Source organism: Trichosurus vulpecula, chromosome 1 (assembly GCF_011100635.1).
Source record: "Trichosurus vulpecula isolate mTriVul1 chromosome 1, mTriVul1.pri, whole genome shotgun sequence".
Classification (NCBI taxonomy): domain Eukaryota; kingdom Metazoa; phylum Chordata; class Mammalia; order Diprotodontia; family Phalangeridae; genus Trichosurus; species Trichosurus vulpecula.
Genome location: NC_050573.1, coordinates 469,515,857 through 469,759,649, shown reverse-complemented (window position 1 = coordinate 469,759,649; position 243,793 = coordinate 469,515,857). Strand labels below are relative to the sequence as shown.

The 243,793-nt window shown below is 38.4% G+C and overlaps 1 protein-coding gene across 1 annotated transcript; it reads right to left on the bottom strand.

Moving 5' to 3' along the window:
- Positions 1 to 724: 724 nt before the first annotated feature.
- Positions 725 to 145,246, bottom strand: LOC118857610 (leucyl and cystinyl aminopeptidase). Its single transcript, XM_036768230.1, has 18 exons — positions 145,165 to 145,246; positions 80,707 to 81,547; positions 78,469 to 78,607; positions 64,314 to 64,445; positions 62,446 to 62,566; positions 61,548 to 61,702; positions 52,116 to 52,229; positions 46,305 to 46,436; positions 37,168 to 37,299; positions 36,459 to 36,622; positions 34,636 to 34,724; positions 24,953 to 25,136; positions 21,746 to 21,902; positions 12,193 to 12,377; positions 11,318 to 11,479; positions 8,600 to 8,740; positions 7,879 to 7,960; positions 725 to 6,907 (listed from the first exon to the last, which is right to left on the bottom strand). The coding sequence occupies exons 1-18, from the start codon at positions 145,181 to 145,183 to the stop codon at positions 6,776 to 6,778; spliced, it is 3,081 nt and encodes a 1,026-aa protein (XP_036624125.1). The 5' UTR covers positions 145,184 to 145,246; the 3' UTR covers positions 725 to 6,775.
- Between the last annotated feature and the right edge of the window lie 98,547 nt (positions 145,247 to 243,793).

Genomic DNA, 243,793 nt, shown 5'->3' with positions numbered 1-243,793 from the left:
GGGGATGGGCCCAGGTAGACATGTTTCATCCTCCTCCCCCGGCTGTGCTTCTGACTTTCCAGATTGACACTGTGCCCTCCCACACACTCCCTTCAATCCCCTTTTATGTGCTGTCCTTTCCACTAGAAGGTAAACTCTTTGAGGGCAGGGACTTTTTTTTTAAACTTGTATTTGTAATAGGCCACACTGTACAATGCTTGGCACATGCTAAGTGTTTGATAAATACATGTTGCCAGCCTGCCTAAGAAAGCAATCTCTTCCGTCTAAACAACACTACTAAATCAGAGTTGGACTCATACCTTCTTGGAGACGGAATGAGGACCCAGTGACTCCAATTTTCCAAGAAGATATGAACACCGGCTTAGCAGTGTTGTCATGGAGACTTACTTTACAGATGAGGGGAAAGGTTGAACTAGATAATCTCTAAGACCTCTGTCAGCTCTAAGACTCCATGACTATGACCCAAAGACCCTTCCAATAGTCACATAACAGAAATCACTTATTGTCCTCAAACGATTTAAAAAAAAATGAGTTGATATTCATTGAACATCCTCTGTGTACCTGGTACTGGATTCTGTTCAGCATACCTGAGGGGAGAATACTTATAAAAGGAATGAGCAGCAATGGTTCCTGCACTAGAAAAAGTTTAAATCTAGTTGTATACAGATAGTTTTTTTTTAGAAGTGTTAAAATTTCTCACCCAAACAAATGGTCCGGACAATCCTTGTATTTAAATATTTATTTTCATTTCACAAAAAAGCAACAGTGTATGCAGTTACACATGCCTTTCAGTCAGTGCTGGTTATATGCAAAACAATTTATCGAAGTGTAAAGAAAATAAGCCTTTTTCCCCCTTTACAAGTGAAACTAAACACATTTGCATATACAGTATCATATATACATCCTATTTTCAAAAATCTCCCACCTAAAAGCAAGTTATGATACAAGCTTACAATTTCACTGGCCAAAGCATAGACACAAGATTTGTATTGTATACTTCTAAAGGCATTAAAATACAAAAGTGTACTTCTTTTACAAGTTTCTAAGTTATTTATTCCCAAGGTACTTGAAAGCTACTTTTCTTTATAGCTACAGTACCTGGCTTTATCGAGACTTAGTTGGACTAAGACTTAGTTAGTTATAGGATTTAGTTTTCTCTCAATGTGAGTTTAGTAGGTTGATGCAAATGCTCCATTTGTACCATCCTTCTATATCGCATCATATATACAGACACACATATATTATATATTTTACCGATGGTTTGTTTCTTTCAGTGCAACTTCTGGAGCATTTTATTCAATCAGGCCAAAATTGATTCTTTTTGAAGTAAATATTTTAGATTGAGAACCATACAGAATTTACTAAATCACCACCATGACTAACTCAAAAAAGGTGCCCTTCCTCCCTTATTCATGATCACATACAAACTTCTATACTTCTACTACAGCAGCAGGTTTAAGTAACAGCAAAATATAAACTAATTTTTCAACAATATAACCTGAGAGTTTAATATGGTAAATAACATTTTTTGCAACTTTTCCCGAAATCATATGGCATTCCTGAAGTCAGTGCCTTTGGGGAAAAAAAAATAAAGTAATATAAACCTTTAGGACTGAGTAGCATCTTAATAAATAGCAGTAAAAACAAATTATGTTAAGATGCTATTAAAATGTTTACACATTCATTTCCTTTGATATAGCCAAATGTGGAACAGTAACATTTACCATGTGGCAGATGAAGCAACTGTGAAATACGATACTAGAAAGCTGAAAGCTAACATACAAGTCTGGTGGCTACATGAAAAGCATACAAGAATGTACAGTTAATGAGGCAGCCTTATTTTACATTTCAGAGTGCAATAAAAGATAACATCCTCTAAGAGAGGCAACAGCAAAAATTAAATCAGAAAAAGGAATGTTCTATCTAATGAAAGACAGGTTGACAAAGACGGGGTCATAAATCAAGTTTGGGGGCATGGGTGAAATCCCTAGCACACAGACACAAGGGAGAAAAACCTAATAACATCATATTTGATGTGCTACAGTTTTGAGAACCTTATACCCATCTGCATACTTGACCACCATGTAGGAACACAGATATGAACACATCACCCAATGTGCCATACCCTGGTGTAGGCCCTTATCACCTCAGAGCTGGACACTCCAGGTCATCCTCTACTTACTGCAGGTCTGATCGTGTTAACCCCCCATTGAAAAAGCTCCAGTGGTTTCCTATCACTTTCAAGATAAAATATAAAATATTCTGTCTGGCATTCAAATCCCTTCATAATTTGCACCCCCTACACCTCTCAAATCTTCTTCCATTTTAGCTCACCCCTCACGCCCAATATTCTGAAATCCAGTAACACCAGCCTCTTTGCTATTCTTCACACCAGACTCTCCATCCCCTGTGCCTCCATGCATTTTCACTGGCTGTCCCCGGTGACTGGAATTCTCTCCTTCTCTACCACTGTCTCCCAGCTTTCTTTAAGTCTCAGCCAAAATTCCACCTTCTAGAAGAAGCCATTCCTGATTCCCTCTCTTTATCATCTCCAATTTATTCCGCACGCAGATTGTATGTACATAAGTCATGATATCTTCCCCATTAGACTGGAAAGGAGGTACTGTCTTTCACCTTTCTTATGGTAACCCTTGAGCAGATCACAATGCCTGGCACATAGTAAATATTGTTGACTGACACTACTTACTAAGTACATACTTACATGTTACTGAAGCAACTAAAATGTCCTTGTATAGACAGATCTCCTACATAATTCTTAGGAGGGTTGCATTTTTATAATCCTTTAACTGAGACCTAGTAACGGCCAATGATATTATTTTATAGGACCACATACAGCTTTATTTTCATATTAACAGAAGATCACTCTCCTCTGAGCTTTTTTTTACTGCCCACCCAAATTTACACACTTCTAAAAATTTGCTTTGCTGAGATTTTCAATATATTTTTATTCATCACAAGAAATGATGGATATGATTTGTTTCCATAACTGATCTGTAACAAAAGCTCCCTTCCTTCTTTCTAAACAGTCACTCATTTCACTGCTTCACATCTGCTACCATTAACAAGGACACCACATTGGTGCAACTTCAAGCCAAGTGGCATAGATCCAGCTTAAAGCAAAGAAAACTAGTGAGATTTCAGGGCTGCTTATAAAACAGGTGTACTAGGAGTTGCCAAGTACATTTGTAGTCATTAGATAAACATAGCCATCTATATTGACTGCTAAAGATTAACTAGTACCTGAAAATGACTGAAAAAAAGCAAAACCAAATTACGGATGCATGTGTAACATGCATGTCTATGCACATTTGGAAAAAAAGAAATACATCATACCAAATACACCCTAGGAGGAAATAAAAGCATCTGGGGCTCAGGGGAAAAAGGGAGATACAGTGTACCTGATTTCATTTCTCAGGGGAGCTCTAAAAACCTAGCCCAAATAGCTATAGTCCTTAAAGATTATTTCTCTTCTAAAATGGATATAATCCTGCAAGACTCACATGAAAAATATATCTAAGTGCTCTGAATGTGCAATGGTTTGGCTATAGGTTACAGTTCTTCATGGCATAATTCTAAGCTTGGTGCTTTCAAAAATCTTACTCAATGGCCCCACTCTCAGTAGGCTATCGGCACCATAAATGCTTGTTGACTAACTCAACTCACAATATTTACTGTCTTGAGATCCCTTTATATTATTTTCAACACTTTCAAATTATGAGTTCTATTTATCAATCTAATTCTAAACCCAGTCAATTTCTGAAAATAAAATTGTATAGGCTGTTCTCATCTTATTCTCTATATTTACAAAAATAGATATTAATAAATTACCATTTGGGAAGAAAATGAGTGTAGGTTGGAATCTGTAATGGGTAGAATTATCACAGATTCTTGGAATATAAGAAATCCTCCAACAATGACCAAATACCACAGTAGCTTTTAAAGGTGGCTTATAAGTAAGCTTAATAAGATGGAAAAAGGCACTAGCTTATGATAGAAGTTTCAAAATACTTTGCAGACTAAAACATCCAATCATTTGTATGTTGAAAGTAACATATTTTGGGCGACATATTTTTGCTTCTACCACCTTAAGTTCCATTGCTTCAAAACGCATTAATTTTCCTCCACCATCTTCTACATGTTATATGCCCTAATACTATTTGTACAAGGCATACACTATACTTTGTTCAAGAGTCATTTGATTTTCAGCCAGCAATCTGTGTATTTATGCAAAAGCATACTTTGGCTTCTATGCCTCCATCTACCGGGCACTATCCCAGTATCTTAGGTGAGATAAAAAAGTTTAGAGGCTAAAAAGATTTAAAAACAAATGACTTTGTACAAAACCATTTCCACTGTACTTTCATCTTGAATCCCTAGATTTTGGGCTTTAGTTTCAAAAACAGTTGTCATGTGCGTGGGTTCAGAATAAGCCTAACACTTTATCAGGTATTTAGCTCAACGGGTACAAACTGAGGCATGGAAATAAACATCACCTGAAGAAGAGGCCAGCACTGAATCAAGAGAAATCTCTTCTTCCATAATGCTCAGCACGGAGTATTTGGTTCTATTTATAGTGCCAAAGTTAAAAAGAACAAGTAAATTTCAAAAGAAGAAATGCCTTAGAGCCTGAAAAGGGCAAGTATGGCTAAGGAATTTCTATTTCTAAATCTGAGAAGTATCAAAGAAAAATGTAAAATACTTTATTAATACAACATTTTAAAAAAAAAATCCTCCGAAGTTTAATTGGTTTTTCCCTGGCCTTTCAAATTTAACTCATGAGAGTTTCCACACCAATTAATTTGTCCCTTGCTTTTCTAAGAATCGAAGTGAGTAAAATTCCTAAATTCCCAAGAGTCTCAACATGGCACCCTGGTACCTTACCGTGATTGTCAGGGTATTATGTCTTTTATTCTGAAACTGATGGAGATAAGTAGTGGGAAGGAAACTGCACTGGGTAAAAGAACAGGCTATCATTTCCTTTTTTAAAAAAAGTTATTTTGTAACTTGCTTTACTTTTAAATTCAATATAAAAATATTTTAAACAAAATAAAATACAATTTCATACACGATCTCATATACAACTTAAAATAATAGCTATCTGACTAATAAACTTGATCCTATTGAATGAAAAAAGTGCCCTCTCCTATCGTTCAACTATGCACATTTTTAAAGTGCAAAGGGGTCTATTTTTAAAAATAGAAATTATTTTAAAGCAAATTGTGAAAGAAATAGAAAGAATTTGGAGGAGTTTTTCCCCTAAGAAGGAGTGAAACACAATAATCTAGGGCTGTGTCTACATAGTTCAGATTATTCAGGTACAGCCTCCCCTCCTTAGCCTCAAAGACAGAGTCAGAATGTCATAGTTTATACCTGCTTTGGGGTTGTGGGAGGCACAGGAGGTTTCTTTAGAACTAATTGTTATTTTAATCAAAATAACAGAAAAAGATGTTCTAAATTATGTACTGTTCCTAAAACCAGGAAAAATTCAAAGCCAAACATTTTTATAATGTGCTTCATTTTACTTCCTTTTCATACTTTCTTCCTTCTAGGTAAAAGGTGAAATATCACATGAGATATTTTGGTTTCTAAAATGTCCTGAATTAAAATCATAACCCAATATACTTCTTCATCAAGTCAAATAAAACTACACCAGGGAGGACAATCTAGTGAGAAAATTTCTTTAATCTATATTGCAACTAAGGCAATGGAGTCAAACTTAAAAGACAGCAGTGCTACCAGAACATAAGATATACCATTTAATGATATGTCCCTAAATTCAAAAGTTAGGGAGTGGGCTGGGCTACTGGAGTGTATGGGAGTGGTTTTGGTTTAGGGGTTTTTTCCTGGAGGGGGGAGGAAAATATGTGGAAAAATCAGTAGTGAAGGAAAAAATTAACTACAATTAACTTCTGATCCAACCTGGAGCAATTTCCTATGGCAATGTTTTACGGGCTGCCCAAAAGTAAATATACACACACATGTCTAAATATATGAACACACACATACACACGTACATATACACAAAATCAAAACAGACCCAACAAGTTAGACTCTTTCCTGATATTTGGCTTTCATATATAATAGATATTTTTAATATCTGTAGCACCTGGCTACTCAGAAGACAAAAATACATATGACAGCTCTATATCCTATTTATAAAGAAATAAAAAATAAACAGTTGGATGCTCACAATTTGAAGCCAAAACCAATATTAACACTTGGCTTGAATTCATTATACCTGTATGTTTCATTATCTGGCTTCATTATGAGACTTTCTAAGGTTTCACTGAGCCTCACATTCTGAACAGTGTCTATAAACCATGAAGCAATGAGGGGCTTGGCATAAGGGACACTGATAAATCAGAGTTTTGCAAAGAAGAAAGCTTACATAGTAGCTCTTCCTTTGTTTGACTGTGTCGATACTTTTCCAATATCAAGAACCCGAACCAGTTTCAAAATGGAGCCTCCCTATCCCTTTCCATTTGTATGTTTTTAATTTAAAAATTCTTGTTGATGTTTGGTGGACAGAGGTGAACACAGTTCCATAATAAATAGCCTACATCCTGCCCACAGGCACTCTAGAAAACACAGACAAAACATCAAAAGGAGGTGCCCTGAGCTCACTAGAATACCTAATAGTGCAAACAGCGTTGCAGTGATGCCTGGTTTCACCCTGGCTTTTGCAAAAGCAACAACAGATCAACATTTCACAAACTTGCTGAATGGTGAACACAAGGAGATGATGTCGTGTACTCTACAGCCAGAAAGTCAGATTTTTTAAGTTCTTGTCCATCCACTGGATATTCAGCTGGATGATCTGTAGGGCCTCCTGGACGCAACGGAGTTGTGAGGTTGCCTCTGACTGAGCTTCAAAGAACGTCTGTACCTGGAGGGTTCACACAGTCGAGTTTTAAAAAAGAAAGTAAAATCACACATATGAATTATTCCTCTTGCAATAAGGACACACAGTGGTAGTAATGGTGTGGGGGGGGGCGAGGACGGGCAAACCTGAGGTACTGTCCTGGCTAAATGCTACAATCCCAAATATTTCTAAGTGGATACAGTAATATTTTTTTTATAAGGAAAAAATTCTTTTTCTCACTTTTTTTTAAAAAAAGAAAAAATGAAAATAATCTTCTTGGCAGCCAAAATTCATTTTGAAAAAAACTACATTCCTATATGCAAGTTCATTTATACTTACACATTTGGTTCAAGGTAGTTTTATTTCAGAATAATATTAATTCTGGAGAAGTATGGGGAAGGAAATAAAGGACTTCAAAAGTCAAACACTATGAATTTTGTGCCCTTTATATTATATAACAATATAGGATATATGATTATCATATTTTACCATGTATTCATGAAGTATTTTACATTTCTCGTTGATATATAATTTGGTTTGTATAATATTTATAATATTAATAGATAGTATAAATTAATAAACAGCATAATAAATTAATAACAAATAATATGATAAATTAATATAAATTATAGTATAAATTATATTATTATATTATGCCTGTACCCTTCCCCTGCCAAATTATTTGGTATAGATTTTTTATTTACTTATATATTCTTCTTCCCTGCCCCAAATGGACTGGAAGTTCCTTGAGGGGAGGCATTGTTTTATTTTGTCTTTACATCCTTGACACTGGTCATAGGGCCGGGTGCATAAAAAGCACTTAATACATGATAAGTGAATGGAAGAACCACTCTCCATGGAATTCAATTTCAAGATGTCTGAAGACAAAACAAAGAGGGATTGTAATGACAGTGTGGGCAAACAACATCTCAACGCTATTGATTCACCTCAGTGGGAGAGAGTTACTCAGTCTCCTGGTATTTTACATCACTAACCTCAGACAAATGTGTCTTTGTTGAAAACAGATGAGTTGTGCCAGCAACAATACTCTGAATGGTATAGGATCCTAAATGGAACCTGGTGGGGAGATATAAGCACAGTAAAAATGAATGGAAAAAAAGTGCTACCACAATGTTATTATTAAGTGTTTATGAAAATATTCTGATTCTGCTGTGGGTGCCAAAGACACAGGAATGGAATTCCTACCTCTAAGAGGTCAACAGATGGACATATCTAAACTTTACTAAAACAGAGAGATCCTGATAAAATGTAAATCCACTGGACTAACACATTCTATACCTCCACAAAGAATCTACTTGCATCTTCCGAAAACATATAGCACACTATTGTGCCATGGAGCAAGGCGGAGCATTCTTAGGTCATTCATTTATTAGAGTAAGCATGAAGGAGTTGTCTTTCCAACACGCATGGCAGTACCACAGTAGTCAATAAGCCATCTATTGGTATGCCACCTGCAATCCTGGAAATGAAGTCGAGTGTCTAAGACTGATACTGGGAAGGAAAACAATTATGACTTCATAAAGATGCAGTATTTTAATAAAATGTCACATCGAAATCGTTGCTGTTGAAAACATTTTTGTTTAGCCATAAAATTAAATTTCAGCCCCCCTGTGGAAGCTGTGAACAACTGGGTGCCTTTTTTATGGACCAAAGAATCGCAGTAATCTCAAGGTAATACTTCTTTGAACAACTTACTTCTGTACAAGCCTATTCCAATTCTCTTTGACAAAATCCCACGCCAATAAATGTCCGGCAAAACTTCGGCCAACAGTTTTAATGATGATGGGCAGCTTTTGTGATCGGATGATATCTCCATCAAGACTAGCTTTCAATAACCTAAGGAACAAAGCAGATTTAGCCCCCTTCAATAATTCATAGTTAAGCTTCTTCTTACTAAGCCAACAATTCTCAAGTTTAAGTTAGGTATGGTGATAAAAGTCTCTTAGTAATTTCTTTTAACTCAAGGGAAAAACATGACTATAAATTATTTAGCCTGTGACTGATCATCAGAACTCAAGTTGCCTTTAGTTTAAAATGTTCAAAGAATCCAATCAACCACAGAAGTGCTATTAGCATCACGTATAAGCCAAGATATTTACAAATGGCTATATCTGAACTGGGGACTATGGAAAATAAATTCAAGTGTAACAGAATGTTAATTTAGAACCTAGGCTTCCTATCTACCAATTAGGGACAAATTTTTACTGGTCTATAAAACTTCAACTATCTAAAGTCCTGACTTCTTCATAGCTATCAACTTAAACAGCTTCTTGAAACTTCTCCCTACATCTTGTTTACCTCTCTTAGATTTGGCACCTTCTTTCTCCTGGCTCCTGATTCCTTTAACCTGACCCACAGAGACCCTCTGTGCTGAGAGGCAGAGCACAGGAGAGTGGTCCAAGGTAGAGAATTTAGATATTTGACTCATTCTTCAATATAATCTGGATTCAGAAACATTGCCTTAGACAGGTCTTGTAAATTGTAAATATATTAAATATCTGACTACCTAGGAGCTGTCAGGCATCTTTAAATGAACCTGTGTTAATGAATACAAAGGTGGTCTATTCAAATACAATAAACTATTTGACCTCTACAACTAAGTTACACAAATATACATACATATATACACATATACATATATACGTACACACACACACACACACACACACACACACACCTCTGTTGTTGACCCTTTGAGAGTATATGGAATAAAATCCAGGATATCAATATTCTTTGGCTGCCATTATAGGAATGTGGCTTTGACCACAGAACAGACTATACACTTTGCAGATGAAGAAATACAGAAAATATTCCTGGTGGCAAAACTCTCATCCGACAATGCTCGGATCCAAATCAATTTAGGTTAAAATATATATATGTGTGTATGTATCATATATGCATATGTACGTATAAATAAAATTGTCCAAGCTGCTTGGTGTCAGGGTTGACACCTTAAATTTTAAAAAACTGTTTTGACTAATGTGGAAACATGTTTAACATGACTGCATGTGTATATTGAATTGCTTGCCATTCTGGGGAGGGGGAAGGGAGGGAGAAAAATGTAAAAATTAATGTTGAAAACTATCTTTACATGTAATTGGAAAAAAATATTATTTACAAAAAAATGTTTTGTAGGTCTGTTATCAGCTCAACCCAACAGAAGTCATTGCATGTTGGACAGCATCTAGAAGGATGACTAGGACTCCTGAAGGATGTTACTGGGTTCAGCCCAAGCAAAATTATGACGCAAGAGAAATCTGTCTTTGACATCCTTCCATCTCCCCTGTTCTCTGCTTACCTTTCCATTCCTAGAGTCCTGCAACCCCCAAGTAACAAAACACACATTAACTTATCGGTTAAAATTTAACAAAGGAGGACTGGGCCTAGAGTCAGAAGACCTGAATTCAAATCTGGTCTCAGACGCTTATTAGCTGTGTGATCCTGAGCAAGTCACTTAAACTCTGGCCGCCTCAGCTTCTTCAACTGTAAAGTGAGGATAATTATAGCACCTTCCTTCCAGGGTGGGTATGAGGATCGAATACTTGTTAAGGTGCATAACACAGTGCTTGGCACACAGTAGGTGCTCAATAAATGCTTTTGCCCCTCCTTCCAACAACGCTGTGAAGTACACAGTGTATTATCTACATTTTTCAGATGAGAAAACTAAGTGTACATAGCATATTATGCACATTTTACAGAAGAAGAAACTAAGGCCCACTTAAGTTACTTAAGAACTAAAATGACACTTCCAAGGTCACAAAGCTGCTAACATCAGGGCAGTAATCTGAATTCAGGCTTTCCTGACTCGAATTCCAGTTCTTCTCTGGTTGTTTGCAGCCCCCTATGCATGGTACTTTTACATAGAATGGCCTTCTCTGGCAGGGACCCAGCCTCCAAAATATTTTGTCCTTTACATGCCTAGTTCCCCAATACAGATCCTATTCTCTAAGGGCCTTGATATAAGCTGGCTAATAAAGAGGAAAGATATTTGAAAGAATGATAATGGGTCACTCTGTTCTATGGGTATTTTGCTTTTTAGATAATGATGCCTAAACAAGGCATGCTTTAACCTCAAAAAAATAAATCTCTAATGGTGGACTAGAAATACCATGGCCAATAAATAGTGAGAATGGCTGTTTTGCTAAGAAGCAAGGAAGACTTCCAAGCACATCCCCTCCCAGGATACTAACTATGCAGGAGACTGCCTATTCTGCCCATGTAAGTGAGGACAACCCCACACGTTACTTGTCCCTGACCATCAGCATATCTTAAAAACACACCTAAGATACTGAGTAAATTGTGTAAGATGGGCCAACTTACAAAGTTAAGAAATCGCTCATAATGTAAAAGAAACATTTCCAAGCAGGATAAGATTCAAAATGCCTGTTTCCTAATTCTTTGGGGATTTCATACCAGTGAAGTTTCCGTATATCCTCTGAGCTGGCAAGAGCTTCAAGGATTTTGTTTCTTTCAGCTTCTGATTCTGAAGAGCCATACTTTTCAAACAAGAATGTCCAGCCTGCCTCAGTTTTTGCTCCCACTTTGAACACCACTAGCATGACATCAGTCGGTAGGCTAAAAGAGAAAAAAAGACAGCCACAAATGAGAAATGAGCACACAGAGATCGACAGCCAAGCTGAGACTTTTATGGAAGGAGGACATTCCAGGCAGGAGAAATTTATCTCAAGCACCACACAGAGGCAGAGGGATCTTTACTACGGGAGGCAAAGGAGAAGGTCCAAATCATAGAACACACGCCAGTTTAAACAGTTCTTGGAGATATAAATCACACATTGATAAAAGACAGCCTAGGGAAGAAATGATGGCTAACAGTATGGTGGCTTTACTTTTCTCTTGATTTGTGGGGTGTGAATATCAAAAGCAGCAGCTTTCATCTTCGATGAGTCTTTACATTCCAATCCTGTTTCTTCTCTCCCCTGATAATCAGGAACAAGCCAATCTTTCAGCTGAGAAAAATATGCAGCTACCTGAAAATTAGCCACTGGTGGTGAATCTGGCCTACTCTTAAAAGAACGCTTTCTCCTTCTTATCAAAAGGCTGAATGAGCAAGGATGCTTGCCTGAATATATCAATAGACTCAGACTGCACCTACTAACAAAAACTACCACAGAAAACCACCAAAAGGAGGAAAAACGGACATTACTCATAGCTTGGCTGCACAGATGACAAAGCAAAATGATCACTTCCTTTCAATAAGGTATTTTTTTTTTGCTGGGTAAAAATGAGGGAGAGAGGACGACGTAACAACAGTAAAACATATATGTCACCTTTTAGTACCGTTGGAATCTGCCCATTCTTGAAACAGCTTCATGGCCTTTGTACTACAGTTCTCCAGATGATGGGTGCAGGCAAAGTCTAGCAGGATTGACCGGAGTTCTCTGTTCGACAGGGTCCCATCATCGCTCCAAGTTTGTTGTTGGATTTGATGTTGAAGTAATTCTGCCACCCTGGTCTAAAGACGTTATTAAAGGCAACAAGAGGAAAATCAATCATCAATCAATCAGCATTTATTAAAATCTGATTATGCGTTAGACATTGTGCTAACACTGGCAATACGAAAGAAGGCAAAAATAGCCTCTGCCCTCAAGCTTACATTCTAATGGGGAGACAATATGTACCTGTACCAGGCTGATAAAAGATACACAGAGAGCAGATGGAAAGTCACCTTAGAAAGTTAAGCAGATAATTTCTTAGTAAAACTTTATCACCAAGGCTCACTCTAAAGGAAAGGGAAAACATGATGCAAAGGTTTGTTAGTATCAATTGATTTTTTTACACCTTAAGCTAAATGTATTTTTCCAGTTTATCTTAACACTGATGAATGATATTGCCCCAGATGGGTCAGCAGTGACAGAACTGGTCTGAACTCTAGTAATATCCTTCATGAGGTCAAGGGATGTAAAAATGATAGTTCTTTTCACTGGAGATGCACTATCGACTCTTCAGGTGCTTTCTGAATCAATGTGCAAGAGTAGCTCTGGCAGCCTTTTAGGTCCCTCCCAGCTCTAAGACCCCGAGGACTTGTGGATATCTGGAGAAGGAGTTTGGAACAGTGGAAAAAACACTGGATCTGGAGTCAGAGAATTCTATTTCAAAGCCTGTCTGTGCTACTTAACTACAAGTCACGGCAAATCCCCGAGTCTCAGTATCTCCATCTGTAGAGTGAAGACAGCAAGACTAAGTTGTAAGGTCCTTTCAATTGTTAATATTCTGAGACCCTATAATACTTATGTTTATATATGAGGAAATTAAAGGGAATCATTCCACTTAATTCCCCACTAGCCCACTAAAATTGAAAAACAAAGAAAAAAGGAGGGTGAAGGTGAGGTAGATTTATGAGATTTTAAAAGATGAATAAAATACTTTAAAAAGAAGGTGTTCTGAGGCAGCTAGGTGGCACAGTGAGCAGAATCAGGAGGACCTGAGTGCAAACCCAGCCTCAGACACTTGACACACTAGCTGTGTGACCTTGGGCAAGTCACTTAACCCCAATTGCCCTGCCATCCCCCCTCCAAAAAAAAAATAAAGTGTTCATGTTCTTACCTGCCCTTTGCTTCCACCCCAAATGATTTCTAAAAATGATGTAATAGAGGATAGCAGAATGAAATAGAAAGCAAAAATCCAATAATATGTTGCTCACAAGAAGCACACTTGAACCATAAAGTTTCACAGAGTTAAAGGGCTTTGGCTGAAGTAAAGACTTAAGAACTCTGATCAATCCAATAACCAACCACGAATCCAGAGGTCAGCTGATGAAACATGCTACCCACTTCCTTACAGAAAGGATGGACTTGGACGCAGAATGAGATACACATTTTTGGATGCTGTCAGGGTAAGAATTTGCTTTCCTTGACTATGTATATGTGTTACACATACGTGTTACTGACCCTGACACAGGGATGTCATTTTGGCCATCTTTGAGCACGAAGGATAACGATCAACTGTATGTGCTACAAGGGTTTGTTTTTCAGGGGTTTGGTTTGGTTTTGTTTAAAGAGGAGGTAGGAAGGAGAGGAAATGAATGCTTTTCTACTTGACAAAAAGTACAATAAAATAAAAGTTAAGCTAAAAAATCAAAATGACAGACAAGATAGTTCATATGTAGAACCACATACAGTATCAAACCATCACTGTTTGAGAGCAAACAATTCAATCAATAAATCAAGGACCTGTGATTTCATTGTAGGAAACTTTATTCAGACTATAAGCCCTTTATAATAACAGATAAGCTGTAGGGTAGTAATTTTCCCATGGTCACAAAGCTAATAATTGTCTCAGAGGAGGGATCTGAACATGGGTTTCCCCAACTCCACGCCAGGTTGCCTCAAAAGAGAAAGGACTAAGAGCGGCTAGGTGGTGCAGTGGATAAAGCACCAGTCGTGGAGTCAGGACCTGAGTTCAAATCCAGGCTCAGACACTAGCTGTGTGACCCTGAGCAAGTCACTTAACCTCAATTGCCTTCCCCAACCAAAAAAAAGATAATTGTTTGAGAGATAGACAAAGAGAGGGAGCGAGAGGGAGGGAGGGGATGGGGAGAGGACAGGGACGGGGGGGGGGGGAGAGGGAGAGAGAGAGGGAGAGGGGGAGAGAGAGGAGAGAGGGAGAGAGGGAGGGAGGAGGGGGGGGGAGAGAGAGAGAGAGAGAGAGAGAGAGAGAGAGAGAGAGAGAGAGAGAGAGAGAGAGGATTCTTTATTTTTTTACTTTTTGCTACATTTATTCTATGTGGTGACTTCCTGACTGGGTCTCCTATGACTGGGAGAAAACTGTAAAAACCATTTATTCCTGTAGATATTAGAAAAAGAAGCTTTTGGTCTAGTTTATTCCTTGACAGAAACAGGAACAAATTTGAAGGTTTTAGAATTAGAAATAAGTTGGAATCTGGAAGGTCTTGGTGCCATGATTAAGTACTAAAACCTATAAAAGAATGAAAAGAAAGCATACTTCGTTGAAAGATAAAAGTTCAAGTGTATATAAATTAAAAACATTGAACTAGGTTTTTTATTTAAACATCTACATTTTGGACAGAATCACCTATCCCATTCTACTGGCAGGTGAGGCAGTTTGGTTGACTTTGAAAAGAGACCATTATTACTAATTTGGTTAGTTTACCTTTGTTCCCCTTTTCCCCCATACCCCCTTCCTAGCAAAATGATGAAAATGACTTCTATTGTATGCAACATGGAAGTATTTTCAAACTGCAAGTTCCCAGGGGTGGTGGTGGTGACTGACCAATACTATCAAATGAAATACGCATTTCCAAGTGTTACTAGAATGACGAGACACATTCTATAGGCAGTTAGGTGGCATAGCAGATAGCATGCTAGGCCTGGAGCCAGGAAGACTCATCTTCCTGAGTTCAAATCTGGCCTTGGACACTTACTGGCTGTGTGATCCTGAGCAAGTCACTTAATCCTGTTTGCCTCAGTTTCCCCAACCAGAGATATTAATAGGACTTATCTCCCAGGGCTGCTGTGAGGATCAAATGAAGTATTTGTAAAGAGCTTAGAACAGTGCCTGGCAAATAACAAGTGCTAAATAAATGCTTATTCCTTTCCTTTCTCATCTTGGTGGTCTGAGATTCTGCCAAGAGCATACATTTTGCAACAGCAAAATGGGCAAGGGCCTCTCTAATTCCTTTTAATTTTCACCAGCCTCAGAACACTCCATCTTCTGTAGCATTTAGGGGGAAAAATACTGAACAACCACTGGAAATACACTAAATCATGAAGTAAGCTAACCTGAAAATAGACAGGCTTGGCTCAGACTGGGCTGTCAATTTTCAGAAACTGGTAAAGATATGAATAAAGTGGTAATAGAAGCAAAAATGTCTGATACTGCCAGGTCAAAAAATGAGACTTAACAGAAAATCTATGGGGCAAAATTCTAGCTTTCTTCTACTTTCCAATAAATTGTTAATGATGCATTAACATGCATGTATCCCCTGAAGGCATCCTTAATCAGGGGACTAGCAGAGAAGAGGTTTTTGCCAGTAATATTCAATAGGAGTTGACATCTTTTACAACATACAACTGACTGAAAGATGTAGAAAACAGAAGATCTTTCTGTGTTTACTATTTTATTGACTATAAAAATGCTTTTAATTTGGCAAAGATGCTGCCTTAAAGGCTATCTCATCCACACACATATATAAGTATCGTCGTTCAGTTGCTTCAGTCGTGTTCAACAATTTATGACCCCATTTGGGATTTTTTTGGCAAAGATACTGGAATAATGGTTTGCCATTTCCTCCTCCAGTTCATTTTACAGATGAGGAAACTGAGGCAAACAGGGTTGGGTAACTTACCCAGGGTCACACAGCTAGTAAGTGTCTGAGGCCACATTTGAACTCAGGTCTTCCTGATTACAGGCCTGTTGCTCCAATCACTGTACCACCTTGCTGCCCCCATGTGCATAAGTACATATACACACACATACACACACATCAAATCTAAATCTATTTAATGAAAAACAGTTTTACTCTAATGGTCACTTGTATAATTTCTACTTGAATAAAATACAAGGTTCCTTGGAAGCTAAAGGAGAAAAGTGTGTTTAATGTCGCTCTGATTTTTAAAATCATGTCATGGAAGAGATCCAGAGCAGAGTTCATTTTGAAGAGGGATTTCTTACAGATGGTAAAGTTCTCAAAGGGCTATTCTGCAGAGGATGTTATGGTGGCTACATCAAATACCAGAGAAATGCAATCTTCTCAACACCCAAAATCACTTTAAAAAGTTTGACCTAATTATCCACACAGGAATAACAAATATTCATTGTCTAGATTATGTACATGCAGTTAGATGGATGACTTATAGAGCTTAGCCACTGGGTGTTTGTGTGTTAGTGTGTGTGTGTGTGTGTGTGTGTTTATACACATACACATAAACATGTATAGACACTGGAAATGGATGTTTTGGACATAGAATTAAATAGGAGAAGCCCAAACTAGATTGTCAACAGGAAATTGCATAGCTATATTAATGACCCCATAATACTATGTAAAACAACAACCCACATTTTAAATATTAATATTTTGTTGTTATATGGCTGGGACGTCATGGATAATCACATGTTCTCGGAAGAAATAAAATTAAGTCTCATTCAGAAGAAAATGGAGAGAGGCATGGTGAGTATGAGTATGTTGCTACATATAACTGTTTAAAAAATGTGTAACTGAAAAAGATGACAGGATGATCACATGATAAAGGCATGGGATAGATAGCTGTATGCTACCCTGGCATCTTTGGAATACCAGCAATAGATGAGGAAAGCCTGTAGCCCATTTGGTGGATCCTGTGGAAAATGTATGGGAGGGCATGGACAGGTATCAAGGAGGTTGGGCAGGCATGAATGGATGGCCATCTGAACTCTTGGAGAGAAGATCCAGATGAATGATATCACAGACCATGTGAATATTTATGTATGGAGCAGCGTGACTGAAATATTTTTAAATTCTCCCTCCTGCCCCAAGCTCCTTTTCTGAACATATGCACTTCCCCATCTGCCTGAAACTGTGGTGGCCATTAGGTCTTCAAAAGGCATAATCATTTTCCTCATTATGCTGGTAGCTTTTGTCTACTTGTCATAAGCTTGCGAAAAGCAAGAACTTTTAGACCTCTAGACATACAGCACCTTTTACCTCTAGAGATCATAGAATGTTAGAACTTAACAGAACCTCAGAAGCCAACCTAGCCTTCAAACATTCATTTTATTCACAGCCAACTGGATATCAAATATGCCCAAACCCAAAACACTAAACTGATGGAAAAGTCAGAGCTCCTGACTTCCAATCTAGTCCAGAATTCTTTTTATTATATCATGATATTTCTTTTCACTTATGTCAATTTAATTAGTAAAGTAGTATTTTCCAAATAACTCTAACCATACTGTCAAATATTAACAAAATTATAGTATATTTTTATGTTCCTAAATTAGCAAAGGCTATGTTAGATCTTTATAGTATGGGGATTTATACAGAGTATGTGCTTAATATGTTATTTTTTCAGTGCTTTAAGAACACAAATTTTAATTTTTTCTTACATGACCAATGGCAGGCGAGGGCAGGAGTATGAGACCCAACTTTAAGGTTTTTGGCAATTCTCTCTTTTCACAGCAAACAATTAAACAGTTTTTGGTGCTTCTACGATTCTCAGAGATGGAATATTAATACTCTGCTTTTCTAACTTTAAGGTGTACACAGTTGGCTGTAGATCCTTCACAGCTGCATCTTGTCAAACAGGCCAGGAATAGCAGCAACTATAATTTATGCTGAGTTGTTTTTTTTTTAAATGAGAAAAAGTGTCAGATTAATACACAAGCTAAAAACTCACATCTTGATTTACTGTTTTAATTTTGACTAGCCTTATACTGGCATGCCCAGAGAATTCTTTCTGGGGTCAAATGGGTGTTTTTCCTCCTTTAAGGTGATTGCTTTCCGGCCTCCCTAGGGAAGGAGCTTTGCTCAGTGCCTCACAAAATGCAGAAGCTGATAATTTAGGATTCCTGTTCAACCCCAAGTCAGATCTATCATCTGTATTAAGCTATGGAGGTCAAGAGTAGAGCCAAAGCCTCACCATTATGGGCTGCTTTAGTTATAGATAACGAAGTAAAATTGGGCTGATTTTAATCCACAAAAACAATTTGAAACAGGGACCCAGGATTCACAGGCAGCAGCTAGCCCAAGCCTCTGTCACAATGGCTACAGAGGCCTTCTTCCCCTGCCTTCCCTTCAAGACTCTGGAGCAAAAATAGTAATCTACATGTTTTAGATGTGAATTCTGAGAGAAATTTGCCTAATTGCTGTATACTACAATGTAACAGTCATCAGAACTATTTGGTTTTTCTTTTTCAGAAGGAAAGCAAAAAATTGGGAGAAACTTTTTCATAGTTTATCAGATAAAACTCTCATATCTAAAATATATAAAGAACTTTGTCAAATCTATAAGAATATGAGTCATTCCCAATTGATAAATGGTCATAGGCTATGAACAGGCAGTTTTCCACTGAAGAAATCAAAACAATTTACAGTCATATAAAAATGCTCTAAATCATTGATTAGAGAAATGCAGATTAAAACAACCCTGAGATACCATTTTACACCTAACAGATTGGCTAGAATGACGGAAGGAGAAAGTGACAAATGTTGGAGGGGATGTGGAAAACTTGGGACACTAATTCACTGTTGGTGGAATCGTGAATTGATCCAAACATTTTGGAGAGCAATCTGGAATTGTGCTCAAAGAGTTACTAAGCTGCCTTTGATCCAGCAATAACACTACTTGGTCTATTTCCAAAGATAATTAGGGAAAAAGGAAAAGAACCTACATGTTCTAAAATGTTTATAGTAGCTTTCCTTTTGGGGGGTTAAAGAATGGGAAATTGCAGGGATGCCCATTAATTGGGGAATGGCTGAACAAGTTGTGGTATATGATTGGGACGGAATAGTGCTGGGGTATAAGAAATGATGAGCCCAATGATCTTAGAAAAACTTGCATGAAATAATGAAGAGTGAAATGAGCAGACCCAAGAGAACACTGTATCCAGTAACAAGCAATATTGTTTTAAGAACAACTCTGAGTGAATAAGTCATTTTGATTATTATAAATACCCAAATTAACTCTAAAGGACATATGAATAAAGACGCCATCTGCATCCAGACAGAGAACTGGTAAATAGATGTATAGAATAATTTTACACACACACAGACCTATTTCTATCTAATGGCAGCCATTTCTAGGGTGGGAAGAAAAAAAAAAGAAATTTACATGATAATTGTGTTGTATATGTGATAGGAATAGTAGATGTGCAGTTTCATGTACAATCACCTTTTTTACTGTACTATGTTATGAAAATGTATGTTTTATTCCATAAATTAAAAAGAAACTTTGGTATCGGTTAAAAAAATAAAAAATTTCATCAAATGGCAGATCAGATACACAAGACCCAACAGCAACTGGTTATAGTAGCGTAACCTTTGATAAATCCAAGGACAAAGAACACGAAGAAAGGACTCACTTCTGGGAAGATGGATAGCAGTGTGGGAGAAATTAGGCTTAATCAACAACTCACACCAAATACCATAATAAGGTCCAAATGGCTGTATTATCTAGACATAAGAGGGCATATAAACGATTCAGGGGACAAAAGGAGATACCTTTCACAACTTGACAGGGGAAAAGTTTTTCATTAAACAAGGGATAGAGAGAATGACAGGAGAGAAAATGGCCAATTTTGTTTACATATAACTGAATTGGTTTTTTTTCCTCAAAAAAAAAAGAACCAGAAGGAAACTATTAAATGAGAAAATGTTTTTGTAGCACTTCCGATAAAGGTGTGCTATCCACAGTGTATAGGGAATTGATACAAATATACAAGAACAAGAAACAATCTCTATAGGTAAATAGTCAAAGGAACTGGAAGTTCTCAACAGAAGAAATCTACCTGATCAATAACCATATGGATTAACACTCCAAATAACTAATAATAAGAGAAATATGGATTCAAATGACTCTGAGGTTTCACCTCACACGCAACAGACTGGCAAAAGTGATAAAAAAGGAAAAGACAATTATTGGGGGGCGGGGGGACTATGAGAAGACATGAACACTAATGTACTAAAGTAGTACTGTGAATTATTCCAACCATGATAGAAAGCAATTTGGAACTATATGCAAGAAGCAGAGGTGTGCTGGTAAATATTTAACATCCAGTTCTCAACCCCACCCCAAAAGTACACACAACACTCTTTTAAGTTTATTTACATTTTCTCTATCACTTTGTAAAATCTAGATAATCAACAGAACAGTGAATGGAGCCATGATTTACAGAGTTTTCCAATTTCCAAGGTGAAAAGCTAATGATTAGCTCTCACCAGTTGTTCTGAGTTGGTTCCAGCACACCACTGCCAAGAAGTCACCAAACTGTGTATATACTCCAATACCACCCCAAGGCATATACCCAAGGAGATTAAAGAGGAAAAAGATCTATCTGTATGAAAATATTTATCTAAGTAACTTTTAGTTATGCAAAGACCTGGAAATTGTAGAGGTACCCATCAATTGGGACATGGCTGACTATATGAATGTAATGCAATATTACTGGTCTGTAAGAAAGGACAAAAAGGATGGATTCAGAGAATCTTGGGAATACTCATGTGAACTAATAAAGAGTGAAGTAAACACAACCAGGAGAACTATTGATACAATGCCCACAACCCTGTAGAGCAAAACAACTTTGAAAGAACTCTGATCAATGCAATGCCCCACCATGACACCAGAAGACATGAGATGAGCCTCCCACCTCTTGGTGGAGAGGTAATGACTGAGGTGCAGAAAGAGACATATATTTTCAGACATGACTAGTACAATGTGAATATATTTTGCCTGATTATACTTATTTGCTACAAGGGAGAGTTCTGGGAGAGTAGTGATAATGCTACTCCCCCAAAAAGAAAAGAAATTAAAAGAGTGAAGAAAAAACTACTTAGAAAGCAAAAGGACAGAGCCTAAAAGGGCAATGTTTGTATTACCACAATAAATTTTTTAATACAGATATAAAATTATATTTTAAAAAGTTGATTATAATAGGAAAAAAATACAAGGCAATTGAGAAGAATCACTGTGTAGTTTTGACTGTCAAGACAATTTCATTCCTGGCCCTTATCAAATCTCTTTTTAAGATGAAGAATTCACAACTATTAAGTTGAGGAAAATTTAACTTGATTAGGTGAATCACAATCCATTATTGCTGGAAAAAAGGAACACACTAGGGTCTAGTATTAAAGTTCACAGACAAGTAAAGCTAGAGAAAATGCAAACGTACCACTGTTCTTCTGGCTAGCTCTATCTCTCCAATTTTTTCCAGCAGGTCATAGATGAGAACAGTTTGGAAGAGGGCTTCAGTGATAGGTGCAGTGTGAGTTTCATTTCCAAGGTAATCAATCAGATCAAAGGCCTTTTTCAGAGACACCTTTCCTAGGCTAAAGTGTCAGAAAACAGGGAAAAAGAATTAATCAGGAAACAAACCAATTATGTGAAATTTAAATTCAGTCATGGCATCTAGAAAAAAGTAGGTTTAAATTTTCTTGATCAGGTTTAGGTAAGATAAAGATGAAAACGTATTTCACAAGGAAGGGGTAAATGGAATGATAACAGTTAATTTCTGAACCAATAAATCACTTGAAAATAGCTGCTCATGTGGGAAAAGTGTTAAGTGTTCTTAGAGAGTAGGGAGAGGACTGATATCAATTTAGACCTTCTAGAGAGAGATAGGAGAGATAAGCAATATTATTTTTTCCTTTTGGCATAGTTTTTGGACTTTTTCACAAAGCTGTGAAGATGTTTTACAGAACTCTTATTTTTCAGAAAAGATTTTAGAATAGTGGAGGGAGTTGTGCTCATAATGGAGAACCATAAAAGTGGGAAAAGATTATTCAATATAAAGGAAAATAAATGGTGACTGATAGCTGTCAAAGCACCTCCCTCCAAACAACAACAAAGCCCCTCCTTTCCTCAGTCAAAGTTCCATCAGAAATAGTGGAGCAAAGTATCTATTTGTGTACTAAATTTTGGATTAGACTTTTCCCTAGGACCCACATTTAAACATAAGTAAAATGAGTTTCCAAACGGTATAGAGATTTATTCAAGCTATGTCTCTGCTGAAAAAAAAACTGCAGTGGTTCACTACTGCTTACTGAATCAAAGCCTTCCTTATTTTGGCCATGACCAGCTGTTATGGTAATTAGGGTGGGACTTTTTTGTTTTCTCTTTTAGAATGCTAAGGTAATCAAATACCTTTGGTGAGTCTTGCCTTTCAAATATAAGGGCAAGCAAAGTGGACTTTTTGTTGTCTTTTGTTTCTTTGACTGAATCAAGAGTCTCTGACCTGCTTAAGAAACAAGAAAGCCTAGTTCACATAGGTCTGAGTCGCATGGTTATGACACCCTCTGACCCCAAGAAGGGTATATAAGATCTGAGGTTGGCATTTTATTTTGGGGCTCTGACTCACTGCAAGAGTGTCATGTGATCTGACCAGATGAGACTCTGGGTAGCCATTGTTAAGAGCCCCCTGGCTTTGAAAACCCAGATGTTGGTGCTTCTCTTTTTGGTAACTATGTATGTGATATCTTGATCAGACAAAGCCTGTCTGTTGATCTGTTTGTAGTTTCTGTTTGTATTTGCTCTGAAGTTCAGGGTGCTGAATTTTTCCCCTGACCTAAGTGAATGATATATGTATGTTTAATTAACTGAAATTGTAAACCCCTTAAAGTTGCTTTCCTTTGAAAAGCAGATCAAAGAACCTGTGCTAGCAGCCCTCCTGTGTGCTCTTGTTGTTGGTCTTGTTATTGGTCTTTCACTCCCACAACAGCTCCTAGCAACACTGTTCTTACACCAGCTACTTTTGTTTTTCCTAAGACCCCCATACTCCAAAATACATACCCTTTTGCCTCGGTCACTCCAGTCTCTCCTGACTATTCTCCAAACTGTGCATATTCCAGCTTCTCTGACTTCACTTGTGCTGTTCCTCCAGCCTAGAATAAACCCTCCCTTTACAGAAGTCCATCCTAATCTTACCTATCTTTGCTGAATGCTCTAGTCCACTACTGATCTCTCTTCATTTAATACCACGCAGCTTAGCATTTATTCATTTATTTACAAATTCTTTCAGTATTAATCGCATCTCCTCAATTTGACTATAATCTTTAAGGAGAAAGGTCACATCTTACATTTATTTCATATGTCAAATTAGGATCAATCCACCTAAAATCTCCTAGATATTATATTTTAAAACTCTACAGAGGATTATGCATGCCAGGATCTCATTGTTATTCTCAACCTTAAGAAAGAACAGTACATTTGAAAAGGAAGAGAAAGAAAAACAGCAGTGGTCTAAGCAGAGCTGTGTACCAGCATGAGAAACCCTGGGATCTTATCAGATGTCACTGAAGTTCATAAGTAAAATCAAGTGGAACATTTAAACTAAGGGCATTTAAAAAATAATTTCCTTAAAAACGAGACTCTTCTGTAGTTTGAAATATGCCCCCTCTGTAAAGCTTCATTAACTGCCATCCTCTGAACTCCTTTAGCAATTATTATTAGTTTCCTCATCTATAAAATGGAGGTAATAAGGGCACCTACCTCCCAAGGCTATTGTGAGGATCAAATAAGATAATTGTAAAGAGTGGCACAGTGGATAGGGCACTGGGCCTGGAGTCAGGAAGACTTCTCTTCCTTATCAAATCTGGCCTCAGACACTTATTAGTTTAACCCTGCTTGCCTCAAGCCCCTCCAGTATCTTTGCCAAGAAAATGCCACGAGGGGTCACAAAGAGTTGGAAAAAACCAACTGAACAAAAATAGCACAGTGCTGGGCACATAGTAAGAGCTATATAAATATTAGCTATTATCATCATCTTCAATATAGTAGTACATTTATGGCACATAGTAAGCAGTTAATAAATGCTTGTTAGTTGCTGACCGAATTACCATTCATTTAGCAACTGCTGCCTTTACATTGATTGTTCTCCATGCCTAAAATATACCCCCTACTACTCACCTCTTCCTCTTAGAATCCTGAGATTCAGCTAAAATATCACCTTTCTACATGAAAATTTTTCTGATCCCCTCAGATGACAGGACCTTTGCCACAAAAACTCTCGTATCTCTATCTAAATACATATTACTTTAGATGTTGACTCCCTTGCTAGACTGTAAGCTCCATGAGGGCTGAGTCTTTTAGTATTGACTTTGAATTCCCAGCACCTAATAAACGCTTGCTGGCTGAGTGTGACATCACTGGCTTTGTCATGAATTATAACTTAAATCCTTTACTTAAATATATATTTGTTTCTATCTTCTTAACCAGATGCAAAGCTCCTTGGGAATAGGTCCTGGGTTTTACACTTCTGGACAACCCCTCCAGCCCTCTGCAAAGTGCAACTCATGATAGGCACTAAATATTTATTGGTTTGATTAGGACATTTATAAGTAACTTTTTCAAGAACTCATGTCAAGAAGAACTAACTCCTTACCTTGAAAGTTCAAAAATATTGTTGATAAGGCCAGCTCGGTCTTTGTCACTCAGGACACTAATGTTTCTTTGCAACTGCTTAATTAGTGCTTCCCAGTCGGAATCTGCATAGTGTACTATGTAGTAGCCAGTCACATCCACGTTGAACTTAACCCATTGTACTTCTTCCGTAAGATTGAGGACATCTAATTCAGACAAAAGAGGGAGAGAAAGGAGAGAAGAAAGGTAGACTGTCAGTTATTAAATGGCAGCCTCATTCTCTTTCAAAATTAGTAATTTCATATTTTAAAAAATGTATCATTTCCCTAGAAAACCAATTCCATATTCCCTATTATAGTTATTTTCCTGCTTATAAGACAATAATGTAGTAGTGAAAATAAGCTTATTACATCTATCCCTAAAATTTTTTAGAAAACCTTTAACTGGCAGAAGGCAGCAATAAAATCAGTTAACTTCAATATTTTTCTGGAAAGCCAAAGAGATGAGGAATTTATCCAAACACCTAGCATCACAATCTAACACTCTCAAATCCCAGCTACCGGGTCAACCTGACATTCAGAAAATTCAGACATGGCATTTGTCCTATTACAGAGGACAGAATCATACTTGGTCATTCCCACTCTTGCACAGTTGTGTTTTACCGTCAAAATAACTTGAAAGGAAGCCTGCAAATACTTGGTACACTGGCAGTGAAGACCTGTCTATGAACCCTCTCTGATTTGTCTGGCACCAACCAAAACTGCTCTAATGTGGTCTAAGTTTCTTCTTCCAGAGGATACTCAAGGGCAAAGTGAAAAAGTAATAAGGATGAGGATGATGATGATGCTGATGAAAATAAGCTAGCATTTATATAGTGTCTACTACATAATAAATAGTAATAATTTATATAGTGCCCACTATGCAATAGTTTATATAGTGTCTACTATATAACAGTGCCAATTATCACCTCATTTGATTTGTAGGTGCTATTTTTGTCCACATTTTACAGATGAGGAAACTGAGGCAAAGAGTGGTATAGTGACTTACCCATGGTCAAACAGATACTAAGAACCTGAGGCCAAATTGGAATTCAGCTCTTACTGACTCATCTGCCTGCCACCTAGCTGCCTACAGAAGGGGCAGACCCCCTATTGGCCCTAAGGATTTCAACCAAATTTATATACCACGTAGCTCGGGAACTGTAACACATGCTTTGGTTCTTTTCTCTCCTAAATCTCTGCCCCCCCCCCCCGCCTTAAAAACACACACACACACACACACACACACACACACACTTGTGGAGACCTTAAATAACTTCAATTTATGTATCAACCTGAGAGTAAAAAGCAATGCCCTAATTGGTAACATATTGATTTCTTCTTTTCTTCATTCTTCTTAAGAGCTAAAAAGAATTCTTCTGACTCAATCGTAGGCAGCTAAGTAGCACTGTGGATAGAGCACTAGGTCTGGACTTAGGAAGACCCAGGCTCAGACACTTACTAGCTGTGAGACCCTGGGCAGGTCACTTAACCTCTGTTTGCCTCAGTTTCTTCATTTGTAAAACGGAAATACTAATACCACCTACATCCCAGGGCTATTGCGAGGATTAAACAAGATAATACTTGTAAAGTACTTAGCATAGTGCCAGCACATAGTAGGCGTTACATAAACACTACCTACCATTATCATTATTATTGATCAATAAACATGTATTATGGCACCTACTATATGCCAGGCACGGTGCTAAGCAACAGGGATACAAAAGGAGACAAAAGGTAATCTCTGTCCCCAAAAAACTTACAATCTAATGGGACTCCTAAATTTTAGCACTGGTTCCTAAATTAAGGCAATGTCTTAGTGACCAGACCATCATGGCTGATACTAATAAACATGGAAAATGAATAAATGAAAAAGACCTACTGAGCCTAAAATGTCCTGTGCTAACATCTCTGCATAGATGAGAAAGTCTAAATGATTTAATCTTTTTAAAAATCTGTAGTAGAATTTCAATTGTCAATATTAATACAGTAGTTTATAGTAGTATATTAATACATTAATTTTATTATTAAATGTATTAATTATATTAATATAATTATTTACTAATGAATATTAAATATGACATATTAACATAGTAGTTACAAATGACAAAGACAGATTAGACAGCTGAGTTTATTCCTTTGCCAAAGCTGAATATAGTTGTCAAGGATAGCAGAAGTAGCAGCAGCTATGCCAAGTGAAAGATATTTTAAATTTATCTGAAACAAAATTAAGTTACCTTTATTCATTGGCAAATCTGAAAATTCTACTAGCCTTCTGCTTGGGTAACACAATCACTGCTGACCAGGACTTACTAAAATATGCAGGTTGGGACAGACTGTATCTATGAGCCAAAAATCTTTCTTACTTGGGCAAGAGTCAGGGAACACCACAACTTTTTCATAGGGCTGACTGGAAGGAAACATCTACATACAGATGGTTGATAAGCAACTTGACACAATGTCAAAACAGCACTACAGTCCAGATGGCAGAAAGAATGCTGCTGGCATTAGGATAATTAGCATACAAAGGAAAGGGACACGTGATATATTAAAAAAGAGGTACTATTTTAAAGAAATCAGTGAGTTCTGATTGTCTTTTCCGTATCTTCCAAATGATTCTGAATCAAACTCAAACCATAGGTACCAGATGTACAAGACTAACTATATCCTATAATCAAACCCAGAGAAAGCAACTCTGGTATGTTCTTAATACGATCAGTGACAGAATAACTTTCATGTTTGCGTATGGTTAGTGATCAAACTGCAAACTTAAAATGCAGATGAAATGACTCAATATTGGTTCATAAAGTATTTGTCAGAGTAATGAAAAGTCAAACACTGTTTTTATGAAGTAACATTTGAGTTGTGTTCCCTGTAAAACGGCAGAGCAGTAAGAAATCACTGAGTTAGTCTGTCAACAAGCATTTATTAAATGCTTGCTATGTGCCTGGTACTGCGGAAAGTTCTGGAAATAGAAATAAAGACAAAAACAGAGTCCCAACATTCAAAGAGTTTATATTCTTCAACCTGTCTTCATTCTCCTCCAGGCTGCCCTGCTGACTCATCTCCACAGAATTTTGTCCACCATGCCATAGAAAAGTCTTCCCCTGGAAGCTCACTCCACCCCTGGACTACTGGGCTACTTCTCACACTGGACGTATCCTTCACCCTTGTGGCTATGCCCTCTGGTTAGCTGGGTTCTTCCCAAAACCTGCACTCTAAGGAGGAGGCCCAGACTAACTGTATCTTCATCCCCCTCCAGGCTTCGCTGCTGACATCTCCAAAGGACTTTCTCTATCATCCCCAAGCCAGGTACCTTCACTCCCCTCCCCCAATAAGGGCTGTCTTTCTTTCTGCTGCTATTTATTCCCAGCATTTAGCAGAGTCCCTGGAACATAGTAAGGGCTTAATAAATGCTTGTCACCTTGTTGACTGACATCCTAATGGGTAAGGCAGCCTGAAAATTATGTATGTGCAAGATACATCAATCAATCAACATTTACTAGCCTACTATGGGCTAGGCATGGTGCCGAGTATTATGGATACAAAGAGGCAGAAAACAGCCCTTCCTTTCAAGGCTCTCACAATCTAATGGGAGGAGACAACACACATATATATGCAAACAAGTTATACATAGGATAAATAGGAAATAATCAATAGAGGCAAGAAATTAGAATTAAGAGGGGTTGGATAAGGCTTCCTGTAGAAAGCAAGGAGGTCTGTGGTTAGAGAAGATGCCCAGAGCCCAGAGATTTGTCTTATTCATGCAACATCCAAAAGGCCAGTGTCACTAGATTGAAGAGTATGTGCCAGGGAGTATATGAGAAGACTGGAAAGGTAGGAGGGGACTGGGTTATGAAAGGCTTTGACTGCCACACAGAAGATTTTGTATTTGATCCTGGAGGTGACAGGAAGCCACAAGTTACTGAGTAGGGGAGTAGAGGGTAGGAATACTGGAATGAGACTGACATAGTCATCGGACCTGTACTATATAGAAAAATAACTTTAGTGGCTAAATGGAGGATAGATTGAAGTGGGGAGAGGCATCAGGCAGGCAGAACTATCAGTAGGTTATTAACGTAATCAAGACCTGAGGTGATACAGGCCTTCCACTAAAGTGATGGCAGTGTCAGAGGAGAGAAAGGGGCATGTTAGAGATCTTGACAACAGACTGAATATGGGGGATGAAAGACAGTGAGAAGTCCTTGCAAGCTTGAGGGTCTGGGAGGAAACTGTGATGCTCTCTACAATGTTAGGAAAGGTAGGGAACGGGGAAGGTTTAAAGGGAGAGATAATGAGTTGTTTCGACATGTGGAGAACTGGACTTTCCTTTCAAGATGTCCGAAAGGCAGCTGGAGATGTGAGGGAGATCAGCAGAGAGCTTTGGGCTGGATTGTGTTGTTGTTGTGTTTGTCCTTCATTCTTGAAGAGGACCATGGCATCAGGGAAATGATGACATGACTTGCAGTTGACTTTGATTTGAGTGAGGCAGAGCTGTGCAAGGTCACCAGCCTCACTTTCTCCTCCAGAGCCACCTGGGTCCAGTGGCCTGATATTCACCAGGAGATAGCCCAGGATAGCCCTTTTAGGCTAAGACCTTTTCAGGTTCTCACTTTGAGTGAGGTAATGCCCATTCAGTGAATAGGCCTCTTTAAGAAGTTAATCAAGGGATGGCCCATTTAATCAAAAACCCATGGGATAGGTCGATTTGAGAAGAGCCAGCATAGAGATGATAATTAAATCCACCGCAGCTTATGAGATCACCAAATGAAGTAGGATGGGAGGGAGAGGGCAGGGCAGGGCAGGGAAGGGAAGGGAAGGGAAGGGAACCCATTTGGATTGAGGATTCTACAAAAAAGACTGAGAGGTGACAGTCAAGACAGGTAGGAAGAACCGGGAGAGAGTGGTATCCTGAAAACTTTGAGAGAGGAGAGTATCAAGGAAGAGGGTGATCAGTAGCGTCAAAGACTACAGTGAGGTCAAAGAGAATGAGGGTTGAGAAAAAGTCATGATATTTGGCAACTAAGAGTTCCCTGGTAACTTTGGAGAGGGCAGCTGCAGTGGAATAACAACGCTGGAAGCTGGACAATAGGGTGTTTAGAAGAGAGTGAGACGAGAGAAAGTGGAGGCACCTATTATAGACTTTACAAGGAGTTTAGCCATGACAGGCAGAAGAGATATAAGATGAAAGTAGCAGGGATGGAAAGATCAGGTAGGGTTTCTTCAGGATAGGGGAGACATGGGCATGTTTGTAGGCAGTAGGAAATGAGTCAGCAAAGAGGGAGAGACTGAAAACAAATGAGAGAGTGAGGATGACAGAGGGGGCAATCTGTTGGAGGAGATGGGAAGGAATAGGATCACTTGAGCAAGTGGAGGGGTTGCCTTGGTAAGAAGAAAGGCCATTTCATCACGTAAGATGGGGGTGATTGAAAGCATAATCTGTATCATTTCTTCTGTCCCTATCCCATTTTTCACAATCAACACCTTGTGTGAATGGGTCAGGTTAGAGTTATTTTAATTGCATACCATATCTTTTTCTAATTTTTGTTCTTCCTTCTAGCTCTGCGTTAATTTTTATCTTTGTTCTAACGAGTAAGTGGTCTGAAAGGACATACACAGCTGACTTCCTTATCTCTCCTCCATCAGCAATGAATCATTTCTTATCTGTTAAAATATAATCAATTTGATCTTTGTGATGTTCTTTGATGTTATCCAGCACCTACTAATTCTTCTCTTAAATAAAATACTCATGATTTATGGGTGTGAGGCTTCTGTGCTGCCTATGAGTCTGGCTTCTTTCAATCCGCATTCCTGATCCATATTTTCCAACATATTTTTTGTCATCCAGGCCTAATCCCATTATTGAATTTGAATCACTGAGTAGTACATTAAAAGCTCATTTAATCTGGACAGTCTTATCAATTTCTCCATAGACTTTGTCTAATTATTGTCCAGTTATGTTGCTCTTTTTGAAAATACTAATCATGAACACCTTTGTGTGATTCTCACAAGTCACTTAACCCTGTTTGCCTCAGTTTCCTCATCTGTAAAATGACCTGGAGAAAGAAATGGCAAACCATTTTAAGCATGCTTGCCAAGAAAACCTCAAAGGAGGTCACCAAGAGTCAGACACAACTGAAATGACTGAACAACAAATCATAACGCTGTGATATGGGATGAACAAATATCTCATAAAATATTTCTTTCTGCCTTTGGACAAAAATCAAAGTCAATCCTGGTAGCAACTTTATTTGTCTCTCTTTGAGGAGAAGCCATAAGCCATTTTTCAACTTAGCTAGAAATTTCCTCCTGCCTTCTGGTTTTGTTTAAGATTTTCTGTCAAGACTGATAAAATACAATTCCTCTGATTCTGTGTATATTTGCTGGTCACTGGACAAGGTTCTTACATTTATAGTAGCAACAACTAAGTCAGTGTTTCTGGATGGTTTAAAAATTGTGTGAGTCTTATCACTGTCTACACTGATGTTCGTGAACTTTAAAAAAAATATGCTGATAATTATATTTCAATATAGTAAATTTATTTTATAATCTTATAGATTTCATTTTGGGCATGTAAAAACATTCTGAGAAAGGATCCATAGGCTTCACCAGACTGACAAGGGGGTCTATAACACACAAAAAGGTTAAGAACCCTTGTTTTATACCCCTTGACACAGTACCCTGACACTATCACTGCAGAATAGGACCAAGGACCGTTTTGTATTTTTTTTTTTTATTTTACGGGTTGCCATGGTCAAAGAATCTGTCACCACATGGCTTAGCTAGTGAGGTCCTCAGAAAGTATACTCAGTTTCCTGCTAAGACTGTCCCTGAAGCATTTCCAAGGTGGTAATGGAGTAAAGAGCTTGTATCTGCTGAGAAGCCCTTGAGAACCTAGAATCGCCTCTGTGCCATGAGAAGGCTTTGGAGTAGAACTTTCTGTAGGGATTTGAACCTTCGTCTTTATGACTGTGGGTCTTAGTGCGTTATTCAGTATGCTGAATTATCTCTACTTAAAATGGAAAAAGCAGTGTGGCTTAATGGATAGGCAACTAGACCCCCAAGACCAGGAGACCTAGATTCAAATCCTTTCTATGACACTTAGTAGCTGAGGATAACCAAGGTCAATTGGCTTCAGCTTCTTGAGTCCCAGTTTCCTCATCTGTAAAATATCAGTAGAAAAGAAAAATGAAAGAGAACAATAAAGCCAAGAAGTAGTAACAACTGGGGAGTAGGGTGGGGAGGGGGAAAATCAACTAATATCTGGATAGGGAGGTCAAAACAACTGATTTGAAAGACAAATGAGACAAAAAGAAAAGTGAAAATATTAGGTTAGGTGAAATCCAAGAGATGTTAAAGGAATAAAAATGCTAGATGTTGCATGAGGTCTTAATTAAGTTTTCTAGAGTGACCAATGACAGGCAAGGGGTAGAGAGAAATCTTGTAACAGTAAGGAGAAATCCTAACTATTACTCACAAGGAATATAATTAAGAGGTCACCAAGAACTTTGGAGATTTCAGTTGAGTTATGCCCCACCCCCCAGCTATACAAAGTGGAAAACAAAAATAAAAGGGATATATTTTAACAAATGTAACATACTCAAATTATTATAACTATAATTCAAAATTCACAATATATGACATTTGTTAACCTACCAAGTCACAGGATTTATTTCCAAACATTTTTTATAGAAATAAGACAACTACAGGAAGATTATTTTTCTATGATTAGACTATGCCAATGAAAAATGATGCTATTAATTAAAATATTTATATGTTTCCTGTTATATAACAAAACCAGCAAGAGGCTAACTTATCAAACTAGACAAAATAATTACAAAATTATTTGGAAGAACAAAAGGAATTATCAAGAGATGGGTAAAATGAAGGAATGATGGAGGTTTAGCACTACCAGATCTAAAACTGTAATATAAAGAATGCATTAATCATTAGAGACTATTTGGTACTGGTTAAAGAAAGAGAAAAGTTGATCAACAGAACAAACCAGATAAGTAAGGAAATCATTAGCAATTAAACACTAGTCAGTGTTCAATAAAACACAGAATGCAATCTCTTTTTTTTGGCGCGCGGGGGGGGGGGGGGGGGGACAGGAGGGGAAATGAAAGAAGACTATCACGTCAGAACTTCTGGGCAAGCCCAGGAAGTAGTTAGCCAGAAAACTGATTGAAATCAACATCTTTCACCATAAATCACAAAAACTCCCAATGGATTTGTGACTATGTATAATTTTTTTTAAAAAAGAAAAAAAGAATGGAAGTAATATTTTCAAAAATGGCTATATGGAAAGTTTTTAACCAACCAAGGAATAGTGATAATCATAAAAGAGGAAAAAAGGTAATTTTTATCATATAAAAAATGTTTGTACAATCTATCAATACAGGCAGAACAGAAAAACTACTGACTAGACAAAAAAAATCTCTGCAACAAATACTATAAAAGTCTGTTATCCGAAATACATGAAAATTTAAAAAGCATCAAATGGTCAAGATCAAATGGTATTCCACAATGGATAAGTGATCAAAGAACAATTTTCCAAAAAAGAAATGCAAAGTGCCCACAGAAATAAAAAAAAAAATGTTGCAAATAACAAATACTTTTAAAAAAAACCAAATTAAAATAAATCTCAGGTTGTACTTCATGACTATCAAATTATCATCAAAGAAGTTAAAATATGAAAGCAGTCAATGATGGAGGGACAGAAGAAAAGCAGGTACATTGTGAAATGACTGAACCATTCCAGAAATCATCATTAATAACAAGAGTAACAGCTAGGTGGCTCAGTAGATAGAGCCCCAGGCTTGCAGTCAGTAAGACCTGAATTCAGTTTCAGCCTCAGACACTTACCAGCTGTGTGACCCTAGGTAAGTCACTTAACTGTGTTGCCTCAGTTTCCTTATCTGTAAAATGAGCTGGAGAAGAAAATGGCAAACCATTCCAGTATCTTTGCCAAGAAAGCCCCAAAATGGGGTCATGAAAAGTTGGACACAAATGAAAAAAAACAAAAATCATTAAACCATTCATACCATTTTAATCAGAATTATCACAACCACTTTCAAGGAGGTCAAAAACAAAAAGACTGATAATTTATACATCAAAATATTCATCTCAATATTTTTTGTGGCAGCAAAATACTAGAAACAAATTGGATGCCCATTAATTGGCAAAAATCTTAATTATCATATATGAATATAATAGATTATTATATCATAAAAATGAGGACGATGAAGAATTCAGAGAAACTTGGGAAGATTTATATTAACTGATATGGAACAAAGAATGTAGAACTAAGAGAAGAGCATAAAAATAACCCCGATAATGTAAAGGAAAATAACACTAAAATCAAAATTCAGACTGAAATAGTAACCCATCTTTGTTCCAAAACACAACAACTCTGGGTGGTAGAAGCTATAATTATCTCCATTTTACATATGAGGAAACTGAGGTGCACAAAAGTCAAGTGCCTTGTCCAACATAACACAGTGTCTGAATTCAAACCTGAATTCAGATTTTTTTCCTTCAAGGACCACTCTTCTATCTACTGCATCACCTAGCTGGCTAGATGATGTTAAAAAAAAAACCTAAAAGGATCAATAAGCCATTAAAAAAAAGAACATTCTATGCAAATTTAAAGTATTATATACGATACCTGATTTTTTGTTTAGTAATGTCACATGTGGATACTCTTGTGGCTTATGGTCACTAGTGATATAGGAAAGTGGAATATGCCACAGATGGCTAGAAAGAAAAAAAAAATTGAAGAATTATTATTAAAATTTTTGACTGGCTATATAGCTGAATAGTTTTTGAAGGAGTCAATTAATTTTTAAAACTATTATTTCAAGAGTTAATTCATCAAACTACAGTATTCTACAAACATATCTGATTTATGAAATACATTAAAAAATTCCTCTTCCCTCAATCTGGCAAATAAAAGTGTTAGGAAAATCAAATATAAGTATATTTTAATGAATTAAAACCCTGAATATAAAAACTTCCTTCTTAAACATGGCCTTCCCCTTTTCTAACCTGTAGCTAAAATCTTAAAAATTCTATTTTTAAGGGAAAAAAGAACATATATTCTCACACTTCAGACTTATACAGACAAATGATCTATACCAGTGGTTTCCCAACTCAAAACTATTTTAGGGTAGGAAAATATCCAATTCTCTATCACAGAATAGTCTCCCTTCTATATCCTAGGCTTAGAGGTTCTGGAGATGTGTGTGTGGTAGGGGGAAGTGGAGAATTCAGGGTACAGAGAGAAAGAAGTAGGAATAGAGGAAAAAATCAGCTTTTAAAGTTCATAGGTTTTAAGAAATTAAGATTTATGGCAGTAAAAGTTACACGAACTAATAAAAATTTGCCATGACTTTATCCCTGGGTCCAAAACCAACTGCAGACAGCTCTTGCTTTACATTAAGTGGACAGTTCCACGGATCTATACTTAAAGTGACTTTTATGTAATGTGAATTAGTCAGAGGACCTGGGGAAGAAAGGGAGCCATGCCCATGGAGTGAAAGGGCTGGCACACAGTTTAAGGACATGTTGGGACCAGTGACAGAGATGTGAGGGCAGGAGGAGAAACACCATGGATGGGGCCAGCCATGGAGGAGCATGGCCGGAACCAAGAGGAAGAACAAACAGGAGGTAAACATCTGAGGGCTGGCCATGGACACAAACCGGAGATGGTAGGTGACACATGGGGGCTGAGGACGGATACGTGGTAGCCGAGCACAGAAGGGCAAAAGACAGGCACATGGGGCCAGATACACAGATGTGTGAGCTGAGTGGAGCAAAGCTCTCCCTTCTTGGTGCTGGAGGTCCCAAGCCATGAGAGTCCATTCTTCTGCTTTCATTTGGAGGGTTGTTTTTCCAAGGGTTTTTTTTTTAATTTTGTGGGGGAGGGATGGAGCTCAGAGCAGCAAGGGGTAGGGGCAAAGAGAAAGAGCACAGTACTGTACAGTACAGCAAAGTTAACATACCTATTTTCTTGGAATGCTTTCTTTAAATAATTCTTTACATAGTAAAGTCAAATTTGCATAATGCGAATGTATATAAAATGAGAACTGTCTGTAATTCTTTTATTGTAGCCCAAGTGACCTCTGTCAAGAATAATATTAGTAGAATATTCAATTATACCTTCTTTTCTTTACTATTATCTACCTATGCAATACGTTTATTTACTATGAATGTTTTCTGGGAGAAAAAAATCATTAATCAAAAACGCAGAATTGGAAACTGCCATCTAGTCCAATGCCTTAGTTTTATAGATGAGGAAACTGATGAGCAGAGACGTTAAGTCACTGTTCCAAGGACACACAGGTAGCACGTGAGAAGGGCAGGATGCCAACTCAGGCACTCAAAATCAGTTCATTTTCAACTGTACCACTGTGGGGCTAGGTCTCCATCGCATAAACATGAAGAAAACCCTATGATGGGAAAAAAACATAAAAAGAGAATGCAAATAACCTTGAATCCAAAGGATGAATTCCAGAATTTGTAGTCCTTAGAAAGAATCTCTCTTGCTGCACAAAAATTTGTTTTCCTTTTCTTTGAACAGTCACTAAAGGAAATCCTGGCTGTAGGGTCCAAGTTTTCATCATTGTTTTTACATCCAGAGTTTCTTTTGTGACCTGCAAAATAAAATCAATTTCACTCGGGGGAAAAGACAACTTTGCCAAGTAAATTTACTATGACTTAATTTGTCAATCCTTCTCTCTGGCTGAGGACATCAGATAAAGACCACCTTTGGCTCAGTCTTAATGAAAAGCCAGTAGCATAAATTTGCAGAGCTAAACCATTAGGCATATTAATCAACTGAAGAACTTTGTCAGAAATAATGAAGAAAAAGTCAGAAAACATGGAGAGGATCTAGTTTAGGAGGGTATGATAAACACACACATACAGAAATGTAACATACATTGTAAAAGAGAGAAATGAATTACAACACGTTTTTATGAAATGAACACATTTTTACACCTTGGAAGAATGTGCTTCATCCTACCTGGTGCTGCCCCTCCCCCCAAAAAAGTAGTAATTTAATTATTCTCATTATCTTGTGAGATTTTTGGTTTACACTTATATGCTAACTAAGGAACTGGAATAGAGAGCTTTTCCTAACTTCTCACTACTTTCAGTTACATGAAATACCTAAAATAAAAGTCTCCAGAACACTTACCTCATTAAAACTATTCCAAAGGTCATCGCTTTGAATAGATGCATAGCTGTGATTGTGTAAATAAAGTATGATGGAATGCTGAAACACATCTTCTTTCAGAAAACTTTTCAGCATTAACAAAAGAGATGCTCCCTTTAAAAAAAAATTAAAATAAGTGAATAGACAGAAAGAATGAACTTTTATAGCTTAGAGATTTGGTTCAGGATATAAATGTACTGAACAGGTTTTTCTTATTCCAGACTGCAGGAGTTTGATTTTATTCTTACATTTATTCATACTTCAGTAATATGGGAGGGCATGTCACTCGAAACACAGAACTTTTATAAGACAGTGAAAGTTTCACATAATATGATTATATTTTAGTGCAGAGATCAGTATGACTCCCTAATGGCAAAATCAAAAATGAGTTCCTGTATTACTAACTTCATTGCATGTTCTTATTTAAATTCAGTAATTATTTTATGGAATTAAAATTGCCTTGAAAATTACTTAAAGCTTCAGAAAGAAGTTTTCTATTCTCTCCTATTCTCCCAGAAGCATTTTTTCTAACTGTAATGATATCCATTAGGGGAATGCAAGGCTTTGCTGCTACTAATTCCCTAGACTTCTTAAAAGTCTAGGAAAGAGACAGCAGACCTAGTGGTGCAAGCCTGGAGTGTCTGCTACTGGAGAGGCTGAGGCTGGTGGATGGCTTGGGTTTGGGAGTTCTAAGCTACAATAAGCAGGGCTAACGCTGATCAGGTATCCACACTAAGTCCAGACCAATATCTTGAGCCCCTGGGAACAGAGGGCTCAGGATCACTAAGAAGGGTGAAAATTACACAGGTCAGAAAGATAGAGTGTGTTAAAGCTTCTATGCTGATCAGCACTGGGACTGGACCTTTGAGTGGCTGCTACATTTCCACCATGGGCAAGATAAAGAGACCCATTCTTCCCCCATAGTCTCCCCCTCCCCCCAGTCCAGAAAAGTTCTTACTGATATTTTAAAAGGAAAAGAGCATCAGTGGAAGAACCTGGGAACTCATCTTGTTCTTTTCCCCACTTGAATTCAGTTGTACTTCACAAAAGATATTGCACATCTTGTCAAAAGAGAACCTCTAAGTGGGCTGGTACATCTTTTGGCTTACGCTTACTGTATAAAAGGTGGCATACACACACAATAGCAATATGGAAATTAGGTAGATCCATTAAATTTTCATGCTTGATTTTCTAAATATTTTTCTAGTATATATGGATTTCACCCTTCATAACACAATAGGAAAGCCAACACCCTCTCTGATAACATTTTGCCTGTTTAAGCAGTCTGTATAGTCTATGCCTAAGTAGTATAACTAGACCAAGAAGAAAATAAAGACTTTTAAAAGTACATCTAGATACTCATTACACAACAAATGATCCTACTCAAAAATTTCATCTGATATCTCGGAAAATTCAATGATTAAAATCTTACATGAAACAAGCACTTTACTGCCTAAAAATGACATTTTTTGTTTAATATTTAACTATCTTTATGACATTGCAAGACTTGTTACATTTAAACATTAACTAAGTATTCATAATAGAAAAAAACTTCCTCAATTTTATTATTTCAATTAAAAATAAAAAGAACTGGAACAGAGGTTTCCAGGATGCCATCTCATAAAAACTAATTCATGGTTTCAAAACTCGTAATATGAAACAGCTCCAATATGTGTAACAAGGTGAAAGGCCTTGCTATCCAATTTCTGTGATCATTACATACATATTTTATTTCCTACAAATATATAGATGTATATTTATTTTGTTTCATCACAATTTTATCATTACAGTGAAAAAACAGCAAATATGTTCTAAAGAACATTTTCCCACATTGGCATTTGTTTTCCTCATTCAAACAACACTTTTCTCTTAGTTAATGGGAAGCACGCACCTTGGCTCCATTTCCATTTCATTTCCCCATAAGGGCAGGAGCCAAAACGTCCCAGGGACCATATGTTTCATTTCAATAAAGGGTGGGGAGGAAATCGAACTCTTATTGAGAGATGGAAGATAAATTATAGAAACAAAGACTTCATAGCTATAGAACCACTTGGGGCAAGGGTTAGACTTATGTAGACTACCCACATCTAAAATGACAAATGCTCATTCTCTATCCTAACAGGTAACATAAGCTGGTATCAAGTCTTTTTTTAAGCAGGGTCATTGCTTTACAAAATTAGAGTAATTATTGTATTAGGGGGAACATATCAATATCAAACGTAAGATCTTCACAGAACCCTGACAGAAAACAGATTGAGTGTAACTCAGGCCTACTCAATGTTTAAAAATGAAATTCAAAGTTTTTTTTTTTTAAAAATCCACAGTCTGAATTCTTGCCAATGTAAATTAGGTCTTCATCAACATAATTAAGAAACACTCTTTATACAAATAAAGTCAGATTAATTCTTCGGGGGTAGGCAAGGCCAATATAATAAAAATGACCATTTTACCTAACTAATCTATTTATTCAATGCCATTCCGGTTAAAGAAAAAATAAGAACAAAATTCATTTGGAAGAACAAAGGGTCAAGAATTTTAAAGAAACTAATGAAAAAAATGTAAAGGAAAGAGGTTAGGTAGTACCAGATCTCAAGCTATATTATAAAGCAGTAAATTCCAAAACTATCTGGTACTGACTAAGAAATAGCGAGGTAGATCAGTGGAACAGAATAGACATATAATACACAGTAGTAAAGGATTATAGTAACCTTGTGTCTGACAAATATAAAGATTTTGTAAAAGTTTTGGGGATAAAAATTCATTATTTGGTAAAAATTGTTGGGAAAGCTGGAAAGCAGTTTAGGCAGAAATTGGCCCTAGACCAGTATCTTAAGCCATATACCAAGATAAGGTCAAAATGGATACATGATGTAGAAATAAAGGGATATATCACAAGAAAATCAGAAGAACATGGAATATATACATATCAGAATCACGGACAGGCAAACAATTTTTGAATAAACAAGAGATAGAACGTGCTGTGAGTTGCAAAATAGCTAATTTTGATGATATTAAATTGAAAAGTTCTTGTAAAAATAAAGCCAATGTACCCAAAATTAGAAGTAAAGAAGAAAATTGGGGAAAAAAATTTCACACATGATTTCTTAGATAAAGACCTCATTTCTCAAATATATAAAGAACTTTGTCAAATTTATAAGAATGAGTCATTCCTCACTTAATAAATGATCAAAGGATATGAAGAGAGAGTTTTTTGTTGAAATAAAATATAGTCATATGAAAAAATGCTCTAAATCACTACTGATGAGAGAAATGCAAAATAATACAACTCTGAGATATCACCTTATACCTATCATATTGGTTAAAGTGATAGATACCCTTCAATTAGGGAAAGGCTAAACTAGCTGTGGCATATAATCATGATGGAACACTACTGCACTATAAGAAATGATGAGTTGGTTAATTTTACAAAAAACATGGAAATACTTGGACCTGTGAAGGAAGATGCTATCCACCTCCGGAGAAAGAACTTATACTTAGGAGTACGTACAGCATAGTTTTACATATATGTACATGTATACATGTGAGTGTGTATGTATGTATGTATGTATTTGTGTTCAGTTGTAGCCTCCTCTAGGGCGGGGTGGGGAGGGGCAGAGAGAAAGAAAGTGCACAGCAGAGAACAAAAGAAAACTTATAAGGAAGCACAGAAAAGCTGGATAGCTTTGAAAACAATGTGTACTATTTACTAATTACTATTAATTGTTTATTTTTAAGTAAACAGCCTGAAATAGAAATTTATAGTTTTACGTTGCATCCTCTCTTTATGTTCTGCTGTGTACGTGGAAATGTTCTTTTTTGCCTCCTAGTTTTGTATTTGTTTAAAATTAATTTAAAAATTAAAAAAAAATAAACTAGGTCCTCACCACTACCCAGAACCCTATCATTCCTCTGTAGTTGACTGTCTCACATTCCCAGAAACAACTCTTTAAAGGCTTCTTCATATTCTCTTCTTGATTCTTTGTTTCCAATTTGGGAAAATGCTCTCACTTTTTAATCTACTGAAATAAAGTACACATTTGCCTCACACCCCAAGTTTCCAAATGTATTAAGTTGCTCAGTCTTTCCTCCCTTCTGTCTCTAAATATATCTCAATCTACACTTATTCTATCTTCCTTTTTTACATTCTGAGTAGTCACAAGGCAAATTCTTTCATCTTTACCCTGGACCACATCACCCTCTCCACCACCTCCGTGACCCTTCCTTACTTCTTAAATTATTCCTTCTTGTGTTCAGAACCCCTAGTCTCTAATTTCTACCTCTTCATTGGCCTTTGTGCCTCTACTTTCAAAAGGACACGGGTTTCCTCTATCTCGAAAATATCTTCATTATCATCTGCTCTTTCTAATAACCATCCCACTTATTTTCCCTATTGTGTGTACAACAGATACTCTGAAGGCAGAAATGATAAGGCTTGGAAATAGATTAGCTATTGGAGTTGGTGTAAAGAGTTGAGCATAACACCAAGGTTGTAAAATAGGAGGTGACTGACAAGATGATGATGTCCTCTACAGTAATAGGGAAATTCAGGAAAAGGGTGGGTTTGAAAGTCTCTATGACGCATAGCTTGAAATTTCCAAAGGAAACTGGAGGTGAGGAGAGAGACCAGGATCTGACATATAGATTTAGAGTCATCTACATAAAGGGACTGAGTCCACAGAAGCTGATGATATCACTGAGAATGTAAAGAGAAATGAGAAGAGGGACCAGAGTCTCTAGCTATGCTTATATTAGTGGGTGTGACAAAGATGATGAATCAGCAAACGGAGACTGAGAAAGAGTGGATGGATGGGTAGAAAGAGAACCAGAAGAGAGAAGTTTCCTAAAAACCAAGAGAGGAAAGAACATCTTTGAAGAATAGTCAACAGTGTTAAATGAAGCAGAAGTCAAGGAAGATGAAGAGTGGGGAGTAGCCATTAAATCTGGAGGCAAAGAGATCATTGATGATTCTGGATGGAGCAATTTCAATTGGGTGATAAAGCTGGAAACCATTTTGCAAGAGATAAAGAAGAGAATGAGAAGAGGGGAAACTGAATGACCAAATATAGATGTTTTTTCAAAAAGTTTGGCTGAGAAAAGCAAGAGGGTTATAGGAAGGCAGTTAGAGGGGTAAGAAGAATATTGAAAAATTTTTTGAAGATGAGGGAGACTTGAAAGTATTAATAGGAAGAAGTTGAAGAACCACTAGAGATGAGAGGGAGAGAAGTTTCAGAGTGGAAGTAATCTGCTCAAGAAGGCAAGGACAGGTAGGAAGAAGTGTCCACGAGGCTGGCCTTAGAAGGATCACCTCTTCATCAGAGCCTGGAGTAAAGGAGGAAATGGGAGATGATGTCATGGAGGTATGAGATTAGGAGGAGAGAAAAGAGGGAGTTCTTAAGGGACAGCCTTGATGTTTTCAACAAAATATGAGACAAAGGCTTCTGTTGTGGTGGTTGAAGGGGGGAAGAGCACAGGTGAGAGTAATGAGAACAGAAAGCTTGAAATAGGCACTGAGGAGAGTGAGATAAAGAATCAATTAGGTAATAGTAAAAGGTCTGCCTTGCAAAAAAGGGGACCAAGTTTAAATTAGATAACCTAAATTTCTGGCAGATCCATTCAGCTTGGTTTCAGTACTTTCTCTAGTCCCACTTAGCCGTATCTTTAAGAGTGCAGAGGAGGTGAGTGGTGGAAATAATCCGGGGCTGGGGACTGTCAAAGAGTGAGTAGCAACAGGATAAGGAAGCGCAAGGTCTGAGGAGTGTGAAGTGTTGAACTGGCTCACTAAGTTGTTGTTGTTGTGTTTGTCCTTCATTTTCGAAGAGGACCATGACATCAGGGAAATGATGACATGACTTGTAGTTGACTTTGATTTGAGTGAGGGAGGGCTGTGCAAGGTCACCAGCCTCACTTTCTCCTCCAGAGCCATCTGGGTCCAGTGGCCTGATATTCACCAGCACAATTGGAGATGGCCCAGCATGTATTGGGAGATCCTGGCCCTTTCAGGCTAAGGTCTTTTCAGGTTCTCACTCTGCGTGAGGTAAGGTCCATTCAGTGAATAGCCCTCTATAAGAAGTTAATCAAGGGATGGTCCCTTTAATCAAAAGCTCAAAAAAAAAAAAAAAAAGAAATCAAACTGGGAGGGGAAGACCTTCAGGGTTTCTGGCCAAAAGAGAAAAGTTACTGTAGAAATTAGTAAGGACAGGGATGATGACTGTAAGATAGGTTTGACAAGAGGGAGACAGCGAAGCTGAGGGTAATAATAAGCTGTGATCCGACAAAGGAACTTCTGAGATCTTCAGTCATGGAAGCGGAGACCTTTATGGGTGATGGCATGGCCAACCTTCTGCTTGTAGATGAGATGGAGGGAAGGAATAGGTCATGGAAGTTGAGCAGACTGAGGAACCGTGAAGTCAGAGTATTTAAGGGAACACTAAGTTATATGCTGAAGTCTCCTGGTATGAAGGCAAGACTTGAGATGGAGAGAAATACTGTGAATCCGGCTCTGAACTCACTGAGAAAGTTGTGAGAATGTCCTATAGGGTCAACATATAATAGCCACCAGGATCTAGATTAGGTAATGAATCTGGACAAAGTGAACCTCAAAGGAGGGACAGTTACTGAGCAACGGCAGGAGAGGGGAAAAACCGGAAGTGGCAACAAGGGACAAGGACTACTGTGATTCTCACACTTGGACCAGTGAGTCAGGAGGTATGAGACAGTTATTTGTTCGGTTGTGTCTGATTCCTTGTGACATTTGGGGTTTTCTTAGCAAAGATACTGGAGTGGTTTGCCATTTCTTTCTCCAGCTCATTTTACAGATGAGGAAATTGAGGCAAACAAGGTTAAGTGACTTGCCCAAGTCATATCGCTTTAAGTGTCTGAGGCTGGACTTGAACTTAGGAATATGAGTCTTCCCAATTCCTGGTCCAGCACTCTATCCACTGTGCCACCTAGCTGCCCTAGGTATGACATAAGATATAGCAAATACAAGAAAGGAAGGCTTAAGATGGGGTAACAGTTGACATCTTTTCTTCAGTAGTCTGGGATTCAGTATCAATATGGATGGTGGGGAAGGTAAGAAAGAGCAAGAGTTCGCTAACCATTTAAGAATGAATATGAATACAGGAACAGTGGTTAGAAGGAGCTCCACTGATGAAGGCGGGGGGAAGGAAACTGAAAGAGGAAGTTGGGACTTTGGCAGCAGGAAGAAACCAGTAAGAGACAGAATGAGACACAGACCTTCAGACATGGTCATATTTTGTTTGATTATGCTTATTTGTTACAAGGGAGGGCTTTACTATGGGGAAGAGAGGGTGGCAAAAGAGGGAGGCAGACAGTGACAGTGATTCCCCCTCAAAAAAAAAAAAAGCACCAATGAAACAGTTTTTAAAAATTCCCAGAAGTTCAGAGAGAGACAAAGAAAAGCAGAGCAGCTTTGGAACTAATGTGTTTGAATTTACTATATACATTTAAAAAAGAGCTGAATGGAATGGATCATCAGATATTCAGAACAAAAATTAAAATCCTTTTTAAAAAAATCTAACCAAGAAAACCTCTCCTGACCTTCCTAATTCTGTCAATAGTGGCATCACTTTTTCCAGTTATCCAGGAACAAAATCTTGGCTCTTCCTTCACTTTCATTTCCAATTTCTAATCAGTCACCAAGTCATTTTGAATTTGTATACAGATGCTCTGGCTCTAATCTAATCTCCTCCAGTTCTGTAACTGAAAAAGTAAAGAAGCTAAAAGACACATGTGACTCCCTCCACTCCTTTACAGAAGTGAGGAGGTCTAATGGGATGGAACACTGCCTAATTCAAGTTTTTTTCTGACGTACTGATGTTGCTGATTCTTTTGTCTTTTTTCCATTTTTAAAAATGCTTTGTTATTAGCAATGTTTCTCTGGGAGGAAGAGGTTGTTTTCTTTTCCCACGCAAAACATATTTCTGTATTGACAATCTTGCAAAAGAAAACACATACCAAAAAGAAAAGAAAAACAAAAAAATAAAGCTTAAAAAGTACGCTTTGATCTGTACTCAGATGCCACCAGTTCTTTCTCTGGAGGGAGACAGTTTTTTTTCATCATAAGTCTTTCAAAACTGTCTTGGATCACCGTATTGATCAGAATAGCTAAGTCAATCATAGCTGAACACTACAATATTACTGTTACTGTGTACAGTGTTCTCCTGGTTCTGCTCAATTCACTTTGCATCAGTTCACATAAGTCTTTCCAAGGTTTTCCCAAAAGCATCCTGCTCATCATTTCTTAGACCACAATAGTATTCCACCACAATCATATAGTATATAGAAATTTCCCAAATGATAGGCATCCCCTCAATTTCCAATTCTGTCACCACAAAAAGAGCAGCTATAAATATTTTTGTACATTCAGGTCCTTATCCTTTTTCTCTGATCTCTTTAGGACACAGACCTAGCAGTGGTATTGCTGGGTCAAAAGGTATGCACAATTCTATAGCCCTTTGGACATATTCCAAATTGCTCTCCACAGTGGTTGGATCAGTTCACAACTCCACCAACAGTATATTAATGTCTCAATTTTTCCACATCCCCTCCAACATTTGTCATTTCCCTTTTCTGTCATATTAACCAATCTGATAGGTGTGGGGTGGTACCTCAGAGTCATTTTTTAAATTTGTATTTCTCTAATCCATAGTGATTTAGAGCATTTTTTTCATATGTCTATAAATAGTTTTGATTTCTTCTGAAAACCATGTCCTCATATCCATTGATTATTTGTCAACTGGGGAAGAAAGTAAAAGAGTTAAGAAGATTGCCTTGCTTCAGTGAGAGCTCAGATGAGGTTAGATTACAAACTCGAAAGGCACGCAGTTATCATGGTCATGTGACTTCCTCTAGTACCATTCAGTAGCATATGATTAGGAACACAGAGGGAAGATTGTAGGGAGTAATTCAGGGTATGGACTTGGCAAGTAACGATCAGTCACAGGGCAGGGAGTTTGAATGTAGAGGGTAGTGAATAGCTAAATAAACATATTCTTGAAGCAAACGAACATATATATGGTTTGCTTCATTTCTAACATGAGGTAACTTGTTTGCAAACACAAAATCAGTTCTCTGAGCAGTTTTCATCAGACCAGTACCTTAAAATATGAAAGTGAATCAAACATTTCTTCAATTTGTTCTGAAGACTGAACAGAAGATGAAGTTGGATGAGATGAATTCAGAGAATCCTTCCTCATGGTCTTAAAACGAGCATTCAAGAAATCCTCATACTAGAAAAGAACATAAGACCAATAAATTATAAGAAATCACAGGTGAAGAGTTAAGTATAGTCCAAGGCATTTTCCAATTTGAGTATAGTTCACAAAGGAAATGAAAGATGAGCTTTTCTCTTTTTTTCTTATTCACCTGAAAAAGTAATTCTCTCTGCTGATCAAAAGGATCATACTGACTTGCTTTATCTGCTCCAATCTCTTTTTTCGAATGTTATGACTACCAAACTAGGCGAGGGAGAGCAATTTTTGTAGGTAAAATTCTCCTGTGAACCAAGTGTAGTTTAGGGAACAAATGTTTCTTACAGAAACATGCCAATTACTGGAACATTCTATCCACCTCAGCCCTAACTGACAAAATAGCTTATTATGTTCCCAAAACTTTTGGCTTCTTCTTCCTGCTTTTCCAATGAACAAAACCTAGTTGTCTACGCTGAAGTGAAACAGGATCATAGGACCATAAATTTAAAGTTAAAAGGGCTCTTAGAAATCATTAAGTTCAAACATTGTAAGACCTAGAGAAAGTAACTTGTTCCAAATCATATATGGAATGGTAGAGTCAAGATTTGAACCCAGAGAAAAAGAAACAAAAATGAAAACATGAAATCAGAAAAGTAGAAATAAAAGCAGACATGGAAAAAGATCAAATTCTGAAAGTTAGATATGTCAGTTAGAAAATTCATACCATATAACTGAATAGAATTATACACACACACACGCACGCACACACACACACACACACACACACACATATAAAAACTTGACTGGTGGTACCCTTTCCCCGTCATTGTCATCTACTGGCTCCAAGGTCACTTTTCCCATGACTTCTGTAGCTGGTTGATGATTTTCCTCTCTAGTCATCCCTTTGCTAACATCCTTAGGCACTTCAAATTCATGCTTTCAATGCCTCTAATAAGATGACTACAAAAAATTCCTGGGCACACCTTGGAATTCACCATCTCTCAGAATCACTCCTCCAAGATCCAGACTCTGAAATTCTAGTCTTGAATGACAATTCTTGTTTTTCTAACATTTCTCTAATCTAATTCTCCACCCTTATTATGGCCACCCTTCCTGTGACCTGTTCTTATTCTTCTTGTCTGTGTATCCTACTTAGACTACATTCTCCTTTATGCCCAGCTTTCAGAACTCAGGCATTCCCTATTAAGTTTCTCTAACTCTTGCTTTAGAATTTCTTGTTACTAACTTACTGCCCCCACACCCAACCTTTCTTCATGCCTGACTTACAAATTCATTCATTCCTGGAAAGCTTACATCAACTCTGTACTTTGGCTTCAGGCTGGTGAGCATCCCTGGAGACAATCATGAAACTGTGAACTCTCACCCACCACAAATCTGCAGGATGTCACTTCACCAGAACCCTGGGTGCTATCTGATAATCCCTCAGCTCCATCTGATCTTCCTCTCCCACTCTCCACAGCATCTATTCAATTTATTCTTCTCTTTCCTTGCCCCACACCACTTCTATCAGGAACCTCCCACTTTCCTGAGGACACTGACACCATGTAAAGTGAGCTCCCTCAGCTCTCTTCCTCTATCTTCAAAATTTTCCAGCATCACCTCACACTTTGGACATTTCACTACTCAGATCTCAGGTCTTGCTCTACCTATCATCCCATCCTACCAAATCATCCCTTTGTGTCTGTGGCCTGTGCGCCTATATCCCCTACCTCTTTCAGAGCCCAGCTCCAGCAGTCCTCCCCTCTCTCCTATCTAGGACATTTCCCTCTTCATTGGTTCATTCCCACCTGTTACAAACATGCACAGACACTTCTTAATCCTAAAATGCCTTCTCTTGGCCATGTAAGTCTGTCCTAAATGCTGTCCCATCTCCATTTTCTCTTCCCCTTTACTGTTAAACTTCTTGGAAAAAGTTTAAACTCAAGGCTCCTACTTCCTCTCTATTATTCCTCTCAACAGCCCCTTGCAATCTTGCTTCTGCTCCACAACTCTAACGAAACTGCTTTTTAAAAAGTCAATGACTTCCTTATCCCCAAACTAAGCAATCTAGGACAGAGCCCTGTGGGATACCCATGATTAGTGGGCATGACATTGATGAAGATCTAGCAAAGAAGATGAGGAGTGGTTAGATACGTAGGAGGAGAACCAGGAGAGAGGATGTCCAGAAAACCAAGAGGGACGGGAGTCTTAAGGAGAAGAGCCTAAGTGAAAAGTGGCAAAGGCGGCAGAGAGGTCACAAAGGAGGAGCTTTAAGAAAAGGCCATTAGATGTGGCAACTTAAGCACTGGTTGCACTGGAGAAAGCAGTTTCAATTGAATGATGAGGCCAGAAGTCAGACTATAGAGAGATAAGAGAATGAGTGGAGAAGTGAAGGCACCTATTGTAGATGGTCTTCTCAAGAAATTTAGCTACAGAATGCAGGAGAGATATGGATGATAGTTAAAAAGGAAAGACGAATCAAGAGAGTTTGGGTTTTTTTTTTTAAGAATAGAGGAGACATGGGCATGTTTGCACATAGCAGGGAAACAGCCTGTAGACAAGGAGAGATTGAAAATAAATGATAGAGTAGGGATGACAGAGGGGGCAATCTGTTGGAGAAGGTGGGATGGAATGAGATTGCTTGTGCAGGTAGAGCGGTTGGCCATGGTGAGGGAAGGGCCACTTTATCATGTAAAACAGGCATAAAGGAGGAAAAAGTGGTAGAAGGCATCTAAATGATAGGAGATAAGAAAGGGGGGAGAAGAGGGAGCTTATGGCCTCAAAGGTCTTTGTTGTTGCTTTTTTAAAAAAATAAAATATGAGGCAAGGTTCTCAGCTAAGAGGGTGAGAAGCAGGGAAACTATGGGAGGTTTGAGGAAGGATAAAAATGTTTGGAAGAGCCAATATGATGAGTAAGACAGTGTGTTTTTTAGGGAGGTGCTAAAGCATTATCTAGCAGTAATGAGGACCCAATTGAAGTTATATAATATAAATTTGGAATCAGTCAAAATGATTACGAGATTTTCTCCACCTCTTTTCAGCAGCTCATTGGTAGAAGCAAAGGTAGAAGATGGTGGGAGTGAGCCAAGACCGATTCTTGGCAGAGCATGACCAATATGATAAGGGGCCAAAAAGTTCAAGACATGAGGAGAGTAGAGTTAAACTGGTTTACCAAAGAGTCAAAATTCAGAAAGGAGGAGAGTACAGATAGAGCAGGGGTGACAGCCTGGCAGAAAACTGAGAGGTTGAGATACTGAAGGTCATAATATGAAGTAAGCTGAGGAATTGGGAGGTGAGAGTGCTAAAGAGAAGAACAGAACTTATGCTGAAGTCCCCCAGAATGAGGACGGGAGCGGGGTAGTCCTAATAATTCTATTTCAACAGCACCTTCCATCCCCATTTTAGTCACTAGTCTAATAGGAGTCTTTACTACCATCTTCCTATTGCAATATCCTTCCTTCTCCAGTCTTCTTGTTTCTGTTCTCTCTGTACTCCAATCCATATTTTATACTGCTGCCAGAATAATCTTTTGAAATCCAACCTTCTGCCTGTAGCCTAGAAAAAAAAAACAAAACTAATCTGTCTCTCCTCAAACTTCCAGTTTAAAAATGGGCTCTTCCATATCTAAGCCCCTCAGCAGAGCGGGCTACCTACCCAAATTTCCACTCAAGGCATTTCCCCAGAATCTCACTTATTTAGCTATTGAGGAAAACTGGAGAGATGTAATACATTATGAATTTGTCATGTGTTCACATTTGTATCTGCAAAGGTCCTATCCTTTTTGGATTCAAAAATATAAAAGGAATAATGGGGGCGGGGTCCACCCAAAATATGCATTTAGTAGCTTCTATTCAGAATTGTGGTGATTCTGTTCTGTAATTCAACAAACATTTCTTGAACACTTCCCTCTCACAGCAACTGTCCAGTGGTATTGCCAGGTGCCATGAAAGATAAAACTGATAAGTAAGACAGTCCCCGAAGCCCACCCTTGAGCCCAAAGGCTGAACTGTACAGGATCTGGCTCCAAGGGAGAAGCCAGAATAGACCACCAAACAAGGAAAGAGGGCAAACAGCTTTTTACTGGTAAAACCAAAGATACTACCGCCATGGGCCAAAAATCTAAACGGGTACTTTGGAGGTTCAGGTAGTGAAGAAGTTTCATCTCAGTGAGAGCTGAGGGCCAGGAGAGAAGGCAGGAAGGAGTTAAAACTAGAACAGAATACCAAACTTAAATATTCTACTGCAAATGCTTAAAAAAATCTGCATATGTTTTTAAAATATAACCTGCAGTTCATCAAGCCGGTTCTTTAATTTTCAAATATAACTATATTGTAAATATGGATATCAAAACATATTTCATTATTCTCTTCTCAAGGGTCCTTGTTATAAGGATTTAAAGAGGGAAAAAAACTCAAAACAAGAAGTAATCTATGTGAAATAAGTAGCTCTCTCCTAAAAGCAAGCATTAAATACTTTTTAAAAACATGCATATTGCATGTGTTTCTAGGCATTACAATTTCAAATAAAGCAAATTATTTTAATTAAGAAGTAGTTTCTTCCACTATTCAAAACAATCTAAGGTGTAGGGCCTGACTGAATAGCAGTTGGCACCTCAGAGTCCTATGCCTTCTCTGGAGTACATTTTCATACTATCCTAGTCAATAAACCTTCAGAAAGACTTGAGATAAGATTATAAAAAATAGGAATATTTCATCCTGTTACAGTTGAACAATGTTTTTCAAAATGTAACCTAAGAGGGGACATTAAGCTACAACGTGTGGTTTGTATTTAGTGGGGTCAATCACTTAGCTAGAGCATTGTACATACCTACCTACCTACCAACATACATATTTTCTGTTGTTCTTGTTCAGTTGTGTCCAACTCCACCCACGGACACTGTCCAAGGGTCTTTTGGGGCAAAGATACTAGAATCATTTGCCATTTCCTTCTCCAGTGTGTCCCCATTTTACAGATGAGACAAATACAGGCTGAGAGACTTGCCCAGGGTCACACAGCTACTAAGTGTTGGAGGCTGGATTTGAATTGTACATATACTCACTATAATAATAGGCATGCCATATTTTATGTTTAATATTTATCTCTTATATTTTCTTAGTTTCTCTCTCTGTCTCTTTGTCTCTGTCTCTCCCCCCTCCCCCTCCTTTCTCTCTCTCTCTCTCTCTCACACACACACACACACACACACACACACACACAAATGCTATCTCTTCCAAAATTATCTTAAAAAAAAAAAGCCTTGAAATTCCCAAAACAACTGGAGGAATTGAATGATAAGTTTTAGACCTGGAAGAAACAGCAGAAATTACTTTAACCCTCTTAGTTTTAGGTGAGGAAACTAAAGCCCGAAGAGGTAAAACAATTTGTCCTGGATCAGACACAGCAAGCACTGCTGGAAAAAGCTGTAAAGCTATTTACCGTTGATACCCATGACTAAGTTTAAAAATGCATAACATACACATCATTACCACATTCTATTCTATATCCATGTTAGCACTAGAATTTATTTCTACAAAAAGATGAAACAGACACACAAAATCAAAATTTACCGTTTTGAACTTAAACCTAAAGACATACAATCCGTCAGCAGCTAACAACCATCAAAAACTATTTGAGTCCCCCAGATGATTTGGGCACATGGTACAGACACAACAAATTTAACATAAAATCTCTATTAAGCCCAAGAAGAGTGGTACTTACACTCGATAACTCTCTGAAATTTTTGCTCAAGGAGAAATACTCCATGAAAGTAGCAAATCCTTCATTTAGCCAAAGATCATTCCACCACTGCATAGTTACCAGGTTGCCAAACCACTAAGAGGAAACACAGAACAAAAACAAAGAATTGATTGGCAAAATATATGTGTTCTCAGAAAATTTCTAAGAATTTGAAACAGCTAATTAGATTATTTGTTACAAGGAAAGAGTAGTAGGGGTGGAGAGAGTATATTCTGATGCTTTAAAAAAAACAGAATACTATAAATAAAATATTATCAATAGGTAGGGTGGGGGAGAAGAATAAATGAAACTGAATAAAGAAAAGTGGTAGAGACTCAGAGGGAGTAAATAAATAATGATGACATTTTAAGCATTAAGATTCATTTATGTAAATGTAATAGTGACAAAGCAAGTTTAATTTGTTGAAATGATGCTTAATATTAATTTCATAATAAATCATTAAAGATAACAATTTCCTCATCCATAAAATGGGGATAATAATAACACCTACCTCCCAGGATTGATGTGAAGATCAAATGAGATAATATTTACAAAGCATTTAGCACAGAAGATGGCATGTGGTAGGCACTATATCATTGCTAGCTAACAAAATACAATGACAGGATTCTGTGCTCAAACGTACAGAAATACAAGCAGAATGAATTACAGCCAAAATAAACATTAAGACAATTACTGAAAAATTCTAAATTTACTTTTAAAATGGAGGAAAACATCCCACATTTGAAAACCACTGACTAGGAGAAAAGAGAGGAAAGATTTTCTGCCAAATACATTTTATGCTATATGAGGAAAAATGTCTTACCTTTCATCTTAAATTTGTTATTTTTTTTTACATTCTAAAAATTCTCTTTATTTTCCTATCATGTTTTATAAACTGAATAAATTTGGTAATACTTTTCCATTGCTTCACCTTCTGATAGGCCAGCGATTTTTTAGTTAGAGATAAATGGATAAATATCTCTAATATATTTAACAGCATGATATGATAGCCTGAATTTGAATTCCTTTCCCCCTACTTATTGCCCATCTGTGCAACCTCAGGCAGTCATTTTCCTTCTGTAACTGAGGTGGTCAGCCTAAATGATCCTGCCCTAAATCCTATGTACTAGAGATTATTCATGAATGCATCATACTCCCTTTCCCTTAAGACTGTAAAGTCCCTCCAATAGGGATGATGTCATATGTATAACTTCTGTCTCCTTCAGCATGATTGCATATCATGCAATTATGCATATATATGTTGTGCAACCAGTGAATTGGTTTGGTGAACTGAACTAAATGGACCAATTAGCTTTCATACTGATTGCCTAGATGAGAGATTTTTCCTTCTTTACTCCTGGGAGGAAAAAAAAGAACCTAAATCTTTAGATTTTTTCTAAGTTGCCTGAATTACAGATAGTTTATAGGATTCAAAATCAATATTCCTCCCCACCCCAAAAATGGCATATATATAAAAGTCCTCTCTTCATATATTTTTCTTATGAGGTGAGAGGGAAGGAAGGAAAATAATGATAGCAAATACTTACTGAGGTATAAGAGATTTCTCTTAATGAGCAAGTAAATCTATCAGCAACTAATGGTTGTTTGTAAATATAAATCTCATCTACAAGGGTTTTCAAATTGTTTCCCACAGAAGTACACAAGTCAATGAGGCATTTCTAGGGGTTTCTTATACCACTGGGATCAAGGTTTAGAACACAACATAATTAGTGCCTTCTCTAAGGTTGCCCCAACACTGTAACAAGGGATTGGAGGCATAGGAAATTAGACCTGGGGAACATGAACAAAGGCATCATGTGTTCAGTATGTTATAATGTGGATTCCTGTGTAGGTACAAGTTGAACTAGATGGCTCCTGAATGATTTTCTAATTCTGAAGTTATGTGATTATGTTAAATTTATTAAAGGCTTACTATGTGTAAGGCACTGTGAAGTAATTAAACAGTCCCATTCTCAAGGGGCTTACATTCTAAAAGAGGGATACAACCTGACCACAGATAAATACAAAGTATACTCAAATAGATCTGTGATTGCATCAATCTTGGTGGTAACAACGCAAATGGAAATCCATTTATTCTTGACCATCCTGTATGACTCTGGTCCTCTGGTCTGTCACAGGAAGTTCACCCAACAAGCTTTCCTCAGTTTCTCCAGACATCATGAAGAGACCAGTGGAATACACAGCTTAATCAGCTGTTATCCCTCGAACTTGCTTTGTTCCAGGCCATCTTATTTTTCACTCATTTCTTGGTGTTCTCATCTAGTCCTATTCTTCTTCAAAGATCTATAAATGTTATGGATTGCAGCCTGCACACGCCTACAACGTACCTGTCCATTACCCTTATGTGATATCTATTTTTAATTTTTCATGCCCTTTAGTCATATACCACCATTGGTGGTATATGGTATATGAACACTGGTATTAAAAAGATAGGGTCTTTGTTTCTGCGATCATCTTTGAAATTTCCTAACAGTGATCCAGTCCACTCTTTCTGTTTAATTTTTGACCTAACTCAGAAATTTTTACTGTTCATCCCAGACAGTAAATGAGCATGCTACATATGTGTATATACATTATTTCCTTCTCCTTCCCTCTCTCTCTGACAAACTATCTATAGGGTGTCCATCTAACTGCATATCCTGATTTGAGCAACACACACCATTTGTATACTTATTGGCTTTTCCTGTGTGAATGGTTAAGCCCCTGGTTTCCAAACTGCGTGTTGTAGCACCCTGGTCGCAGCAAACTTGCCAGAGGCATCACGAGATATTCAAAATTTGAAGTAAACACAAAGACAGTCAACATCTGTTGGATACTGTGCAAACTACTTGCTCGAAGTAGTTAAATTTCAACATTAGATCATGCTACATTTCTTTCGATGACATTTGCCAGTGTCTGAGATAGGTTTTGGTTTAGCAGTACTTCAGACTATGCCAAAACTTTTCAAACTTTCTCATTTGCAATGTCATCTTTGTTTAGTTGCATTTTCAGTGATTGCTGTAATAAAAAAGTATGGTGCAAAAATAAATGTAAACTAGGATATGAAAGTGATGAGGTCCAATCTGATTCCAAAGTTTCAGAAGTTACAGAGCACCTAACAGGTACACACATTCCATTAGTAAGTAATTGTGGCTATTTAAGAATGAAATTTTTAAAAATTTCCCAATTTATGAGCATTATTTTATTAAATGGCTACTAAGTTGTAAGGATATAAATACTTATTGAGTTGTTTGGACCTAGATACTTAATAAACAACTATTGGGTATTTCTTTTAATATGAAAAACTTAGGGAGTCTCTAAGGACACCATGAAAGTTTGGGAACCTCCAAGTTAAGCCAAATTTTTCTTGAGTGGTTCCAGATATCTTCCTGAAGGCACAACAATGTTCTAGGGCTTGAGGGATCCAGGAAAACATTTTCTGAAAATAGGAGGAATAACTGGAGGATCTCATCATCCACAGGGAATCACTCTTCAACTTGAATTCTGCATGTGTTTAATGCCTTTTTTATATCCTTGTTTTATGCCATAGCTAATACTGATAATCATACAAGGTTTCTATATTTATATATTATAGAATTTAAAAATTAGAAAAAACTTCAAATGCCCTCTGGTTCAACCCATACAAGAAAAATTGCCAGTCCCACTATAATATATCTGATAGGTGATCATCTAGCTGTATCCTGATAGGAGAGGGAATACATCACCTCTCAAGGGAACTTGTTCCATTTCTGGACAGTGCTAATTGTTAAGAAGTTTTCATGGACATTGAACCCAAATCTGTCTCTTTGTACTTCTCTTGGTTTTGTTCCCAGGGTCCAAAGAGAACAAGTTTAGTCCCTTCTCCACAAGACAATCTTTCAAATACTTGAAGATACTTATCATGTCTTCCTGAGTCTTCTCTTCTCCCTGCTAAACATGCAGAGTTCCCTCAAATAATTCTCATGTGACAAGGGCTTAAAACTATCTTCCAAAGAATCTTGAAAACTTTAATGTAGGGATGGGAGACACCTTGGTGGAAAAACCTCAAAGGAAGCATTTGGATCTACTGCAAATCAAACAATAAACCTAGTGAGATCTTATATCTTCTTTATCTTTCAGATGATTATTTATGCTGAAGTTGTTAACTACTATGGAATATCACTTGTGATGAACACGGCAAAATTCTATTAAAAATACTGTACAGATGGGAAAGATATAGGTAAGTTAGGTAATTATGTTTCCCTGGACACATCTATTGGTAACTTCCCCTCCCTCAACAACCTGACAAATATGTCACCTCCAACATGGATCTCCACTATGTGGTGGTGGTGTTCAGTTATTTATCAGTTGTGTCTGACTCTTCATGACCTCATTTGGGGTTTTCTTGCAAAGATACAGGAGTGGTTTGTCATTTCCTTCTCCAGTGCATTTTATAGAAGAGAAAACAAAGGCAAACAGGATTAAGTGACTTGTCCTCGGTCACACAGCTGAGTGTCTGAGGCTGCATCTGAACTCAGGAAGATGAGTGTTCTTGACTCCAGGCCCAGCACTCTATCCACTGATCCACTGCCCTATGTAATACGAATCTAATTTAGCTGCTTTTCTCATCCTTGCTCTCTTTAGTGTTCTCTTTCTATCTCCTCTACAAGCAAATACAGCGCTGTAATGTTAGAACCTAAGTGTGACAGCTTTACTATCCTTTGTGTTGAAAACAATTCAATTGGTTTTAAAAAAAATCTTTGCAGCTTTTCTTCTACTTGCTGTCTTTCTTCCATTTTCACACGTGACTGGCCTTGGGATGACATTTCTTAGTGAAATCTTGCCAAACTATCTTTAAACTATTTTTTACTGTCCACAGCTACTCTGTTTTACGAGGAAATACAGTAGGTGATTTTCCATCAATCTTTTCTGTAAAATTTAACAAACCAATTTATATTCTAAACTGATGTTTCCTTTGTGTACCATCTCTCCCATGGCAAACAAGTAAAACAGCTGCTAACTTCTTTGGATTTTTAAAGTTTCATTATGTAAATTCATTTATATGAGTTGAATATCTTTATGAAATTATTATAGTCTGCATTTATGTCCATTCTTTCATCCATTACTAGGAACTTCTTAATAGTCAAGAATGAGTTGTTTCAATGAGGTACCTTGTCATATAGCTTTGATCTTTGCCCTAAAAAGTCTGACTAGATGGACAGTTGATTATGGAATGACTACCACATAAGTAATGAGTTAATTTCCTGCCTGTTAAAACATAACCAGTTTCATTTTCCATGTCCAGGACCTACCGATACTTTTCTCAAAGAAAAGATTCTTGACATATAACTTCAGGCATCTGTGTAGTCTACAAGTGTCTGGCTTCGGTCACTCCTTATTCCTGCTTCCTACATTTCAATATACCTCTTGGTCCTTACTTTTTTTTTTTATAGTCAAAGTCACCAAGTATCAAAGCATATAATTTTAATTTGGGAAGTCTCATTGAGTTTTTTACAGAATTTCTCTGCTTCTTTATCCTCTACAGCAGATGTTCATACATACACTGTAATTATTTTTATAGTGGTCTTTTTGCAAATACTTATCATAAACTGCAATACAAAAATGACCAAATATCCCATAAAATGTCCACCTAAGATTCTATGTTGTTTCTTGATGTTTCTGATGGCATGTTAAAATCAATTCTGACAATTCCTCTCAAACAAACAAACAAAAAACTGTGACCTTTCCAAAAGTAGTCACGTGGTGCAATGGTTAAAGCCCTGAGTTTGGAGTCAGGAAATCCTGAGTTCAAATCTTGCCTTAGACACTTACTTGTTGTATGATTCTGGGAAAGTCATTAATCTCACTCAGCCTATTTCTTCATCTGTAAAATGAGGTGGTTGGGTTCATCGGCCTCTAAAATCTCTTCCTAATCTTAATTTATGATCCCGCCATTTAGCAGTAAATTCTCTTTCCATTAATTTCATTTATAGTGAGAGTGTCTGACAGGATATTGCTTAAAAATTCTATTGGTCTATAGTTATCATAATTATCACAAATAATTATTAGTTGTTTCTTTGATTTCTTTCCTTACTTTACCCTTCTCTGGTTTGGGTACTAGACTATATTTGTCGAATAAAGAGAAGTTAGGTGAGTCCTGCTTTCTTGGTTTTGAGAATAATTTGTATAATATTGGTATTAATTGTTCTTTAATGGACTGGCAATATTTTTCCTGTAAATCCATCAAGATCAGGATTTTAATAGCTAGTTTGATTTCTTTTTCTGAGATTAAACTCTATTTGGTGATCTATTATTTTGAGTATCTTACATTTTTTTAGGATAACCTCATTATTTTAAGTGTTCTCAATATTGTGTACTGCAGTTTTGATAAATTTTTATTTTATTCTGGTTTTGTTGTAATCTTACTGATGGGGTGCTTGTGCTTGAACCCTAATTCTAACAGCCTCTGCTTGGGTGCCTGTGCCAGAATCCCAATTCCAAAACACATCTAGTTCTCAAAACATATTCTCTCTCAGGCTGTCTCTCTCTAGCTAAAGGGCAGCATGGCCCAACTTATCCCTGCTTCTTCCTTAGTACACTGAGTCATAACCATATTTACTATTTACTGTCCTTTCTAACATTTATCTTAGACATAGTATTTTGTCTGTCTAATAAGACACTAGATGAGAAACTATTCCCTTTAGCCCCAACCAATAGTGAACTCAGTGACATTTTACAGTAAAAACCACACCCCCAGTAATCCCACTGTGGGCTATTTCCTAGAGAACTCTGGGTAATACACCTCCACAGTAGATACTAAATATGCATGTTCCTTTAAGAACCAGCCATGCCTTAACCACTCCCTAATTCCACCCCCCAAAAACCTAACTGACATGTCCCCCCTTTTAGTCCCCTATTAGTTTCTATAAAGATTCCCTCTGCACCTCTTTATGGTTGCAGGTTCCCTAAGAACTCTTGCCCTCTGAAAAGCATAATAAATCTTTGCCTCCTTGACTTAAAGAATGCTTGGGTCTGTGAATTCATTCCAGGCAACCTGGGAACTTTGGTTTGGGATTCCTACTTCCCTGGGGTTCCATTTCTCCCTCAACATTACCTTGTTCATTTGTTATTTATCTAATTACTTGCCCTCTTCCTTTAAATTGGGTTGGCTAAAGGTTTATCAATTTTATAACTCCTTAGTAGTTCCATTCTGAAGGTGCAATAAGTCTTTTTAGCTCTAATTTCTCCAGCAATTTGTTCAATTCTGTATTTTCACTTTTATTGATCTTTCTATTAGATTTGTCCAACTCTGAGAGAGGAACATTAAAGTCTCCCGCTATTTTTATTACTATCTATGATACCTTTTTAAAATATAATGTCAAGATTGATACGACTTAGTTCCTCCAGTATTATGTCCATTGGCAGTCACTGAACAAGGATCTTTATTTAAGAGTACTATCAAGTTAAAATTTATATATGCTTTAAAAAGATGTAATTCTTAGTTCCCTCTGTTCCCTTTTCTTTTTATTAAAAAAATAAGTTATCACTGATGTCTTCTGTTTCTTATATCATCATAGTTAGCCCTAGTATCTTTCTCCCAGCCTTCCCCAAAGAATCATCCCATATAACAAAGTATTTTTTAAGAGGAAAAAAAATCAGCACAACTGAGCAATATATTGACAAAATTTGAAAGCATATACAACATGTAACACCCATGGATCTTCTACCTCCATGAAAGGAAAGGCTGAGTTGGAAGTATATTCTCAAATCTCTTCTTTCAAGTCATGTTTGATCTAATTCTGTTATGTTTGTGTATTGTTGTTCTTTCTCTTTACATTGCTGCAGTTATTGTGTATACTGTTTTCTTGGCTCTGTTTACTGCACTAGACATCAATTCATGGAGATCTTGCGTGCTTCACTGTATTCCTCACACACATCATTTCTTACAGCCCAGTAATATTCTATTACATTCATGTGCCACAATTTGTTTTGCCATTCCCCAGTTGATGGGCTTCTACTTTATTCCACAACTTTTCAAATGTTGACTGTTGCCATCTTTGTCAATTTGCAGGGTGTAAGGTAAAATCTCAGGGTTGTTTGATTTACATTTCTCCTTTTATTAGTGATCTGGATCATTGTTTCATGTGATTTTTTTATAAATACTTTGTAATTCTTTTGGGAACTGTTTGTTCATATCCATTGGACCACTCTCTATGGAAAAATGGTTAATCTTACATGTATGTGGATGTATACACATATATTCATTCATTGTTTATGCACCTTGGATACCAAATGCTTATCAGAGAAATTTGATATAAAGATTTTTTTTTCCTATTTGACCCCTTCGCCTTCTAATTCTTAGTGCATTAAATTATCTGTAAAGAAGCATTTTAGTTTCAGGTAATCAGATTTAACTACTTTATCTTTTACAATAGCCTCTAGCTCTTACTTGGCTAAGAAGACATCTCCTACCCATAGCTGTGAGAGGTATATCATCTGTTTCTCTTCTAATTTCTTTATAATCTGATCAATAACTTTAAGGTCACATATCCATTTAGAATGTACTAAAGAATATGGTGCCTCTGCTTCCTTTTCCGCTCCTCTACCACTGTCACTAGCAGAAAAACACTGTGATGTTTCTTTAGTTCACAGGGTGGCAAGACCATAAAATTTATAACCAAGTGCCCAGCCTACTGACAATGAACCTCTCCATGCTTAGTCAGGTTGGACTTTGGAAAGTATATTCAGTCTGTTGCTGGGATCATACCTAAAGTCTTTACATCATGGCAGATTTTCCAGAGATAGCATTCTTTGGAGAAGAGCAATATGAAATAAGACTAGGTACATAGACTGTAGCGAGCTTTAAACGCAAGGCTAAAAAATGTCTATTTTATCCTGGGAGCCACTGAAGAGTTCTCAGTAGGGAAGTGACATGATCAGATCTGTGTTACAGGAAAATCAATTTGGCACTTAAATGAAGGAAAGACTGGAGACAGAGGGACCATTGTAATAGTCTAGGCTAGAGCTGATGAGAGCTTGAAATATGATAGGGACATGTTAGCAGAGAAAACGGGATGGTCCATAGTGATGGTGAAGAGGATGAACTGGCAGTTGATTGGATATGTTGGGGTCAGGTGGAGAAGAAGAAGGTGGGAAGAAGAGTCAAAAATGATTCCAAGGTTGAGAACCTTGGTTGACTAGAAAGATGGTGTTGTACTGCCCTTCAATTGAAATAAAGAGGCTTGGAAGAAAGAGGGCCACGGAGGATCCATGAGTTCTAGCATGGAGAAAAGCATCAAGTATTAGAAAGCTAAGTATGAGTTATAGAAACTTTGATTATATACAAAGAGGGTAATTTTTACATCGTAAAACATTATTAGCATTAAGAAATAGAGAATAGACATGGAATTTAGTTAAATATTTTAGTTATAATACCTGGTGGGCCAGTTCGTGTGCAATTATTCTTGTTACCAGCTTTCTATCCATCACTGAAGAAGTGTTATCATCATATAAGAGTGTTTCTTCTCGGAAAGTGATCAAACCCCAATTTTCCATAGCTCCAGCTTGAATGTCAGGAATAGCTACCAAATCTTGAAACAAAAAAAGAAAGGTGACCCAGTTTTTTTTTTTCCTGCTTAAACAGAGCAACCATTTCTCTTTTTTAATTTAAGCAAAATGCTTTCATCATTGGCTTATCACCACAAAGAAAGCTCTAAGTCTTTTGCTGGAACACTGACACCTCATCCCCTTGCCACCTTCCTACTTCAAGCACAGCACTTTCTATCAATCTACCTGGAAGCTGAGAAAGATGGCAAAAAATCCAATTTCTCCAAAAAGGACCATTCTCTGAAGGGGAGGAGGGATGTAGTTAAGACAGTCTTCTGTCAACCAATATGCAGCGCTATCAAATAAGTAAATTAGTCTTTCTTGGAAGAGCTACTAGCACTACACGTTAACATTTTAATTACTTACTGAAATAATTTTTCAGTAAATGAATTTTAATCTGAAAGTTCAGTGTATGTCTTCAAACTGCCACATATGTGTGTATCTAACTATAGTCGTGTGTGTGTGTGTGTGTGTGTGTGTGTGTGTGTGTGTGTGTGTGTATACACATATACCTCCACTGCCACAGTCCTTCAAATTTCCAAGTATCTTAGTTGTGGCATATAATCACCCCATATCGTAATGCCTAAAGGTTATTTAGAAACTGTATTCATGTGAACACTCTTCTGTTATATTTTCTCCTAAGATATGAAGCACACATATGTAGCTCCCTGACAAATGAATGCTGTAAACTTAAAAGAAGGCAAGGAAAATAGGATGACATTTTTACCTAATTTCTGAAGAGGGTACTTGATTTCAAAATAGTCCTGAAAAAAATCAAGAAGCTTCACTGCTATATCAAGAGCAGGTTTGGCTTGGTCAATCTTCTCTGGCACAGTGTAAATGGAAACCTAAAACCAAGTAACAAGAAATACTATTTACAACGAAAATTCAAACATAATTGGAATCAAAAGGAATTGAGATTTCTTGGTCAAGTCTACAGGCTCAATGGAAAACTGCCCACACTATCCTCAAGGTGAGACCTGTCCCACTTCCCTTCCCGAGACCCTGACCACCGTATCTTCATCTACAAAGCCCATCAATCAATGACAACTGGTGGTAACAGGGATAGAACTAAAGAGACAGTTTCTACTTCAAGGAGCTTAACTCTACTAGAGGATATAATTTGTTCAAAGATGGGCAAATATAGGAATGCTCAGTGATTTGGGGGTGGGAGTACTAGTAACTGAGGGAATCAGGAAAACAATCAACAAGCATTTATTAAGCAATCACTATGAGTCAAACACTATGCTAAGCCCTAGAGATACTGAAATTAAAAATGAAAACAATCCTTCCCATCCAGGGACACAACTATATACAAAATAGGCATATGTAAAATAAATATAAAGTAATTGGGTGAGGGGCACATTTGCAAGAAAGGCCTCACGTAGGAGGCAGCACTCAATATGAACTCTGACGGAAAGCAGGGATTCTGCAAGGCAGAGAGGTGCATTCTAGGTATGGGGGACAACTTTTGCAAAGTACAAAGATGGGAGATGTATGTATGGGTCATGTACAGAGAACAGCAATAAGGGAAATTTGGCTTGAAATGCCAAACAGAAGAGTTCATATTTATTTGGTCCTAGATGTAGTAAGTATTGACAAGAGAGCGAGAGAGAGAGAGAGAGAGAGAGAGAGAGAGAGAGAGAGACAGAAAGAGAAAGTATGTGCGTATGTATAGAGGATAAAGTGGAAAGGGACTTAAGGCAGAAAGTCAAAAAGTAAGCTCTTGTTTACTTTTTTTGTCCAGATAAGAAGTTATGGAGGAGGGAGCAAGCAATGAGTAAAAAAGAGTCAGAAGTGAGAGATGTGTTAGAGATAAAATTGACAAAACTTGCTAACTGCATGGTTATGTGGGGTGAGGAAGACACACACACATTTATACACACAGATACATGCACACATGTATACACATACATATTCTTCAGATCAGTCTCAATTAGCAAAGTGTCCTATACATTTTATAGAAAAAGATCAGACTGAAGTTGTGCTGTGGTTTAATAATTCTTTTTTTTCCCCTTAAATAAGAAAACAAAATCTAGCTGTATGTGTTGGAATGATACCTTATGTTTACGACCTGGTAATAAATTAGCTAACTAATGAATGAATTGTTTTAAAATTTTATAGTAAAGGAAAGACAACTGACTAGCCAAAGAAAAACTCTACACCTTTACTACAGCATGAGCCTGTGAAAGGACTGACTCAGCACTTCTAGCAGAAATTCAAATAAACTATCACCATGTAACAGGCACTAATGGCAAATGAAAGTAGATCTTTAAAATAAATGGTAAGTCTTTATAAAAGAAGTATAAATAGAATTGTAATTATTAAGTTCTTCCTGTTTTTCTATAATATGAGTTTTCTATGAAATATTATCACAGTCTACCAAGTTTCTCTTTTAATCAATTACCTACATCGGATGAACTTTAAATTGTTCACTTCCAGTTATTAGATCAGGTCTATCACAGTCTGTTAAGATAATAAGATAATAAACACAAAGTAGAATGTTTGGGACATAAGAAATGATTAGAGTTCTTAACAAATCACTCATCTGCATTTAAGTAAAACAGGCTTAAAGGCATAAATGCAAAAACGTACCAGAATTCCATTGGTCTCCTGGGTCATATTCTTCAATTCTCCAACAATGAAGGCAACCAGATATGTACTCATTTTCACACTCTCAAAAAATTCATCCTTGATAAGCCTGCCTTCTATTGGAACAGATGACCTCTACAAAGAAAGGAGGGGGGGGAGCAAAATAGCTATCAGAAAATATAATTATAGGAGCAGCTGGGTGGTGCAGGTGCTCTGGGTGCAGCCCCGGAGTCAGGAGGTTCTGAGTTCAAATCCAGCCTCAGACATGTACTAGACATGTGTGACCCTGGGCAAGTCTTAATCCTGATTGCCACCCAAAAAAAACCCTAGACAACCAACTGTGACAAGTAAATATGAACAGATGATTCATAATAAAGACACGAGTATATTTTAAATCTATAAAAGCATGAATTTACATCACAGGTTTAGTGTCTCAGTTTTTTTAACCAATAAAATAATACCACGTGCCAATCTCATTAGAAATGTACAAGAATTCAAAACAGAAGTATAGGGTTAATTTATTTTATATTTCGTTACAATTAATCAAGTGTTTTTCTCACACACCTTGATGAAATAAGTAGCATAAGTATTATATCCATTTTACAGATGGGGAAGCTTAGGTTTAGAGAGATTGTGACATACGAACAGTTATTCAGATAGCAAATGACAAAGCTGGGCCTTGAACACAGGGCTACTGATGCCAAATCTAGTGCTTTTTCCATCCTACCATGCTATTTCACTGTATCAAGAGTTGAGTTCTCCAGAAGATAGTAAAACTCAACCTAAATGGCACAGATACTACTTCAGTCTGAAGGCTGAAAAAGGAGATATGGTTATATTGTTGGATGCAGAGAGCTAAGAATTCACCTCTTCCCCCATCCTACAGGATTGAACAACACTGCATTCTAGTGCCATGTAGCAATTCTCTTGGATTTCTGATTATAAATTAAGCAAAAGTAGCTACCTGGTAAATGAAGCACAGTTCATACTTGTCTGTTTTATTCTCTGGTTCATCACTTTCAGAAAGGGGGAACAAATTCCAAGAAACACATGAAGTGTTCTCTAAAACCCCCAAAGTATTATATTAACATATATCTTTCGAATGGATATAAAACACACTAATACGAATCACAGAATTTCAGAAGTGGAAGGAACCGAAGAAGCCAGAATCTAGTCCAACTTGTACTAAAAACAAAACAAAAAAATTCCCTTTACAACACACCCAACAAATAATCATCCAGCCTTTAGGAGAAGATCTTAAGTGAGGAGTGATCCCACTATCCCTTGAGACAGCCCACTCAAATTTTGGATAGCTCTTATTGTGAGGAAGTTTTTCCATAAACAAAGACTGGAAACAGCTAGGTGATACACTAGAATTCCCCACTCATACAACTAGATACAGTGCTGGAGCCCTGATTCAGGAAGACCTGAGTTTAAATTCTGCCTCAGACACTTACTAGCTGTCTGAACCTAGAAAATCTAGAACCTTAGCCTCATTCAGCCTGTTTCTTCATCTACAAAATAAGGAGGCTGAACTGCCTCTTTTGAAGATGGCTTCTAAATTCTCCTCCAGTCTTCAATCTATTCATGGTTCATTGTTGTACTCTGAAGCCAAGAGATTAACTCCTCTTACAAATTAAAGTCCTTTACCTACGTGATGACAACTACCACATCTCCCTCCTCTTTACCTCCTCCTGTTAAGTTTTCCAACATCCAACTTTCTATGGAATGAATCTGAGGCCCTTTGGTATCCAGACTGCCCTGCTTTTGAGTATTCTCCAGTTTAGAAATAAACTTCCTAAAAGTCCAGAATAGAACCCAATCCTCCAAATATAGTCTGGTAAAGGCAGAATACAGCGGAATTAGGGACGTCCTTATTCCTGGATGTTCTGTCTCTCCTAATACTAGCTAAGATTACATTAGCTTTCTTGGCTGCCATATCATACTGTTGAATTATAATGAACCTATAGTCCACTAACACCATTCAATTTTAGACAACTCATCTAAACCACTCTCCTTTCTTCCCCGTCTCACCTAATACTTGGAAAGTTAGTTTAATGAATCTAAGTGTGCAAGATAACATTTATCCCTATTAAATGTCATCTTGTTTGAGTCAGCCTGATGTTCTGGCATATCAAAACCTTTTTGCATCCTTTTATCCAACGTGTTATCTATTCTTTCCAGCTTTGTAATTTACAAATCTGAAGCATGTTATATATACTTTTATGCAAGTCACTGGGAAAAAAATGTTAGCACAGGGCAAAGAAAAGATTCCTAAGGTACTCCATTAGAAGCTTCCTTCTTAGATGACACCAAAACATGATTATTTTTTGAGTCTCACCATTCAACCTGATGGAATTACCATGTGCCAGAGTTCAGCCCACACATTTCCATCTTTTACACATAAACAGTTATGAGAGACTATCAAATCTAGTAACCCTATTCCCCTTCACACACACCAACCCCCCAAAGGAAATTATATTGGTTTGGAATAACCTCTTCTTGTTAAAGCCAGTTGGCTCTTAGCAATTGTTGTTTCCTCTTTCTAAATGTTTTGAAACTATTCATTTAATAATACATCCTAGGGGGTGGAGCCAAGATGGTGGCTGGAAAGCAGGGACTTGCTTAAGCTCCCCACCCAGGTCCCTCCAAACAACTACAAAAAATGGCTCTGAACAAATTCTAGAGCTCCAGAACCCATGAAATAGCAAAAGAAAGCAGGGCTCCAGCCCAGGACAGCCTGGATGGTCACTGGGAAGGGTTTATTGCATGTGGAGCTGGAAGTGCAGCGGAGCAGAGCCCAGCATGGGCCACGCCAGGACCAACCAGACTGGGAGCCGGGCGGAACAGGCGTAGCCCCCTGAATCATTGAGCTTTGGCAGTTACCAGACTTTTCAACCCACAAATGCCAAAGACACCAGAGCAGGTTACTGGAAAAAACTGCTGGGTTGGAGTGAAAGGAGTTCGCGGTCAGTCACCACCCCAGGGGCGGCAGAGGTAGTACAGCTCTGAGGCTGCTTCCAGAGCTACAGCTGCAGTTGTTTCTGGCCCCAGGCCCACTTGGTGGGAGGAATTAAGTCCTGGATTAGAGCAGGAGTGCAAAGCCTGCTCTGCCCTGCCTGGATCTGGACCTCAATCCTGGCTGGCAGTTCTTGGGGGAGAAGGGGTGCTGGTGTGGCAGAGCTTGCTGTGTAGAAGTAGCCCTGAAATTAGCAGCGCAGCCCCTCAAGTTTGGGACAAAGTACTCTGTATTCTTCAAGCAGTCATACCCTGACAAAAAATTCAAGGATCAAGTAGTTGGCTGGGAACATGAACAGGCAGAGAAAATGGTCTCAGATTCAGACTCAGACTTTGGAATCTTTTTTTTGGTGACAAAGAAGACCAAAACATACAGCCAGAAGTAGTCCATAAAGTCCAAGAACCTACATCAAAAGCCTCCAAGAAAAATATGAATTGGTCTCAGGCCATGGAAGAGCTCAAAAAGGATTTGGAAAAGCAAGTAAGAGAAAAAGAGGAAAAATTGGGAAAAGAAATGAGAGTGATGCAAGAAAACCATGAAAAACAAGTCAATGACTTGCTAAAGGAGACCCAAAAAAAATATGGAAGAAAATAATAATACATTCTAGAATTCTGCCACGAAGTCAAGTTCACTGGCCAAAGAGAAGCAATATTTGTCCAACCCTAATTTTGTAGTCCCCCTCCATGATTTTCCAAGATTGCTGACAATGATTCAGCAATCATACCTAACAGTTCGGTGAATACCTCAGGATGTAATTCACTTGGCTGAGGTAACTTGAACTCATCAAAGTTAGCTGGAAAAACTAGAAAGTAGTCTGGCAGAAACGAGACATAGACCAACAAAGATAAGGTCAAAATGGGTACACGATTTAGAGATAAAGGATGATATATATCTTAAGCAAATTAGAGGAACATGGAAAAAAGTTACCTATCAGATCTATGGATAGGGGTAGCCTTCGTGACCAAGTTCATAGACAGTAAAATGGATAATTTTGATTACATAAAATTTAAAATTTTTTTGCACAAACCAAACCAAAGCAGCCAAAAATTTGAAGAAAGGCTAGAAACTTGGGGCAATATTTTTTATAGGAAATCTCTCTAATAAAGGTTTCATTTCTAAGATACATAGGGAACTGAGTCAAATTTATAACAGTAAGAGCCACTTTCCAACTGACAAATGATCAAACGATATGAAGAGGTCATTTTCAGAAGAAATCAAATGAGCACAGTAACCTAATATTTGGCAAACCTAAAGATCACAGTTGTTAGGACAAGAACTCACTATTTAACAAAAACTGGTAGGTTTTATTTCCTCATTACCTATGCTTATTCCTTCAACTTCTTTTTCTTGTCTTATTGCTATGGCTAGTATTTCTAGTACAACAACGAACAATAATGGTGATAACAGACAATCTTGCTTCATCCCTGATCTTACTGGGAAGGCTTCTAATTTATCCTCATTACAGATAATACTTACTCTAGGTTTTAGATAGTACTTAATCATTTTAAGGAAAGCTCCCCAACTTAGATTTTTAAAAGACCCAGACAGAAGATAGAAATCAGGGCAGATAGCAAGAGCATGAATATAAAAGTGTATCACAGTCATTTAAAAATAGGATCAGGAACATGTAAACACAGAATGAGCTGAGGCTGGTGAGAAAAAAAAAGGGAGGGATAACAAAGAGGAGGTTTTTTTTTTTTGTTTTTTTTTAGCTATATGGGGAAAAGAAGATTAGCAAAGAATGGAGTGGGCTGCTGCTCATGGTGGATAGGATGATGATAACTAGATAGAGAAAAAAGAAAAACTGCCTGATTTTTCTTTTGTTTCTGTTTTCCTTGCCAAGGAAAACAAACTATGGACAGAACAAAAATGTCTAATAAAAATTTTATATCCAAGATAAGTAAGAAGAGATTACCGTTAGGGTTATGTTTTGCATGACTTATAATGGGTATCATATTTCTAACGTTATCAATGGATGGGAGAGGGGGGAAGACAGAGAGAATGTGGAAGTGAAACTAAAAATATTAATTTTTTAAACATCACCTGATCACACACATTACCTGCATGTGTATTTTTCCAAATTTCTGACTCAGCTGTACGTGTTACCAGAATATTTTCCCTTACGCACTTGTATCCTCACCATACATGTAAGGTACAAGTATGCTACTCCACATGCCTGACCTGTCACATGCCTTCCCTATGTGTACACCCTTAAGTATGATCAATATGTATGTCCATTTTCCTTACTTATAGTATATTTAGAGCAAAGTGCCCCAGGCTACGGTGGAAATACATCTGGCTACTCTTCTTACTTGGCCTAGTTCATCTGTCTTTGCTTTAAACTACCTGTCTTTTGACTGACGAATAAAAGCAAACGTGTTGGTTAAAAAAAATATCTAAATTGTTTGATGAGCTCCCTTCATATCCACAATGGGTTCCTTAGACAATTCTGCTTATTTCTCCTCAGTAGAACTGTTTCTTTTTGTGTCCTCAGAATTTCATTCTTAAGAGGTTTCCATCCTGGGATAAATTATCCCTGTAAAATTTTAGGTCATGAGATTCTACTTATCCTTTCCTGAAAAGGATTCTTTTATAAAAAAGACACAAATAAGCAGGAAAATGTTGGTACTACAATGTTAAATTTAATATATACTTTAGTCCCAAAACGTAAATAAAATAGTATTGGTTTCTTAATTTCATAAACAATCTACTTTCTATTCTGTATATATGGAAATATTCACCTTTATGTTTGTCAAGTTCATAAGAAAAAAAGAAAATTTTTCAAAAATCTGCCCTTCCAAAAGCTATATTGGCAGGTCAGTATTTAGCATACTGTAAGCACTTAAATGCTTTTTTATTTCAACTGGCCTGAAAAATGTCAAATTATTCCCAGCTTTCTTTGTCTTTCCTCAACTCTAAGATAGAATAGTCACTTATCTACAAGTTTCTTATCATTCCCCCTTCAGCAATCACTTTCTCCTTGATCTAGAACAGAATTTCCCTTATTGGTTCCTCTACCTTTTGAACGATATAATTACAATTAAGACAAGTCAAGCAATTATTAATCATTCTGCGCGACAGAGACAAAGACAGAGAGGCAAACAGACAAGTGTGGTGTAGTAAAAAGAGAGTACACAAGACTCGGAATCAGGAAAACCTACATTCAAATACCCCCTCAGATACTTACTGTGATCTTGAGAAAGTCACCTAACCTCTCTGTGCCTCAGGGTCCTCTTCTATAAAATGAGGGAGTTGGTCTTGATGGCTTCTAAGGTCCCTTTTAGCTCTATCATCCTATGATCCACCAGGCTTCCTGGATTTTCTCATGAGGGTATCCTCTTCGTAGACATATCTCTCATTTGGGATACATAATAGGGATGACCCAGAACAACATCAGAGGTCCAAGGGTAAAGGGTGTAGGGAGCTAGATCCAGGCAGACAGACCCAGTGCCAGTAGATAGTGATGATTAGGGGCCAGACACCACCTTTTCCAGTCTCTCATGAGACTACACTTGGCTCCTTATAAGCTTCAGTAAACTGGTTATTAACAATTAGGTGATTTCTGATTCTACTTTGCTCAGACTTGGATCCCAATGTAGCACTGGGCCATTCTATCATGATCCAGAGTGTTAAATTGTACTCAGTGTGACCTGTTTTTTAAGAGAAACTCAACCACATCACCTTTTACATGATGTAATCAGTGGCAAACGTTATTTGTGCCAATATATAAATATAATAATGCCATACTTCTAGATGATAGTTGAATTATTAATACAAAACTCATGGTAAATCTGATAGATTTATAGATGATAGAGCTGGTGACCCTGACAAGTACAAACAGCATTTGGTCAACATAGGCAAACATGTGCATAACAAAAACCTAGTTATCAAATGTATACAGTCAGGTAGTTTACATTCTTATGGGTTTGGGAGTGCTGATTATGAATTCAAGATGGAGTCCCTCATGTCAAAAGGGTTCCTATGAAAACAATATAACTACAATCACACACACACACAAAAAAATGTCGATGACATATCATGTTTCTTTTGAATAAAGCAAGATCAACCACAGCTACATTACAGTCATGGATCTCACCCCACCAAACCTCAGTAATAATTAAATTAAATTAAAATAAAAAAATTATTAAAAATGTATTTTAAAAAATTAAATTAAAACTTATCTCATTGTACATCTATTTAATCTTCATTAGTCAAACTTCTGTCTTAGACTTCTAAGACTTTTTCTTTTTTACCAGTAGTTCCTTTCTTGAGTTTTGTCTCCTGTAAATTTCTGGAATCATCTATCAACTAATCTTAATTTTCCTACATTTTACTGTTTTCTATGGTATCCAGTTCAGGGAAATATATATATATATAAATATATATATATATATGCAATTTTCTTCTTCCATCCCTTCCAGGTTAAAGTTCTTCTGATTAGTTTTACAAAACTCTAAGCAGATGCACTCCATCCTTGTCCAGGAGCCTATCATTCCTATAGTTTAAGCTATTTTTCAGACATCCAAACCCTTTTTCAGCAATCATCTCCTTAACCGGCTGTCAATTTCTCAAATCTGCCTTTGTCTTCCAAGTCCTTTATGTCTGATGGGCTTCAATAATGAAAACATAAGCTGTACTCCCAAGAAGGCTTCAGTTTCTTGTCCATGATTTTGTAATCTTTAGTAATTCTTTCTAAGTTTCTTCTGGCAGTATCACTTGGGAATCATCCAAGCTGACAAGTCTTTGGAGGTTCTCTGTTAGGTTTCAAATATATGCTTTGGGAAAGCAATAAGCTTCTTTGTTATTACTAGGTTGAAAAATAGCTGCTTTAGTACTCTTCAAAAGGGAGTCCCTAGCTAACACTATTTTTCTCTTCTTTCTTTGATTGTTATTAGGTGACCTGAACATACCTATGAATCCATATCATTGTTCCTTAGAATACAAACAACTGATTCCTTTTCAGAATGTCCAGATTCCTTATTTCTTGGCTCCAAACATACTCAGTGGTTCTTTAATCTTCCTCTATGCTGCATCCTTCTCAAGAGATTATTTCAATCAGGTAATAAATGTTTTGTTTCATGAGTTGAAAAAATAAGTTATGAGATCCATGACTATTCAGAAAAGACTGGTCTTAAATTCCATACAGGAAAAAAGTTCTTTTAAAAATGTCTACTGTCAGGGGCGGAGCCAAGATGGCAGCTGGAAAGCAGGGACCTGAGTGAGCTCCCCCCTAGGTCCCTACAAACACCTATAAAAAATGGCTCTGAACAAATTCTAGAACTGCAGAACCCACGAAATAGCAGAGGGAAGCAGGGCTCCAGCCCAGGACAGCCTGGATGGTCATGGGGTAAGGTCTATCGCACGGAACTGGGAGGAGAGCAGAGCCCAGCGTGAGCCACACCTGGCGCATCAGAGCGGGAGCTAGGTGGAACAGGCCCTAGTGTCCTAAATTAGTGAGCTATGGCAGTTACCAGACTTTTCAACCCACAAACATCAAAGACAACAGAGAAGGTTAGTGCGAAAAGCTGCAGGGACAGTGTGAAAGGAGTTCATGGTTCGGCCACCACCCCAGGGGCAGCAGAGGTGGTACAGCTCTGAGGCTGCTTACAGAGCTACAGCTGCAGTTGCTTCTGGCCCCAGGCCCACCTGGTGGGAGGAATTAAGTGGCAGATCTGAGTGGGAGTGCAGAGCCAGCTTAGATCTGAGTCTAGTCCGGGTTGGCGGTTCTTGGGGGAGGAGTAGAGCTGGTGTGGCAGAGCTTGTTGTGCAGAAATAGCTCTGAAAATAGTGCAGCCCCTCAAGCTTGGGACAAAGCACTCTCTACTCTACAAGCAGTCATACCCCAACAAAAAAACTCAAGAGTCAAGTAAGTTGGCTGGGAACATGACCAGGCAGCGAAAACGGGCTCAGATTCAGACTCAGACTTTGGAATCTTTCTTTGGTGACAAAGAAGACCAAAACATACAGCCAAAAGAAGTCAACAAAGTCAAAGAGCCTACATCAAAAGCCTCCAAGAAAAACATGAACTGGTCTCAGGCCATGGAAGAGCTCAAAAAGGATCTGGAAAAGCAAGTTAGAGAAGTACAGGAAAAATTGAGAAGAGAAATGAAAAACAAGTGAGTGACTGGCTAAAGGAGACCCAAAAAAACACTGATGAAAATAACACCTTAAAAAATAGACTAACTCAAATGGCAAAAGAGCTCCAAAAAGCCACTGAGGAGAAGAATGCCTTGAAAGGCAGACTTAGTCAAATGGAAAAGGAGGTCCAAAAGACCACTGAAGAAAATACTACCTTCAAAATTAGACTGGAGCAAGTGGAAGCTAGTGACTTTATGAGAAATCAAGGTACCATAAAACAGAACCAAAGGAATGAAAAAATGGAAGACAATGTGAAATATCTCATTGGAAAAACCACTGACCTGGAAAATAGATCCAGGAGATTAATTTAAAAATTATTGGACTACCTGAAAGCCATGATCAAAAAAAGAGCCTAGATATCATCTTTCAAGAAATTATCAAGGAGAACTGCCCTGCTATTCTAGAGCGAGAGGGTAAAATAGAAATTGAAAGAATCCACTGATCGCCTCCTGAAAAAGATGCCAAAAAGAAAACTCCTAGGAATATTGTTGCCAAATTACAGAGCTACCAGATGAAGGAGAAAATACTGCCAGCAGCCAGAAAGAAACAATTTGAGTATTGTGGAAACACAATCAGGATAACACAAGATCTAACAGCTTCTACATTTAGGTATCATAGGGCTTGGAATATGATATTCTGGAGGTCAATGGAGCTAGGATTAAAACCAAGAATCACCTACCCAGCAAAACTGAGTATCATGCTCCAAGGCAAAATATGGACTTTCAATAAAATACAGGACTTCCAAGCTTTCTCAGTGAAAAGACCAGAGCTGAATATTAAATCTGACTTTCAAACACAAGAATCAAGAGAAGCATGAAAAGGTAAGCAAGAAAGAGAAATCATAAGGGACTTATTAAAGTTGAACTGTTTTGTTTACATTCCTACATGGAAAGATGATGTGTGTGATTCATGAGACCTCAGTATTAGAATAGCTGAAGGGAATATACATACATACACACATACATATATATAGACAGAGGGCACAGGGTGAGTTGAATATGAAGGGATGATATCTAAAAAAATAAAATATTAAGGGACAAGAGAGGAATATATTGAGAGAGGGAGAAAGGGAGAGATAGAATGAGGGAAATTATCTCACACAAAAGTGGCAAGAAATAGCAGTTCTGTAGGAAGGGAAGAGGGGGCAGGTGAGGGTGAATGAGTGAATCTTGCTCTCATTGGATTTGACCTGAGGAGGGAATAACATATATATTCAATTGGGTATCTTACCCCACAGGAAAGAAGGAGGAAAGAGATAAAAAAGGGGGAACGACAGAAGGGAGGGCAGATGGGGGAGGAGATAATCAAAAACAAACACTTTCGAAAAGGGGCAGGGTCAAGGGAGAAAACTGAATAAAGGGGGATAGGATAGGAAGGAGCAAAATATAGTTAGCCTTTCACAACATGAGTATTGTGGAAGGGTTTTACATAATGATATGCATTTGGCCTATGTTGAATTACTTGCCTTCTTAGGGACGGTGGGTGGGGAGGGAAGAGGGGAGAGAATTTGGAACTCAAAGTTTTAAAAACAGATATTCAAAAAAAAAAGTGTTTGCATGCAACTAGAAAATAAGACATACAGGTAATGGGGCATAGAAATTTATCTTGCCCTACAAGAAAGTAAGGGAAAAGGGGATGGGGGGGAGTGGGATGACAGAAGAGAGGGCTGACTGGGGAAAGGGGAATTCAGAATATATGCCATCTTGGAGTGGGGGGGAGGGTAGAAATGGGGAGAAAATTTGTAATTCAAACTCTTGCGAAAATCAATGCTGAAAACTAAAAATATTAAATAAATTAAATTTAAAAAATGTCTACTGTCCAGACTATGCCATGAAGTTGGATGCTCAATCCACTGGAATAGTACACCAGTTCATATATTTAGGACAGAAACTACAGAAGGACAATAAGTTGGGCCGTGAATTAAATGTGAAGATAAGAGCAATCTGGATTCCATTTGGGAAGCTGATCAGTGCTTTTAACAACCCCAATCTTTTGCCCAATGCAAAGATCAGTCTTTTCAATGCTGGGAATAATGTATTGTTGCATGTATAATTGTAATGTATTATTAAGGACCACCAAAATCTCTGAGTAATTAAAATACATGATCCAAAAGACAACAGAGATACACATGGTGGGTGCAAATAGGCTACATATTTCAAATGATGACCTCCATTCATGAAGTGGCATAAGGCACATCACTACAGAAGTATACAACTGGAAAAGACATGAGCTGGTTTATGTAGTGAAAACAAGATCAATGCGAGTGCTCCACTGGCACCCTAAGAATGTAAAAAGGCCTCCAGTTTGTTAGGTGGATACTCTGGAGGAACTATGGAACAACATAGATTACATTAGACAAGAAGGTATAGATAGACCAATCTATACCAATGGAGGAAAAGGATATTGTTTTATCATAGATCCACTGAAGAAAGAGTTTTAGAAGCACTCTTTTTTGACCAAAAAAAATATTCATCCAGTAATTTCTCACTCCATTTTCCTTGTCTTATTTCAACTTTCTGAGAGAAATGATTATTTCTCTCATGTTAATAACCAATTATTGAATTAAGACTAAGGTTTTTCTCCTTTCTATTTCTTCATTCAGAAATCATCGTCTGTAGGTTATCCAACCAGCCTTTGAAGGGCAGGGCTGATGATAGCTGGGTGAGATGCACCCAACTGGGAAAACTGAGATCTAATCAAAAGGTAAAGAAATTCTAGTCCAGGGGAAGTGGTGAACTCTGGCCCACTAAGTTTTAGTCAGATAGGTCAGAGTAGAAGAGGATTCCTCCTTTTGTCTACATCAGGTCTTCTTAAACTTCTTCCATTTGCAACCCCTTCAGTGCTTCTTAAATTGTGGGTCAACCCTGGCGGGGTCTCAAGCCACAGTTTAAGACTCTAGATTGCCCTAGACAGGGGGTAGTCTGACATAGATAAGTCTTTTTGTGCAAGACTGAGTGATCAGAGTCAGATCCCTCAAATCCTCATTAGAATAAGCCCACCTTTCATTAGAATAGTCATTCTCTCACTACTTGCTAACCAATCAGAATTGATTTTCACCCTCAGAACATCCACTCTTCCAAGAGCATATAAATACCAAGTGGGTTCCATGAGGAGTCTTTGGTCCACAAGAAACAACCAAGTGACCAATGCTTTCATTAATTATTCATTTGCCATAATTAATAAAATGGTTGATTACCCAGAAATTATGTCTCTTGAACGTTGCATATATCACATTTCTTTACCCAAAGAAGTTGGCATGACAAATTCTATGTTATTCTACCTTGGTCTTATCCCCACTCATTCAAGTACATCAGACACTTCTCTTGGCAGAGACCCACTGACTGGCTGGTCTCCCTTAGCTCATCCCAAAATGTATTTACTTTTTTTAAAGAATTAGTCATAGACTTAATATTGAACATCAATACAATAAATTAAATTTGCTTTGTAATGATTTACATTTGAATTAATTTCAACTCAAAATGCTGTGACTTTTTTGGTGCTTTTTCCTAAATCTGCTTCAGAATTCTCTGTTTAATCATTTTCATTCATTGTTCTACTTATATGAAGGATGTATTTCTGTTCTGGTTGTGCTTTTTTTCCTACCTTGTGTTATTCAAAAAAAATTATTTCAGTTTTTTTATGTTTCCTATATTCATTTTTAATTATAGGTTCCTCCCAGCCTTACAAATAATGCTGGTATGAAAAACCTTTGTGCAGACTTTTTTGTTAGTATTTTCGATAATGCTTTTAGGTTATATTCCTAACAACTGAATTAATGGCTCAAAAGGCATGAATGATTTTTATAACTTTTACTATGTGCTGCCAGACTACTCTTCAAATTTTTTTTACAAGTTTGCAAATCACTGGCAATGAATGAGTACTCCTGTGTCTATACACTCTAGCCAGCATTGCACTGAATTACTTTGTAAATTTTTTTGCCAATTTGGTTGGAATGAGATGGTACTTCAGTTGTTTTCATTTTAATCTCTTTGGTTACAAGTGAGATTAAGTATTTTTCAAATGATTATTAAAGATCTGTTTTTATTCTTTTGAAAATTTGTTATTATTATTTATTTATTGTAGATTGGGATTTTTAACCATTCTCTATTTTCAATGTTTTGTCATATGATGAATAATTTTTCCAATTTTTTCTTTTAAATATTTTTTGCCATTCAAATTTTTTGTAATCCACCATTTTCCTTGTCTCTAATAATTCCTCCTATGTGCTAAAAAAGGAAAAAAAGAGCAATATCTCCTTCACAACTGAGAGAAGTACATTATTCCAAGACAGATCTCCATCTTTTAAAATAGCTTTAAAAAATATTTTAAGTCTCTCATCTAACCAGAATTCACTAAAACATGTGGTATAGTGTTAAGATACAGGTCTAAGTCAATTTCTTGTCAAATTGTGAACGAAATGAAATACATTTTAAAAAATAATGACTCCTTCCCCTGGTTTTTATTTTCTACAGGTTTATCAACCACTAATCTTCCTGAAAACACTTTAAACTTCTCAATAGGTTTTCTAAGCAAGAATACAAACATATACTAAGACACTTAAAGCCACACCATCTCATCTAGTAAAGAATATACAGTTATTTCTTCCACATCATGGGGGCTTGAGGTGTGGCACCCCCTTGATCTGGAAAATCCAAGTAAAATTTTTTGGCCCTCCCTTCATACCAGTGAAGAAGTCTGAATTTCTTCTTTTTCTTTTATGGGTGTTTACAATTCCTTATTGTAAAATTTGTGTTAAGTATTTGGTCACAGGCTCTGTATCATCTGCTGGCCTTCACATGTTGTCTGCAGCTTCCACAAAACTCCCCCCAAAATTCCCATTTAATTTCTTATGCCAACCCATGATATATGGAAACTGCAATGGGGAAAGTCTTGATGTGGAAGGGATCACTGGGATCTATTCTCTGCCATAGCTGAGATGAGACAAAGCAATGAGAAAGACTCATGAAAAAAAGTATTTACTTTCAAGGAACAAAACTTTACCTTGGGCATATTTGATAAAGCTGTATATTGCTCCTCCCTCACAATCTTGATGATAAATGTTGCTTTAAATGCTGGTTCATCAAAACAAGGAAAAGCAGATCTTGCTGCAAGAGGTTCAAACTGAGTTGCTGCAAAGTACCTAAAAGAACATGAAAAATGCATGAAAAAAATTGCCAACAAAAGAACAATAAGGCGCCACAAGCCAGTCTGTGCCACTGTGACTTCACTTTATCAACGGCAAACTTATTGTGAATGGTGAATTTTAAAATCAAGAACCAAAAACCTCAGTATTCAAACTATACACACTGATCTCCTTTTCTTTTTAACCTGAAATAAATTTTTTAAAAAAGTGTCTCTCCTGCTCCTTTAAAAAAAAAATTTTTTTGAGGGGAGAAAGCAGGGCAATTGGGGTTAAGTGCCTTGCCCAAGGTCACACAGCTAGTAAGTGTGTCAAGTGTCTGAGTTCACATTTGAAATCAGGTACTTCTGACTCCAGGGCCGGTACTCTACTCACTATGCCATCTAGCTGCCCCTCTCCTGCTCCTTAACCGAGGAGACATGTAAGAATTTATCTAACCACTCCTGCCTTATTTATTACTTTTTAAATTAAATTTATTATAAAGGAAGAAAAAAGAGGAAGGCAGATTATGTAAAGGGATATCTAAACAAAGGAAGAAACAGGGACCTAGTGTTAAAAGGGCACCTGGACATGTTCAAAGTTCTCTTAGGCCAAATGTTTCACTGTAACACATTTTAAATGTTGCTAAATGTAGCATTCTCTACACTTACCACCTAAGTTACAGAAACAAACACGCATCCTCCACCACTCTCATGGAAACCATGCTAGTTCAGGATATCATCCACTCTCATTCATACTATTTCAACAGATTCCTAACTGGATCCCTGATTTCCAGTTTCTATGCTGCTGTACAGATTATGTCCCCTCCCCCCCCAAAAAAAGCCTAGAACACACTACTTCATCCCTGCTTCTTGGAATCCCAAGTTCCTTGAAGGCTTGGCTCATAGGGCAACATCCTATGGAAGGACTTTCTTGGTGCCCTTAGTTATTTAGCACTCTCTCTCAACAAGTAAGACTATGTATATTTATCTATTTACATGTAATATCATCCTCTCCATGGAAAGTATGCTTGTTAAGGGACTGTTTTTAAATTTTGACCTTGTATCCCCAGTAAAAGCACAATGCCTTGAACATAGGAAGTACGCACAAAAGCTTGCTGGCTTGTACTGGATTGTTCCATTTGGTATCTGACATAGCATCACTTGGAGTATTTCCAATAAAGAATGGTATTTTGGGTCTAGATTATTAGGATGTAGCGATCTCCCTATGAAGAAGCTCTCACCAATGCAGATCTGTACTATTCTGCAGTTGAGGGTCTTAGAGAATTGTCTAGAGCCCCAAAAGGCATTTCTGACTTCAAGTGTGGGACTAGCTACTCTGTCCTTCTGTCTGATGATGGTTCAGGGTGAAGATGAGATAGGTAAATATAAAATGGGATAGCATATTAAAACTTTTTAAAATAACTGACACGTGGTAGGCTCTGCGTAAGAAAAATTCAGAAAAATGTGAATTAATAAAAAACTGCACAAAACATTGCAAATGAAAGCACATGCCAGACTATAAGATGTAGAGTATCTTTCATTTTCTAGCATAACTTTTGTCACCTAATTGAGACTCATCTATATTCCTTTATTTGCTCCAATAACAAATCCAAAATAGGCAGTTGTGTTTTCCAAATAACCCACTAACACTAATAACATAAAAAAATACATACAGAAAACTAAATCCTTGTTATCCAATACTCCTTGCCAGTGGCCCAATTTCTTTCCCTTTAAATTGTAGGGGGGAGGGGAAGAAGACCCTAGAAAGAAAATTGTTGCAAGGTCCCAACCTTTTTCTCCAAAAGGAATCAGAGATCAAGTACATTAGATTTATCTCCCAGGATTATGAAAACCTTGGGACAGCGAAAAATTCAACAACGCAAAGACAGATCTAAATGTCAGAGAAAAGTATGCTCTGTTTGACATTAAAGCTCTACCCATTTTCAAACATATGTTCAAAGCTTTGATACCAAACGAGGAAGAAAGAATGTGTTCCGTGCATAATTCTTCCATGCAACCACCAAAGCAAACAGCTGCCTTTAGTATCTTTGATCGGGCTGACAATAAGCAAGTCTCAGAAATAACAACAGAACAAAAGAATTTAAGACAGCTACATACTTTTTCTCCTTATTTTCATCTTCATATGTGACTCCATAAAATCCATAATAGTTGTTGGACATATTGGCGGAGTAGTCTATCTTCAGGGTGTAGTTGTGTCCTTCCAAAAGCGCGTCAGGTGCTACAACTGCAATTTGGTCATGAAATTTATATTCCAAGAATTCAACTTGTTTCTCTTGCTTTGGAACTACTGAAGTAAGGAATACTTTGGAGATATTATGCCCAGAGCTATGAAGAATAATATTCTGAGTGGTTTTAAGGACCTGAATCTTTATGTCCACAGAACCCTCGAATTTCATTGTGGTGAGGTTTGGGTGTATGGTGAGTTCATATTGTAATGGCATTATGTTTTGGGGAAGTCTAATCTGTGCCCAGGGAAACAACTTCCCATTACTTGCAATAGGTTGTATTATTCCTATGGACTGATTTTTTTTATGGCAGCCTTCTTTGGTAAAGGTACACCGAGGAAGAAGGTAAATCACCATTATTACAGAAATAGCAACCACAAGGACAAAAGTACAAACTAGCATGGTCCTTGCAGAGGGCAGTGAACAAGCCCCATCGGGACCCTGTCGATAGCCAGTTATGTTATTCCGAAGCCCTGAGCTTCTGTTCATGAAAGACATGCCCAGCAGTTTTGCAGATGATTCATAATCCTCTTCATCCTCATCCATGTCATGTTCTCCAAGACCACGAACAAGTAATCTTGAACCTCGAGGCTCATATTCCACTTCATCAGGTTCCAGGGGATGTAAACAAGGTTCTTTGGCTAAATCTACCACATCCGGCTCTTCCTCAAACATGCTGTTTTCAATCATGTTCCTGGGGAGCTGAAGCCGATCTAAAAAACAAAAACAATGTATTTTTAAAAATACACAGTGACTTTAATACGCATTCATTTAATAAACAGAGTGGAAAGCAGCAAGGAATAAAATGCTAATAATGAATACTTCAGCTGAAAGCACTCTCATTCTAGAATCTCTAATTTAATTAATTACTTGATCTCTAATTAAATGTTTTTCCATCGCAATGCACTGCACTCACTATATTCTTTTAACAAATTCTTACTCCCCAAAGTAGAGATCAAATTGTAAACAAGTAGCCTCCACTGTTAACACATACCATAAATCTGTTATACTATAAAACCAGGCTGATAACAGTAAAGATGGAAGATTTGACATCCTAAAAGAAGGATTTGCTTTCTTAAATGAAAAAGTGTTGTTGTTCAGTTGTGTTTGAGTCTTCATGACCCCATTTGGGATTTTCTTGGCAAAGATACCAGAGTGGTTTGTCATTTCCTTCTCCAGTGGATTAAGACAAACAGAGGTTAGGTGACTTGCCCAGTGTCACACAGCTACTTTTCCATACAATTCTAACAAGCTTGTCTGTTTTGTTTCTTAGATCCTAAAGGATTAGAAGGGTAGAAACAAAGAATGACAGGTGGTAATCTAACAAAGGAGGAGATAGACATAAGAACTAAATTAAAAAGAAAAAGTTGTGAAACATTCAGAATTAAACAATCCTACTAGACTGTAACAGACTGCAAGGGCATCACTATCACACACTTCACAGTCATCATCATTTGATGACTTAATATGTTCTCTTTCTTCTTATTATGTACTGTTTCAGGTAGGAAACTGTAAGATATATTTAGAAAGACACATTTAAGATTAAAGACTATACTCATTAAAGGGAAACTCAAGAAACTTTTCTGTCATATGGAAAATTCACTTATGTGAAAGACCTTACTGTCTCCAAAGGTGCTAAATGAGGTGTTATAATACTTTTTCTTATTAAAAAAAGTAACTGTTAAACTAAAATCTTAATATCTATATATTAACAAAATCTACCTAAATGTAACTACGTTCAGTCTTTGCCTTGCTGTTATTATCATAGGCGGTGTGTAGAGAGTGCTGCCTGTCTTAACCCTTAGTAGATATTCCCACTCTTAAAACTAGTTCTAATTTTTAAGCTGCTAGTTCTTGAACTTCCCTTAGATTTAGCCCTCTTTTTAGTCTAGATAGAGAAGCCTTTTCCTTTGGGATTGTTCACTCCTTTCTCCCCCCACCAACCCCACCTTGTGTTATTTTTCCTCTTCCATGTAAAACATTTTTAATCAGAGATAATTGTGTTGAGTGTCCTCTGCCTTCTATACCACTAAAATCTAAAACTATAATCCTGTTATTTCTATTATAGTTAGAAAATATTAGCTCTTACTGTTACATCTGTATTTATGTTAAATCTTAACTAAAGGTAATAACAGGTCTAATGTATATAATTACTTTTTAGTGACTGATCATTTCTATTTCCTCTTCTCTTACTTGTAAAGATATCTTTAGCTGTGAGTGGGCATAAGGACAGGACTTGTGATACTAATGGTATAGGAAACTGCAGGAGAGGAAGCTCCTTCTACCCATGCAGGCTGGCATCTTAGCTGCATATAGAAAACCCAGAGGCTTAGTGACTTGCCTAGAGTAACACAGCAAGTATGTGTCAAAGGCAGGACTGAACCCAGGTCTTCCTGGCTTGGAAGCCAGCTCTCTATCAATGGTGTCATGCTGTCTCTCTTAGTCATGGACTTTTATTGATAAATTCTTTTTGGTCCTGGCTCTTTTGCAAACGAGTTCTTCTATTCTCAAAAAAAAAATGGTAAAATTTACAGTACATGTAATTAAGACTTTTGTATATTTTTATTCAATGTTGACATTTTCCTTTTAAAAAAACTGACATTCTAGTTAGTATTTCTGAGTTTAGAGAATTATTTTCTTTGTTTTCATAATTCTGTAGTTTTATGACTTATCTTGGTGAAATCAAAGCCACAATTTCTCCTTGCTGGTATCCTCTGTAATCTACTTGTAGAACACTGCTTGATCTAGCCCATTGGAAAACGTTTTCTCCAATTAAGTCCTCAAAATGTTATTGTCTAAATTACTAGCTGTGTGACCTTGGGCAAGTCACTTAACCCCAATTGCCCTACCTTCCCCCCTCTAAAAAAATGCATTGTCCAGTTTTCCCCCTTTTTTCAGTTTCTTCTGGAAATCGAATTTATTCTATTGTTTGTAATCTTTGCTTTGTCTTTCAGGGACTCAGTGACTTTCACCTATGTACTTTAGTTGGTTTTCTCCCCTTTTTTTGTTCTCATGTTCCCTGGATTTATTCTTCAATTTTATCTTTTATTATCTATTGATCTTCACTTGGTTTCAGTGAGTCTGTTCTTTGTGGCTTCGATTGATGCCTTAAGATTCTATGGATTGTTCTTCAATTTCCATAACTGTTGTCTGATGTCTTCCTATGCATTTTTCCAACTGCTTTAATTCATTGGATATATTTTTATATACTTTAATTTTGATGCTAGTATTTTTTTTTCATCTTATCCACTGCAGTTTCAAAATGGATTTCTGGAATGATTTTCTCTCTTAGATCTTTTACACTGTAGATTTTTTAAAATTTGAATTACAGGATTTATTCTCCACCTTGTTCTGGCATGGGAGTGGAAGAAGTATCCTAGGAATGGGGTGGAAGGAGCTTTGTGCTCCCGGTGGTTTATTTGGGAACAGGAAGGGAGAGAGGCAGGGAGTGCCTATGAGGGGGAAGGAAGGAGGGAAGAGATTAACTGTGCCAAGAACACCAGGGCTTTGGGGCAGGGTGTGCTTTGGGAATAAAGGGTCTGAAAGGGCACAGTCTGTCCTAATAGTCTTCTCGTACTGCTCTCCCTACATGTTCTACTCCAGCAACACTTTCTTACTGCTCCTTACCTACAACATTGGCTTCCCTAATTGCCTTGAAAACCCAACTAAAATTGCACCTTCTACAGGAGCCTTTCCCAGTCCTCCCCAGTAGAAGTGCCTGCCCTCTGAGATTATCTTCCCTCTATTTTGTATGTATCTTGGATGTCTATAATTTTCTGCATATGGTCTTCCAGATTAGAGTATGAGCTCCTTAAGACAAAGGGCACATTTTCTCCCCTTTCTTTGTATACTCAGTGTTTAGCAATGGACCTGGAACATAGTAAATGCTTAATAAATGCTTACTAAATGAATGACCTAGGGACTCCATGGGGGATCCTGGACATGTATAACATGTAGAAAAATGATGTTGATTTGGGAAAGCAGACAATGATGGTGGGTTAACAGCAAAAGGGGTGAGGTGGATGTTGCAACAATTTGGCTAGCAGCTGCTGCGGAGGTGAAAAACCAACACAAGCCCAACAACATGAACGCTGCGAGCCCACATTCTTTTGATCTGCTTTACCAAGGAAAGCAATGTTAAGGGGTTAACAATCTTACTTTAATCCAGCATACAAATATCATTCACTTACTTCAGGGGAAAAAGCCAGCACCCTGAACTTCAAAGCAAATACAAACAAATTACAAACACACATTTATAAACAGACCAAATACAATTCATAGTTACCAAGGAACCATCAACATTTGAGTTCAGCTGGGAGCTCGACAAGGCTGGCTCAGAGTCATGCACCACTCCTCCTGTGGCTCAGAGCTCCAAAAGAGAAAGCCAACATCTGTGTTTATATATCATGTTTAGGGTCAAAGGTGAGTCACACATGCAACTCATCCACGTGACCTAAAATCATCACATAAATGCGACTTAAACCCATGTGGTCTAAAAGCCTCTGATGTCACAAACAGGTCACTCAAACCCACGTGAAATAGGCTTTGCCTTGAGGCAAGGAGGTCAAAGACTCCTAATTTAATCAAGGAAACAAAGGCCAAACTCTTCAAGGGCACTTGGTTGAATAAGTGCTAAGAGCCCCTCTTGATTCCCAATACAGTGGGGTGGAGAAAGGATCTTGGTACCCTAAATCTCCAGAATCCAATTAGGCAAAGAGATGGGAAAGGATGAATGGAGGTACTGAAGTGGGGTGAGGAAAGGAAGAATGCACCACATCTAGGTCAGCAGTCTCTCTGACTCCCAGTACGAAGCCTAGGTCAAACTGCTTTCCCACACATGCCGTATTGATTCCCTGCCTCAAAATTTTTATTCTCTTCTATATGAGTGATCCAGTCTTCAAATCCCAGATCATATCTTATACCTCTTATGATATAAGCATAGTATGGAGGAAAACACAGAAACAGGAGGGAGGAAACCTAGATTCTTGTGGGGGCTCCATCATTAACTCACTGTGACTGTGACCAATTGCTTTCTTTCTTTCACTTCAGTTTCTTCATCTGTAAAATGAGGCTGAATGATCTGTACATAGCCGGACAACACAGAATGAGCTAGTAGCAGCAAATGGAATGAAATGTCCTTATTTCAACAGCACCAAAGTAGTAAATCATGCAAAATAAAATGCCAAAGAGTAAGAAAAAAAGCATTGCTAATTATTTCATGTTCACTAGTTTTCTAGAGAGCAGGGAAACAACAGGACCATTGTTCTGCAGCTAAATCACCAGTACCTAGTGGCATACACAACAGCTGGTAACATGTAAATATTTGTTGAAATAATTCGATGAAACTTTCACGACAAATCTGAATGACAGCATTTCCCCACAAGCTTGGAGGGAGGTGGCAGAGGGGGAAGTTGTATTTTGAGATTTTAGCCACACTTCCTGCCATCTATAGGAAAATTCAGACAGCTTAGGTTGAACAAGACTGGACAGATGACTACCCTATACCCCTCTCCCCACCTCTATTCCTGATTCTTCTTCCTTCTGCTATTTCTCATGACCTCTTTGATCAATCCTAGGGCCCTCATGCTGCCTCTGCTCGCCCATGGTGGTATGCTTCATGCAGGGCTTCTCTCTCCTCTTTGCTCCCCCACCCCCATTAAAAATTACACATCCTATAACCTGGTCCAAGAAGCCCAACTCTCAGAATGGTCAACCATTCACTAGAAAGTAAGTTTATCCCTATTATATGTAATGCTGGTTCCTAGTAATAGATGAACTCATTCCTTCCATGTGTACCACAATCACCCTAGTTCAAGTCCGGGGCACCTCTCATGTGGACCATTGTCATGGCCTAACTATTCTCCTTGCATCCAGTCCCCCAGTCCCTCCCCTCTCTAATGCAGCCTCTACACTTGCCAAATTATGTTAGGAAATCTAAATCTGACGTCACTCTTCTGTTCAAGAAACTTCAGGAGCCCCCCCATTGTAGACTGTCTGTCCTCCATGCCTGGAATACTTTTCCTTCTTACCTCTTGGAACCTCTAGCTTCCTTAAAATCTCGGCTCAGTCTTCCCTTCTTAAAGAAGTCTTTCCTGGAGTTTCCCCAGTGACACAAAAACACCTCACTTTCCCCAATTTTGTTATTATTCTTCAGTCATTTCAGCTGTGTCTGACTCTTTGTGACCCCATTTGCAGTTTTCTTGGTAATGAGACTGGAGTGATTTGCCATTTCCTTCTCCAGATCATTTTATAGATGAGGAAACTGAAGCAAACAGGGTTAAGTGACTCATCCAGAGTCACATAGCTAGTGAGTCTCTGAGGCTGGATTTGAACTGAGGAAGAGTCTTACTGATTCCAGGCCCAGTACTCTATCCAATGTACCACCTAGCTGCCCTTTCAGACTGTGAATAAATACTAAAAAAGTGGCAATCATATTTCTTGATCTCAATAATGGGACCAATAGTTCATGATGGCTCAGGAAAGAAGTCACAAAACTTAGAGAGCTAGAAAAAAGCTTACAAATCATCTTAGTCAACCCCCTCATTTTAGAGAGAAGGAGAGGAGAGCTCACAAATGGGGAGTGGCCTGAGGACATACTGTTAAGGAAATTACAAGTTGAACAAGACTAAGAAGTAAATAACAGGGTTGGGGCTTAAGCCCAGGTCATCAGGCCAGGGCACTTCCTACTACATCATAAAAGGCATCACTGCTGCCCTTTTCTTTTTCTCCTGAAGAAAACAAGGAATTTTTAAAAAATAACTGCTTCAAATCCCACCCTAAAAAGCTGAAACTTGACAACTCCTACATGTACTATGCATGAGACTCACAAGATTCATGTTTTATATAAAGTATTTGCAAAATTTTTAAAAAGGCTTTATCTGTGTAAGTACATTTGAACTGCTCATCACAAAAAGCCAGGGGTGCACATCTCCCTTTAGAAATGGGTCAAATCAGGATCACTAGATGTTGCAGTGATCAACTGTCAAGAGCAAGAGAAAAGATATATAATGAAAACTTTTCTGTTTAATTTTTTTTCCTGAAAGGAACATATATAAATTCTTACATATTCTAAAAGAAAAGCAAGTCGTATATAACAGAAATCCAGGCTCATGTATAATTTTCTTTTTCAGTTTTACCATGTATATGAAAATGCACATTTTATTTGATATTTGTTAAATTTGGAATTTTAAAGATACCTAAGGACACTGATGAATTAATCACCTCAGTACTGAGACAAAAGGGATATGAGCAGTCAGTTTTCGAAGGAAGAAATCTCAGCTATCAACCACCATATAAAAATGCTTCAAGTCATTAATATTCAGAGAAATGCAAATTAAAACAATTCTGAGGTTCTTTCTCATACCTATCAGATTTACAAAAATAACAAAAGAGGAAAATGAGAAATGTTGCAGGGGCTTGGGAAAACAAGCATGCGCCAAAACTCACGAAATTGGGCATACTCTTTGACCCAGAAATATACCATTACTAGGTCTATAACCCCAAAGAAATAAATGAAAGAGGAAATGAACCTATATGTCCAAATATATTTGCAGTAACTAAAAACTGGGAACAAAGAGGGTGTCCGGCTTATTGGGGAAACGGCTAAACAAATTATGGTATATGGATGTAATGGAATATATAGTTGGCAGCTAGGTGGCACAACTGATAAGAGTGCTAGACTTGGAGTCAAGAAGACCTGAAATAAAACCCTGCCTCAGACATTTGCTAGCTATGTGAACCAGGGCAAGTAATCCTCTCTCCACTTCAGCTTCTAAATCTGTAAAGTGGGAATAATAGCAGCATCTGCCCCACAGGGTGGTTGTGAGGACCAAAGGAGAAAAGACACATAAAGTATTCTGCACACCTTTAAGCACAGTGTGAATGCTAGTGATGATGATGATGACGATGCCATATGAAATGATGAAATGGACTGTTTCAGAGAAAACTGGGAAGAGCTCGATGAACTGATACAGAGTGAAATTAGCAGAACTAGCATGAACAACAATATTAGAGAGAAAAAATAACTTTGAAAGACTTTGAAATTCGGATCAGTGAAATTAAATAAAAGATGAATTCCAGTGGACTGAAGATGAACATGAATCATCCCCCCACCGCCTGCTGAAGAGAAGATGCACTTAAAATGCAATAGCAGACATACATTTTTGGATTTGGCAATATGGGAAACTGTTTTGCTAAACTATGCATATTGGTTATCAGGGTTTTCTTTTTCTTTTCTTAGTGGGGGGAGATAATAGATGTTTATAAAAATTCTGATAAAAACTAAAAGGGGAATTAAATGACTGTTGAGTCCCTGTCTTTGATATCTGAAGAACTGAATATAATAGGAGAAGAACTAGAGGCTTGGGCAAAGCAAATATCTTTCAAAATTATAGGATGTATTATTAGTGAGATAGTAAATATCTAGGAAAAAAGAGTTAATCACAAAAATGCAACATGGATGCATCACAAACAGATCATGACAGATCAACATTATATCTCTTTATGAAAAGTTATTAAACTGATGAATAAGCGGAGTGCTACAAATACAGTTAACCTAGACTATAGCAAGGCCTTTAATAAATTATTTCATGCCATTCCTATGGAAATGATGGAAAGATTTGGACTAGATGACATTTCACCTAGGTGCATTTGGAACTGTTTGGGTGACCAGCCTCAAAAGGCAACTAGGGAGTACAGTGGACAGAGCACCTGACCCAGAGTCAGGAAAACCTGAGTTCAAATCCAGTCTCTGATACTTACAGTGTAACCACAGGCACCTACTTAAAAATTCTGTCTGCCTCAGTCTCCTCATCTGTAAAATGGGGATAATACCTCCTGGGATTATTGAGAGACAATATTTGTAAAGCGTTTTGCCTGCCTTTAAGGGTTACATAAATGTGCGCCATTTTATTATTTATGTTTTTATTATTATTATTATCATCATTATTATTATACTCAATTGGTCAATGTCAATTTAGCAGAAGGTCATCAGTGGAATGTCCTAGGACTCAATAATTGGCTTGTCATTCAACAAGCATCTCTCAATCACCTACTATGATAGTACAGTGGATAGAGCACTGTCTTAGGAATCAAGATGACCTGGGTTCAAATCACGGTTTACCTGTATAACCTTGGCCATTTAACCTCTTTAGGCCTCAGTACCTCATCAGCAACTAGGTGGCACAAAAGAGCACAGGCCCTGGAGTCAGGAATATCTGAGTTCAAATGCAGCCTCAGACACTGACTGCCTGTGTGACCCTGGGCAAGTCACTTAACCCTGTTTGCCTCAGTTTCCTCATCCTTGCCAAGAAAACCCCAAAAAGGGGTCACAAAGAGTCAGACATTAACTGAAAACAACTAAACAACAACCACCTCATCGGTAAAGTATGAGGGCTGCACTAGGTACCCTATGAGGCTCTGGCTCTAAATCTGTGGCCCTACGGATACACGTTAATTTAGAAAAAGAAAGTTCCTGTCCACAAAGAGTTTCTATTGTTTTTCTCAATGATTGGGATAAAGGGATAGCCTGCATCCTGATCAAATCTGCACAAAGCTAACAGAGTTACAGAACACACTGGATGGGTGAGGCAGGTTTTTAAAAAATCAACTTCATATTGACACGAAAGAGGATAGTTTTGACAGCAGTTTGTCAGTAAGATGTGGGGGCTAGAGCAGACTACGAGCTCAATTAGCCAAAAGTCTGAAAAGGTAGGCTAAATTAAACATTAAAACAGACAGTTTTCAGGAAAGATGACAGACCCACGAAACTCTGGTGTTGAGACCCAAAGTGGACATTTGTGCTTCCCTGTGCAATAGCACCATCATCCGTAAGATCAAGAGACTAGATGGCATGATTGCTAAGGTCACTTCTAACTCTAAATACTGTAATTTTAGTTCTAGGATTTAGAATGGTTCAATATTTATTATGGTTCAGTAATTTAGTTCTCTCTGAGCAAAAAAAAAAAAAATCCTATGCTCCTTAGCGTGAATGTATTTTTCTACATTTTGATTTGTCCTATGATAAATAAAGGACATCTCGTGGCTGCAGTCTTTCCTATATTTGTTGCATTAAGAGACTTGCTCTCTAGTCTTAATTCTGTCATATATAGTATACCCTTTCTCTCTCAAGGCTTGCCCACATTCATGCCATTTATAGGGTTTTCTCAGATATAAATTTTCTGATGTACACTACAGTGTTCCAGCTGGCTGGAACTCATTTCATTTACAGAATTTCTCTTCTGAATGAATTTCCTGATATATATATATTACAGTTTCCCTTCTGGCTGAAGGCTTTCCCACACTCATTAGATTTTTAGGATTTTACTCCATGAATTTTCTGCTGCATGTAGTGGCTTCCCTTCCAGCTGAACAATTTCCCACATTCACCCTATGTATAGGTTTTCTCTCCACAATGATTTTTCTGATTATATTAAGGCTGTCAATCAATAAATAGATATTAAGGACCTCATGTGTTCCGGGAACTGTTCTAAACACTGGGGATCATATAAAAAGAGGCAAAAACAATAACTGCCCTCAAGGAGCTTACAATCTAACGAGGGAGACGATATGCAAACAAATATAGAAAAAGCCATGTAAAAGGGCAGCTAGGTGGCACAGTGGAAGGCTAGGTCTGGAGTCAGGAAGACCCAAGTACAAATCCAACCTCAGACATTACTAGCTGTGTCCCTGGGCAAGTCACTTAACTGTGTTTGCCTCAGTTTCCTCATCTGTAAAATGAACTGGAGAAGGAAAACCCAAACCACTGTAGTATCTTTGCCAAGAAAACACCAGATGGGCTCACTAGGAGTTGGACATGATTGAAATGACTGAACAACAAGCTACATACAGAATAAAAAGGAAAACGATTAATAGAGTGAAGGCACTAGAATTAAGAATGATTGGGAAAGGCTTCCAATAAAAGATAAGATTTTAGTTGGGTATTAAAGGAAGCCAGAAAAGTCAGTAGGTGGAGTTGAAAAGGGAGAGCATTCCAGGCATGGAGGACAGCCAGAGTAAATGCCAGGAGCCAAGAGATTAGAGTGTCTTATTCCTGGAAGCAGGAGGAAAAGGAGGCCTGTGTCACTGGATCAGAGAGTACATGGCAGGGACTAAGAAGACTGGAAAGGCAGGGGCTAGGTCATCATAGGCTTTGGATGCCAAACATCTGTATTGTCTGTATTTGATGCTAGAGGCAACAGGCAGTCCCAGGAGTTTATTGAGTAAGGGAGTGACATGGTTACACCTGTGCTTTATGAAAATCACTTTGGTAGCTAAATGGAGGATGGATTGGAGTGGGGAGAGACTTGAGGTAGGCAGACCTGCTAGCAGTCCAGGTGTGAGGGCCAGCACTTGAGTGGTGGCAGTGTCAGAGGAAAACTGGGGACACGGACAAACAGACACAGACACACACACACACAGATATTCCAGAGGCGAAACTGACAGGTCTTGGAAATACTCATCACCTTTATAGAATTTCCCTCCTTTATGCATTTCCTGATGCATATAATAAGGCGTCCCTTCTGTCTGAAGGCTTCCCCACATTCATTACATTTATAGGCTTTCTCTCCAACATGACATTTCTGATGTCTAATAAAGCTTCTCCTCTCTCTGAAAGCTTTCCATACTCATCACATTTGTAGAATTTCTCTCTATTATGAATTCTTTGATGTACAAGTTGAAGCAAAAGGCTTTTCAATATTCATTATATTTATAGTGTTTTTCTCCTGTGTGAATTCTGTGAGGATCAGTAAGAGTCCTCCTGGGACTAAAGATTTTCCAATATTCATGACATTTATAGGGTTTTTCTCCAGTGTGAATTCTCTGGCACATAATAAGACATGAGTTGCAACTGAAGACTTTTCCACATTTGTTAATATTCAAAGAGTTTAGCTGCAGTATGAATTTTCTGATGCATAATAAGGTGTCCCATCTGACTGGTTCATTAATTAATCTGCTTTAAAGCTTTGCCACATTCATTACTCTTCACTGTGAGTTTTTTTCTTGGATGACTACTATACAATTACCCAGCTTCAGAGCAGAGCCCATGGTTTCCCATCTACTCTCCTGACATAAGGGACCTAGAGAGGCCCTTCTTGGAACATCTCTGCTTAGCATCCATGGTACATCTCTTTCAAGCTGGAGATCACCAGTGGGCCTGGAAACTAGAAACCTCAGGGATATAACGTTCTTATAGTTGTCCAGCGTCTTTGTACAGATTTCTGAGCTGTATCCAGGTGAAGTCCACAGTAATATCTTCAAAAGGTTAGATTGTTGTCAGGCCAAGACCATCCTGGCCCCTTTGAGGACACCTCCATGTACCATGGGGCCCACTCCCCGCCACTGTCTAGGGGGCCTTCTGGCACCTCCAGACCTAGGGCCCATGGAGGATGCACAGATCTCCACACACTCAGAACCGTAGGACCCCACTCTTTTTCATCTCTTAGAGGACCTTATACTGAAAAAAACTAGGGACTAACAGTCTAGGTATTCCAAAAAATAATACTGTTCATCAGATACTATTTTATTATATGCCAAGTTAAAGAAATAATCATGGCCTGTAGAAACATACAGTCTGAAACTAATCAAAGCAATGCACATCACCATGTGTGTTTATGGCTGAAATGCTAAGAATAATTCACAAACCAGGTTTCTGCTTAAACTTAAAATCATAATAAATATAATTAATCAAAATTATGATTAAAATTATATATTAAAATTATAAAACAGTACAAATCCAAATCCAAAAGTACAAATAATTTTGAGGCGGAGGGGATAGGTATATTTATGCAAAAGGGCACCTGAGAGGTGCTGTTTACAGCCTGTATCACGTGTCCCTAGCCCCAAACAGGTCTTCTACATGTACGGTCTCATCCAAGGGATATTTTGTTACTGTTATTTTTTGTTGTTGTTCAATCGTTTCAGTAGCATCTGACTCTTCATGACCCCATTTGGGGTTTTCTCCACAGAGATACTGGAGTGGTTTGCTAGTTCTTTCTCCGGTTCATTTTGCAGGTGAGGAAACTTAGGCAAACACGGTTAAATGACTTGCCCAGGGTGACTTATACAGCTAATACATCTGAGGCAAGATTTGAACTCAGGAAGAAGAGTCTTCCTTATTTCAGGCACAGTGCTCTATTCACTGCGTCACCTATGTATTTGTGATTCAAAGTGTTAATGCAGTTTCTGTCCTGTTATTTGATAGATTTTCAATGGACTTAGAAATTCAGAAGCATCCTCACTATGGCTTTGGGAAAGTTATTTAAACTCTCTGGGCCTCTAGTTTCCTATAAAGTGAGGGAAACTGGGCTAGATTGCCTCTGAGGTTCTTTCCAGCTGTAAACCTGTAATCCAATGATCATTAAAATTTGAGTTAGTAGTGTAGCCTCTAAAAGCATTGTATCTGGAGTCACAGAACTTGGGTTTGAATTCCAGCTCAACAATTATTTATGTGACATGGAATGAATAATAATCCCTCTGGATTTTACTATCTTCATGTGTAAAATAGGAGGTTGTACTAAATGTTCTCTTAAGTTTCTTCCTGGCTCTAAGTCATTACTTCTGCATATACTACCATAAATATTATGGCATTACGACATACAAGATTTTTAATGACACAAATGGCAAAATGATATATGGGCTACTACATCATGACCAAGTGGTAAAAGCACCTTCAATCATGTATATGCAACAAACTTAGTATTTTGTAGGGTGTGATATGATACACGTGACCCAGTTCTATCCTCCAGGTTATCTGAGCTGATATGTTATATATATCAGACATTTAAACACCATGCAAATATTAAGATAACTTTTTATGATTTACAATTTTTTTATTATTTGGTAGATTTGATGTTTATAGGTGGGGAAAAAATGACTATAAACAGATACTCAACAGGAGTGCAAATTCTTACCCAACTAAGGATGGGATTTTAGGAGATCACGACAAATTGTAGCTCTTCAAAGGAAACAAATAGTAACCATGCCAAGAATAATACTGTCTCACACTGCAAGTGTAAGAGAAATTTTAACAACGTTCAACATGTATATATATATAAGATATACATTATATATGTAATATATATATGCTCTATCTCTCCAGCAGGGGAGGGAAGGAAATAATCTCCTTGGAGGCACAGACTACTCCAATTTTGTCTTTTTTTGTGCTGGCACAGTATTTGGCACATAGTAGGTGATTAATAAATTCTTGCTGACTGAATTGTATGTTCCTCATCTATCAGTACCAACACGTGATAGGTATTTAAATGTACATTGAATTTAATATAATAAGGCTTTTGTTTTTGAGTTTGGATTGAATGTCATATTTTCTGTCTGCAGCTAGTTAGCTCAGGTGATGAGAACAAAATGCCAATAAAGTCAAGACTTCAGATTCAATCCCTTTATGAGCCAGCTATTTCACAGAAAACTCACAGCCCCTAAAGCTAATCAATTGTCTCAGTAGCTAGCCATAAGAGGAGTTTGGCAAGAGTCAATGGATGAGACAGTACAAATCCAACATCATCCTCTCCCGACAGGAGAACAATAGAATTATATCTGCAGAAGAAAGAAGACAACATTTCAATCTGGAGATGCAGAAAAGAATATGGAAAAATGAGTGAAAGGGAACTAACAACACAGCAGCATAAGAGGAAACTAAGGATTTCACTACTCCTTGTTCTAACAGTTTCTTTATGGAACCCATATATAAAGTTAATGAACCGGAAAGTTAATCTCACCTCTCATTCAGCTTATGTCATGCAATTTGCTGGACAGCCAATAGAGCTAGTCTACCAGTACAAATATCTTACTCAGGTCCTGCGGCTAAAACTGGAATTGCCTACGATATCAGGCTGGTAATTGGGTAATTTGGATAATTTCACAGCATTTCAACGATATCAACCTTCTCCCTAAAACAACTATGGGTAATAGACTGAAACTATATAAACAAGACCGCTACAAAAATCTTTCTTTCCTATGCTGACCTGGAAGAAGTCACTTGGACTGTTCAGACTTTGTTTTCCTTATCTATAAAATGAGGGGGTTGATCTAAATAATTTCTACCACCCCCTCCTAGCTTTATGATTCAAGTTTTGGCAAGGTATCTTTAAAAAAAAGTAAGATGCAAGTCTGCTTTATCTACTTATTTTTTTTGAATTTCAAGATGTAGCTATGAGTATTTATTTCATTAAGAAATATTTCATAATGTTTGGCATAGTGCCACACATGTTTGGGAGCTGCATGAGGAGCTACTAAAATTTTTCCCTTCAGTACAGTAGTTTCTAAGTCTACACGTACATGATCTTACATAAGGAAGGCAGAGGGCTATTGCTCTTGGGCATCAGGAGGCTTGGGCTGTGGTCCTGCGTGACTTCAAGCAAGTGTCTTCATCTCTCTAACCCTGTACCAGTGTCCAGCTCAAAGCAAAACACATCTGGGCAAATACCCAAGAGCAGATGGAGTCATATCCCAGAGCTTCCTCTCTTTCAGAACTAAGCTGTTCATCTGAACGTTCTCATTTTAAAAAAACAAACATTTATCGAATATGTAATTGCCTGAAATGCTATGCTAGGGAACTACATGGTCATTGCCCATTAGAAGTTAACTTAGAAACTAACAAGGAAGCCTCTCAAAATACCTTACATCATAATTCCACTATTGACAAAATGCTATGTTATAAAAGACACACTTTGTCAAAAACTCACTAGCAGAGGGAGTTGAAATCCCACCGGTCCTTCAAAGCCCAGTTCAAATATCACCTCTCCCCAGGAAGTTTTCCCTGATATCCCTAGTCAAAAATGAGGACTTCATCCTCTGACCTCCAATGGCATTTTAATATAACTCTTTTGCACTTACTACATTCTACATCACATGCTATAGTTACCACTGTATATGCCTAAACTGCCCTAAATTCCTTGAGGGAGGGCATAATAACTCCCATTTATTTTAGGATTTATGATTCTAAAAACAACAATCTCACAACAATCCTGAGGTGAGCAGTCCAAGCATTATCATTCTCATTTTACCAATGAAGAAACTCAGGCTCAGAAAGTGATTTGCCCACAGTCAGGCAACAAACGTCTGAGACGGAACTGAGTCACAGAATTTCAGATCTGGCAGGAACCCTGGGATCCCCGACTCCCAGTCTGGTACCCTTTCTACTCCACCAAGCTATTCTTAATATTACAGTAATATGAACAACAGTTTGCTTCAATACTTTTAAAAAGTTTAAGTGAATTGTTCTGTTGTTTTCTTAGAACAGAGTGTTTCCTCTCCCTCCCCCAATCATCTTTAAGTTGCACCTTAGAGGTAATTTTAAGGTGGGGGAAGGGGGAAAGAAGAAAAGTTCAGGAGATGCTTGTTTTGTGTGCTTGTAAAAAGGTTCATATCATCAACACATAATGGCAGCATGACCCATAATCCAACCCCCTCAAATCTCTTGGTCTCTCTTTCTGAACTAAGTTTGGAAGACGAGCATTTCAAAAAGGTAAAACTGCACTAAAGAGAGAGATAGAAGTCTTCTCTACTTTTCTTTTGCTCTGAAAGGCTGCCCTGTTTAAAACACAGCTAGCAGAAAATTATTTAGATAGTGTTGCTTTAGGTGCATCCCAAATTTTGATAATAATCATGCACTCTACAAGTGGCATAAATGGAATATCTTAAAATAAAATATTTTTAAATGCACTAAGGGAGCTGGTTACTTTGGGAAACCTCTTACAAAGCAAATAATGACTAAATTATTCGGTTTCAAGTTTAGATTTTATATGTTATCTTTTTAAGGAGAAATACCATTTTTTAAGTATTCCTTTTCCCCTTAAATTGACTAATTCTCTGAAAAAATGTTATAAAGTGAAGTATTCTAATCATATAACTGAAGATTTTTACTTTAATGATAGGAGAGAATTATAAGTGCATTGAATATTTTGTAGAACTGTAGCTCTGGCAATACAGACCAAACTATAGACTCTTTCAAATGATTTTCCACAACTGACACTCTTATAAAGAGTCACAGAAAAATATGTGAGGCAAAAAAAAAAATCTAAAGAAGAAAATGATTCTCACCTTTGAGGCTCTCGGGACATTCACTACAAAGCACATGGTAAAGTGGGAAAAGAAAACCTGCTCCATCCTGTTTACTTTCTGTGTAAACGATTTCTCTCTACCTCCATGGGGGTCCACTGATTTTACCCGAGACTTCTAACTTCAAGCATTTTTCGATACACCAGCTCGTTCAGTCACATCTGACTCCATTTCCTTCTCCAGCTCATTTTATGGATGAGGAAACTGAGGCAAACAGGATTAAGTGACTTGCTCAGGCTCACACAGCTCGTAACTCCAGGCCCAGCACCCTATTCATTGTGCTACTTTCACTGCCCTAACTTCCATAAATTCACCTGGAACCTAGACCTCACTCCCTCCCCTCCCCCTCTCCCAGCAATTCCACACAGCTCACAAGGAAGAACTGTTTCAAAGACGGCAGCTGAGGAGCACAGAGGCTCACGAAAACTTTCCCCAGGGTCACACAGTCAACATAGACCAAAGGCAAGACTTGAACCACGTCTTTTTAGGTAGCAATTGATGAAAAAGGGTAGTGTTTCCACTTGAGATTTATTTTCCCTCTACGTGTCAACTTTAGAGAAAAAGTACCTTTTAAGTCTAGAGAAGGACCAGCACCTTCTTCAACCCCAGATTAGTGTTTTTTTTTCCTCCTGGAGTCAAAAGAACTCCTCATTGTTGAGTTCAAATTGGGCCTCAGACACTTACTAGCTGTGTGACCCTGGACAAGTCACTTAACCCTGTTTGCCTCAGTTTCCTCATCGTAAAATGAGCTGGAGAAGGAAATGGCAAATCACTCCAATATCTCTGCCAAGAAAACCCTAACTGAAAGTCAAGGAGAGTCAGACTTGACTTAACAATAAGAGAGCTAGATGTACATATGATTGGGGAGGTTAAAAAAAAAAGATAAGGTTAAGGATAGGAAGTAGACCTGAAATTTCACATAAGTGGACCTGAAAATTCATATAAGAAATTCCCAGATGAGGAAACTCTATCAATACAGTCCTAGAAAACTGCCTGGATCACTGAGAGGTTAAGTGACTTACTCAGGGTCCCACAACCAGTAGTGTCAGAGGTGAGATTTGAACCCAGGTCTTCTGGGCCAACTCTCTATTTATTACCTTATAGACTTCTCTCTAAGGAGAGAAAGAGAGAAAGTGAGAACAGAACAAAAGACAACTTGGCTGGAGTGAATTTGAGCACTATCCCATTTCTTCCTCTACCCCAGCTAGTGACAAGGTCCAGGTGCTCTTTTAATTTAATCCATTGTCTGTGGAAGGAAGAAAGAGAGAGGAAGGAAAGGAAAGGAAGAGAGGAAAGAAAGGAGAGAAAAAGGGAGAGAAAGAGGGAGGGAAGATGGGTTTATTAAGTACGTACTATATGCCAGGTACTCTGCTAAGCACTTTACAAATATTCTCTCATTTTATCTTCACATCTCAGGGAGGGAGGTTGCTATTATAATCCCTATTTTACAGATGAGGAAACTGAGGCAAAGAGTCACACAGGCAATAAGCATCTGGAGACAGATTTGAACTCAAATCTTTCTGACCCCCAGGCTCAGCATTCTACCAAGACCCCACAGAACCAGCTCGTTGCCTCCAAGTATTGGGTACTATAGATCCTTCAGTTTTCTTCAGAGCATCATCAAAGAATTTAAAGAGATGTCTAATGATTTTTGCTTATGCACAGAAATGCTGGAGCCATTAGTTTGTTTTTTTTTAATTGGAGGGTTGGTAGTAGAAGCTCCAACAAGTCACTGCCTAGATAAAGGAAAAAAAATGCATTTTCTTTATGGGAATAATGGACTGTTTTTCAAAGGGGGAGGGGGAACATCCAGGGAAAATGTGGGATTTGTTTTACTCAAAATGCATGTGGTTTCAGGAAACAATGTAAATAAATCTAGTATTTCATTTTTACCTCCTTAAACAGCTTAAACAGCTATCATAATCTTCCAGTGGGCAGTCTAAAACCTTTAAGGAATGCGAGCCAAGTCTTTATTAATATCCTTGCTAATTAACTTAATCGGATTTCTTTCTCTTAACACCCATTTGAAAGAGGGGTGTCAAAGAATTTTGGAGCCACAGGGCCAGTTCACTACTCATGGAGGACCACAGTGGAGAAACTGGGCCAGCAGAAGGGCCCTAGGTGTCTGTCTCATGGGAACCAGACTCTAAGTCAAAGACCAAGAAAAAGGATGATGGGAATGTGTGAAAAATAAACATCACTTAATTAACAATGTTTGCTTGGCCAGTCTTGCTAGGATCCCCATCACTCAAATTTGTCCTCAAAATCACAGACAAGTCACTAGCTTCACTAGCTGATCTTTGCACCAGATAACTTTAATTAGCAAATATGTAACACTCATCATCATGTCAGAGCAGTGTTTCCCCACGGAGTCTAAGAGTGACAGAGCTCTCTCACTTACTAGCTCTGTGACCTTGGGAAAGTCACTCAATCTCTGTGGGCCTCATTTTTTTTATGTCAATTACCCATAATCAACAATTCCCCTTGACTGCATGTACACAGAAACTGATTCAGTGACACAGGGGAACAAGGAGGGGGCAAAATGAGTGACCACGCAGTTACCTGGGGTCTGTAGCTGGGCAGCTGTTAATGTCATGCAGACTCAAATAATGATGACTTGCCTCAAACCGCAAAATGCATCAATATATTTATTTCTATCCCCTCACATCCTTTTACAATTGTAATATAAACATACAAATGTCAAGAAGCATACATAGCAAGTAGCAAAATTATTCTGTGTTTATTAGAGACACCAAGGGTCTCAAGGATAGAACCAAATGACCCCCAAATGGAACAGAACCAGGATCTAAAATTCCAGTTGACTATTTAAATAAGCAACGTTCCAACTGCAATCACAAAGTTTGGAAATCTAAAACTTGATTATACAATTATAATATTTAAAGGATAATGGATTTCCATTAAACACAGAGACTTTTCTGATTTAAAACTTGTAGTATACTGGGAAATATACACTTAAATATGTAGACAATCATTTGCCAAAGCATCTCGGAGCCACTCATTCAATTTTTAAAAACTATTTTGATGGCTCCAAATGCTTATAAAATAAGCAAAAAATAAGCATTAAGACATCTCCTTGATTTCTCTGGTGGCTGCTGAAGGGCACTAAAGGAAATACAGTACCTGATACTTAAAAATAAGTATCATAAAACAGAAAATAACGCAAACAATGAAAAACATTGATACAATTGGGGAGGCTAAGTTTTTAACCTCAAAGCTAGACATGCTCAATATTCTTTAATTTTTATTATATATTATTATATATTACATATGTGCATAGTATCATCTTTTAAGCTTCTAGAATGATCTTCTAGACTTCTTTTCTTTTAGTTTGCTTTATTCAAAAGGGACTTTTATGCAATGCAAACTTTCTAAATTCTCCTTTTGCCACTGATGCAGGAAGTGCATTTTCAAAATTAAGACTTTCATTTAAAAATTTCATTTTAAAATTTACACACATGTCCATCCTCAATTAAAAAGAAATGTAAATTTTCAGAAACAAAATGTAATTTAGTCATATTAGTGAAATATTATTTCAGGGAGGTAGAAATAGAAGTATAAACTACTGCTAGCAAAAATGAGAATTGGCATAGTTGATAGCTAGTAGAACAAAGAGTTGAAATGAACCAGCTTCTAGTAAGTGACCAATTTAGATACTCTGATGGCAGTAAAACAATAAAACCAGGAACGATAAACTTTCTTTTCTGGAGTTCAACCCACAGTGGATGAAATGAACCAGTTTCTAATTGAGCAACTTAGATACTTTGAGGGCAATAAAACAATAAAACAGAATTGCACTTTTTCCTTTCTAGGGCTCAACCCACAGTAGGCTGGTTGCAAAAATTAAAATTCTTAAATCTCTAACTTCTTCCTGAAACAAAAGTTCATCTTTTTAAATACTAATACTCTCCATATATGTAGAACCTATAGCAGATTACATGTTGTCTTTGGGGAGGGAGGGAAGAGAAGGAGGAGGGGGAGAAAATTTGGAACTCAAAAACTTGTGGAACTGAGTGTTGTAAACTTAAAAAAAAATAAACATTGAAATGAACATAAAAAAAAAATACTCTCCAGTGTTGTCGTATGGCAACAAGATACTATAGTGACCAAAACAAAAACAAAAACCCTGAAAATGGGTATTGCCCAGAGGAAATGCACAATGTAAAGATGCATGGTGGGTATGATTAAGTTGTGATACATTACACACAGACACAAATTATAATGGGAATGTGGACTAGAGGATGTCGAGGAAATACACATGTGAAAATAATGGGCTAGTCACACAGCAAAAAAAAAAAGGGATAACCAAGAGCTAATCCATATGCTCTACTGGGTATAATCATAATATTAAAAGAAAGTGTGGAAGGCCTATAGCAGATTGGATGGATTCTGTGGCAGACTTTTATGGGAGGACATCAACAAGAGTTGCACAGAATAAGCACGTGCAAATGGGCTGTAGTTTGTATTAGCAAAGGAGGGAATATCCATATCTATAAAAACAAAAATTCATTTGAGTATTTTCAAGCCAAATGAAATATTTTCTACATATATTTCACAGCCTTGAACTAAATCTCTGTTCTTACTGCAGTATCTTTGTTAACAATTGAAAAATGTTGAAGAAAGGATATTCAAAATAATCTATTGTATTTAAGAAGATTTATAAGTATAGGGATAGGGACTGGGCCTATGACTGCATTGGTATAGGGTGTAACTCCCAAAGAAGGAAACTATCTACCAATTAGGTCTGTACCTTCTCCGCAAAAGATCTGCTTAGAGCAGTCAAAAGTTAAGTGACTTGCCCAAGGTCACACAGCCAGTAGGTCTGAACATAGGTAGCCATGATCCCAAAGCCACCTCTCTATTATTAAGAATGTTTATTTATTATTATTTAATAATTCTTAAATGTTTATTATTTCTCCAGTCTCTAAAGACCTTTCCAGACTTTTCCTTTTAGCCAAGTCAAGTCTCTCTTAGGCAAACAGATTAATAGTGGTTAACTCTTGTCTAGATAAGACCATTGCTTCCTCTACTCCTAAAATGACTGGCCCCGGAACCCACCTGAGGGAAGTGATATTTCCAAAGAAAAGAAGGCACTCTCTCCAACTCTTATTTAGTTAGATTCTCTTCCTCCAGAGGAGCCCCAATGTTACTTGAAATCTTCTTGGGCCAGAGAGGTCATGCCAGAGGGCATGGAAGCGTCTACCAGTTTGGACATCATCCTCTCTACAAATTAGAAATATCTTGGAAAAAGACTAATATAAACTAAATAAAAATTGTTCCTGACAGACCTGAGCCTAAAAATGCAGAGTACAGTATTAGTATTACTATTTCTTCTTTGACATTATCCACTACACCATGATATTTCTTCTACACATATTAGGTGGAAAAATTAATTTTTGTGCAAGTGAATTGGAATCACACCTTCCTTCAGAACATTATATAGGTAATATGCTGATAAATGGACTATTCGCATCATAACACTTAATAAAAATAGTTAATATTTATATAGAATTTTATGGATTGAAAAGCCCTCATAACCTCATAGGGTACAGAGTTTAAGTATTTTTATTATATTAAGTACCTCTACTTTACAAATGAAGAAAATGAAGCTTGGAGGCTAAGTGACTTATCCATGGTGACGGGCTACTGGCAGGGCCAGGACTCCAACCTATGTCTTCTGAAGCTCACTATTTACTAGCTATATATATATCAGGCAAGTTACTTAATTCCTCCATGCATCAGTGTTTCATCTGTAAAATGGGACTACTATTTGTATCACTATCTTCAGTGGACTGTTGGGGTTACACCACACACAAGTACTTTCTAAATTGCAAAACACTAATCAAATATAAGTTATAATGCCACGGCTACCCCCATCAGCATCATCTTGTCCTTGGGAAGTGGCACAATATAATGGAAAAAGGAGAGGACTCAGAATCAAATCTGAGTTCAAAAGCCTGGCTCTGGTACTTCCTAACTGTTTGACTATCATCGCTCACTTGGCCTATATAGTGTCACTGTCATCACCCACAAAATGAAGAATAACAATATTTGCACCATATACCTCACAGGATAAGAGACAAAGTGCTCTGTAAATAATAAAACATCATTATTGATTGGTTCCTCAACCTACTCATTTCCCATGAGTTACTCCTCCTCCCCACCTCGGCCACACACAAAGATGGATATACCTTGACCTTGCCATCACCCACAAATGTTCAAGAATTCCAAAATCCCACTCTGATCTTAATCTATTGGTTTTTCACCTCTCTGCATCCACACCTTGACCTCCAATCCCTTGACCTCTCAATTCTCTCCCAGGCCATCTACCCTGCACCAGCCACTCTCTCATTTCCTCCCCCCCCATCTTGCCCCACTGGTGAATAAATTCAACTTCATGCTGTCATCTTCTCCTGAATCCCAGCCCCCTCATCAAATTGCTAATTATGCCCAACCAAGCCTCACCCTTGGATCATTTCCATCATTCCCCACCTTCACTCATAAACACATGCTGCTGAATGAAAATGGAGAAAAATCACTTAACTGTTCTGAAAGGTTCTACTATGAATTTATGTTATACAATTTCAAATGGGCCCTCACTGTTGCTAGGAAATCCCACTATGCCTCCCTTATCAACTGACTATCCTACTCTCCACAGCAGCTCTTCTAAACAATTGCATCCCTCCTAAAACCTGCCATGGTGCCCCCTCCCCCAGCTGCTCTCAGCTGAGAACCTTGTTGCATATTTTACAGAAAAAAAAAACTGAACCCATTCCTCATGAGCTCCCTCTTCTCCCCTATTCCTCATCAGCCATCACTCAGATGCCTTCTTCCACTGTCTCTGTCTCATGCAATGAAGTGTCCTTACTCCTTACCAAGGCCTACCCCTCTACTTGTTCAAGTGATCCCATGACATCCCATCTTTTCCAGCAGAATATCCCCTCTGGCACACCCACTCATTCACTTATTTTCAACTTTTCCCTATCTATTAAGCCCTATCTATCTATTCAGTATTTCCCTACCTATTAATCCCTATCACCCTATATTTCTTTTGCCTTTTATAGCTAAACTCCTCAAAAAGGCCATCTCTAATAGATGCCTCCACTTTCTCTCCTCTCCTTCTCTACTTAACCCTTTATAATCCAGCTTCTGACCTTATCACTACAACTGAAACTGCTCTTTCTGAAGTTACTAATGATCTCTCAGTTGCCAAATCCAATGGCCTTTCCTCCATCCTCATTCTCCTCAACTTCTCTCTGCAGCTTTGACTCCTCCTTGATACTATTCTCTAGGTTTTCGGGACACCACTCTCCTGGTTCTCCTCTCACTTATCTAACCACTCTTCTGTCTCCTTTGCTGGATCCTCATCAAGATCACACCCTCTAACTGTAGGTGTCTCTCAGGGTTCTGTCCTGGGCCCTCTCTTCTTCTCCCTCTGTTATTTTTCACTTGGTGATCTCATGGGGTCCCAGGGATTTAATTGCTATCTACGCTAATGATTCTTAAATCTATCTTTCCTACTCCAAACTCTCTGTTGACCTCCGTTCTCACATCTCCAATTGACCTTCAGACCTCTTGAAATGGAAGTCCAGCTTCCTACCGCCTCCAGGATCATATACAAAATGCTCTACTTAGCATTCAAAGCTCTTCCTAACTCTGCCCCCCCTTCTACCTTTCCACTCATCTTATACCATACTCCCTGACACATACTCTTCAGTTCAATGACACTGGCTTCCTGGCTGTTCCAGGAACAAACACTCTATCTCTCAGGTCCAGGCATTCTCTCTGGCTGTCTCCCACGTCTAGAACAATCTCTCTCCACTCTGTCTCCTGCCCTCCCTGGCTTCCTCTAAATCCCAACCAAAATCCTATCTTCTACAGGAAACCTTCCCCAACCCCTCTTAATTCTAGTGGCTTCCTTATTATTCTCTATTTATCCTGTACATAGTGTGTTTTGTTTATATGTGTTTGTGTATTGCCTTTCCACCAGATTTTAAGCTCCTGTCTTTTGGGTCTTTTTTTCTGTATCTCCAGTGCTTAGCACAGTACCTGGCATATAATAGATGCTTAATAAATTATCTTTTTATTAATCTGTTAATTCTGTTCTATCTCCCATACATTTGGGAGTTGGGGGTCTTGGATTTACACATATATGTATACATGTAACCTGCTCAAAATAATATGCCATGAATGAGTTACTTTGAATCAAGAGCCCCAGCATTTCCTTCTTAAAAATAACAGTCTTATTTCAAAGTGTAATTTTCCCCACTCACACCACCAGCAGGTCACAAGATGACACTTAGTGTCTGTTACAGCACACATCAGGCAGAACTAACAAAATGGAAAGTTATTTGAGACTTTGTTCCATCTTCTGCTACAATAATGCCCAGTGAACATCACTGACAGCTGTTGGGCCATCTGAAATATTTAGGTTAGAGTATACTTGTATATCCCTGGACAATTTGGGAAAAAAGTGATTTTAGATATTAATCTCTAACTGCTTTATGTTTTTTTTGGTCTTCCACTACTCTGGCTTTCTATGTCTTATGATATTTTTATCAAATGGCTTAACTACAAAATAGGTCTGTTACAACTTTGCCAAAAATGTCCCTCAGGCTGTAAACACACCTACAAGTCAGGTTCATTTTGCTGTGAGTACAACTGTTTGTTTCAACAATTTTGCTCACATAAAAAAAAAAAACCAAAAAACTCAAACACTGGGTGATGAATGACCTCTCCCCTACCACACAAACAATTCTAGTTTATACAATATTCTCTTAATTTGGGGTGGAAAATAATATGAAACATAAAGACAATGACTACACATTTTTGAAATATAAAATATTTAATCAGGGTTACTGTACCTTTTTTCTACCTTTAAGTTCCATATTGTTTTCATTTGCCAAGTCCAATGACAGCTGCCATTTTCTGTGTAGTTTTGTGATTGTATAATAAAAATCTGAGAACTACTTCTTGGATCAATTCTGTTATACTATTCCTCTCAGCTTCTAGTGCCTCAACTCTTCCTAAATTACCACATATACTTGTAATATTGTTACTATTACAATGAGATTACATGTATCATTTGCGTATACACACACATATAATTTACTTACATGTGTACATGTTGTTCACTTCTAGTACTGTGTGGATGTTGGTCAAAAGTCATTGAGAGAACATGTGGCGGGGTGGGGGTAGGTAGTGCAGTGGATAGAACACTGACCCTGGAGTCAGGTGGACCTGAGTTCAAATTCAGCCTCAGACATTTGACACGTACTAGCTGTGTGACCCTGGGCAAGTCACTTAACCCCCACTACCTCAGGGGAAAAAAGAGAATATGCAGGCCCTTACTGGTACCCTAAGAGTGTACAGAACACCCTTCTGCTCTTCATATAAGCACTAGATTCAGCTCATATACGACTTCTCCTTTCGCCTGAGGATTTAGATACCATAATTCCAATTTACCATTTTGGTTCAAGGGACTGAAAAAGCCTTAGTTAAAGCTTTCAGTCTGGCCTCCTTGCTATTCTTCCAACAAGAAACTCCATCTCCAAACTCCAGGCATTTTCATTGGCTGTTCTTGATGCCTGGAATACTTTCCCTCCTCATCTCCTGGCTTCCTTGATGCTTCAGATAAAATTCCACCCTCTTCAGAAAGACGTTGCCAACCTCCCCCCACCCTTAACTCTAGTGCCTTCAATCTGTTGATTATTTTAAATGTATCCTGTACATAATTTGTTTGTACATAGTTGTTCACATGTTGGCTCCCCCATTAACACTGTGAGCTCCTTGAAAACAAGGGACTGTCTTTTGTCTTATTTACATCCAAAGTACTTAGCACAGGGTCTGGAACACAACAGGTGCTTAATAAGTGTTTACTAACTGGAGTTAGGCTAAATGATGAAGGATGGAAACCAGGTTCTAACTAGCCATCCTTTCTATGATGCCTATAGACCAACTGCGAGAAACTTTGAGATGTTCAAATAATGCAGAAAAAATTGAATACATTCAGCATGCCCAATGAAAACCTTGCCTAGATCCTAAACTCCATGGCCTGGAGATTCTGGAGCTAATCCAAGCCCCTAAGGGTAAAAGAACAGGTAATAACTACAAAACACGCCTCTAGTCTTACAGTATTTGTTCTGTCTTGGCACAGCACTGTATTTACTTGGGTTCTAAGTTTGTACTTCACTCTAATCCCATTCCTTCTGCCCCTTACAAATTAAAATTTTGCCAAATACTACATACTATCCAAACAACTCTTCACTTTTTATCTTAACATTTTGTAAAATATTACAGCTGGAAAGGGAGTTAGGGATCATATGAATTGTGGATGTACTGTAAATCTCAATTCTGTGCCCCCTTTTTTCTCTATCCTCGTCAGGTCTAAACTCTGAAATATGATTCCCAGATACATACATATGTGTGTGTGGATATGTATGTATATACACACATATATGTGTGTGTGTATATGTATGTGTGTATATATATATATATATATATATGAATATATACACATATACACACACACAAATACATTCCACCCTAGTCTCTCTCCTGATGGCTAGTCCCACATCACTAACTGCCTACTGGGCATTTCCAATGTACCACAGTCATCTAAATATTCAACATATTCAAAATATAACTCATTGACTTTCCCCCCAAAATAACCTACCCATCTTCTGAACATCTCTATTTCTGTCAAGACTACTACATCCTTCCAGTGATCCACGTTCAAAATCTTGGGAGTCATCCTTGACTCTTCACTCTCACCCCAGATATCCAATCAGTGGTTGAGACCAATTTTATTTCTACAGCATCTCACATTCATCTCCTTCACTACTCACACCACAACCACCTATATTCAGACTCTATTGACTTCTTGCCTTGGAATGGCATTCTAATTGGTCTCCCAGCCTTGAGTCTCCCCTCTCCAAAGTATATTTTATACAACTACCAAAGGGATATATATCCTTTAAGCATCAGTCTATGTCACTCCCATGTGCAAACAATTCCAGTGGCTTCCTAGTCTCTAACATCAAACGCAAACTCTTCCGATGTTTAAAACCATACATAACCTGGCTCCATTATATCTTTCCAGTTAGATTGAAAATTATTTCCCTTCACTTACTCTTCGGTCCAGCCACACTGGCCTTCTTAGTGTTCTCACACATAGCAGTCCATCTTTCATCTACTTGCCAATAAACTCCCTCCTCGATTCCTCCTTGAGACCTCTAGCTTCCTTTAAAGCTCAGCTCAAACAATAACTTTTTTTTTTGGAGGAGGGAAGCAGGGCAATTGGAATTAAAGTGACTTGCCCAAGGTCACACAGCTAGTAAGTGTGTCAAGTGTCTGAGGCCACATTTGAACTCAGGTCCGCCTGACTCCAGGGCTGGTGCTCTATTCACTGCGCCACCTAGCTACCCCAACAACTTATTACATAAGGCCTTCCTTGATCCCTACAACTGCTTGTTCCTTCCCCCCAAAATTACTTTGTCTGGATCTTGGAAGGAAGGGGGTTTTCTCTCCAGAAGGAGAGAAATAGATGATAGTGTGCAAACCATTTGTACATGTACACGCTTTCTCCTACAAAACACAAGCTTCTTGAAGGTGACGTTAATTTCATTTTTGTTGCTGTCCCCCAGTACCTGGCACCTAACGGGCTTTTAATAAATACTTGTTGATTGATTTTTCTCCTTCAGTGGTTCGCAACATTTTTTAGTATAAGATCATTTAATTTCAAAATATTTTGCAGATCCCTCCCTACATGACAGTAGTGTATTTGTTGATTGAGAAAATAAATAATGGCAACAACTGGTGACCATATGGACTAGCAGATCCCTTGTAATAACTCGGCCCATGGGTTGGACACTGCTGATCTAGTACAACTGCAAATGAGAAAGTTGGCCTCTGAGAGTTCAGGCAACTTGCTTAAAGTCACAGGGACACGGTAGTGGCAGAGCTAAGACAAAAACTCATGCACTTTCACTTTTATTTATGTTCCAAACATGAACTTTGGAACCAAAAACAGTTATGGACCCCCATCATCCACCCACCTGTCCCCCCATCCCCTCAAAAAAGTCGAGCTAAAAATTCAATCCTTCTAGCCAAATTCAATATAAGTCTTTCTGGAAATAAATGAAAAAATGTTTTTCCCAGATGGACAGGAACTAGTTAAGCAACCTTATATATGTCAAAAGTCTTGTAATGTGTATGCAGCCAAAAAAAAAAAAAAATAGAAACCACCAGATATGTGAAGACTTCTCTGGCAAATAAGAGTAAGTCCTTAACACTATAGTACATGTTACTCAATCAAAATAGCAACCTTTACTAAACACTTTGGTATGCCACAAATTATTATGCTACATATCCCATTCTGTTGTTTTATATATACAATTAGATACCCTCCTGGGAGAGAGCAAACAGAATGAATGTAATCATGGAGAACCTATCATGCCACACACACAAAAAAAAGAATTTTGAAATTTTAGTACACCCAAAAAAAAACCCTATCTCCTGATTTTTTTTTTTAGGATATTAAGTTATTTCTTTAATAGAAAATAAAAAATACTACAATGGTCAAGATAATCTAGCGTCATACAATTAGATAACAAAGCCCAATTTTTATGAGAATTCCACTGTTTTCAAAATAAGGAGTAAACGTGCTCGTCATACAAATAATAGTAATTCCTGAACAGAATTTTCTTTAAAAAAAAAAAAACCTACTTCCAGTAGAATAAAATTAATCTGTTATCTTAAATCACTGAGGAATGGGCTACTTTAGAAAAGAGATCTGACTGGTTGAAGGTATAACCTCTTTTAACTTTTTTTACGGAAATTCTCCTAAAGCTAAAAAATATGCTCCAAGTCATTAATAAGAGAATGCAAATTAAAACAACTCTGAGGCTCCATCTCACACCAATAAGACTGGCAAAAATGACAAAAAAGAAAATTGGCAATGATTTAGGAGGGGCTTTGGAAACCTAAATACACTAATGATTTCTTTGTGAAGTAGATAACCGGCCCAAGCAATTTAAAAGTATATCCAAAAAGTCACTAAATCACACAGATTCTGACCCAGTGAGTCCATTAGACATAAAGCCCAAAGAGTTCATGTAAAAAAAAATAGAGGGGAAGGATTCATATGTACAGAAATAATTATAGTAGGACTTTTTGTTGTAGAAGAGAAAAAAAATAGGTGCCCATGGGCTGGGAAATGGTCAAATAAATTGTGATTTATGAAAGTAATGCAATATTCCTGCTCCCTAAGAAATAATGACTATAAAACATTAAAAAAAAAAAACTTGAGAACCTAGGAACTGATACAGGGAAATGAGCATAATTTACAGTTACCACAATAGTGAAAAAGGTAACTGAAATATAATTCAGAACTCTAATCAAAGCAGTGACCAAACATGACTTTAAAAGACTGATGATAAAGCATGCTCCCATCTCTTGGCAGATGGGTAATGTATCAGAGATGCAGGAAATATACATTTTCAGAGATAGAAAATATACTGATTTGTCTTTCCAAACTACACTTATTCATTTTTTATTATGTGCGGAGAGCAGATTAGTTTGTAGGCAGTGACAGATGCAAAAAAATAAATATTAAAGCATCAACAGTTTTTAACAAAAAAGAAACTGAGATGACTTAGTAATTTTATTATCTTGTTAAATTTAACATAGGCTTTAAAAAAGCAAACTAATAAAAGTTCAAACTTTTGCATAATGTCCTTTTTTGTTCTTTTCACATTGAAATATGTGTGTCTGTTGATCATTAAGTTCATTAATAAAGAAAGAAAAAATCAAAACCATAACAGTTCACATTTATGTGGCACTTTAGGGTTTACAAAGTACTTCACATATATTATTATCTCCAAGAATTGGAATTTGGGGAACTTATAATGCTTTTTGAAGCAAATACTTTGTAAAAGGGTGAGTTCTGTGGCACATCAGCAGCCACACCAGTGAAATGCAGAAGCATGGAGCCAAATTAGTGGGATGAAATTTGAGTGACATGAAAACATATGGAAAGCCAAGATGGTGACTCACAGATGGAACTGTAAGAATAAGGAGTAATCCCACGTCACTTAATCTGTTTAAGATGCTCCAATGGCAACCTCTTGCTTGTAGGATGGAGCCTATTGGCTCTTAAAGTCCTCCACAATGAGGTTCTGAAATTTGTCTCATAGGATTGTATCATAGTACAGGATTCTATCATAGGACTGTAGTTCTAGAGTTAGAAGGGGCCCCAGAGGCTAATCCAGACTCCTCCTTTTGCAGATGAGGACATTGGGAGCCACTGAGTTTTAAGTTACTTGCCCATGGTCACCCTGGTGGTAAGCACAGGAGACCACCAGGGCTAGAACTTTTCCCACTGTCCTACACTGCCTCCTGGAAGACTTGATCCCAGTCCCATCCGCAAAGACACGTACCTCTAATTACTTTGTCTATAGTTACATGAGTACATATTGTCTCCCTGGTATATTATAAACTCCCTAAGGGCTGGGACTGGTTCATTTTTTGTTTTTATGCCCAGCACTTGTTTTACAGTACCTGGATGTTCAGTCATTTTCAGTCATATCCAACTCTTTGTGACTCCCTTCTGTAGTTTTCTGAGCAAAGGTACTGGAGTGGTTTGCCATTTCCTTCTCCAGGTCATTTTACAGATGAGGAAATGGAGGGAAGGGTAAAGTGACTTGCTCAGGGTCACACAGTTAGTAAATGTCTGAGCTTAAGTTACCTGGAGTACAGTAAATGCTCAAAGAATGCTTTCTGACTGGCATGTGGGAGATGGAGCAGGGATCTATTGCTAAGTGAACAGCTGGCTTTTGACACAAAATTCATCACATATTAGGACTGAACATTTTACAGAAGGAGAAACCAAGACCCAAAAGGTTCAGTGACTTTCTCAAAGTCATATTAGGGTCTCACTTAAATCCAATTCACTTTCATGTCATGGCATCACCTCCCTGATGTCATGGTCTTCTTTGAGAACAAAAGATAAGCAACAACAACAACTGGAGTTAGAATTCAGGTCCTTTGGCTTCACTGGACTACACCCATCTCTACTGGTTACAAGCACAGAGCCAATGATAAAGTTATACACAGAATATTTTTTTTTCCATTGCCAAAGGCCACCTGATTTTATTCCAGTTCACATCTCTTCTATGCTTTTCCCCAGCCAATTCTCTGCCCAACTAGCAATCACTCCAAATTTGAGTTAATGTTTTTGAGTTTTCCAGTCTGGAAAAGTTAATTAGCTGCTCTCAAATCTTGTCCTTTTTGAATAACCAGTGGTTCTTTTAAGAGTGAGATGAGTCTGGACCCTAATGCCATTTAATTACTTCTTCAGGAAATAAGTCTAATCAACTATTATCGCCCAAACCTACACAGGAATTTTTACATGTCCTATTCTCTCCCGTGCATTAGTCTCTGAGGAAGAGGTGAGCCTTTTCCTCCCCAAGGTCAAGCCCTCTACTTGCCTTCTTGATTCAGGCCCTTTCCCCTATGACCATTCCCCTGGGTCCTTCCTTGACATATCCAAGTATGACCAGGTCTCCCTATCCAAAAAAACTTCATTTCATCCTGCCATTCCCACAAGTTATTGCTTTCTAACTCATGGAATTTAAAGAATATTAGAACTGAAAAGGATCTTGGGAGGCCCTTACCTGAACATACACCTCCTCTAGCCTCCAGTGAAGGAAAACACGCTACCTTCTGAGGCATTCCTCTTCTGAGGAGCTCTAATTGTGAAAGGTGGGGGAGGCGGGTAGTAAAAGACTATAGTTGGCATACTCTATCATCTAATCTGTTCTCTCCCTCTGGAGAGGAAACCCTCTTCCTGACAAGACCCAGAAAAACAGACATGCCCCAGTTTATGAAGGAAAATTCTAGGAAAGGCTTTTCCCTAGTCACATATCTGGATGTGTGAAGTTTCTACCATGCTAAACAGGTTGTAAGTGGGAAAATCTGCAGTGGTAAAGCACATTTGTCCTCCTATGGGGAAGGGCTATCTCCTCCACTGAGGACTCCAGGGGAAGCCAGAAAGCAGCATCTGAGAGAAGCTCTGAAACCGTTATGTTCTCTACTTCTACTCACTCTTCCCACAGATGGTATATGTATTGATCAAAGAGTGTGCACTAGGTTTGGGGTGGGGGTGTGGGGAATGAATGGTACTTTTCTAAGGCAACACAGTGCACAGATTAGAAGATTGTCTCGGTTCAAAGAAGCATAAGGTCGAGTCCTACACCTGACATATTCTGGCCATGACCACAGGCAATTCACTTAACCTTTTAATGCTCTGGGCAACTGACCTTCAAGACAAGACGTTGCGAGAAGGTGCTGATGTATGCTGGTAGACATAGTTTCCTCCTCTCGGGAGCTCCCTAAACCAATAAGAACACAGATCCATTCCCTGAGCTACCTTTACTCTGTTATTTTATTAAATACGTGTACTTAGAATTATATCCTCTGGCTGGCTAGCAAATATAAACACATCAGTGGAGGCTCACGGATTATACTTTTTCATGGACACAGACCTACAAAGGACCCTGAACCTAGGACAACATTGGCAGAACCACTGTTTGACTTGAAGGATAACCCCAAATGGTATGCTGTATATAGCTCATCAGGTGCTATAGTTCAATTTTCCTGCTTTAATCCTTATTAAGAACAATGGTGGTAGAAATACTATTTTACATATGTTATCATAATTACATTATATGATTTGAAGCTCCTTTTTTAAAAGCTAATGATAATGGTGAGTGTTCCCGTGAGCACTACACCCGCTCTCTTGAGAAGCGTAATAAAATGCTTTCCTCTGCCCCCTCCAAAAAAAGTTAATGATAATAACCTACTAATTACTCTTATAACTTCCTTCAAGTCCCAACTAAAATCCCACCCTCTACAAGAAACTCTTCCTGATCCCCCTTAATGCTAGTGCTTTCCTTTTATGATTATCTTTAATTTGTCTGTTCTTTATCTTACTTGGACATCATTGTTTGTATGTTGTATATAGCATTAGAACTCTACAAGAACAGGAACCGGGATTTTTTTTTGGCCTTTCTTTGTATCCTTAGCACTTTGCAAAATGCCTGGAACACAACAGACACTTAAATACTGAATTGTTGGCTTTCTAATTAAAATATAAGCTCTTCTGACAACAAATGATCAAGTATATACTGTGCTGGTGGAGGGTAAGAAAAAGTGACTCAAGAATACTTACTAGGGACAGATCTCCCTTATTTGGTCTGATTCTGAGCAGTTATACTTGAAATTGTGAAAAACTGAGGTTAGGAAAGAATGAAGGTGAGAAATGATGGATTAGTCTATAAATGCTTCTTTAAGCACTTTAAAAATGCTTATCAGTGAGAGGCAATATCATTAAACATATACTAAAAGGCACTAAATACAGTACTTCAAATCAGCTCTAAAATCAGAGGAACGATCTTGAATTATCTGCTCCAAGATCATGTATCTATACACCAACAGACAACTTTAAGACTCCTGGAGCATGTACATCTTCGAAGCTGCCTCCTGAACATCTCAAATTCAGCATGTCCAAAACTGAGATGATTATAATCTTTCTTTCTCCCCAACTCCCCCAAATTTCCTTCTTCATTTCCAGGGCACCACCGTTGTTCTACTCACTGAGGCTCACAATCTAGGAACCATCCTGAACTCTTTGCCCTCACTTATTGATACTTCCTATCCAATCAGCTGTCCAATATTAGATTCTACAACATATCTCACACTTTCCTCCTCTCCATTAATTCCCAAGTTCAGGTCTCACCTGGACTATTGTAAAAGATCCTAATACATCCTCCACATAGTGCCTAATTAATATTCCTAACACACAGCTGACTACTGGACACATGACGGTAAAGTGAAAAAGCCACTGGATTTGGAGTCAAAGGACCTGAATTTAAATAAATATAGATTCTGCCTCTTACCACATCTGTGAGCTTTGACAGATTATTTCACCTCTGTAGGTCTCAGCTTCCCTTTATTGTAAAATGAGAGGAATGTACTAGATGACCTCTACAAAATCCCTCCCAGGTCTAATTCCATGTCCTCCTCTTGCTGTAATGCTTTCTGTGATTTCTTAATACTTCCAACATAAAATACTCCTCTATTTGGCCATTAAAGCCATTTACAATCTGGCTGCTGCTCACCTTCTAAGCTGATTATACATTATTCCCCAGTGAACTTGACATTTTAGCCAAACTTACCACTGGATTTAGCAATAAAAGATAACAGGTTTTAAATGGAGAGGATAAAACCAAACTGAAAACCCTATGTAATTATCATGACCAAGAATGACTATGGAGAAATGTTGAGAACGCACATCCTACCCTTTATTGTTAAGGTTTATGTGTTGGGCAGGTAGCTAGGTGATGCAGTGGTAGAGTGCTGGGCCCAGAATCAGGAAGACTCATCTCTTAAGTTCAAATCTGGCCTCAGACCATTAACCCTGTTTGCCTCAGTTTCCTCATCTGTAAAATGAGCTGGAGAATGAAACAGCAAACCACCATAGTATCTTTGCTAAGAAAACCCCATATGGGGTCGTGAAAAGTTGAACTCAATTGAAAATGACTGAACAACAAAAATGGAAGGGGGTGGAGTTTGAGTTGGGGGTATGGAGTTATAGACACAGACCTATGCATCCTTCATGTAATTTCTTAGCGTACTGTGGACAATAGGGATTCTTTATCTATTTGTTTTTTCCTGTATGGGTGATTAGACCAAATTCTTTGGAAACTGTAGACCTTCTTCAGGACTGCAGTGTTCTGGGGCTTAATGTAATCAGCACAAGTTCATCTGCAGAGTCATCCAGAAGACCTCACCATCCATACCTCTTCTACTTGGAATCTACAACAGATATGCTCCAAAATGATGGCGAATGCTTTTGGCAAGCATTTGTCACCCTATTTCATGCCTCTTGTGACATTACTAATAAAAGATTGAAACAAAGATATCCCTGTTTTTTACCTTTTAAGGAATCTTTTGATTTTGACACCTTGCGGAAAGCCTTTAAAGCTGTGGTTTGTGGTTAACTTTTTATTTGGGAGAGTGGGGGGGCGGGAGATAAGATCCAATTTTTTTCTAAGCTTTGGTTTCTCTTCTTTTATATGCTTTGAGAATCAGCTCCTTCAAAACTGCATTTCCTTCCACATACAGTTCTCCTCTGTGTAAATTTGTTCTACTTGAATTGCCCTTCCCATACAGTACCTGTTTTCCTCAGTGCCATCTGCACACTTTTCATACTGCCCACCATAGACAGTAACATAATGGGTCCAAATGCAGTGGCTCTACTGTCATTGATGGTGAAGTCTTATAAAAATCTTTACAATCACCTCCATTTTTGTCTATTTTTTGTCCTTTAGTAAAGAATCCATAAATACTCTAGATGATTTTGTTTAATTGGGGTTCTGGCCAAGTTCTATGTAAACTTGGTTTTCTATCCGTTGCTTCTTGAATCATTTTATGAGGAATGCTCTTCAGAATCTTTCACTTTTCTCATCCATCAGATTTTACAAATGAGTTTATAGTCTAAATCAGTGTTGACAGGGAGATCAGGGATTTGCTGGAAGAGGTGGCTTCTAGATTCTTTTAGTTTACTCACTATGACAATTAATTTACACTCAAATTTTTTTAGGAAATAGTGGTTGTCTGTTTCAATATATGTCCTTTTATCCATTTCCCATTTACAACAATCAACAGCCTAATTAAATAGATCACGCTGACTGTCTTCACTGCATATTACATCTCCTACTTGTTTTTACACCCTTCTAATTTGGTATTAATTTTATTCTTTGCTCTAACAATACACACCAAGCTCTGATTGTACAGAGACTACGATTTGGGAGTGTCTCCTACCCACAGTAACCTGTCATTTCCTGCAAAAATAGAACTTAAGTTTTTGGTGATGCTGTTTGATAACTGCCATGTCCAAAACCTCCTAATTATCTTTTCAGAGAAAGTATTCATGGTATGTTTTCCTCTAGGCGGGTTTTAAAGCCCTTCTTCTGACTCTGACCCTCCTTTCCAGCCTCATGGTATGTTATTCCTCCTCTAGTCACATGACCTTTCAAGCACTACCTCCATGACCTTCACCTGCTCTACCACAATTCAGGAATGTACTCCCTCCACAGCTCCACCCTTTCTTCCTTTAAAATGCAGCTGAAGCACCATATCCTACATGAAGCCTTTCTTGAGCCCCTCAACTGCTAATGTCTTCCCCTTCCAAATTATCTTGCACATATGTGCAGTATTTATTACCTTTATAGTTATGCTACATGTATTTTAAAATTTACTTCTTGTCTCTTCTATTAGAATTTAAGCTTCTTAGCAAGTCGGGTTTGTTTTATTCTTTGTACTTATATCCTCAGTGCCTGTCACCCAATAAATGTTAATTGATTAGTATAGATGCACATTTTATCCTTAACCCTGGGAGGCAGGTGCTATTATTATCTGCAATTTACAGGCAAAGAAACTGAAACCAAGGTTAAGTGACTTGCTCAGGATTCACACAGCTAGTACCATATTTCCCCATGTATAAGACACTCCCATGTATAAGACACACTTTAATTTTGGGGCCCTAAATTTGAAAAAAAATGTATTACATAAAGTTATTGAACTCAAGTTTTATTCATCATAAAATTCATACAACTCCCTCCTCATCACAGTCAAAACTCCCACCCATTAGTTTGTCCTCATCTGTGTTTGAGGACAAATCAATGTCTTCATATATTGCTTCTTCCTCAGTTGCATCGATGGCATTTGAAATGCTACACTTCTTAAATGACTTGACAATGATCTCAATCTTGATATTATCCCAAGTACAAACTTCTCCCACAGTTGGTTTCTTCACTCTTGCCTCTCATGGACTTCTTCTGCCGTGGCGTTTTCAGCAGGGTTTCTTCTTCCCGTAGCCAGTCTCGGATTGTTTTCTCAGTTGGAGGAAAACCAAACTGTTCAGCAGCATGATTTCCATTCACTTTTGCAAACTGGATCACTTTTAACTTGAATGCAGCACTGTACGAAAACCTTTTCTGAGCCATTTCTGGGCAGAACTTGGCAAAATATAACCTAATATACTGGTAACAAATGTGAAACAATGAGCTCAAAGACAACAAGTGCGAAAAAGCGGGAAATGCCAAGTAAAAAAATCTACAACCACTGTATAAGACACATCCAGTTTTTAGACCCCAAATTTTTCGAAAAAGGGTGCGTCTTATACATGGGGAAATATGGTAAGCGTCTGAGGCTACATTTGAACTCAGGCCTTTGCCTCCAGATTGGTCCATCATTCTATATATTTAGCCACCTCCTTGCCACAAAAGGTCATCAGACTAGGACTCTTTGGAGGCCTAACATATTTTCTAAAGGAAAATAGGATCCACTTTCAATAATCCTTTCTACGGCAAAATTTTCAAGAATGGGTTGCTGCAAAACAAAATATGGGGATATCCTATGTTTAGTTTTAGTCTTTTGCTCAGAAAATATATAAAGGGTACTGTTCCCTTTCTCTTCAACCTTCTTTTCCACGTCCTAAATACCCCACCTTTCTTGTAAGTCAAAAGGGGCTATCACATGGTAACAGTATGTGGAAAAAAAATATTAACAAGTCCTTTTCAAATTAATAATGTGGCTTTGAGGTCTAGGCATCAAAACTTTGGAACTATTTCATCATTTGGCTGTGTAAATTACTTGAATCTTTCTATTTCAGCTCCTGGAATTATCCCAACTAATTTTCTCAAGTTAAAATGTTGTGAAGAGCTGCATCAAAGGGATGTTATAAACATTAACACATGTAAAATCTTTCCATAAAAATATTAAACAATGTATGACAGTTATCTGTCAACATTTCATAGTTGGATAAATGGTCTACATTAAAGTTTTATTCCCAAATTTAATGAGCAAATGTTTTCACTTAAAAAGGAAAAACACTATAACCATAGTAGCACTATTATTATCTTTTCAGCAGAAAACGAATACACTGAGTTTCAACTGCTTCTGGGCATCCATGACCAAGAACTGCCCCAAACAATTCCAGGTCTGACATGACTGGAATGAGGTTCTTGATGTCAAATGAATCATTTAGTCAAAATCAAAAAGGCATCAGTAGCAGAATACAAAACATCTAATAAAGCTGACTTCTCACTAATTAATTCTTCATATACAAAACATCCAGCCATATGACCATGAGTTTAAAAAAGCACATTATATTTGTAGACATGTTTGCTTATATTCCTGATAATAATTACATACATCTTGTTACTCTTTTTGTGAAGTGCTGTTATCCTGTCTTTTACTTATTCATACTACTGAAATTCAACCCCAAAGCATTCTGACTCTAAGTAAAGGGGAAAGATTTAAAAATCTAAGACCTCCCAAAATCCTACCTATATAGAAGAGAATGATGCTGCCATTCGCATGCTGTTTCATGGGGCAAAGCGCTTTAAAGAAATAAGCTGATTCCAGTTGTAATGATTACTTGCTCATTTTATATATTAGAATATATGCAAAGCACTTTGTAATCCTTAAAGCAATGGACAAGTGTTACTTATTATTACTGCTATTTCTCAGTATAATTCCCTGAGAATTCTGAAAACTAAGTTATTAATAAACTCTGAAGGGAAAACAAGGCTGACCAATATCAGCAAGTCTTCTCCCTGAAAGTTTGTTGTTGTCGTTCAATCATTTTAATCGTGTCAGACTCTTCACAACCCCATTTGGGGTTTTCTTGGCGAAGGTACTGGAGAGGTTTTGCCATTTCCTTCTCCAGCTCATTTTACAGATGAGTAAAGTGAGGCAAACAGTTAAATACTTGCCCACTGTTACACACCTAGTAAGTGTCTGAGGCCAGATTTGAACTCAGGAAGATGAGTCTTCCTGACTCAAGGCCCAGCGATTTATCCACTGCACTACCTAGCTGCCCTTCACTCTAAAACACCAAGATCTTTGAAGTTCGCTGAAATTTCATGCCAGGTGGTATAGTGCTGAGAGACTAGCAGGTCCAAGTCACACCACTTATAGAAGGACTTGGCCCAGGTATCCTGAATTCTAGTTCAGAGTTCTTTCCACTATGCCATGTTATCAAAGTTTATAATGCCCATCAAGCCACAATTAAAAAAAAAATATTCCCACTAATCTTTGAGGGAAAAAAAAACCTGCTAAGGAATCTTTGTAGCTTCCCTTCTGACGTGACAGATGCTGATTTTATCATCCTTGTGAATAAATACAGATTGGTAACCAGCCAAAAGATAACACCCAAAGGTGCTTCTTGACCACTGTAGGGGATATGTGGGCTGGTGGGATCTAAAAAGTAATAATAATAATGATAACAACAGAAACAACAATGACACTTAAAAGGCCCTTAGAGCTTGCGAAGTGCTTCTACATACGCTTAGGTGTGGCTCACAATAACACTGAAAGAGAGCTACCATAGTTAGCATCATTCCCATTTTACAAATGAGGAAATGAAAGCTCTCAGGCTTGCCTTTGGTCATATAGCTAAGGATCAAGGCAGGATCTGAATTCAGAAAAATCTAAAATCTACCTAGACAGATAAAATATACAAAAAGATGAAGAGATGAATTTTTTTTTAAAAAAAGCATAAATGATAGTGACAATCGTATATGAATTCATAAGACTGAACAATTATTCCATTCATCGTATCATGGAACATTATCTTGAAATCCAGTGACTTTTTTAAGAACGGTTCGATTTTTAAAAATAATTTGTGTAGTACTGGTACTAATTGTTCTATAAAAGTTTGATGAAATTGTCCTATAAATCCAGGGTCAGGAGTTTGTTGGCGTTTTCTTTTTTCTTTTTTTTTCTTTGATAATTCCTTTATGGGTACTTCCATTTTCTTTTTGGAGACTGGGTTATTTAATATCTCTCTTTGATCTTCTTTTAATTTGGGTATTTTTTAATTTTTGGAGGTATTCCTTTATTTCTTTTGTGTTCTCAAGTTTTGGCAGCACGTAGCTATATATAATAGGTTCTGCTAATTCCCTTTATTCTGTTTTGGTTAGATTTCACCAGTGTTTTGGAAATCAATTTAGAATTATGCAAATAAAGTAACCAAAGGGGCCATAGCTTTTGACCCAAAGATTCTACAACCAAGCTTATACCCCAAGGAGGCCACTGATAAGAAAGGGGAGGGGAAAAGGGGTTGCACAGAGTAGAGACAGCAACCCAGTCAAATTCTTCCAACATTCCTCCCCAAACAACTTTAAAATGATGCCATAAATCAAATTTTGGAGCAGCAGAACCAACAAGTCAGGGTGAGACATTTTTTGACCTAAGACAATTTAGAAGGTGGGCAAGAGAGGTCTGTGACACCTGGGTGGGGGCCAGTCCAGAACCCAAGTGGCAGCAGTACCATCTGTGGCTCTTGGAGATGAGACAGTAAGGAGGTCAGACAGCTGGTCAGAAAGAGATTACAGGGAACCCTTTGCTGGCACTGATGGCAATTCCATTGCCCTTACACAGTTCTTGGTTGCAGTTCAAGGGAGGAGAGGACTTACGGTTCATCACAAGGGAACAGGGGCCTGTCCTGTGTAAAGACCAGAGTACAGACCAGGATAGCACTGACCATAACTGAGCATATCACACCACCTTGGAAGCACTGAAAACACGCAGCTCTGAAAACAGCAGCCCCCAAAAACACCTGAAGCTTGGGACAGCGCCAGACCACCTCCAGGTGAGCAGAGCCCAACTTCAACATAAAATTCAAAGTCAAGAAACAGACAGGGAAAATGAGAAAACAACAAAAAAAGAGCCTGACTATAAAAAACTACTCACAGGTTGTGTTTGTCCTTCATTCTCGAAGAGGACCATGACATCAGGGAAATGATGACTACAACTTGCAGCTGACTTTGATTTGAGTGAGGGAGGGCTGTGCAAGGTCACCAGCCTCACTTTCTCCTCCAGAGCCATCTGGGTCCAGTGGCCTGATATTCACCAGGCCAACTGGAGATGGCCCAGGATGCATTGGGAGACCCTAGCCTTTTTAGGCTAAGGTTTTTTCAGGTTCTCACTTTGAGTGAGGTAACACCCATTCAGGGATGTGGCAGGGAAGACTAAGACATAAACTCAGAAGAAGACAGCAATGTGAAAACAGCTACAAGAAAAGCCTCAAAGGAAAAAAATACTAATTTGACACAAACCCAACAAGAATTCCTGGAAGAGTTAAAGAGATAAGAGTGGGTAGAGAAAAAAAATGGGAAAAGAAATGAGAGTGATACAAGGAAATTATGAAGAAAATTAACAAGTTGGTAAAACAGGTAAGAAAAAAATATTGAAGAAAATAGTGTTGGCCTCAAATATTCACTGAGGAACTCCTTAGAAAACGGAACTGGAAAAATGGAAAAAAGAGGTACAAAAGCTCACTGGAGAAAATCATTCCTTAAAACTTAGAACTGGGCAAGTAGAAGCTAATGACTCCATGAGACATCAAAAACAATAAAAGGAATGGAAAAAAATAGTTAACAAACCTTAATAGAATTATATTTGGATTAAGAGGACCTAGCCTATCTACTTACAGTACTACTTGTGAGTCTTTGAGCAAGTCATTAACCTCATTTCTAAAACAAGTGCTTGGCATAGATATTCTAGAATCTCAGATTTTATTTAACGAGTATAGTTAATCAGGGAAAACTTTTGGGCTGAATCCTTTCTGCATTCAATATGGTCATTATAACTGAAGTCAACTGTCTTATCACTTAAAGTTCAAATTATGATACTTTTAAAAAATTTTTAAATTTTTTTTCCTTTTTAAAATTTTTTTTAAACCAAATAACTTGTTTTTATTATTTTACAGATCAAGCCTGCCTGTACATGAGTGACTATGCCAATAATTTACTACATAAATAAGTTTCATATCCTAATTGTTCCAGAACAGAATCGGGCCCCATAATGATACCAAAGTGTCCCAAATGTGTCCATATTTGTCCTCTTATAAAGAAAGCATTTGTTCCCCAGGAGGAGAGAATCATATTTATTAAAATTTCAAAGTAGTACATTTTCTTTTTTTTTTATTTTAGTTTTCAACATTAATTTCCACAAGATTTTGAGTTACAAATTTTCTCATCTCTACCCTCCCCCCACACCCCAAGATGGCATGTATTCTGATTGCTCCTTTCCCCAGTCTGCCCTCCCTTCTATCAACCCACTCTCCCCTCCCTTATCCCCTTTCCCCTTACTTTCTTGTAGGGCAAGATAAATTTCTATACCCCATTGCCTGTATATCTTATTTCCTAGTTGCATATAAAAACATTTTTTTTAACATTTGTTTTTAGAACTTTGAGTTCCAAATTCTCTCCCTTCTTCCCTCCCTACCCATCCTCCTTCAGAAAACAAGCAATTTAATATAGGTTTTTTATATGCAAAACACTTCCATAATAGTCCTGTTGTGAAAGATTGACTATATTTCCTGCCATCCTATCCTGTCCCCCTTTATTCAATTTTCTCCTTTGACCCTGTCCCTTTTCAAAAGTGTTTGCCTTTGACTACCTCCTCCCCAAATCTGCCCTCCCTTCTATCATCCCCCCCTTTTATCCCCTTCCCCCCTACTTTCCTGTAGGGTAAGATACCCAATTGAATGTGTATGTTACTCCATACAAGTTACTCCCCAATTGAGAAATGATCAAAGGATATGAACAGGCAGTTTTCAGAGGAAGAAATTAAAGATATCTATAGTCACATGAAAAAATGCCCTAAATCTCTATTGATTATAGAAATGCAAATCAAAGCAACTCTTAGGTACCACATCTCTCCTGTCAAATTGGCTAACATGACAAAACAGGAAAATGATAAATGCTAGAGAGGATGTGGGAAAATTGGAACACTGTTATATTGTTGGAGAAGTTGTGAACTGATCCAGCCATTCTGGAGAGCAATTTCAACTATACAGGGGCTATAAAAATGTGCATACCCTTTGACCCAGCAATACCACTTCTGGAGCTGTATCCCAAAAAGATCATACAAGTGGGAAATAGACCAGTATGTACAAAAATATTTATAGCAGTTCTTTTTGTGGTGGCAAAGAATTAGAAATCAAGGGGATGCCCATCAATTGAGGAATGGCTAAACAAACTGTGGTATATGAACGTAATGAAATACTATTGTGCTATGAGAAATGAGGAGCAGATGGACTTCATTATATCCTGGAAAGACTTAAATGAACTGATGCTAAGTGAGGGGAACAGAAGCAGAAGAATATTATACACGATTACAGACACAAAGTATCTGTAAGGACTAACTTTGATAGACTTGGCTCTTCTCATCAATGCAAGGTTCAAAGATAGCACCAAAAGATTCATGATGGAAAAAGCTATGCACATCCAGAGAAAGAATTATGGAGTCTGAATGCAGATTGGGGCAAACTATTTGCTCTCTTTTTTTTTTTCCTTCTTTTTAAATGGTTTCATTTCTTCTTTCTCATGTTTCATTCCATTGGTTAGAATTCTTCTTTACAACTGGCCTACTGTGTAAATAAGTTCAATGAGAAGGTATATGTAGAACCTATACTGGATTATATGCCATCTTGTAGGGAGAGAGGTGGTGAGTGAGGGAGAGAAAATGTGGAACTCAAAAACTTATAAGCAAAAAATAAAAAATAAATTAAAAAAAAAGAATGTGTATGTTATTCCCTCTTTAAACCAAATCCTAGGAGAGCAATGTTCACTCATTCCCTTTCACCTACCCCCTCTTCCCTTCCAATAAAACTGCTCTTTCTTGCCACTTTTATGTGAGATAATTTACTCCATTCTATCTCTCCCTTTCTCCCTCTCTCAATATATTCCTCTCTCATCCCTTAATTTTATTTTTTAGATATCATCACTTCATATTCAATTAACCCTGTGCCTTCTGTCTATATGTATGTATATTCCCTTCAACTACCCTAATATTGAGAAAGGTCTCATGAGTTACACATATCATCTTTCCATGTAGGAATGTAAACAGTTCAACTTTAGTAAGTCCCTTATGATTTCTTTTTCCTGTTTACCTCTTCATGCTTCTCTTGATTCTTGTATTTGAAAGTCAAATTTTCTATTCAGCTCTGGTCTTTTCATCAAGAATGCTTGAAAGTCTTCTTTTTCAATGAAAATCCATTTTTTGCCCTGAAGTATTATACTCAGTTTTGCTGGGTAGGTGATTCTTGATTTTAATCCTAGCGCCTTTGACCTCCAGAATATCATATTCCAAGCCCTTTGATCCCTTAATGTAGAAGCTGCTGGATCTTGTGTTATCCTCACTCCACAATACTCAAATTGTTTCTTTCTGGCTGCTTGCAATATTTTCTCCTTGACCTGGGAACTCCGGAATTTGGCTACGATATTGCTATAAGTTTTCGTTTTGGGATCTTTTTCAAGAGGCAATTGGTGGATTCTTTCAATTTCTATTTTATCCTCTGGTTCTAGAATATCAGGGAAGTTTTCCTTGATAATTTTTTGAAAGATGTTGTCTAGGCTCTTTTTTTGATCATGGCTTTCAGGAAGTCCAATAATTTTTAAATTATCTCTCCTGGATGTATTCTCCAGGTCAGTGGTTTTCCCAATGAGATACTTCACACTGTCTTCCACTTTTTCGTTCTTTCAGTTCTGTTTTATAATTTCTTGATTTCTCATAAAGTCACTAGCTTCTACTTGCTCCAATCTAATTTTTAAGGTGGTATTTTCTTCAGTGGTCTTCTGGTCCTCATCTGCTCCAGCCTGGTCTGTCCTGGCGTGGCCCATGCTGGGCTGTGCGCCCCTCCTAGCACCGTGAGACAGACTCTTCCCAGTGACCATCCAGGCAATCTTAGGATGCAGACTTGTCTCATTCTGTCATACCATGGGTTCTGTCGCTCTAGAATTTATTTAGAGTCATTTTTTACAGGTGTTTGGAGGGATTTGGGGGAGAGCTCAAGCGAGTCCCTGTTTTCAAGCCGCCATCTTGGCTCTGCCCCCAAATTATGATACTTCTACTTCATTCACTTAACTGTTCACTTTCCAGTCAAAGAAGGATTTTTTTTTTTTGCATAGGGTGTAAATGCTCCCCAACCCCATTTCCTTATAAAGGCACATAATTTATCCATGCTAGTAGGTTGTGGAGACCCGGAGGATAGCTTCTGTGAATGAACAGAATGTCAATTTGAATCATCCAGGAAGCTGAATTCGTGAAGGTCAGTCATATGAAATAAGTCTGGAAAGGCAGGTAGGAGACAAATTATGGTAGGCCTTATATGCCAGCCTGAGGAAATCATATTTTATCCCGTAGGCGATGGAAACCTATTGAACGTTTTTCCAGCAGGGAAGTGAAAGTAGGTCCTGTGTTTTAGGAAAACTATTACTGGTCACAATGGTGAAGATATTGGAAAGGGGAAAGGCTGAAAACAGGAAGACCAATTAGGAGACTATTCCAGTAAGCCATTCAAAATGTGAAGAGGATCTAAACTTTGATGGTGGTTTTTACAAGAGATATACATGCAAGTAGAATCAATTAAGACTTGACAAATGAGTGGCTATAAGAAACAAGGGAGGGGGGGAGGGGATGGAAGGGAATAAATATTTATATAGCAGCTACTGCCAGGCACAATGCTGTCATTTTGTCCTTCATTCTCAAAGAGGACCACCACATCAGGATGGTGATGTCATGACTTGCAAATGAATTGGATTTAAGTGAGGCAAGGCTGTGCAAAGTCACCATCTTCACTCACTCCTCCAGAGCCCTCTGGGTCCAGTGGGAGATATAGATCAGGAAGGCTGGAGGTGGCCCTGGATGCAGGGTGGGGGGACCTTGGCCTTTTTAAGTTAAGGTCTTTCCTAGGTCTCAGTTTGCCTGAGGCAACTCCCATTCAGTGATTAAGGCTAGGTAAGAAATAAGGCAAAGGCCTCTTTTACCTAGTCCAAAGAGAAAAAAACCAATCAGGGAAGGGAAGACCCTCAGGGTTTCTGGCCTAAACAGAAACATTTAGTATTTACACACACTCTGAGCCTAAGGAGCCCAAATAATGACAATAGTGAGGCTTGGGCTGGGACCTGTTGTGGACAAATCAAGGAGAGCCAGAGTGATCTGGGTTTAAGACATGGTCCTTAAAAAAAGCAATCTAGCCCCATAAACCCCAAGATATCTTGAGAGGTTTCAGCAATCAAAATTTATATTCCTTTGAGCACAGCACCTGCAGGTAAGGGTATGATTCCCTATGTGGACAGAAGGAGAAGAGGGAGGAAGGGAGGGAGGAAGGAAGGAAGGAAAGAAGGAAATAAGGAAGGAAGGAAAGAAGGAACTGCACTGCCCAACTGGAATTGGCCAATCGGGCCCCCAGAGGGGCCTCTTCACAAATTGTTTATCCTTCATTCTCCAAGAGGACCACGCCATCAGGAAGGTGAGGTCATGATTTGCAAGTAAATTGGATTTAAGTGAGGAAGGGCTGTGCAAGTTCACCAGCCTCACTCTCTCTTCCAGAACCATCTAAGGGCAGTGCCAAGATATATAGAACAGGAGGATTGGAGCTGGCCCTGGCCCCGCCAGGCACTATGGTAAGTGTATTATAAGTATCTCATTTGATCCTCACAACAAACCTGGGAGGTAGATGCTGTTATTATGTCCATTTCAAATTGGGAAAACTGAAGCAGACAGATGTTAAGTGATTTCCCCAAAATGACACAGCTAGTGTCTGAGGTTGGATGTGAACTCAGGTCTTCCTGACTGTAAACCCAGAGCTCTGTCCACCTATCCATCTGCCACCAAGAGAAGAAAAGGAGTCCCAAATGACTACAACATCACTTTCTTGGGTAAGGGGAAGGAGTTCCTTCAACAGAAATATGGAAATTTGGAAAAGAACAGGTTTAGAATGGTACTGAAAATAAAATATTTTTGTGGGTGATGTATTAAGCTTAAATATTCAGTCATCACTTTTCCACGTGAATTTTACACCCTGAAAATTTCTTTAGGGTATTTGTGAGTTAATATTTTTTAATCTTTTATTTGGGAGATGTTTCAAAAGAAAATTTTAGATAATTTTAAAGAGCAAATGAAGTAGACAAGGACAAAACTGTATACTGAATGTGCATTGACAATTACAGAAATCTGAGGACTCTGGTACTAAAAGGGAAAAGAAAGGAATAACAAAACTCAAACAAACTCATAAAATTTAAAAGTGGTTGGACTTTCCCAATAAGAAAAATTATCTTGTTAAAACTATAATTTCTTACAAATTCTTTTGCCTATTTTCCACCTGACTTGCATCATAACTTTTAACTCTGACAGAATAAATCTAATCCAGTGCCATGTTTTTACTGTCACTGTTATGGTTACTATATGGTGCCATCAACTTACAACTACACCAATGATTCCCTATATAATAGGTATGAACGGGGTCTGGAATCTGACCACACTCACTAGCCAGTCATCCAACTTCACTCAGCCTAACATATGAGTCATTACTATATATTTCAATTTCTTAATCCTAAACTCTGTAATGATGTAGGGCAGGGCTGTCCAAAATGCATGTGGCCCACAGTGTGATTTTATGTGGCCCAACTGTGGGTTTTAATTTTCACAAGCAAAAAAATAAAATAATTTGCATGGATGCATATTAGATTTTTTTAATTCCATCACTAATAAATAATCTCACTGATGTTAATTTTCTTTGGTGTTTTTAAGCAGCATTACAGACGGAACATGTTGCATGGAATTTTCAATCAATCTGTGGGATGCATTCCGTCTGTATGATGCAGGCTAGTCAGTATGCACCTACCTCTATACTGTCGTGTTGTCACTTTGTTGTTTTGTGTTTGCTTTCGCACACTTCACGCTTTTGCTTGCCCTATTGATGATGCCCATTCCCCCCCTTTTCATTAATGTATTGTATTTTTTATTCTGGGTGCAGCCCTCGAATAATTGTGTTATTTTAATGCGCCCTAAGATAACCTAAGGTTGTATGGCCCTGATCTAGGGGTATGTATAATGAATAATTTTTCTTGTTGGTAAATTTATAATCTCTGCTCATTAATGAATTAGCTTGAGTAACCTCAAACCCTTAAAATACCAGTGGCTAATGCCACTTCACTCATCTAGATATTCTGCCTCACTTCAGTTTGCAGAGACTTGAATCATTATTAAGCATCTTCATATTTTCCTTCAGAATTTAGTCTTTGGTCTTCTCAATAAGCACAGGAAACAGTCTTTCCTAAAATACACTATACTGCTAACTCCTCCGATTCCTCATAAAAGTTCTTTATGGAATTCCCTCAAAAAGTTACCGCAAGACAGTTCTCATAAGAAAGCAGTCCAGTCTTCCTTCCTTCTCTCTGTTGTATGGATTCTTCATAGATCCTCCCGGGTCAGACACACTTTCAGACATAAAGATCCTTTCAGAATATAGTCACATACATTCTTACTTGGAAACTCCTTCTAATAATAATTTATATAGTGCTTTAAGATTTGAAAAGCACTTTGTTCCAAACAACCTTTTCAATGTAGGTAATTGCAAGTATTATCATCCTTTTTCTGAGCCTAATAGATATTAAAGAGATTTGCCCATGTTCACATAACTAGTAAGTGTCTGAAGTGAGATTTGTTGCTCAATATAGAGAGGTACTTCAAGTCATTTCTTAAATGCTACTTCAAACTGTTTTTCTCCCAACACTGTATCAGAGACTGAGCCCTTGACCAGAAGTCTCTATAAGATAGATGAACATTTGAAGCTAAAGTTATACTACCTTGGTATTAATATTTACTTTTTTTAAATGGTAAAACAGTTCAACTAAAACATTTGAGCCTGTACCAACATTCCTTCTATCTATAAGGTCACGGCTGTCCAATTTTTTTTAAGTGATGAAGAAACCTTTGGACAGAGGAGTAAGAAACTTTTCCCCAAGCAACAAAGCAACTAAGAGGCTTCTACACTGACGAAATGACAGGTTTAAAACTCTGCAGTATTCTCTACTTGGCAACTCAATTAAAACCCAATCCAACCTTCCAAATCACGACAAATAATGTCAGACTTTTAGCTTTTTTCTTCTTTTTTTCTTCTCTTATTGTGGATGGCTCTCTGAAAGGGCTACATTGGAAAATATAAGTGAGTGGAAAAAACAAAATATATCAAAATTTATAATTTAAATTATATCAAATTTAAAGGTAAACTAGATTTTTAAAAAAACATCTCCAAACCAGGCAGTATTCTCCTTTCTCTTCCTCTTTATTCACTCTATTCTTAATGTGTTTTTTTTTTCCTCCACTCCAACTGGGAAAATTACCAAATCTCTTAGCAGTTCCTAATAACACAGATGGAAACTAGGCTGTTGTTTCAGTCTGTCCATTATACTCAGAGACTAACAATCAGCCCTGCTTCACAATCAATTTTAAGTGCAAATCAAGTTCTCTGTGGACTTCATCCACCACACAGGGAGATTGCGATAATGGCAGTGCCCTCAAAATGAGTGACATATGCCTTAGTTGAGTAAGGGAAACGACCCAGAGATGACCTAACCCAGTGGTGCCAAAATTCAAATAGAAATAAACTAAACCATAACTAAGGATTTCTGCCAGTCATGTATTGACTTGAAAAACCATGTATTATCTATGTTCTGTTGTATTTTTATTTTGTTCAATATTTCTGAATTACATCTTAATATGATTCTGCTTACAGGCTAGGGAGCCACCTGTTTTGACAGCTCTCTACTCTAAACTCCTGGCTTTGTTTGTAGTCATCCCCACCCGTTCCTGAATCAATGACCTGGTAAATCACTGATCATTTGTTCTCTCATTCTCTCCTCTTCTCTTTCTTTTCCACCACCCTCCAACCAGAACCAAGTACAATACTTTCATGTACCAAATATCAAGGCCTTCCTCATAAGTACAAAGAGAAGACTAGAAAAAGGAAGAAAAGATGGAAGCAAGCATTTATTAAGCACCTATTATGTGCTAAGAGATTTAAAAAAAGTTTCTCATTTGAACAACTCTGGGAAGTAGGTGCCATTTCCCTCAGTTTCCTTACCCCTAAAAAGGGTTTAATAATAGCACCTACCTCCCAGGAATTGTTGTGAGAATAAATATTTGTAAAGCACTTGGCCAAACTTAAAGTGCTATTTAGATGCTAGATGTTTTATTATCACTATTATTATTTCTAAGCATCCTACCTCTAAAGCTGAGGTTCTTAACCTTTTTTGTTGTGGAACCCTTTGGAAATCTGGTAAAGCCTACAGACCCTATATCAGAATTTTTTTAATGCATAAAATATATAGGCTTACAAAGGAAACTAATTGTACTGAAATACAGTTATCAAAAAAAATTTTTTTTCAAAAAAACCCTCATAGATCCCAGATTAAGAATTACTGCTCTAAGAAGTGCTATATAAAGAGTTCCTACATGTGAACATTTTGTTAGGCCTTTTTGATTTTTGTAATTCCAAATCCAGATTTTTAAAAATATTAAATATTAAAAATATCAAGACATGTCTTATGTCATCTCCTTTCCCATCAAAAAGGTCTGCCAGTAACACTGTGACACTTGAGGCAGTTCTTGATCGTATATTTCCATAAATGATCAAAGAGCTCAAAAAGAACCTGCTGTCCATATATCTCTCATTTTACAACTGCAGAAACTAAGGTTCAGAGATGAAGAGAAAAAGTCACACTGCAGCCACAGTGGAATCCAGTTCCTATTATTCCAATTCTACTGCCCTTCCCCCTATACTTTTTTTCCAGGGTGATTTCCAGCCTGTAAGTAGTGATTTATGGTAAATCTCTTAGCCTTCCTGGGTAAAACCCCCTATTCCAACTCTGCTCAAGGATTTTATCAGCACCACCAACCCATCCTCCTTTGCTCAAGTAATTCCTCCTCCCAAAAAGGGGAACCCACTCTCTCTGAGTCCTCCACTCTACCTACTACTCCCTTTCTTCCTTTACTGGTTTCTAGCCCTTCTGATGGCATTCAGAGATCAGCAGTGTGCTGACCTCAAGAAAGTCTAGAAAGAGAGAAAAGACAGTTGAAATGTTGTATCATACATACCTGGAATGTGTCAGGAAGAATTCTTCTCAGAATAATCATTAAGTTAAGCTTCAAGGCTATGAATCTCAAACAGAAACCAGCAATTTAACTTAGTCTTTATTCTCTCCGTTGTTTTTAGACATGCCCTCCAATATTTTATTTCCTTTTTCTCTCAACAAATGAATGCTTTCTTCTTGCTTATGTTAAATTTGTAATTTTAAAAAAGCATTCATTTTTCATTCGTTTGCTTATCAGTATGCAACCACAGGAAAATGACAAGCCAGGAAATACGGTGGTGACACAGAGCAAAGTAGAGTCTACTTACATTAGCAGGTACTATAAAATATTTTGCCTGGGCCATTGAGACTGACCGAAACAGATTCTGAATATTGGGATGACTTGATCATATTGTAACATCCTCATTTTGTTGTTCAGTCCTGTCTGACTCTCCATGATCCCATTTGGGGTTTTCTTGGCAAAGACACTGAAGTGGTTTGCCATTTCCTTCTCCAGCTCATTTTACAGAGGAAACTGAGGCAAATGGTTAAGTGACTTGCACAATGTCACAGCTAATTAGTGTCCGAGGCCAAATTTGAACTCAGGTCTTCCTGACTCCAAGTCCAACACTCTATCCACTGCTCCACCTAGCTGCTCCTAATATCCTCATAGGTCGTCCAAATATAAGGCTTATTACAGTGCCTGGCATGTAGTAGGAGCTTAATAAATGTAGACTGATTGATGTCAGTGTTTCTCTATTCATCTTTGCTACTTTTTGTCTCAACTAGTCCTACTAATTCCCTTTTCAACCACGATTTTATCACCCAATTCATTACCATTCAAGCCTAAAATTTACAATCCTCAGTCCAATCCAGGTCAAGTACAGGACTAGGGATTACAGTTTCCATAAACATAAACCCTGTGTACCTCCACCCCACATTTCTCTCATGTGTGCCAACTTCCTCTGCAAACTTCTGGGTATGCGTTATCTCCATCAGCTCCCAGCAGAATACCCAGAGTAAGCTACAATGGATCAGTTACCACAGAATCTATGTCCTATTCTCCTAAACTCTGGAGAACTCTTGACCCAAAATCCTGAGGCAGTGAGCTTATATACAAGTTTGTACACTCTGCCAACCCATGAAAGGCTTTTCTGGGGAAAGGGAATTGCCAATCCTGAAATGCCTTCATCTTCCCAATCCCAAAGCTTAGGAAAGGTACTAGGGGCAGCTAGATGGTGCAATGGAATAGAACTCTAGGCCTAGAGTCAGAAATCTGACTTGAACCTGAGTTCAAATACAGCCTCAGGCACTTACTGGCTTCCTACCCTAGGCAAGTCACTTAATCCCTCTTTGCCTCAGTTTTCTCAACTGTAAAAATGGGACCAATGATACCTCTCAGGATTATTGTGAGGATCGAATGATACAATGATTGTAAAGTGCTTGGCACACAGTAAGTGCTATATAAAAGTTATTATTAGTGATTATTAGTAGCAGGGCTACCTTGTCTAGAACTGAGACCTGTATTTCTCTGGCTGCCCTACAGGTATTAAGAGATGAAAAGCAGAGCGCTCATCACCATGCCCTATGTGTGTGGAAGATGTAGTCAGTGCCGTACGGCAGAAAGATAGAGCACTGGTTCTGGAATCAGAATTCAAAGCTCACGTCTGATACTTTGTGACCTTGGGGAAGTCATTTAAAGTCCCCCTGCCTCAGTTTCCTCACTTGTGGAATGACAATCTGGGGCTAACAAGTATCTGAGACCCCTCCCAGCTCTAGACAGAGAATCCCACGATCCTATGATTTCCGGTCTCATAATACCATACAAAATAGAGAAGTAACTGATTTGCTTAAAAGTCCACAGTAGGGCAAGTGACAAGGCCAGGGATAAGGCCCAGACTTCCTGACTCCGATTCCGGTTCCACTTCCACTCTGCTCTCTTTAACAACTGCCCCACTCCTTCTGTACTAATGCTCTCAAACTCTTTAAGGGATAGGAGAGAGAAGAAATGGGGTGGATAGGTGCTGAAAGAGATTATCTCTTAGTTCAACTAGGTGATCAGAGGACCCAGAGTCAGAAAGACCTGAACTCAAATCCTGGGCAAGTCACTTAAACCTGTCTATCTCAGTTTGCTCATCTGTAAAATGGAGAAGATAATAATAGCACATATCTCCCAGGGTTATTACCAGGACAAAATGAAATATTTGTAAAACGCTTTGTAAATCTCATAGTGCTGCAGAAAAGCTAGTTAACATAATGCATTATTTACATTTACTATGTCACAAAATTAAAGGCTAACCTGCTCATAATTTTCACAGGGAAAGAGTGATTTTTTTTAGTACCATATTAGTACCCTATTCCCAGAGACGGAATGGTCTCTCTAGCTTTATCTATGATAAAAACCATGACAATACTGCCTTAAAACCTAAAAATACCTAATTTACTACTTAGAATTCCTACAATTGCCAGAAAGTTGTTAAATATTCCTAAGTCAATTTAAATCTGAAAAAAAAAATAGAGCTTTACAAGTAGAGTCGAGTCCCTAGGTATAAGTAATTCAGAATGGCTGGTTTAGTTTATGTACTCTTAAAGTATTTCCATATTTATTCATGATTAAAAATGCCATCCACTTCCAGAGAAAGAACTGATAGAATATGAATGCAGATCGAAGCATACTTTTTTTTTACTTTATTTTTCTTCTGTTCTTTTTGTTTGTGTTTTCTTTCACAACATGACTAATACAGAAATACATTTTGTATGACTGCATATATACACCTTATATCAAATTGCTTGCCTTCTCAATGAGGGGGGATGGGAGAAAGGAGAAAGATAATTTGGAACTCAAATTTTTTTAAATGAATGTTAAAAGTTTTCACATGTCATTGGAAAAAATATTTTAAAATATATTCCTATATTTAAGCCAAAGAACAAACCCTTTAAAAATTCTATGACATCAATGTTTACCCAAATAATTAATTACTTTGGAATATACACAACATCTCCTTTTGGGCTGAGGAGAAAAGAAGGGTGAAGAAGGTTGTGATCAGGGAGAAAGTTATTTTTAGTTGGTGTTTTCTTAAAGCCAGCATCTATTTCCTCAGTGAGTTTCATAAAGGCACCCTTCTTTCAACTCACTTAGGATTAGTATAGAGGGGGAAAATGAGCCTGATTGATGCTAACCTAGTACCCCAGTCAAAAGAGCCTAAAATAACAGATGCCAAAAACAACTGGAGATAAATGCATAGATCAATGCCAACTTTCCTCACACAGCATCCCCAGTCTAATGAGGTATAAAATTCACTGTCAAAACAGTACTGAACACCAAGCCAGAATCACTGAATTTGAAAGTTAGAAAGCCCCTCAACAGCCATCCATAAACAAAAAGAATCCCCACTCTAATATACTAAAACAATAGAAAAACAAAGATTAAAAAAAGGATGCTTTGATCTGCATTCAGACTCCATCAGTTCTTTCTCTGAAGGTGAACAGCATTTTTCATCAGGAGTAAATATGGAAATATGTCAAGAGTACATAAACTAAACCGTCATTCTGAATTACTTATATCTAGGGACTCAGCTCTACTAGTAAAGCTTCTGCATGAAGACCTCCAAGGAGGGAAAACCAATTACCTTCCAAGTAGGCCTTAAGAACAGGTGTAAAGGTTGGGAAATCTCTCCAGACATCAAACCTAAATTTGGCTCTCTGTAACAGCTAGGAGGCACAGTGGGAGTGCCAGGCCTAGAGTCAAGACGACTCATCTTCTGAAGTTCAAATATGGCCTCAGACACTTACTAGCTGTGTGACCCTGGGCAAGTCACTTAACCCCATTTGGCTCAGTTTCATCATCTGTAAAATGAGCTGGAGAAGGAAATGGCAAACCACTCCAGTATCTTTACCAAGAATATCCCAAATGGGGTCATGAAGGGTTGGACATGACTGAAAAACAAGTGAACAAAAACTTCAATGTTTTCAGGTTCTTCCTCCTGGGCCAAACTGAACAAGTCTTAACCCTTTTCTCAATGACAGCCTTTCAACTACTTGAATACTGCCACTCTGTACCTACACACACACACACACACACACACACACACACACTCTCTCTCTCTCTCTCTCTCTCTCTCTCTCTCTCTCTGTCTCTCTCTCTCTCTCTGGCTAAACATACCCAGTTTCTTCAGCTAATCCTCACATACCTTGGACTCAAAGTCCTTTGCCACCATCTTGGCTGAATTCTTCTGGACACCCTCCAGCCTATTAAGGTCTGTCTTAAACCACTGGGCCTAGTATTGAATTTAACACCCTAGATAAGATCTAACTAGGGCACACTACAATGGGATTAACACTCCTGCATTCCAGGAAGCTAAACCTCTCTTAATTCAGTCAAAGATCCAATTAGCTTTTTTGGCTATCACATCACTCTGCTGGACAAGGAGGACACTAACACTCCTTTTCAGAAAAATTATTGCCAATCTATACCTCCCTTCACACCTCCCCATCTTATAATCAGTGAATTTCATTTTCTGTACCCAAGTACAAGACTTTATAGTTATATAAGATGAATTTTTCATCTCATTAGACTCAGCCCAGAACTCTAGCCTATGAAGATCCCTTTGGAGTCCCATTTTGTCATGCAGTGGGTTAGCTATCCCTCCTAGCTTTGTATCATCTGCAAATCTAATGAGCATTTCACCAATGCCTTTATCCAAAAAAAAAGAAAGAAAAAAAAAGAAAAACTTAAATTGCACAAGTCTAATCCCTGAGGCACTGCCCTACAGACCCTTTGCCAAAAAATAACAGAAACATCAACAAACTAATGGCTCTTCAAGATATCCAACCAGCTCTCAATCTTTCAAATTATTCTAATATCTTAATTCATCTTGCTCCATCTTCTTCACAAGAATACTAGGAGACAATTTACCAAAAGCCTTGCGAACAGCATTTCCTTCATTTACTAGTTTATTTTATCTGGTCCAAAAAAAAAAAAAAAAGGAAATAAGGTGGCATGACCAGTTCTTGAAGAAGCATAATGGCTCTTTGTAATAGTCACCCTCCTTTTTAGCTGTTAGACAAGCATCTCTTTAATAATCTAGTCTACATTTTCCCAGGAACGAAAGTCAAGCTCCTTGGCCTATAGTTTACAGACTCTAATTGGGAGAAGGTACATACTATTTTTAACTCTAATGGATCTGTGATTTCATCTATGTGAATACTCTATCCAACAATGCAGACCTCAACTCATCTATACCTGCCTATCCTGTTCTCGAAGGGATCCAACCAGCCTACGGAGAGCTTTGATCTTCGACACTGCATGGATACCAGTGGGGCATGTAGGCTGCCCATCTGGTTATCTCTTGCTCTCAATATGTAACTGCCCCATTTTTTCTTTTACCACATCTCTCCCAAACAGAAACTATCATATGATTAAGCTTCCTTCCACTTTCACATGTGTCCTCTATAATATACAGATTTGGTTAAAGTTTACCTCATTTGGTTTGTGCCTTATATGTGGCCGCTGCTCAATAAAAACTAATAATGAATAGGGCCAGAAAAAGTAACTACTTAACAGTGTGACCAAAAATATCCCTGCTGGCATCCACAATCAGGATGCCTGAATATTTTTACCATTAGTCCTTCCTTAAGGACCTTTGGGAGACTAGTGAAGTTGAAGCTAATGTTACCAGAAAAGAGTAACAGAATAACTCAGTTACAAGACTGAGTCCAGAGGAAACAGATAAAACAGCCTTTCTTCAATCCTATCTTCCTTATCATCAATCCTATACTATCTTAAATCCCTCCTTATCTACTGGTTCCAATCCCATCATCTACCTAGGTGCCCAGGTTGGTCTTCCAGTCCTTAAAACCCCTTTCTTGACTGCCATACTTTTAAGCTATTGTCCTCTATTTTTCCTCCCTTTCACAAATTCCTTAAAAAAAGGTCTCCATTTGTTACCTCCATTCCCTTTCCTTCCCCTTCACTAGCCAGCCTCTTACAATCTGGTTTCTGATACCCACTTGACTGAAACAGCTATTTCCAAGATTATCACCAAGTCAAAGCAATATGCATTTATTAAAAGCTGACTATGCATCAGGCACTGTTGTTAAGCAGTAGGAAAACAGAATGGCAAAAACAGTCCTTGCCAGCAAAGAGCCAACACCCCAACACCGTACAGGAGAAGACAATGTAAATAACTATGTATACAAGATAGATATCATACATACACACACACACACACACACACACACAAACATGCGGAGAGAGAGAGAGATAATTGGGGGCAATCTCCGAGGGAAGACACCCAATGGTCTTTTTTTAGTTCTCATTGTACTTGACCTTTTAGCTGTTTGTAACCCTCCAGACCAACCCCTACTCCCATCTTTTTGACCCATTCCTTCTCAGGCTCCTCACCCAAACCCCTTCAGCCATTAAGAGTGGCTGTCTCTCAAAGCAGGGCAACTGAGGCTCTTCTCTTTCTGCATCCTCTCTCCTCTGCTCCTATGGATTCTATGCATTTCTATGCCAATGACTCCCAAGTCCCGAACTCACAACTGTCCCCTGGACATTCTACCATGATGTACAATAGCCACCTCAAATTCAACACGTCCAAAAATATACTTCATTTCTCACACCATCCTTCCAATCACTCCGGTACTCAATTCCTCCCTCTCTCAATTAGTTTGCCAATTATCATTGATCTGGGGGCAGCTGGACTCAGCAAATACTGTGATGCGCCTGGAGTCAGAAAGACCTAAGTTCAAATCCAGCTTCAGACACTTATTTGCTATGTGACACTGAGCAAGTCACTTAACCTCGGTTTGTCTTAATCCACTAGAGAAGGAAATGGCAAACCACTTCTTTGCCAAGAAAATCCCATGGACAGAACAGCATCGTTGTGCTATGGTCCGTAAGGTCACAAAGAGTCGGACAAGACTGAAGGACTGAACAACAGCACTGTTGATCCTCCTTCCCTTTCAGGGGATGGGGAAGAGGTCTCTATCTTTTCTCTAATGGACCACTGCAGGAGCCTCCCAACTGATCCTTCTGCATCTTCTTTTTCTCCCCTCTAATCCAGCCTCCACAAAGATAATAAATTGATAATCCTAAAACACAGGTCCAATAATATAATCCCTCCTCTGCCACCACTCCCTCCTCAAAATACAAAAACAAAAACTTGCCCCTAGGATAATATATAAAATGCAAAATCTTCAGTCCACATTTAAAGCCCCATAATCAAGTTCCAGGACAGCTAGGTGGCCAGTGGATAGGACACTGGGCCCTGAAATCAGGAAGATTCATCTTCATGAGTTCAAATCTGACCTCAAACACTTATTAGCTGTGTGACCCTGGGTAAGTCACTTAGCCCTGTTTGGGTCAGTTTCTTCATCTCTAAAATGAGCTGGAGAAGGAAATGGCAAACCACTCTAGGATCTTTGCCAAGAAAACCCCAAAATGGGGTCACAGAGAGTTAGACACAACTGATGCAAGTGAACAACAGTCAGGTTCCAACCTACCCTTTGTAATCATTTTGTATTACTCCCCCTTTCACATATTCATGATTCCAAACAAACTGGCCTATTAGCTGTTCCCCATATGCAACAATCCATCTTTCACCTCCATGTCTTCCCAAGTCTATAACACACTCCCACCTTACCTCAACCTAACAGAATTTGTACCAGTCTTTCTTGAAAATATAGCTTGGGTACTGTTCCCCCCATGCAAGGTTTTTCCTCATCTCACCATAATTATTGGCACTCCCTCCCTCCTGAAACTATTTTTAAATATTTTATTTTTTCCCAATTATATGTAAAAACATCCTCTAACATTTACTTTTTAAAATTTTGAGTTCCAAATTCTCTCCATCCTTCCTTCCTCCCATTTTCCCTCATTAAGAAGTCAGCAATTTAAGAGACTTACTAAAGTTGAACTGCTTTGTTTACATTCCTACATGGAAAGATGATGTGTATGATTCATGAGACCTCAGTATTAGGGTAGCTGAAGGGAATATGCATATATATATATATTTATGTATATATGTATATGTGAGTGTGTATGTACATATGTATGTGTATATATAGAGAGAGAGAGAGAGAGCAGGCACAGAGTGAGTTGAAGATGAAGGAAAGATATCTAAAAGAAATAAAATCAAATTAAGGGATGAAAGAGGAATATATTGAGAGAGAGAGATAGGGAGAGATAGAATGGGGTAAATTATTTCGCATAAAAGTGGCAAGAAAAAGCAGTTCTGTAGGAAGAGAAGAGAAGGCAGGTGAGGGGGAATGAGTGAATCTTGCTCTCATCAAATTTGACCTGAGGAGGGAATGTCATACATACTCATTTGCGTATCTTACCCCACAGGAAAAAAGGAGGAAGAAGATAAAAAAAGGGGGGATGATAGAAGGGAGGGCAGATGGGGATGGAGGTAATCAAAAACAAACACTTTCGAAAGGGGACAGGGTCAAGGGAGAAAATTCAATAAAGGGGTATAGGTTAGGAAGGAGCAAAATATAGTTAGTCTTTCACAACATGAGTATTGTGGAAGGGTTATACATAATGATACACATGTGGCCTATGTTGAATTGCTTGACTTCTTAGGGAGGGTGGGTGGGAAGGGAAGAGGGGAGAGAATTTGGAACTCAAAGTTTTAAAAGCAGATGTTCAAAAGCAAAAAAAAAAAAGTTTTTGCATGCAACTAGAAAATAAGATACACAGGCAATGGGGCGTAGAAATTTATCTTGCCCTACAAGAAAGGAAGGGAAAAGGGGCTGGGAGGGGAGTGGAGTGATGCAAGGGAGGGCTGACCAGCATAGGTCAAGAACAGGGCAATCTTGGAGTGGGGGGGAGGGTAGAAATGGGGAGAAAATTTGTAATTCAAACTCTTGTGAAAATCAATGCTAAAAACTAAATAAATAAAAAGTTACATGGAAAAAAAAGTAGTCAAGCAATTTGACACAGGTTATACATGTGCAGTCATGCAAAACATATTTCCATATTAGTCATGATATTAAAGAAAACACAAACTAAAGTAAAAAAAGTATGCTTCAATCTGCATTCAGACTCTATCGGTTCTCTCTCTGGGGGTAGATAGCATTTTTCATCATAACTCCTTCAGAACTGTCTTGGATCACTGTATCACTGGAATAGCTAAGTCACTCACAGTTGATCCTTGTACAATATCGCTGTTACTGTGTACAATGTTCACCTGGTTCTGCTCATTTCACTTTCCATCAGTTCATGTATGTCTTTCCAGGTTTTTCTGAAAGCATTCTGCCCATCATTTCTCATAGCACAATAGTATTCCATCTTGAAATTATTCTGCACATATTTTGTATTTACTTACACGTGTGGGTCCAATGGCAAATATTCTCCCAGTAAAAAATAAGCTTGAGATCACAGACTCTTTTCAGTCTGTGTATCCCCAGTGCCCCCAGCTCACTTATTCTGTACACAATAGGTATTAAATGTTAATTGAATATTCAAGGTACTGTGCAAAGATGAATAAGAAAAAACTGGAAATAGAGTGGGTACCTATCAAAATAGGACTAGCTAAACAAACTGTCACAAGAATATAATGGAGTATTATTGCAGCATACATGAGTTCAAATGCAGCCTTAGACATTTACTAGCTGTGTGACTTTGCCTCAGTTTCCTCAACTGTGAAATTAACAGTATCTACCTTACAGGATGGTTGCGTGAGGATCAAATGAGGTATTTGTAAAGCGCTTAGCACAGTGTCTGGCATACAGTAGGTGCTACATAAATGCCTATTCTCGTCCCTTTGCCCCATACAACAAGAAAAATATGAGGAATTCAAAGAAATATGGGAAGACTTGTAGGAAGAGATATGAAGCAAAATAAGCAGAACCTGTAGAATGATATATAAAATGACCATAGTAATGTAAAAGAACAATACTGAAAAACAACTGACCTGAGATGAATTGCAATGACCCATTTTAGGCCTAGAGAAAAAAAAGAAACATCACACTTTTCTCCCGCCAAGGGAGAGAGGCGGATGAATACAATTCCATGCAATGTTCAACAACATTAAGGAATTCTACTGTAACATTATGAAATAAATGGTGCAATCTTTATCTTTGGAGATCACCCAAATTGCTAACCACAATAGAAAGACATTCTAATTTTCAATTCTTCTTATTAAAAAAGATTAGACAAGCCTCTCTCCCTGAGTACTCACCTTTTTAAAAAATGACACTTTATTATTCAAAAATTTGAAAAAAGGGATAGAAAAAGAATTAGATATCCAATTTCTTACATTTTAGGCATCAATCCTATTTCTTGGTAGATGGATATGTGTGAACATAAACTTTTCCAACACATTCTGAAATATGAATGAATTCTTCAAAATTCCTAAATCTAGAACCTTACAGGTATTTTATATCAAACCGGTTTGTTTTGTTTATGAGGTACAAGGAATAATGGGCTAGTTTTACGGATTTTTCTTTATTTTTTTATAGGAGTATTTCTAAAAACCCAAGCCTGACTACTTACTGAAATGGGAGGAGATTATAAATAAAACACCACTCATCTTACAATTATGGAGCTCCACACATTAAAGCTCAAAAGAGATAACTACTGAGCCTATGGCAGAAATTATACTACAGATAATTATCTTTTTAAAGGATTTAGTATGAAAGATCTGTATTAAACACAAAAGTCTATGTTAAATAACTTTACTAGCTGATCCTCAAAACTATAAATAATTAAAGTAATACCTGCAAGGGAAAGGAAATTCAAAATTAAAGTTGCTATCACTAACTTATTTTACCAGTATCTATAGAAAGAAAGGTTACTACTTACTAAACAGAATCAGTCAGCAGGACATTGACTTCCAATGTGTGCCTGTGAATGCACGAAGCCACCCACACTTTCTAACTCAGTGTCTCCTCAATGACCAACAGCACACAATTTTTAGAAAAGGGGTGGGGGTGGGGGGGCAGGGTGCAATGGAAAAAAAAATATGTTTTTGAAGCCAGTCTTTACAGGAACCAGTTCTAGGCCTCCTGCTCTAACCGACTTAGTCTCCCACCCCAACCACATTCAAAATACCTGGAAACAAGAAAGTGAGCGCTACACGATAACTACTGGAGAATAATGAAAGTGACCTAAGCTTTGGTATAAAGTTCTCTTTTCCAGGTAATTAATCTACTTCCTGCTTTAAAAACAAACAAAAACGAAACAAACCCATTCAACGAATTTTATGCTGCACCAAGTACTGCAATATCACAATCCGAAACTGTGAATCCAGCACTTTTATCTGAAGTGAAAGTAGTTGGTTTTACATGGGATTTGAGTTTCTGAAGCAAACTCAACCGAAGTCTGTATGACAACGGAACCTTGTAAGTTCCCAAATTGCTTTGTCCCACCTGATGTCACAAATCACCTACTTTCCCACTTACAGTGGAGGGCCCTAGAAACTAGCAAGTCTAGAGCTCAGAAACCGACCACACTGAGCGTCGTGGTGAAAAGCGCTTTAAAATTATGTGGGCGTCTCAAAGCCCGTTTGGTATGGGACTCTCACTGCAGGGGGGCTTTGGGACTGGAGTTATGCACACACAGGGTCAGAAAGGATGGGACCAATGTAGTGGGACCAGCTAAAGAAGGTCCTTTTGAAGTTTCCCCATCCCTCCAATTCTGCTGCCACCTCTCCTCACTCCCCGTGCAAGCCTTCTTGCTCCTCTCCTAAAACCTTCTTGCACCCACTTAAGTTTCTATTTTAGCAAATCAGAACTGCGTCGGGGGGCAGAGCAGGCGCCTTAATCGATCATCAATCAATCAACATTTATTAAGCGCCTACTATGTGCCATCCTTCCCACCCCACTTCCCCATCACTCAAGGGAGTTCGATTGTGACTCCCCAAGTTTCTTCCCCGCCTCTGTCATATTGGGCACTTGGGCTCCACGGAGGAGTAACTTTGCCATCGGCCCACACTGGGGCTTCCCGGGAGCAGGGGGTGGAAATGCCGCAGGTCTGTCTGCCAGCCGCACCCCTGCTTCGGGGCGGGAGCGGGGCTGACCTTCATCGGGCAGCCAGGGACCGGGCCTTGCAAAGCGAAGCTGCCCTCCTCCCTGGCTCCCCGGCCTCCAGCCTGCCCCTGCAGCCCCTGCCCCATCCCCGCCCCCCACCGCCCCAGAGGGCGGCGAGCCAGGCGGCAGAGGCGGCAGCCCCGCCGTGTGGCAGGCCCGGGCCAAGTGCACGGGGCTAGCGGCAGGGCAGCGGCTCGGCTCGCACCACTCACCGCTGGTGAACGGCTCCATTTTTTCCCCGCGGCGGCTCGGCGCTGAAGCAGTGCACAAGCTTCCGACTTGTGGACCCAAACCGAGCCTGCCTACTGAGCATGCCCAGGCTCGGCGACTTTAAAGAGACAACCAGCAAAGCAAGGCCGTTCCACCGCTTCGCCAGAATCCGCTCCGGGTTTTAGCTGGGGCTGCGAACCTGGAGCAGGGAAAGCAAGGCGGGAGGGCGGGGGGTGGGGGTGGGGGAGCAGTGCGTGCGCTCTTGGGTTCCGAACCTCCACCAGCTTCGGGGACGGAGCAGTGGGGCGGGGCCAATTCCTCCTAAATAGAGACGCAGCCCCGCCCCTCTCCTCCCCAGCTCCCTGCCAGGGACTTGCGTTAGAGACCAGCTTAAGGGAGGAGAAATGGATACTTGCTAGCAGACTGACGGAGATGCGAGGAAGGCCAAGTTTTGGAAGCACCAGTCGCACGTTGGGTATCTTGCCCCAGCAGTCAAAAATTGGAGGGAGAAGTTCCGGGGGCTCGTGGAAAGGCTGCAGAAGCGTGCAGGGGACCCCCCTGAACCCCGAGCTAAGGGGGAAAGGCATTCACCCCTCCACCGCTTCCCCGGTACCCGCTAGAATCCCCGGGCAGTACTCCATCCCCATGTGGTGGAAGGACTTTATTGAACCCAGGAGGGAGAATGGCCAGAACGATCCCCTCCTGATCTCCAAGCCTAGAGGACATCTGGAGAAAAGCCTCGGCGTATGGAGGCCGGTTCTTGCGCCTCTCCCCCGACCCCCTTCGACCCCGGGCCTGAAATTCCTCGTCTTTGAAAGGAGCGGATGAGGCTATAGAAGGTCCCTAAGATCCCCTTTCAAGCCCCAATGTTTTGTGACTATTTTGCATCAATACCTGTTCCCCGCCCCCCCCCCACACCCTTCAGGTCTCAGCCCCTCGGAATAGACCCCTCGGATACAGATCGATAGATATGGATAAACGTGTGTACGTGTGTGACTTCAGGCAAGTCAGCCTCAGCTTCCTTGCCTGTGAAAGGTACTAATAACACCCACCTCCCAGGGTGGTTGTTGTGTCGATAAAATGAGACATAGCATTTGTAAAACTTTGCAAACCTCGAAGCGCTAGATAAATAAATTATAGATTTTTATCTGTATCTGACAGACGTCTACATCTATAAACCCAATCTACAGCTCTATACTGAGCTAGAGAGATCTATTAACAGATATATCTATATCCGACATCCAGAGCTATGTAGCTGCATATACTTTATTTACCTAACGCTTTACAAATGCTATATCTCATTTTATCCACATAACAACCACCGTGGGAAGTAGAGCTATTATTAGCCCCCTTTTACAGATGAGGAAACTGAGGGTGTCATTTGCCCGAGGTCACACAAACTAATAAAGTGTCAGAAACAGTCCTTGCACTGGGGTCTTACGGACCCAGGCGCGGTATCCACTGCACCACCTAGCTAGACCAGATTCCTTTGGGCATGGGGGTCGAGCCCCTCAAGTCGACCTCCAAAAGAAGGAATTCCAGGGTGTCTGTGCCCACGATCACAGTAGCACCAGGTGCCCTCTCAGGTCCAGCCCATCTCAGCACCCAGATAGGTACGAGGTCCCAGGGAAAGAGACCCATGCTTAAGGTCGGTGGTGGGCGGTAGAAGCTTTGCCTGCCCCTCCTAGCTCTTGGCTCCGCCCTCTTCCTCTGGCCCCGCCCTGCTCCTCCCCTTCCCTCTGCACCGCACCGAGGCTCTACCTTATTTAGAGTTCACTGCCACCTTCAAAGCCTCGGCCTCGGCTCCTCCCAGCTCAGCCTTCAGCAAAACCCGGAGGGAATGGAATTCGTAGGACCGCCGCGCATGCTCAGTGGGTACGGGCAGTTTGTGTTTGGGGAGGAAAGCATGTCTGTACACCTGCTCTCCCCAGCCTGCTAAACAGTGCCCCGAGGCTTTGCAAAGCGGACTTCTACCTATGCCCGAAAGCCACTTTCCCCCCGCCCCCACCCCACTGAGGAAGTGCAGCTGGGAGGGGAGGGCGAAAGTGTTTGCTTTGTGGAAACCTTCTGGTTTGCTTCTAGCTCCTGCGACTACCACCTTTCTTTCCTGTAGTTTATGTCAGACAGCATCAGTCTCAGGCTGCTAGGTGGGGCCGGAGGGGAAGATTTTCATACGGCCTCAGGGCTTTCTTTGCTACTGCCGCTTTCCGTACTCAGTTCCTGGCGGGGCTAATACCACCAAGCTTTGGATTCTTCTCTTGCACGCCTACTGCTAGCACCTCTGGTCCCCCGACCTTTTTTTTCTTTTGTTGAGCTACAAGAAGGCTATCTTCCATCCAAGTCTACTGAAATCCACTGCCCAGGCCCGTTTTTTTAAATGTGGAAAATAAATCTCAGATAAGCATTTTGCCCATGGAATCAAAGTATTAGAGTCTTGATAAAAGTGAACCCTCTCTGCAGTAAGGCAATAAATACTTTTTACATCTCCATAATTAACTCATTCCACTCATCACAGCAGCTTTTCCAGACTTTTTCTTCTTTCCTTAAACCTCCCATGACTTCCCATCCTCCCCCTATCCATCCTCTCAGCTGAGAGCCTTGCCTCGTACTCCACTGAAAAACGATGTCATTTGCTAAGAGCTCCCTTCTTCATTTCAGATGCCTTCTCCCACTAACTCCTCCCTGTCTCACGATAAGTGCCATTCTCCTGGCCAAGGTAAGCCCCTCTACGTGAATTCTCCAGACCATTACCCCCTTTTTATCCCCATTCTCTCAATTATTTTCAGTCTCTTCCTTTCTACTAGCTGCTTTCCTGTTCCCTAAAATCCTGCCCGTGTCTCCTCCATCCCCTTAACAAATCATCCTCTATCTCTCCTCCTTTTTGTGGCTAAACTTTTTGGGAAGACTGTATAATCAGAGCCTCTAGTTGTTTCTTCTCATTCATTCTCTGCAGTCTGGCTTCCAACCTCATAGTTCAGCTGAAACTGTTCTCTCCAGTTACTAGTGATTTCTTAATTGCCAAATCTAATGGCCTTTTCTCAGTCCTCCTCCTTCTCGACCTCTGTACAGCCTTTGATACTGTCAATCACCCTTTTCTCCATACTCTCTTCTCTAGGTTTTCATGTTACTTCTCTCTCTGTGTTCTCCTCCTACCTGTCGGGCTATCAGCTATCCCTCATCTTTGCTGGATCTTCATAATAATAGGGGGCATTTATATAGTGTTTAGGTTTGCAAAGTACTTTACATATGTTATCTTGCTTTATCATGTAACAATCCTGGGAGAGAGTTGCTATTATTATCATCCTCATTTTACATTGGAGGAAACTGAGGCATACCAGTGTCTGAGGCAGGATTTGAACTCAGATCTCTCTCATTTGGGTTGTTCTCACTAGCCTAACTAACAACTTCAAGGTCATGCTTGTCTCCTCCTCACTCTCTCTCCCCTATATCCAATCTGTTGCCAAATCTTGTTGATTTCATCTTCCTAATATCTCTTGTAGGACAACTAAGTGGTGCAGTGGTTAGAGCACTGGGCTAGGAATCAGGAAGACCCTTCTTCGTAAGATTCATGAATTCAAATCCGGCCTCAAACACTTACTGGCTGCATGACCCTAGGCGTGTCACTTAACTGTTTGCCTCAGTTTATTCATCTGTAAGATGAGCTGGAGAAGGAAATGGAAAACCACTCCAATATCTTTGCCAAGAAAACCCCACATGGGGTCACAAAGAGTCTCCCACAACTGAGTAACAACGACAAATATCTCTTGTATAAGCCTTGTTCTTTTCTCTGCCACCACCCTGGTGCTGACCCTAACTGCCTCACAGCTGGACCCCTGGTTGGTCTGCCTGCTACAAGTCTCTTCTCTCTCTAGTCTATCCTCCATTCAACTGTCGAAGCAAGCTTCCTCAAACACTGCTCTGCCCATGTCACTCCCCTTTGCAGTAAACTCCAGTGAATCTCTATTGCCTCCAAATGTAAATCCTTGGTTTGGCTTTTAAAGCCCCTTATAACCTGGCCCCTTCCTACCTTTCAAATCTCCTTACTCTCTATTCATTTCCACAGGCTCTGTAACCCAGTGGCACACTGTCTTCCTTAACAAATGCTCTATTTTTGCCCCTTCTGCACCTCCCCTCCATTCCCTCTGTGAAACTTAAAAAGCTTTAATAATGTTCTTTTTTCATGTCTACCTCCCTCCCGCCTTCCTACCTCTAAATATAAGCCTTCCCCCATTATGACTATTTAGTGCAGTGGTATCAAACTCAAATAGAAAAGGGGGACAAGGGAGGTCAGTAAACCATGCATAAAGATCCCTGTGGGTGCATATTGAACTTAGAAAACCACATATTAAAATTATCTATGTCTTACTGTATTTTTATTTACTTTGTTAAGTATTTCCCAATTACATTTTAATCTAATTTGGTGGGATTGTCATATTTGACACTTCTGATGGAGAAGATGCAGATCTGGTTCTCTTGCTTTATTTAAAAAAACCTGAATCCTACTAAGATTTTTGGCAATTTGGTTAACACCAATATTTTGGTGTTCTGCAATTTTCTTGGTACTTTAATATCTCAAGGATCTGTGATTTCATTCATGTGGTACTCTCTCCCCACTGAAGCAGATTGGAATCTCTATAAATTTGATCTTGGTGAATCACTTAGTCTTTCTTAGCCTCAGTTTCCTCATCTTTAAAATGCAGGTTTGGGATTAGATAATTGTTAAGGTCCCTTCTGCCTTAATACCTATGATCCTAAGATTGGTCTTCCTCTGTTGCTGTGGCCTACTAGATCTGTCATCTGGGAACCTGCCCAGTGGTCATGATCTCTTTTGAGGAGCTCCAGGCTGCTGACAACAGTCTATCACCAGACCTATATTCTTAGCCTTTCTGGTTGCTTTTAGAACCCAAGGTCACCTCCAGCTTACTATGAAATCTTGGAGTGACACTTTGGTGAAAGTTATTTGGTGTTATTAGAGATAAGTAGTTAATGCTATTTCATCATGTATCTTCCATGCTCCCTCCCCTCAAACTCCACATAGTAATGTGTGGAACGAGTTAAGATCTCTCATAAAAGGGAACAAATTAGATAAATAGAAATAAGTAGGATAATGAGTCCCATTTCTCTACTTAGATATTTTCCTTTCTGTAAAGCCATTTCTCTACTTAGATGTTTTCCCCTCCATAAGCCAATCTAGTGACCATAAGGCCCCTGAGGTTAAGAACAGGACAGAGGATGCTCACATCCTATGTATTTACCTAATGGTGAGAGGCCTGAAAGAAAGAAGGGTTGAGATGAATAAGTCAGCAACCATAAAATCCTCTGAAAGTAAGGATAGGACACAGGATGCTCAGCCCCTGTGAACTGACCCCAGGGTAAGGGACCCCCGGCTTGGGAGAAGAATGGATGAAAAGCCGGAAAGCCAGGTGCAATGTAGACGTGCAAGACCAGTTAGGTATGAATGATGGGAGACAAGGTGTAAGGGTGCTGGGGATATCCGTCACAGATGTAAGGGTGATGGGTAAGGCTAGTTTGCCACAGATGTGAAGATGAAGTAACCAACAACTGGCTTCTGCCTGTCACAGATAACCAAACCATTTGTTCATTGTCATTGTCATTAAGATAGATTTATCACTTCAGATTGATTGGAGAATGGGATAAGAATGGTGGGAATGTCTGTCACCTGCTTGTCAAAAATAGCTATACTGTTTGTTCCTTGCCATTGTCCCTAGGATAGATTTATGGAGTCCAGATTGTACCCTCAAAGCTTACATCTGCAAGCTGAGAGGAAGGAGGTTGGGAGGGGGAATTGTAGTTAGGGACCTATATAAACACCCCAGTTTTCTGTGTCCAGCGTGCTCTGACCTTTTGGTGTCCGAGTTGCCCTTTCCCGCAGGATCGTAATAAATTTTCCTTTCTACTTTCACCTTGAGATGCCTCTTTTTAATTCTTGGATTCGTAAAATCCATCACAAACAGTAAGTAGCCTTAAAAGCTTGATTAATTGTATGCCCTTAGAGGAAAAAAAAAAGCAACAAACTCTTTCACAAGCCTCCTTCTTTCTCCGAAGAGGAATGATGAAGCTCCATGGTTGTTTTGCTTAAGTCTCCATAAAGGTTCTTTGGAGAGCACATTTCACAACAGTTCCTACTGAAACTAGTTGGATTGTTTTCTTTAACTAGTTTCCCACCAAGACCTTCCTCTTTCTCCAAAGGTCTAATATTTAATGTTGCTGCTATGCAGTCATTTCAATCCTGTCCAGCCCTTCTTGGTATTCTGCATAATTAGGGGAGTGAGAAGTAGTAGTTTTACTCTTTAGGCATCAACTTCCTAATGTGTAATATGAGTATGTTGGAATTATTAACCTCCAAAGACACTCCTGGACTTAATATTCTATCCCCCATTCCCTCTATACTATCTGCTAGTCCTAATAATGCCTACTATCTACTGCCACCTAACAGAATCATAGAATCTTAGAACTAGAAAGATTCATATAACCCCCTCATTTTGCTGAAACTGAAACAGTGAATCAATATAAGAAATTTAATCTCTTAATTCTAATAGACCTTCATAGGATATTGCCTTACATAGCCTTTTAGTAAAATGAACAAGCAAGTATTAACAGCTTACTTTATGCTAGGCATAGTGCTTAACACTGAGAATACAAGCAAAAGGATATTCTTTTGCCCTCAGGGAGCTTACATTCTAATGGAGAAAGACAACATATAAAAAAAAGCCAAAAAGCCAAGGGGGATGCTGGGCTTGGTAGGAAAAGTCCAAAGAGTCAGGAGTAGAGTCTGGAGAGGAATGAAGATGTGACTGGCCTGGACATTTTTCTTAGAATGGATATTCTAGAAGGAACAAAGCAATCAAAGGAATGGGCCACTTGGGTAGAATGTACTTCCAGTGAGAGAAGTGTAGAAGTAGAGTGAACTCGCAGGGTGAAGAAGCTTCTGTTGGATGGTGGAGAAAGTCCTGAGAGTCAGGAGTAGAGCCCTATGTTGCCAGGCATATTGCTTTCCCAATACAGGAAGTAGCTTGTATCAAGTTCCTCATCCAAAGTCCACCCCGGGGCTTGTGTCCTGGGACCCAGGTTTCTCAGGATGTCCTTGCTGAACTAGTTGCAATATCCAGCCTGGAATCCTGGGCTTTGAGGTCCACAGGGCTCAAGTTTCCTAGGTCAGGGACTCCCTTCCCCTTAACTAGAACTGAAAAGATCAAAATTCTAAGCCTGTTTCTCAGGGTCACAGACCCTAAAAGAGGGGGAGATGATGGCTCTTCCCTGCCCAGTTTACTGCAAGGTACCTCTGCTGTGGGGGAAGGAAACCTTTCAGAAGCCTAGAAACAACCTTAGAGATCAGCTGGTGCTCCTCTCCCCCTCCAAGGACAAGTAGGCTTTTCAAGCACCAAATCCCCCAACTGTCATCCAAGTGTAAGTTCCTCATTGGACTTTTCAAGGGCAGTTATAACCTAACCCACACAGGTATGCCCTTCTGATTGAAGCTACACAGATGCCATTCCCTTCTCCACTCTCCAGGCATCCCCTCCGCATCACCCGAAGGTCAGCAATCAGAGGCAAGTGTAGTAAGATCCTTTTTCCCTGCTCATCCCTCCCACCTCCTCTTTGTTTTGTAAGGCTCAGAATGATTTTCATAGGACCATCAGGCAAGGATGGGTAGTGATCTGAGCCTCAACTGTTACTATATTATCTTTCCCTTCAAACCTACCCTTCCTTTGAACTTCCTTATTTCTGTCAAGAGCACCATCAGAATCTTTCCAGTCACAGAAATTTTAACCTCAATGTCATCTTTAACTTCTCATTCTCGCCCCAACACACCCATTAGTTGACACATCTCATTTCTGCCTCTATAGCGTCTTACACAGCCTCCACCCAAGTTCAGGTTTCATCACCTCTTACGTGACTTATTGAAATTTTCCTAATTCTTAGACAAAGTCCCACCTTTTACAAGAAGCTTTTCCCAATCATTTTTAATGCTAGTGCCTTCCCTTTGTTGATTATTTCCTATTTGTCCTGTACATAGCTTGTTTATACAAAGTTGTTTAATTGCTGTCTCCTCTGTGCCCCCTCCCTCTCCCCAAGACTTCAAACTTCTGGAGGGCAGGGACTATATTTTCTTCTTTTTTTGTTTCCCCCAGAATATAGCACAGTACCTGACAAATTATTAGTGCTTAATAAATGCTTACTGACTGACTAGGTGGTCTCTTGGCCTCCAGTCTCCCCACAGATGCCAGAATGATGTTCCTGAAGGGTAAGTCTGACCGTGTGACTACCTGATTCAAGTTCCACTGGCCCCCTTTTGCTCTAGGATCAAATATTTCATCTGTTCCTATTAAAAATCTCTATTCCACGTTAAGTTTTATAACATGCATAATTATTAGAACTGTAATACATACATACAATTTACGAGTAAGTAAATATACACAGATTGGGGGTGCATACTGAACAGTATTTTTACTGTGTGAGGTCAAAAAAGTCCATAGACCTCTGTTCTAGAGGCTCAGAGGAAGAGGAATGTGATTCTAGTTAGTTTACATTTTTTCCCCTCTTCTGCTATAAGCACAGTATTATGTTCTTTCAGTTACTTTCCTTTAGTCTTTTTTAAGGTGGCCCTTTTCCCACTTGCTCTCTTCCCCTCACCCTCAATCCTCTCTTCTTATTTGTTGTCCCTTTCTTTTTAGGGTTTTATTTATTAATTCCTCTCTTCTGTTTTTATCTGGTTATATATTTCTTTCCCCTCTTTTTTTCCATTTAGTTAATCAAATAGATTCTCCCTTTCTCTCCTTCCCTTTAGCTAGTCTTTTTCATTAGTTTTTAAAATTTCATTTTTTGTATGCCTCTTTCCAAAAAGGATTTCTCTCACTGTCTGACTTCTCTTTCTATTTATTTTAGACCTTTATTCTCTGACTCATGATTCCTATAATGATCTGGTCTCTCTCTTTTCCCTATACTCTTCATACAATCAAAGATTCCAAGATATCCCCTCTAGATTATTTCCACTAGTGCCTTCTAGTGTTTACCCTTTTGGATTCCTCTTTTCCCATGTAAATATTTGTAGGTGTCCAAGAGGACACCGCCCCACAGTAGAGCCCCTCCCCCACCACTGATATATACCCTCTCTGGTTAATCTTTTTTTTTTTTTTTTTACATTTGCCTAGAAACCTCCTCCCTGTGTCTATGCTCTCCCATTCCTCTGGGTACCAGTTGGCCCCAGGGGCTCTGACTCCCCTCTCTGTCCCAGGACAAGTGGACTTTTCAAGCACTAAATCCCCCAGGCTTCATCCAGTGTCGTCATCTCCCTTAATGACCATCTCCCTTTTCCCATAGGAGCATTCATCAGTGGAACCTCCTCCCACCTTCAAAGTAAAGCATCGCATACCAACTTTTCAATCTTTCCCGCATCCTCCTCAACTACTCCCCTGTGAGCTCTTTCTGAGACCACAGAGGTCATCTTCCCCTCCTGGCTAGCCCTTAATCGGACCCCAGGGCGTCATTCACTTCTCTCTATTCCCCCTTCACCCCTTTCATTTACCTACCTATGTTTTAATAGAGTCCCACAAAAAGAGAATTCACCTGTAGGCAAGTTGTCACCAGGTTCTTTCCATAAAGCCACCTGTCTGTCTCTTCATTATTACTGATACCATGTTTCTGCCTTCATCCCTATTTCTTTGTGTACTTTAAAAAGCAGTCTCTTATGGGTCTCTCTTTTGTCACTCCGTTGCTGTTGCTATCCTTGCCTGCTACGTTTATTCATTCCTTCCTACATTTCTGTTGTTTGTAGTATTTAAGAAGCAAATAATCTCTTCAGGTCTGATTTTCTTTCTAAAAATGTTTCAAACTGTTCTTTATTATTGAATATCCATCTTTGGTCCCGAGATTTGCTTAGGCTCAGATTTTCAGGATAGGTCACCCTGGGCTGCATTCTGAGCACCAGTGTTTTTTGTACCACATTATTACAATTCCTCCTCCTTTTTTTTCTAGTAGGTGCACAATAGTCTTATTTGAATGTCCTTTCCATTGTAATTAAAAGTCTTTCTCCTAATGGCTTGCAGAACTTGCGTCTGAATCGAACTGTTAAATTTAACCACTATTTGTCTTGGAGTTTGCAGCCTTGGTTCTTTTTCTGGAGGCAATCTGTGAATTCTTTCAATTGGAATTTCATTTCCTATGTTCAGAAATTCTGTGCACTTCTCTTCTATTATTTCTTTATTCTGGTATTGAGGGTTTTTTTTTTTTGTCCTGTCATTTTCTTCTGGGAGACCAATGATCCTTAGGTTGTCTCTATGCTCCCTGTCTTTGAGTTCAGTATCTCCTTCCATAATGATTTTTTTTAACTGGGTAAAAGAGGCCATTCTTTGTCTCAGTTTTTGCCTAGCCTTAATGACTGAATGGGTGATACCTCAGACAAACTGAGACCTGGGAAAGAGCTTAGCTTAAAAAGGCTAAGGTCTCCCACTGTGTCTGGGACCATCCCCAGTCATCCTGATTTATATCTACCCCTGGACCCAGATGGCTCCAGAGGAGAGAATGAGGCTGGTGACTTTGCACAGGCCTCCATCACTTACATCCAATTCACTTGCCAGTCATGGCATCACTTTCTCTTCTTCTAGGTTGTCCTTCACTTCTGTATATTTATTTGCATTCTCAATCTATTGTTCTCTCTTTACTTTCTTTGGCAATGTTGACCATTACAAATTCAAATTCTTCTGTTCTGCTCATTGTTTTTGCTGTGCAGGATATATATTCTGTTTTTGAAATTCTCATTTTTCTTTTAACCCACTCAGGAACAGCATATTTTGATTCCATGTTCTCCTCAAATTCCACAGGGTCCTCTGTCTCATCAAGTGTTGAATAATTTAGCTTTTTTTCCCCTTTCAGTAATTATCCACAGATGCCTGAATTTGTTTATTAGATCTGGAGGCCATACATCCTTTGTCTGTTACTGTTTTTCCTGTTATTTTATGTTTATGTTTACAGTCTTTGAGTTTTCTTCTTCCTGAAATCTTTGGTACTTTCAGTATCCTCCCTACCCCTGCCCCCCACCCCCAACTTATTTTCCTTATCATTCACTTCCTGACTCCCTACCTTCTGATTGTGGTTTCCATTGGGGGCTAGAATTCAAAGCCTCTCAGCCTCTTCCCAAGCTGGGTAATTCACAGTTCACCCACTTAGGTCTCTGCTTCAACTGATTTTTGGATGGTAAGAACTGGCACCAGCTGTGCTCTTTCCCTCAGGCTTGTTGGAGTGCTGCACAGTCCCCCACATGCACAAAGTCCTGTCCTGTTGATCTATCCTACTCTCTCTGTTCCTCAGTACTTTGGCCCAGCATCAACAGTATTTCTGGTAGTTCAGTGCTTTATAGACCTAATACTTTTGGGGTATAGCCAGCAGGTTTTCTCTCCTAAATGGGCTGTGACCAAGCTCAGAGAATTCTAACTAGCTCTTAGAAATAAGGCCCATAGGATAACAGACCTAGAGGTTAAAGGGATCCCAGCAATCATCTCATCCAACCTTTCATTTTACTGATGAGGCAATTAAGAGCCAGAGAAGTTAAATGATTTGCCCAAAGTCACAAGGGTTTCTCTTTGTTTTCATTCAGTCATGTCCAACTCTTTGTGGCCCTATAGACCATACCGTCCATGGTGTTTTCTTGGCAAAGACACTGGAATGGATTGCCATTTCCTTCTCCAGTGGATTATGGCAAACAAAGGTTAAGGACTTCCCCAAGGTCACACAGCTAGTAAGTGTCTGAGGCCAGATTTGAACTCAGGTCTTTCTGACTTCAGACCCAGTGTTCTATCCACTGAGCCATCTAGTGCTTCATCAGGGCTTCTATAGTACAAGACATCTGTCTTCTGAGAGAAGAAACATGGCTTCCTCTATCCTTTCTACCCTCTTTTGTAACAAAGACATGGCAATCAAGCTACTTGATTAGGTACTAATGTCTAGAAAGGGCAGCTAATGGTGCAGTGGATGGAGTATCAGGCCTGGAGTTAGGAAGACTCATCTTCTTGAGTTCAGATCCAGACTCAGACACTTATTAGCTGTATGACCCTGGGCACAAGTCACTTAACCCTATTTGCCTCAGTTTACTCATCTTCAGAATGAGCTGGAGAAGGAAACCGCAAACCACACCAGTATCTTTGGCAAGAAAATCCCAAATAGGGTCACAGAGAATCAGTCACGACTGAAAACAACTGAACAACAATAAAAAGGTCTTTGAATTGTCCTTGAAACAGCTGATTTCTGATAACAAAATCTAAGGAGCCATTTCTTGGGTTAAGCTTCTCTAAGCCATATCTGACAATGCAGTATGATGTAATGGAAAAGAACCTGGGGCTTGGAGAAAGAAGCTGGGTTCAAAGGCCACCTCTGACATTAACTAGCTGTGTGACGATGGACAAGTCATTTAAACCTGTCTGAGGTTGAGTTTTCTCATCTGCAAAATGAGAATCTCAAACAAGATAATTTATCAAACATCCATTTAAAGTACTATGTAAATGTTAGCTATTATCTGATCCCCTCTACTGAGTAAATAGGATAAACCCAAAAATGTCTTTGCCTGTGGGGAGGTCCATTTCTTTATGGGGCAGCTAGGTGGCTCAGTGCTGGGCCTGAAGTCAGAAGTCTCACCTGCCTGAATTAAAATCTGACCTCCAACACTTAGTAGCTGGGCAAGTTATTTAAACCTATTTGCCTCAGTTTCCTCATCTGTAAAATGAACTGGAGAAGGAAATGGCAAACCTCTTTAGTATCTTTGCCAAGAAGACCCCAAATGGGGTCACAAAGAATTGGAAATGACTGAACAACGGCCCCTTCTTTGTCATGCGCCTAAAGCCTGTAAGTCCCCTGGAGCCAGGGGACTAGGTACATAGGAATATTCATCCCTAGGTTCAAAGAGGAGGGAAAAGTTAGAGACTTGATGGGTAGCTAAATTTCCTACTTCAGTTGACCTTGGTTCAATTCAGGCTTGAGCCATTCTAGGGAAAATCTCGGTGAATCACCAGATCCTTCAGATTATACTTCCTGTAGCTCCACTCCTCTTAGGCCAAGCCTCGTTTGTTTTATTCTAAGCATCACACCAAGAACCAAAAGCTTTGAATAAAGCAACTTGCCCTAGTTCCCCAAAGCATCACCTTTCCTGAAAACTATGGATTAGTTTACCCAAGGAAGGTAAAGAATGACAAAACTGAGGTTAAGCCAAAATGAAAATCATTTAACAGTGTAATCAAGGTAAATTGTACTTCATCTTCATATTCATTAAAGTTAAGATAGTAGGTACTGGGGATGGAAGATGAGAGTCCAGTTAAATGAATATCTTTTAGGATTTCATACTCAGAAGCAGTGTGTTGAATCATAGATTTAGAAATAGAAGGACTTTTGAAGTCATCTAGTCCAACTTCATTTTATAGTTGTGGAAACATATCTAAAGAGGGTAGATGACTTGTTTTGCAAATGGCTCTCAGGATTTGAACCCAAGCCCTTGACTCCAAATCTAGCAATATCCCCCTGGTATCAGGCTACCTGCTTGCTTGATCCACATCTGTCCACTCCAAACATCTGGAGACATCTTACCAAATGCCCTGCCACTCTCCCCTGTGAACTTTCCTATCCCCTCCTCTTTTCTATCCCAGCTTTCCACCTTATGCTTTGGGAACAGCAATCAAATAACATTACCATTGCTTCTAGAATTCAAGTGCCTTATGAAGGCACTCACTGGGTGACTCTACTTAACATCCTGTGACTCTTGAGACCAAAACTGCCTTCCTTGAGCACCACTTTCCCATTATGTGATGAGAGTGATCCAGCTAAGTGGTGTTAAAGGAGTGAATTTTGGGTAAGGTTTTGAAGTTGAAGGACATGCTACAGTAGAAAGGCACTTTGAATGAAATATTGAAAATAGTACAAGGGAGCGCTCAGTTACCTGTCCTTGATGAGTTCAAGTCATCAGACCCATATGAACCCATATACAAGGATGGGGTTCAACCATGGGCTGTGGGAAGGAAGGGATGAAAGCAATGAGATTTCTCAGAAATGCAGTATGACAATTAGTGGATTGAAAGCACTTGAAGTATATACTTCCTCCTCCCTGCCTTTTTTAAACTTCATCAGTGTAAGGAGTGGCCAGTGGGGAACTTCCACAAATGAAATCATGGGATCATGACTTCTTTGAGTCAGGTCATGGATGCCTGTCCCTTCATTTTAGAGAGTAGGAACCGGAAGTACATGCATAACATATCTTGCCCAGAGTCACACAGCAAACATGTTTTTGAGGCAAGATTAAAACCTAGGTCTTCCTGAATCCAAGTCCAACATTCTGTCCACTACTCCGTGCTTCCTCCCAAATCAGTGCCTTCTTTGCAAATGACAGGCTTGAAGAGTTGGCTGGGCACTGAGGGGTTAAGTGATGTATCCATAGTCACAGAGCTAAAATAGTCAGAGCCAGGACTTGTCTTCAAGATTCTAAATTTAGACAGCTTGCTCTCAGTCAACTAAATGAGGTTGCCTTCTTAATAAAAAAAAAATTGTGTTTGGGGTGAGGCATGGAAGGTTGGGGGTGGGGTCTCGGTTCATTAAAGGAATCCTTGATCAACTTGAGAAGTTCAGTCCAATCAATCTAATGAGATTAATGTGAAGTAAATTCTTTGGAAGCAAAGATGGTTGTCCTTAGCTGTTGAAAAGTACCAAAATGACATTACTATGCTAGAGTCAAGTTTCAATGTGTCCGACTGTGGCTGATCAGACCAATAGGATACAGAAAATTACTAATGACTAGCCAATCAGCCTCTTCTAGCTTCAGAATCTATAAAAGCAAGCTGATCATACTGTTTAAGCCTCCTGGGCTCCTTCTTCGCCTTTTACCTTTCATCTTATTATAGAAATACCTTCCCAGACCCTTTCAGAAGAAGGGACAAGAGACAAAGTAAAGAGGGAGCTCCATAGAGCCTGAGAGACTAGCTCTATAATCTCATCAAATTGAGAGAAATTCTGACACACAACATTTGTATGATTGCTGGGCTAGTATTCAGGAAATTAAAGCAGACGCTTCACCATTATAGACTTTACCAGCACCAACTTTATCCATGATAGAACCATGAAACCAGAGCTGGGAGGGATCTTAGAAGCCATCAAAGGCCAACGTCTTTTTATAGGTAAGGAAGATGAGGCCTGAGAAGGTTAAATGATTTGCCAAAGGTTACACAGGCAGTAAGCATCAAAAGCAGGATCTGACTCAAGTCCTCTGATTCTGAAGACAATATACTTTCCAGTGTGGAGGTTAAACAGATAGCTCAGCTACTCTTGTGGCAGATTTCAGAAAAACCTAGAAAGACTTACATGAGAGAAGTGAGCAGAACCAGAAGAACATTGCACATAGTAACAGCAACATTATGCAAAGACCAACTTTGATAGACTTAGCTCTTCTCAGCAATGCAATGATCTAAGACAATTCTGAGACTCATGATGGAAAGTGCTGTCCACACCCAGAGAAAGAACTATAGAGTCTGAATGCACATTGAAGCACGGTGTGTCCTCCTTTTTTTTTCTTTCTCTTGGTTTTTCCTTTTTGTTCTAATTCTTCTTTCGCAACATGACTACTATGGAAATATGTTGATGTAACAACAATGTTGCTAGCAGCTGCTGTGGAGGTAAAAGTTCAGTAACAACAGCACACAGGAAGGCTGTTGGCACAGATTCTCTGATCTGCTTTTCTAAGGAAAACAACTTTAAGGGGTTAACAATCTTACTTTAATTAAACATGCATATACCATATCTTTGTTTCTCTCTTTCCCTCCCACGTACTCTTCCATGGTGTGGAAGTTTCCACCCCCAGGGTTGATAGAATACAGGGGGAGGTGTAATATTCTTGTAGCATTTCTTGGTGACAAAAAAGAGACTGAAACTCCTCAAATTGATAAGTGCCTTCCTAGATCTCTACCCCATTACCAAAGAAAAGTATATGCACCAAAACACCACTTGTGTAATCACTGTAACTTTGCAAGGAAGCAGCCATTCGTATGTGGACAATCTTTGGCTCTCGCTCACAGAGGGAGTGGCTTTAGCAACATAAAATTCACATACCTGCACTCTTGACCAGGGTGGACATTCACCAAGATTAGGGAGTCCTATTTCTGAACTTGAGCTTGAAAAGGGGGTTGCAGGTAGGAGAAGCAGGGAGCCAAAGTGAGCAAGTAGAAGGAGGAAGAAGTCAGTGGTGTCACCATGAGTTGGGTATCACAATAGCAAGAGCAGATCAGTACTTCCTAAGCCAGGAGCAGGGACAACCTAAGCAAGAATTATAAATGGGACAAATCATGCACTACCGATCAAGCACAGCCCAGGAAGAAAGATGGTGACACATTTTTTTTCTCTTCTTTTCTTGAGGGGAGAGTTGAATGTCACCATGATTACTTATTCACTTAAATTTCCTTCTCCTGTTGTCCACCCCAAGGTATTTAATAATGAGGATAGTGGGAATTTGAGAGTTGTAATTTGTTCTTTTGGGGCAGTGGATAGAGTGGTGGGCCTGGAGTCAGGAAGACTCATTTTCCTGAGTTCAATTCTGGCCTCAAATACTAGATGTATGAGCCTGAGTCATTTAATCTATTTGCCTCAGTTTACTCATCTGTAAAATAAGCTGGGAGAAGGAAATGGCAAAGCATTCCAGTATCTCTGCCAAGAAAATCCCAAATGGGGTCACAAAGAGTCAGACATAACTGAACAACAACAAATATTGTTCTTTTTCCTAAATGCTTGCTTTTATACTTAAGCTTTTAATATAAGAAAAAAAAACCCTGTGGCCCAGCAGAAATTCTAAGTGGTGTGTTGCATTTTACTTAATGCTTACATATTTGGAGGGGGTAATGGGTCATCATGGGTCCCCTTTTGAGAGAGAGACATCTTGCCTAGCTGAGGTAGGCTGGATTAATTATAATAAAAGCAAAATTGGAGACCTGAAGATTGCAACAGAAACTGAAACCAAATGCACCCTGTTTATTTTATGTTTATTCCCTTTATGTATACAAACTGGAATAAGCTACGCATACACCTGGTTCACAAGGCGAAATGAGCTGAGGAAGCAGACACTTTCTTTCCTTTAGAAGTAGCATGTGTGCAGGGAATGAAGCCATACCATGGAAAGGAAATCCCCACCTGCATGAAGGGAGGGGATCCCTTGACAATGCAGCCTTGGACATAGACTCGGGGTGATTGACAGCTTAGCCTGCCTTGCTTACTAGTGTCACCTGATGGTTAGATATACAAATACTTTTCAGATGAGATGAATGAGGTGTTCAGGGAAGACTGACACTTATGGTGTGGGGGCTTGCTGAGCCCTCTTCAGGCTGCTCCTATGCCTTTGGTGTCCACCTTTCCCCTAACTCACCTGTGGTTCCAAGAAGCTGTGGCACGTGCAGTGGCCACACCCTGGTAAACTGTCTCAGCAAACAGGTTAAACCAGGTTGAGGGTAACCTTCCAGTGAGGCAGGGGTATATCTGCCCCAAGCATGTGAAGAGTTCCCCCATCGGAATGGGCAGATGAGAACAATTTGCTCTAATGGCCATGAAGCAGGCAGTGTGGAGTGCTTAGAGCTTGGTCAGACATAGAAGATGCCAAGGTCACCTACTGCATCCTGGGCCATGGCCGGTCATCTTGACTTTTGGTCAAGATGGACTTTGATGACTCAGGAAGACAGAGTGAGGCTGACCATGCCATTCTGCCTCACTTAAATCCAATTCATGTGCTAGTCAAGACATCGCTCAGTGGTGACATTGATCCCCTTCAAAAACAAAAGACAAACAACAACTTTTCACACTGTATAAGGTTCCTGAAAAGAGCTCAGTATATTCAATATTTGGTACTTAAGTGAGGAATTAAAAGGTAGGGAGTTGGAAGCTTGAAACTATAGTTATAATGCAAAGAAATACATTAATAAAAACATAATTGACAGCCCAGTTCCACAGGAACTATTATAAACCTCCTTGCTTAATTTGTACATGAAAATGAGCTGTCCATGGAGAAAATGATTATTAATTATTCTTTCATTTTAATAAGCTGCATATGATTCCGGAGAGTGATTCAATTTTGTAAAACTAGAATGACATTAAGATAAATATATATATATATATATATATATATATATTATATATATATAAAATATATATTACATAAAATATTGAGGTCGTATATAAAGGCCTCAAGAAATATTGTAAAGACATACTTAAGAACATAACTATTAATGTCTTGACTCGTATTTGTGACTTGTTCAACTAAGTATTCTATTTCCAGTGGTGGTTTAAAAAAATATTCATGATGAGCAGGCAGATTTCAGAAAAACCTAGAAAGACTTACATGAGAGAAGTGGGCAGAACCAGAAGAACATTGCACATAGTAACAGCAACATTATGCAAAGACCAACTTTGATAGACTTAGCTCTTCTCAGGAATGCAATGATCTAAGACAATTCCGAGACTCATGATGGAAAGTGCTGTCCACACCCAGAGAAAGAACTATAGAGTCTGAATGCACATTGAAGCACGGTGTGTCCTTCCTTTTTTTTTCTTTCTCTTGGTTTTTCCTTTTTGTTCTAATTCTTCTTTCGCAACATGACTACTATGGAAATATGTTGATGTAACAACAATGTTGCTAGCAGCTGCTGTGGAGGTAAAAGTTCAATAACAAAAGCACACAGGAAGGCTGTTGGCACAGATTCTCTGATCTGCTTTTCTAAGGAAAACAACTTTAAGGGGTTAACAATCTTACTTTAATTAAACATGCATATACCATTCACTTAATTCAGGGGGAAAAGCCAGCACCCTGAACTTCAAAGAGAATACAAACAGAAATTACACAGACAATATAAACAGAGCAAACACACACAGTTATCAACAGTCAGGCCTCTAGCTGTCTGACCAAAGAATTACATAGTTCCCAGAGAGAGAGGCACCAACATCTGCATTTTCAAAGCCCGGGGGCTCCAGCGGCTACCCAGAGTCTGGGGTCAAATCACACAGCATTCTTCCAGTGAGTGAGAGACCCAAACAAAACACTAACCTCTGAGTTTATATACCCTGTTCAGGGTCAAAGGGCGCTGCAACCATTCCACTCAAAACCAGGTGAACTAGGCTTTCTTGTTTCTTAGGCAGGTCTCTTGTTTCAATCAAAGAAACAAAGGCCAGACTCATCAAAGGCACTTGATTACCTCAGTGCTCCAAAAGAGAAAACAGTAAAAAAAAAAAAAAGTCCCACTTTAATTACCATTACAGTTTAATATAAATTCATATGTATAGCCTAAATCAGAATGCATGCTGTCTTGGGAAGGAGGGAAGGGAGGAGTGAGAAAAAAATTTGAAACTCAAAATCTTGTAAAAGTGAATGTTGAAAACTATCTTTGCATGTAATTGGAAAAAATAAAATACTAATATTAAGTGGGTGTTAAATTGTCATTACAGTGGGGGAAAAAAGCAAGAAAATATATTTCAAGCCCCCCACCCAATTACATGTCAAGATAATTTTTAGCATTCATTTTTACAAGATTTTGGGTTCCAAATTTTTCTCCTTCCCTCATACTCTGAGAGTAGGAACATCCTTGGCATGGAAGTTTAAGTAGAAGGAAGAAGAAAGAAAGAGATTATGATACCTATCTCAGTGAGAGTAGGAGAGCTTCTCATTAGTTTTACCTTCAGTGTGGAAAGCATGTTGGCTGTGGAGTCAGAGGACAGGGATCAAATTCTACTTTTGGTACTTACTGCCTGTTTCACCTTTAGCAAAGTCATTAAACCTCCTTAGGCCTCATTTTTCCCACCTCGGATTAGATGGCATCTGAGGCTCTTCTAGCTCTAAATTCTATGAACCTGTTGCTGCTTTAATCTTATTTGTATTAGCTTAGCCTTGATATTTAAGTTATATGTCGGAATTTATTAGGTACGGAGAAACTGAAAAAAAAAAGGGATCTATTCAAAAGGGTGGGAGGTAAAGCCAAGATAATTGTAGCAATTACTACATTTAGTATTTTATTAATTAACCCTGAACTATTAATTCAGTAAGATATACTAAGAATAAATATCACTTCTGTGAATATCAAAAACGTCTGGCTTCCATCTAGGGAAATAACTCAGCCACTTGGTGGCTGACTCAAATACTGCACTCTGAGTTATTCCAAACTCCTTCATTGAGTTTTAGCCTATGTGTCAGCTGTCTCCCAGGAGGTTTAAGGAAGCAATATGAACGAAGAGAAGCCAAACATAAATGTCTCATAAAGTCTGAGAAAGCAGTCAGGCAGCAGAACCTTGCCCTTGGGGCTTTGTCTCTTCCTGTGCATTTCCCACTCATTCATATGGTAAAGCAAAAGAGTTCTGGAAATGAAAAACTAGCAGGACATGAAACAAAAGAGCCCTTGGCCATTTGTGGGTAGAATAGCATCTATGAGAATGCTGATCAGGAGCAGTTCAGAATTTGGAAGTAAAATAAGGAGTTATTTGGACTTTCTGACCATAAATCAGACAGATATTCTGTCATAATCCTTCCTGGATGACCAGGAAATATGATTTAAGAAATATAATTTTTGTCTGAAGGCAGTTATTTTCTGAGGTGGTTCTGGCTCTGTGTTTAAAGAGCTTGGAGCTTGGGACAAGAAATGTCCTTTAGGAGAAGGAATCCCATTCCAGACAGACAAACTTCAGACAGACAGACAGACAGACATGTATGGAAAACATGCCACTGATGTGCTTCACTCAGTCTCATGATGGACTCTATCAGTTCTTCTGGATTTTTCAAAAGAAGTATAGCAGAAAAACCGTGATGATTTAAACTAAAGGAGAACTAGAAGAGGTATTCTTCTTCCTCTGCAGGAGAAATAGCACCTCAGCTAAGGAGGAGTGCAGTTGGAAATGGAGAGAAACTTTACCAGCCAGTGCCAAGGGGAGTCACACCTGGCAGCGACCAGCATGAACTGTGGGAACAGCAAAGTGATATCAAGGAGTGATTATGAGAGATACACTGGGAAAGCCCCTCCACCTTCCCTCTATCTCTTGCTCTTGAAATTTTAGTCAAATTAATATGATTGTTCTTTCTGGAAAGGGCATGTCAATTGACTCTTTTCCTCCATTCACCATCTCTAAGACTTTCAAGATGTCACCCTATGATGTCATTTGAAAGAAAGGATGAACAACAGCAAGATCAAAACACCTCTCTCTGACCACCACCACCCTATGTGTGTTGTCTCCTAATAGAAGCAGGTACTATTTCACTTTTGCTATCTGTATATCAAATAGACACCATTGACTCTCTAACCAAACTTTGAACTGAAAAACAGGTGTCAAATGCCAACAGGTCCCTCTTGAGTGGCAAGTACTGGTACTGATTCCATCTTAGCAGAGACCTACAAGGCAAGGGCTCCACTGCTCATACAGATGCTGACTGAAATCTTCTGGGGTTCATGACAAGAGGAGGGTATCACCCAGGAGATCAAGGATGCCTCTGTTGTCCATCTCTATAAAGGCAAAGAAAATAGATTGTCCTGTGACAATCACAGTGGGGTCTCTGTCTTAGTCATTGCTAACAAGAGTCTTTCCAGAGTCCTCCTTAGTCAGCTGATCCTACACCTGAAAGATAGTCATCTGCCTAAGATGTGTGGTTTCAGAAAAAGCTGAGGAATAGTTGACATGGTATTTGCTGCCCGACAACTCCAGGAGAAATATCAGGAGCAGAACAGAGGTCTATATACAATGTTCTTTGACCTGACCAAGGTTTTTGATACTGTCAGTCATGGGGGCTTGTGGAAGATCATGGCAAAATTTGGTTGCCCAGAGAAGTTCATCAGTATTGTATGCCAGTTTCGTGATGGCATGTTTGCATGGGTTTTGGATGAAGGATGATGCTTTTACTCTTTCCTAGTCACTAATGGAGTTTCTTAGCATAGTATTTTCCACAATATTTGTCAGACACTTTTAATGAGGATAAAAACAGCATCAAGGTTGGCTACTGCACTGATGGTAAACTAAGTCAAGACCAAAGTGGAGGAAGAGTTGGTGCAGATTTTTATTTGCAGATGATTGTGCACTCAACGCAGCCTCTGAGGCTGAGATGCAACACAGTATCCAGAGATTCTCTGCCACTTGTGCTAATTTTTCGTGACAATCAACACCAAGAAAACAGAGGTCTTCCATCAGCCTGCACCACATCATCCACAAGTGGAACCATTGACCACAGTAAATGGAGGAATTTTGAATGCTGTGGATAAGTTAACTTACCTTGGCTGTTTGCTTTCCAGAGACGTCCACATAGATGATGAGGTTGATGCACACATTGCTACAGCTAGCCCAGAGTTTGAGAGGCTCTGAAAGTGTGGGAAAAAAGAGATATTAGACTGCATATCAGACTAAAGGATTACAGAGCCATTGTACTGACTTCACTGTTGTATGCCTGTGAAACCTGGATAGACTACCAGCACCATGCCAGAAAACTGAACCACTTGTATTTGAATTGTCTGAAGATTGCCTGGTAAGATAAGGTCCACTGAGGTCCTCTCTCAAGCTGAACTGCCAAGCATTCAAACTCTACTGCAGAGAGCACAACTCCAATGGGCTGGCCATGTTGCCCAAAGGCCAAATGTACATTTACCTAAAAGACTACTTTATAGAGAACTAGCACAAAGAAAGTGCTTACACAGTGGTTAGAAGAAGCAGTACAAGGACATGCTCGAGATCTCTCCAAAAACTTTAATATTGATTTTGAGGTATGGGAGACACTAGTACAGGACTGCCTAGTATGGTGTGCCCACATCAAAGAAGGTGCTGTGCTCTGTGAGCAAAGGAAATGCAAGTTATACAAAGCCAGAGACATCACAATCCCAAACGTTATAACAGGTTACTTGGGCCCAACCTGTGGATGATAGAGCCTTCCAAACTCTTATTAGACTAATCAGCCACAGCTGAACACACTGTATGCTGACTGCAATATCTTGATGCCATTGGTTCTCTTTGAAAACAACCAACCAACCAACTATTTAGCATAGAGCTTGACATATAGTAAGTGTTGTCATTCATACAGCTTGCCTAGCAGGAACAGTGGAATGACATCACCAGAACTCTGTGGCCCTGCAACTTCAGTATTGAATAATACTGAATATACAGAGTTAAATAATGTAGACTTAGGTCTTGAAGGGCTTGTGTCTCTGAAGCCCTTGTTTAGGACAGTGATGATTTTTTAAAAAATAGTATTTTTTCTCGATTACATGTAAAGAAAGTTTTCAGCATTCACTTTTATAAGATTTTGAGTTCCAAATGTTTTTCTCCCTTTCCCCCTCCCCACTTCCCATCCCCAAGACAGCATGTAATCTGATATAGGTTATACATGTACAATCATATTTAACATATTTCCACATTGGTCATGTTGTGAAAGAAGAATCAGAACACAAGGGAAAACCAAGAGAAAGAAACAAAACAAAACAAAACAAAAAGATGAAAATAGTTTGCTTTGATCTGCATACAGACTCCATAGTTCTTTCTCTGGATGTCGGTAGTATTTTCCATGATGAATCTTTTGGAACTGCCTTAGATCATTGCATTGCTAAGAAGAGCCAAGGCTATCAAAGTTGGTCAGTGTACAATGTTGCTGTTATTGTGTGCAATGTTCTCCTGGTTCTGCTCACTTCACTCAGCATCAGTTCATGTAAGTCTTTCCAGGTTTTTCTGAAATTAGGCAGTGATGATTTTTAAAATAAATGCTTTATTATACAGGGAAATGTTAAGACATTTCCTCAATTTGAAATTGGCACGTGAATTTATTTGAAGACTAAACAAATTCAAGCTTATTATAACACAGAAAGAGGATATGAAACATGAGAGCAACTGGTTATAAAAAGACAAGAGAATATCTTTTGAAAGAGATCTTTAAGTGGGCTTTAGACTTTTAATATAGACACCCTTCCCTACATGGCCAATATCAATAAAATCTTAAAAAGGCTTCTCTTGGGAAGACTGTTCTTAAATCATTGCTTTTTTCATCACGGTGTGTTGGAAAGGGGAATACTAGATTGAGAGTAGGAGATGGGGTTCTAGGCTTGACTCTGCTACTAAATAACTTTCTAACTTTGGCCACTTCATCTTTGGCGGGGATCTTAGTTTCTTCATTTTTGAAAATGAGAGTTGGATTACATGATCTTTGTTTCATTCTAGCTCTAAAAATCTAGAATTTGGTTCCATAACTTAACTCTAATAGCAATACATATAGTAACAAACCTCTTACAAGTCAAACCTTGAAAGAAAAATAAACAAAAGTACAATAGTTTTCACTGCAGAGGAGATTAAGTAAAACCTCAATGCAAAACTAGGCCCTGTGAAAGTTAGTAATATTGACAACATGTCAGAACCTGTAATAATAATGTTAGCCATGACCCAGAACTCCTAGCTGTGGGCTTACATAGATTAGCCAAAATATCACCAGCTTTTTGGCTCATATCGTCCCCCATGCTGAGTTTACTTGAGGAATTTACTCTTAGTAAATAGATTGTGTCAAGGTCTTTATAGATGTGGACAAGAGGACCCCCTAGATCCCATACAAGCACTCAAAGAAATATATGAAAATATCAATTATAGAACAGCTTTTCCTCAGCCTCACAAAAAATGTAGATATTACAGAGAAACCCATAAATAATGCAGAAAATATATATGACTCAATAGACCAAGATTAATATAATCTTCTTCATTTTCTAGTGGATTCTACTTTTCCATTAGGTGCTAAAATCCCATATACATTCATATATCTGAACACTTTTCTGAAAGTAGACAGACAACATCCAAACAACCCAGTCAGTCCCTCTTTCATCCCACCAAGACCTATGCATGTTTGGTCTTTTGGTACCTCTTTGAGGGCCTAGACTCCACCAATAAGGAAACATGTTTGAGGTTACTAGATAGGTATGATCCCTTTGGTTCAGATTCATACTGTCTTTGTAACTCATTCAATTGTGGAGAGTTAAAGAAGTTGACAGAGATGTTTCATTAAGTGTCTAAAGATAGCAAGAAACATTTGATGCTACACTTAATTATCTTGGATTACAATGCTCATGATAAGCATCTGCAAAAAGTTCACCATGAAGATAGCTGCAGCTAACGCTTCTATATCTCTTGCAGAAGATACAAAGGTAGAGAAATTCCATAAAGAACTTAATTGGATACAGGTTTTTAAAATGTTGGAAAATATCACTTAGAAAAAAAGGAACAAGAGATCAAAGGCTTGTAGATTATAAAGATGCCTCACACACATACTATGCATGCCATGAAAACTCAAGAAGAGAATCAGGAGTCACTAGATGTAACAAGTACCAAATAGCATCATGAAAAAATTCAACTGATTATATCTTAACTGACAGGAAAAACTCATTACTGATGATGCATTTTAAAATCAGTTATCTTTATAGACAGGCCATCAAGTTGTTAGAACAAAGATCAAAATCAACATTAGGATAAGGCATAAGGAGTAGAGGGAGAGCAATTGAGAATTTAAAAATAAATTTTTATTGATACCTTTTGTTTTTATATCACACAAATTTTACTTGTATCCTTCTCTTTCTTGCCCCCAGAACCATTCCATATAATGCATATTTTTTAAAAAAGAAAAAAATAAAAAGAGAGAAAAATGCACAAATCTGATCAACACATTGAAAAAAATCTGACAATGCACCCAATATTCTGACTTTGTGCAGCTTTGTCTCACTTAAATCCAGTTCAGGAGCAAGTGAAGAAATCACCCCATGATGTCATTCATTGGTCCTCTTCAAAAGGATAAGTAACTGTAGACCCTCCACATCTGCAAGGGAGTGGTGAGGAGTGGTGAGGGGATGGATTTTGCCTCTCATATTTCTTGCTTGGGGCCAAGCTTTTCCTTTTACATTTTGCAACATTTATTTTCAATTGTTTTGCCATGGTTGTCCTTTGTATTTACACTGTTGACATCATGTATAGTTTTCTTGCCTCTGCTTACTTCATTTTGTATTGGTTCATGTAACTCTTTCCATACTTCTCTGTGTCCATGATATTCATCATTTCTTACAACTCAGTAACAGTCCACTACATTCATGTACCGTAATTTGTTTAACGATTATTTAATAGGTGGCCATCTACTTTGTTTCCAGTTTTCTGCTACCACAAAAAGTGCTGCTATAAATATTTGGGTGTGTGTGGGGACTTCCTTTTTATCAGTTACCTCTTTGGAGCATATATTTTGCAATGAAATCTCTTGGTCAAAGGGCATGGATATTTTAGTCACTTTATTTGCATATTTCCAAATTGCTTTCCACAACAGCAACAAGATCTGTTTAAACAGATTGCTGATGCCCCCCAATATTATAACCAGCAGGTGTCTCTGTGGAGCACAGTTGACTGGGCAGGAACTCGATTTTTTTTTTTACTACCTGTTACTTAGAGAAAGGGGAAGAGCTAATCTTTCCCAGACAGTACCTCTTTCCTCCCATCTCCACTGGCTCAAGGAGTAACATTTCCTTAGTCATTACCCACTCTACTCTGCTCCTCTCCTAGTCAGAAGTTGTAGGTTTTTCCTGGGGCTCCCACGTTTTAAGGGAAACTAGTTATAGCAAACAATGAGCTCTTGGTTTTAGCATAGGGCCACTGACAGATCTAAAAGGACTGCTTTATCTGCTTTGTTTTAAAGAGTTTAGGAATACAGGTTATTAATAAAAGTCATGATAGTTTGATGTTCCCCCAGATCAGAATTAAAGTCTGAGCAGTGGGTTAAGATTAGATACCTGACCTATTTAGTTTCTTGTGTATTTAGGCTAATTAAAGGTATTCTCTACCCCTACCCCCACCCCCATTTACAATCTCTTTATACAATTAAAGACAGTTAAACAATTAAGACAAGTCTTATCTTTCTCTAGAGATAGTTGGCTTTAAAGTACTATTAAAAACAGCAAATTAAATACTGAAGAAGAACAGTAAACTTGGGATTTAAACAACAGTCCTTTGGGATGGAAAGGGAGAAGGAAGAAAGGCTAATGAGAAAGGTAAAATTTTTTTTTAATAGTTTCTCCATTTCTTAAAACTGACAACCTCATTTGGCAAGTTTATTTTGAGTTGTACACAGCAAAGGCACATATTAGCCCTACCAGTATTTTTGTTTCTGTCTCAGCATCCCTAACATATTCATCATAGTGGGTCCCCTTGAGGGTGATAAAATTGTCTTCCAGTTTTCTTTATTTTTATTTTCTTTTTGAGGGGGGAATGCAGGGAAATTGGGGTTAAGTCACTTGCCCAAGGTCACACAGCTAGTAAGTGTCTGAGGCTGGATTTGAACTCAGGTCCTCCTGACTCCAGAGCCAGTGCTCTACTCATAGCACCACCTAGCTGCCCCTGTTTTCCACTTTTCTTGAGGCCAGCCAAAACTAATATCTCCTCCTACAGTAGAGCAAAGCAGTTTTCCATAAAGCTGATACTTGGTTGGAGGCCATCCTGCCACATTTATTGTTCACTCTCTCTTTCTTTTCAATCCCTACTGCTTTCATTTTATATCTTTTGTTTATCCATTCTTTCCATCAGCTGGCTCTCACTGAGACCTGGCTTCCACTGAATCACAGGTCAAGATGGAGGAGTTGGAATACTCTTTTTTTTCTGTTGCCACTTCCAGGTTCTCCTTATGCCACCATCACTCAGTAACCTCTTCTCCCTTGAGGTTCACTCAGTACACACACACACACACACACACACACACACACACACACATTTATATATGCATATATAATATATATGTGTGTATATACACATACACACATATGTATATAAAATGTCACCCAATCAAAATTCTGATTAACTATTATCTATAGACCTCCAAGACTCTCCACTTCCTTTCTCAGCGAGTTCAGTGTCTAGCTCATGGTCTTTCTCTCCTTGACTCCTGCCCTCAATACTAGAGAACTGCAGCATATGTAGTGATATTCCTTCAAATACCCTAACCTCACAATTCCTCAGCTTAATCATTTTATATGAGCTATTCCTGCACCCCACCTTAGCTACAAAGCTACAAAGATGGTCATAACTATGATTTTTTCTATCACTCACAAATGCACCACTTCCTGAAATTCTCTTTTCTTATGTGGTAAGACAATTTCTGGCTCAACTTTTTTTTGCCACTTACTTAAGATGAGCAGATCACATAACTAGCTAGAGTCTGCAAAATCAAGCTGAAACATCAAACATAGCTTCGGTATTGACTGGTTGGATCTTACTCTCTGTAAATTTGCAGCTTGGGATATCAGCTATAGCCCCCAGCATTTACCAGTTAGTTTTCCATTTTACCTGACATGGATCTTCCCTTTCTGCTGTTTATTTTTTGGTCTGTAAATCATCGTCTTCCTTTATTTACTCTTTCAAATTCCATTGTACTTATTCTGCTTATGAAACCAAACCATGTAGAAGATTTCTAAAAGTGTTGCTCAGGGCTCACTGATTTTTCCATACAGTGAATCTGTGCTGTGACCTTAATTAATTGTTTCTTTTTAAAAATTATATCTCTGTATCATTGATTACATAATTGGAAAAGTACCTATCAGTGGATCCTGGGACAATTTTTGTCACATTGATCACAATCTATTGGCATTCTGCCCCTCCCTCAGCTGTCCCAGTCAATCACTATTGTTCATCCATGGCCATGACCTCCAATCCTTTGATCCCACCTCAGTTCTTTCTCAGGCCATTACTCCTACACTAGCTACACTCTTCTAGATTCCCCATCTTGACTCCTGGTTGAACCAGTTCAACCCTATACTGTCCCCTTCTCTTTATTTCTTGTCCCCTTATCATATTGCAGATCTCACCTAGCCAATCTCAGCCTTACATAACTCTCACCATCTTTTAGCCTTCCCTCCTAAACACAACATACTTGTTGCAGGAGGGGGTTATACCCTAGGTGTTGGGAGGATGTTTGTGTGGTTGTGTGTTTTTCTTGCTATATCTTTGAAACATATATTCCATCGTAAAAGCTAATCCAACTGTTTGGAAGTAGGGTGAAAAGGAAAAATTGAGGGAACACAGTGAGGAACCAATGGCAGAGAGCCTAGACATCCCCAAATTATTTTAAAGATACCAGAGAACCCTAGGGTAGGGGTGAAATGTAACACACCTAGCCTTCAGGCAGTGGGGGTCAACATGATTGCTGGTTCAGTAAGAAAGGCAAGATGAAAGCATAAGGTAAAAGACAAAATAATGCATTACCTATTGTTTTTAATTTCCTAATCATTCTATTTTGTTGTATTCTGTTTTATCCCGAGAACAGAATAGAACAAATGTATTGCTGTGAATTAATGCAGTTCTATCCTAGAATAAGTGCTTAGTAAATATTTTTGTGTTAAAATACATTTAAGAATTAAACATTTTCTACAGACATATAAAACTAAAATGTTTTTATTTGCAAAATATTCATTTCTTTTCTATTTCTTCGTATTATTTGTTCAATACATTAATTCCCTGGGAATTGTGTCATAACAAATGCAAATTCAGAGCCTTTTAAACTGGTGGCTAAAATTTTAGCATCCTTATTTCTGGTTTTCTGCATTTAACAATATAAGAAAATATGTAGTTACTTAATCAGTTTTCCCCAGTGTCTGCTAGTAGTCAAAACATTAAGGTTTTAATTTTTCTGTAGCTGACATCAATAGAGTATATTGCTGTAAACATTAATGCCATCTTGCTGTTCTCAGAACACAGTGTACACAATCTCCAAAACATCTGTCAGAGTGCTATAAAATCAAGTGGATTGGTGATGAAAATGTTCCATTTTAGATGATCTGTGACTTAAAGAACTTTTTGTTTGATGAAAATAAGTTGTCACAACAGAACTACTTCTATGTGTTATTCATTTTCAGGATACTATATGTTGAGGGTTTTCTTCTTTCTGCCAATCTAAAGTAGTAGTATTTTAGATCATTTTAGATGTCAGATTGTGTTTATTTTTATCACTAGCTGGTGGTGAAATGCACGTAACCAAAACAATGATCACTTGTATTTCTTTGAAAATAAAAATAGAAAGCTAGTAGAATCATTTGAAGAGAAACAGATGGTTTGGGAAATATAGAGTTGCTGGTAATCCAGAATTTTATCATTAGGAAACCCCTATTAGTCTCTACTAACTTGAACTTCTCAGCAGCTATAACAGGAAAATATTTGATATTCATTATAATGACTCTGCGTTACTGCAAGATCCCTAAGTGCCTTTTTGCCATCAACTACAGATTAAGTCAATCAAGCTGAAACTATGTGAAACACAATTTAAAGATATTCGGCTGTTTTCTAAGTCTTTGGAACATGTAATTTCATTTATCATAACTTTTGGACATTTATGTTAGTAATTTCATAGATTATAAAGATCCTTCTACTACTATTATGTAATACTTCTACTATTGCATTTTAAGAAGTAATGGCATAAATTTTAAGCAGAACATATGATTACGTAAAGAAGACTTTTCCCCACCTGTACAGGTGTACCTTGCAGATATTGTGAGTTTGGCTCCAGACTACTGCAATAAAGTGAATATTGCAATAAAGTGAGTCACATGAAAATTTTGGTTTCTCATTGCATATAGAAGTTATGTTTACACTATACTATAGCCTATTAAGCATGCAATAGCATTATGTCTAAACTATTTATAAACCTTAATTTAAAATACTTTATTGCTAAAAAAAATGCTAACCATCATGTGAGCCTTCCGTCAGTCGTAATCTTTTTGGTGGTGAAGGGTCTTGCCTTGATGTTGCTGGCTGCTGACTGATCAGGGTGGTAGTTGCTGCAGGCTGGGGTGGCTGTGGCAATTTATTAAAATAAGACAACAATGAAGTTTGCCACATCAATTGACTCTTCCTTTCATGAAAGATTTCTCTGTAGCATGTGGTGATATTTGATAGCATTTTATCCACAGTAGAATTTCTTTCAAAATTGGAGTCAATTCTCTCAAACCCTGCTGCTACTTTATCATCTAGGTTTACATAATAATCTTCAATATTCTTGTGTCTCAGGGAATAGGGAGGCCCAAAGAGACGGCCAGCTGGTGGAGTGGTTAGCCCACGCAGTGTCTCATGTAAGCATGGTTTGTAGAACCCCAAAACAATTACAGTAGTAACATCAAAGATCACTGATCACAGATCACCATAACAAATATGACAATAATGAAAAAGTTTGAAATATTTTGAGAATTACCAAAACGTGACACAGAGATACAATGTGAGCATATGCTATTGGAAAAATGGCACTGCTAGACTTGCTTGATGCAGGGTTGCCACAAACTTTCAATTTGTAAAAAAACAAAACAAAACACAGTATCTATTAAGCACAACAAAATGAAGTGTGATAAAACAAGACATGCCTATACTGGATAAGGGAATTTATTGTACATGAAATAGTGGAGGTAAGGTAATCACTACTGTTAATGACAAATTATAGCATGATTCTAATTCATGGGAAAAGTAGTAGTCTAGGTTTCTTTAGTCAAATAATCAATCAACACATATTTATAAAGCACTTAGTATGTGTGGGGCAGTGTTCTAGGCATTGAGGATACAAAGAAAACAATGAAATTGTCCCTGCTTTTAGGGAACTTACTTTTGCCAAGGGAGAAAATACGCACATTAATATCTATAGAATACTAACTAAAAAATATGAGATAATTTGAGAAAAGGGGCTTTTGGATCTAAAGGGGATCAGGAAAGACTCCATGTAGAAGGTGATAATTTAACATAGTCTTGAAGAAAACAAGGAATTCTAGGAAATAGATGTGAGAAGGCTGTGCTTTTTAAGCGTGGGGGCAGACCATACAAAAGCAGAAGTAAAAGAGATGGAGTGTATATAGTATAAGGAACAGTAAGGACAGTTTGTCCTGGCTGTTAGATGTGGGAAGGGAGAATGCTGTATAATAAGGTTGGTTACCAGGTCGTAAAAGACTTTAAAGGCCAAAAAGAGGAATTTGCATTTTATCCTCGAGGTAATAAGAATCTATTAAAGTTCATCGAATAGCGATTAGTTTTAGGAAAATCACTCTGGCATCTCTGTAATAGATTTAGAGAGGAGACACTTAAGGCAAAAAGACCAATTTGGAAGCTGTTACAATGGTCCAGGAAAAAAAGTGTTAAGGTACTAACTATGATGATGACCAGGTGAGTAGAAAGAAGGGATCAGATATAAGAGATGTGGAGATAGAAATGGCAAGATTTGATGACTCAGTGGGTGTGTTGTGTGAGGGAGAGTGAAGACTTGAGGATGGCCCTGACATTGAAAACCTGGGAGACTGGAAGGATGGTAGTATCCTTAAAAGAAATAAGAAAGTTTGAAAGAGGAGTAAGTTTTGAGAGAAGAACATGATTTCTGTTTTGGACATATTGGTTGGAGATGCGGGGTTTCTCCCCTCCCCTCCCCAACTAACTCTTGTATTTGTGGGGTGGGTTCCATTGAGGGTAGCTGCTGCCCCATGTTCATCATATTCTCTGGGCGTGCACATTTAAAACTATTGCTTATGATCTCCCACTATAATAGTTAGCCAGTAGACACAATTGGAGAAGGAAATGGCAAACCACTCCAGTATCTGTCAAGAAAACTCCACGACAAAAGTCCATGGGATCACATAGAGTTGGACATATCTGAACAACTGATCAGCAATAACAACAACAAAACAGTAATAGTAAAAAAAATAGTAAAAAATATTAGTAAAAATAGTAAAAAAAATAGTAAAAAAATATTCTCACCATAAACCTAGGGCTCATTCTCTTCACTACATGTAGCATCATCAGAAAGACTGGACACATATTTAGTATATAACAGTATGGTACACACTGATGTAATGCAGGTGGCCAAGGCAACCCATGTCCTAAGAACTGCAGGATGCTGATGTCCTTTTTTTTGTTGTAGGGTCTTCATGTGCTCCTTCCCCTGGCTCTGGATGTAATGTCTCTCCTGGGCAATTTGCTCAGCTGGATTTCCTGTGCCAATTCCTCTCTATAGCTTGACTTCTGACTTCCAGGGATAATTCTCTCTGAACTCTATTGTTAGATCTCTTCTTTACTTCCAAGGGCTACACTGCATAGAGCTGCCTCCACTGTGACCATCTCTTTTTTCTGATGTACTGGGTATGGCTTCTCCTACTGAGCAAGTATTATGATTGCAAGATACCATTAACAATGGGTGAAGGAGAGGAAATATTCTTCCTGACTGCTGCTTTCTGGAAAAAGCACAAGAGAAAAACAAAGTGTTAACCCTTTTTACAAGCTGGGGTTTCCATGTGTAGATGACTATTCCCAGATTTCTAGCAGTCATATTTAACATTCTTCAACTGTGTCTAGGGCTGGCAAGCTAGGTTCTTAAAAGTCTACCCAGGCTGATCTTTAGTCATCTAATGGCAAATTGCCCTTATAATTCCATCAAGGAAGAACTTCACCGCACTTCATAAAGGGGTAATAAAATGAAAGAAATACGTGCATTGAAGTTATTAACACTTTGTCTTTCATAATTTTTTATTTTTAAAAATATTTTTGTCTCATTGAATATTTCCCAATTACATGTAAAGTAATTTTAACATTCATTTTTAAAAATTCTGTCCCTCCCTCCTCACCTTGAGAAAGCAAGCAATATGATCATGCAAAACATTTTCCATCTTAGCCATGTTGCAAAAGAAACACACACATACACACAAATGAGAAATAAAGAAAAATTTGTAAGTATGCTTCAATCTGCACTCAGAGCTCATCGGTTCTCTCTCTGCAGATGGAGGGGTTCATAGGTTCTACAGAATTGTCTTAGATCATTGCCTTCATCAGAGTAGCTAAGTCTTTCACAGTTGATCATTGATACAATATTGTTGTTACTGTGTACAGTGTTCTGATTCTACTCACTTCACTTTGCACAAGTTCATATAAATCATCCCAGATTTTTCTGAAACTATCCTGTTCATCATTTCTTATAGCACAATTGTATTCCATCACCATCACACATTGCAACTTGCTCAGCCGCTAACGGACATTTCCTCAATTTCTAATACTTTGCCACCACCAAAAGAACTGCAATAAATGTTCTTGTACGAATAGTCCCTTTTCTCTTTTCTTTGATCTCTTTGGGATGCAGACCTATTAGTGGTACTGCTGTTTCAAAGAATATGCACAGTTTCATAGTCCTTTGGGAGTAGTTCCAAATTGTTCTCTGGAACTGTTGAACTTTACCAACAGTACATCAGAGTCCCAATTTTTCCACATTTGTCCTTCAGAATCTGTCATTTTTCTTTTCTGTAATGTTAGCCAATCTGATAGGTGTGAGGTGGGATATCTCAGAGTTGTTTTAATTTGCATTTTTCTAGTCAATAGTGATTTAGAGCATTTTTTTAAAAACCATTTATAGTTTTGATTTCTTCTTCTGAAGACTGCCTGTTCTTATTCTTTGACCATTTATCAACTGGGGAATGGCTTGTATTTTTTTTTAATAAATTTGACTGGTATAAAGCTAGCCTTGTCATAGTATATGATCTTTGTGATATATTGCTGTAATCTCCTTGCCAGTATTTTATTTAAAAATTTTCCATTGATATTCATTAAGAAACTGGTCTATAGTTTTCTTTCTTTATTTTTGCACTCCCTCATTTAGGTACCAACACCATATTTGTGTCATAAAAACACTTTGGTAGAACTCCTTCTTGACTTATTTTTTTCAAATAGTTTATATAGTTTTGGGATTAATTTTTCTTTAAATGTTTGGTAGAATTCATTTCTAAATCTACCTGGTCTTGGGGTTTTTTTCCCAGAGAACTCATTTATGGCTTGTTCAATTTCTTTTTCTAAGATAGGTTATTTAAGCATTCTATTTCCTCTTCAATTAACCTGGCAGTTTATATTTTTTGAAATATTGATCCATTTCACTTAGATTGTCAGTTTTACTTTCACATAATTAAACAAAAGAACTCTCAATAATCACATCTTTATTTCTGATTTATTTAGCCCTTTCATTTTTGATAATGGAAATTTAGTTTTCTTCTTTCTTTTTTTTTAATCAAATTATTCAATGGCTTGTCTATTTTATTATTTTTCCCCATAAAACCAGCTCCTAGTTTTATTTATTTGTTCAATGGTTTCTTTTTTTGCTTTCAATTTTATTAATCTCTCCTTTGATTTTTGTGATCTTAGGATTTTTAATTTGTTCTTTTTCTAGTTTTTTTTTTAAATTGCATGCCCAATTCATTGATCTGCTTTTTCTATGTTTTATTGATGTATATGTTTAGAGATATAAAATTTTCCCTAACTACTGCTTTGGCTGTATCTCATAAGTTTTGGTATGTTGTCTCATTGTTGTTATTTTCTTTAATGAAATTATTTATTATTTCTATGATTTGGTCTTTGACCTACTCATTCTCTAGTGTTAGATTATTTAGTTTCCAATTAATTTTTAATCTATGTTTTCATGGTCCTTTGTTGAATGTAATTTTTATTGCATTATGGTCCGAAATGGATGCATTTAATATTTTTCCTTTTCTGCATTTGTTTGTAAGGTTTTTATGTACTACTACGCAGTCAATTTTTGTTTAGGTGCCATGTACTACTGAGAAAATGGCACACTCCTTTCCATTTCCATTCAGTTTTCTCCACAGATCTATCATATTTAACTTTTCTAAGGTTCTATTCATCTCCCTAAGTTCTTTCTTATTCATTTTATGGTTAGATTTGTCTAGTTCTGAGAGGGGAAACTAGGCCCCACTAGTATAGTTTTATCGTCTATTTCCTCCTGTGATTCATTGAATTTTTCTTTAGGAATTTGGATGCTATGCCATTTGGTGCATATAGGTTTAATATTGATATTACTCCATTGTCCCTGGTGCCCTTTAGCAAGATGTAGTTTCCCTGCTTATCTCTTTTAATTAGGTCTATTTTTGCTTTTGCTTTGTCTAAGGTCATGATTGCTACCCCTGCCTTAGTTTGAGTGTGTGTATGTGTATGTGTGTGTGTGTGTGTGTGTGTGTGTGTGTACATATTTCCCCTCTTTGAATTCATTTAGATGAGAGTGAGGTTCAACTGTTGTCTGCTCTCCCCCTATTTTCTCCTTCACTGCAAAAGCTCTTCCTTGTGCACCTCCTTTAGGTAAGGTAAATTCTCCCATTCTTTCTTTCCTTTCCCCTTTCTTTAGGGCATCCCTTTTTCTCACCCATCCTTTTTTCCCTTTTTTTTTACATCATCACAACATAACTGACTCACTCCTGTACCCTCTATCTATGCAGACTCCTTCTAGCTGCCCTAATAGTGATAAAGCTCTTAGATGCTACATCTATCATCTTTCCATATAGAAATGGGAACAGTTTAACCTTATTGAGTCTCTTATGATTTCTCTTTTATGTTTACCTTTTTATGCTTCTCTTGAGTCTTATATTTGAAAGTCAGATTTTCTCTTCAGTTCTGGTCTTTTCATCAGGGATGCTTGAAAGTCCTCTATTTCATTAAATATCCTTTTTTCCCCTTGAAAGATTGAACTTGGTTTTCTGGGCTAAGTTAGTCTTGGTTGTAATCTGTAATTTGTTGTAATTTGCCTTCCAGAATGACATATTCCAAGCCCTCTGTTTCTTTAAAGTGGTAGCTGCTAAATCTTGTGTGATCGTGACTATGATTCCCCAATATCAAAATGGTTTCTTTATGGCTATTTGAAGTAGTTTCTCTTTGATTTGGGAGCTCTGGAATTTGGCCATAATATTTCTGGGCATTTTCATTTTGAGATCTCTTTCAGGTGGTGATTGATGAATTCTTTCCATTTCTATTTTGCCCTCTGGTTCTAGAATATTTGGACAGTATTCCTTCATAATTTCTTGAAATATGATGTCTAGGCTCTTTCTTTGATCATGGCTTTTAGGTAGTCCAAAAATTATAACTTTCTCTCCTTGATCTATTTTCCAAGTCAGTTGTTTTTCTGATGAGGTATTTCACCATTTCTTCTGTTTTTCATTCTTTTGACTTTGTTTTATTGTTTCTTGATGCCTTATGGAGTCATTAGCTCCAAATTGCCCTATTCCAATTTTTAAGAAATTATTTTCAGCAGTAAGTTTTTGTACCTCTTTTTCCATTTGGTCAATTCTGTTTTTTAAGGTGTTATTTTCTTCAGCATTTTTTGTGCCTTTTTAAAAATCAAGCTCTTAATAATCTTTTCATGATTTTCTTCCCTTCTTCTTATTTTTTAACCTAATTTTTCTTCTACCATTTTTATTCCATATAAAAAAAATTAGTTCTTCAGGAATTCTTGTTGGGCTTGTGTCCAATTAACTTTTTTTTTCCTTTGAGGCATTGCTTGTAGTTGTTTTGACTACATTGTCTTCTTCTGAGTTTGTGTCTTAATCTTCCCTATAATCATAGTATTGTTTTTATCAAGTTCTTCTTTGTTTGTTTGCTAATTTTCACAGCTCATTTCTCGTCTTTGAATTTATGTTAAAATTGATCTCTGCTTCCAGCATAGAATGAGAGGGGGATGGAACACTGTTCCAACAATTTGGCTAGCAGCTGCTGTGGGGGTGAAAAACCAACATGAGCCCAGCAACAAGAATGCTGCAAGCCCAGGTTCTTTTGATCTGCTTTACTAAGGAAAGCAATGTTAAGGGGGTTTAGCACCTAGTAAGACTCAATCAAAGACACTCAACTTAATTGATATTACACAGTGTCCTAAACTTCAGGCTTTTCCACACTGCTGTTTTCAGAACTAGTTCTGGTAGTTTGAAAGTTTTCAGTGATTCCAAAGTGGTGTGATCTGGGGAGAAGTATGGTCACTGCTCAAGAGATCTGTGCTCTTACCTAGACAGGGTCCCTACTCTTTTGGGATCACAATCCACACTGTTTCTAAGGGCTCCTGTTCTCTTGGGACCCCAAATCTTGTTTTATCACCTGCCCTTTTTGTGATTTGATCAATTCAGTTGCAAGTGGGGTGAGAGTGTTGTATCAGTGTATCAGTAGTGTTCTGACCAACCCCACCCCTTTGATTTGAAACATCTAGTTTATAATATTCAAAAGACAGCTGGTGAAACAGGACCTGAGCTCAAGAAAGAGATTGAGGGTGTATATATAGACTTGGAAGTCATGTGCATAGAGATGCTAATTAAACCCATCAGAACCAATGAGGTCACCAAGTGAGAGAATGTAGGGGAAAAAAAAAGACAAAAGGGCTCAGGATAGAGCCTAACACACAGTTAGTCATGATGAATAAGCAAAGGAGACTGAGAAGGAATAAGAAAGAGGAAAACCACAAGAAACCATTGTCCCAATAACCCAATAACCTAGAGAAGAGAGATTATCCAGGAGGAGAGTGTGCTTAATTATATCAAATGCTACAGAAAGGTCAAAAGGAATGAGAATTGTGAAAGACTATCAGGGTCCAGGAGCCAAAGATGGTAGAATAAAGGCAGGAACTCATCTGAACTCTCCTAACATTCCCCTCCAAACAATTTTAAAATAACACCTTAAATAAAATTTTGGAGTGGCAGAGCCAAAAAAGGTCAATATGAAACAATTTTCCAACCCAAGACAACTTAGGAGGTTGGCAAGAAAGGTCTGTCACATTTTGGGGATGTGAAAAAATTGGGACACTAATACACTGTTGGTGGAGTTTTGAACTGATCCAACCATTTTGGAAAGCAATTTGGAACTATACCCAAAGGGCTATAAAATTGCGCATATCCTTTGACCCAGCAATGCCACTACTAGGTCTGAATCCCAAAGAGGTCAAAGAAAAAGGAGAAGGATCTATACATACAAAAATATTTATTGGAACTCTTTTTGTCATGGCAAAGAATTGGAAATTAAAGGTATGACCATCAGTTGGATGAACAAGATGTGGTATATGATTGTGATGGAATACTATGTGCTATAAGAAACGACGAGCTGGCTAGCTAGCTAGACAGGAAACTTGTTCTTTTCTTTTTTAGTTTGGTGGTGAAAGGAATGGTTAGATTTGCAAAAGGAGACTTGAGTGTATTTGTAGGCAGTAGGGAAGGAATCACTAGATAGGGAGAGATTGAAGATTGGTGGGGGGAATGATGGTGGGGGCAACCTTCTGAAGACTATGGTAAGTGATGTGAACAAAGGTACATGAACAGTTTGGCCTGGGTAAAGAAAAAGGCAACTTCTTCACTAAAGATTGGAGTAAAGGAAGAAGAACTGAATAATAATATTAAAGGGTTTTGAGATACAGAGAAGACCCCAAAAAGCAAATGACTTCATTTTTGTTACTAAAGTATAAAACAAGGTCCTCAGTTGAGAGAGTCAAGGTAGGCTTGAGGAGAAAAGAGGTTTGAGTTTGCCTCTTTGTGGAATGGGATAGAGAACCAATTGGAGGAGTAAAAGGATTGCCTTTCTATAATGAAGACCCACTTGAGATTAGTTAATACAAATTTATACTCAGTGGAACTTAAGCAAATAATATTAAAAAGACTATTTCTAGAGTAAAGAGTAATGAAATTAGAAGACAATGGTTCTCTGCTAGTTTCTATATTTCATACTTAAAGACTGAGACAACAGAAAGGTTTGGAATTACTTTAATAAAATAGGGAATCCCAGGACAGGATTTAAAAAAGAAAGAAAGAAAGAAAGAAAATTCTTCTGAGAGTCGTTTAGATGACAATAAGTTAGAATTTTTTTTTCATTTTATGTAGTCATTGTGTGTTTGGGTTATGATATCCTTATGTGCAAGAGTACCAGAAGATCAATGTGGTTTTTCTTCTAACTTTAAATGAGTTTTATTGAATTTACAGGCAAAAATCATTATTAAGGCATTCAACTACAGATTCAAAGTTTTTTAAAAGTACTAATTTTTATGACATGACAAGGCATGAATTATAGATTGTGAGTAATGGTAAGTGCCATATGGATGGACTCCATCATGATTAATTTGATGGCATGGGTCACCTTCCTTATCAATAACAATCACCACTCTAATCAAACATGGAGACATCCATTGCTAAGGTGGAAGACAGTCAAAATGAACAGAGAGTTCATTCCCTTTGATTTATTCCCTCCATAGAGGCAGAACAAAATGGGAATATAGGCCGAGCCTATCTAGTGTTATTGTTTCCACAAAAACATCAGCTACAATTGACAATTTATGGAAAATAGTTTCATAAGCGTGGAGTTGAACAGACCAGATTGAGAGCCATTCTGGTGAGGATCCAGGAACAGAAACAAGATACTAATCGCATTGCAGTGAGATTCTGGACTTCATGGTTTGGTGTGGTTAAAATAGTCTTATGATGTTATTGTGAAATGATGTTGGTCGGGACAATGTCATAAGAAACGTTCCTGTATGCATTTCTCAATCCTTTCTCTCTTTTAACCCAATATGGTATTAGATTTCATATCTTTTTTGATTAAGGACCTATTAATATTAGAGTGATAGAAAAAAGGGTAAAATGCCATTTACATTCATTTTTAACTGAATTCCATCTACTGACTCATTTGCCTTCTGGATAGAAGGAGGAGATTTGGGGGTGGGGAATGTCTCATGTAAGCTTCAGGAGATGTGAATACAGCATTTCTTTCTGAGCCTGAGACCTCATCACTCCAGCCCTGGTTGTCAATCATCGACTTAAAATACTGGAATACATACCACGGCAGACCTCACAAGGCAGTTAAGTGAGAGGCTAAATTTAGGGGATGAGACGTTTCTGATTCAACCAGCTAATGGACCTAAATCTAGATCTAAAATGTCTTTATGATCCTCTTCAAATCTTAAGAGCTTTCTAATCCTCTTTGCTCATCCATTCTCACTCATGTAAGAAACAAAACTTTCACAAAGAAACTGTGATTACTGTTCTTTTTTTCTCATCTGTATGCTGAGGAGTTTGAATCATCATGGTACCCTTGGTGTAGTGAAAGGATTGCACCTTCTGTGAAGGGGGGAAGGGAAGAAGCATTTATTAAGAGCCTACTAAGCACCAGGCACTGTACTAAGCACTTTACAATAGTATCTTATTTGATTCTCACTACCACCCTAAGAGGCGACGTTCTAATTCTGGAGTTAGAAGATTAGGTGCAAATCTTGGCTCTGCTTTCTTAGTAGTTGTGTGACCCTGGCCAAATCACTTCTGTTCCATGGGTCTTCTTCAACATGAGAGGTGGAATAAGATGTCTTTAAGGTCCCTTCCAGCTCTAAATTTATATTCTATGATTCATTTCAAAAAAGCTTAGCCCTCATGAAACTTGTTTTGTCTCTCCCTGAATGGCTAAAAAAAGAAGGTTCTCATCACCAAAGTTCTCATCATTGATAAAAGGTTCAACATCAGAAACAGATTTGTCAGTGGAAAAGAAGTGAAAGAAGATGTATTACCACCTGTTTTGCAGCCACACCCTGAAGTCCACTGGCCTTTCCATCTGACTTGCAGCTGAAACTTTCTAAATATGTTGTTTGTTGTTTTCATTCAGTCATTCAATTGTAAACCCATGGACTATAGCATTCCAGGCCTTAAATAGGTTATCTCTCCCTATTCTGTTTTTATCCCCAGTGCCTAGCACATAGTAAGCACTTAATAAATGCTATTTCATTCATTCATTCATTCATTCATTCATTCACTTATTCATTCCACAATCACTATTCCCTGATAAGCATTATATCTGATCAGGAGAATGTAAGCTCCTTGAGAGCAAAGAATATCTCACTTTTATATTTGCATGCTTAGCCCCTAACAAAGTACAGTATATACTTAATAAATACTTATTAACCAATGCTCATATCTTAGAAGGACATACAAATGACAAGACACTTGCTCTAAGAATTTTAGGTACCACGTAATTGACTGGGATCAGCAATCTGGTTTCTTCATGATTGCTCCAACAGAGGATTGATGCAATGCTCAAAGACTAATTGGTGTCTGCAGATATTATACGTGTATCATATAAATAAAAGATATTATATGTGTATCGTATGAAATAAAAGGAAAACAAACCTTAAAGTAGTGTAGGTCTGGGGAATTGATATGTAGCTTATTTCATACTAGAAGTAGCAAGCCAGGTTATGGATTTTGTTGAGGGTTGATCTTTTTTCTCAAATTTTAAAATTTTTTTATTTAATATTTTAGTTTTCAACATTGATTTCCACAAGATCTTGAGTTACAAATTTTCTCTCCATTTCTACCCTCCCCCCCATTCCAAGATGGCATATATTCTGATTGCCTCATTCCCCAGTCAGCCCTCCCCTCTTTCACCCTACTCTCCCCCTATCCCCTTTCGACTTACTTTCTTGTAGGGCAGGATAGATTTCTATGACCCATTCCCTATATATCTTGTTTCCCAGCTGCATGCAAAAAACAACTTTTTAAAAAATTTTTTAAGCATCTGATTTTAAAACTTTGAGTTCCAAATTCTCCCCCCTCTTCCCTTCCCACTCATCCTCCCTAGGAAGTCAAGCAATTCAACATAGATCACATATGTATCATTATGTAAAACACTTCCACAATGCTCATGTTGTGAAAGGCTAAATATATTTCCTTCCATCCTATCCTGTCCCCTTTATTCAATTTTGACCCTTGACCCTGACCCTTTTCAAAGGTGTTTGCTTTAGATTACCTCCTCCCCCTATTTGCCCTCCCTTCTATCATCCCCCCTCTCTCACCCATTAAATTTATTTTGTTTTTTTAGATATCATCCCTTCATATTCAACTCATCCTGTGCCCTCTGTCTATATTCCCTGCAACTCCCCTAATACTGAGAAAGGTCTCATGAATTACAAACATCATCATTCCATGTAGGAATGTAAACATAACAGTTCAACTTTAGTAAGTCTCTTATGAATTCTCTTTGTTGTTTACCTTTTCATGCTTCTCTTGATTCTTGTGTTTGAAAGTCAAATTTTCTATTCAGTTCTGGTCTTTTCACTGAGAAAGCTTGAAGTCCTCTATTTCATAGAAAGTCCATATTTTGCCTTGGAGCATGATACTCAGTTTTGCTGGGTAGGTGATTCTTGGTTTTAATCCTAGCTCCTTTGACCTCCAGAATATCTTATTCCAAGCCCTTTGTAGAAGCCTGCTAGATCTTGTATTATCCTGATTATGTTTCCACAATACTCAAATTGTTTCTTTCTGGCTGCTTGCAGTATTTTCTCCTTGACCTCTGGAACTCTGGAATTTGGTGAAAATATTCCTAAGGGTTTTCTTTTTGGGATCTTTTTCAAGAGGCGATCAGTGGATTCTTTTGATTTCTATTTTACCCTCTGGTTCTAGAATATCAGGGCAGTTCTCTTTGATAATTTCTTGAAAGATGATATCTAGGCTCTTTTTTTGATCATGGCTTTCAGGTAGTCCAAGAATTTTTAAATTATCTCTCCTGGAACTATTCTCCAGGTCAGTGGGTTTTCTAATGAGATATTTCACATTGTCTTCCATTTTTTCATCCCTTTGGTTCTGTTTTATAATATCTTGATTTCTCATCAAGTCACTAGCTTCCATTTGTTCCAATCTAATTTTTAAGGTAGTATTTTTTTCAGTGGTCTTTTGGACCTCCTTTTCCATTTTGCTAATTCTACCTTTCAAGGCATTCTTCTCCTCATTGGCTTTTTGGAGCTCTTTTGCCATTTGAGTTAGTCTATTTTTTAAGGTGTTATTTTCTTCAGTATTTTTTGGGTCTCCTTTAGCAAGTCATTAGCTTGTTTTTCATGTTTTTCTTGCATTGCTCTCATTTCTCTTCCCAATTTTTCCTCTATTTCTTTTACTTGCTTTTCCAAATCCTTTTTGAGCTTCTCCATGGCCTGAGGCCAATTCATATTTTTCTTGGAGGCTTTTAATGTAGGCTCTTTGACTTTGTTGACTTCTTCTGGCCATATGTTTTGGTCTTCTTTGTCACCAAAAAAAGATTCCAAAGTCTGAGTCTGAATCTGAGACCATTTTTGCTGCCTGTTCATGTTCCCATACAACTACTTGACCCTTGAGTTTTTTTTGTTAGGGTATGACTGCTTGTAGACTAGAGACTGCTTTGTCCCAAGCTTGAGGGGCTGCGCTGCTATTTTCAGAGCTACTTCTACACAGCAAGCTCTGCCACACCTGTGCTCCTCCTCCCCCAAGAACCACCAAACCCAGACCTCAACTCAGATCCAAGCAGGCTCTGCACTCCTGCTCTAATCTGCAGCTTAATTCCTCTCACCAGGTGGGCCTGGGGCCAGAAGCAACTGCAGCTGTAGCTCTGGAAGCAGCTTCAGAGCTGCACCACCTCTGCTGTCCCAGGGGCAGTGGCCAACCGCGAACTTATTTCACTCTGACCCAGCAGCTTTTCCCACTAACCTTCTCTATTATCTTTGGCGTTTGTGAGTTGATAAGTCTGATAACTGCCACAGCTCAGTGATTCAGGGTGCTATGCCTGTTCCACCTGGCTCCTGGTCTGATTGGTCCTGGCACAGCCCACACTGGGCTCTGCTCCGCTCACTTCCCAGCTCCATGTGATAGACCCTTCCCAGCGACAATCCAGGCTGTCCTTGGCTGGAACCCTGCTTCCCTCTGCTATTTTGTGGGTTCTGCAGCTCTAGAATTTGTTCAGAGCCATTTTTATAGGTGTTTGGAGGGACCTGGCAGGGAGCTTAAGCAAGTCCCTGCTTTCCAGCTGCTGTCTTGGCTCCACCCCTACCTTCTCTCTTTTAATGAACAGTAATGAATAAAGCTAAGTAAAGAATTCATCTGGTGACCATTTACAAAAAGCTAAAATGTTAAATTAACATGAAAATGCATTCTTTGCCATACTATCATTTTGGAAAGATCAGCTTCATGCACTTTTCTGACACCTGTATGTATCTATAGTTCTATAAATTGTACCTAGAAACTTCAGGAAAGTGTCTTCTTTACTACAATAATGAGGGCAATGACTTCATCTTTATCATTTCTTCTGATTTAATATTTATTTTGAGTTTTTCTTAACCAGTCACTATACACTGTATACTATATATACTATATACTACACACATGTAACCAGTCACTAACTATACACAGAGAGCTGATTCCCAAAGGACCACTTTATCTGTAACTAATCATTTCCTGTCAAGGTTCTATAAGCCTTTGTCTTTTTTAATTGTTTGACCTCAAATTATATAGGATAGAGTCCCAGAAACAGATGTTATCTTTTTTTCCCCTAAGGCCCAACCTAGTTAAACACAAAGAGGCATATCACCAATAGTCTGGCCATTTGCTGACAAATTCTCTGGCCATGACAACCCATAAATCAAAGAAAAACACATATGTGTCCAAATCCTATGCAACCCTTTTCCCTTCCATAGTGTTGATAAATAGTGGCCAAAAATAAGGCATGGAATACTAAGAATAAGACAAATTTTACATAATGTATGCAAGTGAATTTCTCCCTTGGAATGCTAAATGATCATAAAATAACAATGATAATATTTAGTGTTTGCATAGAACTTTAAGATTTCCAAACCACTTTTTATACATTATCTTGTTTGATCTTCAACATAACCCTGTGAGGTAAGTGCCCTTACACAGATGAGGAAAATGAGACTGAGAAAAAATAAGTGGCTTGTCCAGGGTCACACAGCTAGTAAGCATCTGAGGTAGAATTTGAACTCAGATGTTCCTAACTCCAAGTCAAATAACCAACAAATGAACATAGTACTCAATGAACAGAATTGAACTGAATCTTAACATTTTCTCTAAAAAGTGAACCCAGAACAGAAAAGGTAGTTGCATTTAAGTGGAAAGCTGGCTCGTGGATTCTCCTTGGAGAGACGCATAAAGGAGCTGGCAGAGTTCGTTTTATGGTGTGTTCAAAGGTAACAAGAATCATCCAAATATCTTGAACACCATATGCCTTCTGATACTAGTTAAGTAGTCTGGCCTTTGATTAATGTGATAAAGCCTAGCCATAGCTGTTATCTCTGTTCTCTTTGCCCTCTGAATTGGAATCTTTAAATCAAGCACCTAAAAAAATATTTTTATTATTGCAAACTTGCTAAACATCGACAAATATGAGCATTTTCCTGTATAGAGCAAGAATGGAAAATGATGACTACATATAATTTTAAACACATTTTGAATTTAGCATGCTTATTTTACCTTCCTTTTGCTTGTCTGTATCCCAATCTGAAACTTCTTCTTCTGTGTATTTTTAATGATTTACTGACCCTCTTGTCTTCTTTCTTTTTCCTATCACTTCACTATTCTCCCACTCTACCTTTAGCCTCCTCCTTCCCCCTTGTTCTCTCTTGTAACAAAAAGTTGCAAGAGTTACCTTATCCCTTGTAACAAAAAGTCAGGGAAACATATCCACATATTGGCCATGGCTGGAAGCACATCTCATTCTGTACCTCAGTCACCTCTCTGCTAAGAGGTGGGAAGCATGATCTATCATCAGTCTAATAGAGTCATAATTGGTCATAGTATCGATAGAGATCTTTCATGTTTTTCCCTTTACAGTGTTATAGGCATTTTATCTATTGTTCTTCTAGTTCTGTTCACTTCTCCCTGCATCAGTTCATACAGGGCCTCATAGGTTTCTCTAAACCCATCCCTTTCATCATTATGTACAGTACAATACATTCAGTACAACCTTACAGTACAATTATATTCATAGTCCACAGTTTGTTTATTCATTCCTCATTTGATGTGTATCCACTTTGTTTTCAGTCCATTAATACAACAACAAAAAAGTTCAGCTATAAATATTTTTGTACATATGGATCCTTTACCTCTTTCTTTGATCTCTTTGGGGTTATGTAACTAGTAGTGTTATCACTGATTCTAAGAGCCTCTTCGGTTTAGCCTTTAAGTCTTTGATTTAGTTCCAAATTGCTTTACAGTATGGTTGGACCAATTTTACAGCTCCATCAACAGTGAATTATTAATAGACTCACTGTGTTGAGATTGGGAAAATCCCCTGTGGCTAAAGTAGCAAGAAGAATAATCTGTGCCACAACCTACCTCCTTTTAAGCTAACCCGAAGTAATCAACCGGAGAGGTAAAAACTAGAGAGAGTATCATAATCAAATTTGAATTCATCCCTGGATTCGAGATGAGATCAATATTATAAGCTCAGTAGCAAAAATGGAAAGAAGAAAGTAGGAGATAAATTATACTGTCAGGGTTTTTCCTGGGTTTCCTCTGTCCCTGGTACTATTATAAGTGACTCACAATAGTACACATGGAGCAATACTTAAACCCCATTACACACTAAAAGAAAGACAAAAGTGAAAAGCAAACAAACCCCCTCTGAATTGATTAATAAAACTGCACCTGGTTTGGGGAGAGAGAACCTAATAAAACAGGCAAACCATTAATTAATATAATTTATAAAAAGAAGAAAACCAAATTAACTATCAAGCATGAAAAAGAGAATTTACAACAAATTAACAAGAAATAAAGCAAAATATCAGAAACTATTTTGGCCAATTATATAACAAAAACTGCTAAATGAAAATTCAAATATTTGCCAACTACAAAACATCCACATTAAATGAACAAAAAGTAGAGAATTTAAATAACCCAGTCTCAGAGTAAGAAACTTAGCTAACTTAACATAAGGCAACTCCCAAAGGAAAAAACACAGCATGAAATGGATTAACAAGTACTTCCAATATCACAAATTGTTTATAATAAGAGAGAATGAAAAAAATCCTTCCAAAGACAATCTATGTGATAAGTAAAGTCCCAATCGCCCATACCAGGGAGAGAGAAACCAAAGAAAGAAAATTACAGTCCAATACCTTTAAAGAGCATCAATGAATCTTCAAAAATAAGAGGGTTATGCTAGATGATCTTTAGGTTTCTAGCTCTAAATCTTATATGGTCCTTGGGCAAATCTTGAGTAAAATTAGGTGACAGGTAAAGTCAGGTGGAAAGGGACACCACAGAACAGGACTTGTTTATTCTTAATGAAATTTAGTGCTCATTAGTAGACTTTTGGAAAATCAAATTTTTATTTCAAAGAAGAGGCACCAAGTAGGCTCTTGGAAAGAAGTAAATACAACAGGAATCACTATATATAGTGATTTGGCTAGATTCTTCTCAATTAACATTGTCAATAACTTTAAAGCTGGCTTGCTGTCCTTAACTGAACACCTCCTAATCCAAATAAAGGACTGAAATGCATGACCCCCTTATGTCCCTTTCCAGCTCCACTATCCTGTTATTTTCTAATATTTTCTAGCATTTAAGGGGAAAAAAACCATAAAATGCCACCATCCACCTCCATTAACTAATGTTATCAATGAGTGCATTTGGTGTCAGTGAGCATCAGTATCCGGAGAAAACATAATATTGTATATGTTAATTGTATAAAATGAATAGTTTTCATGAGATTTTCTTTTAAAGCTGGCCATATTTTTTTCAACACTGAAACAAATATTGCAGCTCCAAACCTAGACATTTATTTTGATACCATTTCCTTTATATGATCCATTCATTGGAATGTTCATATAGCACATCACTTCTTAAATGGTTTTTAAAGGGCATCATCCCACCTCATAAGGAAAAGGTTCACAGTCTTAATTTATTTTTATGCTTGAGGCATTCAGAAATATAGAATACCTATCAAAGTGGTAGCCTTAGATGTCTTAGATAAAGATTCTCCGCCCATCCCTTTTAAGAGCTATCTCTCTTTTTTCTAGGTTACCAATATTTTCCACTCTTCCTACTTTTAAACCTTTGGTCTCCATCCCATTGGGACTTCCCCAAGGCTGTTACTCAAGACAGACAGTTCTCCAACATAAGTGTTACTTAGAGAGACATCCTGTATAGAATGATATTTATTCTAACTCTGGCACCCACATAGACTTTGCTGCCAATAAAGTTTCTGAGTCATACTGAGATGATGATCAATAAAAAGATTCCTTTTCATTTTCCATCCTGAACTAGCTCTGTCTTACTTGTGCTTTCCTGGTTAGTGTCATTTGAATGAATATCATTAACTGTACATAGTGAAAATAGATTAAATTTGAACAGTAGAAAATAGAGCAGTATGTGGTATACTACACTGGATTTCATTAGGTATTACAAACAGATTTACAACACAGAGGTCAGGCAAAGACAAACAAAGAGATAATGAAAGGAAGCAGTCCACTAAACAGCAGAAGCTAAATATTTCTGTCATTTCCCCCTTCCCTTAGATGCATGGCTTCATAGACTTCTTCGCATTTAAAAAGTGATGTAAGTAATAGGAGAATTGGATCCTGTTGTAACTCTTGTTCTTGTCTCTTGAGGACATTGCATAGACCGCTGGTGTATGGGGAACTCAGAGGGGATTAGCACCTCTGGTGTGAGGGCTGCCGATCCTTTTCAGTCTGCCCATCCACCTTTGGATTCTGATTCACCGAACTGTCTCCATGGCTGCAAGAAGCCGTTACATGCACAATGGCCTCACCCTGGTAAACTCTCTTGGCAGATGGGACAAACAAGGTTGAGGGAAAGGGAGGGGGCTCAAACCTGTCAGTGAGCTAGCTAGCGGGACGTCTACGCCAAGCATGTGAAGCATGAAATGGATTTACAAGTGAATTCTGTCAAATGGTTGAAAGCAAAGACTAGGCTGGAGTATGGGTGTGGGGGGTAAGGGTGTGGGGAGGGGCATGGAGGTGGTGTGAGTTGTTGAGCAGGTTTGGTAACAGCTATTTAAGCTGTTGCCACTGCTTCCTTACAGCCGAATGAGCTAGTCTTGGCCTCAGGAGAGGCAAGTATGGAGACTGGTGCTGAGCTGAATTTCCCCTTTGAGAGAGCTTGTGAAGACCATGATATTTTTACTTGCCCTGTTCCTCCATCCAGAGAAAGCATACACAAAAACACAAAGCTTATCTGTTCTTTAATGTTTGTTTATATTCTCTGTTTAATTGATACTTTGAGGCTGGCTGATTTTACCTGAAGTGTGATTAATCCTACTTCTCTGTTTTTTATGCTACATTATTTGTGGATGGGTAGTTGCAAGAGAAAGGGATAGAGATTGGCAAGTTATGCACAGAAAGACACACAGACAAACAGAAACAAAGAGACAGAATTAGAGACAGAGGTAAACAGAGAGACAGATCAATGGAATCTTTTTGAATTGTTAGGATTCTTTTAGTCTTGCTAGGGGGGCCCATGAGATATATATGAGAGAAAAATTATTGTTATATTTTATAAATTCTCAAAGCAGTGTAAAAATGCATAAATCTGGAGTTCCTCTTAAGTAAATTACAAAGAGATTGTAATTTGATTGTAGTTTTTGTTGTTTAGCTATGTCTGACTCTTCATGATCCCATTTTGGGGTTTTTGTGGCAGAGCTTCTAGAGTGGTTTACCATTTCCTTCTCCAGCTCATTTTGCAGATGAGGAAACTGAGGCAAATAGGTTAAGTGACTTTCCCAGGGTCACACAGCTAGCAAGTGTCTGAGACAGGATTTGAACTTATGAAGATGAGTCTTCCTGACTCCAGGTGGGGCTCTCTAACCACTGTACCACCTAGGGTGCTTTATTGAGTCACATGGCCCTTGATTCCACTTATGCATAGAGAGGAGTGGAGCCAGAGGTTATATCTAGCATCGAAGGAGAAGGGCAGTGACTGGACAAGGCAGGTGATGTCCGCATTTAAAGAGTAGGGGCCAAAGGAGAGTGATCAAGAACTCCTCCTCTGTTATAGTAGTCCTATAAGTGAACCTTTCCACCCTATACAAATAACCCTCATAGACACCTGGCTATTCTCAAAACTACTTTAAAATATTAAAGTTCAGGACAATATATATATATATATGCATATATATATACTTTTTCATATTATATGAGTAATACACAGTGATTTGATGTGCCTTTTTCCATAAATTAATTCTATAATTACATTCCTTAAGGGATTAATATGTAACATTTAAGTTATAACATATAAAATTATATCTTCTGGTATTTTCTTTAGAATCGGATAAAAGTTTGCATTACCTGACCATATGAAATTCAATATGCATTCATTTTGTTCTGTCTTTGGAGTAGGACTGCGTATAGTTCTGATTCAGCAGCATAATAAGATAATGTAAAATATAGTAACCACTTGTGTGCACACTGAATTTTTCACCTACTTGGTCTCTCTATTTAAGTATACCTGTGAAAAAATCAGCATAGCCATTTCAGGAATACTAGGTATTTTAATTACATATTTTGGGGCTATATTCCAGACTTAAAATCCCAAATTCATAGCATTGCTAAAAAGTTGCTGTGAAAAGAAAAGCTTGGAAGATGTATCATAATAGTTCCCTTCCTGACCCATTAGGTGATTTCTCTCAGGAAATGGTCCAGAACTGAAGATGAAATTAATTTGTACACCGACCAGCTGGTCTTTGAAAGATCAGCAGGACAGGTCTAGGTCAATTCAGCTAAAAGTAATTTGCTTAAAAGCAATTTGCTGAAAAGCAATGGTGATATGACATCAAAATAACTAAAACCTGTACACACTTATCAAGGTACCACAAGAAGATGGATTGGGTTGAGGTAATATGTCTTGAGGCAAATTGATTTTAGGTGGATTGTCCTGCTCACAGATTAATAGGTTTGCATTGTGGCAGTGAGACAAATGTTAGTGAAATGTTTTGGGTGGGAGCTAGGGCAGAGGCCATCAGGCAAGATAAAATGGTAATGCATAATGATACGGAAGGCGACTCTACTGTACACTCTCTAAAAGGAGAAGAGAGAACTTCCTACTGAAAAAGGCATGTGGATCTTCTGGCTAAGGGTTTTTGGTTTGGGGTTTGGTTTAGTTTGTAAGAAATAAAGTGAACAAAATAAGGAATTTCTGTAAGCTGTTAAAACATAAACGGCACTAAAACTTTGATTGATTCAAGTATCAGTAAAATCAGTGCCTTTCCTACACTTGCTCATCCCTGAATTCAATGCCCCATTTCCTGCCTCCATAGTACCTACCATGCATAAGACACTGTGGCATGACAGAGTCCCTTTTTTCCAAAAAAAAAAAATTAGATTCTGTGGAGAAATGGTAAACGCAAAGTGATTTCAAGAGGGGCAAAGCACAAACACCTGGATGGATCAGGAGGTGGAAGCTGAGCTCTTTGAAAGAAGATATCATATGGGGTCAGAGATGAATTGGAAGCCCATTGCAGACACTGGGGGCTATCTCTGCAAGGGCCCAGAGGCAAGAAATAGAATATTGTGTAAAAAGAACACCTAGTAAGCCAGTCTGATTGGAGAGAAGTACTATAAAATATAACTGGGAAGCTAGTTGGTGTCATGGTTAGAGTGCTGGGCCTGCGGTCAGGAAGATTGTCCTCACGAGTTCAAATCTGGCCTTAGACACTTACTAACTGGGTGTATGTTTGGAATGCATCCCTCTTGTCTTCCTCACAGGTTCAAACTGGATTACTCCTGTTACTCCTCCTTTCCTGATTCCTATTTTCCTGTTGCTATTTTCCCTTCATTTAGCAATTGCTTATTAAATTCTTGTTGGATTGAATTAAAGAACTTATTTTTCCTATTATATACATATATATGTACATAGATATCTATACATATACACGCACAAATATTTCAATCGATAAAAATTTATTTTCTCTTCCTTCTATCTCCACCCAAAATGTATGTCTTATACTGCATCCTGAGTGCAACACTCCTCCTTTGTGAAAAGGGTAGCATGCTTCCTCTTGCTGAAATCATGTTTTGTCATTCATTTTGCATTCACTGATCAGCATTCTTAAGTCTTCAAAGTTGTTTGTCTAAATTATTCTCCTGGTTCTGCTTTACTTGGCATCAGTTCATACAAGTATTCTCAGGTTTGCTCTGAACCAAACCTTTCATCATTTCTTACAGCACAAGAGTATTCCAGTTCAGCCATTGCGCCACTGATGAACATATCCTTAGTTTCCAGTTCTTTGCTACAACAAAATGTGTTCTATCAATATTTTGTACATATAGGTCCTTTTCCTTTTTTTAAAATCTCTTTGGGAAATAGGACTCTTAATGATATCACTGGATCAAAAGTTATGCACAGTTTAGTGACTTTTGGGGCACAGTTCCAAATTGCTTTCCATAATGGCTGTGCCAATTCATAGCTTGACCAGCAGTGCATTAATGTTTGTTTTCCTGAAACCCTTGTAACATCTGTCATTTTTCTTTTTTGTCATCTTTGCCAGTCTGCACACATTTCATTTCCACAATTACAATGAATCAGCTATTTAGCTAACTTATCGTCTATTCCAGATATTTCTTACAGTATCTGTTTTAGTAATATAAATTCTGTTTTGAAGTAATTAGTGATATGTCAGTGAAATGTGCCAGGAGTACCTAATGCACAAAGAAAAAAAAGGTTATTACATAAACCTGTGTCAGTCTCATCCCTTGATGTTTGACACTCATGTATACGTTGTCTCCTATACTTTACCATGTATCCTCACACCACTAGCAGCTTGGATTTTTAGAAGTTTGGAGGTCACCTGACAATTTTCCTTAAATTCTTATGAATATGTCGTAGCATTTACTTAATCAACTTTATCACAGTGCGAGTCATTTGTTATCCAAATATTGAACTCCAAAAAAATCTGTTTGTTTTCTTCTAAGTCCTGGCTTCTTTCTTTGTATTCCATCAATCCAGATTGCTACCTGCTGTTAGCTCCAAGGAAACCAGAGTTGAGAGAAAATGTCAAGGAGTCAAAGAACCTCTCCACCGCGATTCCTTGCTAATATTGTTGTTCAGTAAGATGGCTCATTTCCAACCAAGTGTGTACGTGCTATTTTGTGAACCTTACATATATCCTCAAACCAGAGATAGTTCTGCTTGTGCATCCATAACATCCCTTGCAATAGTGCTGGTAGGTGGACACTCAATTCTCTATAATAAACTGCTGTGATAGTATCAATGATTGCTGAGGATAATGAAGACATGGGGTCAACTGACTGTTGAGGTTGGTGTTGGCACTGAATTAAGAACCACTGAAGCCGATGTCTCCCTGCCTCCAAGTTAGCCTTGCATATTGTCCTCATCTTTATTTACCAGTATGGCTTTAAATTTTCTGGGCTTCTTGTGCCCAGCAGTAATTCTCACTCAATGAGTTCCCAAACAGTGCCAGAGTACCTCTTGGGGATGCTGTAAGGTTCTGCTGTTTCAGGCAATGTTACATTTATTGCCTCCTCTTTATCTCTTAGCTAATACTTCACATTCCTCCAAAATTTCCCTGGCACAGTTTAAAGCCCTTATAATCTCATCATTATCCTCACAATCAGTAGTTGCTACCAAAATTTATAGTCCCCAATGAAGATCAAGTCTTATTACTGTGCACCAATTTAAATTTTTTTTATTCTGATGCTAACAAACACCAAACAAAATAGTCTTTTCTATATCCGTAACAAAAAAGAAAAAGGATTGTACATGAAACTGTGAATCTATTATGTACTTGTTTCTCTTTTAAAATGTATAAAATATTAACATGTATCTTCAAGAGTTTTCTTTTTTTAACTTTTGATCTTGCTTCTGTTTTCTTCTTAACTTTTAAAAAATGCTTAAATCTCTTTGTCTCTCTGTCTCTTTTTCTCTTTCTGTCAGGAAGTGGTTAGTATACTTCATCATAGGTTCTCTGGAAGTTTGGTCGTTGCACTGATTAGAGGAGTTCTTAAGCCTTTCAAAGTTGTTTGTCTTCACGGTATTGTTATTATATAATTTTTTTCTACTGGTTCTGTTCAATTCATTCTGAATCAGTTCACAGAAATCTTCCTAGATTTCTCTGAATGTATCTCTTGCATCATTTCTTATGATGCAATAATATAACATTCATATGCCATAATTTATTCTTCCTTTCCTTAGTTATTAGGTATTGCCTTATTTTTGTTATAGTCAGTTATAACAAAAAGATCTATGCGCTGATTTTGTAATGACTGAATAGCCATAATGACTACTTGGTTCAAATATACAATATACATAATAACTGAATAGCCATAGCGACTGTTTGGCATAGTTCTCCAAAACATAATATATGATGACAATTCAACAATGTTATTTCAGTGATAAACAATAAAACTTCAACATCACTTTGATATACTACAGAATGACCAATGTGTTAATCAACTGGTGGCCTGTAACAGTTGTATTGGAAAATTTTGCTGTCAAATTACCACCTGGAGAGAAAAAAGAAAAAGAAAGACTTTAATAGATCCCTGTAATGATAAAGTGCCTGGCCTTAGTTTGACCCCATATTCTAGAGCTTTACTTAATCCATCAATCAATCACATGGGTCTCCCTTATAAAACTTCCTTTTTAACTAGATTCAGGTTCATCGTACTTTTTTGGTTCATTATCTATTCAAATCCATAACTTCCATTAATCCATTCTTCTATCATTTCATGATCGGTTACACGAATTCAGAGCAAAGGTATTTAAGGAAGTAGTATGATAAGGCAAATATCAAGAAATCGATAGTAATTGTTGTACTCTGCACTTCCAGGGGAGCACTAGTTACTGTCCAATGAATATTTTTGTCTCCTCAGAACATTCAAATCACCAGACTTTCAACTTACTGTAGTAGCGCTCAAGTTGTCCTTCATTAACAGCCTTCTGGAAAAGAGTCTTGAGAATTTGCCCCACGGAATGAGGATCTCTTGGCCCCAAGTGTTCTGGGAGGTTGTAACAACAACATTACTAGCAGCTGCTGTGGAGGTGTAAGACCAACAACACCAGCACACAGGAGGGCTGCTAGCACAGGTTCTTTGATCTGCTTTTCTAAGGAAAGCGACTTTAAGGGTTTTACAATCTCACTTTAATTAAACATCCATATATCATTCACTTAGTTCAGGGGGAAAAGTCAGCACCCTGAACTTCAGAGAAAACACAAACAGAAATTATATAAACAGAGTAAATAACACAAATCAGCAGACAGGGCTTCTGTCTGGCTACATCCCATGTCTGGCTACATCACAAGAACACTCTTCCAGTAAGTGAGCCCCAAAGCAAAATGCTAACCTCAGAATATATATACACTTCTTCAGGGTCAGCCCACAGAGGGCATCACAACCATGGGACTCAAACTCATGTGACTTAGGCTTTTTTGTGACTTAAGCAGGTCATTAAAGATTTTTGATTCAATCAAAGACTCTTGATTCAGACAAAGGCAAGTCTCAATCAATGATACTTGATTACCCTAGCGCTGAGAAGCACTCCAAAAGAAGAAACAGCAAAAAGTCCCACTCTGTTTGTTATTACAGAGGTGGATAGTGGTCCATTTATACACATCCTCTGTAGAGACGCAGAAAAGACATTATTGAATGTGCAAATGGCACAGCATTGGGAGAATTAGTCAATATGTTAGGTGACAAAATCAAGATTCAAAAATACTTTGAAAGGCTAGAAAAATGAGCTCAAATTAACAAAAAAAAAGTACAGGTAGGTTTTTGGTTTGTTTCTTTTGGAGTGGGGTGGCAAGGCAATTGGGGTTAAGTGACTTGCCCAAGCTCACACCGCTAGTAAGTATCAAGTACCTGAGGCCAAATTTGAACTCAGGTCCTCCTGACTGATGCTCTATTCCCTGTACCACCTAGCTGCCCCTTCAGATAGGTTTTAAGAGTAAGTTTCCTATCTACAGTCACGGGAAAAAATGCTCTAAATCACTATTGAGTAGAGAAATGCAAACTAAAACAATTCTGAGGTACCATGTCCCACCTATCAGATTGGCTACATGACAAAACAAGAAAATGATAAATGTTGGAGAAGATGTTCCCCTTTTGTTCTGATTCTTCTTTCACAGCATGGTAATGTGGAAATATATTTAATGATTGTACATATATAGCCTCTATCAGATTGCATGCTGTCTTGAGTGAATGTTGAAAACTAAAAAGAAATAATAAAATTTAAAAATACAAAAAAGGGGTGAGTTTCTAGTGTAACAGCCACTCTAGGCTACATCTCAACTTGTACTCACACTCACAATTTGTGTTCCCAGACGTCAACTGCTATTCACAGGTCCTAGGGATACTCTGTGGGTACCCACTTCTAACTCTATAGCTCATGAGCCCCCACAGTGTGCTGCACCCAGGGAGGAGCAATGTAAAGACACCATGAAAAGAGAAAGGACTTTGAAGCAATGTACTGCCTGATGAATAAACTGCCTCAGCCACTTGTGTTTTCTACATGTGTGCCTCATTACCAGTATGCTCTAGGAATGTGTCCACTCTTCCTTCTGATCCTATGTAAATTTAGAAGAGAGTGTGCTCCAGGTTTATAGGGGTTGGGGAGGGAGAGTGGAGAATGTTTTGCAATTACTATGCTTAATATGCCTGGCATTTACTATTACATACCAGTGGCAAATAGCAATTGCCTTTACTTCAACCTAATTATATCTATTGGCTTTTAAATGCAACCTTTGAGAGGCTCTTGAGCTCTAGTTTAGAAAGACAAACCATAAAATATTTAAAACTTAAGGTATGGGTACCTACAACAGCAAGGTTGAGTGTGGATGTACCCAGAGGGATGTGATATGTCCATTTAATAAATACATATTTTCATAAATTATAGGACCATAGAATCTTTCATTTACAGCTGCACAGAGCCTCAGAAGCAGTCTAGTTACACAAAGATGAAGAAACTCTTGCTCAGGGAGATTCAGTGATTAGCCTAATGTCACACAGGTAGGGAGCCTCAAAGGCAAGATTTGCTCCTTCCATTGTACCACAATGCAATTGTTATTGGAAGTCATCATTGTGTGGGAGGAAATAATGTTCAGGTTATGTGGAAGGAAAACTTATTTTACTAATAGCTGATAATATTACCAAACATTTGTTTGGTAGCAGTTTTTCAGAAAATGAAGTAAATAGCTCCCAATCCACCAAAAAAGGGCTACCAAATATCTGAATGGCTACATTTTTCCTTTGGTGTAAGGATCAGCTAGCTGCTCTCCTAATCTGAGGCTCCAGGATAAATTGTAAAATAGCAACCAAAAGTTGCAATAAAAATTAAAATATAATCCCCTGTGTGAAATCTGTAGCTCTTGAGGCTACTGATGCTTATTTCTTCTAAATTAGAAATAGTCAGCAAGACCGAGCCAAGCTTTAAGAGACATTTGAAATGTATGTCAGCCTAAAAAGTTGGTTTTTTTTTTTTTTTACATTACTGAATTGGAGTTTTATTTGGGAGGATATCAGAAACACCCATTTCTTATGTTTTGTAACTGGTGATGAACCAAATTTATGTCCTCATCTATTTTGCAGGAAAATTATCAAATTCTGTACTTTTTGGGCAAGTGTTTTTGACTTCTAGGGATAAGACTGATTTCCTAATAAGATGTTTGGTGGCATGGTTACCTTGGAACCATTTTATTTATTTTACATCTCATGGGATGAGATGAGTTAGCACTGCTAATTATGATTATCCCTGACTTTTATTTTATTTTTTTATTTTTATTTTTATTTTTTTTAAATTTATTTAACATATTTAGTTTTCAGCATTGATTTTCACAAGAGTTTGGATTACAAATTTTCTCCCCATTTCTACCCTCCCCCCCACTCCAAGATGGCATATATTCTGGCTGCCCTGTTCCCCAGTCAGCGCTTCCCTCTGTCACCCCACTCCCCTCCCATCCCCTTTTCCCTTCCTTTCTTGTAGGGCAAGATAAATTTTTACGCCCCATTGCCTGTGTATCTTATTTTCTTGTTGCATGCAAAAACATTTTTGTTTGTTTTTGAACATCTGTTTTTAAAACTTTGAGTTCCAAATTCTCTCCCCTCTTCCCTTCCCACCCACCCTCCCTAAGAAGTCAAGCAATTCAACATAGGCCACATGTGTATCATTATGTATAACTCTTCCACAATACTCATGTTGTGAAAGACTAACTATATTTTGCTCCTTCCCAACCCATCCCCCTTTATTGAATTTTCTCCCTTGACCCTGTCCCCTTTCGAAAGTGTTTGTTTTTGACTACCTCCACCCCCATCTGCCCTCCCCTCCATCATCCCCCCCATTTTTTTTATCTTCTTCCCTCTTCTTTCCTGTGGGGTAAGATTCCCAATTGGGTATGTATGGTATTCCCTCCTTAGGCCAAATCAGATGAGAGCAATGTTCACTCATTCCCCCCTCATCCGCCCTCTCCCCTCCTCCCACAGAACTGCTTCCTCTTGACACCTTTATGGGAGATAATCCATCCCATTCTGTCTCTCCTTATCTCTCTCTCTCAGTATGTTCCTCTCTCATCCCTTAATTTGATTTTATTTCTTTTAGATATCTTCCCTTCATCTTCAACTCACCCTGTGTCTGCTCTCTCCCTCTCTCTCCTCCCTCCCTCTCTCTCTCTCTCTCTCTCTCTTTCTATGTGTGTATGTATATATATATATACATACACACATAGATATATACATACATACACATTCACCCATATATATACATAAACATATATGTATGCATATTCCCTTCAGCTACCCTAATACTGAGGTCTCATGAATCATACACATCATCTTTCCATGTAGGAATGTCAACAAAACAGTTCACCTTTAGTAAGTCCCTTGCAATTTCTTTTTCTTGTTCTTTTTCTTGATTCCCTTTTCATGCTTCTCTTGATTCTTGTGTTTGAAAGTCAAATTTTCTATTCAGTTCTGGTCTTTTCACTGAGAAAGCTTGAAAGTCCTCTATTTTATTGAAAATCCGTATTTTGCCTTGGAGCATGATACTCAGTTTTGCTGGGTAGGTGATTCTAGGTTTTAATCCTAGCTCCATTGACCTCCAGAATATCATATTCCAAGCCCTTCGATCTCTTAATGTAGGAAGGCTGCCAGATGCTTGGGTTATCTGATTGGTTTTCCACAATACTGCAAATTGTTTCTTCTGGCTGCTTGCAGTATTTTCTCCTTGATCTGGGAGCTCTGGAATTTGGCGACAATATTCCTAGGAGATTTTCTTTTTGGGATCTACTTTGAGGAGGTGATCTGATGGATTCTTTCAATTTTTATTTTACCCTCTGGCTCTAGAATATCAGGGCAGTTCTCCTTGATAATTTCTTGAAAGATGGTATCTAGGCTCTTTTTTTGATCATGGCTTTCAGGTAGCCCAATAATTTTTAAACTATCTCTCCTGGATCTATTTTACAGGTCAGTGGTTTTTCCAAGGAGATATTTCACATTATCTTCCATTTTTTCATTCCTTTGGTTCTGTTTTATAATATCTTGATTTCTCATAAAATCACTAGCTTCCACTTGCTCCAATCTAATTTTTAAAGTAGTATTTTCTTCAGTAGTCTTTTGGACCTCCTTTTCCATTTGGCTAATTCTGCCTTTCAAGGCATTCTTCTCCTCATTGGCTTTTTGGAGCTCTTTTGCCATTTGAGTTAGTCTGCTTTTTAAGGTGTTGTTTTCTTCAGTGTATTTTTCGGTATTTTTTTTGGGTCTCCTTTAGCAAGTCATTGATTTGTTTTTCATGGTTTTCTCGCATCCTTCTCATTTCTCTTCCCAATTTTTCCTCTACTTCTCTAACTTGCTTTTCCAACTCCTTTTTGAGCTCTTCCATGGCCTGGGACCAGTTCATGTTTTTCTTGGAGGCTGTTGGTGTAGGCTCTTGCACTTTATTGACTTCTTCTGGCTGTATGTTTTGGTCTTCTTTGTCAGCAAAGAAAGAATGCAAAGTCTGAGACTGAATCTCGGTGCGTTTTCGCTGCCTGGCCATATTCCTAGCCAACTAACTTGACCTTTGAGTTTTTCAGCGGGGTATGACTGCTTGTAGACTAGAGAGTTCTATGTTCCACGTTTGGCGGGGAGGTTCCAGCTCTGCCACACCAGCACTGCTCCTTACCCAACCCCCAACCCAGACTGGGCTTAGATCTTCAGCAGGCCGTGCACTCCTGCTCTGATCCGCCACTTAATTCCTCCCACCAGGTGGGCCTGGAGCTGGAAGTAACAACAGCTGTAGCTGCCCCACCTCCGCTGCCCCCGGGGCTGGAAGCCAAACCGAGAACTCTTTCTACTCCCGCAGCTTTTCCCACTAACCTTCTCCGCAGTCTTTGGTGTTTGTGGGTTAAGGAGTCTGGTAACTGCCGCAGCTCATTGATTCAGGGCGCTAGGGCCCCCTCCGCCCGGCTTCTGGTCTAGATGGTCCACGCCGCCCACGCTGGACTCTGCTCCACTCCGTTCCCAGCTCCCAGCTCCCAGCTCCCAGCTCCCAGCTCCCAGCTCCCTGTGGGATAGACCTCACCCAGAGACCATCCAGGCTGTCCTGGGCTGGAGCCCTGCTTCCCTCTGCTGTTTTGTGGGTTCTGCTGTTCTAGAATTGGTTCAGAGCCATTTTTTATAGGTTTTTGGAGGGACTCGGTACGGAGCTCATACTAGTTCCTGCTTACCAGCCGCCATCTTCCTAAAAAGTTTTTTAATCAGCCCATAAGGCTTTCTTAGGCCTTCTCTTCTTTCCTATGGTAGTACACACCACATAAAATTACCAGAACTGCTGAACAGGAAACCAACACATGAAAAGAAAACTGAAATGCGCCTTATTAAAATAAAAAAGGCTGAGCAATTTATCTCTGACGCATGAAAGCAGAAGCTCTTGGCAATAGTCCTAATGATGCAACAATATCTCTCCCATAAGCTGCCTATAGTTACTCAGCCTTCAGAGCTGGTGCTGCCTAAACTAGCCTTTATGTGCTGGAGCTGGATGTGCATTGAAAGGTAGAGAAACAAGAGAGCCAAGTGTGGCAGAGCTATGTAATTACGGGGAACTGAGTTACGTGGGTAACTTTTCCTGTATGTCTGTGTTTTCTGTACAGAGAAAGAGAGAGACAGAGAAAGAGAGAGAGAGACAGAGACACACACACACAGAGACAGAGACAGAGAGACAGAGAAAGAGAGAGAGAGACAGAGACACACACACACAGAGACAGAGACAGAGAGACAGATACACACACAAAGAGAGAGAGAGAGAGAGAGAGAGAGAGGGTGAACATTCTCATGCAATGGACTATACTTGAGGATCACTAGACATCAAAAGGCTGGGCAATGATACTGTGATGTCACAAGGTCAGTGATGGTTGCTTCTGCCTTCTGAGCCCTGCCCTATTCTCTCAGCATATCTGTGAGAGGTCAAAGGACCTTGGCAGTCGCTGGTAGTTGGACTTACAATGACTCCCCCTAAAAAATCTAAAACCAGTTTTCCCAGCTTCAAGGAACTTCATTCTGAGTTGGTTTTGAAAAGTCCATTCAGGGAATATTGTTGCTCTTACTATAATTGAATTGTACTTGCTTCTTATTTAAACAACATGTAGATTCTTTCTTGTAGTGAGCATGTGTCCATCATCTCTTTGATGTCTATGTTTTCTTATAGAGGCAATCTTAAATGACCAAATTAAATGCCAACAACTCATCCAAAAGGATTGTTGGGGGAAAGTCCTGTGTCCTCAATTGCTTTGTTGACTAAGCATACCCTAATGGGAGGTATGTGCATATGCATGTGTAGATATGTGTATACACATGTATGTGCACGCACAGTATAACATACAACCCAACACACATTACCAATATGTACATGTGTTATATGCCTAGAACATGTATTATGCAATGCACGTGTTTATATATATATATATAATGCATATAAATACAAATATATATTTCATTGAGCTGTAACATTGGTTAAACATATCAAGTTATGCAAATTTTATATATGTATATATACATATACATATTTGTAAATAGAAACTTCCTCAGTGACCAAATGATGGAACTGTAGCTGACAAGCATAAAGAAGCTATTCTTCTTATGATTTGCAGTTCAAAAATGCACTGAGAGCTAGTATGGTGAGACAGCTGTGACATTTGGGAGTATGCTCTTCTTAAAAGGGACAAAATTTCCTTTAATGTTTCGTCTTTTTCCTGCCCTACAGGGTGGAGGTTCACACAAGCTGTAAAACAAGCTTTGGGACTAGGTATTCACAAACTCAGCAACCTACCCTAAATGATCAAGAATTAACTGTGTTAGGATGATGGCTATAAGGAAAAATAATGGTTTTAAAGTAAAATAATATAAGTAGCAAATGCAAAAATTCATGTGACATTTCAAATAATATTTTTTTATCCCAAAGATGCTATTGACATTTTCTGGGACTTGGTGAATAAAGTATTTTAAAGATATAAATTGTTCACATACAAAAAATTAATGCTTTTAAAACACTAGGATTTCCTTTGATACCTTGAAAATATTAAGTTATGAAATGAAATCCTAATGCTCTGAAAAATCTCAGAAGAATTTTCTCATACTTGGGGTTGGTCTAGGGTGGCAAGAGTTTGGACTACAAAACCCCACAAGACTCTCTAAGCCCTACAATTCTAGAAAAGATTCCTTATTTTCTTTGTAGTTGAAATTTATTCTGGTGAACACTTGTAGACCTTGCTGCTGGGGAGGAGGAGGATCACTTACACTAGGGTGTTCTGAGCTGGAGTAGTGAAAAACCCCCTTAGGTGTCCACAATAACTCTGGCATCAATATAGTGAGCCCTCCAGAGCAGAGGGGACCATGCTGCTTAGGGAGGGGCAAATTGGCCCAGGTGGGAAAAAAGGAGCATTTTAAAGCTTCCATGACAATTAGTATTAAGATTGGGACTGTGGATGACTGCTGTACTTCTAGCTTGAGCAAGAGGGAGACCCAGTCTCAAAAAAAAAAAAAACCCAACCATACTATGCAAATATTGTGATGTACATATGTCTATTAATTATGTTTGTTTGCTTTGTCTTTGCTATTAAATTATATGCTACTAGAAAACCAGGAACTATGGCTACTTTCACAATGGCAAGTATTTACTGATCACCTAATACATGATATAGGTGTTGGAGACATAGCAGCTAGAGTGCATAGTGGATAGATCTCTGGGCCTGGAGTCTGCAGGACCAGAGTTCAAATCCATCTTTAGACATTTACTAACATTGTGACTCTGAACAAGTCACCTAATCTGTCTCTCACTTTCCTCAACTATAAAATGGGGAATAATAGTGGGACCTACCTCCCAGGGTTGTTCTGAGAATCAAATGAAATAATATTTATTGGCTCCTAGCACAGAGGAGCTACTATTGAAATGCTAGCTATAGCAGCAGAAAGCAACAGAGTCCACATAGTCATGAAACTTTTACCAGATGAGTGGACAAAACAAACACCGATGAAACAATTGCTAACAGTGTAAGACAGGATTTTTGTTGTTCTTATTCAGATTTTTCAATCATGTCTGTGACATGTCGTGAGACCATTTAGTTCTAAGTTGTGCGACAGTCAAGTCTGGAAGCACTTGAGGAATTTAGAAGAGAGATCACTGAAGAATGATATGGCCAAGGAAGACTTTATGGAAAGGTAATATTTAAGTTTAGCCATTCTTTGAAACGGTATAGAGATGAAGGAAGGGCATTTCAACAAGAAAGATCTTTGAAGTTCAGAAAAGTGGATCTTCAGGACTCTCTCTGACATCTCAGGATAGAGTATTAAAGATCCTGGAGCTCCTGGGCCAATGGTAACTTGATCTGAGCACTGGTAACTGCCATTCCCCCAGAGATTCCAAGGTTGTAACTTTGGAGTTTTTCTGACCACTCTCAGGCTTTCTAACATCCCTGAGTCTTTTTCAGGAGCCCTCTACTTTTGCTGCATCTAATCACAGACGCTTCAAGATTATCTGTATTTCTGGCTTGCTTCTGGTAACACTAGGAAATTGGCCTTGTTCACCTTTGCAGGTGCTAGCTTTATTGGTGGCTCCCTTTCCTATTGCCCTTGGGCCTCTGGATGACTTTTTGTGCAGTTCTGGGATGGAAGAAGTCCTTTAGTGTAGTTTCCCAGTGGATTTCTTGATCATTATTCGGACTGGTACAAATTTCAGGATTTTGCTGATGTAGGTATATGGGAGATAAGTTAACTACCTCTATTCAGGCAGCCATTTTAACTAGAGTTCCTTTCTTTGCGTTTTAAAAATAGATATTTACAATACTGTAATCCTGACCTCACTTTTCAGACTTGTAATAAAATGGTAATTTCTCATTCTCAAACAAGCCAGATGCTACCTGTATTTTCTTGGTAGCAAACAGAATAATTTGTTTCCATTTTAGCTAGTCTTTCTAAAAGGATCTTGCTCTAATAATAACTTTGTATAAATAACTGCTAAGAAGAAGAAAAATTCCTATTTTGGAAATTATAAAACAAAACAAAAAAATCCATATTGCATTCTATTTTCTATCTGAAAAGGCCAAAAGTTAATCAAAGATAAATCCATTTTAGGTATCTTTTTGGATTTTCTGGAAATGCTGCTTAAAATTGATCCCATAAAATGTTCTCAAGTATTGAAAATGAACATTTTCAGAACTTAATAAAGCCATTCGGTAGCACTGGTAAGTGAGGCTGAGCTGTCAATCATCCAAGTCTATGACCCACCTCCATGTGTGGAGAACTCACTCCATTTTCCTGTGCATAGGCAGAGCTTCCCTAATAACACATTCTCTTTGGAAATGGCTCTTCCTTTCAAACCCAGGACACTGCTTTCCAGGCAAAAGGAAAAAAATGGCTACCTCCCTCGAGTTGTTTGTCCATTGTGGCTCAAGTCTATCAGAGACATCTTCTTGGGAACTGTTCTGTCTCTGTGTCTCCGTCTCTCAGCAATTTTTAGAACAAATTCACAAATTTTTATCTCTATTAAAAGTGTGAAGAATTAACTCCAATTTCCTTTAAAGCATAGGCAGAGCTTCCCAAACAACTCACTCTCCTCTCTCTCTCTCTCTCTTCTTCCTGCATTTTTAAGAACAAATTCACAAATTTCCATTTCTATTAAATGTGTGGTTCTGAACCCCCAACAAGTTTTAAGTGGCAAAATCCAAACTGAGTTGACAAAATCTCAATACTTTAGATCACTTTCCCTTTCTACTTTTATCCTCCTTCCTTTCTAATCTTCGTGTGTCATAGGGATTTGGATTAGTTAGGCCTGAAGTCAGGGAGACTTTTCCTGAGTTCAAATCTGGCCTCAGACATTTACTGGCTGTGTGACCCAGGGAAAGTCACGTAACCCTATTTGCCTCAGTTTCCTTATCTGTAAAATGAGCTGGAGAAGGAAATGGTAAACCACTCCAGTATCTTTGCCAAGAAAACCCCAAATGGGGTCATGAACAATAGGACATGAATGAATGAATAATAACAACAACATAGTCAAAAAGAGCCCAGTCTTTACGAACATTTGAAGTATTCTCTTCCTGGACTTCAGAGCATGGGCAGGTACTGTTTCTGGACTGCTTAACATATGAAGAAGAGGAGCCTTTTGATTGACTGTTGAGCTGGAACTGATAATGCGTACATAAGGCATTAACCAGATGATACTGTCTCTCATTTCCTTTCTGTGTTCAGGTGAAAGGTGCTGTAAGCCCCTGGGTGGGAAGAGGCCTCAGGCCTTTACCTGCTCATCTAGAGCACCTTTAGAGCACCTGGCTTTGTACACATGGCTGTTTTGTATCTCCATTGATTCTATTCTTTCCTGCTTTTAGCTGACTGAATATTGGAGATGGAACAGTCGAGGTCAAGTCAAATCTTGTTAGATTTGAAAGGTTGATGGGTAGAAGTCCACTGAAAATATCCATGAGGTCCTAAAAGGACAACTTGAGGGGAGGGTGGAGCCAAGATGGTGGAGTAAAAGCAGGGACTCTCTTGAGGTCTCCCCCAAACCTCTCCATATACCTATAAAAATGACGCTAAACAAATTCTAGAGTTGCAGAAGCCACAAAATGACAGAGTGAAACAAATCTCCAGCCCAAGACAACCTAAAAGGTCAACAGGAAAGGTCTATCACACTGGGCTGGGAGTGGAGTGCAGTCCAGCGTGGGCAGCACCAGCACAGAGGGGCTGGAGCAGGCCTCAGGGGCCTGAATCACTGGCAGCTGTGGCAGTTTCCACACTTCTCAACCCACAAATGCCAAAGACAGTGTAGAAGGTCAGTGGGAAAACTCTGTTGGACCTGGGTGAGAGAGCAGCATGGTCTGGCCCCAGCCTCAGGATGGTGGAGGTGGCAGCAGCAGCAGCAGCTGCTTTTAGAACTCCAGGCCCACAGACAGTGGGGGTATCGAGCAGCAGATCAGAGGAGGATTGCAGGGAATCTCTTTGCTGGTGCTGAGGCAGGATTGTCTTGCTTTTTCCCTGCTTGGATCAGGGTGGCAGTCCTGGGTGGTGGTCCTGGGGTAAGGAGGAACGCTGGTGTGGCAGAACTTGTCACAGTTCCAAGGCAGAAAAGAGTGCTTGTGGTCACTCACAGACTAGAGCCCAGGCCAGGAAAGGAGTAAACACCTCTCCTTTGATCATACCACCTTGGAAGAACTGAAAATTTACAGGCCCCTAGAAGTATCTCTGAAAATAGTTGCATAGAACCCCTGAAGTTTGGGACAGGATACCCTACAAACTGGAAGCAGAATCTTACTTTAACAGATTTAGAAAGTCAAGTATCTGGCTGGAAAAATGAGCAAAGAGCGTAAAAAACCTCGGACTATAGAATCTTACTTTGGTGACAAAGATCAAAACATACAACTAGAAGAAGACACCAAAGTCAAAGCTCCTATATCAAAAGCCTCCAAGAAAAATATGAAAGAAATAAAAGTACAACTTGAGGAGCCCAGCCCAGCAGCAAATCAGACCCAGCAGCTGAGAGACATCATTTGCTAGAGCAACATAAGCCATGTTGCATTTGAAAGTGAACTTTGTTGGTAGATGAATGACTATAGCAAATACCTTATGTTTGAGACTATTCTCCCCATGAACTGAAGGGGACAGTGTGCCCCAATTTGGGAGAATGGTTTATACTTCTATTCTTGCTATATTTTCCTGGTAAATGCTCCTTTAAAAAAATTGGTATTAATTTGCTAAATGGAAGTGGGTTGCTAATTACGGAGGGGGGATATCAATGATATAAGGAAATACTAACTATAACTGATTATTTCTATTGGGCAGGACACACTGGAATGGGAGCTTGAGCCAATAGCATTAGAAAAATGCCCCTAATTCTTCAGGGGCATCCCTAAAACATTGAGGGGGAGACCTAACTAGTAGACTTCTGGGGACCCAACTCATCAGTGAGAGTAGAAGTTGAAATAGTGGTTCCCAGTTTCTATAAGGGCCACACATGCATGTCTTCAAATAAGTAGAACTATCACAGATTTCATAGACCTGTTTTTAATAGTTTCAAAAGGGTAACAAGAAACCCAAAATGCCACTTAAACGTTTTCAAATACCAACCACTCAGTCTGCTTCCTGATGGGGGGAGGGGAAGGCAGGGTGCTTTTCTTCTCCCCTCATTCTTTTTTCCAGATGGGGCTGATAAAAGCAGGGAATAGGTTAAAATAATTAAGAGTTGATTGACTTTCTACTCCCAGAAGAGCAGAGGGACCCAAGCTGGACTCAGCAACTATAATAGAACCATGATCTACCCAAGTCTCCCTTTCTCCATTAAACATTAAGTTAGGTAGTCTAGTCTTTCCCTAAAAGGTAACCAAGCTGACCCTGGAACCAGATTATTGCAGAAGGCCAAGATTCAAACTTTGCCCCCCTTAACAACTTCCTGGTAGCCTCTGGCCATTTTGTCTTCCTGCTCACCTAAGCACATAAAGGCCCACCCACTTGGGGTTTGGCCCTTCAGAATTTTTAGATGTCCCAAGACTTCCTGAGTTGCCACAACCTGACCTAAGGACCAGACATATTTCCTTAAGGGGACTTGGGGGTCTGCATCTATTTAAGCTAAGAGTGGGAGTGTCTTTGTTGACTAGGCTTTCTATGCTATGACTAAGTAAACTTCCTTTTTTAAATCTGTAGAATGATCTATGAGTTCCTCATTTCATTCCAACGTCAAATATCAACTAACAGTGTCCTGGCCTGAGTCAGGCTGGCTCCTAATACCAAGAGACACAGGTTGTTTTATGCTTTGTTGGCACTTCTCTGTATCCTTAACACTTAGGGCCCTTTTCACTATTGTCAGGGGATCAACTTAAAAGTTCAAAACAAGGACTTCACCTAGAATTTATCTTAGTCACCAGCTTCTTCAATGTTGCTTCTCTCTGCTGTCTTCAAAGTCAAGGTGGGCCAAAGGGCAGAAGGGAGGGACTCAGTCACTCTCTGAAAAACAGAAAGAATGGGAGATACTTTATCAGAGGTTCTTAACCTGGAGTTCCTGAACTCAAAAAAATTTTTTTGATAAGTGTATTTCAATATAATTATTTTCTTTTGTATTCCTTTGTATTTTATTTTATGCATTTGCAAACATTATCCCTAGAAGGGGTTGTCAAAGGGGTCCATAGGCTTATCAAAGGTGTCCATGACCCATAAAAAAGTTAAAGACCCTTGCTCTAGGTAAAAACTCCTCTTCTTGTTCTCAGACTATTTTTTTTTTGTCTCTCAGACTTTTGATTCTAGTTGATCTCAGCCTACTGGGAGGGAATACTACCCTTAAAACTATAACCTAGAAGAAAGAAAGGAGAAAAGTGGGGGAAGTAGATTTTAATTTGTTAGGGTCCTTTCACCAAAAAAGCTATTTTATTATGTACTATATCAACTGCTTCTTCAAACATACATTGCCAGTCTGTCTTAGTATAGTTTTCCAATAAAGTACTGGCAAAATGATGGACATTAGTTCTTTCTTTTCCCTTACTCAGGAAATCTACTTATCAGTACTGATAGGCACATTTACTTTTTAGAAATGAGAAGAAAATGACCTTGTATTTCGACAGTTCTTGAGTGTTGCCTGAACCTCTTTAATGATGTTATCACCACTTTTATTAGCTTTCTGAGGCTGGAATGAAAGACTTGAACAAAGTAGTGTCATTACTGTTACTCAACTAGAAAAGAAAAATGGGGCAATGCACAAGAATCAGTCTCTTTCCTTTCTCCTAATTTTCTCTTCTTCCTTTAGACATACTCTCTCTACTAAACAGATGGTTCTCCACAGACAGCTCCCGTTTAGTGCTGCTTATATCATGAGGTACTAGGAAGTGTGCTATCCCCGGGAGTGTGCTGAGGCCAGCTCAAACCGGCTCATGAACGCCAGTCGTTAAAGTTTCAGTGTGAGCATTTACTCCTTAGAAATCAGCAAACACTACAAATCAGGGTTTGACTTATTGTTTTGTTGATTGTCTAGATTTGAGAAAGTTATGGAGAAAATGTTAATAATACAGATTAAACATGACAATAATAGCTAACATTTCTATAGGACCTACTGTGTGCTAGGCACTTTACAAACATTATTTCATTTGATCCTCACAGCAACCTTATAAGGTAGTATTTTACAGATAAGGAAACTGAGGCAAACAGGGTTAAGTGAATTGCCAGAGCCACACAACTACTAAGTGTCTGAGACCAGATTTGATTTCAGGTCTTCCTGACTCCAGGCCCAGCGACACACTATCCTCTATGCCACCTAGCTGCCCCATATATACGTATATACACACATATACACATATAATACGTACGCAAACATTATATATACATAGATACACACAATATAGAGCATATGTTACACATATAAATGTGTATATATGTGTATATGTGCTGGTTGTTTTCTACATATATTGACAACGTAATTAATATGATATAATATAACTATAAATAACTATAAAATGATATGATTGTATAATATAATCAATATAAATAATTAATATGTATTAGGAAAAACTGGAATGTAGGTTAGGTTGCATCTTGAGATCCTTTATTCTATCATTCCCCTCATCAAAACTGACCCATCCTGTGTCTCACTTTTTAGAACCTTTCTATGTGACAGAAAGTGTTATGAAAGAGTTTACCTAAATTGTTAATGGCTCCGTGTGAATTTTCATAATATATTCCTTTAAGTAGTAATGACACTAGATTCATTAAATAAATCAATTTAACAAACATTTATTAAGTTCTTGCTTTGTGTGAGGCATTGTGCTTGCTAGGGATAAAAAAGAAAAAAATGAAACCATCCCTATCCTCAAGACCCTTATATTCTAATAGTGGGAGATTTGAGGCAGTTAAAATTTCAGGCAAGCTGAGGGGAGTCAGGTTAATGGGAATAAAAGCTATACTTTTGTTCTGAGGGGTCCGAGGGAAACATCTCACAAATGGTACCATGTTCTTTGATGCGCTCTAACAGGCTACTGGATAACCTAACATAAATGCTACTTGGGGTCAATGAGACGATAGAGAAAAGGCAGAAGGAAAAGCTGAATTCTTTTGCTTCTGAGTTCTCTGCCAAGGAGAATGTCCTTTGGATAGGACAGAACAGAACCAAAATGATCAGTAGGGAGTTTAATTCAAGCTAAGTAAGGAGAATTCTAAGAAAGCACCCAGTTCTTCTTGATAAATTCAAGTCACCTGGCCCAGAGGAAGGCCATCTTCAGATACTGAAAGAATGGCAGGTGTGATTGCCAAACCACTGTGGATGATATCTGAAATATTGTGGACAAAATGAAAGATTCCGCAGTACTGGAAAAGGGCAACCATTCCAATTTTCAAAAAAAGGAAAGACAATGGAGTCTGCAAACAAGAGTCTAGGAAGCTCGATTTTGATTCTTATAAGAATTCTAGACCAGTGAAGTCAAACTCAAATAGAAATAAAACCACTAAACTGTACATGAGGATCCTTGCAGGCTACATATCTACTTAGAAAAACACATATTCACCTATCTATGTTCTATTGTATTTCTATTTATTTTGTTAACTATTTCCAAATTACATTTCAATCTGGTTCCAGCTTACATTTGGTAGTATTGAGGACTGCAATGCATGTGGTTGACATCTCTGTTCTAGACTATATTATTAAAGACACAATTAGGGAACATGTTAAAAACCACACAGTGATAACAAAAAATCAGCATGGCTTCATTAAATACAGTTAATTCCAGATTAACTTTATTTCTATTTTTGACAGGGTTCAGGTGTAATATTGTAAATATAGCTTACCTACATTTTAGCAAAATGTGTAATAAAGTATTTCATACTCAGCTTTGGAACTCTGCCCTGAGTCTGACTTGTCCTTCTTAACTGGGGAGTGAATGCAGAATCACTTAACCTATTATTTCTAGCTGGCCCCAGACCGCACTTAACATCCAGTCCAGGTACCCAACAGAAAATAAGGACATGAATCTCACTATCTATCCTCTATCATGTGTGGTATCTATTCCCCTATCCCTTTCTATTTTTTGCTTTAGAAACCATAAAAAATCCATTGCTATTAAAAAGGTTGTGAAAATCAATGATTCTATGGTTATATTCACAATCCATGTTGAATCCTCAGACCAAAACATCCATTACTGGCCTCTATTCCCCTGCATGTGTCATTTCCCACTTCGGGAATGTAAAGCCCTTCAAGGCAAGATGGCTTCAGAAATTCCCTTCAACTCCGAGATTCTGTAATTTTACAATAAGGTCATCGCTACTTGGTACGATACAGGGCATCTTTCAGCAGCTTTCCTTGGAGTCGCAGGGCTTGAGGACATGTGCAAAGTACATATGATCTGTGTTCAGAACCAAGGCTGGAGTGAAGTTGCGCAATGGAACATGGGTCAGAAACACCTCAAATTCATTGTGCGTTTGATTTTGAATTAATCTTTGGTCATTGTGTGTTCAGAAACCTTTAACTGTTGCCAAATATTTTGTGATCCCATATGGGGTCAAGACCCACAGTTTAAGGAGCATCAACCTAGGCTCTTCTTTTACTTCTAAATCTGTCATCTGAAGAACAATGCATCTGTTTTAAATCTTACCCACTGAAAACTGTGCAATGAAAGTGTTCACAACATTAATTGTCTATTTTTTTACTTCAATTTTCTACTCTTAAAATGAAAGGTGATGCTTCCTGTCTGTGCTTGATGTGACTTGCTACATAAAAAGAGAGACAAAAGCCTTTGCAAGTGTCATGAGATTTAAGACACAGGAAATGGAAAACTTGATATTAATGGGAGTGAGAGTGTCTGCTGCCAAAATAAGATTATTTGTCACAGATGAATGAACTGGTCTTTTTTTTTTAACCAAGCAGTTACACTGCTGTCAGTTTTTTAATATCTTATTTGTGATTCAATTGTACATTTGGTCTCCGTATGAAAAGGAACTATTGAAAAGAATATTTGACATTAACTACAAATAGACAGATAAGAGAGGATTGGCTTTGTTTTCTCTGTCTCTCTCTCGGAAAGGTTACCGGCTGGTTCAATTCAATTCAAATCGATTAAATAGACACACAAGGTAGAGCCATGAAGGAAACAAAGAATTGGAAGAAACAAGATTGAGCAGAAAACAGTACACTCATGGGCCTTTGCTGTGAAATTGAATTCTAGGTTAGTTTCGAAGGAATGGAGAATGTGTGAAGGGGAGTAATGACAACTTAGTAAGAAAAGGTAGAAGAGAGCTAGATTGTGGAGGGCTTTAAAATGACAGGCTGAGTTGTTTGTAATTTGTCTTCCAGGCAGTAGGGAACAGCTAAGGGTTTTTTGAGTTGGTGAATGACAAGGTCAGACTTGTGTTTTAAGAACATCAATTTGGCAGTTAAGTGGAATATGGATTGAAGAAAGACAGGAAGTAAAGAGACTAATTAGGAGGCTGTTGCAATAATCTAGATGAGACATGATGAGGACCTGAACGAGGGTGGGGGTCTTGTGATGGAGAGATCTGGATGGATGTAAGAGAGGTTATGGAAGTAGAACCCATTCATTTCTTTTTTTAGGGAAAAGTAGCTACAATACAGCTTTCTACTGGAATTTTAGGCTTTTGTTTTGGTGGGGGGACCACAGCAGATGCTTTAGTTGAGGCTGTATTGAATCAAGCTTTTTTTTTTTCTTTTTCAGAAATAGCCTTGGACCAAAAAGACAACCAACCATCATTCTTTTTAAGGTGATTTGGTAGATAAGCTTGCAACAGTGATTACTCGCCCACCCCACACTGCTGGAGATCCAGGTGTGCTGCATTTAGCCTCTCCTCCAGGGTTCTCCAGTACTCTGAAGGGGTGAAAGGGGTGGTAAAGGAGGGACTATCTACTCTCTGCCTTTGGCTCAAGCTCCCACTGATTGTGTTACTCGGTTTTTAGGGGTCATTGGCACTCCAGATCCATTTAACCACCTAACAGTCAGATAAGCTTTTACAAGAAATATTTACTTCAAAGGCACAGCAAGAACAAACATAAATTCCACCCCTCCCAACTTCTGAGGGCATAAAAGTCCCCCTTCTCCCCCGATCCCTTGAGAGGGGACAGATACTAGTTTCACAGTGTATCTCAGTTCCCATATAGCACAGTGTCACCAAGTTCCAAGTCCAAAGTTCCGCTTGGGCTCAGATCCTAGTACCCTGGCTTCTCATGTTTTCTATGTTAAATTGGCAATAACATCCAGCCCAGAATTTTGGCTCCAAGGTTGTCATGGGTCCAACTGTCAGGTCCAGGGCTGAAAAGGACAAGTGAAACAGATCCAAACCCCAAGCCTGTTTCTTGGGACCACAGAGCCCAAAGGAGGGATAGTCCTTTCCCCATATTCAATTTAGTGCATGGTGCCCATGCTGTGGGTGAAATAGACTTTCATTCCTGGAGGTAGGGAGGGAAGCAGAGGGAGAGAGGGAGAGAGAGAGAGAGAGAGAGAGAGAGAGAGAGAGAGAGAGAGAGAGAGAGAGAGAGAGAGAGAGAGAGTTCTACCCATATGGTAAGGGAACGCAGAATGACCCTTTCAGAGGCAGATATCTTGCATCTCTTACATGGGTGCCTCCATTTTAGGTGATCTGGGCATGTACCAAAGCCAATTATATATACTTATACTTTAATATTTCAAGGATGTGGATGCACCTGCCACTAATGTAAAAAGCAATCTCTTCACATGCTTGCTTCATGAGTCACTATGGCTAAAAACCATCACCTGGTAGCCAGCCCTCTTAGGACTCTCTCCACATTTAGCTATGCTAGTCCTCAGACAGACATACATGTGGTGGCCAGACTCGTACTTGAAGTCATTTTAGGTTGGTATAACCTAACTGAACTGGCATAGCCTTGGAGCTCTCTGACCTAGATGAGGCATCAGGGCAGGATGCCTCAGTGGTGGAAAGCATTTCTATGCTATGAAAAATGAATCATAACAATGGATTTGGGTGTTTAGGTTTTTTATTGTTGTGCCTATTTGGTTTTGACACAATAGATCATTAGAACATGTCTCTATAATTCAACTGAAGCCAGAATGGAAATACTGATCTAATCCAGGAACATTTTTCCCACTTTCAAGTATGGATAATTATCTCAGTCACATAGGTAATATGTATGAGAAAGCCACTGTGAGTCCATATAACAATATGTAAAATTAATAAAATTAATAAAATAATATGTAAAAACTGCTATAACCAGAGTCTTCTGGAAGCCAAACCTCCTTGGTGCAGTCTATCACCAAAAAATGTTCCATTATAACAGATGATGTTATTGCTAGGTCCAGAGTTTTTGTTATGGCTAACAGCAACCCTGCTAATGTACATATTAGCCAGCTAATCTTATATTGGTCAGAAAGGTCTGGTGACTGTTAGATTTTTGAATTTCTCTTTTTAATCTGTAGTTTATGTGATTTGATAGAAAAAAGCAGCTGCTTAGCTATGAGAGGGAATATATATTTTCTTAAAGCTTTTAAATGACTTAGGTTGCAATTACATTGACTGGATTTAATATAGGTCAAGTGTTAGAAAAATCCGATATTCATAGCACTTGGTAGGGGGGAGGTTGGTGCTGAGACTTCTGATTTCAATGGTGCTGTGTGGAAACACCCTTCACCAATTGGCAATTTCTCGTCAGCTTGTCTTAGACAATTGCATGGGATCTCTGAAAGGCAATGCGACTTTCTGAGTGCCACTAATTAATGTGTCAAAGACAAGTTCTAGGATGATCCCTAAGTTCAGTTAATGACATTTTATCACATCAATCAGACTTGTCTACCACAAAATTTAATTAAAGTCAATAAGAATTTATTAACTCCCACAGTGTGCTGGGCATTGTACTACTAGATGAGTCACTTAACTGCTTTAATATATTCCAGCTTCATTAAGAAACAACAAAAAACAAACCAGAAAACATGTCTTAAAACATGATTCATATGAATCTTTATAAAGGGGCAGGATTTATCTCTTTGTTTCACTCAGAGCTTAGATATATAATTTAGTAAAGATGTCTAGTTTCTTTTCTAATATGACATTTAAACTACTATATTTTTGTTTGAAATTAGCAAATATTACAGAAAAATTAGCTGGTGGAATCCCAATGTGAGTCACATATGTGCTGGTAAATGTTTATACACTGAAAAAAAGTGTATAAATGACACAATTTCAAGTTTAATCTGTATTCTTAAATTTTCTCCATCAGTCTCGACAACCAACTAAACAATGAATCAGATCCAGGTTGTAGCATGTGCCTATTTCCGAGGTGTAAATATTCATACCATAAATTTAACAATCAACTCTAGCAAGCTGATTAGAGCTGCCTACAGCACACCTCTACAAGATGTCATTAAAAGCAATGAAAAAAGAAAAAAAAAACTCTCCACATACAACATAGACCCCTGGCCTAGTACAAAAGATAAATGACTCTTACTGGGCATTTAGGTGATGTAGTGGAGAGCAAGGTGGACCTGAAATCGGGAAGACTTGAGGTCAAATGCAGCCTATTAGAACCCTAATTCCTAGATGTGTGACCCTGGGCAAGTCATTGTCCTCCCTCTGCCTCAGTTTCTGCATCTGCAAAATGGAGATGATAATAGCAGCCTCTCCCTGCTAGGCTTGTAGTGAATGGGATCACATTTGTGAAATGTTTCACAAACCTTCAAGCACTATATACATGCTAGCTATTGCTACAATTACTATTACTACTGCTGCTGCTGCTGCTACTACTACTAAAATTCTTTATAAATACTATAGTTTCTTCTATATACACAGTCTTTTGAGTAACATAATACGCCTTCCTGACTGGTATAACCTTTGTATCGTTTCTTTAGTCTCATGTATAAAGAGAGAAGATGTAGAAATAAGTCCCATGACAGAGTAAGAATGAAGTTAGTGACGTTGCCTTTGGACCTATCCTGTTTTGGTAGGGGGCAGCTGACATCCAAGGACCTATAAATATCTAGTAGCTTTGGTAAGGTTTTGAAGGTATAATGGGTTTGACTTCATTTATCTGGAGATGCCAAGATGGACACCTGGGAAATGTTGATTACAGGAACTGGTTTTCACTGACAAATCATCAACACATTTTCTTTCATAGTGACTTCACACCAAAGATTAACAGACGGTGGTTTCTCAAAAGAGATATTCAGATACCTAATCACCCTGTCACTAGTGGAAAACTGGTTCTGTCAATCAATGAAGTGCAACTTAATCTTGAAAATTATAAACAGCTGTGCCCATTCTGTTCAAAAAGCCATTGCTTCAGTCTACACATTTTCTCGTGGCATTATTTTGCAATGATCCCACATCACACTAACTCATCAAATCTGGAGAGCTCCCTTGAGGTCAGCATATGAGAAGTATGATGAATTATCAGCTATACTTGCTTCATCTCTTAACAATAAAGCTAAGTGATCTCTAACAATATCGGGTTTTTTTTAAAGCACTAGTCTTAGAGCTGGAAGGAGCCTTAGGAAATGCAAGTTCTGGCTTACAGAGGGAAGATACTATCCCTTATCTTTACAGATGAGGCAGCTGAGCCAGGGTTAGGGGGGTTAGGGAAGAGATTGAACGATTAGTGGCAAAGGTAAGCTTAGACTTCTGCTTTCCTGCATGGTATAGTGGACAGAGTGCTAGATTTGAAGTCATGAAGACATCAGTTCATATCCTGCCACAGCTATGTGACTCAATTTCCTCATCTGTAAAAATGAGGAGGCTGGGTTAGGTGGTCTATGAAGGCTAGTTGTAAATCTATGATCCCATAATCCCATGAAGTAAAAATCATTGTTCTTATGGTAGGACACTATCTCTAGTGCTTCTGGGTAAGCTGAATGCTTTTAACGCTGTCATATTGAGGGAGATATACACAGGTAATTTTTCAGAGATAGATTTGCACTTGTCCATATGTTTTTTTCTATGTGATATTGTCCATTTTATAGGACCATAAGTTTAAGGATAGCAGGAACCTCAGAAACCAAATAGTCCAGCCTCCTCATTTTACAAATGAAGAGATTTTGGGTGACTTGTCCAAGGCCAGACAGTAAGTGGCAGAGATAAGATTCAGACCTGTGTCCTGTGACTCCAAATTTAGCCTTTTGTTATCATGTTTTATCTCTGTTACAGGGTTAGTCACTTGGTTATAAAACATATTCTTTTTTCTTTTTAATTTTTTGATAGCATTCAGGATAGGACTCCGTACATAATAAGCACTCAACACTTGACAGATTGACTGATCTGCTTTAGAGAAAGTGCTGCAACATAAGTAAGGGAATTTGGTGTTTTGTTACTGAAATGTACTGATCACAGAAGAGATTGTATCACTTACTGATTTAAGATCATAAGTCATCTCACTGCTGTTCTATATCAGAAAAGAAGAACACCTTTACCTTGTGGTTGAAAGTGTAGGAAAAATTTAGTTGGGTTATGCAAAAGTTAGTTCTTGTAGTGGTACAAGGTCCTCAAGTGCTGAATGGACACTTATCTCGGGGGTGAAAACCATAATTTTCTCCTGAAATATAAATCTTCTCTTGGAGCCTCTAGTCCCCAAGCGTTCTTGTAGGGATAAGCTAGGCATGTGTAAGTACTTACTAGAGTTTATCTGAATTGTTTTTATCTGTGGAAAAGATTGAATTTTGCTTGTACTATAGAAAATGACCTGAAGAATAAATGTTAATTGCTAATTCGGGAAACAAATTCCATACAGTTTGTGTGTGTGTATATGTGTGTAATATATATGTGTGTGTGTATATATATATATATATATATATACATGTGTGTAAATAACTTTTACATGATCCACCAGCATAATTAGCGCACAATGATCGATTGAAGAAAATTGAGGAATTATTCCTCAATTCTCCTCTTCAGTTGATCAATGTAGACTAATTATGCCACACAAATACACATGTTATTACATCCTGAGGGTATTCTATAAGATCTAATGATGACATCCATTTCTAAGTTCCAGAAAATTAATTGACCCTAAATAAAAACTATTATATTCTAAGAAAGGTAAGACCAATTGGGTGAATGTAATTAGCTATTTATAATTAGCCAATAACCAAAAACTTTCCTTAGTTCTTTCCACTGATAAGCTTTATTCCTGGGATATGAATTGAACAGAATTGTCATGTACATAACAAAGCAAAGAAAGGTTAGTATAGTTATCCAGGACATTTGAGGCCACACATGTCATCTATATAATTAGATCAATTCTCCATTCCTTCCAAGCAATGGAGACCTAAATATAATAATGATATTTATATGATAATGGCATTCCATATTGTTATAATTTTAACATGTTTTACAGATTTGTTTTACATTTTACTCTGTGGCAATTTGTATCAAAAGTATATAAATGTAAAATTATAAACATAAAATGGTCAGGAAAGGTCCAGAAGTGACAAATTGTCCTTAAGGCAACACAATATTGGAAAGAAATCACAGGGTCATGTTAGCACACTGATGATTTTCAGTTATTTCTATGTGGAAATGAAAGGGCTAATAAAATTGTCACCTATAGAGCTATGAAAGATTGATATACTTAAGCTGTGCATAAATAATATCAAATGAAATATTGCACAATTATCTAGCAATTCTATATGCCACATATTGCCAAGCTGAATAATTTATGACAAAGTCACCTTTTTTCCCCCTCAACAGCAGGAAGTTTGGAACCTGATTTATCTAAGTAATCAGCTCATTCCTCTACTTCCTTTTACTCTTTGGGCAGAAGGAAAAAAATGGGAGTACTGGCATTGGCTACTTTGTGTTTGCCTAGTTCCTTTCTGTTCTGTTCATTTTTCTAGAGTGTTCATCTTAACATGGTTCGTTTTCCCCTGGCTTCACATGGAGAAAAATCTTTTTATATTTGGTTCTGCATCACACATGAGAAGCACATCACTAGTAGGGAGAAAAAATGTCAAGTTCAGCTAACAGATGCTAGTCTAGCTTTCAAGACCTCTCTATACCTTCTGGCAGAATGTCAGTCTTGTCACCACATTATTACAAAGTGAGCCTAGGAAAAGGCATTCTGTATTTTTTTTTAATTTCAAGGTGCATATTTTAGACATAAACAGAAGTAGATTGAAAAAGCCAGAAGTTTTAAACTCCTTTGGGAAACAACCAAAGAAAACAGTGTTTAGGAGGCTTGGTCCTGCCCTTTAACATTAGAATAGAAGGAATGATAAAGTAGTTTTTTTCTGTAATCAGAAAGGAAAATAAAAATAAATTAAATCTTCAGCTTGAAAAATAGATGATGAAAGTCTTTAACAGCATCTTACCTTTGGCTCATTGGATAGTGTAATGTCTTTGTTCTCACTACTTAATCTTGGTTGAAAAGGTAGTTTTGAACAATGGTTCATCGAAACAATGAAAAGATATTCATTCACGAATGGGTTGGTTCAAAATCTGTTTTTTTCATTAGCCCTTGGCAAACTCGCAAGAACCATATCCACTTCTTCACATGGGGTCCCCCTTAAATCTACCTCAGGTTCAAAGTGCTGTCTAGACCTGTATAATCAATGAACAAGCATTTGTTAAGCACCTAGGTACTTGTCACTGTGCTAGGCATTGAGAACACAGGGGTGATGAGGGCCTGCATCAGGGTGTTTGCAGTGTCAAGAGGACAGGAGGCATAGATGAAAAATATTTCGGGGGAGAGTATAAAGGAAAAGAGAAAGGGGAGGCATGACTGGACTTGACAATTGATTGGATGCAGGGGCTGAGAGAAAAATGAGGAATAGAAGATGATACCGGGGTTATGAATCTGGGTGACTAGAAGGATGCTGCCATCCTTGTGAGAAATGGGAGGGCAGTGGAGCCTTCAGTATTAATAATAAAGCTGGGAAGAGGAGAGGGCTTGGAGAGGAAAGATAACGTGTTCTGTTTTGGAATCATTATGAATTTGAGGTAGCTATGGGGCATTCAATTTGAGATGTCCAAAAGGCAGTTGGTGATGATGAATGATAGGAAAAACCAAGAGAGGGCAGTGTCATGAAAATCTAGAGAGAAGAGAGTATTAAGGAGAAGAGCATGATTCATGGAGTCATGGACTGCAGAGAGGTCGGGAAGGATGAGGAATGAGAAAAGGTCTTTATATTTTGCAGTTTAGAGACCACTAGTGATGTTGGAGAAAACAGTTTCATTGAGTGAGGTCAGAAGCCAGATTGTAGAGAGAAGAGAGTGAAAGGAAAGGCAATGGTGGCATTGGTTATATAGAGAGTCTTCTGAAGGATTTTAGCCAAGAAGTGAAGGAGAAACACAGGACAGTAGCTAGTGGGGAATGGTTGGGTTAACAGGGTTTTTTAAGGATGATGTATAAACATAGGGAACATGTGTGACCAGGCCACTTGTGTAAAGGGGCAGCTCAAACTTTTAATGCAGTGAGCTGCTAGTATCTTTTAATAATGTCATTATTCTTTTCTCTCTGAGCCTTTTTCTTTTGGGCACTGTCGACTACTGGGCCAATGTGACTTTGATGTCACATTGTGGTTTTTGCTGCTCCCCCATTGGGTACTGTATCTTTACTGCTCCCTGTTATCTCTCTCTGGAGTTTATCTGTTCTCTATATAACCCAAGTCCCCAAATCCATTGTTTGTGGGACTTTGTCCTGATTGGTGGAGATTGATTCCCTGCACCTGTGTGAGGGGCAGGCAAAGTTGACAAGTGTGGGAGAGAGGAGAGTTCTACTCTCTTTGGACTTTCTTGAAGTCTTTTCAAGTTCTGCAGTTATTTCAGGTGCTTTTGGCTTTTGACTTTCAGCTTCAAGAGAAAAGATGGACAATGCCAGCCTCATTTCAGGGTATTAAAGGAAGAATAGAATTCTAGGAAGAAGCTGACATGAGAGGAGCTAGTAGTCTTCATCAGGTCTCTATCCCCAGCTTGCTACATTAGAGACTTCAAGAAGTTTCCCCTTTGATGAGATCTGGGTCTCTCTCTTGGTTGGGCTGTTACTTTACTCTCATTGGGAGAGCTTCTTCACTCTCTATTGTCTGGTATATACTCTCATATGTATACTTTCTCTGATTTCTGTTTTGCTTTTGACTTGGATAAATGGATTTCTTTGCTAATTGCGATAACATACTTCTCCACTGCATCTCAGCCACACATAGGGAGAGCCTCATCTTTGATCTTTCTGTCACCCACAGACGTTCTTCCATTATCAAGAGCTCTGAACTTAATTTATCTGATCATAATCTCCTATCATTCCATCTCTCCCTATGTCTTGTTCTTCCTAAATATATCCTTTGTCTTCTCCATGACCTTCAATCTATCTGTTCCTCAGTTCTTTCCCAAGCTCTTTCCCTTGCTCTAAATAAATATACTTTTCTTCTTTCCCAAGTTTGACCTCTTAGTGAACCAGTTTGTCTATACTACCATCTATTCTTGAACTCAAATTCCTTGCTTCCTTGTTCTATCCCTGCTTATGCTTTATGAAACCATAATGGTGGATTGCTGCCACCATTTACTGTGCTGATAAACAGACCTGAAGGAAGTCACACGATGATAACAACTGGATCTGCTATAAATTTCCAATCTCAACTGGGACTTCACTGAAGCACTGAGACCTTTTTATTCCTTCCTATTTGATACTGTACTGCACTCACCATATCTGCTGTTAAATTCTTCAAGCCTTCCATACCTCCACCTTCTCAGTTGAGGAACTTGCCTCATACTTTTCAGCAAAGATCAAGGTCATTTTCTGTGACCTTCTCAATGCCTCATCTAACAATCCCTACACTATTTCTTCCTTGCTCCAGACCCCGATGCAGAAGAAAGCCTTCTCCTTACCAGGAAAAGCCCTTCTACATGCATGGTTGATCTCATTCCCTCCTGTCTTCCCCAGCAGATTGTCCCTACTATCATTCCGTTTTTTCTCTTGCTAATCTTCAATCTCTTCCTATCTGCTAGTTCCTTCCATGGTGACTATAAATCTGCCCAAGTTTCCCTCAACCTCAAGAAAACTCTGTTGGGTTTAATCCCCACTAGTTACAATATTATTCTAAATTTCTTCTCTCTTTCTCTATTCAACTCCTTGTCTACACTTGGTGGCACTCATTTCTCTCACATTCTTAGCCCTTTGCAATCTGGCTTCAGACCTTGTCACTCAACTGAAACTATTCCCTCCAAAGTCACTAATCTCTTAGCGCCAATCCTAATGCCTTTTCTCAATCCTTCCTTCTTCTTCACATCTCTGCAACCATTGACTCTTTGACCACCCTCTCCTTCTGTATATCCTCTCTTCTTTGTGTTTTTTTGTGATTTGGTTCTCAGTTCTCCTCTCACCTTTCTCTTCTACTGGTTCATCATCCACATCACTCCCATTAACACATTAATTGTGTTTATCCTCTGAGGTTCTGTCCTGGTTCCTCTTCTCTCTACATTTTCTCATTTGGTAACCTCATCAGCTTCCATGTGTTCAAATGTCATCTCTACCCAAGTGATTCTCAGAGCTACATATTCAACCCTTGTATTTCTCATAAGTTCCAGTTTTGCATTACATACCACCTAGTAGACATTTTGAATTGAATGTTCCATTGGCATATCAAACTCAACACATCCAGGTCAGAACTCTTCCCCACCATTCAAATCTACCTCTCTTCCAAACTTCTCTATTATTATTGAGGGCACCAGCACATTTCTAGTTACCCAGGTTTACAATCGCACTCTCACTCACCTCCTTGCCCATATCCGGTTACCAAAATGTTAGAAAATTTTTATCATTTCTTTTTTTAGAGTATCTCTCATATCCAACCCCTTCTCTACACTACACAGCCACCATTATAATTCAGGCCCTTGGCACCTCTCACCTAGATTACTACATTAGTCCCTTTGGTCTCACTGCCTCAAGTATCTCTCCAATCCAATCCACTCTCCATGCAACCATCACCATTTTTCCTAAAGTACAGATTTGACCAGGTCATCCACAGTTAAAAACTCCAGTGGCTCCCTATTACATCTAGGATCAAATATAACTCCCCTGTTAGGCACCTAAAGCTTTTCACAACTTGGCCCCTTCTTCCCTTTCCACTTTATTTAAACATGTCTCCCCTGCAAGCTCTATACAGTCTAACTGGATTGGCCTGCTTGTTTCCCACACATGGTGCTCCATCTTCAATCTATGTCTCTTTGCATTGGCTGTTCCTCATGTCCAAAGTGCTCTCCCTTGTCACCTCAGTATTCTGAAGTTTTTGGTATCCTTCAAGAATCAGCTTAAGTTCTACCTATTGCCAGAAGCTTTTCCTGGACTCTAAAAGCTAGCTACAAGCTTCCAGTGCCTTCCCCTCAGAGCTTAACTTACAGTTCATTTGTGTGTCACACACACCTATGTATGTATGTAGGCATGTGTGTGTGAGCGAGTGTGTGTATCTACATGTGTATATATTGTCTCTGCCATTAGAATGTAAGCTCTTTGAAGTCAGGAATTGCTTCACTTTTGTTTTTGGATCATCACCAGCACTTAGCACAGTTAACTGACACATACTAGGTACTTTAAAAAAGCTGGTTATTATTGTTATTCAGTCCAATCTTTGTGACCCTGTTTAGGGTTTTCTTGGCGAAGATACTGGAGTGATTTGCCATTTTCCTTTTCCAGCTCATTTTACAGATGAGGAAACTGAGGCAAACAGGGTTAAATGACTTGCCCATGGTCATATAGCCACTAAGCGTCAGAACCCAGATTTAAACTCAGGAAGACGGGTCCTGTTCTCTATCCACTCCACCACTTAGCTGCCAAATGCTTGTTTTGACTGATAATTATCTGACTTAGGGATAGAAATACCCAAATTGAGGTGGTGAAAGAGCAAAATCATTCTCTCTCCCCCATCTGACTTATATTTCCACATTTTTTTTTTATATTTCAGTCACCTTAGCTTTGGTGCTATACTTTGGCCAATGACATTTTTTATCTTACTAAAGATATTTATTATGTATGTGTGTGCCTATACACACATACATACATATATGTGTGTATGTTTATATAGGTATGTATACATATATATGTATATATGTGAATTTGGAAGAGCAATGTGTTTGTAACTTTGATATGAAGTTTTTCAGACCTTGTGGCAATATTTTTGAGCCATGCTAGTTTTTTCCAGACCCAAGAATATCAGAGAATCAAGATTTTATTTGTGAAGAAGATTAGCAGCATTTCTCTAAGGCTGGCTTTATTAGTGAGCAGATGCAATGATTAGCTCAATGCATAGTTTCAGTGATGACGAAAGGGTGACCTGCTCCCCTTAAATAACTCTCCTGCCAGTTTCCTGCTGCCTGGCTTGGGGATGTCAGAATAAAGCCCAAAGGCCAACTTTTGCATCAGCCTTCCATCAGGGAAGGTTTGAATAGCTTATTCTTAACTAGAATTGGGCACCCCAATTCAAGAAGTTTACTTTTAGGACTCCTATAAATACTTGCATAAATATTACAACCACCCTGCTGTTTAAGAAAGCTTTTTGTATTCCTGATGCAACCACTAAGGAAAAGCTCCCATTAAGGATATTAGCTTACCTCTCCCCAGTAAAATGATGACATATGGGAAAAATACTTTTGCAAAACCTTTGCTTCCTTGGGAATATTCCTTATATGTTTCTTTAAAAATACGTATCTTACACAATAGATGCGAAGTTTTGTCAAGGCCATACAGGCCTGTGCTGTTTGCCAAGGGGCTTTCGTACTTGCAGAGATGTAACTAGTCAAAAGGTCAACAAACTCCAAAGTGAAATTTTCATTTATTTATTTAATTAAAAAAATTTTTTAGAGGTTATGTGACTTGTCTAGGGTCACACAGATAATAAATGTCAGTGGTGGGATTTGAACCTAGCTCATTCTAATTGAATATTTTATTTTTTTCCCCAATTACGTGTAAAAACAATTTTTAACATTTTATTTTTTTAAATATTTTTAGTTTCAAATTCCTTCCCTCCCTTTCCCCCTCCCTCTTTATTGAGAAGGCGAGCAACTTAATATAGGTTATACATGTTCAGTCCTAAAAGATACATTTCCAAGTTAATTATGTTGTGAAAGAAAACAGACAAAAAAACCAAGAAAAAGAAAGTAAATAAAAAGTGTGCTTTGATTTGCATTCAGTCTCCATCTATTCTTCCTTTGGAGATGGGTGGCATATTTCATCATAAGTCCTTCAGAATAGTCTTAGATCAGTGTATCGTTAGAATAGCTAAGTCATTCACAGTTGATCATCGTACAATATTGCTGTTACTGTATACTATGTTCTGGGTCAGCTCATTTCCAAAGTGAAATTTTAGAAGTGGGGAATGGAGATAGCTCCTTGTCAACTCACCAATTAAAGCACAGCAAAATCTGAAACAGAGAAGTGAAATTGAGTTATTCAGTCATTCTCAGTTGAGTACAACTGTTTGTGATCCCATTTGGGATTTTCTTGGCAAAGATACTGGAGTGGTTTGCCATTTCCGATGTCCAGTTCATTTTTACAGATGAGTAAACTGAGGCGAACAGGATTAAATGACTTGCTCAGGGTCACATAGTCACTAAGTGTTTGCAGCTGGTATCAACCAGACCAGAACCCACTTCTAACCTGGGACTGGCCGGAGCTGAACAGATAAAACCAGAGACAGATGTGTCAGGGATTAAACAGAAGCTTAATTAATTTCAGAGTGAGGAAAATTCTTGCAAGCAGAAGCCTTTCCTCCCCAACCCCCCCACCCCCACCCCAGAAGGAAGGCTTAACATGCTGGGGCAAAGGCAGGTCTTACATACATAAAAAATCACAAGCGGGCTGGACCACTACACAATCATTCTTAGCAGTTCCTATGGCAGGCTCATGTGTGGACAATTCAGGTATTCCTGGGTCCTGTGGGAACAGTTCTTAAGTTGATTGTCTTAAGTCTTAAGGGTTGTTGAGCCTTGTGATTATTCAGTGGGGTACAGAGCCAGAGCTATCGTGGTAGGAACTGGAGTGCAGTATATAGTTTGGTTACACAAGCAGAGGAATTCAGGAATTATTAGCACATCAGGAGATTTTGATGGATGATTTTAGGCTGCAGCACGTTGGCTCTCAGGTCCCTGGGAAATAGGGGGAGTGCCAACAAATCTAAGCAGTTACTGATTAATATGAAAATCATAAATCCCTCAGTGAACACCTGATGCTAGTCAAAGCAATACACTTTGCCAGAGGGTGAGATCATTCAGAGCACAAAGGATTGTTGCTATACCAAACTCAGAGCACAACCTGCTTGCTAGGCCTTAACTCTGGGAAACAGGGTGTCTCCAAATATCTTGACACTTGTGGAGATGAGACCTCCTGACTCCAGACCTAGCACTCTATCTAGTATGCCACCTAGCTCCCCCTGAAATTAAGAAAGACCTCCCCAAAAGGGATTATAAAATAATAGAGATGGATAATTAAATTTGTGCTGTCTGTTAATAGCTATAATTATTATATGTTGGAATGCATCTACACTGGCTCTAGAGATCTGATACCTAAGAAACTGAACTGGCATATACTGAGGGCCAGTGTCAGCCATGTTTTATCTTGATCAGACCTGAACATCTATAGAATACATTTCCTTGTGGCTTTCAGTAAATAAAAGTGGAACCAAAGACATGGTAAGTACCTATGCAGTGTTATTTCCATTTTAAGGGGAGCATAGTGCTTTGCAACTGAAAATACGAAAACGGGAGGAACTGATTGCCCCACTTAATTCTTGCTTATCACAAGGGCTGTGAATTATATCTCACAAATACAGATGTTCTATCATTAGATAATAATTTATTTGGCCTAAGTTTTTATATTCTGTTAAAAAACAAATAAGCCCACAGGATGGGCTAAGGGATAACATCAGGTCCTTTCCCAGACTGTGTTTAGATAGGCAGGAGAACACTGGTTAACTGACACAGAGTATGGGAGCAGTCCAGGAAACAATATAAAGCGAATGAAAAGGAGCAGAAAAGAGAGGCCTCAGAGCACATAAGGCTCAAGACTTGGTATACTTCATCTTTTTCTAGGCTGATTCTAATTATTTTTAATTTGAGAAACATGAAGCATGAAAGTTATAAGTGTTCTGCCTAGGATTGGCCACACAAGTTAATAGCAGAGAGAATTCAAAGAGGGTGATTTTCTATTTTAGATGTGATCCACTAGGGTTATAATATTTTCCCATCATTAGAACAAATGAAGTATTTTCTTAGTATTTTGAAATCTTGCTCTATTAATTACAGCTGCAAGCGCAAAAGAGGATTGGAACAATTAGCTAGACAATTCAGGATAAAAATAATCTTGTAAAAAGCCCTAAATGTTTGAGTATTTTAGCTGACAGTGTTCTTATTGGACCAGACTATTATTTCCTTCCCCCTTTACTTCGCAGTCTAAATACGGTATATCTGGGATAAAATGTACATTAGTACTCTGGGTAATGTTATAATATTGGTTATATAACTGAGCTTTGCCCACATCCTCTATGATGGAGGCACTCATCCGACAGATAGTATGCACCTGCTTCTGGAAGAAGATATCCTATGCTCACTACCACATGGGTGAGAATAGTCTTTTTCCATTGGCTCTGCAACTAGAACAGGCTACCGTAAAACTCCTAGGATGGTACAGTCTCTCCTTCTTTCTGATGGGCCTAGGGAGTAACCTACAGCACAGACACATGAACTGACCTGGGTGGGGGAAAGGCCTATTTCCCTGCCTTCTTTTAGACCGTGGGGGTTTGGTCTGTTTTGTATGTATTTTTGTAACAACAATGCTACTTGCTACTACTGTGGTTGTGTAAGACCAACAACACCAGCACACAGGAAGGCTATTAGCACAGGTTCTTTAATCTGCTTTTTTGAGGAAAGCAACTTTAAGGGGTTAACAATCTTACTTTAATTAAATATAAACATATCATTCACTTAGTTCAGGGGCACAAGCCAGCACCCTGAACTCCAGAGCAAATACAAACAGAAATTACAAGCATACATTACGTAAACAGAGCAAATAAACACCAATTAGCAGACAGGGCTTTCAACTGTCCATAACAATACATACATAGTTACCAGAGAGAGAGAGAAGCACCAACATCTGGGTTTTCAAAGCTGGGGTGTGGGGTGGGGGGCTCCTTAATGGCTACCCAGAGTTTTGTCTAGCCAAATCACAGGAACGCTCTTCTAATGAGTGAGCCCCAAGCAGAAGGCTAATCTCAGAGTGTGTGTATACATATATATATGTATATATGGGTATATATATGTATATATATATGTGTATATGTATATATACACACACACTTCTTCAGGGTCAGAGAGCATCACAACCATGCAACTCAAACTCATGTGACTTAGGCTTTCTTGTGACTCAAGCAGGTCATCAAAGACTCTTGATTCTATCAAAGGCAAAACTCAAAAGCACTTGATTGCCTTAGTGCTGAGAAGCACTCCAAAACAAAAGACAACAAAAGACAACTTTACTTGCCATTATATTTTTCAGCTCTAGGTGTTGGTGGTGGAATCCCTGGATTCACAAGCTTGAGCCCTGGAGAGAAGAATCTTGGAGGAGGCGTTCAAAGCCTAATGTTCTGTCAGCTTAGCCCAGAAGCCTTCCTGGGTCCAAGGATTCTACCACCATCACCTGGAACTGAAAAGGATAAATGAAACAGACCAAAACCCCAAGCCCAGTTCTCAAGGCTGCAAGATATGTGGGAAGGAGATGTAGCCCTTTCTCTCACATCAGCTTAATTCATGATGCCTGTGCTGTGGGTGCCATGGGTGAACAGGACCTTAACCCTACCCTCTTGTTTTCTCCCAGAATTGGATCCCTGCCACTCCCATAAAAATGCCTCCATCCTAGGTAATTTGGACACACTGAAGAAAAGTCCTATTACATGCAAAACATGAAAGTTTTTTTTTGGGGGGGATAAAGAAACAATAGTCATATTTGCTTACTCAGTATATCTTTAAAAGTAGCCCTCAGTGGCTAGCTTTTCTTTTTACAGATCATGTCATAACTACTTGAGTCTATTCCCAGCAAGAAGGGAGGGGTACAGACTAATGCCCTTCCTTCCAACCAGGAAGAAATGTCAAATTGTGAGTACAGAGTAGCTAAAATACATATATAGGCTTAGATTAGCCAGAATATGGACAGCATTTGGTGTTTCTCCATTTTTATCTCTTTGCCGAGTACAGGTGATTGAATAGCTATCCTGAGATGGACATGTCCTGCCTTTGAGCCCACCTTGTGAGTTTGAGAGGTCTAGAGATCCTAGGTTTTGTGGTTGCACCTAACTTTTAACACCATAGTTAATTGCACAGATAAGTAACCAAAAACAAACCCACAGGTGGATAGAGGACCAAAAAATTTAGTGGGCAGCAAGTTACCTTAATACTATGTGATCTGCAATATGTATATTTTGGGTGAATGTAACTATCTATTTATAATTAGCTGTAGTAATGAAATATAGTCATATTGAAAGCCCACTCATCTCTTGTTTGTCACTGGTATTCTACACAATGCTTACCAGCAGAAAGATAGGGATACTGAAAGGGCAATAGGAGGGAGCTTAAGACAAAAATCCTATTGGACAAAATTGCTAAGAGTTAGCCCTGGCCAAACTTATGCTTGAATCCCTTTCCCCCTTCCTTATTAATCTTTATTTTATATTTCCTTCAAACCTTAATTTAGGATTTACTTCCTCCAAAAAGCCTCCTTGCTTCTAACCCCATTTTGTGCTGTTCATTTTTCTCTGAGTTTCCTCAGTACTTAATTATGGTCTATTTCACGCTAACCTTGCCCTTACATGTATCTTACTTAGTAACAATTATCTGGTTGTGTCATGCCTAGTTGTCTTGTCAGCTAGAGTAGAGACTCATTAAGGGTGAGGGTGATGTCTGCTAATTCTTTTGGAGTTCCCATAGTTCATTAGTTCTTCATAAACTCTTTCAAAAATTTTAAAATGGGCAGCACAAAGTGAGATTAGAAACAGGGGAGGCTTTTTGGAGGAAGTAAACCCTATACTGAGATTTGACGGAAAAGTAAAATAAGGATTAATGAAGAAGCGGAGGGGATTCCGGAAAAGCAGTGGTGGGAGTGAGTCCAGTCCTCTATTTGAATGATTTGGCTAGGGCTAGCTCTTACCAAAGTTTACTTTTTTGAAGAACAAAACAGCTGTGTTTTAGTGATTTCTATGTTACCAATAGTCCTTTGCATGTGGTAGTTTGATAATTGGTTTTGGAATGAATCGAATAAAGAAAAAAAAAACAGCAGGTCTTATATTGTATCTCTTTTCAATTTGTAGAAATTATGAATTTTGTAATTCATCAGCAAACAAATTCTAATATACAAATATAGCCCCTTCTGGGGATCTTCCTCCAACTTGCACTTGGATTCGTGAGTTGGGTCCCCACTAGTGCTGGGCTATTACATTTATTTAGGTTCTAGAGTGAATACTCTTTGTTTACCCACTGCTAGCTATGAGCCTCAACTGGTGTACTTCCTGTTATCAGTCAGCCAATAGATATAACTAGTTCTTAGCAAAAGAATTTAATTAATTGGTATAATAAAAATAGTAGCTGCAAAATATCCCTCTCCCAGTTATCTTCGTTACACTCTCCCACAAATATACACAGTATCCGTGGAAAGAATGGGTACAAATTTAGAATATAAAGGCATTAAGGCACACATGCAGGATATGCACCCAACAAAGGCAATTCACAACTCCCAGTAGTACGGGACCTGGAAGTTTTTTCTATTCTAGTATCATTACATAGCTCCCATTTGGTATAGCATCTCTGCTGGGTAGAGTGCTTTGTTGATTTTCCAGGGTCTTTTCCTCTCAACAACTGGCAGTCATCTTTGTTGCCAGGAGTCTTATTCTTCAAAGATGCTTCCCAATTGAAGTTGTTGTCTCTCTACATGCCATTTTGCCTGGAGTGTGCGTATTTCTGCTCCTGCCTGGGTATAGTGTCTCCTATTAGTAGAATAGCTCCGTCCAGTTCAAAGAGACATGACTAATACCTCAGAGTATAAATTCCTTACTCTTGGTCTCTTTCACAGGTAGCTACCAACTTGAAATGTTTTCAGCTTCCCCAGACTTCAGCAATGTGTGTTAATTTGTTTACTAAAACAGTGGGGTTACTCCCTTTTGTCACTGCAAAAAGGATATCCAAGTATTGCTGAACCTTTGGAAGGGTGCCATACCTCTTTAACTCCTTGTGATAACATTATGGGCTTTCAAGGCTAGGTGCAGGATGTTGATCAAAGATTAGCCCTTCTACCCACTCCACCCCCAGGCACCCCACCCCATACCCTCACACGAAGAGGAACCAAAAGAAAAAAAAAGAATTGTTCATGTAACTGTGAACTTTTATTATGTACTTTACCTTTTTCTACCAAGAATTCTGCATGTAATTTTATAAAATCCATCAAAATCACCTGCCAACTTTGCCTGAAAGTCAATAGTCTTGTGATATCTCATGCCAACAATAAATACCTCTGGAGCCTAGAGGGCAATTTGCTGACGAGCCGGGTATCTCAAAATACCAAGCTTCTTTCCTTGTTTCCTGTATTTACCCTCATCCTGACTGAAGGGTTGCACTCACGATTTCAAGGTCTTTGCCATGCAGGCTCATAAACTTGTCCTCTCTGATTATACCCTCGTTTTTTTCTGATGCAATAAAAAGTATAGGGAAGTGAGATTTGGATGGACACTGGGTATACAGCCAGGAAGACTCATGTAATTCCGAGGAAATTGTTCACTCTTGGCGGCTACTGGGAAAGCCCTGGTGTCCTTTTAACTTGATTAAAAGATGAAATTTTGGCCTCGGAACAACTATATAATTGTAGGAAAATAATTAATGACTATTTTATATGTGCTTTATAAAGCCATGCATGAAAAGATGTCTTTTATCTAGGATATACCAAGGCTTCTCTTGATGGTGTCACGAAAGACTGAATGTTTCCATTAAATGTATTTTAATCTAGCAGGAAGAAAGGAACATTGTAATTATATGAATAAAACAACATCTAACTTGCAGCCAAAATCAAATCTTCATAGAAGACTGGGATTTATAATTATGGGGAAAATTTGCCTTCTACCAAAATTAGGTAAAACTCCATAACTAAAATGAAGTAGAAGATTGAGGTAATTACTTAGTTATTTTTGCCTCCTCAGAAGCCACAGCTGCTGAAAAAATTGAAAAGAAAGTTCTCAATCACCAGAGTCTTTGGCATTGTCAAAAGGTTCAAGAAATATGGTTTTATGACACTAAGCAGGATGCATTGCTATCTGCCTTAATAATGAACCCTAAGGACCATTGGGCCTTTCTATCTGACTTGGAACTGAAACCTTCCTTCCATATGTGTTGATTCCCTCTCTTTGAATGTGAACTCCTTGAGAGTAGGACTGTCTTGCTTTTCTGCTTGTCCTCCCAGCACTTAGAACTTTAAAATTGAGAAGATGAAAGTTTGGGGGCACAGTAAGTGCTTAATAATTTCTTTTTCATTCATTCAAACAAAATGAAGAGAAATCTATCTACAGCAGCAAAGTACAACTTAAAACAATATCTAACACTGTATTTTACCACATAATTGTCACCACCTCATAATTGTGGCACCCTGTTTTTTTTCCAGTCCAAAAATTGATTTATAACCTTTTATTGCTTAATAGTCGCATGGTATGATTCTGTTTGCCACGCTGTTTAAAAGGTAAGCAGAGCAGCAATGTATTCACCAGTAGCATATGGATATACATTTATCCCTTGTGCATTTCAAGCCTAGAGTTCTCAGCCCAAGCACATTGTCAATGTATTTCCAAAAGCTATGGTTTGTTTAGAGCGCTGTAGTACTAATAGTATTGTCACTCAACCCAATGAAGAGCCAAAGGTACAACAGGAGTGGTTGGGCAGGAGAAGCTGCCATGAATAAGTCATGTCATATGGTAAGACTTGCATCTTCCCAGTTTTAATGTATATTCATGAGTTTTCCATGCATCCTAATCTTGCACAAAAGGCAGTTTAATAACAAGTGATTTTTAGGTAATTCCAGCACAATTTTTAAAAAAAGCTTCACATAATGGTTGCACCCCACTTTTTTTCAAAAGAAATTTGGCATAAAATCTGCCACAATTATGCAGTGAAATATAGTAAATCACCTTACCATTTCTGGGAAATATACCAGAGTGGGAAGGGCAAGAGACCAATCACCAATTAAGTGCCTACTATGTGACTATGCTAAGTGCTTTACAGATATCTCAATTTGTTCCTCACAACAACCTTGCGAGGTAGGTGCTATTATCCTCATTTTATAGTTGAGGAAGGTGAGGCAGAGGTTAAGTGACTTGTTCAGGGTCACACAACTAGTAAGTGTCTGAGTTCAAATTTGAACTCAGGTCTGACTCCAAGCAGAGAACTCTGTCTACTGCTCCACCTTACTGCTTGAGGTGGGCAGATGCGCATTTTTATTTCATTAGAGATTTTTAAACATCTAGTTGTCTAATAGTAATAATAATATGCCCCAAGAGCAAATGCTGAGGGTGCAATTATTGTGTTTTAAATAAATGAAAAATTAAATGAAACCTTTAAGAGAAATAATGTCCTGTGTTCTCTGTATCATACATCATAATTATAGTAACAGTACAAGTAATATCTTTTCCAGCCATAAAGCAATACAAAGAAAGGAAGGGAAGAATAATGGCTCAAAAATTTTCCAATAAACATAACTTTTTCACGTCCTTGCTTTTGAGGTAATTGCTTACATAGTCATATGAGAAACAAGTCGAAAAAAAAAACATTTTTAAACCTAGGTATAGTTGGCTGGTAACAGCAAGTATTCAGATTTCCCCACAAGTAAGGCAAAAGCCTGAAAACCTAACTGGGAGCACTGGGAAATGTAGTCCTCACCAGACAATTCTCTTCTAAACCTGGAAGCAATTGGAACTATTATGAGTTTGGGAGAAGGGAAGGTATATTGTGGTTGAATTGGGAATTTTGACCTTGTTGGTCTGAGATGGGATGGAGAGGAGACAAAGCAGAGAGGAGGATCAGCTGCAGCAATTGATTGAGTTCCTATAGGCATCTTGCAGTATGGTGAGTTCCATGACTAGAGACTAAGCATAGTTGATTGGGTTCAAATAGAACAAAGCACTTAGATTGAAGCTATTGGTTATAGCAGTCCCTTTAAGAGCTGAGGAAAAGCTGTGAATAACTTTAATCTATACCATTTTTTTTTATCTTGTGCTTATGGTGGACAGACAATTCCATATGATTTTTCCTCACTGTTTCTTTGAGCTATTTGTATTTATTGATATCTATGATCCTTTGTAAATGCTTTGTTCACTATGTCTGTATGTTAATTCCATGATGGAAAGGGCAAACCAGAGGATGGCAGAACCTAGTTGGAATATTTGGAATTTAACCTGGTCAAAGATCTAAATCTTTGTCCAAAATGTTTCTTCTTAGCTGGGACCTCCAGAACCAAAAGTGTGAGAGGATCTTATGGTGATGATATTTTTGTCGTTAGTAACTTTTATTTATAACTCTTACAGAATGAAGCCCACGTGGTCCAGGACTGATTGGTTAAAGAAAGAACTAATGCTGTAACTAGGGTAAGGTGTCTTAGACCTAAGAGGCTACACTTAACCTCTGACCTCCCAGTGAGGTGCAAGGTAGGGATGAGAACCAAAGGGAAGTTCATGTCTGTGGTCACCTAGTAGGAGGAGATGGGTGAGGTGTGGAAAAAATCAGCTCCTTCCCTTTCCTGTTGAGAGGAAGAATTTTTTTTTAAAGGAATATTCAAGGAAACTTTGCTGTACAGTGACATCTGCTGACTACATGACTATCTCAGAAACCAATGTTTAAATTTATAGTTTTCTTATTGTGAATAACTTTTTAAATGGAGGGAGGAAGTCATTTCTGTTTTGCACTTTTTTTTTTTGCTTTGACCAGACCTGTAATTTCATTTGCATAAGATAATTCCTTCTACCAATGTAGGTCACTAATTATTCTGTACCTTATAGTCTCACAGAGAAGCCAGGGACTTTGAGAAGTTAGGTAAATTGCCCAGGGTCAGAACTGGGACTTGAACCCAGGTCTTCTTGACTCCAAGGCCAGGACTCTATTCATAACACCTAGTTGTCTCTACTATGATGTTCTATGACATATTCATTTGGGGGACACAATTAAAGATCCAACTCAATTATTCTGCCTCCCTAAAATGAGTGGGAAGGCTGATTGCTAACAAACAACATTGACACAAGCAAATATACACTGAACTTAGACTTTCTGGAACAGTGATTTTTTTAAAATTCAAATTTCTTCCCATTAAATAAAAACAATAATTCATTCTGATTTTTCCTCATTAGTAGGTTGTTCAAAATGAACTATCCAGCTCATTACCCCCATTCTTCAATTTACTGTGTGAGGGCTGATGGCCAAAAGGCAATACACAGAATGGAAAGGAAAAATAATGACTCAAAAATTTTGTACCTTTAGACAAGTGATGAACTATGATTGCTAAATATGGGGATTCTAAGTGCCCTGGTTATATTAAAAAGTATAATTAGTTTACCACCTATTGGCCTGAATTTCCCAGTGGTTGGATAATATTTATCTTTCTGCATTTCCTTCTCTAAATTATAGAGCATTTTTGCTCTCTTTGTGAAGAAAGAACCTTGTTCATTCTGGACAAAGTTGTCTTTTAGTAGTGGAGAGACATTTCCTTGTGTTTAGTTGGAATCATGGCTCAGTGGAGCAGGAAGGGACCTTAGAGATAATCTAATTCAACCTTCTCATCTTACAGAGGTGGAAGTGAGACCAAGATGGAGTGATTTGCCCAAGGTCACATATCTAGTTAGTAATCAGAAACTAACTTATTTGGCCTGTCTGTGATTTGTCTGTTCAAGGTTTCTTCTATTAATTGTTAAATTAGCATTTAAGTTAACAAAGCATCCTGGAATTGAAAATACCATCTTTTTTTTTTAAATTAGGAAGTCTAAATGGTCTCCAAAAAGAAGGCAATTGAACAAACAAAGCCAAAACTAGCATCCCCAATTACACATTTCCTAATGATTGTACTCAAGTAATTCCATCCAAGGGATGCCTTTTTAATTTACTTCCTCATCCTGTCTTTCTGGCCCAGTTTTCAAGAGTAGCATTTTTGCCATCTTCACTGAAAAATACACTTTCAGATCAGAAAATTAAAAAAAAAAACAGGGAAATTTTGGGACATTTTATCTTTCCTAAGGAGGTTGCTGCTACTTTGACTGAAGCTGCACTGATTTTTGCTTTCACTTTCCTTTTCATTTCTGGGAAGAGGACTAAGCTTTTTTTTTTTTTAATATAGATCAGCGCCTCACACCTGTGTGCGACAACACAATGAAGAGTTCGGAGTCTGAGCCCAAAGTCAGAAAAGGCATTTATTATTCTTTCTCATGAGAAAGAACGCCACCCAAGCAAGAGAAATCAGGGGCATTTTAATTATATTTTACATTTATTCGGTCTGAATAAATGTTTACACGCCCTAAACAGAGTACAGGAGAGTACAAAGGACTCAGCAAGATGCCAGTCCTTTTATTGATACCCCCCCTACCAGGCTCTTCATTGGCCAGATACAACCCCATGACTGCCTACATAATGCCTTCCTCAAATGGCTCATTTAAGCTTGCATACAAGCCTCTAACCTTTCACCCCAGGGCTTTGATTGGAACTAGTTCTAACCAGTCACCTGATTTGCATTCTGCTAAAGGCGGGGGAGGGGGGGCAGGGAGGAAGAGGAATGTTTTCAACTCTGTGGAAACAAAACTGCTCCCCCCCACCCCATTTCTTATACACCTATTAGATTGGCTAAGAAGATGGAAAAGGAAAATAATAAATGCTAGAGAGGATTTGGAAAATAGGTAAACCAATTCATTGTTGGTGGAAGTGTGAACTGGTCTAACCATTCTGGAGGACAATTTGGAACTATGCCCAAAGGGCTGTAAAAGTGTGCATGCTCTTTGACCCAGAAATATCACTACTAGTTCTATATCCCAAAGAGATCAAAGAAAAGGGAAAAGAACCTATTTGTACAAAAATCCTCATAGCAGTTCTTTTTGTGGTGGCAAAGAATTGGAAACTGAGGGGATGTTAATCAATTGGGCAACGGTTTGAGCAAGTTGTGGCATGTGATTGTGATGGAATACCGTATATTCATATAAGAATAAAAGCAATGTTATAAGAAACAATGAGCTGGATACTTTCTGAAAAACCTGGAAAGACTTACATAAACTGATGAAAAGTTAAGTGAGCAGAACCAGGAGAACACTATACACAGTAACAGCAATATTATGCAATAATCAACTGCTAATAACTTAGCTATTCTCAGCAACACAGTGATCCAAGACAAGTCCAAAGGACCCATGATGAAAAATACCATGTACCTTCTGAGAGAGAACCGATGAACTCTAAGTGCAGATTGAAGCATACTTTTTTACTTTCCTTATTTTTCTTGCTTTTTTTTCTCAACATGGCTAACATGGAAATACGTTTTATATAACTTCACACATAAAATTGATATATTGCTTGCCTTCTCAATGGGTAAAGGATGGGCAAGAAGGAAGGAGAGAATTTCCAAGTAATTTTTTTTAAATGGATGTTAAAAATAGATAAAT

Excerpts from the sequence above, each read along its gene's own strand:
- LOC118857610 (XM_036768230.1), bottom strand. Across the intron at positions 25,137-34,635 it reads ATTACTAAACAAAAAATCAG|ATGTCCTCAATCTTACGGAA; the intron begins GTATCGTATATA and ends TGTCTGAATTAG. Across the intron at positions 12,378-21,745 it reads AGCTAGCCAGAAGAACAGTG|ACCAGGGTGGCAGAATTACT; the intron begins GTACGTTTGCAT and ends TAACGTCTTTAG.